Here is a 271,703-nt window from a genome sequence, read left to right as displayed (position 1 = left end):
CCAGTAAATAACACAACACTGCAGTACTATACACACACAGACACACACACACACACACACACACACACACACACACACACACACACACACACACACACACACAGACACACACACACACACACACACACACACACACACACACACACAGACACACACACACAGACACACACACGAAATGTGCAACCAAACACACTCTGCTGAGAACAGCTCAACAGAGAACAACAAGTAATTCTGACACTGCAGACAAGCTACAGACATACAGAACCAGCATTGCATAAATGAAAACGAATGTCACTCTGGGAAACAGCTGACTCCCAATCAGATCAGATCAGCTCAGATCAGCTCAGACCAGAGCCATTCCATGCTTTTACATTATTGTGGCTGCAGCCAGCACAGTATCGTTTGTTTAATTCTTCATCGTCCTGTCCACAGCAATTTGTTGAATGTTGTCCAGATTTCTTCCTTCTTCTTCTTCTAGTTTCACTTCCAACACAGCTGACTAGGATGTCTGACAACAAATGACATCTAGTTCCCTAGACAACCACACTGGCAAACAAAGATGTCAGAAAACACTCGGTGAGAACCAAATCGCATGAAGCCAAATCGTCTCTTGGCGGTGGGGCGCATTGAGATGGTTTATTCAGATGTCATTGCCCCGGGTGGCGCACGCAGAACCGTGATCGGTGGGACTTTATAAATACATTTCTAAACAGCGGAGTCACAGCATGATTAGGTGCTGCCAATTCAGGCAGGCTACTCTGAGAGCTCTTTGGAGCATTGTTTTCTAACCTGGAAGATGTTTCTAAACATTCTAGATTTCACCTTCTCTGAATAGAGCTGTTTCCCGTAATAGGGCATGGCGAGGAAGAGAGAGAGAGAGAGAGAGAGAGAGAGAGAGAGAGAGAGAAAGAGAGAGAGAGAGAGAGAGAGAGAGCTGGAGCCACAGGCAGACAGTGAGTATTTAGACGAGTGCAAGAGGGTAAAAATAGATGGCGGCATGGAGAGCTGAGCTGGTGAATCTATCATCACTTGACACTCAGATTTCTGTGCTGAGAATGTAGAAATAATGTTTGTGTGTCTGTGTGTGCTTCTGCGTGTGTGGCCGTACGCATGTACAGTATATAAATGGACTAATGAGTGCATCTATGGACATGTATGTATATGTGAGTGCACTGGCTATCAGGCAAAGGTGCAGTTGGGTCTGACAGGCCCTTTCTTGGCTCTGTATCTCTCTCTCTCTCTCTCTCTCTCTCTCTCTCTCTCTCTCTCTCTCTCTCTCTTTCTGTCTGTCTGTCTGTCCGTCTCTCTGCCCTACTCTTTCTCTCGGTGGTCAGGCGCTGTCCTCACTCTGTCGCCACCCTCAGCCCATCTCCAGTCCGCTAAATACCCCGGCTGTTAGCAGGCATTAAAAAGCCATTCGCACCCCACTGAAGTGCTTGGCTTGGCTTGGCTAGGCTGCCACCAGACCTCAGCTTCAGGCAGGGGTGGGTGGGTGGGTGGGCGGGCGGGTTAACTTTGAGGAGGGTCAGATGGAGGAGGCATAAGAGGTGAGGTGGTGGTGAGGCTGGGTTTGGGGGGCCCTATTCCTCTCTGTATCTCCTCTTTTCTCTCCCACTCCACGTTTTCTGGCAGTGCCGTCCGAATCCTTTAAAAAAATAAAAAAGCCTCTTTTGGTTTCCATTCCAATGTCAGTGCAAGCCTCCATTAGCAGTAGTCTGTCAGGGTTGGCAGATTGTGACACACACACACACACACACACACACATTCGTATTGCAATGGGTTTAAAAATCCCCTCTTCGGCTCACGGCTATCAAGGTTATTACCTGCAAACACCCTACAACATGCACATGATTGAGGTGTTTTAAAAAGCGGGGATTTGCTAATCCCTGTCCATTAAATGACCCAGCTTGAGGTTTTAAAGCGGATCTGGCATTCCCCGAGTGTCGGCCATACTTTTCTCATTAAGAAATCTGTAAAGTTGTCCTGCGACATGGGCCCATGGCCACATCTGTTGGCATCCATTGAGAAGTGGGTGGATGAGGGCTTTCAGCAGCCAGCAAGTTGGCAAACTGACCGTGTCAATGGAGGGATCAAACATGTGGCAGCACATACAGTAGAGTAAGTGCACACACACACACACACATCCATGTGGTACGTGGTACGAAGAGAAGAATGAAGTACTGGGTAGTTTCTAGGAGATGCAGTTGTTTAAAGCACATTACCCCCCCCCCCCTCTCCAAGCTCCCCCCCCCTTCTCTCCCCCTGCTGTTCCTCCCCAAGGCAGGTGGTCTGGCAGGGAGCGGACAGGGCATCAGAAAGCAATTACCCCGTCTGCTTACACAGGGGCTTTTCTGTGCCAAGGCAAACTCACGCATCTGAATGCCCTGCCTGCTCTCCCTGTACTCTCTCTCTCTTTTTTTTCTCAGTCTCCCCATTTCTCCATCTCTCACCCTCTTTCTCACACTTCACCCACAACCGTTCCATTTCTCCATCTGGCTTTCTCCCCAGCCTATGGATGGTCGGCCATCACACTCTCTCTCTCCCACTGGCTCTTCATTCCTTCATTCCTTCACTCCCATTCTCCTTCTCTGCCTCTCCATCTCTCGGGGCTTCCATACACCGTCTCACTGCTCCCTGCTCACTGCTCCCTGCTGCCAGGGGTCTGCTCCTCTGTGTCTGACTCTGAGTCTGTGCCCACAATGAGCCAAAGCCCCAAGCCAAAGCTTTGCACTCACAACAGAGGCTCAGTCAACTGCCCAGAGAGTGTAGAGTCTCCTTCAACTTATCTGACCCTTCTTTAAATGCGCTGCTGCAAAAGACAATTTCCTATTTTCCTAAGATGAAATCAAATCAATACAATAAATGAATAGAATAAATACATGTATTAATGTATTTAAAAAACTATTACTGACTATTCAATAACTAAAGCTACATGTCTGTAGGTGTGTGAGTCTGTGTTTGTAGAAAGTGTTTGTCCAGATGTGCAATGAATATGTGTATGCGTTAGTGTGTGTGTGTGTGTGTGTGTGTGCCTGTGTATGCGCTGAAACTGCAGTGCAGTCATTCACATAAGTTGATGCACTGTACGCGCATCCTTAGAGCAGTGAGCGTGCCCGCCTGGTCTAAGTGCAGTCATTTTGCGAGCATTTGCAGGTCAGCTCACGGCTTGCATTAATTCATCAGACCATCCGCCTGGCCCCAGAACAGTCCCACTTCTATGGCTTGCACAAATACACACATACACCCCGCGACTCCGCTGGCCCTCGTGTGCCCTGGCTGCCCCAATCCCAACCACAGGTAATGTGTTTGCACTGCCCCAGCATAACCACAGGCCAATCACTGGACCACAACATGCCAACGGGAGAAGAGTTCCAGAGGGACAGGGGTAGAGAGGAGTGGATCTCTCTCTCCCTCTTTTACTGTCTCTTTCTACCTCTTTTTCTCTTGCTTTCAATATCTCTTTTTCTCCCATTCTCTCTCTCTCTCTCTCTCTCTCTCTCACACACACACACACACACTCGGTCTCTATGACCCTCTGTTGTTCTCTGTAAGGGGCAATAATTCCTGCTACCCATCTCTGAATTCCCCCACCACCACCAGCACTGACGCAGCCATCCCAAACTCCACCCCGACAACGGCCCTCCTCAGGGGAGCGCAGCTGGAATCTTTAAGTAAATTTGATTTCTCAACTCATTTGCCTTCCATAAACGCTGCCATGTGTTTGATATTATATTTAAACTGTTCCAGGGAAGAGCAAAGAGGGGTGGGGGGGGGGGGGGGGGGGGAGTTTGCCCAGGGAGAGATGGAGAGACATGGAGGAGACATGGAGGAGAGGTGGGCGTCGGGGGGCTGGGATGGTGAATGGCAGGTGAAATTGAGCAAGGTCTGAGTGAGGGAAAAAAACAAACCTTCGGGGCACACAGTGTGAGAGAAAGAGAGAGGGGCAGGGTGGGTGAACGGAGGAGAACAAGAGCGAGAGATTGAAATGTCAAAGCTGCATCTCCCTACGTTTTTGGCAACGTCCACAACTACAGAGTGAATGATTTCCAGTGTTTCTCTTTCTCCCATTCCTTTCTTCCTTTTTTTTTTTCCACATCCTAAATTAAACCCTGTCTTACGAGTCCTGTCCCCCCGCTGCCCTGGGTAACAGGAGTCCCCCTGTAGCTCTGCTGCGCCGGGGAGAGTGGAGAGGGGGTCAGACAGCAACACGAGGGGAGCCAACATTCCCCATCGTCACAGAGCCCAGCCCTGCTACTGACCTGCACTCTAACTAACACAGTTTAGCACACTTTAGTTTCCAGTGAACAGGAGAGAGCTGAGAGTAACAAAGACTTGCAGACAGATATATAGAAAAAAAGAAAGAAAGAAAGAAAGAAAGAATGGAAGGATAAAGAGATGGAAGAAGTGATGAAAGGAAGACAGACAAAGATAGTGACAGAGAGAAAGAAAGGAAAGGTGAGGGAATAACAGATCAATTAAAGTTCTAAATGTGGAAGATGTGACTGTGTCTCACCAGATGCAGAAAACATTCCCTGTGATTAGCAATGAGGTTTTACCCAAATTGAAACAGTTTAACACCCAGATTTACCATTCGCCTCATAAATGTGCATGTGGGTGGTTGTGTGGTAAAACAATGCCAGAAACACCTCTCCCAAACACACACATGCACGCTCGCACGTGTACTCACATCCACAGACACATCCACACACACACACACACACTCTCCACAACCACCTCTGCAGTTAGCGATAGCAATCCTGTTAGCTGACCAAAGCAGACAGAAACAGGTGTAACCAATTATAGTTTCTTTATCTGTGAGAGACAGCAGGAGGAAGGGAGAGAAGTGGAAATATTCTGGGCTGCGTTGTCAGTAATGGGCTTTGGAGATAACCTCCCTGCACTATCACCACAGCTCTCCCCACCAGCATTTATCACATCCACACAGCTAAACGCCGACTGCTGAACGGCTCCTTTTTCCCAGGCTCGGCACGCAGCGCTCGACACTTTACGTGACCCTTCCTTTACACGACCGAGAGCCAGGAGGTGAAGCTGATTTGGCTGGGTTCAGGTTTAATTGAGGCGTTACGTGTCGGTTGTCAGTGTGCTTCGCTGCTAACGTGCTCGGTGCGGTGCGGTGCTCGGAGACAGGCTTTGGAAAGTGGGAGTGAGTGTGTGGACAGTGTGTGAGTGAGTGAGTGTGTCGACGGTGTGTGAGTGAGTGTGCTGCCCACATTCCTCTGGGCTCTCCCCCACAGGGGAAGCATGTGGGCACTGAAGCATCGGTGCCTGAGGCCTTGTTAATGTCAGTGAAGCCCATCTCCTTTCCCCTGCTTCCTTACAGACTTTCCTGGAGGGGGTGGTTGGGGGCAAAGTACATGTGTCATGTGTTTATGAGTGTGTGTGTGTGACTCTCTGTGTGTGTATGGTTATGCGTTTTCGATGTGTTGTGTGTGTGTGTGTTGTGGTGGCAAAGTGGCGGCGGCAATGGCAGGATTTATGCGCAGGGTGGTAAATGTTTACGAGAGGAGCCGCGTTTCAAGAGCTCCAACGCTCTCACATCAGTTGTTGCGGCAGGAGTCATGTAAAAGAGAGAAAGAGTGAGAGAGAGAGAGAGAGAGAAGGGGGGAGAGAGGGCGATAGAACAAATGACAGAGGTGTGTTTGTGTTGTCAGGCTGTTGCTAACAGCATCCTGCAAACAGCATCCATCTCCAGCCAGAGCAAGCAGTCCTCAGTAACTTTCTCAGGAAAGTTACTACCTCTGAGATGGAGAGAGTGTCTGAGTTTACAGTCAGGGGAGGTATTAGGGGGGAGTTTTAAAGCCTGCGTGGGGGTGGGGGAGTTGGGGTTCAGCTGATGATGTTACCCTTAGGGGTGAAACAGGCTTAGACGGAGCCCGAATCAAAGTCCAGTGAGCAGCCCGAGCGTTCTGGTGGGGTTTGTGCAGGCCTGGTCAGAGCCTGAGGGACACATTAAGGGGGTTTGCGCATGGATTATATTAAAGACACGGGTCACTGAGAGGTCGTGGCTGCACTGAGTCTGATAAGATCCGTACCAGGCTTGACCCCGGGACCTCTTAGCCTCTCCAATATCTCAGGGTTGGAGAACAAATTTTTTAAGGGACTTTTTTTTTCTTTTCTTTTCCTCGTTACCCTGTGCTGCTGGGGGGAGCTGTCTGCCCCGTGGCCGTAAAAAAGTTCTCTTGTCTCATTTTCACCTGAGGAATGCCATTGCGGCTCTGCTTTGGAGAGCAGGAACATCAAAGGAGAAGAAGTGCAGGCGATCAGATGGATTGCCTGGGATTCGGATCTGAGATTTCTATCACAGCCCTGACTCAGGAATTCCGGGAAAGTGTTTCTCAGGAATATGTTGGAGGCAAATTCCTGCATGCCATCAATCATGGCGGCGGCTCCTGCCATGGATAAAACCACCCAGGAACAAAAGCAAGTGTCTGTCCAGACAGGACCTCTCTATCAATCTCCATCGCTTTTACAGTCGCTGTCCTGTGTAGGGATTTTACTGTTCCGTGGGTTATGAAAGCTGGTCGTACAGAGAGAGAGAGAAAGAAAGAAAGAGAGAGAGAGAGAGAAATGAAAGACAGTGGGAAACAGAGAGAGACATTTCTGCTTTGATAGGAACAACAGGAGGAAGACCAGCCATTTGCCTTTGCGTGACGGTGGGCCATTAAAGTGAAGGTGAAATGACTGTTCCATTCAGGAGAGTAGGAAGGTGGAGGGGAGAGAAAAAAGGTGGGGATCTTGGCATCGGGGACGCAGCCGTGTGGAATAGCGCTCTACCTCTCCCTCGGCCCTTGGGTTCTCCAAGCCGGCCTCTCTCTCTCTCTCTCTCTCTCTCTCTCAACTATACCTCAGTGCAAGAGCTCAATGTGGGGAAGACATTACCGGCGTCCCCCCCTCATCCTCAACACACCCCTCCACCAGGAAGCTTGGCGTGTGGGGGAAGCATGCTGAACCCCGGTGCTTCGATGCTGGACTCGTTTTGAACAGAAGGTGAGAAAACCTGAGGCGACCAATACGTCTCTGACTAATAACCCTCGAAAGGTCACTCATCCTTCAGACTCCACAGACATCTACTCCCCCTTTCCGAAGCATGTGCGACCGACATCAGACACCACAGGCTGGTGGCCTTTCCCCCCCCCCCCCCCCCCCCCCCCAGCGATTAGCCACTCTCTCTTTCATTGTCCGCCCGTGCTGCGTGTGTCTCCGAGCCGAAACAGTGGGAACGGGTTTGTCTCCCACGCAGGCGATTACGGCGCCAGGGCGGAGATGGAATCTGCTTTTGGCACAGGGTGAGAGAGAGAGAGAGAGAGAGAGAGAGAGAGAGAGATAGAGAGAGAGAGAGAGAGAGAGAGAGGGCATCTGGGCAGCTGGTGTCCGTGCGGGACGTGCCATGCTCTGAGGGAGACCTACCTGTTTGATGTCTCTAAGTACTCCCATTCGACACGGCTAAAGCACACACAAGCATAACCTCAAACATCACGCCTGGGCCCCCACCACCCCCCACCCCCTCCATCTCCCTCGCTCCCTCTGCTACTCTCCCTCCGTCTCTCTCCTTCTCTGCGCCGCTGCAGCCCCACTGTAGGCCCCTGGCTCTGGCCAATCCATAATTGTTTAAGTGGTTTTGGATAGCAGGGGGCAATTTAGTCATTAAGGCAGCCAATTAAGTCATTAAAGCAGCAGTTGGAGTGCAGTGCGCACACCGGTGGGGCCAGCAGATTGTCCGATACGTGTTCCCCAGCGCTTTTCCGCATATTTGCCTTTGGAATTGGAAGGGAAAACTTACAGTGCACCTTTACGCCCCCCGGTCAACGTCACTCTGGAGAGAGGGGGGAACCCGCGTCCCTCTCCTGGCATGGACTCACTCCTCCTCAAGGGGACACACGTGGTCCCCTTCATGATGACCATCTGCAGATGGACAAAACGCTGGAGAATCGGATAGGCATTTGGGGATCAGAGCACAATGGACAGGATGAGAGAGAGAGGAAGGGGGGAAAGAGAGAGAGAGAGAGAGAGAGAGAAAGAGAGAGAGAGAGAGAGAGAGAGAGAGAGAGAGAGAGAGAGAAAGCAGGGAGCCAGGAGGTTATCCGAGTCAAAGCCATGTGGTGACTGTTCTTTCCATCACGCCGGCCGCCCCCACGGCCCAGCGCTGCTCTGCTCTGAGCCTCCTAACCCAGGAGACCTGGAATGTAAATATTTGACTGCAGCGAGCGGGTCAGATGTTACTTACTTCCATCATTTAAATATGCATTATTTACATGAAACGGCTCCAACGGACACAATGAAAAAGCGTGCTGTCGGCTGGATGTTTTGGGAAGGGCTCATCCTTCGGTGTTGTTTTTGCTGAGTCGCCGCGGGGGGACTTTTTCAACGTTTCCGTGCTTCCCTCTCCATGGGTGTCATCGTAAATAACGTGATGCGATGCTTATTAAAACACGCTCCGTGCAGACGGCCCCAGCATGCATTTGGAAAACAGGGCGCATAGTCTGCAGCTTAATTACATATTCCCCCCCCCCCCCCCCTCCTTAAGGCCACACGCATGCTGGACTGAAGGATGAGTCATTGAATGGAGATAACCTCTACTCAAAAGCTTTAGGCCATTACTCTCCTGATCCTGGGGAAACCCCAGAACTTCATGGTTTAGGTCAAGTTTCTTCACTTCTGACATACTTCATTTCAAGCTCACATCTCACATGATACAGGTCAATTACATGATGATGTTAAGGCCCTTTTGATAAGCAGAGTCCATGCATATGGCAGACCAAGGGGAAGCCTGACACGTGCAGTGGTGTGGGACTGAGAAACACTGGGCCGGTGGGTTGAGGGGCTAGCAGGATTGCAGGTGGTTCCTGGTTGAAAAAGATGTCACTGTCACCCTGCCAATGAAAGCCACATCCACATCTGTTTAGCTCTGTCTTTCTTCCTTTCTCTCTCTCTCTCTCTCCTCTCTCTCTCCTCCTCTCTTTTTCACTGAGAAGAAACTGGAGAAGCCCCCCTACTGGGGCTCCTGAGTATCCTTCAGATGTTCTCCCCGCTCCTTCTCTCTGTCCAGCTCCTCTAGTGAAAATAGCCCTGTACCCCTGCTGCCGTAGCATATGACCCACTGACCCTCCCTCCCCTCCCCTCCTCTCTGGTCTGCAGTGTCAGCAGGCTCTGACCTCCGACCCTGAACTCAGAGCTGGGCGCCAGAGGTGTGATGTCATGGGCCGGGCTTAGGAGAGCCTGCGTGTCTGTGGCCGCATGATTCAAATATGGCCACATGAGATGGATAAATAATGTGAAAAATTATTTATACACCAGCGAGATGGCAACACTCAGCGTGCAAGCTCCCGGGGGTCTTCTCTCTCTCTCTCTCTCTCTATATATATATATATATATACTGTATATATATATACAGTATATTCTGATGATAACATACAGCAAACCTTCTAATTTAATTAGTTTCATTTGAATTTATTTGGTTGTACAACAGGATTAAAGGGTGCAATTCTGTCAAAGGAGACAAAATATATTCTGTAAGGATCAATGTCTCCTTAAAAACCCACTGTCACTAATCACCTACTGATTTAACTGACTCAGCTGAAACGATGTATTCGGTTGATTTAACTTATTTAAATAAGCTGATTAGGGTAATTGATCAAACAAGCTCTTTCATACTGATCGGCGGTTGAGGGGAAAGCCAGGAGACGACCACAGCAGCTCAGCAGCCTCCTCTAGTTTCTCTCACACTCAGCCTGGAGCCCTGTGGGTCTGTTGGGCTTCCAAAGCCCCCTGATGCTCCGCAGGTCAGTCCTCTCTCTCCGTGAACTGCTCAATAACCGGCCTGTGCCTCTCTTGGCGTCCCCCCCCCCCCCCCCCCCCCCTCAAGATCCCTCCCGTCAGAGCCCTTTCTTGCGTGCATGGAGAGGCGCTGCCGGAGCTCCTGGGCCCGCCCAGCTGTCCGTCTGCATCGCCCTCTGCAGTGCTGGAGATGAAACATGCGCTTCCCTCTGTCTCTGGTTCCCCTCCGCGCCCTGAAAACCCAAACCCCATGGCTCGGTCCCCCCCCCCCCACCGGCTCCCAGAGAAAAACCAAGAAGAAAAAAGAAAAGAGAGAAAAAAATACACAACCTCCAGACGCGTCCGCCGCCTCAGGGGCCAGAGAGGAACGCGGTGTGTACTGAGGGGGACCTGTCTGGGTTACTGAGACGTCCCAACCACAGCACACACTTGATGTGAGTTTGCAGAGCTCTTCGGATCATCAAACGTAGACACTTGCATGCATGCAGACACATTCCAGCATATACACACACACACACACTCTCTCAGACACACAAACACACACACACACACACAAACACACACACACTCTCTCACACAGACTCACACACGCACACACACAAACGCATGCTTCCACACACACACACACACACACACACACACACACACACACACACACACGTAGAATCAGTGGAATAGAAGGACACAAACGAGGTGAAGCCAGCTCCAGGTCCGCGGGGCTGGGTTGGACCGGTTCAGTATGAGCATGCACAGCTCCGGCCGGTCATCTCAGAGAAAGGGCCGGTGGCCAACGATGAATCACCGGCCCTCACTTTGCTTCTGGGGCCCCTCTGGCCACGGGCTCAGGATATTGTAAGCAGTTACTTTTATTGGGAACAAATAATATGCGGCTGAGCAGGGGTTTGGACGGCTTCCCGAGCCCGATCTCCCCGAGTTGCGCTGCTTATATTTCAGATTAAGATCTGCAGTGATAATGTACACAATGGCCTCTCGCTATCTGTCTGTCTGTCTCAGCGTCGGTCTGTCTGTCTGACCTCTTTTATTTTTCTCTCCCCCCCCCTTCTGCTCCACATTCCAGTGAGCCATGCAATCTATAACAATTTCCTTGTCACTTTCATTCATTTGTCAGCATTTTTCAACCACTTTGAGCACTTAAAACCATCTGATATTTCAAAACCTCACTGAGGAACGACCACAGAAACTGTCATGGCCTCCTTATCAAAGAAAAACTCCAGCACATTTGACACGCTGAGCCGAGGTACATTTCTTCATATGGACAGGCCTGACTACAAACGATTTCTTGCCCATCTGCCCGAAACCTGTGCGAATGAATCGTAATACCATATGTAAGATTGATGCCTCTCTCTAAACACTACTGAGTATATATTCTGTATGTCTACATATATCTACATAAAAAAAACAATGTGTTTTGTGTCCACATAAATCCACACTCAAATCCAAATTCACACTGACTGAAAGTATTTAGAAGTTAGTAGGCACTATTAGGCATATTAATGCTATTTAGGCATGCCTTCTTGAAGTTTGTGACATGAGCCAAAGTTATTCTCACACCCATGGATATTTCACACAGACACCTCCTCACACCAGCCCCGCCGCTTGTGGCGCTTGTCCTGGGAACCTCTGATAAGACAGAGATGGTGGTGGCAGCGGCGGCGGCGGTGGTGGTGGTGGGGCGAACAGAAGGGTGCACCGTCGCACACTGCTCGGGTCCCGCGGTTCCCACGAGTCCCCGCGCTGGGGCCCTGGTTGGGGCCAGGGGGGCCGGGGCCCGACGTGCCCGGCAGGCATGTGCACTTTTGACAGCATAGTTAGGAGGTGCTGATGAAAGAGGAGAGGCTGTGTAGTCTCAGGGCCTCTCAAATTAGCACAGGAGCCCCACTGCCTGTCACATGCAGGGCCCCGGCATGCAGATTCAGTTGCAGCGAGGACGCGGGTGTGCGTGTGTGCATGCATGTGTTTGCTGAAATGTGTGTATGTGTGTGTGTGTGTGTGTGTGTGTGTGTGTGTGTGTGTGTGTGTGTGTGTGTGTGTGCAATGTATGTCCGTGTGGATGACTGGCGTGCAGTTGGTGGTTGTACTCAAACCTGCACGCAAGAGCATAAATTAAGCTACCAGACCCCCCCCCCCCCCAACCCCCACGAGTCATTCTCCATCAAAGACACACCGGGGCCTCCCAGAAATTTTGAAAAATAGACCCTTCATGAGGGCTAACTTATAGCCGGCCCGCTGCGGCCATTCCCGCACTGGTTCTATTTAGACTGCCTCTCCAGCCTCTACCTGTACTCCACGACAGGAGACAAACAGAAATAAAACACGGATCCTCTCCATGTTTATGTCATCGAGTAATTAGGTTATTCAGCCCATCATTCAGTCTCGGGTTACTGAGTCGTATCACAAGCCAGCCAGGTTTATGACGGGCGCCCTGTTGCATGCCTCTTTATTTAGGTGTGTATTCAAAAGGTTCTATCCTGGTTGATATGGTAAATACTGTCGCTGTGTTTATTGACTATTATGGTGTGAGGACATCCCATGAAGCCTTAATCTCCCCTACACATGTACATACACAGTCACAAACACACACACACACACACACACACACACACACACACTTCCCTCTCCCCCTGCCGTTGTCTGACCTGTGAGAAGTTGAGTCCGTTGAGGGGGTGGCACTGCTCCTCCACATGCTCCACGGCGCCCGTGTGCTTGCCGTCCCGCTCAGCCTCCTGGGCCAGGTAGAGGTCGAGCACGGGGATTCCACGCGAGCGCACGTCAGCCTCGGTCAGCGAGTTCACCATCAGCATCACCCACACGGGCCGCTTGCGCTCCCAGTTGCCGGCGATGGCGTTGAAGAGGTAGTCGGCGTAGAGGCCGCGCCCGCGCTGATCCGCCGTCATCCAAAAGGGCATCATGTGCTTGACGTAGTCCAGGTGCCGCTTGAGCCGCCGGTAGAGGTCGCGCGGTAGCAGCATCTGCAAGTTCTCCCCGTTGGGCAGCAGCTGGCAGCTGGTCAGCTTGGAGATGGTCAGGGGGTCGGTCAGGTCCAGCTCAAAGAAGACATTGGAGCTGGTCTGGAAGGCCTGCCTGGAGCTCTCCGGGATGAAGTCCCACACGCGGGTGTAAGGCACGTGGATGGTCCCAAATAGGTAGGAGGGGGGAGAGGGAGGGTCGCGCTTCACCGTCCACAGGAAGGAGTTCATGTCGCTCTGCTGCAAGTCAGCCAAGATAGAACAAGCCCAACAGACGAAAGAAATTGTGATTGATGGTCAAACTTAATGTGTTTATTTTTCATCACCTCACCAAATTACACAATTAGCCTACTATATAAGCACATCATCAACAGCCACAACAACAGTAAAAAAGCGAACAAAAACCTTTCATTTCAACACGTTTTGAAACCCCTTAAGTTATGTGCTGAAGACAGAATATAACAAAACTGGCCTTGTTTTAATGCTCTCATAAAATGAAAAAGCGAGGGACAGTTGTTAAATCACATTTTTGAGCTATATTTTTTTACTCAGCAGCATTGAGTTTATGGTTTCTCTTTTCCAAGTAAAACGAGCCGTGGACATTGTCCGACTTAATATCTCAGCAGCTCCAAGCTCCGGTGAGAAAATGCTGAACTGTCTGCACACTTAAAGCACACAGCACAGAGCTGCTACCTGCCACAGGCCAAACACTGACACCTTATCCCTGAAAATATATGTGAAATCTCAACATTAATTCATTCAGCAAAAACACAGGCTTCCCTCCAAAAAAAGATGGAAGGCCATTTATCAACGACATGCCCTGCAAACCTGATATGTGCTTAAAGTACTTCTTCCTGTGCAAATGGTGAAATAACACACACACACACACACATAGTATATATATATATATATATATATACAGTATGAAATCTTTATTCTGGACGATAGCATGTACAATTGCAATATGTCATTTTGAGATAACACAAACAGCAAATGCAGACAATATCAAACTTCAAGAAGCTAAAAAATACGTTTTAGATTCATAATATTATTGACATTATTATGGTTAACATTATAGTATCACTAACTGAAAAGTGGTAGTTATGTGGTTATTAATGGTGTGCGCTTCATTCATAACACGTCTTAGCCTACTGCTATATTAGCCTATGTTATTACTAAAGTGTAATTTAAAGGCTTACAGACAGCCAGACATCCCCAAATGTATGTATGTTCGTGTTTCATCAAACATGAAATAATCAAGTCGTTGAAGGTCGGTCATTAGACTGAGATGTGTAGGGCCTTCTCTTCATGTAGCCTACTCACTCCTCGGGTAAGCTAGAACACTGACTCTCACTGCTCCATTTTATTGGGTAATTACTTCTAACAGAAAACAGACAGCCCTGTACTGACGTGGCCTATTACAAATTACACACAGGAAAATGAATAGGTTAGATCTTTCAAAATACATTGCGCACTCAACATTAACGCGAATATGATTGACTGATTAAAACTAATCGAAAATAAAAAATAAAAAAGTCTTATGAGGCCACGTAGCCTGCAGAAGATGGAACTACTCTTATCCTTTCTATCTCCTCGAGCATTGGCGATTAGTCTTTGGTTGTGGTAAAACACTTTAATAGCGATAGAACAATAAACTTAATGGAAACTGAATCGCCCAAGGTTGCCATGAATGTAAATTTCTGTGTTTAATAGCATTGCGTGTGCTCTTCGGAATTCGTGTGTTAGTCGAGCGTCCACTCCTGTACTGTCCCGGGAAGCGATTCTAATTAAGCTCACGACCATCTCTGTGACTAGCAATACTTTTTCACTGCGACCGACAGACGGGAGGAACTTATACACGGGGTCGGCAAGATCAGAGGACATTTAGATTAATTGCATTCGAGCGCTCGGTGGGCTCTGCGAGAACAAGCCAATTCAGAATTTGGCAAATAAGGTCGATAACTTTTTTTACGAGGTCGTGTTTCATTGAAATGTGATCGGTTTTCAAAGGTCAGTGAAATGTTTTCCAAATAAAAGCATTTGAAGTCCATTCAACCATGGGTGTTCCATAGTTCTTATGAGTTGGTAGGCCTATAAAGAAAATACTTTTTCAGTTATTCCTAATGCTTGACCAAAGACGCAAAGATATGTCAGGTGTCTATGAACAGCACATTTGGATGTTTCCATGTTATTTGTACAATATAATATAATATCATATAATACAACATATATCATATAATATACATATATATATATATATAGGCTAATATAATATAACTGTGTGTTACATTGGTAGGCCTGTGCGTTTACACATAATTATTTTTGGAGAGAAAAAAAAAGTGGAACTACAGTTCCATGTACAGCTGCACAAAATATATTTGAGATAATCAGGCTAATATTGGGCTGGTTGAAATAGCGCATCAATTTCAGTTACCAAATATTAATAATAATTGTAATAACTTGTAATAACTAAACAACAGTAACACCCTTATCCTTCTTGTTGTGTGACCATTTGGAGCATTTGATTGTGACATCTAACCGCAATTTATACTAGTTGAAATATACTGAATGTTATACAATATATGTGGCGAATATAAATTATTTAAAATATTCTTTCCAGTAAATTCTCAAGTGAGCCAAACCGGGGGAAGTCGTGAGTGCAACAGTTTCAGTGTAACTGACATTGTTTGCAGGCAAAACATAAACCTGAACAGGTAGGATTAAGCTAGAGATCGAGAACTACACTCACCGATTTCGGCTTGTCACAATGCCGCGGCTTCTCTCGGGTCTCCCGGGGTAAACCCACTTGCAAGACAGCGAATAAGAGCAACCACCGCAATCCCCGCTGACAGCTCATCTCGAGATGAGGGGGGAGAGTAGACAATACGGTGTCCTCGAAGCGTCCAACTCCTCCACTGTCTATTTCTAACACGCTATTCCGTTTTGTTTGTTTGAGGAAAAGTTAATTGCGCCAGAGCTGCTACTGAACTAAATCTACATGTCCCAATTTGAAAGTGTGCAGGAATCATGCCTACTCTCCGCCATTCTCGCACTCCAACTCTCGAAGGATCGGTCTGTTCTGTCTGTCTTCTCTCGGCACTATCCTCTGGCCGTTAAGTCGTTGCAGGGGGAACTTTCGCTGCGCGCTCTTGAAGTTTGTAGATGACTAATGTTTTGCTGCCGTGAGGAGGTGGAACGCCTTGAGTGTTTCCCCCCCAACCACTAATTTTAAGAGAGGAGGGCATAGCAGGTTGTCCTGAATATAGTTGCATTTATATATATTGTGTGTGTGGGTGGGTACGTGGAATAAGTTTGGATAGAACTTTAGTAATCTTAGTGCCAATGTATGAGTGATTTATCTTCATAAGCTTTTAAGGAATGTGGTTTGACGTAAATGACCACTGGCATTGACAGGAGATAAATCATTCATACATTGGCACTAACAGCAATTAATAGACGAAGCTAAAGGTCGCTTAGTTCCAGTTGACATGGTACAAATGATCAATGTCGTCATATGACAATGTAGTATGGAGGATAAAACATTGAATTCATTTCATATCGTGATTTTATATATTATCAAAACATGAATGATTAATGAATTTCAATAAATATCTCGGCCAATGATGGCTGCACAACTGGCTTTGATTTATTTAACGTAAATAAAAGGTCAATAAACGTCTATTTTGAGTGCGCGGAAGCATGCGTTAAGATGAATGAACGCACTGAAAGTATGTTGTCAGCCTCTCTTTAGGTCAGGCTGCCAACATCGATGCATTGCCATGACCCATGTTATTGTCCGAGTGGCAGGCAGAATGACAGACTCAAGTAGTGGGCAATTAATCATCTGAAACCTTCAAACAAGTGCCACACATTCCCTCAACCCCCCCAACCCTCAAAGTTGACAACAGGACAGACAGGGGACAAGTGTTCCTTTGTGTTCCATCTTGTTCCATTCTCACCACTCTCTTTCTCCCTCTGTGTGTGTGTGTGTGTGTGTGTGTGGCCTTTTCACTCCACGGTCATGAAGTGAGTTTCCAGCCTGTAGTGTTAATGTTTTATTTTAATCCCATTATCCTCACTGCTTTCACATGGGGCTCTGTCTCCGTCTCCATCTCTCTCTCTTTGCATAAAAAAACACATGATATTGATCGTCTAAGTTCGTCACCTTTACAACATATTTCGTCCTATTAGTTGGATGACTGTCCAGCCACTGGATCGGCGTTCACATTTTTCACACATTCCACAGATGACTGCAGATATGAGAGTGACTTTGGACTGGGTCTTGGCAGCCTGTGTCCTGTCAGTAGGCTGTCCCACTGTGCTTGGGCTCATGTGTGTGCCAGGCCCCTGTTTGACTTTCCGTGTCAGCTGGTTTAATATGAGCACCTGCAGACCACAGTTACCTGTTTAAAGCACACCTTGTGAAAAGCCGCCGATGGGACGGCAATTTCAGCATTCTTGGCCGCTGAGAATGTTGGGCTTATAGTTGGGGCTGCCGGAGGTTCTTGGCGCCAGGCCAGGGGGTTATGGTACGTATACATGCACAAGGGCCGGACTAGGGGGGGGGTAAAGAAAGGACTTAAAACTTAATGTTCTGTTTTGCAAACCACAGAAAAACCCTTTCCACTGAATGGGTGTCTTGGGGCATGTAAGCTTGGACAGTGAGTCTGTCTGAGTCCAAGGGAAAGAGGGGAATGAAAGAGAAAGTGAATGTGCATGTGGTCAAACAGGCGCAGATCAAAGCATTTTTTCCATACCGATCCATTTATTTGCGACTGCGTCTGAAGCCGTCTGATAGCTGTTAAGTGGTGTTGAGTACATCGTCTCTTTTTTCCGTCCGTTCCTGTAGACTTGTTCCATATATCACAGAGGACAGTGCTCAGACGAATTTAATGAGGATAAATTAGGCTGACCTCAAGCAGAACCAATGCACATTCAAAAGCTTGGGATTCTTGTCTGGGACCGCTTCCTCACCTGGCAGATGCAGGGCACATAAAGGTGCTCAAGCCAAGGCAACCAAAACCTTTCCAAGCCAATTCTACATATAAATGTTTACATCATGTTCAAGTCCTCCAGACAAAAAATTGATTCCTTCCTTCTACACTGCTGTGTTTTGGTCGTTCTGATCATGAATATGTCTTCTCACAAATAACTTGCAGTTTTGCAACATGCAGTGTTATGGTAGTGGTTCCCATTCTAGGCTGAGTGCACATGTGTAGAGGGACCCCTACTGGGCATAATGTGCAGCATTGTTGGCCTGCAAGAAGTGTTGCACCACAAATGAGACAATTTGACAGCGCCTCGTAGGAAATGAAAGCAGACACAAATGCTGGGAAGATCACAGCAAAGCAGCAAAACAAGCAGAAAATATAAAGGGAGCCCGATTGATTCATCTTTAGCGAGTAAAAAGCTTACAGGCAGGATTTTGGAGGCCAAACAACAAAGACAAGGCGAAGTGAGATGAACCATAGCCTTGTCCAGCACACACTTGGCAGCGGTTTCTATAGCGAGCCCTCAAGACCTCATCTCGACTGTAATCGCACCCTGCTCCTTTGACTTTGAATCATACTGACCTGGAGTCAGTGTGGCAAAAAATATTGTTGAGGTTGCTCTGTTCCGGATATCCTGAGATAGCAGGGGGTAAAAGGCTACGTTGGTTGTCAGAGTGTGGGGAGGTGTGTGTGTGTGTGTGTGTGTGTGGGGGGGGGGGGGTATCGTTGCAGGGTCAGCCTCACCAGAAGGACCCCTCTGTCTTGAGTTTACCACTTGGACATGCGCAGTGCTCTCCTCGTACCGTGCCAGATAAGAACAGATAAGAGAGAGCGCTGAGAGCTGTCCTAGTCAGAGCTGTTTTATTTTTACTCGTAGTCTTCTCCTGCTGCCATTTTTTCGTGTCTGGCTGATAAAAGAGTCCAAGGTGGCACTGAGGAAAAACAGAGGAGAGGAGAGGAGAAGAGAGGAGAAGAGGGGGGAGAGGCGAGGAGAGGGGAGGATAGATGTTTGGGGACAACGGCAAAGGAGGCCTGAGCCATCACACTCGCTGTTTCAAATGTCATCAGTGAGCCTGTGCAGGACAAAGCCCACAATGGCATGTAAACACAGGCCGTCTCCGATGCGCTGGCTATCTCTCAGCCATCACAACAACACGGCCATCAGGCAGCCAGAAGAAGGGTGGAGGAGAAGGGGATTAGCAGGGAGGAGTAGATGATATGATGGGACTGTTGCACAGTACAACCTTAAGGAGGTCTTGACTAAAGAAAACAACACACTTTTGGCATCTCACAACAATTTAATGGAATTATATTTAGGGATCAGAACAGAACAGAATCAGCCAAGAATTAACAAGGTCCATCATGTCTGCAAATTTGAGTTTTTGCACAAAATAATATAAATTGTTTATCATTTTATTATTATTATTTTAAAAAGTTATATTAAATAAAATATGAAAATAAATGTAATAGAATATGTGTGTGTATGTGTGTGTGTGTGTGTGTGTGTGTGTGTGTGTGTGTGTGTGTGTGTGTGTGTGTGTGTGTGTGTGTGTGTGTGTGTGTGTGTGTGTGTGTGTAAAAGAGAGAGTGTGAGAGGGAGGCCACAAACATAATTTTACCACACACAAGCAGCACAATCACATCAAAGGTTTGGCTCAGAAAGTCATCCCCCTGATGCCGTTGTGACCTCCTCCTTGATCAGAGGCCCCCATGAATAATTCTGTCCCGCTTCACAGGGGATCCCCGCTATCATGTCCCCCATCCTCTGTCTTCCTTTGTGGTTGGGAGGGAAATGGGCACAGTCGGTCCTGCTGCTAAGTAAATCTGGTCACATTAGAATTGTAAAAAGAATCGGAAAATGAAAACTGTGCTCACAACGCACTCGTCCTCGTGGGAGCACTGTGATGTCTATTGTAGCCCGGCTTGAAAAGCTTCGGTGCTGAACAAAGAGGTTTTGGTGTGGCCGTAATAATGCTGTAGTGTTGTTGGGGGGTAATTAAACAGCCACAACATTATTTGCAGTCAACAGTTTTGTGTGCTTGGATGCAGTAATCCTCGAAGGTGCCTCCAGCTTGTTGCTTAAGATGACGGTGAAGCCAGCCCAACAGATAAGACTCAGCCAAATGGAGATTTCCACTGGGGAGATATTCTTTCCATACTCAGCCCTCTCCCCCCCCCTTGAATCAATGGATCCAATGCACGCTGGTTTTAGCCTGAATACTTCCTACCTGAATATGATGAAATATAGCTAATTTCTCCTCAACACAATGGCAATGTCAAGAGACATTCTCCACACACGGGTCTGTCATGTCATGTTGGTTGGTCATGCTGTGTGTAGTCTTGTTAGTTTTGTCTTCTTAATAAACTCCAGAGGCTGTGATGAAGATGAAGGGCCCCGAGGAGACAAAGGCCAGCCTGTGTGTCGGGGCGGCTCCGGACCAGTCAGGGGGCTCTGGGAGAATTCTTCGCATGGCTGTGTTCGTTCAGGGTTAATTGATTGTGCTCGTAAGCTCCCACACTCTGTTCTGCCACGACTCAATCATCTCACTGGGATTGGCTTTGGCAGTCCCAGGGTCTGCTTTCTTGTGTTTTTTTTTCTTCTTCTTTCTTTCTTCTTCTTTACATTTTAACATTTCAGTCTTTCAGGCAGTCAGGGCTTGTGCATTGTTCATACATGTGAGAACATCCATGACTGAGAGTTTGGAAGGGCAAAAAGCATCAGAGGCGGGGTGGGGTGGAGTGGGGTGGGGTTGGGTGGGAGGACGGCAGCGAGTTCAACATCCATAATGTCTGCACTCTTAGGTCAACTCAGGTCCATTTTCAACAAGGGGGTGGGGGTGGTTGTCATGCCACCAGCCTGTAATCCAATCCCCAACTCTTGACAGCCCACGCAGAGATAGGAGCGAGAGGGCAAACTTGTTAACTCGGACGCCTTGTCTGATAGCGTGGGATAGGGGCCCGGTGAGCAGATAGTGCTGGGGAGATAGTTCTCTGTGATTAATGGCAGCAGCCAGAGAATCACCCCGGCGAACCCAGAGGCTGTGGGAGACGGACGACTTTTCTCCGAATTCTCAGAGTTGCTGCGAGGCTCATCAGAGCGTGTTTCAGCGTATAGGAGTGCTGACCTAGGATCATAACCCATCTACTGACTGTTTCATCCTCTTGTTGTTGCGCATATTTCTTTTTTTGTTATGTTATTTCAGACTCCTTGTCTGAACTGTATGTGATGAAGGCGAAGGATTGGGATCCCACAGCTTTTAAGACTTCACACCCTTAATCACAGCTATAAATCCAGCACTGTTCCCGAGTTTGGCTGGGTCTTATGGAGCAGCCCACTTATTCAAAGGGGCCAAGGCCAATGTATGTGTTTGCGTGCGCACGTCTATGTTGACTGTATGTGTATAACATGATAATGTGTTCTTATAAGCACTGGAACACAAGGATATGCATTGTTTATTCACATGAGATGTATGCTGTTTGTAACTAACCATCTTGTGGCTTTGTAACTAGCCATCTTTATGGACTGATATGTTTGGAAGTCATAAACATCGATGCAGTTTAATGAGGCAACTGATTTTTGAGAAAGATATTAGATGTAAAAATGCACCCTTAAGGAAATTAGTTTTCCATGCAGACACCAGCATAAGTAATTCCATTTAGTTCCTTTAAAAAAAAAAAAAAATGTCTGACCCTTCACTGCGTCTAACGGCAGTTTGGCCGATCTCGCTCTTGACTCTAAGCAGAAGGGCCAGGGGGCTGTCAACTGGGTCTGTCAGGAAGTCCTGGGCGTCCCCCACCCTCCAACAAACACAGGGGAGAGAGTATGAAATAGGGCTTTATGAATACATACAGGCTAACCTCTCTCTCACACACATATACAGACAGTCTTTCTTTCTTTCTTTCTTTACCTCCTGCTCTTTCTTTCCTCTTTTCTCTCTCTCTCTCTTTCTTCCCCTCTCTCTCCTTCTGTCTCTCCCACGCACAAATATGCACACACTCAGAAGCACGCACACGCATAGTGATGCGCAGACACAAGCATACACACAAGCAGAAACACATTTAAATAAGCACACTCAGATGCACATATGTACAAAAGTATACACGGCTCAGTCACACACACACACACACACACACACACACACACACACACACACACACACACACACACACACGCACACACACACACACACACACACCACACACACACACACACAAACACACACACACACACACACACACACACACACACACACACACACACACACACACACACACACACACACACACACACACACACACACACACACACACACACACACACACACACACATACTTAAACAGAGCATGTTCTTGGAAAAGAGCAGAGGTAATTTTGTACCTCTGCTGCTGATCTTCAACATGTGTCAGTGGTCTGAACTGTGATCTACTGTATGCTGCAAAAAAAGGAAAACATGCCACACCATCTCCCTTCATTTCTCCATTTATTTATTGGCCAGCCAGGGGTAACGTGCGCGCTGCCTGCAGACATGCCCATATGCCTGCTTGATATGGAAATGGCTGAACACATGAAGGGATATCTGTGCCTGTGCTTTTACTGAGGACATCCTGTCCCCTTTTATGCTTCCTTTTTATGTCCACTGTGCATTCATTACAGCACTTCAGGGCGCTACATATGTATATCGAATATTGTTTTATTTTATATTATTTGTTATTTTCAAACACATTGCAACATTACAGAGATACTATTCACATGGTAGTCTACAGGTAATAAAGTACACAGACACAGGCAGAAAACAAAAGCTAAGACAACAACATGATAGGTCACAGCATCTCCCCCCTCCCCACAACACGCATTACATACACTAAGGCTTTCTATAACATATTGCTTTCTAATGAGCCACACCATTGACCCATTGACAAAGCTCAGTAACCTCCCCTATGTTTCAGTCAATCTAGATACAGAATATTTCAGTTTGGCTAGCGTTCACTCGTATGAGGCTGTGCTCATCATGAGTTCGATCCAGTCTTTATAAGAATGCTTGTATTTTTCCAGTTAATCCTGGCTGCATTAAGGAAGCATGCAAGGTATTATCCAAACTGTGCTTTTGTGAGTCCAGCTGATAGAACAGATTTGTCTCCAAGAAGGCAGAAACGTGGTGAGCTTGGTCCAACCACTCCTCAGTCACTCAACCACTCTTACATTTCCAGCACTCATTGCTTTGAATTAGACCACGCCTTTTAAGTCTGACTGGGGTCCAATAATATCTATGAATTATTTTACTCTTAATAACCCTAAATGGCCGACCCATGTTATGAACAGTATTCTCCCAGACCTCATGTTCAAGCTGAACGCCTGGGTCCCTTTGCCATACTTTACTCAGATTCTCACTTTTACCATTCTATAAAATACAGAGGATGATTGTACAATATTGGTAAACTTGAACTGTCCTGCATCATAGACTGTACACAAATCCGTAATTAGAGGTTTTCCAAAAGTCCCCTTTATCATTTAGAATAGATGATATCGATCCTTTCGCCCCTGACAGGAGTAGAACACTCCATCCCTAAAAACATCAGCAATTGTGGCTTTACTTTTAATGTGCCGTGCCCTCCAACAAACCTGTTCCTTCCCTATCTTAATGAGACCATCATAGAGATGAGCAACCTTGTTTATATTGAGACAGGTGAAGCATTTTATAGACTTTGTTGTAAACCTCCCGTGAGTGCTAAAGTATTGGATTCATGTCTCCTTCTGGACAGGACTGTGATGTTTTTTTGAGACAGAGCATCTATAAATCTAAAAGGGGGAGGTAAGCAGCTTCTCTACCTCCATCCAACCCAGATGTGACCAGTCCCCGACCAGTGTTTGCGTAGTTTCAACCATTTCAAGGGCAATACTGAATAGTTCTGTATTTGGCAATGTCAGTCCTCCTCTCCCTCTGGTGGGAAACATCTTAATCAGACTCATTTGGGGCTTCATCCTATTCCACAGGTAATCCTTGACTACCTTGTTATACTGCACTAACACAGGAAGTTTTAAAGTGATCATCAAAATGATATATTTAATCTTTGAAGATACCATCATTTTAACTGTATTAATTTCCCCCCACAGAGATAGATTAAACATTTTCCACTTGGCGAAGCTAGTCTTAATGTTTTTGAGCACAGGATTTATATTAATTTGAACAATCTCCTGAAAGCCTGTAGTCAATCTCATACCCACATTTTTCATCCCTTAATGGTGGCCAACATCAGCAGGAGAGGAACCCATAGAGACTGGCATTACCTCTGGAAGTTGTCAGTGGTTCCACAAACAGAGTAAAGAGCAACGGGGACAGAGGATCCCCCTACCTTGTCCCACATCTCAGATTAAAGAAGGGGGAATGTAAAACCATTTGTAGGAGTCGCTACTCGCGGTGCTGAATATAGGCTAGTACCTTAACCCATTTAACAAATTCTGCCCCAGAGTCAAAAGCCTGCAAAGTATTTATCTGATATTCCCACTCCACTCTATCAAATGCTTCCATTGTATCAAGAGAGAAAGCCGCAACTGGAACATCTTCTTTACAATTTAACCACATAAGATGGAATAGGCATGGACGCCTCTGAAGCTTCCCACACAGTCCCTGGTCTCTCTGCCGAGCCAATATTCGGATCAAAACAATTCTTAAGGTAGGTTTCCATAGCAATATTAAGCATGGGGCCCTGAAGCTGCGATGATTTAGTCTCCACCTATTTAACCTATAGTCCCCCCTCGACTTCATCACTATGCTTAACTCTACTGGAGCATGATCAGACAAAGCTATCACCCCAATCTTACACTCAGCCACTGCCTCAGTCATCTCTCTGGAGACTAGGAAATAATATGTCCTTGAGTATGATTTATGCACATGTGAAAAGGAGATACACTCTTTTTCTCTGGGATTGACCAACCTCCATATGTCTACCAGACCCAAGTCTTTCCACTACTACCAATGCTGCAATATGTCAACTTTTACTCCATTAATGGTGGCCTGTACACGTATCATCTGTCATCCTTTTTTTGATTAAGTACATCTAAATGTAGCTTGTTATGCACAAATATTGCCATCACATTGTTTTTACTGGTAAATGAGATATGAAACACCTGTTCTACCCAGTCGTGCTTAAGTTTGTCTTCTCCATATGTGTCTCCAGGTTCAGGGCTATATCTGCCTTGTCAGATTTCAGATAGCTCAATCACTTTATCTTTTATATAAGATTCTTGGATCCGTTAATATTCCATGTAATCACTTTATATATTTAACCACCAGGCTACATAATATTATTCAGCACCTAGTTGAGAGTGTACCCGCAAGAGAGGCGTTCGGTTTCAGACAGCAGCTCCACTGCCTTTGGAGGGTCTACGAAGCTCACCTTATCTCCCTTTCATGGAAAGCAAAGCATGGCAGCTGGGTATGCCAACATGAAGTCAGCATCCAAATCACGCAATTTCTTCCTGACATCAATGAACTGCGTCCTCTTCTCTGCAACATCATTCGTCATGTCAGGAAACAGAGGAAGTTTAGAACCGTCCCATTGGATCCTTCCACAATCGAAAGCCTTTGCCCTCAGTGCAGCCAAGACACGCTCCTTTTTCCAGAAAGCTATGAAAGCAGATGATGACCTAGACAAAGAGAAACACCTTCTGCAGGCATTCTATTCAAATCATTTTACCCCGAGTAGTCTTCTGACACTATTCGGACACTATTCACATGATATGGTGCCACTAAATTAAGCCATTTCCTCCATTGCCCTCTGCAGGTGGTGCCATATCTAGTACAGGTTGTGGCTCCTTTTCAGTTGGCCTGGATGATAGCAAAGCCTTGCTTAGCAGCTCTTGTTTTTGAGTTAGAACTTGCAGCTGTCATGCCGAGAATCAGCAAAACTTATAGGCATTCACTGGCAATAGTATTCACACGTATATAAGTTATTTTATTAATATTACTCAGTTGAATAGTCTCATACTCAATATATTAGTCAATTGAAGCAGTGAAGTCCCACGTGACTCCACTACATATATATGTATATATATTATTATTAGGGCTGTCAGCGTTAACGCGTTAATCTATGCGATTAATGCGGCCGCGATTAACGCGATAAAATATTTTAACGCAGTTAACGCAACTTAAAAATTTTTTTTTTTTTTTTTTTTTTTTTAACTTTAGTTTAGTTTAGTTAGGGCTGTGTAGGCCACGGTTAACTCGCCTTGCTCCTTTATTGATGTCAGGTGAAAACTTATGAGTGAAACAATAATACAAGAAACGGAAAATACTTAGGTGTCTTAACGAAACACAGCAAGTAGGCTACTATTAGATTCATTACACCAAGAATCAGAGCACAGCTGGCTAATAAGTGCTAACGTCTGCCACCAACTGGGTTATGAATGAATGGTGTGCTAACGGTCACATATTAGAATGTATCTAAATTAATAATAATTACATTTTACGTTACAACGAACTAACACAGTTCATAGAATTTAAACATATATAGATCACTTAACCATATTTATCACAGTGTGAGACAGCTAAATAACGTAGTCATTGTTTTTGAGCATGCGAGGGAAAGCATAATTTAATAGAGGCTTACTAGACATGTGTGTTACTAACTGTCACTGTTGTCAAAGTAAAAGTCCGTCAACAGAAAGAAATACAATACTGTGTGCGTGTTGGGATGGATTACCGAACGGGTTGAACGGGCCCAGGCCCAAGGGCCCCTGAGCTCAGAGGGGCCCTAAACCAGAGCCTCTGCGTGAAGTCGCTGTTATTACCTTTCCTTGCTGTCAATTGTCTTTAGACTTTGTATTTGTTAATATCAGAAGTGGCTTAAATGTATCTCTTATTTGTGGTTGGTATTTTGTTACACGTCCTGACCAATGGTTTCATAATCCGTCCATGTGTGCGTGTCCATAGCAACAATACACTACAACATGAAACATTAAATCACTCCAAGCAATATACATTTGCTGACCTAAATAAGATGCTATTTGTTATTACTTGAGGTTATTTCAATAATTGACAATTTTAAGTTTGGCCTACCATTTAATGTGAGCGATGAGGGAAAGGTGGGGCCTGAAAAGCCCCCCTTGTTCAAAATGGGGAATGACAGAAAAAGTTTGAGAACCACTGCGGTAGTTGAAGATGGAGAGAGCTGAGGGATTGTTGGGCGGAAAGTCTCTGTTTAAGAGCCAAAATGACGGAACAATCGACAAAACTGAAGTTGTATGTAGCATTTGTCAAGCTGAATTTAGCTATCACAGAAGCAGCTCGTCTTTAAGTTATCACCTTAATGCAAAGCACATTAACGATCTTACGATTTACCGTCGAGGGGCACCATTGTGTTTAAAAAAAAAATACAATTAAACAACAGTGTCTAAAATTCACGCTGTATGAAGATAATTTATAAGATTTAGTCTTAAGAAGAAAAACAAACTTTTAATCGCGATTAATCGCGATTAATTCATTTCAAAATGTGCGATTAATTAGTTAATTTTTTTAAATCTATTGACAGCCCTAATTATTATATATGTATATAATTCATGTGTGTCATAAGTTTGAAGTGTAGAAGGCGCTGCACTGAAAGCCTAGTTGTTTGTAATCTCAGCGCTCCTCCTGAGAAGGAGACTGAGGAAACATGAGGAGCTCCAACCTCCCCCCACCCCATACCCCCCCAGTCCAGTGTCTGTGGATCAGCACATCAATTACACCAGTGATGACAGTCATTGGTCCCCAGGCTGCTGCCACACCCGAGAAAATGTTGCCGCTGCAACCGAGGCCGGCCTCTCCCAAACCTGGTCCCCAAGCAGAGCTGGCCTGGGACCCTGCAGTGATATGCACAGCAAAAGGCTTCAGGCCGTAATGTTCTGGAAAGGTCCTGAACCTTTAGCACTGGCCCTGACAGGCACCCATCCCATCAATGGGTCCTTATAAGAGAGGCGTCCGCGCTGGTAAGAGGTGAGAGTCTCTCCTCAGCGGGTATCTGTCTGTCTGAAACGCCCACGGTGATGCGAACAGGCTCTGTTTTAACAGCACCGGTTAGCGGGAAGGACCACGGAGGGTTAGAACACACACTTCACACCAGGAGGTTAAAAATACTGCAAACATCAGCAGGCTGGCAACTTGATTTATGGCATAAGGCTGGCTTGTGCTGAAACCACTGTGGTTCGAGAACGGCACTCCGATCTCTGAGCTGTTTTTTTTTTTTTCCCACATTTTTCCCAACTTCATATTTTCTACTTTAAATCATGAGAATGTTTTCAAGCTCGGCATCTGCTGCACTGAATTCCTCCTCAGCCCTCAAACCCCACCCCCACCCCCATCCCCTGTCAAAACTGGAGTGTAAGATTTCATTTGGATGTGTCCTTGGAGCGCAGACATAATAAACAAACCTCTCGCCAGCCCAACAATCTCTTAACCAGCTCTCTCTCGCCGCGCCTGATGCCTCGGACAAGTCGCAGCCAGCGCCAGTGATGGCTTTGCAGCTTATCACCCATCGGCAGGCTTTAAATGGGCCATGGTTGGCTGCTGTGCATGCAGGCTCGGGCTAGGACTCAGGCTGTGTACGCTGATAGGGCTTGACAATGAAGAATGCTCCATGACACCAGCATAGCAGCAGGGGGAGAAGCTTATTGTCACGCACTGTTGGCACGGACAATGAGCCTTGCATTATTAGTGTATCAGAGCTAGAGCTGACAACGATGTGAACGGTTACAATGGTGTCTCATGGAGAGTTCAAGTTCATGTGAAACTGAATGAAATGACGCAGAGTGGGTGGTGTGGTTCATCAGATGATGGCTCATCAGATATTTCTACCTTGTTTTGTTGTTTTGTCCAATCATTTCTGTTCTTTGAAAAACGAATGTGACCTATTGTGCAATGATTAAAGGTTATTCATGTATCCTCGTTTGACCCATGCTGTGTACGTGCTTTTTCACATGAAATGTGTTCCTCTTTGTATGCGGAAAAGAGGAAGTAGGCCTCTACACTGTGTACCCTGATGTCTAAAAAATACATACCTTGAACTTTCTGTGGTGCGAGACCTCACTGTGTGTCTGGTTTCGAGTAAATGGATGTTAAAAGAAATTAATGAAATAAAAGATTCCCATTATTCAGCAATTAAGAAGGGGGGGAGGGGGGTGTATAGACAGACAGGGTGTTTGGTTGTGCTGAGTTTTGGGTTCTGAGCAGCAGAACTTTTACATTTATCTTCTCTGTCAGTTATTTAGGTCAGCGTAGAGCTTTTGCCTCCATTGACGGACTGGTGTTTCCTCATGAAGTAATTTGTTCAATAATACTGTTTCAGCCATGCGTGCACATGCTTTCATTTCTGTCATGAGACTGACTGGACTCGTCAGCTAAATGAAGTGCAGCATTTGTAATTTACTGTAAGAGATAATCTTCCGCTGAGCCTCTGGCGGAGAGTTTTGCTCTTTAGTGGAAACATTTTCCTGTCGAAACCACCAACCTCCACCCAGAGAGAAAGAGACAGAGAGTGAAATGTTGACCGAGATGGACAAAAGCCAACACTATAGCATTCCTGCTTCGCCTTTGTTGCATCTGACTGAGGCAGTCCTGAAAGAGAGAGCACTCGGGGTTGACGGAGGGAAACCATTTCAGGTGTGTGAAGAGAACAGTTTGATGAATGGAAACATCTGAACCAACAGGCAACCTACAATTGTGAGGAACGACAGGAATGATTCATTCGAACCAGCAATGTACAAAATGTTATTCTAATGGTGAGAAGCTCCAGAAACACAGAAACGCAATCTCTTGAATGTTCGGTGTGTCAACAGACCCACTGAAAGCATTAAAAGCAGCACACAACGAACAGTTTGGGCTCACAAAGGGCTTGAGCCGATTAATGAAGATTAAAAGGCCCTATCCTCACATGCCTCCCATCAACGGAAGAGGGGCTTGGAATCATATCAGAGGGTTATCACGCATCCAGAAATTAATGACTGTGCCCTTTTCATCAGAAATACATCATCTGGACCTCTTTTTTTGAATTGAGATGATGTATGCTCTTATTTACAGGAGCGGGTCGAGTTCAGCACACTGGCGCTGCCGCCCCTGCTAGGATGCGGCGGGAATCTTTTAATCAGACAACTGTCTGGGGTGAAATAACATGCCTCTTCCAACAGCGCCGGGTGAGGCGAACATGAATCAAGCCCAAGTCAAGAGGTTTCATGGCCTCCAGATGGATGTTTAATGAAATTACAATAATAACAGAGGGAGAGATAGGGAGGGAGAGAGAGAGAGAGAGGGAGAGAGAAGGAGAGAGAGAGAGAGGGAGAGAGAGAGAGAGGGGGAGATGTGGAAGTGCCTCTTGCTGTCTACTGTGAGAGTGAGAGTGTTTTCCATGGGGTTGCCGGGGGTTCGCGTAAGGGGTCTCTGTTTAGTGAGTGTGCCCCCCCCCCCCCCCTCACCCACTATTCACGTCTCCGTCTCGACATCCACCGCCCGCCACCACCCCACCCCATGCCCCCAACCCATGCAGTGTCTGTGATTTATCACCCAGCAGTCTGCCTCACCATGGCCAGTGCCCTGACGGCCCAGGAGGCCATTCAGCTCTCCGTCAGCAGTCATTATGCGGTTAACCGTTCCTCCTTAAAACAAATCTCGTAATGATCCGGGCCTGAGCTCACTGCGCGGCCTCTGCTCCTCTCCGCTCCTCTCCTCTCCTCTCCTCTCCTCTCCACTCCACTCTGCTCCTCTCCGCTCCTCTCCTCTCCTCTCCCCTCTTCTCCTCTCCTCTCATCTCCTCTCCCCTCTTCTCCTCTCCTCTCCTCTCCTCTCCCCTCCTCTCCTCTCCTCTCCACTCTGCTCTGCTCTCCTTCAGCGCCACGGCCCACCAGGGCTGTAGCTCCAAATCCATACACACGTATGGGCATGGTAACACACACAAATATATACACACACACATTCAACCAGCATATACTCACACAGCCAACCAGACAACCAGCACAGACACACACACACATGCACTTCCACATACTCACACACATATGGACATAAACACACATATATACACTCGTGCAAAGACCTTCACATATTCCTACTGTAACTACATCCCCTCACATTCCCCAACACAAGCAGCCATAAATCTGGCCTCTAACTTTGATGCACAGTGTGCCTGCGTTATTTGGCTGGTGTCCGTGGGGACTACGGGGGCTGTGTGATATATACGAGTGTGTAAAGTTAAAGTCGTACGTTAGATATGCAGTGGACACTTATTTGTGTACGAGGCTGTGAAAGACCTATGAGTCACTTTGAGAGAGCCCCACGGCAAGAACGCTCAGAATTGTTCTTGTAATCTGTGGTCAGTGGACATCCGGGAAAGCACAGGGGGTTGATCCTCTGGACAATAGATGAGTCTGTCGGTGCAATTAGATGGATGTTTTGTTTTCACGGTGCTGCATGTGTCTTGTCGCACGAATCACTGTTTCCCTGATGCATGTCTAACTCCATCAGACACGGCTCTTGGCTGGAATCCCTTTGAGACACAGCTGACAGCAAGATGGACAGATGCATTCATTCGTGTGGCCTGGAGGAAAGGAAAAGGGAACCATGTCCAGCCAAATCATGTGTTAAGCCCTGACTAGAATCCGATATCTAAACATCTGATAAAGAACACATGCAGGATGAGGCTTATAACCAGGCGTGGTTGGCTCAGGGAAGGGAGATGGAGAAACAGAAGAGACAATGGAAAGCACATTGACTTCTCCGCACGCACAGCGGTGTGTGAGCTTGTGTATTTGCTATGTATTTATTTTTTGCCGGATAACACTGCGCAACATAGGATGAGTGTCCTTTTCATTTGAGAGCACTGAAGCCTGGTATTTATAAAACACATGATATATTGTCAATATGATGTTTTTAAGGTGGAAAATGTGGCTTGTTTGCATTCCTTCCTTGTAAAACAAAGGGGTCCAACAATATATTCATGTGTGCTAATCAGGATTAATGAGCAGGATTAATGCTCCTTTTTCAAAAGTCGGTAAGCAGACGTTCTTTTGTGTTGACACTGCAGGAACGCAGTTTGAGAGGAGCTGCCTGTAATCACTGGAGAGGGCCCATGGTCCTTGTAGTTCCATATAGTTTTGTTGGACTATACAGAGGCCTGCGCTCAAATAAGAAAACACTTTGAGTGGAGAGTATGAAAAGCCAAAGTTGTTAATATGAGATTATATATGTATAAGTATGTGTCCACATGTTGAGACCATGCCAATGCGTGTGTTTCTCTGAGTGAGTATGTGCATGTATATGTGTCTGTCTGTATATATATATGTGTGTGTGTGTGTGTGTGTGTGTGTGTGTGTGTGTGTGTGTGTGTGTGTCTGTATATATATATATACTGTATGTGTGTGTGTGTGTGTGTGTCTGTATATATATACTGTATGTGTGTGTGTGTGTGTGTGTGTGTGTGTGTGTGTGTGTGTGTGTGTGTGTGTGTGTGTGTGTGTGTGTGTGTGTGTGTCTGTATATATATATACTGTATGTGTGTGTGTGTGTGTGTGTGTGTGTGTGTCTGTATACATATATACTGTATGTTTGTGTGTGTGTGTGTGTGTGTGTGCGTGTGTGCCTGCGTGTGTGTGTGTCTATGTCTGTAAGTGTGTGCGTATATGGTGCTGGCAGGCAGGTCCTTGGCCAAGGACAACAAGAAGTTCTCCAGTACAGAGGAGCCAGTCATTAATCAGGTGTGATACCTGCGGCCTGCCACCGCCAGGCCAAGACAAACACAGGTGAGGGTGGGCCGGCCGGCGCTCGGCCATGAATGTGCAACTCTAATTAATTTCGCTGCTCACTGTCACAGGGATGTAATTAGGGGGTTGTTGAAGCTGTCACGTTTCCCCGCCACTTAAAGAGCACATCTATTCTGGCCTGGAAACAGTAACTCTGAGTGTATTGATGTGCTGCTGCGCATAAGTGTGGCATTCATCTTGAGACTGACCAGCCTTAAAAATCTATATCCTTTAATATGCTCACTGGCTTCAGTCAAACTCCATTTTGAGATAGTTCTGCAATTGAAACGGGAGCTTTGAAGTTTTGAGGGAAAAAAAAAAAAAAAAAAACACACACACACACACACACACACACACACACACACACACACACACACACCCATGCACACACTTCAGTTAAATCGTTTCTACTGTGCCCTGGTTTTGTCAGAAGTGTATACGTTGAAACCGGATGGTTCCTCTGTGAGGTCAGTTACAAAAACACATTACATGGTATTACCTGCTGGAGTTAGGTTACAGGAACAGTCGAACTTGTGTCAGAGCTATGGTAATTTAGCAAACGCAGCGACGCTAACCAGGGAAAGCATGGGCACTGGTATGTGTGTGGTGGAAATGCCATATCATAGCCCATGTTGTGGTTGGCCACAAATAGTTCTTTTATACTCGCAAATTAATCATGACTTTGTTTGACAAGCGGTTTCTATTTTCACTTTAATAGCATTTACACGGCAGTGCAGCCAATAATTGTCAGCAGCATTTTGTGTCTGTAGTCAGCTGAGTAAAGAACGTTTTTGTTCCATCATCCAGCTTACCAGCCTAGGTTTAATAGAAGTTAAAACATATTTTCTCACACATCAGTGAAACACTCTTTTGCACACATAGCACAACTGGCTCCTTTGTCCGTGGACATATCTTATGTCTTTCATGACCTCTCCGCCTCACCTTGCGTCTTGTTTCCACTCAGTTTTTATAGGCTATGTTTCATTTTAACCATGTACACTTCTTTGGAAACCGAACCCCCACAGGTCAGGTCATGAGTGTATAAGTGTGTGTGTGTGTGTGTGTGTGTGTGTGTGTGTGTGTGTGTGTGTGTGTGTGTGTGTGTGTGGGCAGTTGAGCTGATAAACTTGGCAGTGGGCGCCTCCGCCCCGTCGGACAGTTACTGGCCCTTGCTGTGGTTCTGAGGGGTCATGTGCTTTCGCCCTGCCAGTGAAGGTCACTCTTGCAGGGTCTGTCACCCTCAGTGGGACTATATCTGTCAAAGGGGGGCCACGGGCAGTTTAGTGTCACACTGGGGCACCTCTCAGCTCAGCAGCCCCCCGCTTCGCCCCCCCCCTCCAGAAACCTACCGCTCTGATAGCCATGCACCAGTGCATACACACAGTCTTCTCTTACCCCCTTACTCAGCTGTAAATGCCACCTGGGTTCTACTGCACCCCCCCCCCCCCCCCCCCCCACAAAACCCCACAGATGGCCTTTTATTCCAGGGGCCCTTTTGTAATTCCTCTGAACTCACATTTTATACTTCTACCCATGCATCGGAATGGTTGTCTCTCTCTCTCTCTCTCTCTCTCTCTCTCTCTCTCTCTCCCTCTCTCTCTCTCTCCCGCTTCACCTATCCCTCTCTCCAGTTTACAGCATGCCTTGGGATTCTCCTGTTTGTTATTCTCTGGCTGGGTCTCAATTAGTGTAGCAGACTGCAGTATCCCTCAACGGCCATCCGGCCTGACGGTATACATTTTGACAGGATTAGTGTCAGAACTTAAAATGTCTGTGCTGTTCGGCTCCATTTCCAGGCTGGGTTGTTGTCATACAAACGCAGAGCCAATCCTGTGCAGGAAACCTTCCATTAGAAGGAGGCTTTCGAGTTATGTGAGAAGTGGGTTTGTAGAGGCAAAGACTGAGGCGAAGGTTCCGGGCCAGACGCGCAGTGCAGTGTTGTGACAACGGCTTGTTTTCTAATCCAGAGAACGCAAGCCGAAATGTCTTCTAATGCGGTGGTGACAACATGATTCATCCTTTCGCACCCCCTTTGTCCGCTCAGGCGCTGCCTTCTCTCCTCCCTGCTGTGACTTTCTCCATGCAGCGCATAACGCCCCTAACAGGAATCAGGAGAATCAAACTGTCCTCAGAAATGCTTCAAGAAGGAAGGCTGAAATTAACTTACCACCATAAGAACTCTTGTAAATGACCAAAAGACTAGTTTATGTGTCTGAAACTTGTGATAGCTGTTCTGAAACAGCATTTGGAGTTAAAACAATCTCCAATGGCAAATGAGTTGTGGAAAGTATTTACAAGGTAGTGCAATTATCATGAGTAAAATGTAAAATGTGTATACATCCTTGTAAGTCGCTTTGGATAAAAGCGTCTGCTAAATGACTAAATGTAAATGTAAATGTAAATTATGATGTTGGGAGACACCATTGAACCTGTTTATAAAAGTGAGTCCAAAATCTTTTGTATCGCAGCTTGAGTCAAGGTTTTTTTAATATGCCGTGATCCTAACTTAAAAAAAAAGTCTATACCTGGCAGATGTGCTCATGGTTAAAATGAAATACAGATTTCTGTACGCTGTGAAATGGCTTAAGAATGCCCATTTGATTAGCGACTGGCTAATAGCTCATTTGCAATTGTAAGCTCTTTCGCAGAGCCGAAAAATATTCGTCAACGTTTGCCATACTTTTACAGGTTTACTGCCCCCCCCCCCCCCCACACACACACACACTGCAGCCAAGGAACCAGCAGGCAGAAATGCTCACAGGTGTTTGGCCTCAGTTCATGGTATCAGAAAAAAATTACATGTTCCGACAATCTTTTGGGAAGTATTTCAGTTTAGTCCAGCATGGAGAGGAAACAATAGCTCACACTTAAGTGTCTCGGCATCATTAAATGTGTTTAATCAAAACACCTGCAGGCCTTTCCTGATTGCCATTTTCGCGTTTGGCCTCATCTCCGGCAGCCTGAAATGTGTCCGCCGGACTAGATAATTGAAAGTGCAGAGGCAAATTGCCCATAATTCCTGCTGTCATCTTGATGGGGTGGTTAGTCCAGCACTCAAGACCCCGCTTGGCCTGGTGGATTACATGTCACCGAGCGCCGGAGAAAGCTGTCAGGACCATACAGCAGGCTCATGATAAACTGCAGTTGGAGTGCCGGGACTCTCTATGCCAAGTGAACAAACTGAGCAGGCACAGGACATCTGAAGGCAATCTAGTTGTCATGAAATCAATGCTATTATTTTCTTTTTTTTCCACCTCTCTCTCTCGCTTGTAAAATGTAGTAGTGACTGTGGTAGCAGAAATAATAACAAGTAGTGAAATAGAAGTAGTGGTAGCCCCAGCAGCAGTGGGAGCTGAGGGGGACAGCCATGAGCCCTGGCTGGGCTTTCCTTTCCTCCTCCCCATTGGTCTACCAAAGCACAATGGGCTGAAGTGACCATAGTCAATAATACCAATAATAACAATAATAATAATAATAATAATAATACATGCATCACATTTATATAGCGCTTTTCAAAGTTAATAATGCTTAAATAATTAAAAACATTAAAGGGAAATTAAGGAAAGTAGTGTAAGAAATCTTTATTACATTTAATGATTACTAGACTGCCATGCAAACCTAACAGTATCCCCTGGTGGTTTTAGCATTGCGTATATTTATGTATACCTTACGGAACAAGCAGTTTATCTGGTGTATTAATGTATTTTGTTTTAGAGTGGCTAGTATTAAAAAAGCATATTAGAATTCAGTATGACTCATTTAAAGAACTTAAAAGAGTATTGCAGTATTCAAATTCTCTCCTTTTGATATCAGTACTATTAAAAATACACGAAGGATGAAACAAACTTCCTCCTGTTCTAAAATTAACACAGTGTCATTTCGCCAGGAATAGCTTCGCATGGCAACCCTTGCAGTATGGCTTCCCATCCTGCTCCTGGAACACGCCCTGGCTGAGCTGCCGTAGGCAGAAGGCGCAGACAAAGTGCTCGGGGTGGAACTTGGTGCCCATGGCAGCGATGCAGCGGCCGGTGATGGGGGCTCCACAGCTGCCGCACAGCGTCCCCTGTCGCTTGTGGTAGTCCTGGGAGCACAAGGGGCGCCCGTCCATCTCAATGAAACCCCCTTCACGGAAAGGCTGCAAGCAATCCTGGAGAAGTATGGAGGGGTGGATGAACATGTGGATTGAGAACGTAACTCCATAGGAGGACACCAAGGCAAAACAGTAACAGAAGAATGAACTGCCTTTAGCTAAACTGAATGGCCTCTGAAACATACTTATGTTGTACTGAAACAACTTTTGCTGTGAATGAAATCGGCAATAGTGCAAACAAAAAAACAGTTTCATTGATTTGATGATGACGATTAATGGTCAATGTAAATGCCTGAAATACAATATGAAACTGCCAGCCTTTTGAATGACTTTTTAACACTGATGACTACATGACCACATACAACCATTTGACTAATTCTGCAGTGATTTGGACCAAGCTACTTACGGCACAGACAAAACAGTCCGGGTGCCACACACCATTGGCGGCGGTCAGGTAGTTCTCCTTCACAGGGAGGTTGCATCCAGTGCACTTAGGTGCAAAGAGCTGATAAAAGTCTTTGCTGCAGTACGGCTTCCCCTCCTTCTCCATGAACCCTGTGAAGAGCAGAGAGTCACACTTGAGCAACTGTCTGGTTACTGATGCAACCACAGCTTAACAAGTGACTCACATTGTATAACACCTTCAGCAGAAGTTCTGATTCTTCTCAGAATCGTCAGGCACAAAATATTAAGGTAGCTAGCATGTTATTTTTTAAATGACTGACAGGTCCAAAAAAGATAAGCTTGAATTTGTTGCTTTCAAATAAGGCAATGTCTACCTGATTGGATTTAGTTGGTAATTCTAAGAAACAGAAATATTTATATGGTGTACAATTTTGTTATCAGAAATATCTAAGTTATCCATCATCAAAGGTTGAATCTCATAAGATGGGGTCCCCAGAACTTGCGAGGTAAGTTCACAAAACAGCTCAGGACATCATGTCTAACTGTGTGAATTTTTTAAAAAGAGGACTTTGTTACCATAAAACAAATTAGTACAGTAACTGCTGTGACGTCAGTAATGAATTAATACATTCTATTACAGTTCTCAGGGTCATTACGCCTGGAGTCAAGTCAAGTTACTTTTATTTATATAATTCATTAATTTAAAGTCATTAGATCAATAGGGATGGAAATCAATATTTTCAACACACTTTCCACAGTTTCAGGCAACCATTGGAACCCTAAGACCCACAATGTCCTTTTGAGCAAGTACAAAATATGTGTTAAATATGGCTGTTCTGTACTGAGAGTACTTTACCGTTTGGTCCAAACAGCTCTCCACAGTGGGTACAGAAGAAGTGTTCTGGGTGCCAAGTTCGATCCATAGCCGTCAGGATGTTCTGGATTTAATATAGAAAAGCAAATACCGCAGTTGCTGGCTGATCTGACTGGAATATAAGACAGTTAATCTACACTTAATTTAAAGTGGCAATGTTTGGGTGCCAGGGAGATAGGGGTTGAATGAATACTGAAATAGTTGTACAGAAAATACACAGTGGCCACTTTAATGAAAGAACTTGAAACCTATAGCTTTTATACATTTATATGTTACAGCATATTGTCAAGCTGTTCTATCATAGATACTAGATACTCCGCTAGATAAATTATTTCAGTGAATATCTCTTCATTGCCCATTTAAAATGTACTTTCTTGGTTTGTAAAAATATGTTTATGCAGTAGTAATAGCATATTCTTGAACAGTATGTAGTAGTAACAGGATGCCACTTTACATGCAGGATGGGGCCTTTGCAGTATGCACACTTGGGCGAGTAGAGCTCCTGGTAGTCTTTCTCACAGTAGGGTTTGCCGTCTCTCTCAAAGAAGCCGGAGGTGCTCAGCTCCTGCTTACACTCAAAGCACACAAAGTGCTCAGGGTGCCACACCTGCCCCAGGGCTGTGATCACCTGCATGTGCACCAAAGGAGAGGGGGAAAAGGGGCATCTCAAAGGCAGTTGAGATCAAAACTTGTGGAAACTGTCAGGGAATACAATGTTTGAAACACTCCTGAAAAAAGATATTCCCAGGTTTGTTATCAGCGTCTTCACTCTATCTGTACATTAATCTAGAGATACCCGTCACAGTCTTTACCTTTCCAGCAATACACTTGCTGCAGGCAGCACAGTGGCCCTTGGCGACGGTGTTAACACCCATCTTCTCCATGTCAGAGCTGAGGCCTCCCAGAAGATCGTCGATCATATCTGTCTTCTTCGGCTTTTCCGTGTCCTCTGGCACTTCGTCCTCGGTCCTGCCTTTCTTGTCTTTCATGCTCTGTCTCTCTTTTCGGGCAAGAGGCGGTGGGGTTGGATCACAGCCTGTTTCTGGAACCTATTGGGAAATAATCGTAGTCAACCTTATATAAAATAGGCTAAAATTGGTAAGCTATCTTTCATGCAGTCCACACATCATGATTTTTGAGCAAATAATCGAGTTTGGGTTTTGCGTTTGTTTTATATTTGGTTGCTCTATGTTAAATTCTCATCTGAAACTTGGACATTTTATTTCTAACACTTAATTTCAGGATTCTGCTCCTGTTATCGACTGATGTCCATAAACTGCATACATGCATACATCCATCATGCATTGTATAAAAGAACCATTGAGGAGGTATATACTGCCCCCTGCTGACAGAGTTGAGGAACTACCAGACAGAGTGTAACAGCCAGGGTTGATATGAAGTGGAAGGGGGCTCCAGATCTTACCTCCAGGTCAAAACCCAGCAGTTCATTCATGATGGAATCCAGCTCCCGGTTGGCCGTAGTAGGACTCATTGGATCCCCTTGAGCCAGTGGTTTACTAATGAAGAAAGGGAACAGGAATAAACCATCCCATTCTAACACTAATGCATTACTCCACGTACATTTAACAGACACCTGAGTAACAACTTGCATCAAATTTGTACAGAACCTTGTGTGCAATAGCAGTGAAACACAGTTTGTCTGCCTGAGCTCAAGACATTATTGGAGAATGGAAAGATTGGAGGACAATGATATGAAATAAATGGGGTTTGATATAGGGCCTACCTGTAAACACTGCTGGCAGACGGATGCCCTGTTCTCGTGAGATCTGATTTTGGAATCTGTTAGAAACAGATAGTATCGCTGTAAAGATCCGTGGCTGCAGTGTGATGTTTATATAGTTACTTTATGTAACTGTAAAAAAGACTAGATTAAAAACATGTACACTTAAAGCCCTACCCCATATCCACTGTTTCTGGTTTCTCTGTTCTCAGTCACCACTGTTGTCTTGACAGCTATTCCAGGGGCGATTGCACTTCTGTTGGGGGTTTGAGCCAATTCTGCAAGGATTAAATCTGAAAAATATGTACAGACACATGCATTTGGGCACTGTACACTGTGAAAAAAGAATTTGATTCAATTCCTGTATTTACCAGACACATACACATACACATACGTAAGCAACTTAAAGTACAGGCAGGGATCATGGACTGATTATGAAACCATGGGCCCCTGGGCCTGGACATGTAAAAGGCACAATAACTAAATTCACCTGAACCTCAACAGGATTTACAGTTCACATACACATTTTCTAACACAGCGCAGGTACACTCAATTAAAGCCAACAGCAAAATACACCTCTTTCAACCACAAATAAAAGATACATAACGGCGACTTCACGCAGAGGCTCTGGTTTAGGGCCCCCCTGAGCTCATGGGCCCCTGGGCCTGGGCCTACAGGGCCCATATGCGTCCAGGCCCGCAGGCCCATGGTTTCATAATCCGTCCATAAGGTGCACATTTTTACAGTATATACAAACCGAATATCTATCTCACACTGGTGTGATGGTACCTGCTGTAGGGTTAATTTTATGGCAGTTGTTCTTGTCAGTTTTGTACATATGTACACCTTCAAAGCTAGACACGTTTGTATATATTTATATGTACATTTCCATCAACCTAAATATAGCTATAGACAGAGCACACATTTGTCACCATCGTCTATGTGTTCTGCAAGGTGAAAACAGCGGTGCGTTTCGTAAGTGGCTTTGTTTCCTGAGGAAGTGAGTTAACATCAACACCAACGGAAGCGAAGGAGTAAAAATGGGTGACAAACGAGCTTAAACAGAAATTCACAGCCACACGCCTTCCACAGCCCTGAGAGCTGACAACAGATGAGTTATAATTTAGGCCACCAAAAGTTGGTGACACACCCTCACACCCTCCCTGAGAAATGACTTAGTTATTAAGTAACTAAGTAGATATTAAGTTAAAAAGTAGAAAACACCCATGGTTTTGCATGTAGAAATGAAGCCACAGATGTAATATAATGAATAACATGAAAGTAGTCGGCTCTGCCAAGGAGGTTATGTTTTCATTACGGTTTCTTTCTCAAACTGTCTGCCCGTCAGCAGTATTACACACATACTACAGGGCTGATTTTCATGGAAATAAACAGAGGCGTGTAGCCTGGGCCAAGGAAGAACCCATTCATCTTTGGATTGGACCCATTTCAATTTCTTTAACGGTGCGAGACAGGGCATGTCGGCCTTGACTGAGGTCTGTGCCCTCTGAGTGCCCTTTTAGTTCAATTTGTGAGCACCACCTCTATAAAAAAATGTTATCAGTATGAACACTATCTGGGCATCAAACCAATGAACTTCATATTGTTCTTCTGATGGTACTTCATTAAACAAAATGGTGATTTTAATAACATGCTCAGTGTTGGTAAATACGGTAGAACAAAATTAAATAGAGGTGTCTAGTGTTTTGCACAAATTAGTTTAGTAAAAGGTAGAAATCTCTGTGTGGAAATCAGAAATCACCATGTGTTCTGAAAAAAATCCCCCAGAAAAACAGGTATCCAATCTCCAATCTCCAAATTCTCTGGAAACAGAAGTCACCTCACCGCCCCTCACATTTCACGCTCACAGCACACAAGCATCCCATCAGGCACAGCGTTGATCATCATTCAAAGCTCAATTTACACTTAAATGTCTCAGGAATGTTTCCAATCCATGTCAAACTTGAACAATCTAGAACAGTGGGAGAAGACATAGCACACTCACCTAACTCATCCATGTTGAGAGGGTATTTGAGGGTTACTATGTTGATTGTGTATCCGTACACTACGTGAGTGTGTACTACTTGCAGCTATGATGATATGATTTGATTTGCCAACAGAGGCCACATGACTAAACCATTCTCATCTCATTGCAGCAGTCGCTTCCTTTCTCACTTCAGCAGAATTTCTTTGCATTACTCCACACATCTGCTGTCATGCCAGGCTTCCTCTTTTAGTAGTTCTGTGTTGGAGCATTCTCCATTCCATGGAGATATTGCCTTAAGAAACTGATGATGAGGTGAAATTATAACATCACTTTTGTTTGTGGTGTTATCAGAGACACATGTGATGTTTTGCCATGAAAATGTGTCAGTGCCCCTATAGCAGAAAGTTACTTCTTTACTCTAGAAGAAGACCTATGTAGATTTCTGTGCATTCTGCTGATGTCGGCTTTGACCTATCAAGGTGTAGATCTACACCATTATGCCTAGGCTATTGAAAATCTGATTGTCACTTCGGTAGTGGTAACGTTGACTAGTCTGGACAAATGTATTTGACCAATATGAACTGGCAACAATAATACCCATCAACCCCAAATAATAGTTTCCCTATCATGTTATTTTGCTACGCTCCCAATTACACAATTTCAAAGCCTGTCAGAAGTTAGAGGAGATGTCAGTAGTCCACACTGAAAATGTCTACAGCTCTGGCCCAAATGCTATGACGCTCAGTAAGATAGCCACCACATGGCTAGTACCGTCCAATAGTGGCATAGCTTGAACCGAAACTCCCGCCTCTTCAAGGAAGTTGTGGCAACTACGTCAAAGTGGCGCGCTTCACTGTGCTGTTTTGGAACTTTACTTGCAGTGAAGTGTTTACATTTTCTGACAAATCATGTCTACTTTTGTTCGAAGAGCGTCTAAGATACCAGATAAAGATATCTCAGATCTGTCGGAAAATGATCTAAAACGCTGGGGGTTGATAGGTGGGTGATAACTACCGTTAAAAGTCAGCTAGGTAGTTAGCTGGCTAACTATCTAGATCTTTGTTAAGTTATGTATCAATAGCTTCAAGCTGTCTTTGTTAACTAATTTGTAGTGTCCAAGTCTCTTAATGCGTTACTTTAGACAGCTTCTCCAGAAATGTAATTTAGGCTCGGCATTTTTCTTATTAAGGAGGAACCTTGTAACCTGGACCAGAATGTGTGTCTTGTTCTGAGCATGCCAGTACATGCCCCAGACTCTATACTATTATTGTCATCAGCACTCTCACTAAGGCTATGCTTGATGGGTTGTATCATGTTGAATAATATAGCTAAATGCTAGGTGCAGCTGTCTGTAACGTGATCAAAACTATGCAGCAGTTCTAAAAGACGTCAATCAAATATTTTCTGTTGTACCTCTTGTCAACCATATAATTATTGTGTTAGACCTGTTTTCATGCCAAATCATCAGTTTTACCCAGAGTTTCTGGTTGCTTTCTTGAATGTGAATTCATTCTGTTAAACTGATTTTAAAAGTGCTAAAAAACATGTTTCATGGTAAACATGATGACTGGTTATCTTCTGTGGTTGTATCTGACAGGCATTCAGCTGAGGTCCTATCAGTTGGATGGTGTGAGGTGGCTGACTCAGTGCCTGAAACATCAGGAAGGTTGTATTTTAGGGGATGAGATGGGCCTTGGTAAGACATGTCAGGTTAGTTCTTATCCAGCAACATCTGTCTGTAAGTTACAGAAGTCATTTCTTGCCAAAATATCTTATTTTACTGGATAGATCTGAAGTATTTTATAGACCTGTTAATGATATAGCATTGATGCAGTGAGTTATACATTTTAATTTTTTTTTTTAACTAATTAGGCTATTCATTTCTTCATTATGATCAGTCATGGTAACCGGTAGGCCAAATATTTCCGTGTGTCATTGAATGGACTAATAGTTCTAGAATTGCAGGTGTGTCGTTAGGCCACCTAGCCTTAACCTGGCTGATCAGTCAACTTTCTTTAACAATTTCTCTGCCTTCTTCAGACAATATCCTTGTTGGTTTACACCAAAGGAGCTCTGGGTGAAGCAGGGCCTTTTCTGGTGCTGAGTCCACTGTCTGTGCTGGAGAACTGGAGACAGGAGATGCAACGGTAAGGAAGCTGAGCTTAAGCTCTGGGCTTTAAGAGAGCAGATCCACTGTGGACTTTGGTCTTGGACCTGCTGCATCTTCTGTTAATGCGCTATTTACATATATCTGCATATCTTCTGTTTTAAGTCATATTATGGGGTAGATAAGTCAATCTCTCCTTTCCATCTTATTATTGAGTTTGGATTTGTAATCGTTAGATTCACCTCAGACCTGGAATCCTTAGTTGAGGGGGCAGTATTGCAGACATAAAAAGATATGTTTAAAAAATATGTGCAATAAATTGTCATCACTGCATGTGGCAAACAGTCCCTTTAAAGTGATCAGCCTTACTTGTGTGAGGCTGTTCCCATGTACTCATATCTTCTGTGGGTGGATGGGTGTCTGTCTCTCTCAGTATTAATACACAGCACTCCCACTTCCCCTATCACTTCTCTCATGTGCCCTGAACAGAGAGTAACAGGTTGGGTTTGAAGCGTTGCTCATATTTCTGTGTAGGAGGATGTTAGGAGTCAAAAGGTCAGGAGGAAATTATGTAAGAGGCTTTTGAAAGGCAGGATTTTTGTGACATTTCAAGGTCTTGTAAGCCTGGGACCCATCACTTTGGGCCAAAAAAAAAACGACATCTCAGTACCTCATGTAAATAAATGGTTGGTTTTCAACTTCCTTCATGAAAGAGTGGATTACCAAACATCAGTACACCACTAGTGGGAGTCTATGATCTATATTCAGTGAGACACTACCCTTGCTACTATTAATTGTGCGAGATGTCGGTTCAGATATAATTTTTTCCCCAGGGTGTAATGGTTACTGCCCTCTGCATGAACAGAGACGTTCGTAAAGACGCCATTGTGTCTCTCAGCTTCTCCCCCAGCCTCTCGGTGGTGTGTTACACCGGTGACAAGGAGAGGAGGGCGGAGCTACAGAGGGAGCTGCTGGATGACGGACACTTTCATGTCTTACTCACTACCTATGAGGTGAGACTTGAGTGTTTACGTAATTTACAGTTTCGCTGAAAACCTGAGCCACCTGGTGGTGCCCACAGACCTCAGTACTGTAAGATGTGATGGTTTCTTATGAGGGGTTGACATCAGATGCAATGTCAAGCCTATGAAACAATACAGTAAAAGTATAGTCCCTGTTGGTAGTGCAATAACATGAAGATATAGAGGGGTAAATATATGTTTAATACTATAGACAATTTGTCATTTGGTTTACTCAGTATTTAAATATATGTTTATTACTATAGACAATTTGTCATTTGGTTTACTCAGTATTTCCCTGTTTTTTGACAGATGTGCCTTAAAGATGCTTCGTTTTTAAGAAGGTACGTTTTTTTCTCTTTCTTAATATAACCAGAGATTAATTCACAATTCCACAAGGACACAACACAATGGTGAAACATTCAACTGTTGTATCCAGACATGTTCAGCTTGTTTGTGGTTTTTCTAGGTGGAAGTGGAAGATCTTGGTAGTGGATGAGGCACACAGGTTGAAGAATCAGAACTCTTTGTTACACCAGACACTAAACCAGGTGTATACTCTCTCCCTTTTTCATCATCATACTACTCATCTTCCTCTCAGTCTATTTTTTGTTTTACTCCCTTCTTCTGACCTGACACAGGTTGGTCTTGACCATTTGGAATCCGGAAAATTAAATTTCATAGCACTGGTGCATCGTCTTATATACCTCCGCCCGTTTGTTTGTCTGTTCGTTCATCAGCAAGATTACACAAAAATGACTTGGCTGATTTTCATTTGGACCGGCTCAGTGTAATACTTTCAAATGTTTTTTTTTTTTTTTTTTGCAGGGCCCTGAGGAAATGACATGTCATGACGATGACATGACACGAGGGTTTCAAGAAAAATAGCATGGTATGCTTGGGCATGACTGTAATATGTATTATAATGAACTGTAATGTGGCATGTAATTGCCTGGTATGGTGCCAATTTCTTGGTAATTTTATTGAAACCCTCGTGTCATGTCATCGTCATGACATGTCATCTCCTCAGGGCCCTGCAAAAAAAAAAAAAAAAACATTTGAAAGTATTACACTGTGTTGAGATCATGTTTTTCCTTTGCTCCATCCGAAGTCCAAACTGGTCATTGTGTGATTCATTTGTGATGTTCCCAGTTTTCACTGTCTTCTCCTCTCCCTGTCCCTTGCCCCCACACTCAGTTCTCAGTGGGCTTTAGGGTGCTGCTCACCGGCACGCCTATCCAGAACAACCTGCAGGAGGTCTACTCGCTGCTCAGCTTCATCCAGCCCAGCCTTTTTCCTGGTGACCAGGTGGAGAGCTTCGTCAGCACCTATGCAGATGTCCAGACCTGCCCAGCCCTGGGTACAGTATTCTCCCCCCCTACACTCACACCCCAGCGGTTTTAATACTCAGCTCGGGAGGCCCTGTGAGAGATCATTAGACAGTTTTGAAACCTGTACAGTTCCGGCTGAGTAGATAATTTCTCAAGAGTTGTCCAATTTGCATGTTGTCCAATGTTGTTCACATCACAGATCACATACCGGGGCTTATGAACATGTCACATCATGGTAATCCATGATAGTCTTAAATAGGCCAGTACTAATTGTACATGATCTCCTGAGGGCATTTAAGACAGGTGTGTTTGCTCTGGTATTCTCTGTCAAACCATATGGAATCTCTAATGGGAAATATCAAGCTAGTGACATGGAGCCTCTGGAAGTTATTGTCCTGCAGAGGGTGTCCTGTTTCAATGTAATCCTGTATGTGTAAGTCACTGTAACCTGTCGATGGTCCACAGCGGCCGAGCTCCACCGCGTCCTGCAGCCCTTCCTGCTACGAAGGGTCAAGGCCGAGGTGGCGGCCGAGCTGCCCAAGAAGACGGAGCTGGTGATGTTTCACGGCATGTCGGCCCTGCAGAAAAAATACTACAAGGCCCTCCTCATGAAGGACCTGGGTGAGAGGCAGTTTTCCACATCACCGTTGCTCTCTTCGTGTGTGTGTGTGTGTGTGTGTGTGTGTGCATAGTGTGTGCATAGTGTGTAGTAGGTGTTGTTCTGTATGTGACCACAAGGGGCCTCATTTCATTGGCAGACAACTGACAACAAGCAAATTCTGCTGCACATGAACTAAAGCTAATTTAAAAACTTGGCAAACCTAAACAAGCACAAACATGGGTGAGTTAGCTTTAGTTTGTACGTGACTGACTTTATTGCTGGATGCGTGTGTCTCTTTCTGACTCGACTGCCATCCTCTAATTGCAGATGCCTTTGGGGCCGAACAGGCCAGCAAGACCAGACTACTGAACATTCTCATGCAGCTGAGGAAGTGTGTGGACCACCCTTACCTATTTGATGGTGAGACCCTGATAATGAAACGAGTAGCTGAGTTACGACTAATAGCCCAAGTCTACCATTGGGTCTCAAATGTCCACCAGAAACTAGGGAGGGTTTGGACAGATGACTGGTATCGTTAGAGTTTTGCTAAAACCCCAACCAATATTTGGTTGACGACATCATATACTTAGATACTTCACCAACTCACATGCAACTTAGTATGATTTTAGCCACGCTGTATCACTACCACACTCTTTGAATGCTTTGAATGTAGATACTCTACATTTATACAAATAATTGTTGTATTGTTCCTTATGTACACATTTTGTTCATTTTGAACACAGGAATATATTTGTTACAAAGTCACACTCATGCCTCATATTCACTAGACAGTTCGGGAAAAAAAAAACACAGAACATAACTCACAGTGTACAGCCGCCACATCCACAAACTATAGCTATAGTATGTTATAGTAATAGCCATGCAATAAACCTTTATTTTCTGTTTGCCAGAGTCGTTATCATTCAAGATCACACACTTTTCTTGGAACAGAAAATATTTGGATTACCACACAGGCCTGTCGGGCACAGGGTCCCTGCACCAAGTAACCCCAGCTGGGTTGGCCCTAAAGGAGCGTAGCAAGTAAGGGATAATGTATTGTCCGGAGGTCATTATCCAAAAATAAATCCCAACGGGGCGAACAGCACCCCGACGGACAATACATTATCCCGCTTATTATACGGTTACTTGCCAAAAACGATAGAAGACATTCCTCCAAAATACCTCTTTTTAATGATTTAGTTGCCGTTTCGTGATTTCCGCTGAGAAATAAATAATTCTTCAAGCAAATAGAACTTTTAAGTTTCAGGTGTTGCGTAGCAACCCATTACTTGCTGACTTCAAATTACAATGAGTCTGTTACGTTAAATGACCGGACTACTTGCGGAATGATATGAAAGATGTGAATTAGAAGCACAAAACCTGTTGCCAATGACAGCGGTCAATATCTTTTTGCAGCGGTGAATATCAAGAAATATTCACCTGTGAACGTTGGGATGGCCCATTCAAATCAACGGTACTTTTTGGAACATTCTGAAGAGCCATATAATAATACACAAATATCTACCTGGGCCCCCAGCCTGAATGCAAGTGCTCTAGAGCTAGTCTGAGCATTATAGACATGTACTGCTTTAAATGTATGTATGTTTTGCACCATATGTGAGGTCCTATATCCCCTTGAATGACTAGCGTGTATGTGTGTCCGTGAAAGGGGCTCTGCTAAGAATTCAGGGGCCCCCTGACAGAATTTTCATTGCATCATGTGTTGATGTGGTGTGACTGCTGTAGGCCATCTACAGGTATTGAATATGTCACGCAAACACAGGGTGGTTGGACTGTCAGTTGCTTCTTGCCGCGCACGTATGGGAGTTGAAGGGCCCAGCAGGCCTTTCGTGTCCAGGGGACGAGATTTCATAATCCGTCCGTGCTCATTCTCTCGCTTTGTGCGACGGTCATATAATGGCCCGCTATGCACTATACTCCTAGTTCTCAAATTATTTGTCTGTCTGTCTCTCTCGTTCTTTTCATCACTGTCTTTCTGGCAGGTGTGGAGCCAGAGCCCTTTGAGATGGGTGAACATCTGGTGGAGGCCAGTGGCAAACTCGTTCTACTGGACAGTATTTTAGCATATCTGCGCAAAGAGTGAGTCACAGCCTCTTGACCTATGACACAAGTCTAAATGTATAGCAATGGCACGGAGGCGATTCTCCATATTAAAAGTCATTGTAGCGCCCCAATTTTTTTAAAGCTGTTATTTTAAGGTAAAACTGCTTATCCTAACCCTAATCCTGTACAATAATGTAATTACGGCATAATGCCACTTTAACACAACGTGACTTAATGCAAGGCTGGCATTTATTGACAGGACGTGCATGGTTTGATATTTTAAACAGAAAAACCTTAAATCAATACGTCAAATCTGCCCAAAACTCATGGCTTTTGAAATGTGGTTCTGTATCCTGCAATGTATTTTTCATTGCATGAAAATGGAGAAAGGTGCTCCTTGAATATACAGTGTAATATAGTATTATCAGCCATAAAGATATTCTAAAATGGAAATATGTTTGTCTGTGTAGTTCATAACAGTTGCGTTTGATACCCCCCCACTAATTTCTTGTTTGTGTGTCTGTGTGTGCGTGTGTTACTTGCGTGTATACAACCAGGGGCCATCGTGTTTTGCTGTTTTCCCAGATGACCAGAGTGCTGGACATCCTCCAGGACTATTTGGAATACAGAGGTACAGAGGACTTCAGCTGTCCGAATACATCAGTGTACTTTAAATCACTACTCCCCCAATATGGCTGTTGGACAAATCAAAATCCATCCTTTTTTTTGATTGGCTGTGGCCCCTGACTCTGTGTTGGTAGGCTCAAAAACAGACTGTGTTTTGAAAAGTCTTTCTTTTCAGTCAATAGTGATCTTATGCCATCCTTGAGAATAAAAAACATCATTATGCCTGTTAATGCTTTTTTAGTTTCACTGGCTGACTGATAAGATCATGTGAAATAAACTGATGAGACCAGTATGTTATGTGAGCATACACTAGAAACTGATAAGAACGTCGTGTTATTTCATGTAATAGTGCTTTTACTGTCGCCTGCCAAGTTTGCGTGTGTAGCTGCAGGGCTGCTGAGCTGAAGTCCTTCCTGTTCGAAAGCTTGCGGTGTTTGTGGGGGTTTTGACCTTGATGGCTGCGTAGGAAAGACGCTCCTTTCACCGCCCAAGCGCCGCTCTTTCCCTTCCGCCGCCTCGAACGCACACAGGAAATGCACATGTCTGTTTCCTGTGTGCACGTGTGTGCATGTGTTTCAGAAAACTCCAAACACATTTATGCTGACTTTGCTGTGCTTGCAGGTTACAGCTATGAGCGTCTGGACGGCTCCGTACGTGGCGAGGAGCGTAACCTAGCGATCAAGAACTTCAGCACCAAGGATGTCTTTGTCTTCCTCCTCAGCACCAAGGCTGGTGGGTGTCCTGTATTCTCACCCAATGCTCTCCACTTTTCTGCGCCTATATGCTATAGAGCAGTGGTTCTCGCAGGGGGGGGGGCGCAAGTCCAGGGTGAAAACACAGAAGGAGAACCAACTAGTGGTCAAATTAAGTATGACACTGCTCTTACAGCCCAGTAGCCTGAATCACCTATGTGGTGATGAGTTTATAGTCTATTTTGCACTTATATAATATGGTCAGGGCCTACCGTGGGGCCTACTTGGTAGAAGGGAAAGCTAGCCTAATCATTAGTACAACAGACATGTGCCTTACACGAACTGATCCAGGGAATGGAACAATCATGAAAACGTATTTGATCAGGCCACATTTGATCCGTTTCAAACAAGAGCTTTGAGTTTAACTGATCAAATATTTGAGTTTAACTGATTCATGAAATGACATTGGAAATGTTTAACTGTTCAAATGTAGAAACAATGTCAAAGAAAAACTATGAAACTGCTTACAGCCATCTGTTTTTTTTTGTTAATAGCTAATACGCTTTATGAGAGTCTCAATCTTTGGCTGTTTTTCTTCTCACTGTCAAAGAGGGACAACACATTGAAATGTCTAGGAACCACAACTTTTTATGCCAGTGTTGTGATCCAACTACATGCACATTATTATATTTGTGTGTCTGAATCTGAACGTGCATAGCACAATACTGTTTCTGGCCGCCAGAGGATTGGAAGGAGAGTATAGTTTGTGTGTCAGCCATTTGGCCTGGGATTCATTTTTAAAAGTAGTAGAATTTGTCTGGCTTGTAAGTACAAAATCATATGTCAAGTCAAAATTGAATTTTGAAACAGCATCAAAGAGAGTAGCAGAAGCAGACAGGTATTAGCAAGCCCGAGATTCAAGGTGTACTGGCTCCTCTCTGCTAGCTCTCTTTCTCTCTCTCTCTCTCCCCCCCCTCTCTGTGCCACAGGTGGTGTAGGCTTGAACCTCACAGCTGCTGATACAGTCATATTTGTGGACAGTGACTTCAACCCGCAGAATGACCTCCAGGCTGCTGCCCGAGCCCACCGGATTGGCCAGACAAGGTTCTCTCACACACACACACACACACACACACACACACACACACACACACACACACACACACACACACACACATGTACTCACACACATACACTTTCACACACGTACACTTTCACACACGCAGTCTGTTGACCTCAGCCTTGCTGCTGTGTTGCTTTCATGCCATAGAGCCAAAGACCTAGGGGTGTAAGACTTGGCATCCCAATGTCATTCATTAATATGTCACTGAACAAATGCGTATGTTGTCAGTTGTCAGTTGAATAGATGTGCCTTTAAAGACCTCTCAATCTGCAAGTACTCATTGGGTAAATGCATATGTGATGATTCGTTTGACTTGAGGGTGAAATGTGTTGGGCCTGTTGGAAACCCACAACTGAAAGATTGGCGTGTTCGGACAGATTTCCTGTGAAAACACCACTGTGATACTATGATACAACAGACCCATATCTATATTTAGGGTGTCTGTTTATTCTCCATAACAGACCAGAAGCACACAAAACGCGCCAAAATGAAGAGTGTTACGACCCCCTGCGCCTCTGCGGACGGTGTAGTGGCCATGCATGGCCTGCAGGCAACAGTGGGGACGACGAGCCATTGTTGATTGGCTGATTACCTGGGGAGGTGTGGGGGATAAAAAGGATCAGTGGACACCTGTCGCTCGCTCTCTCTCAGCATACAGATCATCACCCCCCCCCCCCCCCCCATAGACACGTCTTCTTTTGCTTTGTACCTTGTATGGACTTAATAAATACCCGTAATTTAATAAGATAACTTTGTCGTCTACCTCCGATGTTTTATGTTGTGGTCACACGAGCTGGCCATAACATAAAAATTGGGACCTCTTCAGGGATAGTGGTGTTTGGAGTGCAGGATAGTAACAGTGGGTGAGTCGCTGAGTAAACAGAGCAAACTACTGTAGATAGAGTTCTCCAGCTGAGTGCGATGCTTCTTTCGGAGTGCTGTTTTTTTTATTTTCGTTTGATATTTTTCTTGGTAATCCCAGGGGGGGGGTACACTTCGGGGTTTGGGGGTTGACTGCATCCATGGTCTGCTGCTTACCCACGAGTTGAGTGTGCCTCGAGCCTGGTAAGCCATGGAAGACTAGCAAAGCGAAGTTAGTATAGTGGACAAGTAGGTAAGGTGGGGAGTAGCTCAAAGCCCAAACAACGGGATTGTTTGCTAGTGACACACAGTGGGTTTAATATAACTCACCAGATTTGTTGTGTTTTTTTCCCTTTGAGAGAGCATTCATTTGTGTGTTATTGTAAAACCGGTTATTCGGCTAGCGGTAGTTGTGGTTTTACCTGCCGCTGCGAAGTGATGTACGGGCTATGATTAGCTTAATGATTCTCAGTGGATGCTTACATTAAATGATAACATCGTTGTCCTTGATGAGATTAGGAGATATGGTCCATAGTGTAGTTTCTCTTCTGTGTTGGCCTTGTCTACAAAGGCTGAGATGTCTCCTAAATGCTCCTTGCTCTGTTGTCTCACCACACGTAGCGGCTGGTGTCTTCACATGGCAAACCTACAGCAGAACCTAAGTCGTCTGTGCTTCGTAAAATGTTCTTTCTCCAACACAATGTACTATACATGTTCCATTTTAGTTATAGGAATACACAACTTAGCATAATGGGTGTGTCTGGGGGTCTAATTCAAGGTGTGAGGTGGGGGCGTGATAGGAGGGGGAAGCAGTATGGGGTCTACCTAGATATGAAAGATGTGAATGTCAGCCGACAGGGAGGGTCTTGCTGACCATTTCCGTGTTAATGAAGGTGGCGTGAATGTGATGCATTCTTGGGGGGGTGGAATTCATATGAGTTGAAAGTATATGAAAACCACGAATATTCTTCCAGTGTGATGGTGAAATAAGTAACATCGTGTTTGGTTTGGCATTCCAAAACATTTGGTTTGTGCTGTGCAGGGCGGTGAAGGTGATTAGGCTGGTGGGCCGGGACACGGTGGAGGAGATCGTCTACAGGCGCGCCATCAGCAAACTGCAGCTCACTAACACCGTGATCGAGGACGGGCGCTTCTCGCTGCTCGACCAGGCCCAGTCTGCTGCCGCCGGACTTCAGGTGAGGGGCCATAGATTTGTGTGTGTGAATGTGACACTGGCTGTGTGTGTGTGTGTGTGTGTGTGTGTGTGTGTGTGTGTGTGTGTGTGTGTTTGTGTGTGTGTGTTGGTGAATGTGACACTGACTGTGTGTGTGTGTGTCTTAGTTTGACCTGTGTGAATGTGATTTGTATTTGTGTGTGTGTGTGTGTGTGTGTGTGTGTGTGTGTGTGTGGTTGTAAAACTGTCTGCATGTATACAGTGGGGAAAATAAGTGTTTGAACCCCTGCCGATTTCGCAAGTTTGCCCACTTGCAATCTATAATTGTAATGGTAGGTCTATTTTAACAGTGAGAGACAGAATATCTACAAAAACATCCAGAAAATTGCATTTTGCAACAGTTATGAAATGATTTGCATTTGTTGCGGCATTTGTTAACTCACGACTCATGCCCAGACAAGCACCCATGCTGACACTCATTAAGAGGACATAAATCAGTCCTTAAATATTAGTCATCCACTCTTATTCCCTTTCCTCTTTTCTTCACTCTTCTTTTTTCTGAAATCATTCTTTCCATCTTTCTTTGCTCTCCGCTGCAGCTGAGTGACATCCTGAAGTTTGGGGTGGATAAGCTACTAGCGTCGGAGGAGAGCTCGGTTCAGGATGTGGACCTGGGACTGATCCTGGGTCAGTCTCGCAACGGCCGGTGGCTCACTGAGGACGATCCCGTCATCCCGTTGGAGGATGAAGAGGCAGAATCTGACACCGATGGCCAGAGTGAGACTTCCATCTCCCTCATAGGAGACTGTCATTTAATATAAAAAACTAAATATCAGTTATCATATATACAGAAATGTTAACGTTTTGCTGAATTGCGGTGAATTGCATGACCGCTACTAAATATTGAATGGCTGTTTGATTGACAATGCATGCTTGATTTTAGCATTTTAACTATAATAGGATCCCCACCTGAAAAACACAGTTAGGACAATGACAGAACTCTGATGGTGGTGAGGAGAATCTCTTGACTGATCCCTTGCTGCCTCTCCTCTGTCCCCCAGACCACATGTACTACTTTGAGGGGAGGGACTACTCACGGGACCCCAGCACTGAGGACCAGGAGGCCTTCACCTCCCTGCTGCAGGAGCAGCTGACCCAGCTGCAGGAGGCTGGCAACGAGGGACGGGCTCTGCGCTGTACAACTGGAGTGAGGATTTTGCATAGACACACACACACACACACACACACACACACACAAACACGCACGCACGCACGCACGCACGCACGCACGCACGCACACACACACACACACACACACACACACACATTTAAGCATGCACCCACTCGCACACACAAACACACCATACCTTCTTTATGGCCTTGGCCGAGGATTACTGTGGCAAGCCAAGTATTTCTCAGAGAATTCCCTGTTTGAGAACACACGCTCTGTATGTCACTTGGGCGTCGTTACATCAGAGTCATGCCCTCCCATGCTGTTGTATCATGGGCTCAATAAGTGCATGTGGGAGTGCAGCCCTCCATAGACCAGTTCCAGGCTCTTGCACTCTTCAGACATCAAAAAAGAAACCATGGTACTTGCACTCGTCTTTGCTCTTAAAACAAGCAGGGAGTTCTGCTCTGAAATCTGATCGCTTGAAGGCACATTACGTGGAGATGTTACTCTCCAACCTTGAATGAATCAGGAAAGTACTATACCAACTCTCTTGTTATCTTTCATTTTAGTTTTGCCTTAGCAGAATTATTATTTAGGTGTGCAGGTGTTGTGTTTAGATATGAACCCACATACAATGTTGTGTGTGTGTGTGTGTGTGTGTGTGTGTGTGTGTGTGTGTGTGTGTGTGTGTGTGTGTGTGTGTGTCTACAAATGCTTACCCGCTTATCTATGTGTGCTTTTATGTACGAGTGTGTGCGTGTGTTTAGTTGTCTGTGTCCATGCACGCGTGTGTATTTATGTATGCGTATGTGTGTGTGTGTGTGTGTTCTCCCACAGGCATCTCTGGCGGGGCCCTTGCGGAGCCCCATGAGGCTGAAGCGGCCCCTGAGCGCGGATGAGCTGGAGCAGCGGAGGCAGAGGAGGCAGGAGGCCGCCGCCAAGAGGGCCAAGCTGATGGATGAGCGCAAGAAGAGGCAGGAGGAGCAGAGGCAGCTCAAGAGGTGAGAGAAGTCCAGAGCCACACCACACTATCAGGGACAGGATGGGAGAGCACTGACATCAGTGAGGAAAGACAGGGGAAATGCAGTGTTTCCCCTACCGTTATATTAGGGGGGCGCCCCGCCCCCCCAACTGCACCCCCCGCCCCCCCTGGAAGGTCAAGTTAATCTTGTTCAATTTTATTTTCTATAAAGCGCCAGATCACAACGGAAGTCATTTAAGGTTACCTTTCCTATAGAACAGGTCTATAGCTTGTTATTTTATTAAACAAAATAAATAGCCTTATGTTATTTATCTTATTTACACGACGGCATGTAATTTCTGTCTCTACATGGTCGCGGGTTTACAATTCTGCTCTCTGTATCACGCATGGCGGAGTTCCGCCAAGATGCGCACAAACACACACACACACAGACACGTGCGCGCACACACAGGTGAGCACGCTCCCACCAGCGGACAGAATTGGGCTTAAGAATCAGTGCACAGCTACGGACACTTTTAAGCTTTAAAAAACACATTTCCAGGTGTTCATGAATCCAGCGGAGATCTTTTCCTAGGTAGGGTCGAGAATGAGGCCAAATGAGAATGGCTACAACAGACGTGGAAACAGAACGTACGCCCATGTCCGCACCGAAAATTCAGAAATAGATCTGGCTTGCATTTTTTATCATTTTCCGCGAGTTGTGCGTGGCCCTTTTTTACATAGTCTGGTAATAAATCTATTCATTGTAATGAAAATTATTTATTTTGCTGTCAATAATGAAGGAAGCAATAAATCTGATTATTTCCCAAACCCTCAAGAGCTGTTGCCATGGAGATTTAACGTTACTTTCTGTTTGAAGATAAGGTAGCAGCTAGTGTTGAAGAATGGGTAACTTGAAATTGGACGACTTTAAATTAATATATGAAATTGAACATCAACACCTATACGGATAAAATAAATAAAGAAGGATAGCAAAACAGATTGATAAGCCTAGAATGAGAACGGCAGAAACACAGGCAGGACGTTAGATGACGAGACAGATCATAGTGACACAGGCTGTTTTTTTTCGTCATATGAAGGCTGAGACATTCATAACATTTTATTCAGTCTTACTGATGGTCCTTTTGTAATGCCAACATGTGCACTTCGTTGTGGATAAGTAAAACCTATTTTGCTACATTTTTGTAGTCCTGGTAATCTATTGTTTGGCATATTGGTGAGGTTATTAAGAGGACCATTTCTAAATAGTTTTGTTCTTGATGAATTAATGTTTGTTTATTAATCAGTTATTTTTCAACAAATAACTCAATTATAATTACAAAGAGGACAATTCGCAACTTTTTATCGCAACTTTCACTTGTTTTCGGCAATTTCATTGCAAAAACACCTAAAAATAAAAACTTTCATCGCAACTTTTTTGAAAAGCTCCTGCGAAATCAGGAATTTTAGGCCGCAAATACATGTATCTCAAAACATTTTCTTCCAGAAGCCCAAAAAGGTACACTGCAGAGACAAAAGCTGCATAAAAATAAAAAGACATGTTCCGATGTTTAGTTCAATGTACAGTTAAAATAATTGTTCAGTTGTTATATTGACTGCTGTCATTAAAAGAAACACATGAACACCATGATTCCTTTAAGCGTTTGTGTCGGTGGCCGCACCGCACTCCCCCCCCCCCCCAAAAGCTGTAAACCTAGGGGAAACACTGAAATGTATACAAAGAGCCTATGTATGTAGTATGAAAATAGCCTAAAGTAGTGTTATACAGGAAATAGAAATGTAGTGAAACATTTGTTTACCCTACTGATTTTATAGGCTTAAATTATTTACTTATTATTTGCTGGAGCAAGCGTTGTACAAAACAGACAGTTGTTAGTGTGACTCCTACATCCTATCATGTGAAATGCAGTGGCCTTATGTGAAATAGATACACCCTAATCAGTGTGTGTTTCTGTGGTTTGTGTGTGTGTGTGTGTGTGTGTGTGTGTGTGTGTGTGTGTGTGTGTGTGATTTGAGTAGGAAGGCCTGGTGGGAGTCATGCGGGTACACATCCATGTGTTTACCTGCTCTGGACTCGGAGGGTGAGGACGAGGAAGAGGATGATGGAGACGAAGATGCTGCTAGCACCTGCTCCACTGACTCTGAGCACATGGCCATACGTTACGTGCTGGGCGACGTCACACACCCGCACACAGCCAAGGAGGACGCCATCATTGTACACTGCGTTGGTAGGCATGACACCTCTCACCACGCAACTGTAGGCTTCAACTGGCCGTGTACAGAAATCAAATATGTTAGCATAGACACTCCCTTTGACCTGTGTAGGTAGGCCCATGTCTTTATGTTCATGTCTGTGATGTGTGTGTGTGGGTTTGTGTGTGTGTGTACCCCCCCCCCCCCCCCTGGGATTACCAAGAAAAATATCTAATGAAAATAACAAAAACTTTCAACTCATAAGAATTCCACCCCTCCAAGAATGCATCACATTCATTAACACGGAAATGGTCAGCAAGACCCTCCCTGTCGGCTGACATTCACATCTTTCATATCTAGGTAGAACCCATACTGCTTCCCCCTCCTATCACGCCCCCACCTCACACCTTGAATTAGACCCCCAGACACACCCATTATGCTAAGTTGTATAGTACATTGTGTTGGAGAAAGAACATTTTACGAAGCACAGAGGACGTTCTGCTGTGGGTTTGCCATGTGAAGTAGGGCTGAACGATTTGGGAAAATAATCTAATTGCGATTTTTTTCCCCAAAATATTGCGATTGTGATTTAATATGCGATTTTTTTATTTTATCGAAAAAATTTTCCCAACAAATCGTAATGAATGATTTAAATATGACCAACACAATATTAGATACATTTAGTGTAAAATATTATTTCCCATATTTAAAATGTTTATTTAACGGCTCATTACAGAATCAAGAACAACTAATCGGTGGCTTTGCCACTGTGCATTTAAGTAATTTAAAAAAGGTCATTGTAAGAATAAACACAAGGCATGCACTTTTTAAACACTGTGTGCAAAATGTACCATCTTAAAAAAATTTTAGACCACGTTTTTAATTGCGAACGTTGCGGTTAGAAAATCGTGTTCTATCATATCGCGATTAAATCGCAAATGCAATTAACCATTCAGCCCTAATGTGAAGACACCAACCGCTACGTGTGGTGAGACAACAGAGCAAGTAGCATTTAGTAGACATCTCAGCCTTTGAAGACAAGGCCAACACAGAAGAGAAACTACACTATGGACCATATCTCCTAATCTCATCAAGGACAACGATGTTATCATTTAATGTAAGCATCCACTGAGAATCATTAAGCTAATCATAGCCCGTACATCACTTCGCAGCGGCAGGTAAAACCACAACTACCGCTAGCCGAATAACCGGTCTTACACTAACACACAAATGAATGCTCTCTCAAAGGGAAAAAAACACAACAAATCTGGTGAGTTATATTAAACCCACTGTCATAGCCCATAGCACTAGCAAACAATCCCTTTGTTTGGGCTTTGAGCTACTCCCCACCTTACCTACTTGTCCACAATACTAACTTCGCTTTGCTAGTCTTCCATGGCTTACCAGGCTCGAGTCACACTCAACTCGTGGGTAAGCAGCAGACCATGGATGCAGTCAACCCCCAAACCCCGAAGTGTACCCCCCCCTGGGATTACCAAGAAAAATATCATCTTGATCTGTATGCTGAGAGAGAGCGAGCGACAGGTGTCCACTGATCCTTTTTATCCCCCACACCTCCCCAGGTAATCAGCCAATCAACAATGGCTCGTCGTCCCCACTGTTGCCTGCAGGCCATGCATGGCCACTACACCGTCCGCAGAGGCGCAGGGGGTCGTAACACTCTCCATTGTAGCGCGTTGTGTGTGCTTCTGGACTTACGGAGAATAAACAGACACCCTAAATATAAATATGGGTCTGTTATATCATAGTATCACAGTGGTGTTTTCACAGGAAATCTGCCCGAACACGGCAATCTTTCAGTTGTGGGTTTCCAACAGGCCCAACACATTTCACCCTCAAGTCAAAGGAATCATCACATATCCATTTACCCAATGAGTACTTGCAGATTGAGAGGCCTTTAAAGGCACATCCATTCAACTGACAACATACGCATTTGTTCAGTGACAGAATGCCAAGTCTTACATCCCTAGGCTCTATGGCATGAAAGCAACACAGCAGCAAGGCTGAGGTCAACAGACTGCGTGTGTGAAAGTGTACGTGTGTGAAAGTGTATGTGTGTGAGTACGTGTGTGTGTGTGTGTGTGTGTGTGTGTGTGTGTGTGTGTGTTTACAGATGACTGTGGCCGCTGGGGCAGAGGGGGTCAACAGACTGTGTGTGTGAAAGTGTACGTGTGTGAAAGTGTGTTAGTACGTGTGTGAGTACATGTGTGTGTGAATTCATGTGTGTGTGTTTGTGTGTGTGTGTGTGTGTGTGTGTGTGTTTACAGATGACTGTGGCCGCTGGGGCAGAGGGGGTCTGTTCACTGCACTGGAGCTTCGGTCGGACGAGCCCCGCAAGCAATACGAGCTGGCTGGGAAAATGAAAGGTGTCCCACATGCTGCACCTCTGCTTATGTGTCCAGTACTGCAGCACAACAGTCTTCACACACTCACCCCTCACATTCACCTGAACCAGATGATTCATTTCAAAATGCAGCATGTTGTTTACTGCATGTTGTTTACTTCATGTTGTTTACTGCTTCTAGAGTTGTCATATTATGACCAAGACTTTGGTTGCTGGCTACACACTCTCCCCCATCTTTACACACAAGCAATTTTGCATATATGCTTGAGTGTATATATCCTTTATTGGACCTTCATAGTTCACCAAACACATATACTGAGCAATGTTCACTAGATTCTCGTTGATCTAATCATATTCATGCCTGTGTTTAGACTTGGAGCTGGGGCATGTGCTGTTTTTCCCTATCAATGATAAGCAGTCCAGACTGGATGGGAAAGATCATGTGAGTGAACGTCATTCGAGGCTTTCGTGCCTGTGCTGTTTGAGTGAAGGCTGTGATGTATTATAACCTCAGGACTGTAGACGCCCAGCAAGATTATTGGATAAGAAAACCAATGTTGATATAATATCTTCATTGGTGTTCTACCCTAAGGTCTTTGCACACTTTGGTTGATGCCGTCTTAATGTATGTATTCAATGAAACAGGTCACCCATTCCTCTGGGATAATTACACACTGACACGTTGACGTCTTGTTTTTGTTGATGCACTGGTGCCAATGACACCCACTGGTTTCTTGCAGCTGGCACTGATCGTGGCCCAGACTCGAGACAAGGCAAACAATCTCTCTGGCATCCTGCTCAGCGCCTTGGAGGAGGGCCTCAGGAAGATCTCCAGGGTGGCCAAGGGGATGAGAGGTACTCTGAATTTGGTGGTAGCCGGAGGGGGAATCCATGGCGGAATGTGGAGTGGTGCACGTAGTTCACATCAGAAGAGTGAAAACAAGAGTCAGTTAGGGAAAACATATTTTAGACAAGAGTCATTTCTTATTTCAAAAATATATGTCTACATTCCTTTTGGGCCTAAATAAAGTATCTGCCGATCTATCTATCTATCTATTGATCTATCCATCCATCCATCCAACTAATTCATTGATTCTGCATTTCTGCCCTTAATTAACTGCCATTTCAGACTGAAGTCAACTACATTCTACTCCGTGTTTGTCTCTTCCAGCGAGTGTCCATCTACCCCGCATCGGACACTCCACCAAAGCCTTCAACTGGTATGGCACAGAGAGGCTCATTCGGAAACACCTGGTCACAAGGGGCATCCAGACATCCATGTATCCATCCCACCTCCAGAGGAAAGCGGTTCCTTTTCACAGCCCACACACCCATCTAAACATTAGTTGTGCTTAGAGATGCTGCACTGCATCACAAGTAGAAGACATCATCAAGTTTTGTGTTTTGAAACTGTGTGCGTGTTTGGGAATGACATGACAATAGTTAATAGAAAGTTAACCGTAGCGGAGCGAATATAGAGACTAACAGTCAGTGGTCCTGTTTCCAGTGTCAAGTCCTTAATGTTGTATAGATACTACTACCGCAGGGCTGCCTCTGTCAACACCACAGCATCCAACTCTACACCGTCCACGTCCGCCCATCAGTCGGCCTGTGACCGGGGCGTCTCGCCGCCAGCTCGGAGAGAACTCCCGTCATCACCCGTCTCCCAGCACTCCTCCAGTCCCGAGGGAGCGGCGATGGGAGACGGTTTTCAGGAGCCAGCCGGGTCCAGTTGCAGCCCGGCTACGTTCAGCCTGTCGGACTTCATGCGCGGCGTTCATGTCTTCTTCTTCAACATGGCTGCCTCGGACAGGAAGAGACTGTCACGCTACCTCATCACATATCCTTTAAAGTGGCATTATGCAGTAATTGTACTTCAGGGTTAGGGTTAGGATAAGCAGTTTTACCTTAAAAATAACAGCTTAAAAAAATTGGGGCGCTACAATAACTTTTAATATGGATAATCGCTTCTGTGCCATTGCCATACCAGGGTCCGTAGGCATATTACTGCTTTATGTAGGTTTGTCTGAAGCCGCCCGGTTTCTACTGTCTGCCGAACTAGTAAGTAGCTTTTTTGCCGTCTTGCTTTTTCTTGTGTTGCACTTGCTTAATGTTTGACTGTGTTAGGACAGTTGTTGACTAACTAGTTTGTCATAGTGTCTAAGTAAGCACATTTCAAGAGGTTTCGCTAGTTTTAGCCGCTAGCATCTCGTTAGCGATTAGCAATTCTTCCGTTATGTGAAACACATTTGTGCGGCAGATAAAGCAAGTAGTTCACACGATGGCCACTCTGGTGTCACGAAGAGTGATCTAGGTAGAGGAGACGGAATTGAACAAAGGGATATTGGATTAAATGTTTTGGAGAACCAGGAAAGAGGCAAGGCAGACTTTGTCTCTTCCCAATCGGGCAAGACATTACCATTGACAACAACCCTATGAAACCGAGCAAACGAGGCCACCAGAAACCGGTTAATATCATCATGCAAAACACATCTATAGCAGACAGTGACACATTCCAAAATGATTAGCTGTAATTACTGTTTGAGCTACAATTGACCGATCGCCAGGGCCCCGCCCCCTTAGTTACTGTTGCTACGTCCGACACAATTCCCGGAACTGTCAAGCTAAAAGCCATGGCGAGTACGGGGACAAGCACTATAGCTGTCAGTGTGAGTGATGATTTTTGGAGTAATACCTCCACGATATCCTCCAGATCAAGGCAAAAGGGACTGCAGTATGCAGTGGAAGGATATCCAAAATATTAAGATCAACAACGAAGTGGACACAACAATAATCGAAGCAAAAGTATACAGGTCTCAATAAAAAAAAATGAGAAACCCTACGACCTCTTCATTAAATGCAACCAGCACAAACCTTGTAGACTAGTCATGTTATTTCACCACTGGGTAAGATATGTATATAATATTTCAAGCTAGCTAATAACCTACAAAGATTCTTTATTCTTATTATTTATTCCGTCTCTGGCGAGACACTCTGGTACTGGAGGTATCTGTAAAATGATGATCCTGATGTAATGCTATGGCTTTGTATCAGATCACCAGGTTATTGCTCTCAGGTTGTGCCTTATGCATACCTTGGGATACTCAGGAGTAGGTTGCCCATTCACAAAATGCCACAAAGATTAAAATAAAACAACTTCATAATGGCCTTTTGTTCAACATTGATACAGTACGTTAAGCTCGAGCTAGTCTCTCCAACTAAAGTGTTAATGTTAAAATCAAAATGTTAATGTTACCGTCTGTAAAATTGCACACTGAGCTATCCTAGCTAGCGATGTTGATGTTACCGTCTGTAAAATTGCACGCTGAGCTATCCTAGCTAGCGATGTTGATGTTACGTCTGTAAAATTGCACGCTGAGCTATCCTGGCCAGAGATAGCAAACGCCAGCAGCATAAATACAAAGTGTTCGTTAAAAGTTCTGTTCAATGTTGTATCAAGCATAAATACAAAGTGTTCGTTAAAAGTTCTGTTCAATGCTGGCGTTTGCTATCGCTAGCTAGGATAGCTCAGAGTGCAATTTTACAGACGGTAACATTAACATTTTGACGGTAACATTTTTATTTTAACATTAACACTTTAGTTGGAGAGACTAGTTATGTACTTATAGTGGTAATAATACAAGTTGTCATGAACCATAACTGTTTGGGGATGTTCTCTCAACTAGACAGTTAGTTATCATACCTAGCGATAGCGTAGTTCGCTAGATAGATATCATAGCTAGCTGCAAGCAGCTTCATTTACTATGGAGCAGACATATGTTTGTTTTTCGATATATTGAGGTGGGAGTGGGGTCTCCCACACTGTTTAATCCACCGCCGGCACCTTTCCTCTTGTGTTTTGGGCTTTGGAAATGCGGAAAAAAAACACGCATCCCTCTAATCTCTATGTCAGATCTAAAAGTCCCGTAAGCACACTGCTTCACCATGCTGCTCAGACCTCAAAGTTGTCGGACCTTCTTCTCTTAGTAGCGGTTGCTAAGGTATGATTGGACGAGGGCCATTCTAGGGAGGAGTTTCGCGATCGGTCAATTCCAAGTTTCAACACATCCTCATGGTTTAGGTGTTTAAGACCACATGGCGAAAGCTATGAATCGCTTCCATTAAGGAATGTCTTGGTAGGGCTGGTAATTGGCACAGTGGTGGTAAGTATTGCAATTTGATTCTGCGATTCTACGTTCCGATTTTTATATATATATATGTATTTATATATATATTACGTTACGTTTACTGGGAGTCTGTGCAGCCCTCTTGGCACGGTAAATTTGTTTTCTTGAATCTGACTTACTTTCCAATTTCCACTGTGACGCAAGAAAAGCACAAGGTCTTGTGCCATTATGTGGCCTTCAGAAGCAATGCTATCAGAAGAATTCAAATCGTAATATTAAATAAATAAATAAATATCACGACACTTTGCTCTTATTTATTGATGTAATATCATGCTGAAAAATATTGCGTTATTACACTCTATCGATTTTTTTAAAGTACGTTTTTAAGTCGGAAGGTTGGAAGGTGTCCAGCTTGTTTGCCTTAACCGTAACTGCACATATGACGGTCACGAGGAGGACCTGATGAGCGCACGTGTCACTCATGTTGTGGCTGAAGTGGATAGTCCTGCTCATACACAGGTACTCACACCTGCTCACCCCTGCCTCGCATAGCATAGCATAGCGCAAGACTGTTCATTCACATGAGTTCATTTTCATTCAAGGTTCGTGCTGATGTATGTATTATGATGGAAGCCGGTTTTAGGTAAATAAAACATTGTATAGTTGTGTTTCCAACTTATGGGTCGTAGACTAATGATGCCTTTACGTGGGGAAAAGTTAAATGTTTTTGTTGGTTGAAGTGAATCAATCCTGACAGAATAATTAAATTATAGCTTTTATTTAAAACATTCTGTATGCTTTCTTGAAGCATTTAGAAATGTGCCAGGCAGTCCTACTTGCTTCAAGCAGGCTTTAAAAAAAAAAAGGTTGTCTTTGTTGGGTAGTTGAAAGCCAGTTCTCACATTTTTTCAGTACTGAGACCTGCTTTAAAGAAAATGTATTAGGGCCTCACATAATGCCAATCAAGTGCTAGAGTGTATGGAAATGTATATTGATTTCTGTGCCCTGTGTCAAGAGTGTCATGTGTTGAGGCTTGGCTACGCAGTGGAATGATTTGCTAGGCGCCCGATCAGATTGTACTACTGAAACAGCTCCTGGGTGTGCTTCCTAATGCGTTCATAATGTGCCAAATAAATCATGTGTCTCTCCTCTCAGGAGCTGCGGGAGCTTGTGCATCAGTACCCTCAGGCCTTACCTGTGCAGATGACCTGGCTGGAGTCCTGTTTGTCCAAACAGAAGAAGGTCAACACCTCCTCTTTCCTGCATAAGCTACAGTGATCCTTGACCACCCCCCGACCCCCACCCCCACCCCCCCAAAAGCTTATTTATGGTCGAATGAAAACAAATTACAGTGGCATGGATGAAGTTAGGCTTCATGTAATGGAAATAAAATTATACCTGTATTGAAAAACATCTTGGACTTATTTGTCACTGAAAGTGTGTCACACTGTGTCAAAAGCTATGTCATAGGAGCGTAACTGAAAAGAAGATACAGTGATTGTCAGATGTGGACATAATATATATGAAGGATGCAAGCCAGTAGAACAGTGTCAGGTAATGGAGCCTTCTCCAGCTACTTAGTTAACAAATATGGTGGTGATGTGCTACCTTTATGTACTGTGATTGATTGTTTAACCTGTAAAGCACCTTGAGACTTCTTTGTATTTTAAAGTGTGCTTTATAAATAAAATCCATTATTATTATTATTAGTACATGTTGCTGTTTTCTATAGGGCGTGTAAGCTAACACATTGCAGAGCCTATCACTGGTGGTCAGAGATAATGGGTCTTGATTTCAAGATGGATCAGTCCTGAGAGCAGATGAAGGCTTGCATGCAAGGCACAACAGGGTCCATGATACAGGCAAGACATGACCAGTGTCCAGTGATGAGGATGGAAGTTATCTGGAGGTTTCAGGGTGTTACCACTAGGGCCCTCTGGTGGACAACTGAAGCTGTGACATTCGGGTACGTTTTAAGCTTAGTGTAGAAGTACAAATATTCAACATGGAATACAGTTGAAGGCTAAACACCACTCCCACAAGAAATGTTGTAATAAATACTAATGAAGTTTCTTTTTTATTATGTCAAGTCCTAGAATACCAAGCAATGTGGCATTAATTATGTTTAATTCTGCAACTGTTTGCGTATCATGAAAGATCCAAGCTATAATTTGTACATTTAGTTATGGGGCACTTTCATGCCTAAATATAGCTTACAAAGATATCTGAGGTCCTCCTTACCTACCGTTACCTGGCTTTGATTATTAGTCCTTGACTTAATGATTTACAAAAATATCAATGTTAAAGCACATAACGTTTTCAAAAATATAAATGTACTTTTGAGAGCAGTTCGTTTTGTTGTGTAACCTACATCTGCCATCAAGGCCAAGGAAAAGGTGAAACACTGTCTGCAAATAGACAATTAATGGCTGAAGTAACCTACCTTCACCGGAAGTCAAACCCTTTCCACAGACGGGCTGATCATCCATCAGAGCAGCGCACAACTTCAGATGAGCGAGTGAGTGTTGACTTGCGACTGTAGAGGAACTGAACACTGAACGAAACAAAGGATCATTCAGAGAATTCAGTTATTGTGGCATGTTTGGACCGACTTACCACCGGTGGAACAGTTATACGTTACAGAATGAGGTAAGTGTTTTATAAATGGAATCGCATTAATTTTCTCTACCTGTATGAATGAAATTGCATCAAATTGCTGCTTCCAACTTTCATTCCCTGTTCACTAGGCCTTTCTCCGTCAAATGTTTTGATAACTAATTGTGTATTGGGTTTAGGGCGTTCTCTTTACAATAGGGAAGAATATTATTATATTATTATAGGGAAAACGTTAGAGTTTATAATAATATAACATCGCGTATACCGGGGAACTTCACTTTGAACTTGGAATACTCCGGACTCACAATGGACTACATTTGCAAGTAGTCTAACATGGTTAACGTCTGTGAAATACATGGATTAAAGTTTGAATCAATAATATTTGTGTTCATTGTGTCATAAGATGTTTAACAAAGTAAAGTAGAGCACTTTGAGCTGCATTGTTTTGTAAGAAAGGTGCTATACAAATAAAGGTTATTATTATTAGAGAGAGGCCAAACATCCTCATTGCTCACTGATATTATCTGGTGCTCGTTGACAGGAAACGCGCAACTCTTGATGGTCTACGTCTTGTGTGAATTGATGAAAGCAGCAAGGGGCGCTTCTGTCACTTTTACGGACCTAGTATAGGCTACTTTGAGACGCAGGTGAAATCAAAGAGGAGTGTGGAAAGTTTGACTGTTTCCCGTTAAACAAGACGGAGTCATCACTTTTCTATCGATGGTTTTAAGATACATGCCCATTTTATGTAGGCTATATGACTTTGCTATATGAACACATTATATGGCAATGTAGCCCAACGACAAACATAAGTCGTCACTTCAACACATTTAAAACGCACGCACACAACATTTCTATCTCTCCAGCTCTCACGCACACTCACAGATATTTACAAAGACATACTTAAGCGGGCACAGATCTACTGTATTTATTGACTTAAATATTTACAAAATGTAAGGATAAAATCATATTGTTTTGCTATTATAATTGTATATCGCATATTATGTTGTAGATTATTTATAAGAACCTAGTCATTTGCTATTTTGGGAACAGAATTGATTGCCGAACCGCTCCTGACAACGTGTTGAATCTCTCTTTCCAATTAGTTGTTTTTAGAGCTGCTTATGCACGGAGTTTCTTCACACTGTTTATCTGGGTAATTTCTTGGTTAATTTCCTCTGGCGTCACTCACTCTGTGGTTGTGCCGGTGGCTTCCCCTCGTTTTGACCTTAGCTCTTGCTGCCATTGCATCATTTTTCCGACAGAAAAATTGCTGCCCCAGTTGTTTTCACAGGAAAACAAAATAACCTTTTATGATGATTATCTCTTACAATGTTTCATTAACCTTCTTCAGTCCAGTATCCAATTACCTTTCTACTCGTACTACTGTATATAATTTAACTACTATTCCTCTTCCATACTGTACAATAACATGTGTAATAACATTAATACTAATATTATCATCGTCATCATCATCACCATCACCATCATCACCATCATTGTCATCTGTGTCATTTCAATGCACGCCTGGTTTTAAAAGTATGGTTTGTCATTTCCTTTGAAAACAGTTTACAACCCATCTGTGAATCATAAATTAAGTCTGTTATTGGTGATGATAGCAAGTGTACAACCATTGCAGTTTCGTCTGGGGTTTAAATAAATAATCCATATTAGATAATTATAGATAGTTAAGGGGAACCATTTAACTACAGGTAACGTTTTAATATGAGAAGTTACAGGCATTTTCAAGTAGACAGAATGTTGTCAAGCACAGTACTATTCCAAATAGGTCATTTCCTCTCCCTCTATGACACAACTTTGGCAATGTATGACAGGGGCTAGTTAGTTAGCCTTTTAGACCTGTCGTTATATCATCTCTTTTCCAATTCTGACACTAGATTTCATTGTTGTTTTGAAAAGATGTGAATGGCCTGTGATACATAAATAAGGTTCATGAGGTTATTGTGTGTCCCTTTATGGCTCTGTTGTATTTAATGCATTAGTTGTTTACTAAGTGTGTACATCCACTAGATGCAGTGTCCATTTTTCCCTTTAATATGGTAAAAACACCACAAACTGACTGGTCATTTCCCATCTTCCCAGCTGCAGTCCTCAGCCACAGTCTATCAACTACCCCCAAGAGGACGATGAGACTCTGAGCAAAGATGGTACAATGGATAGTGCCTTGGCCAGCCATCGGTCAAAACAGCACAGTCCATCCTCTGACAGCTTCCTCTACAAATTCCCAAATGCCACAGTGCAGCCTTCCAGGAGACAGTGTGGTGCCTCCAACCTTTCTTTCACCAGTAACTTCAGCAGAAACTCTGGCACAAACTGCTGCAACGGAAAGTCCAGCTATGTCCCCTACCAGCAGCCACTTGGACTCCCAACAGGCTACAGCCAGCCGACGCCGTTCCCAAGCCGGTCGGAGGCGTCCCTGAGTACCTTTGACTCGCGCGAAGGCGTCTGGCGCCACCCAACGCCCGCCAGTGACGTCTCTGTGGATGGCTACTCAGTTGGAGCTCTGCATTCCTTCATGGTCTCTGGAGGTCCCTCCACCTACCCGTCGGAGAGGAGCTACTCCCAGCCCCACTGCAGCTCCCTGCCTCTCCCGGGGAGGTGCAGCCACCAGCAGGACAGCCTGGAGCAGCCGCACTCCCTCCACTCCCTCCCCATGCCACACAACCATCACCTGTACCCCCAGCTGCTGTGGAGGACGGCCTGCCGTCCCCCGTGCCCTGTGGAAGTGCTGATGATAGACCCGAAACCCCATCAGGGTCCTGGGAACCACAGACCCTACGGGCCCTCCTGTAAGTTTGTTACAGAGTAAGACGAGAACCTCAGAGTCTCTCTTGGAATGTGTTATGTGGTATATGTGTGTGTGTGTGTGTGTGTGTGTGTATTTAAATGCGTAAAATGCAACAGATTCAAACCTCTCTTATTTGAAAATGTCTGTAAAATGGTCATGATTGATCATATTATGATCAAATCAGATCCCCCAGCTTAATGAGAACAATTAGCAGAGGTGGCTAGCTTATGTGGTGCTGCTGGGCTTTTTGGGGGAGTTTTGTTTTTTTGTTTTTTAGTTTTTTTCCTCTATTACACACGGCGGATGGGGTGTGGGAGAGGGGTTCTCCCTAACCTTTTGTCGGTTGCCCACCTACATATGTGACCTATTCTAATAGCCACCTCTGACAATAACAGTGACTACCTTGATAACACAAACTAGTCATTATTACAGTTAACAACTGACTGTTTGATACATATACGTAGCAGCTTGATAAAGAGCAATAATCACAGACCACTTTTGCCTGGCAACGAGCAGTCAGTGCTTTGAGTGTGATGTCGCTGAGGTATCTTGGTGGGATGTTTGGAATGGACTGTAAGTGGTGTATATATTGTACGCATTTACAATAATCACAAAATGGCAGCCCTAGATATTTAACTCTTTCCTGACACAACTACACCCAGCTGAATGACGAGAATCCCTTCTGAGAGAATCTAAGTTCAGTGTATAATCCTCTCAGGGGTGCACTACTGTACTTCAGTGCACCTAAGACCATGGCAGTGTAGTGCAGAGAGCTGCCTTGATTCAGAGATTCACTGATGCATGGCATTTCCAACCCATATTTCACACTATGAGACTTTTTGACAAATCAGGACACATGATCCACCACTTCAAGCCTCTTCAAATGGTGTCACTTATTGACATTTTGCAGCGTAATTATCAAATAATACATTACAGTGGAGGTATTTAGGACTGCCAGCATTCAACAGGACACTAGCTGGTCCAATCTCAGGTTCTCACACTTTTTGCAAGCACAGCCCATAATTACACCCGCCAGGGAGGTTATGTTTTCGGTGCATATTTTTGTCTGTTTGTCGGTCTGTTTGTAGGTATGTGTGTTTGTCAGCAGCATTTTGGAATGGATCTAACTCAGGGCGGATTCACAAATAATATTGAACTTGCGTTAACACTGCGAGTTAGGGCATTTGGTCTTGGCTCTCTGAGTTATTTGTCTGTTTTGAGCCAACAAGGTTAAGATGGATCAATTGTATGTGCAAGTAAGTGGGAGTGATCTTTCGGCTAAAATAAAACTTGCTCCCTCCGGTCAGACTGGTGAGTAGCCTTATGTAAAACATCCACCAGAAGAAGTATCAGGGACCACAACCAAGCAATGAAGATGAGCACTGTAACTTGTGTTCTTCCCCTACCTGCTCCAACCACTCTCTCTCTCTCTCTCTCTCTCTCTCTCTCTCTCTCTCTCTCTCTCTCTCAGGCACTAATGGAATCAGGCCTTTACACAGAAACTGCATTCATAGGTGATTTTTATGTTCTGGATTTCTTTCTTCTCTTTCTGAGAAGCAGTATATAACCTGCTAATTCTTTGAAATGTATTTTGTTTACCTTTTAATTTCATCTGTATTTAACATACTTTGAGCTTCTTGGCTTGAAGCAGTGAGTTACATGAATGTGAGTTAAGCGAAGAAGTATGATGTTTATAAAGTTATTATTTTATACTAAATACTTGCATGTGTTACCCCTGCCTCCCAGGCATTGCAGTTGTCCATGATAACAGCGATGTCTGCTTTTGACTTGTTTGTAGAGACCACACTCCTGTGAACCCTGGACTAAAGTCGGACACAGCAAAGCTCTCATTCGAACAAAGTGTGTATGCAATGCTACATCAAACAGTTAGAACTGAAGAAAGTTTGTGGTGATCTATTTACGCAGGGCATATATACATTCAATGATTTAGACCATGGTCTATATAGCCCCATTGTAACACATATAGTATATATACATAAGATGATTAAGACCATGGTCTGTATAGCCTCACTGTAGCACATCTTACAGTAAAAGGTTGGTCTGTACTTGGTTAGAATGTGTCTTTAAAATGTTCAGGGTCATGTGTTTACTGTACCTACCAGGGTGTTGTAGTGGCTGCTGAAAGATTTGATATCACCATAGATATCTCATATATAAATATAACTGTACCTACCAGGGTGTTGTAGTGGCTGCTGAAAGATTTGATATCACCATAGATATCTCATATATAAATATAACTGTACCTACCAGGGTGTTGTAGTGGCTGCTGAAAGATTTAATATCAACATAGATATCTCAGATACAAATATAACTGTCACTGTGGATGAATTCAGTCAGTAACTGCAGCTTACAGAAAATATCATGACTTTATATGAAGAGTGTGTCTTGTGGCACAGATTGACTCTTGGGCCGAATGAAATTCTCATGTTCGTTATGTTTTGTTTGTTTTCTTTTCATATCTCGTTGATAAATATAGGAAAGGTGTTTGTCACATATGAGACAGATAATGACGAACATGTGAAGGAGGTCATCAAGTTTGTGGCATTGCTGAGGCACAATGGCTTCTTCACACATGTAAGACAGTAACATATACACTAGTTTGGCATACTATACAATGCTATGTTAGTCTGGCAAAGTCTTCTATACTAACATATTATATATTCAATAAAATTCAACCATTAAACTGTCACGTGCTTCAACTCCGTGAATATATTAGTCACATTGAATTCAATTCAAGTTTGTCAGATTACTCATCATACCATTCTTGTAATATACTAAGAGATTGCCATGCCTTTAGTATATAACAAAAATGATATCATGTGCCAATATGACAAAGAAATTAAGTATGTTTTAGTGGCTGTTTGTGTTCTGCACCCTCTGGGGTTACGTGTCAGATCTGATGTGTTTGGGTGATCATTCCACAGATTGACATGTTTGAACAGCAGTACAGAAGCATCAACAAGATCGACTTCATGGAGCGTTACATCAGCGAGGTAAAGCTACGCACACCTAACAACACATTCTCTGCATGACAGGGTAGCCATATCAGGATCAGGATTGAAAGTGCTAAACAGTCATCACTACCACCACCAGCATACGTTGGTTCACACCTGCTTTGTAATGTGTTTGTACTTCTCATTATACGTTTTTTTTCTATCCCTCTGAAAATTTGTATCAAACATTGTAGTATACAAATTAGCATTTTCTTCTGTAAAGCGCATTATGTATTGTCTCTTGGTATGAAATGCGCCGTATAAATTAAGTTTGATTTGATTTGATTTGATTACTGCAAGCTGCCTTATTTGTATGTAAAATGACACTTTATCTATTACTAAACCCTTCTACCTTTCTGCCTTGATGTGATTTCAGAAAGACTATTTGATTATTATTGTTATCAGTCCAAAGTACTACAACACAGTGACAAACACAACAGACTATGTGGAAGATGATGAGACCTTGAACACTGTTTATATCCATAAGCAGGTGGACTTACATACGTTCTTATTCCTATAGGTTTTTCACATTGTGTCAGCTAAACATACTAGATAACATACTAATTTATCATGTAAATACTTTGAGTAACTTCCATAAGTGCTTCGAAATACCTTGTAGTCCCAATGTAGTTCTTTCTTTGTTTTCCCACTAATGTTTCATTTGTTGTTTTGTTGTTTTTGTGTTTCTTAGCTTCAGAATGAATTTATTCATAATGGCTGCAAAAATTTCAGGTTTATACCTATTCTGTTTCCAGGAACTAGAAAGGTGAGCCTCAATCATTCAGGTTTCAAACATGTTACCAACAATGTTATTAGCATATTAATATTCATAGAATTGTTTATGTTTGTAAAATGTTATTGATGCTCATGCTTGTTTTCATGTTGTAATATATGAAAGGTTAATCAATTGGTTGGATTAAATTGATGGAAAATGACACAGTTCAGAAGTGATAAACAGAAGACAGGGCCATAACCAAATGGAACTACAAGTGGAAGCCTTGTTTGTGATGAGGAAAATGAGGAATCTGTGGAAGAAATACTAGTGCGATGGTTGTTACCTTGTTAGGAGATAGAAACAACCGCCTAGCAGGGCAGTTTTAGGACATCCATTGAGTATGCCTCTCCAATTATCATTCAATGCACTTATTGCTGTACTTTTTCAACCGGATTCAACCTGTTCAGCCAATCACACTTGACTGAGGCAATTTGAGTAATGGCCAATGTCTCAACAGTGTCATGTCCCCGGATGGCTTCAGAACACGCACATTTACAGCTGGCCCAGGGACCGAGATGACATCCTGCGGCGGCTGATGCGTGTGGAGAAGTACACCCCCCCACCCATCGGCCCACTTCCCACCATCGTCTCTGTCCCCATCTAGCGCCCTCTTTAGGCCTGGAGTTGTGGGGGACACTCTGCAGTTGGCCATACCAACAGTGGACTTCGTAAAGGCTGACCGTTACTACATCGAATTGAGTTGGAGCAGCATCATCTCAACGGAGCACTGATGGACTGGTTAACAACTACGGCAGTGATGACACTTGATAATGCACAGGAAGCTCAGTGCTTGCATGATTTTACTGCCATGACAGATTAACCGGTTTAACAGGTTAACGGTTGTAATCGTTAACCTTCACTTTCAAAGCTGCCGTACCCCTAAGGCTACCTAAGAAGGCTACAAGCCATGGTGATCTAACAATTTCTCAGGTTTCCCTACATATTAGCGTGCAATTTGTTTGACTGTTGATCTCTGATGTTTTACACACCAACATCTTCGAGAACGTAAAGATTTGCACATGATGTACGAGTGTGCATAATGTTTTAAAAAATGGAATAAAATATCCTAGTTTAATGACTTGTGTATAGTGTTACAGAAGACTGCACATACTGTCATTACCATCCATAATTATCCTATTCACACACAAACTTTATGATTTATTTATGATGCCCCTAGGCTTAGGACACACAGGAGACGCACTCTCAGTGCGTGCATACCTTGGGCACATCAGCTGTGATTGCTTGTTTTTCCACTTTTCTTCTCTTAAGCGGTCATGGGAATACTGCTTTGTGTATGAAACTGCTTTCTTCAGTCTATGTAGCCGGCAGGGCAGAGAGGACCGACGCTAATACGTAGAGGGACATCTTCTGGGGAGAAATGAATACCTGTTAAGGTTCAAGCCACTTGAAATTCCCACGAGTTCCTGCAGTGGGAAGATACCTTTTGACTCTGCAGGCAATACTGTCGTGTCATCTATGGAAAAGACACACACTGTATAATATTAATTTGAAGACTATTATCATGGGGTTGCTGTGGATTTTGCATCATCATATAGAAATCATAGGGAGGTTTGAACAGTATGCAGGAACACACCTGTCATTAACTCTAGCTGCCCAGCGTGTGTAGTTCTGTGGTCCAGGTCAGAAACACAGCCAAAACACAACATTGCCAACAGACACATGTTATAGCATGTTATCAAACAGACCCAACTGTGGTGTTACAGCTGCTTCAAGCTTTTTGTAGCTGGGAATTTATACTAAAATCTCCTACTCATATTTATAGATCACCTGCAACTGCCTCGATTTGAAACCACCAGTCACAAAAACAGCCAAACAGGCCATTCTGACATGTCATGTCAGCAGGTATGGCTGAATCGTTTGCACTACGACAGAATATTTCCATTATTTAGGCTGATCTGTGCGCTAATTTCAGACATTAGTCATGCTGCTACTGAAGTTTTCCATTTCTTTGAATGGACCGTTCTAAGGAGCGGAGATAAATCAAACACCCACTCTTTCATTTTGTTATTCTGCATATTATTTTGTTGTTTGTTTCCTGGTCCGTGGCCTTTTCCTATTCTTATAGGTGCAAATGCTGCAGCCTCTGCTTCTTAGTCCTGACCTAGCAAATGACACCAATTAGACATGCCGCACATTTCAAAGGCCCCCAACCCACTGAACTGACATGAGAAAGCTCTTCAATGGATTTAGGAATGATGACTAACAGGCTTGCTTATCATGAAGTCGATGGATGATGGATAGCAGTATAGGATCATTGTCTTCTCCACCCTCAGCCATCACTGATTTACATATACACGCACACAATGCATTTGAACTGAACTAACCTTAGTTGTCCAGTGGTGTAAACAAACAATGTGCACACACACACACACACACACAAGACATTAAAAATCAACGAGCCCAAGGTGTTCTGTGTCAAACAATGATTTAGCTGTATGTCTGTGAACTGTTACACCCTGGATTGGAGATGTAACTGGTCTTGTCTGTGTGGAGCAGTCTAAAAAAGACTTCGATTCAATGTGCGAGATGCCTATGCGATTGGCCTATGCTGCATGTAGGCTAGCACAGAGGTCTTCAACCGGGGGTCCGCGGAGGTACTGCAGGGGGTCCACCAAATTATTTCATCTGAAGCATTTTTTCCCTCTTCCAAAAATTAAAAACGTCCAAAAGACTACATCAACATAAACAGAACGTAAAAATTGCTTTCTATTCCTTAGAGATAATACATAGGCTTCCCATGAGTCTTCACGTGATCATTTGATCATAATGGCAAAATATGCACTTTTAGCTACATTTAGCTATCTGGTGCCAAAAGACGTTACCTGCCATAACCATACAATTTGAAATAATTGATCGTTTTGTAATTTCTCGGAACAAAAGCTCCTAGTCAGATGTTGTACTTTTTAGTTCAGGAATAAAAGTACTCGTAGGCTGATTCGTGTTGAACACCTTGCATGTAACGTTTAATAACTACGGCACCAAGACACAGATATCGCGATCACACATCACTCATAAGGTTGCCAGGTACAAACATAATCCCCGACTAACAGAGCACTTCTACAATATACTACATCAGACACCACTGATGGCGGTTCAGATGATCTACCTTCAGAGGATGCCAACACCCCTTCCATGAACAGCCAAAAGCGCAAACGGGAGAAGACACGTAAATATTGAGAGAATTATCTGAAGTTTTCCTTTACCTACAAAGAGACCGATGGTGAAGAATTAGCAGTGTGCGTGGTTTGCTTCTCCGTGCTATCAAACAAAACTTTGAAACCATGAAAGCTGCAACTCCACTCAAAGACAACCCATGCTCACTTGAAAGAAAAAAAACATTTAATATTTCCCGTTTAAAATCTTTTGAGGGCCAGCAGACCTTGATGAGACAATCAGCCAAAGTGTGCGAGCTAGCTTTAAAAGCCTCTTATCAAGTTGCATTACGTGTCGCTCAGACCAAACAGCCATACATAATTGCGGAAAGTTTAATATTGCCAACAGCTAGTAGTGTTGCCACCTGTTCCGGTTTTACCGGGATTGTCCTTCTTTTTTGTAGCCTGTCCCGGAATATTTCTAAATTCTCCCGGGACACGGAATGTCCCGGTTTTTCATGGGTTTTGTCAACATGAACATTCCTGATCATAAAATATATATTTTTCTGCGCGTCCATACACTCAAAATATGCGTTGTATCTCATTGTGCTCAATCTCTCTCTCCTCTCTCTCGTGCGCAGAATGCACGGCACCTAGGGGTGTGATGTAGCATAGCCTATCTCGCAATTCAACGGAGGGCGTGTGAAAGATGAAGTTGAATCGCTTGCTGCTAGTTACTGTAACTAGGTTCTTCTGAATAGAAACAACGTTGACATGGGAGGGGAGACTGAGGACGAGGATGGCACTACTGGGAATGACAGGCCAGTTAAAAAGAAAATGAAACGTAACACTTGTTTTAATAATGACTGGATGAAAAACGAAAATTAATCCAAATGGCTAATACCAACCCCAGACGATCCACTTTCTGCTACATGTTCCCTATGCTCAGTTAAGATTCTCGTTAAGCATAAAGGGATATCTGCTTTGGATGGCCATGCTAAAATAAAAAAAAAACAGAATCGTGTTCAAGTTACCAGACAAACCAGAGAGCGCACTACTTTTCAGTATGTTCTGACGCGTCCAACTCTTGCCATACAAAATTATTTCCCTACAGGGTCCAGTATTTCAGTGCCTCCAAAGATGTCAAGTAGCCTATGGCTTGTTAGAATTCTATGATGACCCTGACAAATCTAGTAAAGCCATATTTAAACAAATAGGGACTATTCCTGAGAGCAATGGACTTTCAATCAACCAAATTAGTGCATATGGTGCAGATAATGCATCAGTTAATTATGGGTGGCACAACTCTGTCTTTCAGAAACTCAGAGCAGCTAACCCACGCATTGTGAAGGGCAATTGCGAGTGTCATATCCTTAACAACACTGTGAGGTCACTGATAGAGGTCACTGATAGTGGCAGCAAAGGGAAACACAAAATATAAATGGAAGACCAGGTAAGAAAATTATTACATCCAGAAGGCCTATCTGACAGATGCATTAAGTATAACAGGCTGTGATGCCAAAGTATGTTAAAGGCAACTCTAATGTCATCCCTCTACTCATGTGTTTAGCCGAGAAGTAGAGAAGTCAAGCACAAGCAATGCACACTCCAGTATCTAAGGAATCAGGGAAGCCGTTTCCTCTCATGAGGATACTTGATGTTTAAAATATTCAGTGCATACAATCTGCACAAAAGACAATTCTGTCGCTTCGGTCGGATGTCTAAGGGACATTTTTACATATTACCATATATCGAGGGTGTCATGCCGTGCTCTTTCCCTATACACAACAAAACACAAAAAATATATTAATATTAATAATTTTAATATAATAACAGCACAGAAGACAATGACAACTGTAATAAAAGTGGATTAAAAAAAGTGACATTTTATGCAAATAACTTTAAAGAGTCAGGTAACAGAAACAAAATCAGCCGGAAGTTTCATTCTACTGTACGTCAAACACTGAAGTGCTATTTGTCTTAAGCTTTATAAAATACACCTACAAGCGCATAGCATTTTTATTTCCTTCAAGGAAAAGTACTATAAAATAAGTTACAGTACAGTGAATTAGTCTAAACTGACTTTGTTCCCGTCTTCCAGCCTTACAAAAGCAAAAGAAAAAAAAAAAAAAAGATTCATTTGTGGTAAATCGTTAAATCGTACAGATGTAAAATGATACTTTTTTTCTCTTATAAAATAAGTAGACCCACTTTTTCCCTCAATAATGTCAATAATTACAAAAATGTGTGTGTGAATTTGTGTCTGCGTTAGTTCACCCCCCCCCCCCACACACACACACACAAACACTCCTTTTGGTAAAGCTTTTTTGTTCACTTTGTATACCATCTTTCATCATTTCAATCTGTTGAAATAACTACAATTTGTTCTGATGACTTCATGGGATTTTGCATACAAATACACAAAATAATGAACAGAGAACTAAATAAAATAGACAGATACTTCATATTAGATCATGTAGTATAGAGTCTTGCACTCATACATCGTCTGCTGGCAGAGGAGGTATGTTGAACCTTGGTCTAGTGAAGAATGCCATCTTCTCTCTGTGGGACATAGGACAGCAAGGTTAGCAACTTCTTGGATTTTCCTAGAAGTTGGTTCAGACAATTCTTCCAGCAACTGTCAAGTGCATATCATGAGGCTGTAATTTATGTAATTCTAATCTAGTAAATCTCAGAATATTTTAGAGATTGACAGGTCTGGGTTACCTGAACGTCTGAACAGGCAAGGGCTCCTTCTGGCTCTGGCCCCTCATCTGCAACACCTCTTTGGAGGCCTTCCTCAGCCTCCGGTCAGCCGCCTCCTCCTGCCTCTGCTCCTGCCGGCTCTGCTTGGCCTGGTGGGGGTGGGGGGTGGGGGTGGGGTTAGGGTTAGAAGAGCCAGGAGATGGCATGGAAGCACGAGGCCCCTATTTCTGGCGGTCAAGCTAAAATTGTGATCAACTGGGAGAGTTTAAACCTAAACTTGTGTACACTCACACAAGTTTAGGTTAAAACAACTCACTCCGATTTAGCATTGCACCATCACTCCTGAGATGAAGGGTGTGTAATGCATTCTTCTACTGTGGGTTTATGGGCAAGCTTTTGTGGTGAATGTCAATGTTGTGTTGATACAGTCTTTTCTTCATGATCCCAATTACATCAAGCCTCTTGGGGAAACTGTCTTAACTGTTGGGACACATTATAATCGGTTGGCTTTCCTTAATCCTTCTCCCAGGAAGTTTTTCAAAAATGCCTCCAAGTGGTTGCCGCTGCATGTGTCGCGGGAGAGTCAATTTATCTGCTTTTTTCCAGAAGCGCTATCATTCCAGAAGTGTTATCAGTCCAGAAGCGCTATCATTCCAGAAGTGTTATTTTCCAACAGCTTTAAAAATGTCTGTCGTTAAAGCACTTTCAGGTTGACTACAAATGATGCCTCTGTCAAAAATAATTACGAAACCATTTTAATTGACCTATTATCAATTACAAAAATCGTAGAAAAACAAAATGAGCTGGACATTCTACTCTCTGCACTTCCAATGGATTTTTGTCCATTACTTATCCTTGCTGATATGAATATGATAATGGTATGATATATGAATATTCATATGGACAATTCTCGTTCAGTAGACTTCTTTTCCCTACTTAACTCGTTTAATCTCAAACATGTTCACAGCCCTCCTCCTCATAAGGCTGGTAAGGATCTAGATCTCATACTGTTAAGCATTACATGTGGCGGATTTGATTACATTTCCGTGCACGAGTTGGTCGCATCTAATCTACCTATTCCGTGTTCATTCTTGTCACTAGAGGTTTATGGTACTATGGTCACACTTTGCTCTTCACTGAGCTCTTGTCTGGATATCGTGTGTCCTGTCCACAAGACCTGCACATTGGAAACCCTGTCACCCGTGGCTCACTGAATATATTTATAATGTAGGAATGTCGTCTTTGCCTTTTTTCTCAGCAGCAACAGTTGTAACAAAGTGCTGTTGAAAATGTTGTGCATCTGGGGTGGGAATCAGCGTACCTGTCTGTTGGCCTCACGCAACAGGCAGCGGAAGCGCTCGTCACGTAGGGCCCAGAGGGGGGGGTCGGGGGTGTCGCGCGTCTGTGGCTCCTCCAGCCGCAGCTTGAGCTCCCGCAGCGTGTTCAGCTCGTCATTGAGCTGCCGCTGCCGCGTGCGGCACGCCTGGAGGTCCAGCTCCAGGTCCAGGGAGGTGCGCGTCGGCGGCTCTGCCAGGGATGAGCGGTACGACTGCTGCTGCTGTGCACACACACACACACACACACACACACACACACACACACACACACACACACACACACACACACACAGGTGAGTTTTTTTTTACCTCAACTTCTGAAGAATTGGACAGATGCAGACTTTGAGGTGCTGGGACCGGTCACTTTTACCAGACCTGATTTGTACCTGTTTGTAACGCAGAGTTCGTCTCTCCAGAGTGTTTCTGATGAAGGGGGACTTCTTTGGTAGCGTGGAGCTGTCGCTGTCACTTCGGTACAACTGAACCACACACACACACACACAAACAAAGATATGCACATAAATACACACACAAAGTGATAGAGAGAAGAGAGACAGGTGAGAAGGAATCATATAGACATGTCCTGTAGCTTTCAATATCAAAATAATTCACCCATCTCTCAAAAGGGACTGACATGGCAAATCGTCATTTTTTTTATAGGCCGTTTTTCACTGCAGGAACTCGCGGGCCTTTGAGAGTGTTACGACCACAGGATCTGGCCCTATAGGACATCTTCCAGGGCTTGTTTGGGGAGAAATAAGTACCTACTCAGGGGTAAGTACATCTGTGTGGCCTTAGTTTAGCTTCCTCTCAGCAGCAGTGATGTATGTGCAAGCATACTGTAAAGCCAGAAGCTTAATTGACATTGCAAAGTTGTCACCAGTCACAGGAAAAAATATAGTGCACATAAAGAAACTTATATATATATATATATATATATATATTATATTTCACATGTGTATTCTTATAGAGATTTTCACGTCTCAAGTAATTTAATTTGGAGGAAGCCTAGCTTCCCCTGGGTAGGCTACCCCTAAACGTTAAACTTCCCTCTCTCCCAAATTACAAAGGGCATTTATGGAGAGCTTCCTCGTGTAGCCTATGCTTAAATTGGCAGACATATCCTTAAGATTACATTCTACATAAATGAATATTATAATTCATTAATATTCTTCATAATTATCATGGATACAAACAAAGATCACATTGTAAAAAAAAAAAAAAAATACTCTATCATTTCTTCATCTATCATCAATAATTAACTTGTACATTTTCAAATTTTTCAAATCAGGAAAAACCCCAGTAGAACCGTAACAAAGGTCCGGGTCTTCCTATGTCTATGGTGCAACTGTGTGTGTGTGTGTGTGTGTGTGTGTGTGTGTGTGTGTGTGTGTGTGTGTCTTTGAACTGTGAACTCACCCTACACACATACTGGCTGCGTGCTCCCGGGGAGAAAGTCTGCGAGCGCACAATGGCGCTGCCTCGCATGAAGGGGGAGGCGTGTCCCCAGCGCCCCCCACGCTCCTTGGGCCGCACCCTCATTGGCTCAGGGAAGACCACCTCTGTGTTTGTAGCTTTATCCACCTATGGGAGAGACGCAAGCAGCTGTCAGTCACGTCCTGGTGTCGCCCTCTCCTCAGTGTGGGTTAACTGCCCTTGGGGTGTAACGCCCCTAACAAGAGGCCCCTTATGTTACATGCATCCTATAAAACGGTCCAACACCCGGAGCATGGGCGGTGGGCGTGCTAGCAGTGAGGCTACCCTCTGGGTCCTAGCACCTGTTGCCAGCATGTCTCTTCAAGTGCCACGGAGTGAGGTTTATGCAATGCACTGGCGTCCGTTAAACTACCACTTCCAAGTGCCCATTAAGTTGACTAGCTCAACAAGATTCAACACATTTTCAACGTTAAAAGGTCATTGTTCTCAAGAAACCTACGACTTCTCTCTGCCCCCTTCCTGTCTATATTCCCCTCAGCAGCAATTCATCTTTCTGCATCTATTCGTTCCTCACCCTGTTCAAAAGATAATAACATATGAAGCAAGGACCCATGGCCGTACTTGATCTGCTAGAGCAATTCTGTGCAGATAGGGCTCATGACTTGGCTGGCACTTGTTTGAACAGAGACTTTCATACATCATTCGCAAACATATTTTCAAAAATTTCAAATAGTTATGTTTGAGATTAGCCTATGCACGTCTTTGAGTCCCAATGCTTCACGTTTCATGCAGTTGTTCCGAGCACAACAGCACTGCTACACTTAGGGGCACTGAGGAATGTGAATACTGGTTCAACGGTTTCCACTGTGCATTGACAGTTCCCTCTGGTAGGCAGGTGTTCTCACATCACATGAAACATCAATGTCATATACTGCTTTGAAAGGGTGTGGGAAAAGAAGACAATATTTTCGGTGGGGCCAACATTCCTCTAAAGTAGTTCCCCTAAGGCAAAATTGCTGACATAACAGGTGGCAAAAGAATAAAGAGATAACACACCTACAACTTGCGTAAGGGAAGCCAGTGAGTACAGTGCTTTGCAGTGTAAAAAATATCATTTCATCCTGTGTGAGAACATGAGATTCATGATAAAGCAGCTGCCGTGACCACCAAAACTTGGCCAGCATAATCTCCAAAGTGGTAATCTTATCATGGTAACAAAGGAAAGGTTCCAAAACTGATATTGCTCAGACATCTGGGTTCAGGTAGCAAACTGAGGTGTGTGACTGCAACCAATTATAGTATGGGAATGGGGGTAAGCCATTGAGAAACATCTCAGACAGCGGGTCCGAGAAACCCCATTGTCATACAGAACAACAAAAGGTTGCCAGACCTGTTTGCATCAGAGGCCTAGCTCATTTACATTAAAAAAATCCTCAGAGGTGTCGTAAACATTTTATATGGCTAGAGTTGGAGATGCTTGTTGTTCAGATCTACCCCACTGAAACTGGAGTACGCTCCAATGTGCTTCGTCACGGCACTTTACTTTACTGGAATAAAGACCGATCGCTGCCGAGTCCAGTACGGGACTGTGCTTGTCTACACAACGCAGGTTGCCAAAGCAACCACACGTGCCACTTGTGTGTGTGTGCCCAAATATGTTTGACACCATTCTACAAAAAAGAGAAGCCATCCCACTCAAGTTTCAAATGAGAGATTTACCGTCAGGCCAACATGTTTTTCTTTTTTAGGACTCTCACATGACATGTAAATGATGAAAGATGCCAGTGGTGCCACAATAAATTCAAATAGCATAAAAGGTTTTGGTGACCCATATTTCTGAGGAAGAAAATGTTTTTCCTGTATGTGAAGAGAAACCGTGCCACATTTAGCCTCACATGTTGTCTTAAAACATGAATATGGACATGTATTCCATTCAATTCAATTCAATTCAATTCCATTGTATTTATTATAGCCCCAAAACAATACAATGTATGGGGCTCTACGGTGTGGAAAAACATGAGCACGGGTTTTGTCACGTGGATATTCCATTCATGACCCAAAAAGTCAGAGAAAAATACTTTTTTCCCCACCAAATCTGTGTTGTGATGCATGTTTTGCAGCACTCTGTGCTCTAATGGTGGGGAGTTGTGAGCCGTGGGAGCTCAGAGTGATGACTCGTCCACATCACAGATCATCCTGTCAAAGATCTGACCTTTAAAAAGGCTGTGATGAAAGAGGCTTCTTTTATCAACGCATCACTCAGACTCGTCCACCTACAAACAACCAGTCAGGCAGAAATCTGACCTCCACTCAACACCGAGGTGATTTACTGACTCAGATAGGACACATATAAACCTCAGTCATCCAGGTGACATCTTCACACAACAACAACATGATCAGTAGACAGACTTTTCTTTTAACTGAAACTGGAACCAATTTTCAATTGCAATCGACATCAAATCCTTCTAAAATATGTATGCAGGATAATGTGACATATCTAGTATAATCGCTGACAAATGTCCATTATGTAGGAGCCAGGATATACAGAGACAAGCAGTTACCCTGACAACAAGGCCTCTGTCGCTGGGCTGCACACAACGCCCCCCGCTGGTCATGCAGATGCCTTCAGCGCAGAGCCCCTCCACACAGGGCGTGGCGAACGCAGTGCTGTTGCTACAGCCGCTGTCCACCGACTCAGCCTGCCAGCTCCTGAAAGAAGGGAGAACAAGCAAACGGAAAAAAAAACCACATGCCATTAGTTTTAGGTTTAGCTGTTTATCTGCTTAATCAATTTTACATCCACTTTTAATGAATCTGCTTTGGTTACTATACAGAATCAGTGTGTTAACAACATCAGCGGGAAGCTCAACAGGTAGACATTTATGCTTGACCCGGTCCGTGGAGCGATTATCAGTTACATTTTCTAATCACAAACAAATATTTGGAAAAACAGACAATTGAGTTCAAAGGATTCATTTTTTGCAATATTGACTAAATCAAATTGGAGATATTAAACTGTATCCACCATCAGTTGCAGTTTATTCGCCATAATGTTTCTGGTTTACACTTGACACAAACACAGACTGAAGAGTGTGGTATTTTTCAAATAATTTATGCTTTCTACCTCTCATAGGCTACAGTTTACAGACCCCACCACACGACAGCTAGCCTATCAGCCAGCACTTCCTTGTCACCTAGGCGGAACTCAGGATACAATCTACTACAATATTGAATAATTGGAGTCCCAACATCAATTTGAAAATTTCTGATCTTCTGAATAAAACAGGAAAATGGAAAAAACGAAAATTGAGATATTTTTAACAAAATTTTCTGTTATTCCAAATGTGATTAGAAAGTGTAACTGATTATGTACACTTGTGATTGTGTACAATATATGTCTGTAGCAAACTCAAAAAGGAAAACTAAGGGAAGCATATGCATATACATAAGCATATACTGAGCACATCCATTTCATGACTTTCTTTTCATGTAAGCAACTGGAATAGAATTACATATAGATTTGCTTGTATCTGTATGAGTGTGTGTGTGTGTGTGTGTGTGTGTGTGTAAAGGGGGGATGTGGAGAGGGAGTGAGTGTGTGGGAATGGGCTGGTGTGTGTGTATATGTGTGTATATGTGTGTGTGTTCACCTCTCGGATACCGCCTCTCCCTGCTCCTCCTTCCTCTCCAGCTCCTCCTCGCTCAGGTCCAGCTCTCTCCCCACCTCCTCCAACTGGGTGGTGACGCGAGCCAACAGAGCCGAGCCTGATACCTGAGACGGGGTGGGGGTAGGGGTCATAAATTGAAACAGTATTTCTGTTGATCCCATCTCTAAAATATACTGCTAGAAATCAAAGTGGTATTATTGCACAGACTGATCATGTGGATGTCATACTGAGGAAAAAAACAAACATTAAGGGAGAGAGAAAAAGGAGAAGGCTTGGCATGAGATGGGATTTGGGAGCCATGGGGGATTGATGCTGGATTCCTAATTTGTATCCGTTCATCCGTTCATCATTTCACAAGCACCTTGGGGTATTCCTAAGTGCAAAATTAACTTGAAAGCTAGCCAGCTAGTGCCTCCGTACTGGCACGAAGAGTAGGGTTTGGTTGTAGAGTAACCATGAGTGCAGATACAGAAATGACAAACTCAGATTATTTATACGCTTTCAGTCACGCCTTCATACAAGTGCCTTATAATTAGACCCAATTTTAACACACAGAAGGTATTTCTGCCTACAGGTGAAATGCCTCTTACCACACAACAACAGCTTAATGGTTCCAGTGGGTTGGGCAGACATCTTTATTGTCCTTGTGACAGTGACCCAAAACTCTTTTCAAATGCTACAAAAGTTTATAAATTGGTGATGAAACTCCATGGCTGTCCATCTAGATTCCTAAAATGACCCCAAAAAAATGGTATTTATTGAATATCTTTTATTATATTTGTAACTGGAAGTCCTGTCCTGTATTACAAAAAGCCAGTTCCATTGTTGTGTTAGGAAGTGGACCACAATCTAACTGACTTACCACATCAATGGTTACAGCCATCCAAATATAACACACCCTAGGGTGAGGTTTCTCAAGGTTACTTGTCCTTACTTCCAGGGGCAAGAATGCACCAGGCTTTGAAGAAAGCTCCACTCTGTTCTTGCTCAACCTGCATCCATGTGTGCGCCCTCACGTTGCCCTCATGATGCGTCAAGGTAACCCCTCAGGAAGATGACACAGCTGGCTTGGGAAACTGTGGTCACTTCCAAAGAAAGAGGGAAAACAACTGAGCCTGCCTGCTCAAACTCCAAAGCGTCACCCAAACCTACTACCTCAAACGATCCCCCTCACAACAGACCAAAGAGGGGTGACAAAAGGCCTCGTAAGGACACTGAGCGTAACCGCCATGTCCATCATCAGCGTCATAATAGGCATATAAACACTTAAAGCAGTAGGAGGCCATATTCAGTAATAATGGCCCAGAAACATGAATTCCTGAACTCATGAATAGCCAGTCATCCTACTATTTGTTGAGGAAAGCCTAAAATTCTAAATCGCACTCAATCACCACTGTCCAACTTTGCAAGTACACTTGGACCAATTCCATGGTATTACTTATTCATTAAAACCACCACAGTACAACACCAGCTTTGTACATTCCATCATAGCCCACTGACAAAGCTAGTCATGCACATGTCCTCATCCGAGTTTCGGACATTACCATACTGTCACACAAAAAACCATGATACGGCCATTTGGACTTTAAGATTTTGAGAATGTGATGACACCCTTCTGCAGTAACACCTGCCTGAAGGACAAAACAACAAAGGCTGCCAAGACCAGACAAAGTAACACATCGACTAGTCAGTATTGTCATCCAGTCCATTGAGTGATACAACAAACACACTCTTGGACTCTCCAGCAACGGCTTTATCATTGTACCAGGTACAACACTTTCTGTTTCAGTAACCCTGTTGAATAGATGACACACTGGTTTATTTGTTGTATGCTATGTCATTGTCATTACTGTTTATTTAGACCTTGTCTTTGTAACTTGATGACTTTGCATCTGCTTAGCCAAGATGGATAGTATCAACAAATGCCCAGTACTGAACTGCCCAGATGTTACGACTTTTAATTGTCTGACCAATGTACTCTTTTCACTCGTGGACTATGTACAATGCACATCCAATGCAACGCCGTAGCCTGATAGCGTCACCTTAACTACACCCCCTGAACTAGTGGACAACTAGTGTTTTACCTTTGCCATTGTATATGTATTTAATTTGTTGGGATATATATTCATGGTTATTTGGTAGTTGGCTTCACCACACCATACAAGGGTTATTGTTAGTTATGTCTCATGGAGACTTAGGGTCTTGCATGCGTTACTAACCATTTCCCCCTTCTAATTTGGCACCGTAATCACAAAGATTACACATTCATTGGCCTTTACATAGCCACACACATGTGAAGGGAACACTTAAACTTTACACTTCACATAGGCTTGTTCTTTTTTCATATCACATGTACAGTATATTCACCAACGTGCACACACATGTACTACGGTGACTGAACAAAGGAACACATACACATTCTTTCTGGCGCGCACTCGAGAGCACACACTTAAGCACACAAGCTTGCATACACACACTCCCTCTCTCTCTTTCACACACACACACACACCCCTTTAGTTCATTAGTTAGATGACATATTGTTGTTTTATACTTATATTGTTGTTTTAGACATATTGTTGTTTTAGACATTTTGATGTTTTATTTGTGATCATTTTGTGAATAGATTAGGGCTTCTTAAGACATAATCTTATAAATTAACGAGTAATCAATTCAGACAGCGTGTATTTTAGACACTGTTGTTTAATTGTATTTTTCTTTAAACACAATGGTGCCCCTCGACGGTAAATTGTAAGAATTTTCCCCTGAAGCAAATCGAATCACCTCAATCAGCCCACTGTCCTCAACTATGTTGATGAGCCGACAGTCACAGGCAACCCAAATGGTAACCTTTTCACGGACTGGTCTAGTTATTTTCCTAGAGAAGTCGTGGAGTGTGGGTTGGCGATCATCTAACCTGGGACTGCTTTCTGTCGGGTGCTTTGCATTAAGGTGATAACTTAAAGACGAGCTGCTTCTGCGATAGCTAAATTCAGCTTGACAAATGCTACATACAACTTTAGTTTTGTCGATTGTTCCGTCATTTTGGCTCTTAAACAGAGACTTTCCGCCCAACAATCCCCAGCTCTCTCCATCTGCAACTACGGCAGTGGTTCTCAAACTTTTTCTGTCATTCCCCACTTTGAACAAGGGGGGCTTTTCAAGCCCCACCTGTCCCTCATCGCTCCCATAAAATGGTAGGCCAAGCTTAAAATTGTCAATTATTGAAATAACCTCAAGTAATAACAAATAGCATCTTATTTAGGTCAGCAAATGTATATTGCTTGGAGTGATTTAATGTTTCATGTTGTAGTGTATTGTTGCTATGGACACGCACACATGGACGGATTATGAAACCATTGGTCAGGACGTGTAACAAAATACACTGCTTCCAACCACAAACAAGAGATACATTTAAGCCACTTCTGATATTAACAAATACAAAGCAAAGTTAATAACAGCGACTTCATGCAGAGGCTCTGGTTTAGGGCCCCCCTGAGCTCAGGGGCCCTTGGGCCTGGGCCCGTTCAGCCCGTTCGCTAATCCATCCCTGCACGCACACAGTATTGTATTTCTTTCTGTTGACGGACTTTTACTTTGACAACTGTGACAGTTAGTAACGCACATGTCTAGTAAGCCTCTATTAAATTATGCTTTCCCTTGCACGCTCAAAAACAATGACTAAGTTATTTAGCTGTCTCACACTGTGATAAATATGTTTAAGTGACCTATGTTTAAACTCTATGAACTGTGTTAGTTCGTTGAAGCGTAAAATGTAATTATTATTCATTTAGATACGTTACGTTCTAATATGTGACCGTTAGCACACCATTCATTCATAACTCAGTTGGTGGCAGACGTTAGAACTTATTAGCCAGCTGTGTTGTAATCTGTTGTTGCTCTGATTCTTGGTGTAATGAATCTAATAGTAACTCACTGTGTTTCGTTAAGATATCTTCTAAGTATTTTCCGTTTCTTGTGTATTATTGTTTCACTCATAAGTTTTCACCTGACATCAATAAAGGAGCAAGGCGAGTTAACCGTAGCCTACACAGCCCTAACTAAACTAAACTAAACTAAAGTTAAAAAATATATATATATGTATATATATATATATATATATATATATATATATATATATATATATACAGTGCCCTCCACAATTATTGGCACCCCTAGTGAATATGAGCAAAACAGGCTATAAAAAAATATGTCTTTGCTGTTTATCCTCTTGGTCTTTCACTCAAAATATTCACAAAAATCTTACCTTTTCATTGAAATAAAACTATTGAAAGAAAAAAAAACTGTTGACATTAAATAAATATTTTTCCCCAAAACATGTGTGCCACAATTATTGGCACCCCTTAATTTAATGTTTTGTGCAGCCTCCCTTTGCCAAGATAACAGCTCTGAGTCTTCTCCTATAATGTGTGATGAGGTTGGTGAACACATGGCACGGGATCTGAGACCATTCCTACATACAGTATCTCTCCAGATCCTTCAGATTCTTAGGTCAACGCTTGTATACTCGGCTTCAGCTCTTCCGACAGATTTTCTATGGGGTTTAGGTCGGGGGACTGTGATGGCCATGGCAAAACCTTTATTCCGTGGTCGGTGAACAATTTTTGTGTTGATTTTGAGGTGTGCTTCGGATCATTGTCCTGCTGGAAGGTCCAACCACTGCCCATTTTAAGCTTCCTAGAGGGGGCTGTTAGGTTTTCATTTAATATCTGCTGGTATTTGATGGAGTCCATGATACCATGTCTCCTAACAAGATGTCGAGGGCCTTTGGAAGAAAAACAGCCCCACAACATCAAAGATCCGCCACCATACTTCACATTGGGTATGGGGGTCTCTTCTGTATTGCTATCTTTCTGTCTACGCCAAACCCACCTTTGATGTTTGTTGCCAAAAAGCTTTATTTTGGTCTCATCTGACCATATAACTCGGTCCCATTGAAAGTCTGACTTACATTTGGCAAACTGTAGGCGCTTTAGTTTGTTGTTGATTGACAGCAGAGGCTTTTTTCTGGCAACCCTCCAAAACAATTTGTGGTGATGGAGGTGGCGTCTGATGGTAGTTCTGGAGACTTTCTGAACCCAAGACTCAATTTACCTCTGCAATTCTCCAGCTGTGATCCTTGGAGATTCTTTTGCCAGTCGAACCATCCTCCTCACGGTGCGTGGGGTCAATTTACAGATAGGTCCTCTTCCAGGCTGATTCTTAACATCTCCTGTCGCTTTAAACTACTTAATTATTTCCATGATAGTGGAAATGGGTATTTTCAACTCTTTAGAGATTTACTTGTGTCCATTTCTTGATTTGTGCAGCTCCACAACTTTCCGTCGCACATTGTCACTGTGTTCTTGGGTCTTTCCCATAGTGATGAATGACTAATGGAATTTGGCCTGTGTCACCTCATATTTGTTCGCCAGTGGAACAGGAAGTCATGGTTGACCTCTTAAGAGTTCCTTATCAAACAGGTGAACTTAAAAATGTAAAACATGACTGGAAATATACTTCAGTTAGATTTTAATCATAAGATTTTTCTAGGGGTGCCAATAATTGTGGCACACATGTTTTGGGGAAAAATATGTATTTAATGTCAAAAAATTTTTTTTCTTTCAATAATTTTGCTTCAATGAAAAGGTAAGATTTTTGTGAATATTTTGAGTGAAAGACCAAGAGGATAAACAGCAAAGACATATTTTTTTATAGCCTGTTTTGCTCATATTCACTAGGGGTGCCAATAATTGTGGAGGGCACTGTATATACACATACACATACGTGTATATATTTTTTTTTTTAAAGTTGCGTTAAAATATTTTATCGTTTTAATCGCGGCGGCATTAATCGCATAGATTAACGCGTTAACGCTGACAGCCCTAGAATAAATGCTCTGATTGTATATGCTGGTCAATTTAATGCACAAGAATGAATGCTGCCAACCTCTTCTATTCAGAACTCCTAAGACCTTCAACCTTTACTTGCTATTAATAAGGAAAATTATTAATCAGAGCTCCAAATTGATAGTGTAATATATTTTATGAGACTGATATATATTAGATTGATTTATGAGACTGATTTGTGGCTGATCTTTGTTGTGACCACTGCGGTAGACAACACCCTGTTTTTCTTTTTAAGACAATAGGAGGGTTAAGCTAGCATCCCATCACTCTTTGCTCACCTTTGACCTGGATTGCTCTTCTGCACACCGCCCTCTCTCCTCGTCCTCATCCACCTCTTCCTCCACGCGGTGCCCGGTCCGTCCGCTCCGGCTGACCACGTCATTCCGCTGGAACTCCTTGGTCGCCGTAAGGTGGATCCTGTGCCAGGCTACCGTCATCTCGGAGCTGTTCTCCCAATCGGCCAGTACCACCCGAGCCGTGCCCTGTGTTGAGCGTGGAGCGCATGAACCACATCAACAGCAAAACACACACCCTTTGTAATTGCACTGAGAAGGTCATGCATACCAACTCCACACAATCATTATTGTCTGAGCATTTCACAGAAGCACACAGTCTGCACTTGAATTTCACAACTTGTGGAAAACTCGTTTGTATTCTAATTAACCCATCACTCAAATGAGGCCCGAGAGATGAATGTATATGCATCCAGACTACAAAGTGCACAGTGGACACACAAAAGCACAAGAGCGCCCACTAGGGCTCAGACTGAGTACAAATTGATATTTCTCTGTCTGATAACAGACAACGTAAATGAGGTAAACAGTTTTGAGCGTTTCCTTTAAAAGATCACACAACCTTTGCTTTTCATTTCTTGTTGTTTAGAGGCTCCAAAGAATAAATGTGCAGCAGTGACCTTATTTTAGAATTTATATTTGATTTTAATCTAAGTTTTATTATATTTCACTGTGCAAACAGTGATTTTAAAACACCAAAACCTTTTTGTTTCTTCATAGTGCTGATATTAAGTTTCTAGTGGAGTATTTTAATAACAATTCTAAACCCAGGATGCCAGCAACACTGTTATGTCAATAACTATTTTTCTACTTAGCTATTCATCATCTAGCTACATTATTCAATTATTCTGACCCCTTCTCAGTTTTTCAGCACTATCAGAAAACAAACACGAAATAGCGACAGATTAAATTCACATATCATTACATATTACATATTATGCCCCCACTCTCCTGTCCTCACGCCTGACAGGTCATGACCCTCACCAGCTGTTCCTCCTGCGCTTGCATGCCGACTGCGCAGACGCTGAGCTGCAGGCTGTGCAAGGCCAGGCTGTCTGCAGCCAGCGGGACGTGGAAGCCCTCGTTGAAGTTGAGCGGCGAACGCGGCTCCTGGGGCCGGCAGCAGTAGTAAGGGCACGGCCGGCTCGGGTCCACGGGCAGCACGTGCACCTTCACATAGCTACAGGGAGAGAGAGAGAGAGAGAGAGAGAGAGAGAGAGAGAGAGAGTAGAGCACAGAGAGAGGGTAAAGAGTGAAAGGAGAGAATGAGAGGGAAGAAAGAGGATTCCATTGACACACGAATGAGGTGTATTCGTTTTAGAATTGTTCATGAATTGTGTTGAAAACTATTTTCAAAAACGTATGGAGTGGTGAAACTGTGTGGGTGTGTGAGTCTGGTTAGCATTTTTGGTGTGTGTGTGTGTGTGTGTGTGTGTGTGTGTGTGTGTGTGTGTGTGTGTATGTCTGTGTCTGTACCAGACAGGTGAAAAGCTTTGAAGGAAAAAAATATATATATATTTATACGGAGGTTTTGACTTACACTCTGTAGCCTTCCCTCACTGCAGCTTTGTGTACATTCCTCATCTGCAGGATGTGCAGCACAAGGCACTGAGAGTTTGCATCATAGCTGAGAAGGCATGAGAAGAGAGCACTTTTACACACAATTATCACATCTAAGCTATTGAAAGCCAACATTTTTCCAATTAAACACATCAATGTAAATGGGCAGTGTTTAAAGGTGTGAGTGTGTGTGTGAGTGTGTGAGTGTGAGTGTGAGTGTGTGAGTGTGAGTGTGTGTGAGAGTGTGTGTGTGTGTGTGTGTGTGTGTGTGTGTGTGTGTGTGTGTGTGTGTGTGTGTGTGTGTGTGTGAGTGACTTACAGAAGTCCTAACTGAATCTGAGGAGCTTCAGCTGTGGTAACAGAATCTCTGCTGTATAGAATCTCCTCTGATTCGTCCGTTCTGCTGGGGGCAAACACACAGGGATTTCAGGAGGAATGAAAACATTGAGCATTCGGGTGGATTAACTCAATTTAACAAATGCTGCTACTGAAAGAACACACAAGGTACTTGGCAACCAAGTGGAGTGGAGACCAAATACAATGACGGAGCAGCTTCCAAACCTACTAAATAGACTGAGTTCACGTCAATCTAAAACAGTTGCAGTTTCTGGGCACTAGATGGGGCCAGAGGCTAATTGGTTTCTACACACAGGGCTGCAACCAGGAGGACAAAATACCCCCTCCTCTTCATGGATTTATGTGAGGGTTCCATTCAAATGTTAGAAAAGGTTAAAATTGTCACTGAAATTAGCATCTAGTCCACACATCTGCAGTAAGGATATCTGTGACTGCCCCCCAGGTTGTCCTTCAGCTCGGGGAGGCTTACCTTCTGCTCCAGGCTTCAAACACCCCGCTGTCTGTGGCCAGAGCCTCCTCAGACACCCCCGTAGAAGTCCTCCTGGCTCTCCTGCTGTTCCTGTTACTGCTGTTGCATCGCAGGGTCACTCCTACACAGCACACACACACACACACACACACACACACACACACACACACACACACACACACACACACACACACACACACAGAGAGACAAAAGAAACACATGTTAAAGGGAGACCTGAACAGGCAAACAAATTGAAATCTTGATCACGGTCAAAGGTAAGATTTAGCCTTGGATTCACCTGTTGGAGGAAATGACCCCTGAGGCCCTGCCTCTCTGTGACCCTTGGCCTCCATCAGGTGAGTGGAGGCCGAGCCTCCACCGCCGCCGCCCACCTCGGCCTCAGCCGGCAGAAGCGCAGGGTGTTGGCTCTGGCCCCTGAGGCTCTCCAAGATGCCGCGGCCCGCCACGTCCAAGTACTCCTCCGTCATCTGGGCGAGGGGGCAGTCCTGGGGCGCCGAGTGGTAGGGCGTGTCCATGGGCGAGCTGGGCGGGGACAGCGAGGAGAGGGACGAGCGGGACGAGAGCGAGGCCAGCGACTGCGGAGTGTCGTGCGAGCGCTTGGGCTTGCCCAGACCCATGCCGGGGGCCTCCAGGGGCAACAGGTAGCGCAGGTGGGGGTCCGCCGGATCCAGCGGGGCCTCGACGCGCTCGTACTGGGGCAGGCCGTAGATGTCGGTGAAGCTGATGGAGCTGAGCGAGCCCCGGCTGGACGCCAGGGAGCCGCGGCTGGAGGCCAGAGAGCCGCGGCTGCTGCTGGACGACATGGTCAGGTTGCTGGCAGAGAGACTGGAGGATAGAATCAAAAACCATCAGATGGGCTCCTTCAAACATTCAACACATTTCAGCAAATTTCATATCGCAAATGAATCCTTTACCAAAACTGGACATCATTACAGTAATGTTGTACTCCCCATTCAAGAGTATATTAGATGTTACATTGATGGAAAATGTTAATCATAACCATCTTCATGAATTTATTTTTCTGTGCCATTTTTCATAAAGTATTGTGTATTCTTTCTCAGTGCTGAACATGCAGTAGGGTGTCTGTAAACCAAGGCCCCCTGTGTGCCTAAGCGAGTGTGCAGTCAGAAGGGGTGTGGCGAGGGCAGTGGGCTGGCTGGAGTGGTTTCCACCAGTGGCCTTGAGGAGAGACTCCAGTACCTCTTGAGCTGCGAGTGGAGGTAGGTGGTGATGCGTGTGGCCTCCTCCAGCTGTCGAAGCAGCACATTTCTCTTCTCCTGCTGCAGGATCCTGCACACACACACACACACACACACACACACACACACACACTTTAGCAGCTGCGGGATCCCTCTAAACACTTTCAATACAGCCTGACTCATGGCACAGTACTTGTTTCTCTATGGTGATGCAGTATGTTGGTGCTGGTACCATCCGTAACGTGTTCTTATGTGTGTTTGCATATAATGAAAGCAGCTTTGAAGATGGAGGGAAAACTATTTTGCACTGACAGTACTTTGGACCATTTGTTGATTTTTTGCAATTCCCATCACTGAGAAAAAAAAAAGACGGACAGAAAAAGAAAGAAAAGGTATGAAAAAGATAGAGAGACATAGAGGCAGAGAAAGAGGAAGAGAGACATGCAGGGAGGGAGCGAGGGAGGGAATGGTAGAAAGAGGGAGAGAAAAAAAAAAAGAAACAAGGAAAGAAATGTTTGAATGAAGAGCAACTTGTGTGGCCAGATTGTGCACAAACAACAACAACAACAACGAAAATCCCCAATCTGTGTGTGGGCATTCTTCCACTATCTGAGTGGGCACAGACGGCATCGCTCCCGCTGCATGAGGGGCTGAGGGCACCCCCATGCTCCCCTGAGCTCCGCCTTCAGCGCCTCCACCAGCAGCAGGCCCCACACACACACACACACACACACACACACACACACACACACACACACACACACACACACACACACACACACACACACACACACACACACACACACACACACACGTGCACAATGGGAATGCACAATGACACACAATTCCATCCCGTGCTGGGAAAGGGAATCTGCGAGTCTAATCAGACTGATCTGCCTGCCTTACTGGCATGGTGCCCTCATGGCATGGCGCCCTCATGGCATGGCATGTCTTTTGGGAAAAGGTTACATTTCATTTGTGTGCCTCTTCATGCCTCTTTAATGGGTACGCTCACAAACATTGTTTACAGAAAGTGTAGGCTTATTCGGTAAAAAAAAAAAGTCCCCCATAAAGTCTAAATTGTACATGGTGGAGCAATAAGGCATCAGCCAGCTAGCCCAGGTAACAGTGTTTACATTAGCTTTGATTTGTTAGCACAGGTAACAGTACTGATTTTAGGAGTATCCCATCTGCGCAGCGAATCGTGTTGGTTTTGGAATTAGCTGTTTGCACAGGACTCAGTGTTATTAATGAGCAGGCAGTGAGAGAGGGAGAGAGAGAGATTGAGGGAGGTATATAGAGAGAGAAAGAGAGGGAGGGAGAGAGAGAGAGAGAGAGAGAGAGAGAGAGGGAGGGAGAGAGAGAAAGAGCGAGGAAGGGAGAGAGATGAAGTTGAAGGGGTTCAGGGGCCTGACCTCTGGTTGGCTACCTGGCTCTGCAGTCAGTGAGAAAGAGAGAGTGAGGGAGCGAGACAGAGAGAGAGAGAGGAAAGAGAGAGGAAAGAGAAGGGGGTTGGGGGTTGGGGGTTGGGGGGGGGGTGGTGTTCTGACCTCTGGTTGGCTCCCTGGCTCTGCAGGCTGCGGGCCCTCTGCACCTCCTCCTCGAGGCGCCGGCGCTCCTCCTCCAGCTGCAGGAAGGCCTCCGGAGGGCGCTGCTGCTGGCTGAGCAGCGTGATCTCCTGCAGCAGGGCCTCCTTCTCGCGCAGCAGCTGCAGGCTGTCCCGGTCCACCTCGGCCCGGCCGCACCAGCTCTCGCTGTCCAACTGGGCCAGCTGGTGCTGGATGCTGGACACTCTGAGATGGAGGGACAGCAGCGGAGAGAAGGAAGGAGAGAGTGAGAGAGAGAGAGTGAGAGAGAGAGAGAACGAGAGTGAGGGAGTGAGATGGAGAGAAAAAGGGAAAGACAGGAAGTGAAAATGCAGAACCCATGAACCGTCCTCTGTGCCTAAGCTAATGACGTCATAAACCTCATGTGCATCTGGAGAATCATCTGAGATCTGTTTACACCTGACTAACCAGCACAAGCACACTGACTGCTCTGAGATCTGTTTACACCTGACTAACCAGCACAAGCACTCTGACTGCATGGAATGGGAATGGTTACCCCTCTCAAACGTGAAATTAGCAGCGGCTGTTTGTTTACACTTTCCTTCAAACGAAATGTGTCCAAATGAAAACAGGGGTGCAAAGGTGAGCTCAGCTTGTAACGCTTTGAGGGAGGAGACAAAGAGGTGGTGGTGGAGGAGGAACAGGAGGATAGGGGATGTCTTGGAGAGTCCGGAGGGTTATGGTTAAAGTGAAATAACTGTGTTTATGTGTTTTGGAGTTGAGACGGTGTGTGACTCAGCGAGGGAGCATGCAAGTTTCCACAGGTCTCCCTCGCTCCCTCTACTCGCTTACTCACTCACTCACTCACTCGCTCAGCTCTTCTCTGATGTCATGGCTGGCGCTGTGGCCGCCGCGTCACTGTGGCAACAAGCGTCTCATAAAAAAAAAAAAGGCTGCTAGGAGCCTGGGTAATCATGAAGCCACTGCTACCTCTGCTGAAGCTGCTGAGACACCTTACTCTTACAGTCAGTGTGCATGAAAGCAAAGGAAGTGGGACTGTAAGAAGGTCTGATCTGTTAATACATGAACAATTAATAACGCATTGTTCAAATGTAGCTTTCCTTGTCTGGAATTTGGTACCATAAAATCTCACTTGAATTCAAATGGATAAATGTAACAATAAGCACCACCAAAATCATTGACTGTCATCAGTCACCATCATTAGTCCACTGATTTGACAACGTCATGTTACCAATATCGGTAATGGTCATTAACATTCTCAGCCGCGTGTTGCTCAGCCGCCACGGTATCACATCTGCCATGATAAGATCATGACTTCATTATGATAGTTTTCATACAGTGGTACAGCACAGATCTGGGTATGTGCGCTTGAACCCAGCATCAGAAGACTGAGGTCCTTACTGACACATAATAATAATAATGACAATTTGTAGTACTTGACAACCGGCATGCATGTACATTTCAATGGCTGCATATGTGCAAGGCACAAGAGTACATTTCACACTTACCTTTTCTTAGCTTCTTCATACTGCCAGTTAAGTCTCTCTTTGTCCACCACTGGAGAGAAATCTTGGGAACCAAACTGAAATGAAATGAAATAAAATGACACTCACCCTTCAGTCATGGTAAACTCTTTTCTTTTCTTACATAATATCTGCCTTTTTAATACAGAATAATTTAAAGAATATTCCTGACAGGAAAGAATATTTTGCAGAGGTTACTAAAACTTCCTTACATACCACTTTAAGTGGCAAAACTAAAGTGCAAAGTGAAGCTAGTGCAGTATGTTACATTAGATATACATAACCCATATCCAATTGAAACAACAATTTCACATACATGTTGTAGCATTTGGTCTGATTCTAGTAGTAACAAACACCAGTAAAAACAATGCATATGTATGAGTACCTCTCCTGTGATCTCAGTCTGACAGCCAGTCTCACAGTACTGCTGCAACAGGCACGAGTCACCCAGGGTAGTGCTGCTGTTGTTAGCCACCTCATTTATCGAGTCGCCAGTGGACAAGCTGCTGTGATAGTTGGCGGTGAGCTTAGCCAGGCTCTGGAGAGGATGGACAGAAAACCAGGAGTGAATCAGTAACATACACAAACTATACATAAACACACCAACACACACACACACACACACATACACACACACAAAGCTCTGACAACAGAAGAGTTCTCACAAATAAGTTCACGCGCCCCCCAAAGCTCCCATACTTGAGTGGCCTCCTCTGCCACCCATTTCTGGTCTTAAGTGTGAATTAATGATTGTCTGTTTCTGTGCATGACAACCACTGGGTGGCGCTACAAAACACTAAAAACAGCTGTCCAAAGAGAAAAGAAAAATGGCAGTGAAAAGTTTGCAAACAATATAAGCACTTCAGTAGAGGCTTAAAAAAGTGTTTTTGTTTTCCAATGATTTACTTCTTTGGAGCACTTAGGTAACCAAGCAAACATCAATTATAAAAAAAAAAGCCACAGACATCATCCAAAACCGCAAACCATAGACCAAGTGAGTATGCAAAAAGTATTCAAAAGATATGCAAGTATGCAAAAAAAGAAAAAATCTCAAATGATTTCAACCATTCTCAGAATACTCAAGTTGCACAGAATGTGAGAACATCAATCAATCAATCACTTGAAAGCAGACAGAAAGATGGGGCCTGGTTAAACATACTTTATCAGCATTCCACTCCCAATTTGACCATTTGAACAAATGTGATGACGTGCACTGTATATAACTTAACGCTAAATGCATTTGAGAAATCATCATATATATATATATATATATATATATATATAGATATATATATATATATCTTTAGTGTCAAGTTTCAGCTCAGATTGAGTAGTGAGGTTTTGTTAGACATGTGAAAAGATGGGTCCTGGTTATCAACATTCCACTCCGAATTTGAACATATGTGATGACTGGACATAACTTAACTCTAAATGCATTTGAGAAACCATCATATATACAAACAGATTAATTCACTGTTTCTTTAGTGTCAAGTAAAGAACCGTTTTTTTTTTTTTTTTTTTAAATCAGGTTGACTAGTGAGGTTTTGGGTAGACATGTGCTCAAACAACTGTCTGCTTCGGCACGTACGGTGGGTGACAAGTACCAGTGTTTGGCTTTGCACATCAACAGAGTTTAGTGGTGGGACAACTAATCAAGGACGCACCTCCAAAAAGCCACTACGCATTATGCAGCAACCACGGTTACTAAGAATGTTCGAAAACCTTAGTCTGTAGATGGTTTAATGATGGTTGTTGCTCATCAGGTTGTCCCTGAAACGCATCCCTTTGTGGTGAGGAGGTAAGACGTTAGCCCCCGCTGTCTGTCTGGACTCACCTGGATGAGGTCCTGCCTCTCCTTCTCGCCTGATGTGATGGCCTTCTTGATGCTGCGCAGCTCGGTAAAGATGGCCTGGGCCTCGTCCAGCTTGTAGTTTGTCTGAGTGTTGGACATCTTCCTGTCAATCCTGACACCCAACAGCAAAAGACATGAAACGTAAGATGTGGCTACGGTTTACTGCAAAGCACTGGTGTTTTGTAGGACTACAACACTTAAGATTTAAAGACAGACTTGGACTGAACACACTGAGGGCCATTGAATAGCAGAGATGGGCTGAAGACACAGGAGACGCATAGGGACACACTATAAAGAGGGACAGTCAGTGAGACATGTGAATGTGGCTTTAACTGGGATCTAAAATCTTACACGACAGATGACGGACGCAACCGGAGAACTTTGAATGTTTTTCAACTTGTCATAGGAAATCTGATGAAGAATGAAAAGTGCTTTGACTGATCTATTTACAATCCTATTTAGAACCGAACAGTTCTTCCGTTAGCCAAAGAATTTCGTGGCTCTATAATGAGAAAACGCTCTAGAACATTTCTTGCTGAGAGTGTAACGTCCCATCATCACAGAAACAGCCTCCATCCTCTTCCAGCTTTACTGCCGTGTTTCTGTTCCACAGAGCGCTGTGCTGACTGGGTAAGCAGAGTCAGCAACACAGTGTGCACTTAACTACCTACTGGTATCAGCAGTAGCAGCTCACCATGGTTCCACACACTCACACACACATTCTCTCTCACACACACACACACACACACCAACACGCCCGCGCGCACACACAAACGCACACACACGCACACATACATATGCATTCATACACACACACACGCACACATACATATGCAGACATACACACAAACACCTACCTAAATATAGTTTACATAAGTGTGCATCCCTTGCTGCCTTCCTTCGCACACCTAATTATAAAGAATTAAATTGGGCATGACATCACTTGCTCCTTAAACGAATCGGGGTGTTCCTAGACGCGAGGGTTATTTTAATATCACGCCTGAAGTCCTCATTAGCTTCTCAGAGGGAGAGGCTGTTAACCACACTCATGTCTCTGCACTGAGGAAATGAATCAGCCTGACAATAACCCCCGAGTCTGTTTGAACTGTTTAACACTACTGAGTCCGAGCCTGTTTTTCACTCTCTTAGGTAGTCTGCCATGCCTTGATATTTTAGTTTATTTCACCTAACTAAAAACATTGAGGCAAAAGTGGCATGTATGATTATATTCTAGAATACCTCAGCAATAATAACATGGGAATGAAAGGAATGTAGTAAAAAAAGATTGAATTTAAATCAAATCTAAACAAACCCTTCCAAAAACATACTTTCAGAGGTGCTCAGACTTTGTACAAAAAATACATTGTAAAGATTTTGGAGCAAGGCTTTTGAACTCTGAACTTTGTAAACATAAGTGTTAGTTTTACAAAGGTGAGTTTAGCATTTAGAAAGTGTGTGTGGTTTCACTACTATATATTTATAATTTTAGAGTGACCTGTACCTTTTCAAAACTAGTGTCCCTACTAATGCATATTGATGAGTTAGGTGTAAACACACCTGGGACACCTCAGACAAGAACAATGGCCCTTACCTAATGGCCCTGGAATGTCTTTGTGGCCCGTACCCCCCACAGGATTTCTTGACACACCATGGCCCAATAGAGATCACTGAATTACCATACCCTTATCATATGAATAGCTGTCATTTGCTAATGGGCGGGTCGTTAGGAGCTGAAACCTCACTCAGAGACTGAAAAGTGCAAGAGACTAGTCCTATTCTCCTTACAAAGTGCTTATTTATATATTTGTTTCAAACTGTGTAAATTTGAAAAGAAAAGGGTTCAAGGTTTCTGGGGGTGTAATTTCTATGTCTCTCCGACAAAAACTGGCTGAGCTTTAAAAGCAATTCCCCATAAAAACCACCATATCCCTGCACAGGGATATCGGACTTCAGAGGGTTAACAGAAGAGGAAGAAAAAGAAAAAAAAAAAGAAAAAAGAAAACTTAACGCTTCATAACTAGGTTGTGATGGAAGGAACCGGATGCCGGTGTCGTCCGTTTCAAATAATATAATATCGTATAAACCGTTAAGACTGTATCGGTAGAGCGGTTCAAAACACAGGAGACAGAGACAGAGGTATCTAATGATGGTTGCTGGGGGTGGGGCTGACCTGGAGGTGGGGGGGGGGGGGGGGGGGGGGGGGGGGGTAAGGGGCAAGGGGGATTTATTGAAACCTTAATGGCCACTCATAGGCATGTCTGTCTGACCTGTTAACTGTTTAGCCATGCTAGAATAATATTGTTTTAACTTCTACCAGCTCCCAGTCTCCGAGGCATCATAATTAGGCGAGGGAAACTGGAGCCCGCCACACTTAAAGCCGCCTGTCGGGGAATGTCTGCCTTTTCAAAGCACCACGACTCAAGACATAAATCCTACTGTGTTATGCTTGCAATGCCGGTCACAGAGACAAGAGGCAGACAGAGAGAAAGAGGGACAGAATGCCATTCCAAAATGGCAAAGAATGAGAGAGAGAGAGAAAGGGAGGGAGTGAGAAACAAGAAGTGTTAAACAGCTGGGCAGATGTGAAATGACACCTTGAAGTCTTCATAAAACATGTCCTCATACCTGAAAGAGGATGTATGTATCTTTTCAAAATGGCGACAATTTTTCCTTTTTTCCCTTTCAAAAACATGTTGGTCGGCAGATCTTGCCGTTCCACAGTGTTAAACCACTTAAGGTGATAACTGATCGATTCAGAATGTAACGTAAAACGAAAGGAGATGCCGTAAGGGATGAGGACATGGGCTGACTGTAAACATGACAGTAAACATGACAGAGTAAGACCATAAGTATTTAAGCCTACTCCTATGTAAGTCCGCCGGGGAGAAAAGCACAAAAGGTGACAGAGAGAGAGAGAGAGAAAGCGAGACGTTGGCTAACACACGGCTGCCTGCCTGCCTGCCTGCCTGACTCAGAGAGCGGGAGCGGCGTGAGGGAGAGTGATGTGTCGGCAGCTGCCTGCCTTTTACATCACCGGGCGCTGGCACCGGGCCCGCAGGCTCTGGCTGCGCCGTGCTTCCTCTCGGCCCCGCTCCGCTCCTTCAACAGCAGGTACTGTTGGCCTGTGCCGCCTGCCTCTTCCTCCCCACACAAACCCGCCTTTGTCCCCCTCCACCCTCCACAGGCCCCCCACCCACCTCCTATTCCCAACCCCAGCCCTGCAAGCCTCCCCAGCGGCCAACACCCCACCACACAACCCCCACCCCCCCCCACCCCCCCAAACACCACCACTACCACTCCCTACCCTCACCACACTCAAACAGCAACACACAACTCTATTCAGCTACCTACTGTACTGAGGGGCTGTGCTGGACTGCTGTGCTGGACTGCTGTGCTGCATTCACAAGGAGCTTTAGCAGGGGCCACAATCATAGGGGAAGAGCTATTTGAGTCGAATTTGTATGGAGGAATCATTAAGCTTCAGAAAGTGACAAAAGGGGAAATTAGAGAAATATTTCTATTATATTACAAGTAGTATCTACATGCTTTGGTCTTTGCTCCTCTTTAGGCCGGTGTGTCTCAATCAAATCACACAGAAATGGACAACAAGAGCCAAAGCCTATGTTTTCAGGAACAACAAGACAACACAAGGAAAGGCTTCCATCTCTCTCTTTCTGTCATTTCTGTCTGCCTTTTCTCCCCTAGTGGCTTCTCTCTGCATTTCATTCCCTGTCTCTCATTCCATCTCGCCATTTCTGGATCACTTTTCCTGTGTCTGTTTCTCCACTGAACCTCACCAGGCCAAAGCTGACCGAATCACCATCTTGTTTCACTATGTCCCCTCCAAAGACAGTCGTCCCCCCCCCCCCCCCCCATTGTGACATCAGCACACCGAGGGGGATTTCCATATCAGCGGCGCTTGTTTATTTGTTTGGCTACTTGAGATGCGGTTCCAGGGCTAATTTGCACTAGTCCTGCCGCTGGCAAAAGGCACCGATTTTGAACAAGAGCGGCCCTGTGGCCTAAAGGACCAGAAGGCCTTATGGGTAAAGTATGGTTAAAGACACAGAAAAAGAGGACAAGCAAGCAAGGAAAAGCGAAGTAAAAAAAAAAAAAAAAAATGTAAAAGAAAAAGAAGGAGCGAGCCCATCCCATGCAGTGACAGGCTCCGTGTTCTCAGGGAGCGGTGGATTCTGGGTGCTATTCTGGGAGCCACTCGAGTTGTGTTCTATCTAAGAGATAAGCCCCTCTCGCCGGGATGCAGGAAATGCGCAGGAATTTGCTGCCAGATATCTCTGTGTTTTTCAAACTGCTTTCAAGCACTTTTCTCTCTCTCTCTCACTCACCATTCCCTTCTCTCACTGGTTTCTCTTTCTCCCTCTCTCTCTTTCTCTCTCTCTCTCACTCTCTCTCTCTCCCCCTCCCTCCCTCCCTCCCTCCCTCTCTATCCTCATGGAGCTTTTCCTGTCCGGACTGAGCCTTGGCTCCCTGCACTCCACTGGTGCATCCTCTTCCTGAGGTGGAGTCTCCTTTTCCAGAAAGCACACACAGATTCATGAAAGCTTCTCAAATTCTCTCGCGCTCATTCCCTCGCCCCCCTTTTATTCTTTTCTCCCACGCAAACATATTCATACATATTCTCTCTCTCTCTCTCTCTCTCTCTCTCACTCCCTCACATGAACACACTCACTCACTCACACACCAAAACACCACAGACAAGAACACAGCACACAACAAGAAAAAAAAACAAAAACAACAAAAAAAAAAAACACTGCTGCCTGTTGGCGTGTCTCACAAAGGCCTGAGAGTGCGCACAGTTTCAGCGGGGTGGCCGGGCTATTTTAGGACCGTCTGTGAGACCGACACAAACAACGTCTTAGTGCTGCCGTCGCTTTCAGACACGAGGAGGGTACGTGGTCAGTGTTTGGTTTGAAGCTCCACTGAACTGTATAATACCTGAATTACGTAATTAAATTACTCCAAATTGAAACAGAGACGGACATTCACCACAAGGCTGGTATAAATCATATTGTGATTCTTTTTTTCCTCTCATTTTGGGGAGAGGTATATATGGAAACAAAATTTAAAAGTAATTCTCAGACGACAGCCTGAATTTGCCCAAGCCGGGCAGAACTGTTTTAGGATGTACGTGGTCAAGCATTCGAGCCTTGAATTACAACAGAAGTGGTAGTGGCCCCAACATAAACACTGACACATTCAGTGTGCACGCTGCTGTGACATACTCATAATCTCCTCACGATCTTCTGAAGGCTACACGGAAAACCTATTTAACTTCTTTTGCGAGTGGCGACATGGATCTATAAATAACATATAGCACCCACACAATGTGAACAAAAGTAAACAGCACACATAATGGACAGAATCTGCCAAAAGACAGGGAAATGGGCAGGCTGTTACCATAGGTTCAGACATAGAGGATAGGAGCCCTTGGTTACAGACACAAACAGATAGAAAGTTCTAGAACACACAATGCAGAAGAACATGAGAGTACTCTGAGAGTATATGCAGAAGAATAGGCATAGTAGTAGGAAGGTATATGCAGTATAGTAGGTTCTTGAGGGGCCAGAGCCGGTGGAAGTGTGTGTGTGTGTGTGTGTGTGTGTTTATGTATGGAAGGGTGTATGCATGTGTGGATGTGTGTGTAGGGAAGGAGGAAGGGTGTTTCTGAGGGACTCACTCTTGCAGGGTCTCCACTCCCATTTCCTTGTACTGAAGCTCCTGCTTCACCTGGGCCAGCTCCAGTTTAAGTCTGGAGAGCTGTGGACGCAGAGAGCCAGGGGTCAGTGTTCTGGTTTACACATTCACACACATGTGGACACATATGTGTATAGGCACACACACACACATTCTAACACACACATACACACACACACACACACACTTCCTGGTGGAACTAGGTGGGCTGTGGACACAAGGCCGAGCCATGGGTCACTATGCTTCACACAATGGGTTTCCCTCAGCACTGATGGCCTAGAAACGCTGAGTCATCAGGCCAGAGAGGCGCTACTCGCTCGCATACACACACCCACTGACAAATTTACACACACACACACACACACACACACACACACAGACGCACACACACACACACACACACAGGGAAGCCTGACCCTTACACACACGTTGCAAAAACACTGAAAAGGAATGTGGTTAAGGCCTATTCCCTAGCCCTGACCACTGTCTGCACCAACCTTTCCTTCAGGAAGCCCAGTGACACTCTGACAGCACTACAATGACCTAAATCTGCTGGTACTCTGATAGAGACACAGAGAAAAACCCAACACTGACAAACACTTTAAAAAGTTCCCTGAGGTGTGTGTGTGTGTGTGTGTGTGTGTGTGTGTGTGTGTGTGTGTGTGTGTGTGTGTGTGAGTGCGTGCGAGTGTGTGTGTGTGTGTTAGGGGTGGGGGGTTATTTTCATATTTCTGTGTAATGATCTGACTGGGCGCCACTCGCCCTCAAACACCACCTTGTAAAACACAGCAAGACTCCCTGCGGCTTGCTGACTCACTCTCCTGAGCAGACAGTAGTGGAGGCTGCCCTGAGGGTGGGGTGGTGTGTGTGGTGTGGGGGCCATGGGCTGGACCCCTCTCCACTTACTCATGGGAGAGGGGCCCATGGAGGGGGCTGGGGTGGAGGGAGGATGGGGCATTAGGCTGAGGTGGAGGGAGGATGGGGCATTAGGCTGAGGTGGAGGGAGGATGGGGCATTAGGCTGGGGTGGAGGGAGGATGGGGCATTAGGCTGAGGTGGAGGGAGGATGGGGCATTAGGCTGAGGTGGAGGGAGGATGGGGCATTAGGCTGGGGTGGTGGTGGTGGTGAGAGGTGGGGGGGGGGGGCAAAGTCGTCCTGACATACAAGGTATTGTTCTCCGGCGATAATGACTTACCCGCTCCCGCCTACAGGCAATTTCCGCTTTTATTTGGTCAGGGTCATATTTTGCATTTGAAGAAGAGCCAGAGTGTGCTGTATATGAGGGAGAGAGAGAGAGAGAGAGAGAGAGACAAATGAGAGAAAGGGAGAAGAGGGGGAGGAAGAGGGTCAGTAAAATGCTGAAACAAAACTCCGCCACTCTGACAGACAGAACCACAACACAAGGTGAGGTGAGAGATAGTGTATCCTTTGATAGAGGGCCTTTTGTGTGCGATACTTCGCTTCATTCCTCTCTTTCTTTCTTTCTCTCTCTCTCTCTCTCTCTCTCTCTCTCTCTCTCTCTCTCTCTCTCTCTCTCTCTCTCTCTCTCTCTCTCTCTCTCTCTCTCTCTCTCTCTGGATGTTCTGGGGTGGGGGCAAGTTGGGGTGGGGTTCCTTTCGGGAAAAAAAAAAAGAAGAGGTATAGAGGCCGAGAGTGAAGCAGGAAGAGGTGAATGGAGAGAGAAAAAAAGGAGGAAGGAGGCAGGAAAGGGAAGGTAAAACGGGAAAAGGAGGGGAGGGTGTAAGAGGAGAACAGCGGTACATTGAAGCAGGAAGAAGGTGAACAAAGGCCCAGAGGGAGTGAGGGGGACCGCAGAGAGAGAGAGAGAGAGAGAGAGAGAGAGAGAGAGAGAGAGAGAGAGAGAGAGAGAGAGAAAGAGAGGGAGAGAGAGAGAGAGAGAAAAAAAAAAAAGAGAGAGAATGAGAGAGAGGGGGGAGAGACAGAGAGGAAAAAGGCAGGGGTAAAGGGAGCGAGAGAGTATTACTCAGAAAAAAGGAAAGTGATGTGGAAACAGATGGGTGAAGTTGATGGTGAATAAATAGGGAAGGCTTTACCAGTGAATGACACACAGATGGATGACTCTGGCCTCTTACTTGGACTAGAAAGCCCTTGACTCTGCCTAACAGAGAGGTTAAGATGGTGCTGGGCTTTTCTTGTGAAACTGTGCCATACTATATTTATAGAGCATGCACCAGAAGGCCTGTGATTAAAAGTTCTTAGCAAGTCAGCGGATGTTGCGTGTGTTTATCCGAGTGTGTGTATGTGTGTGTGTGTGTGTGTGTGTGTGTGCATGTGCATAAGCCTGTTTATATTTACATGGTTATTTGTATATGAGGGCATGCCAACAGGATTTCCCCTTACAAGAGACACAACAGCAGTATTTTCTCTCTGTGCATCAAAACAGTCTTTCTGATATATAATAACAGATTCAGATTGCCATCAGCACAGTATGTGCTTATGTAAATAAATAAATAATTTGTATAGATAATGTTTGTGTGTGCCTGTGTGTTCCTACATTTCTGCATTGTGAATCTGAGTGTGAGGGGCTGGGTATCTGATGGCTTTCAAGATTGTCAGGAGGTGTGTGTGAACATCAAGCACGAGTACAAATCAGTAAGTATGTGAGTGAGTTCAAAAAGCACTGGGTATGTGTTAATTACCTAAGTGTCAACAGTAGTGTTTAAACACTTTCTGTGTGTGTAGGTGAATCTATGTGTGAGTGTGTGTAACTGTGTGAGTGTTAGAGATAGAGAGAAAGAGATATGTATAGAGAGAGAGAGATAAATAGATATATGTGTGTGTGTGTGTGTGTGTGTGTGTGTGTGTGTGTGTATGTGTGTATGTGTCTCACAGCTGGTGACGGAGTGCGTGTCCTCCTGTGAGAGCTGGTGGAAGAGCAGCATCTCCTGCTGGGCCAGCTCCAGCCGCTGCTGCTTGACCAGGTACATCTCCTTCTTGGCGACGAGTGCCTCCTGCGCCACCACCAGGTACTCCTTCAGCATGCGCTCCTGCTCCTGACGACATTGCGCCCGCGGGTTCTCGATCTGGGTGGTCTCTGTGCGGGCGTGGGGGGAAAAGGGTAGATCTGAATGCCACTCTGCAGAGCAATGCTGGGGACACAGTACCCCACAGTTTCATTCCAGTCGTGAGACCTTTGATTCTTTTTTAAATCTACAGACTCTATTTATAGTCAATTTAAACAAAAACACCAACAAAGCTCATACTTAGGGTTTGCGTTGGTGCTAGTTAGGATTGGGGGTTTGTGTTGGGTGAGGATTAAAGTTAAGGTCAGGTAATGAGTAATTCATATTTGATAGGCAGAGGACACTTGCATAGTAGACAACTATTTCATTCTTTACAGATCCAGGCTATCCAGAAACAGATTATCCAAATAGCATAACCACATTAACAAGGGGGAAAAAAGGTATTCAATCTCTCCTGATAAATATGTGCTTCTTAAATGAGTGGTTTAAATACGCAGGAACTGATGGACACCGTTTTCGATGCGTGTGCAAAACTCAGACTGAGCTGCTCCTGGTAGTCCTGGTTCATTCATTCATTCCAAAGACATCTGAAGTCTCGGAAATGGCAGATAACACCAAGACTCCAAATGTCCTCTCATGATAGCATATTTCAGACATGGTGGCAGAATGCTGATTATCTCCATCATTCTCTGTCTGCACTTTCAGCAACCACCCCTGCGGCACCTAATCAACATTCCGTTCTCAAACTGATACATGGTCTGTCATCTACAGATCTCTGAGGTAACTTCCAATCTTATAGAAGCAGACAAACGACTCATCTTTACTTACTCACTTATAAAAACTCTTCCTTAACACCCAACCAACTTGTTTTCTTAACTAAACCGAGCCTATCACCATAACAAACTGACAATAACTCTTCTTGAGTCATTGATAAATGACCCTGTCATAACTGGCCAACCAAATCGTTCTTTCCTTAACCAAACCAAACCTCCCAGTATCCTCAACTTCCAACACCAATATTATTCCAACATCTTTCCCACTATTCCCAAGCCTTCATGGAAAACGCTGCAGACGTAAGCTGCAGAATTCCGAATTACGCATGGAAACAGTTCCGACGCAACGCCCAGCATTCCCACACCACTACAGCAGCCCGGACTAGCAGAGAGGATGGACTCTGTGAGGACGGACACCGGCCCTGCAGCCAGGCCTCGCACATGCTCACATACATATCATCTCCACACGTCTCAGTGAGCCCGGGAACAGGATGGTACGGGGCCGGAGGTCCGAAGCAATGCCCTGTCCACTTCCCCTGGATGTTTTTCCCACCCATTGCAGGACCGAACCACCGCCATACACAAACCCTTAGCGACTCAAGCAAGACAGCAGCACACACGCACACACACACACACAGGCCTGAGACACAAAGAGTGTTTGAAAGAACAGCAGTACTAGGGGGTACATTCAAGAGGGCCACCCATGCATGACATCCACCCTCTCAGGCATCCAGATGTTCTGCCTGCGTACTGAGTCAGAGTGCAAGAGGCAGAGGTGAAGGATGGGAGGTCCCCGTGACATCAGAGGATCAGACCACACTCGAGACAGCGGTGACTCAGCACCGGGAGTGGACAGCAGACGGTGTGTCACACGCTGGGGTGGTGGGGAGTTGGGTGGGACGGGGTTGTCAGACATGGTGTGACATGGCAGGCATCGAAATGTGTAAAATAAAGTGACACACACACACACACACACACACACACACACACACACACACACACACACACACAAACACACGAGACACACAAACATATGCTAGTTCCTTAGCGTCCGGTTGAAAACCTTGATAAGACAACTTGTAAACCTGCTCATAACAAAACAGATTAGGCTTTGTATACGTTCATCTTTTGTTTCATCTGTATTGGCAAAGGGACGCCAATGCGAGTAGGCTTAACAGCTCAGCTAAACCAGAGGGCTTACAGAGTGGAAGATGATGACAATAAAAGACAATGGAAAATTCAAAGCATTTCAGAAGTAATTATGAAAAACAATAGCTGGATTCAAAGTTATTTCAGGTATTTGTCTATAATTGTCTGTCCAACAATTCAAATCAAAAACAGCTCCAGTCAACATTGTTTTCATAGTTTCTGCTGATTCTGCTGCGGGACAAGCATTACAACTCACTCCTCTGGCTCTACACCTACGGGACAAAGGGCTGGACTTACTGTTGATGTGGTCGATGTAGTAGACTCCCACCTGCTGATCCAACACCACCTCCCAGCCGAGGGGAAGCTCGTCTCCCACGCAGTCAGCAAAGGTCAGGGGTTTGGTTATCCTGCACAGAACACACACACACACTCTGGGTTAGAAAATGTGCAAGGCTAATATAAGACGAGGCATGTCAAACGCATTCTTGTGGTGTGTAACGTTCCATTTTCACCAAATACACCATGTGTTTTCATCCATTTGGAGTGCTTCATTTTCAAAACCTTATGTCAACAGTTCACGACTAGCCTGGAGTCGCGAGCCACAGCGCAGAAACAATAACAACAACAAGTGGCATGTGAAAAATGCCCAGCATTCCTTGAGAACGAAAAAAAAAATGAACGCGTGTTCAGACGCTCAGCATCTGCTGATCCAACCTCTGGGGTGGGAAATGTGGGTAGTAGAGACACTGAAGGAAAAAAGGCCCCTGAACACATTCCATACACGGGGCAAGGAGGGACTGCTGGAGTAGAGTAGACCACTGCAAACTGCGACCCGGACAAAGATGACCTTTTTTTTTTTTTTAAGTTCCTTTGTGCTAATTTTGCTTAGTTTTCTCAAATTCAACTGGCAAGGCAATAATACCTTTAAGAGGATTGAAACCTTTTTGTCTTTTTCCCTGGGCCTTCAAATGAACTGATACAAAGATATAAATGTGTGTGTATCTGAACCTGCAGACAACAATGGAAATAGCTGATGCTAAGTAAGAGAGTTGATCTTGTTTTGACATCTTAACACAAGTCATGAGAATTGTGAGAAATTATAAAATACGTCTAGTTTCTTTTTCCATGTCATGTTGACATTTCCATCCTTGATCATGTCAACATCTGTGACTCGTTTGAAAGGGCACTTCCATGTATCGCACACAATTACAAATGACAAAATAAACACAACAACAACAAACCCACATCATTTAAATGCTGAAAATACTGTATCTTTAAAATACGACATTTGTTATGAAATGGAGACATTCACAAACTTTTTTTCAGACAAATGACACAAGCCTCACTTCCCAAAAACTTTGGACAGGATCCAACAACATGAAAGAGTCCAATAAAACTTGATAGAAGATGTTTCATTTCTCACATCAAATGAAGATGCTGTGGTTTCTGCGCACCCACCGAGGACTATTCATGGAGATGTTCGCCTCGGTTTGGCCTGTCCTTCCACACCCCACAGAACAAACCCCATTCACTCTCGCTCCCCGTAAATCACTGCCGGTTCGCTTTCCCTCTTCGCTCTCCTCTTTTTTTTCTTCTCTGCAAGTCGAGAACATTGATTGATGGCTTTGTACTTTGGGTGTGGGGGGGGGGGGGGGGGGGGGGGGGGGTGTGGGGGGGGGCAAACCACCAGAGCCTGTGTGCATGTGCAAACCACTTTGGCCACAAACCAGCCAGAGAACTGGTGTAAAACACTCACGAAAGCATGGTGTTGATTCAGCACGTCCTAAAGCATCCCTAGCAGGCTTATCACATTTAAGGACCCTCCACCACAGTGACTGTGAAGCACTGGAACAGATGAGACTTGGTGTACTCTCAAGAAGAGAGGACATCTGCATAGATATCCAAGAGATCCAGGGAGGAATTCTGAGGGGTCAAAGCGGCCATGTCTGATACACCAAAACCTAGTTTTCAAGATCCACGTTGAATGTTTTCAAGATCTTTATAAAAAAAGAAATATCACAAAGATATTTTTGGGGAAATGACAGTAATCTTAATGCCTCACAGAGACAGACACACACACACACACACACACACACACATATTTCAACATGATGACTTGGGCAACAGCTGTTCAAAGACACCGTGAGTCACTTGCTCTTCGTGTAAAACTCCCTTCCCAAACCCATCCACACGGTGCTGTAACACTAGGAAGCGCATGTCCTTGTTTGTCTAATAAATGAACAGAAGCAGCAGCCAGTCGATCTGGTCGCGTCGCTGCTATGCAGTAACCTGAGCAGCAGTGGTGGAGGAGGAGGAGGAGGAGGAGGAGGTGCGGGCGGCCTGAGGTGCGGCGCAAGACTTTTGGGAGACGCCTGCCAGCGTGCTGCTCTCACCCAAGCAACCCGATTTAACAATCCACAGGAACGGACTGCTCATGCCCGGCATGCAAGGACTGTCAAGCATTTCTCAGGAAAAGAGCAGACATGCCTTGACAATGACATCAGCCACTGGTGAACCTTGACATACATATGCCCCCCCCCACACACACACACACACACACACACACACAGGGGCAGATGTACTAGCACGCACCCATTTTGGGAATCATTTCTTCAAAACGTGCAGCTAAGAACATGGCATGGTATGTACAGATCGCACCTGGCTAAAACCGTATTCTACAGGTACAGGAGCGCAGAATGACAAGTTGGACTCTTCTGACATGTGCATGCATGCGAGGGTCGTGGGAAAAGTGGGCGTTTTGGAGCAAAATGATGGGAGGAGACTGAAAGGAGTGACTGATTACAGTTCCATGATTCCATTCCATTCAATTGCACCCATGATTGAATGATGCTGTTCAGTTGCGGTCGTCACAAATTACACTTAGAGGGCAGGGACATGCGTCGATCACGTGATCAGCAGCAGGTTTAGTACGTTCAGTGTCAAATGAAAAGGCACACAGTGTCTGCGGACTGGTCACGTACATACATCTCCCCCACAGGGTAAATACCAGCTACAGCCAAACATAAGATATTTCATCAGCATTACAAGCTTGTGTTTGTGTAAAAACAACAAAAGCAGACGCTCTGTGGAAGACCTTTTGTAAGAGGGCTCTCGACAAGTGATGGACAAGGCCGTTGATTCTCAAGCAGGTGTTTCAGTCAGGCTAAAAGTCATTACGCTGGGATTACACTTAGGAGGCAAGTTCTGGCTGACAGTTGCTGAGGTCGTAGTACGGGAGGATCACTCAACCTTAAAAAGGAGTTCTGTCAGTCAAGGCAAATGATTATATTAGGTTTCAAACCATGCAGTGAGTGAGTGCGCGTGTGTGTGTGTGTGTGTGTGTGAGTGAGTGACTGAGTGACTGAGTGACTGAGTGAGTGTGTGTGTGTGACTGAGTGACTGAGTGACTGAGTGAGTTGCAGCCTAATCTGCCGTCATGCCACTAAAAATTGTGCTGACAGCCCTAGTACCTGCCGGCTTACAGATGACCATCAATCTCTCTCTCTGCACAAGAGACGGCAACCCCGGGCCATCCTGCCACGGTATGCATGCTATGCAGACGCCGTGCAGGAACCTGCCCGGCTCTGTGACCTCTATATGTGTGTGTGTGTGTGTGTGTGTGTGTGTGTGTTTGTGTGTGTGAGTGTGACGCAGATGAGGGCCACTCAGAGCATCATGAAACTCAAAGACAACTATGCATTTCCATCTGCACCACTCTCCTGACGGGGATCCATTTGAACATAGTTCACCCAAACAACAGAATGAAGACCTGTGTGTTCTCCCTTAGACAGCATTAGGAATGTACTGGATCAAATGCTCACCAACACAAAACATTAGGGTAGATGTCTGTCATCACGTATTAAGGCGGATGAACAATGAAATCTTTCAGATAAACATTACATACCTTCACACTTCCTGAAGCAGTGTCAATTTGATTTAAATGAGCACAGTTTATCTCAGAGATGACACAGTTTATGGGATCGTTTTGGCATTAAAGGGCATGCATTGTGTCGAGCCTGTTCTGAAGCTTCAGCGATCTATGTAATTATATATATATATTATATAATTATAGCTGGGAGTAGAGTTTATGAACTTTAAGAACAGGCCTGTTGATCTTGCTGAGAACTTTTCGCTCCTCAGAGACAGTTCGAGTTGAATCTCGCCCACTGAGAAAGTCAAGTAAGAAAAAAGAAATGATACAACAGCGGTTGGATGAAGCAAGCGAGACTTTGGGAAGACTGGTGACGTCAGAGCAAGAGGGACAGAGCATCAATGAGCTGCCCTTCAGTCCCCCTAGGGATGGGAGACAAGAAGAAGAGAAACCCCTGGTCTCTCTCTCTTCCTTTCTCTCTCTCTCTCTCTCTCTCTCTCTCTCTGTCAGATGTGAGCAACGAGGAGGAAAGAGGCCCTGAATGTTTGGTTTGTTGCGCAGTCTTGTGACAGTGGACCAGTCCCAGCCAAGTGGTGTCACAGGAGAGTTGGTAAACGCCACACACCCCGTGAAGAGGAGGCGGCCTGACACAAGACGCAATCGATCTGTCCTCCACTACGACTGGGTGCACAGAAGAAAACAGCGTTTTTAAGGCAAGGAAGCTAGCCAGGCCGCTTGAATACTGGCGTGGACTCTTCTCACTGCTAATAGATGTCCATCGGTCCAACATTCTGTTGATGGATCATTTTATGTTTCTAATTTATTGGTTTAGTTATTTGTTAACTAATTGACAATTACGACAATTAGCATGCATTCTAGTAGAGGTTCAGTTGATTTATAATAACCATGAACCGACTGGCCTTTGACAATAATAACCAAATCACTTACATCACCAAGAGCGCAAAGCTGGTGAGCTATAAAAGTAAGGGTGTTAGGAATTCTTACGGACTCGCACAGGAAGCCAGTTATTGGCACACAGAGCTCTCAGGGTTTCCCTCTCTTATTCCAACGATCACAAGAGGCAGTGCATTCGTAAACAGAGACCAATGTCAACAACCAGCTACTTTACTGGTGATTTTATATTGCTCCACTATATGATCAATTAAGGTGTATTTCATCTACCCTTGCCATTGCATATGTAAGGACGATGCTATCTGGGCCTCACAAACAGGACTGGAAGTTATTTTAGGCCTCGTCTGGAAACATAAACAAACCAGAAAATAATATTATTTGAGTGATTTAACATCAGCCTTGCAATCTCAAAACATTACCCTACAGGAGAAGTAATGCTAGTTGCATGAACTACCTATTGGGTTCTTGTCCAAAAGGTGCCAAAAGAGTGTGACATTTTTTACTTCGATCAGCAAAAGGTTAGCTTTGCCTTAAAAAAAAAAAAAAAACAACAACCTCAGACGTACACAAACCAGATTTGGTGCAAGCTTGCAGTTTCACCTTTGTACAGTAAATCACTCTATGGTTCAAAGAGGCTGTTCTTTAGGAGTTTTTTTTTTTCCTTAGTGTGCTTTTTTCCCTCCAAGACCTTTGGCTGCGCCGAGAGAGTTAATATTCTCATACCACGCCTCTCTGCCAGAAAGGAAACCAGTGTAGCCAGAAGGAGAAATCTCACAGTGTTTAGCGTGCATAACTCCCAAATGCCGCCATCAGCAGAAGGAAAAAGGTTACAGGCCCAAGGTTATTGTAAGACTTGGGAATTTCTCAAAGATTTATCAGAAAAAAAATGCTAACTGTAAACGCTGAATTAACATCGAGTGCATTGAAGTAACTCCCTGGCATGGACTGTGGGACTACACAAACATGTGTTCTGTTGAGGGGGGAAGAAAAAGGAGAGAAATACTTTGCTACTGACTTCTTTGGAGAGACAAAGAATCCCCCTAAATCCTGTACGCTGAAACTGTAAACAAAAAATGTCTACGCGGCAAGTGTATGGGCACTTGAAAATCCATCAGCTGTCACTGTCAAGAGGTCCACTTCTTCCAATTTTGAAAAGTGTTGATTGTCTCCAAAAAAAAACTTGTGGAGGGAAGACATGCTGTTCATTCTTCTTTTGGTCGAAGCACATATGGAAAATACCACAGTGAGGGTGAGGTCGGGACTTGCGTTGCACAAAATACGAATAGCACCATGTTCCAAACGCACCTCATTTAGAAGAGATGCATTTTGTTCAGTTGCTCTCACTAACCCCATAACCCCTGCCCCCCCAACTGCGGGTATTTCCATCCTGGGTGGGCGACCCTGGTGCCGCCTGTGAATGTGTGCCATGTGAAACTGGAGCGTGGGCCCTCCTCGGCCCGTGGCACCGGGAGCCCTCGCCTGGCCTGGCCTGGCCCCTCCGCCGCGCCGCGCCGTGCTACTCGGCCCGCTCCGGCCTCCGGCCGACAACAAAGGCGGGAGTGACATTCCGCCTGCAAATTAAGATGCTCCAAAACAACAGCCCTCTGCATTCCTCGTCGAGAATGCTTTCCCTAAAAATAATATTCCCCTAGTTAAACTTAATTATAGTCGCCCCGGAGGCTGTGTTTTAATGCTTTTGGACTCGCTTCGCCCTCCTCTGCTCTTCGTGGATGGCGAATGCAGTAGCACACAAGGCCTGGCGATTGTCAGCAGTGTGGTTTTGCTGGGGAGACGTTAATAAATTGGCACGCCATCTGCCCAGCCACAGCCCCTTCATGCGGTTTGATCAGCTCCGTATAATATTATGGGTCTGCTTTTACTGGGTTAATTAACCCGCAGCTCTCGTTCGCACAACCTGTTGCTGTGGCAACTTGCGGCCTCGCTGCTGTGGGATGTTTTTTAAAGGGGGGCTCGTGTGGTACTGATGTCATGCCATTGTCTCAGCGGAGGTAAACAGGGGCAGTTTGACCAACACTCACATGGTTACAGATGCACTGGGGGTGAGACAGTCTAGGGGCATGCATATACGCCCACAAACACCACTAACACACCCGCACAAACACACACACGTACAGACACACACACAGGCACACCCGCACAAACACACACACGTACAGACACACACACAGGCACACCCGCACAAACACACACACGTACAGACACACACACAGGCACACCCGCACAAACACACACACGTACAGACACACACACAGGCACACACGTACAGACACAATCGCACAGACACGCACACACACACACAAAGCTCCATCCACACACGCACAGACACGTACACACGTACAGACACACACGCACAGACACACACAAAGCTCCATCCACACACCGGACACATTCCCCGAGGTCTGGATTCCCAGCATTCAATCACAGGGCCGAATTAGCTGTGGGCACATCCTCCCATCTGTCTGCAGCGTGTTCAGTATTGAAGCTTCGGTGACAAAAAGCGCAGCTATTGGCTATTAATGTGCGGCTTTAACATTGCTGTCATGCCCAAAACGTTTACAACTGAGGCCCCCAGGCCAGAAAAAGTCTTGGGCCTGACCTCTGGGAATTAAGAGCATCACATGCGTGACACTAAAAACAACAAATGTGCCGTACACCAAGATAGGCCGGGTCATACATGGGCATGAGCCGATATTGGAAAATGCTCGAACGGCCACCGTTTTTAACTCTGCGCAAAGCTGCAATACGCGCTACAAATAACGTCATGCCACGCCAGGCCAGTCCGATGAATACTGTTACCTCTGTTAGCTCTGCCCAGGAGACACACACACACGCACACACACACACACACACACACACACACACACACAGAAATACACACGGCTCAGTTCAGCCTCCTGTGCACAAGTGCCCCCTTCTAAAAATTCCATTCTGGGTTTAAAAGCAGAGATGCGAAAACAAGTTTGGGAGGAATGCCATTAATGCAAGCCCCCTCTCAGAAGGGGCAGGGAAGCAGCTCCGGCAGCTGAGCATGTCAGGCAGACAGAGACGACGGGCCCTTCCCCTCCTTCTATTATGTTCACCATCTTATGGAAATAGGCCTACTATAAGTAGCATGCCACCCCGGACGGAGCGCGGCGGCATCTCTGTCTCCAGACACATTTAGATCCCCCCATCGCTACTGCATGGGAACCAGCAGGCCCCAGGCTCTGGACGCGCTTCTCCCCTCTCCACACACTAACGCTAAGACCCACCCCTGGTCAGAAATCATTCTGAAGGCATCTCGGGGACAAGATGTGTGAGATTGGTGGTATGTTGGTAGGGAATTGGTGTGTTTGAGCTGTCCACACACACACACACACACACACACACACACACACACACACACACACACACACACACACAGACAAGTGCGCAGACACACCAACTTGGCAAGAGTGTACCTAAGCAAAGCAGGGGGTGGAGGTGGGGTGGGTAAATATTCCGCTTCACGCTTCACCTCCAACATCACCTCTTTCCTCAGACACCGAGGTGTGAGGCCTCTTGAAAAACTAATGCCATGACAAACAGAGCGCACAGCCACACAGAGTTGGCGCAGCGGGTTTGGCACATCCTGCTCGGCTAGCATTCCTGGCATGATTGGCATTACCCGTGAGCAGGCCTACCGGAGTGAGACGTAGGTAGCCAGGGGGGGCAGACTAGCAGGGTTAATTAACACATACCAACCTGGGTGGATTTGACTTCCTGGATCACAGTGTCAGCCATGCTCACTGAGATGACTACAGACCACCACCACCCCCCCCAGTTAGTTTTCTTCCTCACGTCAGCAAAGGGGCTCAAGGGACCCTGATGATCGATGCACTTAAGAGCCAAACATTACATGCCTGGAGCCAATGAGTTTGAGGAAGCCAAACTGATTTCCAACAATGAGGAATTAGTGTGGCTAGGCCACAAGTATGAATCAACAAATCAACAGAAGAATTGTGAATTCTGACAGGTCTAGGAATACGGGACCCATGCCATTTGGACAGTAATATCTCAGAAACCAAAAAAATCTATTTAGGCAAGTAGGAGGTCAACCGGGGTCGGGTTTAAATGTTGTACATGGGAAATGAAGCTAATAAAACTGATTTACAAGTGATTCATTTTGAACATTGGAACGTTCCCGTAATTTGACAAGGCTAAAGAGGAGGAAAAAATAATAAAACTCATCACCTGAAGACTCACAACGCAGCGGCAACGAGCAACCCTGTGTTTGTTGACACTGCGGCAGTTTGGCATTTTTAGGAGTTTCGGAATTGTCTGGCTTCCTGTGTCAGGATCCAGCAGTGAATGCAGGGAGGCAGGGGAAGAGGGAGGGGAGAACATTCTGGACAATGAGGCCTTGGGAAGACCGGAGTGAAATAATAGCAGGATTGCCTGTTAGATCTTCTTCTGGATTTACAAAGCCACCATACATGTAGAAATATCAAAAGTGGAATTTAAAAACAGGTTGTGTATTCAAGTCCAGAGATGTGAGATCAGTATTGTTTAGTGTTGTGTAGATAAAAGGTAGAAATTGTATAAAAACAGGAACAACAACAACCCCCCCACTCCCACAATAGTAATGTCTCTTCTTAGGGAGCAGAGTACTGTGCTAAAACTTCTACTACGACACTCACAACGTATAACAGTGTATGTGGCAATGGCATATTTGCCAGCTTCACTACCCAGCTGAAAACAAGAGTGGCAAAAAAAAAAAAAAAAACACTCCAATAATAAAAACACCTAGAGAAGCAAAACGGCTGCTGGAGCGGGTTGAGGTTTGAGTGCCTGTGAATAACCTTTAGGCGGTGGCAACCCGGCTCCCCCTTTCCAGAATAATTGAATTTGGTGTGCTTTGTGATCACGTATAAAGGGCTCCCTTTGCGGAGCGGCAGGCCGGCAGCGGCCCGTTGCATAACAGAGCTAATAAAGGAGGCTGGCGGCCGAAGCAGAGCGCTAGTGGAGCGAAGCTGGGCTGAGAAGAGTGCAGCTGAGCTGAGCTGAACGCAGGGGCCAGGAGGGGAGGGCAAGGGAGGGGAGAGCCACGTGGGAACTGCCTCTGTTGGGCAGCTTTGTCTGGGGCTGCTGGCGGACAGAAGCCCCCCACCACCACCACCGCCAGCACCACCAGCCCGGGCGTTAGTGTAGGCATGCCTGACATTGTGCTCATTCCTCAGGGACAAAAACCCTCCCTCATCCCACAAAACGTGTTATCTGCAGGGGATTGGTGGTGGTGGTGGTTGGGGTTAGCCTGGCCTGAGAGATACCTTAGACAGTCGTTAGCCTTTACATTGCAAAAGTATGTGGAGGGGGGTCATCTACAATAGTAAGAATTCTACATCTAGTTTAGAGTCTAGAGCTCACCTAGATACAAAATTCCCTTTACAAGGATATAGAAGGATGTTCCACTAAAGAAGTTTTTACTACAAGAAACAAGTTGTTAGGAATACATGACATTCCACACAGATATTAGCGCATTCACATGTAGAGGAGCCACAGAGTGGCAAATTAACGTGTGTGTGTGTGTTTCTGTATTTAGGTATATATCTGCATGTGTGTATTTGTGACTTTGTTCTGAGACAGTGAGAATGAGAAATAGAGTTATAGAGAGGACCGTTATATGCTGGAACGAAGTCCTCTTTCACAGGACAGCTCCAGTGGTTTCCCAGGTGACTGCGTAGTGAATTCACACGCAGATCCCACTTTTCACTACAAGCCGTCACATAGCCAGTGCCACCTAATAAAATCCACCCTCGGCCGTGGGGCCTACGGCACATGCCACCTCTGACGCAGTCACACCAGCGGCCACAGAGCACATCTGACCATCCAGGGGATAACACCAACAAACAATGGTGCTGGACAATTCTTTAGCGAACTGTGGCGGCCAACAAACAACGAAAAGGAAAGGGGAAACAAACAAAAAAAACACTGAAAGCCTGTCCTCACACAGCAGTTGACTAAAAGCAGGCCCCAAAGGCAAGAGCTCAGCAGACCTGTCCCATGACGCCTAAAACGAGTATGGCAACACCAGGACTAATAAACACTGTCTCTCGCTCTCCTTTAAAACAGTTTTCTAGGGAGAAGAAAATGTGCAGGAGGGCAACTGGAAAAAAAAGTAAAATGACCAAGAGTAGCGGGACTTCATGTTTGACTTCTGACATGGAGGGTTGTTTTGCAAAACCGACGTCAGACCAGGGTAAACTGTGGTCACCACAGTTTTGAAACACCAGACACTTGCAAATAGTCAACAGATACCACAGTCCTCTCGTTTAAACCACCTAGAGATAAAACATCTCCGAGACAGCTTGCACTGACAGCGGTCGCCTCGGCAGCCCCTGCCTCCGTGTCTTCCATCACCGCTATGCCAAGTTAGGTTTCCAGGCTGCGGCGGTAACATGAGATTTTGTCAAGAGTCCTATCAGCCGCGAGTAACAAAGGCTGGTAATCATATGACTTTGGGTTGGGGGTTGGAGTGGGGTTGAGGAGGAGGAGGAGGGGGGCGGGGGAAAGTCGTTGAGTAGATCAGGTTTTTCTTATCTAGATTCCAGTCAGCTACTCCGTTCCTTCCAAAACAAAAACAAAAGAGAAAGGAGGCTAGGAGCAGCATCACAATGAAGGCAACCAACACCACAACTGTCCAGTCAAAGCAAAAAAAAAAAAAAGGGCCTGTTTTTGTTTCTCCTTTTCTTTTGAAAAATGAGTACTACAAGGAACTTGTGTGTAGTGAAGAATGTAGCAAGCCTACAGGTATAAGCTGTTCTTCTGTTTGGTGAGCTGTGATCTAGCACTTGCACTAGCAACTCATGAATTACTCTCCCATCAAACTTCAGCATAACGTATCACAGAGGCATTATGCCATGAAAAGACCACAACTTCAGTGGTACACTCACCTCCAGTGTACCCATGCCTCATACCTGACCTCACCTTACCTTAAGGAAATACTCTTATATCACCCCTTGTTTGTTTTCTCCTTTTCTTTCTCTTTTGTTTCCTTTCTCCCTTGTTGCATTTTATTATATGCCTTAGTTGAAAATGCGAATAATAAGCACAAACACAGGAACAAATGAAAGAGTGTAAAAATGAGACGAAACACTGTGCTAAAGAGAACTTTTATGAGGTCAGAAAAGCAATACCAAGATGGCAAACTGAATAATAATAAAAGCCCATAAAAGAAGTGATGATCCCTTTTCACAGATAATCTTCACACATTCTTCCTGGCTAATTCTTGACCCTTAGGGGATTTTGAGGACAAACCTCTTCAAAAACAAAGTCTCTTTCTACTTCTGTGGACTACAGTTTACAGTTCAGCCTACACTGATGTCTTCTGACACACATCACATTCAAATCATGACCAAAGCTACTGTCTGAAACAGCTCAGTTTTTTGACAGTTTTTCCAACACAGTCCAACCCTGGTCTCTATCCATCATTTTGGCTTCTCACAACTTCTCGCAACAAGCAAAGTCTGTAGTGCATGAACTACAGCTATTGTGTGACATGTCATTGCATCGTACTGACCCACCCACGTTTGTGCTCAAGATCTTGCTCATGGTATTAAATTAGCCAAATGATTTGCCAAATTATTAAATTAGCTTTAGTCCATGTGCAGCAGAATTTGCTTGTCATCAATGAGGTTAGGGCCCATGAGTCTACCACATAGCGCATTAGGTACTGGCTATCACCCCATTGCCCACATCTCATGGGCTATTCAATGCCACCGCAACTTCACTCTTTTTACACCATAACTGAGACAGTGCTTGACTGTCAAGGTGACATAGACTGACTGAACTTGAATGGTAAAACACTTGCCAGACCGCTGCATCTAGTCCTCAAATATCAGCTAGTCAGAACAATAGCCTAAGTGACCCAGATATTGCTGTGACATTCAACAAGTCTTTAAAAGGATTACAGGAGCCCCATTAAGAGGTTACTTACCAATCACTTGTCTGTAGGTGGAATGCATGTTACCTACGTGTCTCAAGTAAGCGAGACGAAAACAGATACGTGCCTTCATGACATGCAAATGACATGTCACAAGTGACGTTCCAGAGGAAACTGCCTTGTACACAATCTATACAGCTGGATCAGCCAGGGCAATAAAAAGCTGTGGAATTGTGGATCAAATACTTACATGTAATTCTAAAAACAAATCTACTGAGACCTGAATTGGCCTGAGATTCGAGTTAAAGTACAACTCAAAAGGTCTACAAATTTAGGTCTACACTTTTTCTTTCCCTACCAAATTGCGCTGGTATTTCAGCATGTGCAGGGATTTCAGTATTTAAAATGAAGGTACACTACTGGTAATACCTATGAGTTTTAAAAAACATCCTTCACTTTTGTAGGACATTACAGCACGTAGTCACAGCATCAACCTATACCGTCTCCATGATAAAACCTTCCATAACTCTCATCACTCATGGATACTCTGAGGTGTACACGACCAGCTGAGAGAGGGCACTGTAATCCATTGTCTTGGCTCTGGGCTGCAGGTTAAAAATGTAATACACTTAAGGTACTAAACCTTATTTGTTAAACTGATATTTGTGACATTTGTGTATATATATACATTAAAGTACAACCTGTAGAATTTGAAAGGAGTGGAAAAAAGTGAAAAGTGTGTGCATGGAAACACGTAGACTATCAGTGATTCTTTTTTTTCCCAGGCCCCAGAGCAGTGTCTGGCATTCACACACCTTTTCACAAGCTGTCAATCTAAAGAGGTAATTTACACGAGGTCCTTCTTATGAAAAAAAGAAAACACATTACATTTGTTGCCTTTTAACTTCACTGTCAGTAGAGACACAATAAAAAAAAAACCCTGCCTGTTGTAGCTCGAAGGCAACCCAAACTGACATGCTTGATGAAAACCGAGCTAGCTGATAATCCTCTTCCTCTGAATACAATGGCATTCAATCTACTCCTGACTCGTCATCCTACTGAGGCCCAGCTCGCTCACTCACTCACTCAGAGGTGCTGAAATTGTTGCTCATTGTTTTAAGTCAATGACCACAGCTCGAAAAAAGAACGAGAGCTGTGACCTTGCCAGCGGCAGCAAATCCCTCCCATTGAGCAGAGGCCCGCGGCTCGGTGAGAAGCGGTGTGTTTAAATGGCTCTTGCTGAAAGCCTGGTTTTAGCTCGTTTCTAGGCTGGGGAAAACACATCCTTACGGCTTTCCCACTGGCCCAACTAGCATTCCTCACATATTTGCACATGGAACTCTGGGAGCTGCAGTTCAATTCTCCCATTCATTTGGGCTCTGTTTGCATTAACATTTTGCTATATAAAACATTTTGTTTTCTTTTTTTTTTTTTAAAGCAGGCCATACGCTTTTTATACCCGTCAAATTAATAGTTCAGTTGTTGATCATAGAAAAAGACTACATCCATTTGGCTGTGTGTGAACAGCCAAACAGGAAATCTGGATGGCTAGCAAAACTATTCATGGGTGATGTTGACTCTGTCTTCTATACATTATCCTCCAGCTGAACTCTATACATTAGTCGCATTAATATAATGTCAAAACTCTGTTTGTACATATTGATGACAGGAGACAGCGGCCAACAGTAGGCCAACATCTGTATGACCACACCAATGAGCAAGTAGAACAACAGACAGACACACAGAGGAAATCCCTCTCAAGCTTACATAGCAATGTTACATAAATTAAGGTCAGTGTTTAAGATAAGCACAAACCACATTATGGCACAGACTTACACAATGAAATCTGTTATCCTGTGTCAGTAGGCCTACTGAAGAGAGAAGCAGTTAGGCTACATTGATAAAAAAAACACTGATCAAGACCAAATGGTTATGCGATATCTAGTAGTTCTAGTATATCTAGTAGATGTTTTTGAAGTATTTTTTGAGGTGAAGTGTTTGCATGTTTCATTGGTTTGATTGTACGGGTGGAAGAATGAACGCCTTTGTGATTGGATGTTTTCTTCCTCTTTTGGCCATGTCAAAATACTATTATTCTAGCAGGTTGCTTATAGAAATGTCATCATGTGAAGTCGAATGCAAATCTCCTGGTACTGAAAAGGAGACACTGTGCTTGAAATAGGCCTAGGCTACTCGGCCATATTATAGCTTACATATTCAGAGGGCTTTTTCATACCGGGTCTTCAAATAGCATGAATGATCCTGCTAGGCTACAACTTCAAGACTCTTCGTCTTCCTCTAAGGGATTATTCAAAGGGGCGATAAGGGAAACTAGTTTTAGGAATGATCAATAGAAAAATAACCAAATGACCAGCAGTAGCCCAGTAAAGATGTGGTGGGCAAGTGAGGGGTGGTTGAAAGGGAGCACCACACGTTGCAGATTTTGCGAAGCTGTCCTGACAATCCGTGAAAAAACACCCACCGTCTCCAGTCAACACAGTTACAGTTAAGATCAACTGCACTGACATGTCTCGCTAACAACAGTGAACGAGTTCCCGTACGAACAGTCGCCACAGCGTGCATTTCTCCGCTGAATAAATTCCTTTATGTCATATTTAACCTCTGCATTTTGTTTATAGGCTATATAAAAACATTAGCAGCCAGAGAATAACAAAACTTGAGATATTACCCGTTGGGTGCTTTAATGTTCTTTGTTTACCTCAACCCTTACCACTTAGCACAAAATGTAAGGATTTGGCAAAACAGAGCAACAGTCCTTATCAGTCACAGTATTTGTGGTTTTGGGCAAGCAATCAGTTCTGAACTTCTTTGGCTACTTTCTCATCATCACAAGCCCCCGCCCTCGCGTCGTAGGCTACTCTGGATGCGATTGATTAATGCTTAACGACTTTAATCGACAGCGAAATCAGAGGGGTTTCCCTGATAGAGCAGTGGAGATGTATTGCTCACAGCGAACATTTACCTGTCCCTTGGGTCAATCCAAGAAGTTTGTCGAGTGTTGTGGTCAATGTAAAACACTCTGCCATCGTAATCCCGTGCTTCCTCCCAGCCCGCGGGCAGCGGCAGCTCCGAGCTTTCTCTTCGCTTGTTGCTGCTCACCCACGGCATAGCGTTGGGATGGTTGAGGGGGATATCGCCAGCGCCAGACCCCCTGCGTTTTCTCCAAAAAACAACGACCAGCCTTTTACTGCATTACAAACATTTTCTTTCCGTGGTTTAAACGACGAAAATACTAAATAACTGGATAATAAACAAGCAAGTAAACGACGCAGGCTAGCCTGCATCCACTATCCAAAAAGTTTTGCGGCGTTCTCATGACTCTCAGCGTCGGTCCTCCATGTTTGCCTCTTCGAACATAGGCTACTTCATTCCGTGGTGTCCATATTCGGGCAAAGGATATTTGCATAAGGGGTGCCCACGAGACAGAACGTAGGATTAAAACGAGCCCGCTGGTCCAATAGAGTTAGTCGCATGATTTTGGCGTTTTAGTGGCAGAAGAAAAGGTAACTAGTTTACAGTGATTTAAAAAGAATAGCAGATTGAATTCTCAGGTAGAGTAGTGACATAAACAAAGTATCCATTCTGTATACACATGAAGTATGCAGTTTCGAACGCTTTTATGCTACGTGGTGTTTAAAAAATATTCATTTTTAGGAAAAGGTAAAATGATTGCCTTCGTAAACCTGGTACCAGATGATATTTTATGCCGCACAAATAATGCTATTCAGAAATGTGGAATTAATTTATATGGCCCTGGATTAATTTGATCTTAAACAGGTTTAATATAATGGCTTATAATAGGCTACTACAGGTTCTATTAATACAAATATATTATATAGATCTCACAATGGATTACGATTTGCTGTTGCTGGCTAATAAAACATCTTAGTGACTAGTGTAAGTGCAATGACTAGTGTTTGAGACTAATGTCAGAAGATAAAAATGAATTTGACATAGGAGCGCCCCCCGGTGACTAGTACGCTGCATACAATTAATGTATTGGCCTACCTACAAGTTTGCGCTGTTTCTGTTGTTGCCTCTTCTGTATTCGATTAGATTTTACTTTATGGTCATTGTGCAGAGTACGGGTACAAAGTCAATAAAATGCAGTTAAGCATCTAACCAGAAGTCCAAAAATATAGTATTGTTTATAGATAAAAGTTTATAGGAAAAGTAAGTACTATAGCATAATTTCTACCATATATTATGTACAGTGGAGTTCAGATATGCAAATATTATATATTTTAAAACGTGTATACAGAGAAGTGGACAGATAGAGAGAAAAGAGTGCAAGTGTATGGTTGTGTGTACAGTAAGAACAGCATGTACATGAGGTTAAAAGTATGTAGAGTAAACAACGTGTACAGTTGTGATATGTACAGTAACATTGTTTTAACAGTGTTTGTGGTTCAGTCTGTGCAAAATATGAATAGTGCACATAAAATGTTTATTAAAATACTGTAAACAGTGCAGTGATGCTATTAGAGGGGTTTTGTGGAGGCCAAAGCCTCTGGGGAGAAGCTCTTCCTGAGCCTGCTGGTGCGGCAGCGAAAGCTCCTGCCAAATGGGAGGAGGGGGGGGGGGGTCCATGGTTAGGGTGGGTGACATACTTAATTTTGTTTCTCTTCCTGCTCAGCCAGCGCTTGTGATACATGTTCTTAATTGTGGATAACTGGGTGCCGGTGATCTGTTATACTGTTTTCACCACCTACTTGACTGCTTTACGGTCTGATGCGGAGTAGTTGCCATTTCATAATGAGATGCTTTTTGTGCGCAATCTCTCAATGGTACAGCGGTATAAATCCAACATTATCCTGGGACACAGGTGATCTTCCCTAATGCTCTGTAGGAAGTACAGGCGCTGTTGCCGGTTTATGACCGGGATGGAGGAGTTCAGGGACCAGGTAAAATAATCGGAGATGTCGATGCCAAGGTACTTGAAGCTTGACTGACGGTCTGTGTGGCCGGTAGCCCGCCTGAAGTCCACGATGAGCTTCGATGACCTTAAGCGACAGGTTGTTGTCGGCACACCACGCGGTCAGGTGCTGAATCTTATCCTGGCTTAGAGGCTGTTTCGTCGTCACCTCTAATCAGACCAACCACCGTGGTGTCATCTGCGCACTTGACTATGGTGTTGGAGCGCCTTAACTAGTAGTCATGCAATTAAGAGTGAGCAGCAGGGACGTGCGGTCCTATGAGGCAATCTTGAAAAGTAAAAAAAAAAATAAAAAAAATGATAAAATAAAATAAATATTGATATTTCTCTACTAATCTGTGGTATAGGTGTAATTTCTGCATGATTCCAATCATTTCGAGCATTTTTATAATAAAAATCGCAGAATTCGCTGAATTTGCGCATGTCCTATTCAAATAGACGGGAGAAAACAAGGGACGTGCGGTCAGGTTAGGCACCATGTATTGTCTATGGGAGCTAGTGAGGCAGTGCCTCACCTAGGATTGCGCAATCGCTCCAAACTGGGTTTTGCGCATGCGTGCGCATGCGTAGAACCTTTGAGCTGAGCTCAAAACGCATTGAAAAATCGTGTAGGTGAGGCACACAGTACCTCTGCCTCAACGAAGGGGGCGAGCGAGAGCGCACCTGTCGGGGTTATGCTGGGAAACGTTGATTTTCTTCTACACTTCTACTTCACGGCGAAAATGGAAGATTTTATTGCTAAACTGAAGCAGTTCTCAAAACGGGACTTTCAGTCCAAACGCGAAATGATTAATAATGGGAGACCAATGCCGGAGCTAAAAGGTATGCTTCAAGCGACGGGACAGAAGATAACTCGATCGACTTCTCACATTCAAAGCCAAATTGCTTTGAACATGTTTGGAACCTCAAGAATAAATTTGGTTTTGAACTTACAGCGGCAGCTCCGTTGATTTCCCATTATTAGGGTTCCTCCGTCAGGAGGAAACCTATTGTTATTGTAGGTATTATTATTATTATTCTTGTGCCATTGAAGTCAATGGCAGCCCCTAGAACCGTATGGTAACTTTTTCAGAAATTTGGCACACTCATTAAGGACAGTCCCTTCTTCACTCACACCAAGTTTCATGTCTCCCACTAGACCACACTAGCGCCACCAACGGGTCAAAGTTGGACTTTTGTTAACACTGTAACTTTTGAACCGTTTGACCAATTTTCAAAAATGAGGTACCATTGGATTCCCTGGATCAAGACGAATTCAACACACCCTATGGCGTCAATTTCCGGTTATATAGATTTTCCGCAATTTCCGGTTTTATCAAAAACCTTTGAAAGGCCTCCACTCCTACAATTTTTGTCAAATCTTCTTCAAAATCACCAGAGATGATCTTCAGACCAAGCCTCACAACATTTATCCAACATAATTTTGATCCTCACAACCGTTTGTCCGGTACAGCCACTGAATTTCAGCAGAAAAGCCATCAAACAGGAAGTGAAGTCATATCTCAGCAAATCTTTCAGATATCAACGCCAAACTTGGTATGCACGTGGAAGACACTACAACATGTCCCCATGTGCAAAGGCAACTTCATATCTTCAAAAATGATTGATATAAAGCAGATTGCATTAATCGCTAACGCTAAAATAATGCTTTACACATTTTTCATTCAAAAAGTGATACTCTGATTCAATCACAAGTTCATATGAAGACACTTGAGAATGTTTAGTACACAAATCTGAAAAAAAGTTGACTGTAAGATGAAAAGTAGATTTTTGGTGAATATTTGAAACATGCATGCTTGGCTAATTGCTACCACCATTTCCAGTGTAATGTCTCCCTCTCTCCTCCTTCGCTCCCCGCGCGGCTTGCCCCAGTTCTCACAGACACAAACTTCCACCTGACACACCAAACACTTGGCAAGACGCATACACACCATTTCATGACATTGTGGCCTGACCAAGGCCCCGCCCCCTCCTTAGCTTGAAGCCTTGTGGATCTTGACAGTATTGCATTTCAAATTGAATATCCCATTGGTAAGTCTGCAGCATGGATTTTTCTATACAGTGACAAATTGTGCAGAATATACATTTTTCCCTGGTTCACAAAGTCTCAAGAACCCATAATGTCACCAGCATGGATATTTCTCGACAGTGACAATTTGTGAATAATTTTAAAAAATGTCTTCAAATCAGCCATTGATCCAATTATCTGCCCAATGTTGTGTACATGTATGAAATACATGTCAGTGTCATGTCAATTTTGTAATGATTGGAATGTTGAGGAGGAACCCGCCATTGCTGCCTGCAGCTATATTTTCTGTTGGGATTGTTTTATGTCTATGTGAAGCCATTTAACATCACTCAAGTGGTTGTGATCACTTAGAACCCAAGACTGCTTTTTATTGGTGAGCTGATTTTGAGAAATTAAACTTAAATTGTAGGTAAGTTGTGTTTCCTGATTGCAATGGTTATCCTGTTGCTACGTTAGCTAATTAGCTAGCTAAGGACACTTAATAACCTTACGAGTTAATCGGAAGAGTTCAATTTGCATGAAATGATAGCTGGTTATCTAGCTGATGTTATAGTCTCCTCGATTTAACTCTTAAAATGATAATGGGAAAAGGTAGAAACCCTTAGGGTGCTTGTGCAAATTCGTAAGAAAGAGTTCATATTCAGGAGTTCATATTCATGAGTGCATAATATTTACACATGAGTTCATCACAAGCTAGCAGCTGCCTACTGTATGCACCTTACCTATGTGTGTGTAAAGAATGCTGATATGAAAAACAACCAGTAGTCAATGTGAAAGCTGCCAATTGAATGGTGATCTTAGATACTCTATCGTAAAGGCGCCTATTAACGCCCCAGCTATTAAAAACATTTATAGATCGAAACATCTTTAATCAATCAATCTTACATATTTCAGTAGCGGTGGGTGTCTAGATTAGGACTGGTAACTTGTTTGGATTTCAACTGAAACGTGTTTTCAGTTGTTTTTTTTTCCGTTGTGTAGACCGACACGCAAAATTAGCTGATACAGGAGGTGGAACCCATTAACAGCCTTTCTGTATATATGTCTATAGAAAGCTCACAAATTCTCGTTGCGAAATCGAATTCGTTCAGTTCGTTCCATGAGGGTTTGTACACACAGAAATAAATCGCTGTCTAGTACACTAAATAACGCTGTACTGCAATTTTTTTCACACCTATAAGTTAAATACCCCCTTTGGGTAGGAGCGTATGGTGTTTAAAATCCGTTATCCTGGTTGATATAGAAATCAATATTAAGTAACATGTACCTGCGTGAGGCTGTTAATAGGTTTCGGGCGTTAATAGGCGCCGTTACTAAATTGGGTTTATGTATTTGTAAATTTGACTCTGAAAAAGTCAGTGCCTCACCAGCCACGAACCTCACCGCACGTCACTGGTGAGCAGATGATACCGAAGAGAGCTCAGTGCGAATCCTTGTGGCACGATGGAGTTCGGGGTGGTGGTGGCAAGGGAGAGGTTGTCTGAATTAACAGACTGGGTGATTAAACTGATGTCAGTGATTCCAGAGTCCAGTTGTTAAAGGATGTGCTGATACCAAGCTGGCTGGTGGAGGGGACCACAGTGTTAAATGCTGTCCTGAAGTCAATGAACAGCATTCTGACGTATGAGTTGTGACTATCCAGGTGAGTCAGGGCAGAGTGGAGTTGCCCTTTTGCCCTTAGACAAGCTGGTGTGGGTGCAATGTAGCAGGGAGAGGGGATTTCAAATGTGGAAGAACCACTTGGCGAAGATAGGGGTGAGTGCAACCGGACGGAAGTCATTAAGGGTCGTAGCAGTTTTATATTACTGCAGCAATTATATATCACGGTATTTTATTGGGTCTAAGGAAAATAGCATAGCATAGTGAGGACAAAACCATGAGAATATTTTGTCCTAAATGAAAACACGTTTTGCTATAGTCAAAACTGGTCTATAAGTTTCCAAGTAAGTTTTTTTAGACTAAACTGGGGATGCAAATCATATTTATTGATGCATCAATGTACATTCAGTATATCTCTGTTACGTCGTTAAACTAATAACATCTTGCTTCTTTTCCAGCTGTTCAACTTGGGAGACATATGCACTCTAATGCCCCCATCTGGCTCCAAAGAGATACTGACCATGGACCACGGTGTCAACAGCTATGCATTTTGTGAATTTAGTGTAGAAATTCAAACTCAGTCAGTAAATCTATAATTAGGTGATGCAGAATACATGTAAAGGTTAATGTTTGTATTCGTAAGAAAGAATGTTGGTCAGCTTTGCCCATGCTTCATTCATGTAACAAACAAACAAACAAACAAATAAATAAATCCTGATGTTTCCAAAATAATTTCTCTTAGGCCTCTCTCTCTCATGCCAGTATTTTAAAGCAAGCTTTGTCAAATCATAGTGAAGTTAAGTTAGTCCCATATTGAATCTGAAAGCAGCACATTGGAGTCCTTGTGCCAGCACTTACTGTAAGCTTATAATATCATTGAGCTGTAGTAAATCTCTTGCAGTTAAACCGTTCATTACAGCAGATTCTGTGGGTTAAAAAGCAGACCTCAAAGTAAGTGAAGTTAACTGTTCCAACATGACTACACATAGTTGTTTGGGTTTTCCTTTCAAACGGCAAAATACCAGGCAGCTTCAGTCAAGGAAAGATCGATGTTTGTGACCCATTGCTAATCTGCTGACCTGACCAGTGACATTTCAAAGGTGCCAATTTGTACACATTTTGCTCAGTAACACCAGGTTGTATTGTTCCAATGTAATCTCTTGTAAATCCAATGAAGGGTGGTCATACATGTTAGAGATTTGTTGACACGCAAAGAAATGCTTAGTGTAATTCACTGCAATGCTTGTAAGTCTGCATGCAAGAATTGGACTCTATGGAAAACAACGAAATAACTGTTTTTGTAATGGCACTCACCCATCGTGTGACATTGAAGATCTTTTGAAAAAAGTTGTTGAAATATTGAAATGATAAGGTTCCAGAATTATGACTAGACCTAATACAAATATTATGTTAGAAGCACAGACTGAATTAATGGATTAATGTGTTTGTGTACATGTGTGTATGAGGATAAAAGTATTAACAAATGTTCAAAGAGAACAAATGTGATGATGACGTGTGTCTCTCTGTGTGTGTGTGTGTGTGTGTGTGTGAGAGAGAGAGAAAGAGCAAGAGAATGAGTGGGAGAGAGGGATAGTTTGCATGTTTGATGGAATTTTTTCATGTCATTAATTTCTTTCCCAGCCTCCTACTGTCGGACATTGCATTTTGCATGCACAATACATACTTTTGTTTACACACACACACACACACACACACACACGCTCCTCAATCACATGCTTCCAAATGCCTCCATTCCCAGCACACTGTTGCCACTGCACATGAAAGGTAGGACTGACATTCCCTCAAATAACCCAAGCTGAAAGTGTGCTGTTTTTATGTAGTTTGCACTGTTTTGCAGGACTTCAGTCTTACAATTATGTTGTACAGGGCAAGATTCTGGTATATTTTTTATTTATTTTTTTTGCTTTGTCTCAGTATCACATTAGACTTGCACGTGGTAATTGTAATGGCAAGGACAAGGGCAAAATTGCTGCAACAGAACAACATTCTTAAATTATTACAGTGACTGCCTGTTTGTGTTTTTTTTCAGTCTGAAGTTTTACAGAGCATTTCTGGTTGAAATTAACCACTGAATCAAATAAAGCACGTGCTTCACTGTGGTAAGCAAGCATCAAAGACTCCTTGGTGTGATGCACATTGCAAATTTGGCATGCTCTCCTTAGGAGGGCTATTTTACACTCACTGGAAAAGCTCTCTCTCTCTTTCCTTCTCTCTATCTCTCTCTCTCCCTCTATTTCTTTCTGTCCACCTCTCTCTCACTCACTCTCACTTTTGTCTTTTTTGAATGGTGTGCAACAAGCAAATAACTTCAGTGTAGTTTCCTTCACCCATGGATTCCTTCATTCGGTGTCTTCTGTCCTTTCACTGGTGATGTACCCCCTTTAACAAGAGACAGAGAACAGAATGGACAAACATGCAAACAAGGAAGAGTGGTAAACCAAACACAATCCCTGTCTCCTGTAATGACAACAATCTGCATTTTAATAACATCCTGTCTGCAGTTTAATGGCATCCCATGTGGCCGCCTGTGTTAGGAGAGCTTCAACTATGAGGGGATATGAGCGAGCAAAGCGCTGATTGGCTGAACACAGCCCACACAACTCCCCCCAGGAGTCAGCAACAAGAGGGCAGGGAGTAAAATGTCAAAGTGTCCCTTACCTCCTCCTCTTCCTCCTCCTCTTCCTCCTCCTCCTTGCCACTCAAGATGAAGTGCCGCTCTCTTGGAGACGACTGACAGACAGACAGTGGAGGGGCTGAAGTGAGCACTGGGGTCAGGGACTGAGACAAGCCTCTTTTTCCTTTTTTTTCTCTCTCTTCATTTCTCTCCTTCCCTCTCAGTTCTTTCCCTTCTTCAAAGCCCAGAGGAGAGCTCTTGAGGTGCTACCCAGGCGAGCAGGAACACTGCAAGTCATCCACCTGAAGGGCACGCTGCGACCATGGGTAACCCGTGCGTCTGTGCTCTGGAGCTTCTGGGAGTGCTGGTGGGCTCCCTGGCCTGGTTCTGTTCCCTGGCCACCACCCTCATGCCCCAGTGGCTGACGCTGTCCACCGAGCTGCTGCCCACGGAGAGCTTCGAGCAGGGCCTGTGGGAGACGTGCGTGGTGCAGGAGATGGGGGGCCTGGAGTGCCGGCCGTACGACAGCATCCTGGGTCTGACGGCCGACATCCAGATGGCGCGTATCCTCATGTGCCTGTGCCTGAGCACCAGCATGCTGGGGCTGCTGGTGGCCGTGCCGGGGCTCAGCCAGATCAAGAGCTGCCCGGGCGAGGACGGCCAGTGCGCCAAGCGGGCGCTGAAGATCATCGCCGGGGTGCTGTGCATGGTGTCCGGCGTCCTAGGGCTGGTGCCCGTGTCGGTGGCGGCACACACCACAGTGGTAAAGTTCTTCGACGAACGCGTGCCCGAGGTGATCCCGCGCTGGGAGTTCGGTGACGCCATCTTCATCGGCTGGGTGGCCGGCTTCCTGCATGTGATCGCCGGGGTCCTGCTCATCACGTCCATTCCTAGATCACACAGAGGCCAGGCGCGATTCACGCAGCACCACCACAGACAAGAGGTCAGGACTATCCACAGCCCGGCCAGAAAGCATTCCGAGTATGTCTGAGCCGTTCCAGCTCCCAGTCCTTCCCAGGGAGGGGGAGCCTTAAGCCTAGATCCAGCATGAAGTTTTTTATTGAACTGAAAGACGAAATACTAAATATTATCAGTTCACACGAGTTCAAATCACAGTTGTTATCTTAAACCAAAGAAATTGGAGTGATTGCTGATGTATTTCTGAGGACAGCACCTCTGTTTTTGGATCAGTGTTAATGTATAAACCTGACACCAGGACTGAAAACAGATTTTTTTTTTCTGTCAGGTAATATTTCTTTTTTTTTCTACTCTCACTGCATGCATTTCATCTAGTAAATAGTCACATATAGATACAAATGTATGTTATCATAATGAGCAGCAGTATAAAGCTAGTAGTTTACTCACCATCCCAAGCCTGTGAATGGTTCATTGACTATGTAGAACCTCGATCTTTATTCTTACGAAGTGTGAGTTTTATGATGAACTTGTGTTTTCTTAGACATCCCACATATATATCCAGTCCATATTTTATCCAATCTGACGAATGGAAGAGGACAGAATGACTGATTACTGATATAATTGACTGGATTGTACTGTATCAGACTGAGACATCTCTAGAAAAAAACATGATAGTGTGATCATTGTTTATATATATATATATATATATATATATATATGGATGTATATTGTAATGACTGCACTGTAATTAAGACTCATACTAGAGCCACCACGATTTCATAGCAACCACACGTACACACTTTACAGACTCAAGCAAACAAGCACACAGACACAGACACACACAAGCACAATGTGTCGTGGTTTGTAAATGAAAAGTGAAATGTTTGCTCTGTATGAAAATACTGATTTATAAGGACTTGACTGTTTAATTGGAATATTGACTTTTAATGTACATCCTTTGTCTGTTTGTATAAAAGTTCAGTTCTTATTGAACACTCAAGCGTATATAATCACTATCACTAAGTGTATATAATCGTAACATTGTTTAGGGGCATAACTAAATGTATTTGGCATGATTGAGCTGCAACCACTTAGTCTTGCATGCACTCTGTCAAGCTTGGTGAAGGAAAGCAACCTCTTAATGCCAAATACAACAGGACAACTTAACTTCAAGTGGGTCTTTAAGTAGATCTAACTCTTACTCACCAGCTGTTACTACAGTTTAATTTCTCTGGCTCTCCAACAGAATCATTTGACTTTGCACATTCACAAATAAAAGTCATAAACATTGTCCATGAAAGTCTTGATGTGTAAGACACCTAAATGTGACCAAGTACAACCCAATATAAATGAGATTATTTACTGGAAACATTCTGATGAGAATATGAGCGAACCCGTCAAGGCAGAGAATGTCATATGAAGGATACAGTCAAACAGTTGTTTCAAAAGTGTCCTTGCTGTTTTGTGAAGAACTCTTGAGCCTAATTGCCTCTGATTTCCCCCTCATCAGTCACCAGGATAAGCTGCATTTAACGATCGCTCTAACGAGCAGCACGTCCTGTGAAGAATGCAGGACAGACTGCCCCTCCACCTTCTCCTCAATATAATTACACAAACCTGCCAAGGTCGGAGGGTTAGACAGCTATTTCCTTCTCTTCTCTCTCCCCCTCTTCGTCTGTCTCCCCTCCATCCAAAGGACATTGACAAAATGTTCATTGTATTCTCTGTTTAGGCTACGCACTTGTGTACAGTATAATGTCTTTGTGCTACCATGTCATGTGGAACGGTTTTTCTTCTGACCATTCTGTCAATGGGATGCACCTGATATTAGATCAATATTGATGGAAAAGGTGTTCGGCAGCACAAGGTCAACAATCTAGTTCTGTGAACTTTCTTTATGTGTTTTTATGTGGAATTTACTAATGTGTGACATTTTGAGGGCTTGGTCTTTGAGACAGCATAACCACAAATGTCTGAACATTGTCAATTATGGACTGTGGATGAATGTTTGGCTGCTTGATTTGACTTGACCATTCAAGCTGATTTAACACATCATCACCGAACCAAAATACATGGGGGATAGAAGCCGCAAAAACTGCAAACCAACATGACAAGCTCTGTCCAACCAGCGACGTCCCCCGTGTGTCCTGGAGACCTCCCGACGCCACTCAGCCAGATGGCCCATTAGGACGCACCCGTTCGCCTTCCTGCTGATAGGAGCTGCTGCATCGCAGCAGTATGATTGCCAAAAATTGTGTTTATGTGTTCTTTGTGATTAGGACCCCTGAATCCGACTGCTTGGGGGACTGAGAGCTAGTTGGCGTTGACTAAGAGCTGTGTGGATGGGAAATGGCACGACTCCATCCCACTTAAGACGCTGTAAACAAATTATAGAGTGGCATTTGACAGCATAATATAAAATGGTATCGCATAAATCTGACAGATTCCATTGTAATCAATTCCATTATGTTCACCCGCTTGGTGACCATCTGTTTCTCCTAAAGAAAATAAACTACCAGCGATGAAATTTGCTCGCTCTGTAATTCCTGTCAACTGGGTAATTAAAGTGCAACCACAAGGTCAGCGTGATAAAAGTCCACCCACCAAGTCTGTCTTCTTGTGTGTTAGCATCAAACATTTCTTAATTAGATTCTGAGCGACTGCTATCACAGTGGCAGTTTCAAGCCCTGAGGTCACGGGATGCCCATGGCGGGGGGCCTCTGAGGCCAACTGACAGACTGGCGAAAAGGCTGGAGAAAGCGTTGGCATGCCAGAGTGGTATCTCTCCGTCAGAGAAGCCAAACGGACATTAATGATGCGTGTTGGCTCCTGCCCAGGGCCTAATGGTCATACCCCTCACACATCCTCTGCATTCCTCTCAGGCTCCTGGTTTATTCCGTCCCCTCCATCCTCTGTCAGGATTATGTGCTCTACGTGTGCATTTGGGAAGGAGCTTTATTAGTATGCACTAAGTGTGTACTTTTCAGGTTATTATTATGATGTATTTAAAGAGTCATTGCAATCCACGTTGTTACCTTAGGTCAATGATCAACAAAAGTAAATGACAGTCGTAAACTGTGTTGCTGAGAGTGACGAGAGGGTTATTGTTATCCATCTTCCTATCTCCTGAGGGATAACAGTGTGATCTACCGGCGATAATGTTTTCTCCATATCTTGAGGAACCATCTCACCCCAATCTTTACAACAAATTTCACTCCTTGCCTTTTTTTCCGTTGTATTTCACAAACATGGAAAGGCTATTAAGTAATGCGTAGGAAGTAATAATGTGGTACATAAGAAGTATTTTTCTTCCAACTCAATTTTCCCACGAATGAAAATAAATTGCACCACAACCACGATTACCAGGAGACAGTCCCTACCACAGCCATGATTGCCATGAACTATAGTCTTTACCACAACCATGATTACTGTAATGGTCTCTGATATTATATCTGAATGGATAAGGAGTTGGTGAGTCAACCATGATACAATCGATTCAACCCTTGGACCACTGGAGACATATCTTTGAAGATGTAATAATGAGTGAAGAAATAGATGCCTGTGAATCATTCACCACACCATGTTGTCCATACTGTTGCATAAGGAAAGATAAAAACAGGAGGGAGAATTTACACTGAAAGTCACTGAATGGTATTTCTCTTTCTGTGCCCTGCTCCAACTTTAGCACTCTTCCTCAAACCTCCTTGCAGTTGTGTTTTGGTTGGTGTAGCACACGGTGACTCCTCAGTCAAAACTTTCCAGGTTCCTCTGAAGTGCCACAGTTGTCAGCTTTCGTTTCATTCGTACCACATCATAGTAGCGCTGACGTCAGTACCAGGCCTGCCAGGTCCATTCACTCTGAGCGGAGCTTGGGCTGAACAAGCTCTTTTGTTCTGGGCCAGACCACCCCCGGTGCGGGGCGAGAGAAGACCTGTGGGCTCGGCGTCTCTGGGCAACAATCACAAAGTTGTGATGGAGGCTCCGTTCTGCCCCAAGAGCTTCACAACGGGCCTCGCCACTGTGCCAACAACAGCCTCCACTCACTGTCACGAGAGTGAAATACCTCAGGCCCGTGAGAGAGGCCCTGAGCTGGGCAGAGGAGGAGGAGGAGGACGGGAGGATGCCTCAGTCTCACTGTCTGTTTGTAGGTTCTGTGTTTGGACAATGAAACCCCAAATGTTTTGAATAAATCAGACTATTTTGTTTTTTTGGAAGAAGTGAAGATGACAGGGCAGAGAGCATGAGACTAGCTCATGATTTGTTGGTGTAAATTGCCTTTTGTCTACTGGCTAGCAATAGGTGACAAAAATAAACTAAACAAAAAACTTGCAAAATGCACCATGATTTATAAACTTTAGAATTCAGAACTTTAATTGCCACTATTATAATAAAACTCGAGGGATACAATACATTATTTATGATGGGACAAACACCCTGATGAGATTCATTTCAAAGAAAACTGTGCAGTAGGCACATCAGTGTGCCAATTCCCCACTGGATATCAAATCAATTTTAATTAGCAAGAAATAATTTCCCCTCATTGTATGATCCAGGGGATTAGGTGGTTTTGTAACAACAGCAAATCATGTACTTCTCACAGGGCTTGCTGTCGAAATTAATATTTAATTTTGATAAGATTACATTTTGGCACGCTTGAAAACAGGAGTCGATGAGGGCCAGCGGAGGGAAAAAATCCCTAACAAGAGCCGGCATCACACAGGGAGTCCCTGGCAGAGTTCATTATGCTCCCCAGCAGGGCACACAGCAGCCTGCAGGGGGCTCTTTGGTAATTGTGCTCACCTTACCAGCGCTGTACCCCTTCTTTCCGGTTTCAAGATTATATCAGCGATACCAATCATAGACATGTATAGGTCTATGATACCAATGGTGACAGCAGTAACGTTGATCCGGTGTGCTGTGCGGATGGGGTGAAACTCTGCGTGTCAACAGCATCATCCGGACTCAAGACTGACATTTATAAGAACGAAGACGAAGAAATGGTTCAGAGGATACATTCAAAAATCTATATTTGAATATTACCTTGGATAACGGACGCAGTGCATAAACAATATACAGTTCCACATTAGATTTACAATGTTATGTACATTCTTTTCCATAACAATAAACTTTTGTCTGGATCTGGAATTAACCTCCAGACAGGAATATGAACCAACACTTATTACAATCAGCAGACAAACAATAGGCATACGTGCTTCTTCCCTGATGGGAATACAATGTCCCTCTAAGCAAATGAGCTCTCAGGGAACTCATGGTTCTGTCAGAAGTGAATTACATTCCCTTTATTTTGTATTATCAACTGATTACTAGTTTGTATTCTTTCTGAATGAAATAAATACATTTGAGAAAAGGAGATTGATAGTCCTGTATTGAACAGCATCAGGTAATTAAATGTAACATGTCATTGAAGGAGCTAAAGAGTTACATATCTTTTAAGGAGTGTTCGAGAATGTACTGATCCATTCAAACATCTGCTATTATAAATCTGTGCATGCAAGCAAGCAACGTATTCAGCAGTCTTTCACATCTGAAGTCCATTATTGCAAATAGTGGCGTGATTCATTTTAGCCTTCACAGCTTTCATTCAGCAAGTCTCAACCACTGAGGTTCTCCATTGCTATCTGGAGCTGAAGGTGAGGATCAGGGGTTCTCCTCTAGTTCAAAGGCTGGGTTTACCTCCCCCTTATTGGGACCACTTTCTGAGATGGGGCTGAGGCCCACGGACGGCTGAGACTTTGAGTCAACCAAGTGACCATTAGTCTCAATGCTGGTCTCAGCCTTCTTTGGGTACCTGTAGCACAGGAAGAGCAGTCCACCGCAGGCGATCATGATTGATGCTCCAATGCCAACCCCGATGGCTGAGCCTATGCCCTGGCTCGACGGGGCTGGGGGAAAGTCGTACTCCGGGGGGAAAGCGATGGTGTGGTTGTTCAACACTGCCGCCGTGGTCAGGCACAAGGGCACGAGAGCACTCGTTGCTGTGAGCAAGTAGAGAGTCCCTGCAGACCAGAAGGTCAAGTTTATACTGCGTCTCTTCCCCAACCCAAAGTAGACCTTCCTCATGGCACACCCGCCGACTACATTCCCGAGGAGGCCCACGGCCACGGCCATCATGATGAGAATCTGAGCCAGGACCATCTCCACAGGAAGGAAGGAGTCTGTGACGGCCAGGGCCCTGCAGTACTCCGCCGTGTTCATGGTGTGAGTGTAAAAACATGCCCGCCACACCCCCACCCAGGCCACCCCGGAGGTGATGACCGACCTGTCGGACACGTACCACAGCCTCCATTCATTGATGCCAGCACTGCAAAGGATCATGAGCCATCCCACGGCTCCCATCGCCAGGCCCAGGAACTGCAGGTGAGCCGTGTGGGCTAGGTACGCCATCACGCAAGCCCGGGTTCAGGAGAAGAGCACTAGCTACTGGAACCAGAGGCCTGAAGATCACTCACTCGCGCTCTGAGTCGAGGCTGCTGGGCCCCACAAGCAATGAGGACTTCATGGGGACTGAACCTAAAGAAAGAGAAAGGAGAGCAAGAGAGAAGAATAGAGATCTCTTGAGTATATGCGAGTTACACATGGAAAGAAAGTTACACAAGAAAGAAAGCATTTTGTGTACCTATATTGGACGGAAAATATGGATGCATTGCATAGCTGCATTGTAGTCAGCATTCTACTGGAATTGCGTTTTGAATATGGAAAAAGTTCACCAGACTGTTTTACTTCTCTATCCAAACTAAAAAAGGGGAACATTGGAAGGCAACTGGTTTGTAATCAAACAATGATCTTAGTTCCTCATAAAAGTGAGACTGCACTTACTAACTCTGTGTACTGAACATACTGATTAACGACGATACAAGGCAACTTTCAGTGAATGTCTCACAACATTCCTGTGTGAAACCACACATCTACCATAGCCAGCAGTAAAATCAGAGAGGGGAGGTGGGGGGCAGAGAGAAGCATTGCATGACTGACTGCACACCTGGGGTTCAGGAATGCCTTAAGCTAAACCTGAGAGGTCATTTACTGTAACCCTAGCGCTCCGACACGATGAGTTGGAGATGGGGGAATTGTAACGGTGTATTAACTCTTCATGTACAGTACAACTCCAATAAGATGGAGAACCATGGAACACTATGGCGTACTTCAAGGAGAATAATGACCGTCTTGGCTGGAAATATCCCTTTTTCACCTCAAAGCAACTTTACAATCATATGTCAAATCTACTGAGGAATATTTGTAGATTTAGTTACATTCACAACTGAGATGTTCTAATTATGGTCGATTCAGACCACTATCTGAAACTCCATGTCCAAGAGGACATTATCTGAAGACTCTTATCACCTTTACTAGCAGGTTAGAACAACTAGTACTGACGGGGCAAAAGGACAATACTAATAATCATTTTTACACCAGTTTTTTAGGCTACACTTCTCTGATAATGTTTGAATAATACACATTGATTGTCAGGAATGGGTTGCATCAAAGGTTTGGGGGGGGGGAAACAATATAACCGCACCTAAGCAGGAAAAAGAAGTGCAAAGATAATATGAATATGACTGTACCTTTCACAGCATGGAGGTCTTGAATCTCAGCAGTGACAGGCAGCTGCTACCAGAACAGCAGGACGGGAGGTAAACAGAACCACCTGTTGCTTTCACTGCCGCAGTTAGACAAAGCACCTATCCAATGTTACACGCTCAGAGTAAATAAAGCCTGGGTTAATGATTGACTTACCATTAAACACACCACTTCAAGGGGGCGGGGAGTGGTGTCCAGCAGCATCAGATGATCAGTATTAGTAACTTTACTTCTGCTCTTCCCTACAGCAGTATACATGACGTCGCATGTTATGATGAGATCAATTTAGATATTAAATGGTCCGACATTCAAATGGTCCGATTTTGGTAAACGTGTACACACACTTGAAAGACAACTACGACTGCACAGTCAGTTTTACAACCAGGCGTGTCATAAACATGTCAAGGTCTCGTTCACCTTGGCTTAAGGAAAGTCTCAAAGAAATAGTTAAATATTATACCACCTCATTGTACTGTACTGTGTAGTGTGGTAAAACACTTGTAGGAAATGTAGGACTTTTATCTACATTGCCTTTAAAAGGGTGTGTGATTGCTAAATGAATACCACTGTAAAACACTTGGGAAACACATTCGTACATAGAGGCACACTCTTTGAATGATTACCTTTATTTTGTTGAAATTGTACTGAAGCACTAAACGCTCCATATCGTTTAAATAATTGTCATCAAATATCGTCACACACCACATACATTCACATAAGTCCATCTACTAAGCTGAATGCAATGTGAAGTTAGATTCTCGTAGTTCCTCTATAACGAACGTCAACTCCACTTATAACACTGGACTTTCCAGTATATATACACACCTCCCCTCATGCATGACACAGTAACGAGGCATGGAAGACAGAAGAAACAGAACACAATGAGACAATGAGCAGAGCAAAAGGCAGCTGGTATTTTATAGACAAGCATTGAATCCACAGTGGAGTAAAATGGAACGGTTTTAGGCAAGTCTCGGGTTCCTTAGCAATGTAGCAATTACAGTAAGAGTTAAAGCAATGTTAAAGATAAGCAGCTACACAATAGTGACTGACCGATGTGATAAGTTTGGCCTGGCTAAAATCAGGTGTGTGGAAGAAAAGACTACTGTAGCCTACTCTAGTTTATGTACAAGTTTAAAAGGGCTACAATAAATTACTAAAAAAAACAACAACATGGATTTTATTTTATTTTGTAACGAGACACAAAAAGACAGAACAATGCGGTATGAAATAATGCACCATCTAAGAGAGTCCGTTTTATTTTTTGTTTTTTTTGGAGATGTGCTGCCCTGTTGCAAAACCGTCAGGCTTTAGTGGTATCCCTGAATACGATTACTGAGTGTGAGAGGGACACTGAACAAGATCATGAACATGAGAAGAAAACTGTGTGCCCTGAAGCTCACTGATATGACACTGATCTCAGTTCAGTTACTTCCTCAGATGCATGTGTGTGTGTGTCTGTGTATGCGTTTGTTTGTTTGTGTCAGACAGACAGGTAGAAACACAGCTTTAACAATGTAACAAGTGGTCAATTAGACGAATACGCTCATGTCACGTCGCCCTCTAGTGGTCAGGAAGCTAATCTGCTTTGTGAGAAGCCAAGCAGTGGTTTGTCAGGGAGTAGTCAGTCTGGTTGGTCCACTGTCTGCTGGGGTGCCCTAAGGGTGCAAGGTGTGCCACGGCATTCTTAACCCAGTCAGACAGTTCATTCAGTTCAGTGTGGGAGTCATGGTTAAGGGCTTTTCTTACGTCAGACAGAAGAGCAACAGTGGTTGGTCCGGGGGTCAAAGTGTGGTCGGAGAGCAGTCAGTTATAAGCACTCAATGGCATCTGAATAATATCAGACCATGTCTGGTATAGGGGAAAGGACTGGGCCCAGTCAAGATAGGGGTCTAAGGGGTACAGGAAGCGGTCCAGACGGAGGTCTAGACGGAATGTTGACACAGTCTAGATGTCTGCTCCGAGGGTCAGCCTCTGGTCCAGCGGCAGGCTGTCCGTCAGACACTTGAGCTGCTCGTCGCCCAGTTTGATCTTGTCCTCCAGCTTGCGCTGCTCGATGATGAGGGCCGACTTCATCTTGACAAAGTGCTCGTAGTCGGCCAGGCTCTCCTCATCCAGGTAGCTGGCCAGGATGTCGTAGACCACGCGCTCGCGCCGGTCCAGGTTCTCCTTCAGCTCCTTGGCATCCTCGTGCTGGCGGATCAGCAGCTTGCGCTTGTCAGTCAGGATCCGCTGAGGAGAAACGGGACACAATTAATGACTCCGATCTGGACGATAGCAGGACAAGAATCTTTGTCATTCTTTCCTCTGGTGATTTTTTTTTCCAGACTCTTCAGACAATCCTTCCTCTTATCCTCTCTGCCTCTATCCCCTGAACTCTTTTATGTCCGAAAGTTTCTATCCCCTGAGCCTGTCTTCCTTTTCCATTCTCTCCATCTCTTTAGCCTCTTTTCCCCCCTTTATCCACTCTCTATCAGCCTCCATTCTCTCTCTCTCATTCTCTCTTTCATTCTCTGTCTCTTTCTCTCTCTTATTCTCTCCCCCTCTTTCTCCTCCCCTCCCCCCTCCCATTGTGCTCACCCTCTCCTCGGGCGAGGCGTCCTCCTCCAGGGTGTTGAGGGCGTTCTCCACACGGGCCAGCCGTGCGGAGAGCGACAGCAGCAGGCTCACCACCTTGTCCAGGTCGCCCACGAACATGCGGAACTTGTCCAGCTCGTTGGGCTTGCACACCTGCTGCACAGTGGCCTCCACCTCCTGGCCCAGCGCGTTGTTGTCCTCCATGTCCTCCTGCAGGCTCTCGCGCGCCTCCCGCAGTACCTGCAGCTTGCGGCTCAGGCTGTCAATCAGCTCGTGCTGCCGGGGGGGAGGGGGGGGGGGAGAGATGGGAGGTGGGAGGGGTTAGGTGGGTACTTGTTTTATCATGCAGGCATCACCCTTCATATACACAGACCTGATAAAGTGTGGAGAAGAGTAAGGCTTTGGGGTTCGAAGTTGAGTGGGAGGAGTATGTAAGAGTAAAAAAGAGGGTCAAAGAGAGAGGGGGCGAGAGAGGGAGAGAGAGAGAGAGAGAGAGAGAGAGAGAATTCCCGATTTGTTGTTCAAGAGAATAAACAGTACAGTGGTGAGTGAGTGAGTCAGAGAGAAAAAAAAAGGAGGAGAAAGACTAAGAAATCGACAGTGTGAACATGAGAATGGCAGACAGTGGGTGAATGAGTGAGGAGTAGAGGGGCAGACTTAGCCTGGATACCAGACCGAACTTAGCCCCGCCCACACATTTTTTGGTTGGGAAGGTCGGTCTGGCATTACTCCATTGAGGAGAAATGATCTGCGGTACAGACATTGCCGTACCAATCAAATTGTCAAGGCGGGCTTTATACGATGATGGACAGATGATCAACCGTGACGTAATCAACCACGTCACCAAAGAGCTTTTGGGGTGAATTCGTTTTCAACAAACATGGCTGCCGTTGGAGAGCTGAAATGTGGTGATTCGAGTCTGTTTTAGAAGACATTGACAGCACATTCATTTTGAAAGAGGAACAGAGAAACGCGATCAAGGCATTTGTCGATCGAAAAGATGTTTTTGCCGTCCTTCCTACGGGATCCGGTAAAAGTTTAATGTATCAGCTGGCCCCATGGTCTACGTTATGGTCATACTACGTTGCTCTGATTGGTTCTGGATGTATCCAATTGAGCGAAGAGGCATTATTTTTCCTGGTTCGGTTGAAACACGCCCCATAATCACAGCCCATTGGAGCGGTATCAGACTCATATTCTGACTAGAATTATGAGTATGACATCGTCAGGCTAGGGCAGACTGAGTGGATAACAGAAATGAACATGCGGCGTGAGAGCAGCAACAGGTCGCAGGTACCTTCTTATCGGCCAGGTCGTGGTCCAGCTCCTCCTCCGAGTCATGCTCCTCGCTCTCCTCCTGCTGCATGTCCTTCATCTTGTTCAGGAGCTCCGCCTTGGGAGCCGACGTGCTGTAGTAGGTGGAACTGGTCGCCAGGGCGACAGCAGCTGCCATGGTGCTCGCCTCCTCTTTCCTGAGGTACGTAAACAAGTAAACAAGACCAAAGAGCATCAGCCAAGAGGAAAGAGACAATAGGGCACTGAGCTTCACTGGTACAGGTCATGCTATGACTGGGATACAGTCCTATGAGACTGCCCATTCAAACGTTTCAGCCCGGGGCAGAGACAAATGTGTGACTGAAATAGAGTGCAGTAAACCACTCTGCGAGTTCCTAATTCTGCCAGCAGATGGCCTCAGTTGTCCAACTGCCTCTGTCCTGATTGATACACCATTCACATTCCACCCAGCATATTCAACAGCAAAGGAAATCAAGGAGTGAGGTCAACGATTCGAGGACAAAATACAATACCAAAAGACTAGACCAGACGTTCAGAGTGCTTTTTTTAAAAATCCTGACTTCAAAGGATTTGGCCCAAATATTGGTGTACTAGTTATAAATACAGAATAGTGCTAAAAAAAACAAGACAATGCAAATCCCGATCCATCTTCAGCATAACAATTTGAGCATACAACCCACTATTTAAAAAGGCTAAAAAAACTAAAAGAAATCTATCCAATGCTTTGGTACTCTGAATTTCATGTTATCCAAACAGTGGTCTGCCCAGTTGAGGGGTGTAGAGGCTGCCCACCTTTCCTCTGCACTTCGGGGAGAGGCCTGCTTGGGAGCAGCCTTCCTGCGCTGGTGGGCTCCCTCCAGAAGCTGCTCTCCCTGGGGGAAGAGCCCCTCCATCAGGTCCATGGTGGTCTTCCTTTTGCTCTGGTCCAGGATGTCGGCCAGAGACTTGTCCTTGTCGATGATGTCCCTCGCCAGCTCCTCTCTCTTCTCGTCCTCCGCCGACCGCAGCCGGGTGCTGACGGACGAGACGCCGTTGTTGCTGGGGTGAGGGACGTGGCGGGAGTCCACCGGCGGGGCCTCCGAGGGCCTGTGCTCGCCCAGGGGCCCCTTGTGCGTCTCTCCCTTGGGCTCTGATGGCCCCCGCTGGGCCCCCATGTCCGAGGACTTGGGCTCGGGCCCCAGGACCCTCTGCTGTCGTGAGTAGGCACAGAAGACTGAATAGGACTGCTCTGGGCCAGCCAGGCTGGTAAGGTGAGTCGCCCCGGGGCCCGTAGGAGCTTGAGGAGCCTCGCTGCCTCCGCCTCCACCACCTCCTCCTCCTCCACCTCCACCTCCACCACCTAGGCTGTGTGGGTGGAGGTACTGCCTGCTCTCCTTCTCCGTGTCGCTCTCGGTGTGGACGATCTTGATGGGCACTTTCCTGACAGCGCTGTTGTTCTCCGTCACATTCTCCATCCTGTAAGAGAGAGACACAAAGACGCGAGCAATGAGCTTTGAGTTCACTGTACATCCATCCATTTAAGACTTCAAAAAAGAAAAAAGAAAAGCTCCCACGAACATGGCTGTAAAATCAGCGAATAATTATACAAAATAAAATAAATAATTCCTTTACAAAAGGTCAGCCTAGGATGCGGACGCACAGACCACAGCATTAAATGTGTCAGTTAGGAGCGGCTGAGGAGCCGACTTCTCTGTGGACTCCTGTGAGCAGAGGCAGCGGTACAGTCAGACTGGAGAGCCCATCCATACTCAGAGACTGATTAAGAGTCATATGACATGATGACATTAGGGCGCTCTCTTCTTTTTTTCTCTCTTTTTCTTCTTCTTCTTCTTTTTTTTTTTTTCCTCTTTTCTCATTTTTCCCATGCCCAACATCCTGGCACACCGAGGCCGCCGGACTCCTCCCTAGCGCGTTTGGCTCCTCCGCGGTGGAATGCTGCACTGTACAAATCTCAAAACCAGCCCTTTCCCTGAGACCAGTGCGCAAAATAAGACGAAGGAAAGGAGAAGGGAAAAACACGGAAAAACCCACAGCACTCCTCTATGACGTTTGAAAAAATAAATAAATAAAGTATTTAACTAGTGACCTGTCCATGGCTTCCTCAAACATGTTTCATGAATAGAACACACACATGCACAGAAACACAGACACACACACAAGCATGCCGCTTACAGTGCGGAGGGCTATCAATAAGCCTCTTGTGTGTGTATGAATACAATAAGGAGAGACGTGGTGGAGCGCCGTCATTAAATTACTGGGCTGGGGAGACGGACTCTTTCCAGTGATAAATTTAAGACTCCAGCGGCAGGAGGGGAAAAAAAAAAAGAGAAAAAGAAAAAACAGCAATCCAGCTGTGTGGTTTTAGAAGTGGAAAACTCCACTGCTTCTGCAGCAGTTCTGCAGGATATGTGGACAGGGTGCGAGACAGTGAGAGAGAGAGATAGAGAGAGAGAGAGAGAGAGAGAGGGGGAGAGAGAGAGAGCGAGAAAGGGAGAGGGAGTGAGATGGTCGGAGAGAGTGAGGGAAAGAGGAAAACACATAGAATGTGGGAAAGCAGAGTAGCGAGAGCAGACGGCACCAGACAACGGCCAGACGGAGTGGGTTCGGGCGGAGCCCTGCTCTTACCTTCCAGGGGCTTCATCCTGCAGGGAGACGGGGGGCTTGTCGGTCAGTCTCTGGGGAGAGAACTGGGGCGAGGGCGAGCGCTGGCCCTCCATGGTGGGCTTGGCCAGTGCCGGGGCCCCGTGGGAGGGCTGTGGGGGCGGGGGCAGCACAGGCTCCGGCTTCTGCTTCGGCTCCTCCTGGCCCTCCTCCTCCTCCTCTTTCTTCTTCAGCACTTCCAGATCCCTGTGTGGACAGAGGGCACGGTCAGCTTCCGTGTTGGGGGAGTGATCGCCGGGGACTCCGCCCTGGAAGCCAGAGACGGTGAAGTGCTGGGGGTCGCTGGGAGAGGGTGCGGTGTCTGGATGCTGGTACCTGTCTGGGCGGGGCAGTGGTTGTCTCTTCCACTGGGGATCAGGATGGGGGTGCAGGTGGAAGTGACACAGTGCAGGGTCGACTGGGTCAGGGAGGAGTGCAGGCGGAGGAGGACTAGGAGGAGGAGGGAGAGGAGCATCCCAGGCTAGGATGTCGGGGTTCTCCAAAGGCACTAGGGGTGGAGGAGGAGGAGGTGGTGGAGGAGAAGGAGGGGGCAGCTCTGGGAACTGGTTGGGTTCTACTGGCTTCTCTTTCACGCAGAACTCACTATGTCCTCTGTCAGACAACCTGAGACAAAAAATGAAACATTACTGAAGGGTTCTCTCACACACACACACACAGTTTTTCACAAGCGCTAAGCACATTTCTAAGATATGTTGGCCAGTAAGCATGCTACATCTGAGGGCTGCACCAAACAAACCCAGCTTTTCTCTGGGCCCCCTCTAGTAAACCTCTTCATCCCCATGCGGCACACAAAGCTCCACTGTGTTTAGTGTAAATCGATATGAGAGAGGACATTTCTCCCACATTTCAGCCTCTGCGCCGGGCTGCTGACGTCCAGCCTTGCGTCCGCAGCAGACGGCATATTTGTGTTCCCACAGCCCCGCCAGGCACCGTGGGTAATGAACTATCGCTTCTACTCCCTCTGCCACTGCTCGAGTAAATGCATTTATTTATTTATTTTTTACAAATGTTGTCCATTGTTTTCATCACATATTTCGACTCGGGACTGTCAATGATTTCGAGATTTATGAATGGTGGTGGTGAGGTGGGGACAAACGGGCTGCTTGTCTAGATGTCTTGTAAAAAAAAAAAAAAAAAAACCCCAGTGGTCATTAAGGGGCCTGTTCCCAAAATATACCCCGGGACATCCTGCAGACTTGCAGAAGTAGCACTGGAAAGAGGAGGCTCTCAAAGGCATCTATTTTTGTGAGGATGGTTCGGGCTAAAAAGCTCTGAGAGGGTACAACAGCGTAAGGGAGGCCACATTTTACAAAGCGGACAGCAGGCATAAAAGAAAGAGGGAAAAAACAGCCAATATTGCTGGTGCTTCAAGTAAGATGAAAGAATGTATAAGAGTACCTGTCAGGCACAAAGAACCACTGGCTGCACTCCGAGTTGAATGAAGATGAAAAGAAAATACGACTTTAGAGCAGTAAAGGGGAAAAGGGGGGAAAACACAAAAATATGTGTTGGAAGAGACCAGACAAGAGAGGAGGAGACAAAAGATGGTGTCTCTTACTGCCTACAAAGATAAACAGCCATTCAGGGTTTTTTTAACACAGCACTTAAACACATTTTATTTATTTGTATAAGATGCATCTCCTACTGGATAGCTAGATAGCTAGATAGATGGATACTTTATTAATCCCGAGGGAAATGTAGGATAGAGGGGAGCGGGGTAATGATCACTCTGGGGTGGTGCTGAGCAGAGGCAGCTCTGGGTGGCGTGTGAGGAGTCTGAGGAGCGAAGAGAGAGAGAATGCCATGCGAAGAGAGGGGCACGTGGATGGTTTTGGCCGTGCGAACCCACGTGGTGTCTGCGAGCGAGCGTGCCGAGGCGTGCGCCTCCGCCCGGTGTCTCAGCAGCCTGTAATCAAGGCTCCACGTGGTGGCGGCCGCAGCACCTAGCCGACGCATCATTACCAGTCTGCATCTGGCAGGAGCCCTGTTCTTCACCTAAGCCTCGATGCTAAACCACACACACCTCTCTTCAACTCCACCTCCCTCCCTAATCCAAATCATTGCTACTGGTGATAAGTCAATCAACTGGTGGTATCAGACCTATTAACAAGTGTAATTAAAGGGACTTTTTCCAAACAGTGCACAAGAATCAAAACTAACAGGGGTTAAAACTGAGTTTTAAATCAAAAACAAATTAGCACCATTGAGATACACTAAGGCCTGATCTTGAGCTATGGCCTAACACCTGATAAAGATGGCCCTCAGTATTCTGACAGCCAAATCATTCACTGGCCATAGTAGATCAAGCAAATGGAAAAAGTCAAAACAACCTTTTGAAGGAGAGGCTTGAATAGGACTGTACTGAATGCTATGGAGAAATCCATGACACGATTGTATAACATTTTAATCTAGTTGCTACATATTTAGCAATATCCAGCTTTGACTCCCCTTAAACCTAACCCAAATACTTCTGACCACTTAAAAGTCATTTTCATGCTCCTATGTGTGTTAGTATGTGTCATCCGAATATGCACCATAACAGGTTTAATACTAGGCCAGTTGGATGGATAATAGAATTGTTGCGACTTATAAAAAGAAAAATTCCCCCTCTCTGCTGACTATCAATCTTTTGTTGCAACTAATTTCTTTTCAGCTGAAGTAACTGATAGTAGAACTGATTTATGAATAAGCTGGATCCTTTGAGGTTCTTTGCTCTACCGAGATCTGAGGTTCTGTCTATAAAGCTTTCAAATGCAAGCGCCAAGGTCTGTCAGCGGCCCTGTTTATTGATGTGGAAATACTTTCAATGTGATGAGCTCTGGTTCAATACTACTGGGATCCAAGTCTAGTCTCTTAGAATTCTGCCCTTCAAATCAGTCATTTGGTCTTTTATTTAACTCTGGAAACCCAAAGCATAGGTTATTAAATTGTACTGTCTGGATTGTTCATTTTATCTGCTTTGGTAGGAGTTACTGAGTGGGAGAGAGAAACATGGTCTATATCGCTGCTCCCTCTCTAACAAGAGACAGGAAGTCCAAACAATAAAGTAGATAAAACTTCACAGGAGGTGTGAGATACAATAAGACAATGATGAATGCAAAGGTCATGCTGCAGTTGTAAAGAAACATTACATGTCACAAAAATAAAGTTCAGCTAAGGGGGGCAGGCAGAGGATACCCATGAAAGACCACATGTCAGTTGCAGATCACATGGGTGTGATCATAAGCAAAGCACCCAATGCCAAATGCTAGTCTATTAACACTCATACCACTGACTGTGTGCTTCCAGTTACACAAAAAGGGCGCAGCAATATGAAACCGTGACAAACACAAAAGAGGAATGCTTGGAGGATCGGAGAATTCCCAACCTGTTGACAGCTGACTGAGACAAGACGACAGGTTTCATTGTGCATTCACTCATCGCCTCCTAATTCTGTCATCTCCAGCTGATTTATTACACAGGGATAGCCCTAATTACAGTGGATTCAGAGAAAGAATCAACCTCATGGTGCAGTATATCATTCAGATCTAAACCCTGGCACTTAAAAGGGTAAACAATTATGCTAAAAGTTAGCAATCATCCTTAATTGCCCTGATAGTGAGGGCATAAATGTTAAATAATGTCTCCCTAAGTAATGACAACCAAAGCACAAGAGGCATTCCTAGGAATCTGGATCCCTGGAGGGGGAATTCCCATAACCACTAGACAGCTCATCAAAGTTCTTGTGGTTTAATATCTGAACTCACCGATGGCCAAGATTATGTCCTGGTAGTCTCATAGTGTGCCGGGGAGGTATAAACGGAGAAGCCTGTCCTCTCCTGGATGTTGAGAGTGAAACTGACAGCTGCTGCCTAGATCTGTTTCCACAGATATCTGTGACCCACCTGGGTGGGGCCGCAGCCAGCTCACCTGACGCTCTCTGGCCTGACTATACCATACACGGCCTTTTGTGATGCAAATGAGCAAGTCCTACAGAATACCCACTTGGTCAATAGGGCTACTTCAGACTGGATACTCTACACCTTGACATGGGTTTCACTCCAACAGGGCTGTTTACACACAGGATATCTTTTCCTGAAAAGATACGGGAGAAACTGGTTGAGCCTCGCGGTACTTGGCAGTGTGCAATAACTAGGTCAATCGAAGTCGCTACACCAAGTGCACTTTATTTTCACTCGATGCCCTTTTGGGGCGACCTTCAGCGGCGACAGCAGCAAGGCAGTGTGGAAAGGGATGTGCCGGCAAGGGTAATTTCAGTGGTAAAGAGGCACTTTGGAACATCTTTAACACAGGCAGTAGTCAGGACTTGATCGCTTGATAGGGTGCAATTTACAAGCTTAAAATGATGGATGCAGGGATTTGCACGCAACATGCTTATTAAAGTGAACCATCCCTTTCAGTCACAGGATGGAAGCATAAACAGAGGGCCTTGGAGAAAGAAGGGACAAACTTTGTGAATACCTGAGAGGCTTTCAACACTGGCTTCACTTTAAAACACATAAAAGGCTCAGCTTTTTAGAGGTAAAAAAAAAAAAGGTTTACAAGTTTCCAGTCAGTTTAGTACATTTTAATGTTGGTTAAGAGTGATTGAAAGCCAGATAGCTGATTTTTGTCCACCTTCTGGTAACAATGAGGAGCAGACTTACATTTAGGGTTAGAGTTTAGTGCTAGTTAGGGATGGGGGTTGCGTGAGGTGGTTAAGGTTCAGTTACGGTCAGGATTAGTTGATGAAGTAGGGCTAGTGGCCAGGTGTCTGGTAACCTACAGATGCTGTATACCGCATGCATATATGTGCTTGTATCTAAAAACGGTGTTCCAAATAAAATACTACCACCCTTTTTTCAGTTATTTACATACTTTGTTTTTACCAGTCAAGGGATCCCTTGAATAACGTAAATTCTACTGACACTACAGTTTCCAAATAAAGATGGGCAATTCAAGTTGGATGGACAGACGCACAGTGATTATTACACGGCTTTCTCGTTTCAGGGCCAGCTCTAACTATGACCCTCAGGTTATTAGGTGAAAGGTTGGTGGGGTGATAAGACATTGAATAACAGGACCTAAATTAGGCCACTATTGTGTGTCCCAAGCAACATGAAGTCATTTGTTTGCCGAGGGATTATACTCGTTGGTTCCTGCCGATCACATGACAGGTCAGCAAACAGCTGCACATGACCAGCATAACGCCTCCACCCAGAGAATATACAGTGACAAACCTGTTCACACCTACAATGGTCACTGCATCAACTGTGGGAAAAAGTTTCTTCTGAAGTTTTGAATAAAACGACCTATCTAAAGACTCATGGAAATGCATTTCGCAGTGTGCACTTCAGTCAATATCAGGCCTCTTAAATTTTCTCAGTAACACAGATCATTCAAATTGTGTACCTTAGGGGCCATCAATGTAGCATCTCTAATGCTCTAGGTAGCAGACACCCATCTCTCTCACTGGAGACTACAGAGCTAGGACTAGAGCAGCAGAGACACTAATTAGCACATACAGTGCTGCTCAGGGTGAGGTGAGGTAAGGGTGTGCTCCTGTTGCTGCATAATTATTGGGGCTCTAGACGGATGGCATCAAGCTGGGATTGGAGTCCAGCTGCTTGGTACCATCCTTATGTATTATTCAACCACTGGGCTGCAGCACAAAGGCGGTTTTCTAGTGCTCCCAGGGAAAGGCATGGCTGTCATATTCAAAAGGGCCCTGTTCTTGTGGATACTCTCATTGAATTAAGCATTTAGGTCACCCTACGCTGGCATCAAATGGCTCTTCTGTGTGATGGGCACATGTTCAGTAGGGGCCATATTGCAGACTTGCTGCAAGCCGCTTTTTTTCAAGATGCCAGAGGGGCAAACAAAAAGGCCTTTCTCGGGATGTAATAAAACAAGTCTGGACTTCCTTTGATATAAGATCATTCTGGCAGTTCGAACTAGAAATGAAGAAGGAAGGCCTTCTACAACATAGGCTAAAACCTTTATTTATGTGGCGGATTTTGCTTTAAAATGAGCATGGAATGGACACACATTGTCTTAAATCTGGATACTACCATATCCTGGTGTAAACCCTCTGTGCCGAGGTCCCTCCGGTATTCTGGGCGAGCTGATTAGACACTTCCTCTTGTGTCACGCTCCAGCCCACACTTCAGAGCCACCCCTCTCTGCACAAAGCCTGGTCAGTGTGGGGATGACCGTGTTGTCACAGCTGTGCCGCGGCCGTGCCAATGGCCTCCCTGGCCAGGTCATAAAGAGCGGTCTGTTTCTCTATGACCTGGAGTATGTAAGGCGCCCCACGGGGGTGGATTCCTCTCTCCAACCAAAGGCTGATAATGGGAGCTGTTGGCACTAGCCGTTTAGGTTTTACTTGCCCCAGCCTTATTTCATTCTTACCCAAACAGATGCTACAACAAGTATCTAAAAGCCGACTTACTACTACTATTATTATTGTTGTTTAACAAACAAAGCCAAAGGTTCACAATTCCAAGTCAAAAGAAGAAACTTTTTGAGTAGACACTGACTCTAGTTCATTCTTTGTCTAGTAAGGGGAAAAATACTTCACTCCATACATCTGGTGCACTCTGTGGAAATGTATGCTCAACAAGTGCAACAAAAGACAGCTATATCTCAATACAATAAAGCAAGGTTCAAGTAACAGGTGGAAAGACATTTTTTTGAGAAAAATTCCTCACCTCAGGCCAGACCTCGGTAGCTCTGTGAGCTCGCTCTCTGGCTGTCTGTACTCCGCAGACGTCCTTCCTCGCACTGGGATGTTCTGTGAAGATGGATGGCACACATGGAGTCCTTCAGAACAACATTTCAAGAATCGAGCACCTGAGACAAGAACAACACCGCCCGACTCGACTCGAGTGCCATAACCTTGTCTGCACGACGCGACTATTGTTTCCTGCTGCTATTCACCCCAGGGATTTCAGTGCTGCTCTTTCAGCAGAGTGTTCCTTCTGCATGCTGCACTATGTCTGCGGGTGTGTCTTTATAGGCAGACCTGGATTAATGTTTGACTTTGCTTCTTCTTCTATTCTCCCATTACTCACTGTGTTGGACCTGTCTAAACAAGGCATGGCTACTCATACAGCTCGAGGGGAGAATGCGCAGAAGAGCAGTGTAAATACCAACCGAACACCAAAGCTAAATTCAAAATTATTATCACACAAAGGCAAATAGTGGGGTTTCAAGTTAAGTTAGTCCATGATGAACAAAAATACTATCTTACCTGTCCATAGAAGTCAGCAGAAGGGGAGGACCTTGATCTCTCATGAACACAGGGTGGTTTACTTCTCTCCTCCACAGCTGGGTCCAAGATGTTGTCGGCAGAATGATACCTTCCCGAGGGCTTTGACTCTGGGGGTTTTCGCTGGATGTTCCATGTGGCCTCATATTCTGCAAAGGTGCCCAGCCTCTGGTTCTCCAGTCCCTGGGCTGAACTAAGGTCATCCTGGCCCTCCATAGAATGGCACTCTAGAGGAGTTCCAGAACTCTTTCTCTCGGTGGCATCGTCAGTCTGCCCAAGCTGTGGCATTCCACCAGGCCTGGTCACCCTGCGGTCATCAGAAGCATGTTGCTGTGGCTGCTTGGGAAGTGGTTTGGGAAAGGCTGGCTTTCCTGTGGCTTCGAAGAACTTGCGCCGGTCCACTAAAGAAGCAGCACTGTCTGGAGGGCAGGGGTCCTCATCAACTCCGACCTCGTTGATTTTGTCTGGCTCGGAGAATGACCGCACCTTCTTTTCGGCAGGAATGCGCTTCCGCCCCCCGATGCGAGATACCTGGCCGCCAGCGGACACAGGTTTAGTCTGTGGGACCTCAGAGACACTGGGCAGGGGGGCTCCCTCTTTACGATTAACGGCTGTTGTGGTGGGGAGAACTGGCAGCTGGCTCTCAGGATGCTCAAGCAAGACAGGTTCCAAGTCTCTCCTCCTGAAAGAGGTGGCCTTTAGGACACGGGCCTGTGCCTCTTTCAGATGGTCCTTATAGGAGCTTGTGAAGGAGGACCCATCAGCTGAAGTGGGGAAGTTGTCCGGCGTCTCCTCCGCCTCCTCAGTGGAGCTCAGGGTGGCAGCGCTCCTGCTCTTCTGCAGCTGGGCTCTCTTCATCTGGATCTCGCTGCGCAGTGTGGTGGCGAATCGATCAGCGCGTCGCACTTGCTTGCCATTTACAATCTCCATAGCTTCTTTTGCTCCATCAGCTCCACTGCCAGCTGCTCCAAGACCATCATCCTGCTCAGGGTTTTCTTTGGAAAGAGAGTGCAGCATGGGCGTCTTCTGTGGGCATATCTTACTCTGCCCCTGGGGCTGCCAAGGTTCCTGGGATGGTTCCTTTGGCTGCAGAGGGCCAGAAACCCTCCTTTGTTCACTTTGCTTACTAGGGGGATAGCTCATGTAGTGCGGCTCTGTGATGGGTCCGCTGCTCCTCCTCTGACTTGGCCTCTGTTCAACACTTAGCGTTACTTTTGATACTTCTAGTGCACTGGAAGGGTTGATGGAGGAGTACTGGTTATCCCCTTGCCTGGACTGTCCATTACTGTCTCTACTGTTTAGGTTGTACTGAAGTACCGGAGGTGGAGGATACTTGGTTTTACTAACCCCTTGAGCACTAACAGAATTCCTCTCCCCTCCGCCTTGTGTCATCTCTTGACTAGAAAAGGCTTTCCAGTCCTCCACTTTTGCTATGGAGGCCTGGGACACTGACTGCAGGGGCTGTCTTGAAGTGACGCAGTAGTACCGGCTGTGGCCCCCTCCATTGTCGGCGTTCTGATCTATGGCGTTTGTGGATAAAGAAGTGCTTGGTGTCTTTTCCTGGTTCTGGTTGTAGAACTGAGAGCGGTTGTTGGTGGGCAGCTCTTGCATGCTGCTGTAGTAACCACTGATGTTCTGAGCTCTGGGTGCTGATATGGCCTTGGCCTGGGCGTGGAAAGTGCTCTCATCACTGTACTGTCGTTGATGGTAGGGCGCGTGGGAAGGTGGGAGACCAACTCGCACATCAGTGCTTGAGAAAGAGTATGTCTTGTTGGGGTTCAACTGGGGCTGGCTATAGCCCTCTCCTGAAATGTAAGGACTGACAATGTCATTTTTACTTGGATTATAACTACGCCGACCCTCTGGACCCCTCTCGCTACCTTGATAGTCCAAACCTTTGCCCTGAGATTTCAACTGGGCATGAGCACCTGGCCCCTCTGAGTAGGTGATCACCAGCCCCTTCTCATGGACCTTGGTCACAGCGAAGCTGTCGCTGCGTGTTGGGGGCGGTGGCGGTGGAGGGGAGGGGGCAGGCGGCTTCCTCTTGTCTGGCACATGCCATACGGGTCCGGAGTTGGTTCTACTGGAGCTTGAGTGCCGAGAGCCTGGCTGCTCCTCAATCCTGGGAGCCTCACCGCCTCCGGTGCCTGAAGGCAACTGCAGGTACCCCGGACGCTCATCCTGTCGCCCTCCCTCACCAAGACTGTGTCTTCCATTGCTGTGCCTATTGCTCGGGTCCCACTGGCTCACCTTGTAAAGCATGTTTTCAGTGGAGGCTGTGTTACTGTTAGACAGGGTATAATCTGGGGTGCCGGAGCTAGTGGAAAAAGAGCTATAAGCTGAATCCCGCTTGCCACCTCCAATGTGCTCCACACTGTTGTTGTTGGACTTGCCTGGAGACAGACGCCCGGGTGGGTAAGGGTGGGAGGCGTGCTCTAAGCTGTCCATGCTGCCCAGAGAACTGAACTGGTCAGACACTCGACGCAAGTTTGTCTGATCCCAGCCAGTTGAGAGGTCGGTTGAGGATGAACTAGAGAGAAGACAGAAAAAAGGGCTATTTTTGGGAGTGCCTCGTAAACCTCAGACTTTTAGATGTCAGAGGGAAAGGACATGAAAGAACGGCAGACATCAGAAGAAAATGAGTACAGAATATCTTTGCTCAAAGAGTCTTTCGATATATAAAAGAATCCAAATCAAATTCAAAATTGCCTTTAAAGAAATTATTTCTGCTTTGAAAATGGTCAAGATTGACTGAAAGACTACTGAAATGGTAAAGCATTCAGAAGTCACATAATGTTCCAATATCTATTTACACATCCCTGAGGTCTATGAACATGTTGTAATTATTACTGATACAGCAAACCCACTTAGAATGGTTTATATGGTTTGTGAAAGAACATATTGCTATAAGAGTTGGTGTGATAATGTGTCGGTTTGCTGTGTGTAGGTTTGCCGTTTTGGTGAGTGGGATGGAGGTGTCCTAACCGCTGTGTTTTTTTCCCAATAAGCTATTAAACATAATACTTATGTTTAACTTATAACTTAAAACAAATGCTACCTGTTTGAAACTGAATTGATGCATAAATACAAAACTTGTTTACATTTAATTACATGGCACGTTTCAGCGTACTTTCCTTGGTCAAATAATATTTGCGTTTTGTATGTATGTATGCATTTGGTACCTGCTTCTGTACTTTTAATATTTCCGCACAGAAACAAAAACAGATTCACAAAAACTTGGTGATGCTCTTTCATTGTGTTCTGTGTTCCTCAGGGGTCTTTAAAGTAAATTAACAGCGATAAATGCAGCGCAGCACCACTCATGCCTGGCTGTTCTAGACATTGTCACTTGCTTGGCTGTTGCAGTGTTAATTAAAATACACCTTTTATCATAATTATTGTTGTCTTAAGTGAAAATATAATTTTACAGATGATAACCTGACCTTTCTGTACTTAGAATTGACCAATTCTGAAGCTTAAAAGTATAATAAAAAGTACTCCTTGAGTCACCTTGCATCATATCTTGTTTGCCAGACTGGCGAGGGTGTAGGCTGTGCCTTGGACGTTTCTGATTGGCCCTCGATGAACTTGGTTGAGTGCCAGGAGTGAGGCCTGCTTACAGGTTCATTCCTCCTGCAGGATTGAGAGAAAAGAAGAGAAAGGGGGAAAAGAACAAGAACAAGAACGAAAGGGAAAGAGGGAGAGGGAGGACAAAACCGTATTAGATTCAGGGAATGTCTCCTTGTTGGAAGTGCATCTCTACACGACTGTTTGTGACAGTCCACTTGAGAAGGTACACAGGGACATCACGCCAAATCAAACACAGCAAATGCCACATGCCACAGTGAGCAGAAGATAATGAAGGCTAAAAACGAGGACCTGACATGCTTGCTTGCTTAAGGAGCTGCCAAATGGAACACGTATTACCCACAAGCCACAGAGAGCAATTCTTTCATACACAGTCCAAAACAAAAAGGTCACACGAGAGGTTTCATCACATTGCAATCACTCACAGTCTTGCACTTAAAAACATACCCTTTGAAGCGATTCTTTCTGCAATGCATGTTGGGAGAAACAACAGAAACAACACTGTAACTTAAAAGTGTTCCCAAAAGAACTAGCACAAGACACGTTGCTCTTGACTTTCAACCTCTAAGCTGGGCACTAATAAGTAAACATTTTGTCCTTAGAGCTATGAATATTATTATTTATTTATTTTTAAAACCAACAGGGAACAACTGAAAGTGCAAAGTACAGAAAAGATAAAAACCAGACGTTACAACCATTTATTATAGGATACTAAAATGGAAAGTTGGCAGGTAGAAGATGGAACTGGAGAAAGAATAACTGGGGCACAGAACTGGCGACTGGACCAAGGGGAATGACATCACAAGACGATGGTACAGATGGGATGATGGACGAGGCAGATCTGATTGGATGATGGCAAAGATGGGAAGGTATAGGGTTGGTGTCGGTTTATATGGTGCCATTACCTCATGGAACTTCGCAAAATCTTCGTGAGAAAGCTCCTGGCCACATGCACGTCACTCTCTGATGGCATTTTCTGTGCTACAATATCCACCAGTTTCATTTTCCTGGGTTAGAGGAGGGGAGGAACACAAAGCCTGAAGTTCTGCATTCAGTGATAGCTGGGGAAAAGGGAGACTGCCACTACTACAAAGAGACATGACACATGAAACCTATATACATATGTACTGTATTGTGTGTGTGTGTGTGTGTTCAAAGAAGGTGGATGGCTAGCCAACAATATACTGTGGATACAAAATACTACATTAAACAAGACAAAGAGACACACAACTACAGTGGACGGACAGACAAACAAAGAGTCGACACACGAGCACACCAGCAATAAGACAAACCAGGACCACTGTACGCATATTGCACACAATAGCGCATATTCTATGTCCAGCACAAAGGTCTTTGCTCTTGTAGGAAGAGAATATCTACATAATGTAAAACTACTACCCTGCAGCTCCCAACAAGCTAAAGTGATGCCATAGGATACTGACCCCCTCTCCTGGCCATTGGGTGCAACAAAGTCACCTCTTGCAGACAGAGGAGCTTATTAAAAGAATACCAACTCTGCGCCACAACTCGGCAATGTAGAGAAGCCCCGGGATTAGCAGATCGATGAAACAATTATCTCAGTGGTCCGTTCAATCAGCTCCATTGGTGTTACACCAATATGCCAGAAAGATCCGAACAGACCTGCCACAGTTCATCCACGTCACTGCACGACCAGCCCAAACATGGCCGATAAGAAGGCAGAGGTGCACTGGTGCGCTCAGACTGCCATATGGTCCTTATGGGCTACAGAGCCCCAGCATGGGGCTGGTGGGGGCTTAGGGGCCTTGGAATGTCTCACAAAAACCAGATCAGCTGCCTCCCTGCCCTGGGCAATCTGTTGTCTGCCTCGGAGACTAGTCCTGCCTTAATGACACTTCTAACAAGGAGAACATGGGGATCAAGAATAATGCATATAAGATATAATAGGCTTTGTATCAAAGCAGGAACTGTACACTTTCATCAAATTGTTATGTGGAGACAGATCTTGATAACCAGAATTAAATAACAAAAATATATTGGGAGACAAAGCCCAGTTTTTTGTAGTGGAGAGTTTGAAGGTATTTAGGTCCAAGTACAACAACCAAAAATCACAAAAAATATATATATATATTTTTGACTGACAAGCCAAATGTCCTCCTCCATCCTCTGCAGGTCCTATAGACTGTGAAGTTCAAGATGCTGCATACCACCAATTTGGCTTTTATGGGTTTCTAAGCTGTGGCTCAAGGCATTCCTTTCCATGTACGCTACCTCCCTCAGCTCCCAGAAAACACACACCCCTCCACTTGACCCGTGCCCTCAGCGGTCTCATCTTTCACAACAGCACTGCCATTCTAAAAACAAGCCAAAATGATTTGACAACACAACTGCAAAAACACTATATATCCAACACACCCAAAATAATTTAATGTCAAACTCCATTAGACGTGGGCATAAATCAACCCCCACTGGGCAGAGGGGTGTTCTATTGCCCCCTTGACTGGTGAGGTCATTACGGGGGCTGTGAGGGTTTTATCCCCTGGGTCTAGGTCTCACCCCGCTCTCTCTCATTGAGCTGGGGAAGCCTAATAATGCCCCTTTCGACCAAGAGGTCAAGGGGTCTTACCCCTTTAGACAACCTGCCCTACATTTAAGCGGGATTTCCAAAGCTGGCTAAGCTAGCGAGACAACACACAAGTACATTTCTCAATCATTTGTAATTTAAGAAGTTAGCTAAAATCAAGTGTACCACTTAACCACGCTAATCTACAGACGTTTAGTGTGACTTTGTACTGGACATTTCTCCAAAAAACATACAACATCAGGTCAATGAACTCAAGTGATACTGTGAACGCGACAGGACACCGCTTCCTCCGCTTTGGTGAAACTAAGCCTCCTTTTGCTGCATAAAATATCTTCCGAGAGATCTGTGGGCAAGCCACACATGGTGCCTTTCCATTGAGATGCAAATGGGCTTGTTTTTATTAGACGTATTGTCAGGGCTACAGCTGGTCCAGCAAAGATATGCCAGCGCAGTGAATCAGAGGAGCTATGGAGGACACAGAGGGGTGGGGGGAGATGGGGGACTTGTGGGGAAAGTCCCCCTTCATTGTTTCTAAAGGGAGGTACATTCAAAAACAAACAAATCACTACTGAAAAGACCAGAGCCAAACTGACTCCTCTGGCACAAACCATTCAGAGCACCAAGCAGGAAAAAAAACAAAAAACACACATTTCTCTTTGGAAGAGGGGAGAAAGGAAAACAGATCGGGCTAAAATGATTAAACAAGATGCCTCGTAAGTTCTCACACTATAGCTTTAACAGTTATCATAGGTACACTAAACACTAGGACTACATTGTTTCTGATGGCTGAGCTAGAGTCTGAGAGGCATAGTCTGGTCCTAGTCTAAAACGAATCAACCATGATTTGGGTCAAGATGCATACCACAGGTTCCGCACAGTCCCTCAAAACAACCCCAATCTCCAAGGACCCCAAATCATCTGACGTAAAAACCACACACCTCGTTCTGAACCATAAAATCCGAAACAATCAGACATGGCTGAGACACACACAGACGTCTAAACTCATCAAAGACACAACAAAGTGGTGAGAAACAAAGGGTGCTGACATAAAAAACACAACACAGACAACATAATAATAACAATAAAACTCGCCAAACTCACCAGACTCCAAAGTGGAGGGGGGAAGGGGAGGGGGGGGCCAAAACCCTGAGGCCAAAACCCTCCTTCAACAGGTGCCGGGGGGTGGTGTAAACGTGGTCGTTGTAGACCTGAGACCCTCAGCGAGAGGAGAGACTGCAGACAGCCAGCTCCCGGCTCTGCCCCAGTGCTCTCCTCGGCCCGTGCATTCCACAAGCACTTCAAAAAGACGGGCCAAGACAAAGAAGTGCTACGTACGGTTGGCTGTAGCCGGCGGAGGGGCCATCTCTTCCATTGCCCGCATTCAAGACTGACCAGGAGAGTGAGTTTAAGACATTCAGTACAGGGACCTCTGAGTCAAGTCAAGCTGCATGCATAAAGACACAGACAAACTTTAACTTGTGGTCTGCGTGTTTCAGTTGGGGCAGACCTCCCAAAGGATTATGGTGGTTTTACCCCCTGAAAGGAGGCGGGTGGTGCGGAGGGGAGAGGAGGAAGGGGGGTCGGGTCGTAGCCAGTCCCCTTTAAGTAATCTGGCAGCTTCTTCCCTCTCATTGGCTTGGGCCTTCTATGCTAATGAGCAATTGAGAATGCTGGACTCTCGCTCTCTCACTACCCCCTTACCTCACCCTCCTCCATCTCCTGTTGTGCGGCAGACCTGCGTTGCTTCCATTTCTATGGCAACAGGTTGATTTCTGCAGAGGTCTAAGTGCTCTAGTTTCTCAAGAGCGTAGTTAACCGAAACAGAGTGAGCAGTGAGGGTCTCTCACCTCTGAGGCAGACAACACACAGGCAAAAGTCACCCGATATATAGCCTGACAACAGCCAGACAAAACAAAGCGAAGCATGAAACCAACTCCAAAAAATAAAACAAAAAGGCAACTTCAATAACAATGGTTATAGAAGTACTGATAGAAATGAGTCTTTACAGTGACAAAGGCATCGTTTATAGATAGATATATTCAAAATCAATGCTAAACTCATTGACACCAAAGCTTCTCCTCAGAACTTGTATGGGAAACCAGTCACCAAAAAGGAACCCTGACCCTAGCCTGCCCCCGAAGTGATCATGTGACATGCTGTGACAGACTAGGTCTTTCGGCATCTGACAAGCGCCACCTGGACTCAAACAGCACAACCCTGGAAAAACCACACATATCAGCACATAAACAACTACCAGTTCTCGTTTAAGCAAATAAACTCATAGTAATACTTCCTAAAAGTGACTTTTTTTTTTAAAACAGGACTTGACCCAAAGGTCTGATTAAAACCTGTCTTGGCACACAAACAAGTCATCTGGTGACAGGCAAGAAGATTACTGAATTGTTTAGACCTACGGTAGATGGGTGGGTTTTGCAAAACAATCTTTCACAATGATCTATTGTGAGGCCACTCTTCGCCAGAGCATTCCAGACATGGGGCCATGTCGAGGCATTTACCTTTAGATAAACAATGGTCTACATTTTCTGTTCAAAGACAAATGGGGAACCAAGAAACCTTGACTCTTTCTTGTTTGTCTCTGTAACCAGTTGTCCGGGGTCATAAGGATTAGATACAAGTTTATTTTGTTGAAGGAAAACAATGATTGCCTCCTTTTGAAACAAAAATGATTGCTGATTATTATGACAAAAAAATTGTTCCCTCTATTCTTTACAGTTAGAAAATGACCATACACTTTACCATCACAGTACCAACAAATGAGAACAAATGCCCTCACCTTCTAATTAGGCCTAGTTCTTGCTCCAGTTGGAATATAAACGTTGGCCTAAAAATGTGTAACACTATATGCATAGCCGGGGAAACTGCTGACTGGAGCTGTGCGGTGGCAGTCCTGCGGGAGACGTGGAGGTTTGACTGCTGTCTGAGGGGCTCACAAAGGCCCGTCTTCAGCTGCCTTCACAATCAGGCCAGTCATGGAAGGGGGAGAGATGGGGGTGGCGGGGTGGAGGGGGGGAGATTGAGGGGGGGCAAGAGAGGTGAAGCATGAGCCCAGCGTAATGACTGGCGCATTCCAGGGCTAAGTGACATACCGACCGGAGAGACTCACTGACCGTGGCTGCTGCACGGGGTTCATCTGCCCCCCCCCCCCCCCCCCCCCTCCAATAAACCTAATCTCACACCTGGGCCTCTTTTGTTCAAGGCTGATGGCCTGTAGAACATCAGTGAGACAGATCCACTGAAAGTCCTGCCGCACATATGCTATCTGTTACCGCTGTTTGGTTTGTCCCATCCACGCCATGCCACTTCCACTTCTTTTGGACATACTGAAAGGAGGAGGAAAAAGCCCTAATCCTGATAAATTAGCCGGTCTATTAGGGCTAGACAATTTGAAGACTTAAATCTGACACAGAATTCAGTTGGATTATAATGTCAATGTCTAAAAACTACAGACCGCACACACTTCTCATTTACATTACACGGTTTTAAGACGCAAGAGCAAAAACTATTTTGCCAAAGCACAATCAACTAATGTCTCTCAACTCTAAACCCCAATAGCTCAGCTCACTGGGTGCACCACTTGAACTCTAGATCTTAATCTGCTAATAAAAATTACAAGCCGCTTCAGACACGGCTACTGTTCCAATAACGACTTGGTTGAAAGATCCACTGGTGCACCAGGCAACTGGCAGGCTGGAAGGGCAGTGAGTGCCTCCAGTCACTCTGCCAGGAATGGAGTTGGCAACACAAACAGAAAGTGTGAACACAGCCCATCTTACCAGGTGGCACTACAGATTCCCTCTTCCCCCATGGCCAACTTCAGCGTTACAGGGGCAGTGGCCACTGGTCATAACGACAGAGACGAACTATGAGGGAAGGAGATAGGCTGTCGTCTATGTCCTACAGTCCTAACAAATATCTCGCTTGAACGCTTTCCATGTTAAACTGTAAATCTAAAACCTGACTAGCTCACGAAGGAGGGAGACAATAGGCATGTCTTTAAAATATCCTGCAAGACAAACAGCATAGGCCTACAGACCAAGAATATAACTGTTGTGTTTTCACACGGTGGTTGGCGAAAGTAGATTGTGCTGAATGCCGATTGTCCAAAATGTTCTGGGTCAATCACTTTGCCCTGTTTGCCATCTCGGCTAATCCAGTACTGACTGACTGAACACATCTCCTTAAAACAAATAACAGGCCACAAGACCGCTCTAACAAAAAGCAAGGGATTAAATGCTTAAAAAAAAAAAAAAACACACACAAGAATAAAATAAAATAAAATCTTGCTAGTTGTTCACTGATGGCTTTTTGCTTGTTTATTATCAGGAAGCAGAAGACAATCCCAGCCACCTGGTGCATCACACAAATCCCTCTGCTCCCCCTTCCTCATGGATGCCCTATCTGATAGATGATGCAATAGATGCCATGACAACCAGGAGCAACAGTGGTGCAGAGGGAGTAGATCACCACAGACAGAACAAAGGACCAGAGGACAAGAACAGTTAGAATAACACATGTAATGTACGGGCCTTGTTCACATGAGCTTTATCTGTGTACCCTATTGGTTTTCCACAAAGGAAAAGAGAGGAGAGTCTTTAGTAGAGTATCTGCAGAAACTAAAATAAAATAAAAGACGAGACACATTATTTTAAATACAGCCCTACCTACCCTCACCATCACGGTTCAATTCATGTACAAATTTGAACCATCAAAGAAAAGTAATAAATTAAAGTTCATGTCTACTTTTAACGTTAAAAAAGTAGTAAGTTGAAAAGTGAAATATTACCAAACACTGACCTGTGGATCTTATCTGCAAACACAATAAATGTCCCTCACTATTGGCTAAATTAGATCACACCTAGAGTCGTAAACAGCTTTCCTTACAATAATGAAAAGTCTCCATAACAGTAACCTCACTATGGCAATGGAGCCTTCCATCCTGTAAACTACGAATGGGGATGTTGCTCTGAAATATAACTGCTGTGTTTACCAGACCTGTGTTTGCCTGCCTCCGAGATCCCTTGACTGATGCTCAGACTTCAGATGCACAGGGATCCTCCTCCTCCTCCTCCTTCCCTTTGTCTGTCTGTCCTGCTCCAGCCTAGAGCACGGAGGAGCTTTGCTGGCTGTAATTGGATTTTGCCTTCCACATTTGGGCTGCTCAAAGTAGCATGGGCACTTCACACTGACCCGCACACACGTACAAGCATTTTGTGGATTTTCAAAAGTTAAATGATTAAATCAATCGCCATGTTGGGATAATGAAAGCATTTGGGCAGTGATTGGGCCTTTGGACCTTACATGCCTTATGCGCTTTCTATAGATCTTATCAGTTGGTAATTGATCAACATTTAAACTTTTAGCGCAAAATAATAGAGATGTTGCTATTTAGATGTCATACCATTGGATAGAATTTCATAATTCCAGAAATATTCACTTCTGACATATTGCAATATATGGTTGTTAATAGAAATAGGTCAAGGCAATTAAAAGTGGGTCAGTGAAATCAGGTGATCAAGATTATATTTCGGTATATTTTGATGAAGACTGCTTTCAAATAAATTCCCCACAAATCTCTTGACCACCAACATTCAGCCAACATGTGCGGTCTCTGGACTGCTTTAGTTTCCAGACACATCATGAGATTGGTGTGAGACCCACCCGTGTCTGAAAGGGCTCCTAGGACAGGACAGGACCTCTAGAACATTAGATCTGACTGACTGGAGTAGCTGTACAAACCATTTCCACACCTTCACAACACAATTCTTTGTTCAGTTTTCAGTTTTATGTCTTTTGACATCTTTTATGTAATTTGACATCTTTACTAAAAAAGATACAGGTTACAGGTATAGATATGGATTACCACTGTGTTTATTATGATCAGGAATATCCATCCTTTTCAGCAACACCCACCATTTATCTGTCATCCCATACAAGGTATAGCCTTCTATATAAAGGAAACTTCATTCATGACACAATATATCTTAAAATGCACGTTAAGTCTGTGGACAGGCAGACAGACAAAAGCATTTCAACAAAACATGCCTCCATTGCAGTGGTGCAACTCCAGCATCCACGATAATAAAATCCTTGGACGGAGGGAAGCAATGCCACAGCATTTTGTGAAAATGTTTATATATACACACTACAGCTAACCCACAGGAAACCGATGCTTCCAACAAGCTTAGCCCAGAGGATTCATATGGACTGAGTCTGAACCTGCACACTGGGACCGCATTTACCAACACAGACATTGTGCACTCTATCCTCGCTCGACACTCAGAGGCTCCATGCAAATGTGAAATTCAACCCCCTCAGTGGCTTCATCTGAGCCTCATTAAACATGACAGGAGGCCACCGCTTTGGGAGAAGCATGGTGCACTCAGCCAAGGTTAGCGCTTTGAGTACAGTTCCCCACCACTAGATGGCAGTGGCTGAACAGCTACTCTGAGAACTAGGGAAAGGCTCAGTTGCTATGCACCGTTTTGCAGTCCTGATACCCTAGGGTCATTTAGGCATAGAACAATGGAGTGGTTGACGGAGAATAACAGACTTCACAGTCATTCACTGAATTGCATAAGATGGTGAAAGGAACACTAGTAAGTAAAGTATCACCAAGACAAATGAAAAATGTTTCCCTCTGTTTGTGCAGGAAATCATTAGGAGAAAGGAGCTGGACCACCCTGGACTACGTACCCTAGACCTCCCCAGTCACCTGGACCTCTCCTACAGAGAGCCCTCTACAGGCTAACAGTGGCCTGAGAGAACAGTGGCGCAAAGGGCTTAGCCAGACCTCAGGAATCCAAACATAGTGTGCTGGGTTACTGAGGTCAGCCCTGGCAACAAAGGCCTATCCGTGGGCAGCCTTTGTGAGACTGGGCTGAGGGTGCACTCGGGTGGAAACTAGAAAGCCCTTTCTGTTGAGGGTTATCATCGGCAATTGTGTCAATGACATATGAACAGCGGAGATCGATGTGTCTTTTAAAACAGTCAACTGTATCCCTGTATATGAGGACAGGCTCTTTAAAGTTTTTCTTTTAGGTTAAATATCAACATCCATTGTTTTGCAAGACAGTCTTTGTTAAGGTACAGTGTATGGGAGCAAATCGTTTTCCATACTGTACATATCAAAATGACAAATGCCAGTACAAAATACTGTTGTACAAACCAGTTTTTGGATGGGCTTTTTTTGCCACAAAGCTGGTGCTATATGAGCTGAGTACATGTTTCTGGAAAGTAAGTAATTAAAAGGTAAGTAATTCAAGGATCAAGAAAGGGGTAAAGTTCTGGTTTATACATGGTCCACTGGGCAAAGTGGCTTAGTGCCATCACATAAAACTCAGACGATGCCCAGGGCACAGTAAACAACCCCTGGTCACTTGAGGACATGCCACAATGGAGAGTTACCATTCAAAAGGGTGACAGTCTGACCAATACAGTTCTTAGACATAAATTTGCCAGTCTTGTCATCAGTGTTGAGTTGATGAAGCCAGGCCAGCTAGTGTGCATGAGAGTGCTCCTGTATGGGTATGCAGAACGTTCAAATCTCCCTGAACTGCGTTAAGCTCTGTGGGAATAATCTGGGAATACTCTGGGAAGAGCTTGGATACAGTTCGTCCCTACTTAGACTGTCCTTAAAATGGAAGAGGGGGCTGTAAAGCCCCATGGAGCAGACTTCCAATCCCATTTTAATCACACAGGCCATAATCCCAGCAACCCTGTGTGGCAGATTATGAATCTGCCTCCTTCAACGTCCAGAGGACACTTGCTAATGTCTTAGATGACGGCTTAATTGCTTTGTGTTCAGTCAACAAGTACGGTACGTCGTTACAAACAAATGCAGACGCACTTCTCGAGGAGAGATGGGGTGAATCACAAGGTTCCTTCCTGGAACGAAAAAGGAAACAGACAGTTCTGGATTGTTCCACAGAGCACAGTGGTTTCTGGATGACACGTTGAGCTGGAGAAGCATGTTTCTTTTCCCACACGCTGCCACACCCAGCTGACATATTTATGCTGCCCCCCCCACACCTCACCCCAAACACACACATAACGAACCATGACCTCATGGTTTCATCTTAAGTCACCGCATGCAAAAATGGGACTCTTTCCTAATTTGAGAGTAATACAATGGCCACACATACTGATAACAGCAGGTCCCGACAGCTTCCCATTTCCTCATTCGTCAACTGACAGACCTGCCATTCACACGCATGACACAGTACTGGAAACATTTCCACCAGACAATGTAAACAAGCTGAAAGCAAGAAGATAAACACACGTAAAACAAAGGGAATACCACACGTCATTACTATCTCTGATGACAATCAAAATTCAAACGTTTTTTTTCCCCTCCAGGTGAGGGGTGACTTCTCGGTCAAATTTTAAGTTCCCATGCAGGCAAGGGAAAACCATGATTAAAAAAAACCACTGCTCTTAGATCCAAGTTTGAACAACTTTGTGACCTCGAAACACAAATGTTTTGCATCACCCAAAAAATATAAAAACCAAAAAGTCGAAGGACTTGTTAAACACTTGGCTTGAGTAAATGAACAAAGCGAGGCGTCCATCTGACTGGGCCAAATCACGACCGCATGTGCTGTCTCAAAGCCAATCTGTTACAATTTACACCCCCCACCCCCTCATGTGGAGGAAAAAACAAGCACTGACCACCATCTCCTTGTACGGCCAAATTCACACCTCCTGTTTAAACGCGACCGACTGCAGACAGAGGGAGAGGTGGTTAGGCGGCCATGCCCTATATTGTGGTTCCATAATGAGCCCTTATCTGTGCCCAGCATTCTAATTCAGACTCGGGCCTACTGTTTGTGGCTGGGGGAAATTATCAGCTGCAGATATTGTTTGTGTGAGTAGTTATAATCACGGTTGGTTATGACCTCTGTCTCTCTCTCTGCTTTTCTGTGATTATCGGAGTCTCCCTCTTGCTTGGTCTTGTTTTGCTTCCCAGAGCTGAGCAATCGGAGCAATCTGAGCTGTTTCTCCTTCCCGGCGGAGCAGAGGACAGGAAGGTGATTGCCGCAGCCAAAACCCCAAAAAAATCTTCTGCGAACAACATTCCTGCTGTCTGTCCTGCCTGGTGTTTACAAAACCATACGTTGTTTTGGTTTTGGTCACGTATGTGAAACCGTGATTCATTAAGTTTGAGGTCACCAAAATACTAAAGCTCGAACTCATCGGATACCAATAATTCATCTTTCACCACAGATGGATGAATAAGGCGGTCAAAGTTTATCCTTAAACAGGTTTTTTTCTGGGATTACATGATTTGGCACAAACATGCCCCCATTATCTAGTTTTTGTTTCTGTGACATTTTCTGTAACAGCCATGAGTTGGAGCGAAACTAGAAAAGCAAGGTTTTGGTTCCAGCCCAGTTCCTGTGCCTTTGTAGTATAGGGGCCACTGGCAAATCAAGTCCTCATTGCAATGTCATTGTGAAAAATAACGAGAAAAAAAACAACGGTCTGTGTACTTCCCTGGATGGCAGTGTTTGTTTAGGCATTACGTTATAATGTGATCCAACACACTTGGAGTGCTCCAGACAGGCAAACTCCAGACAAAGAACGCAGTGTGTAGCTAGCACACAATGGGGCGGCCTATGTGGCCAACTGCACCTCATTGATGACTTGGGAGGTTATGACACTCGCAAATCTACCGATAGGGCCTTTTAGCAACATCAATGAAGCTGAGGAAACTGCCTGGGTTGGGTCAATTATGTGTAAAGAGTTTGTTTTTGTTTGTGTGTGTGTGTGTGTGCGTGTGTGCGCGTGTGTGAGAGAATGTGGGTGTGTGTGTGAAAGTGGGTGCGTCATGCAGCAAATTACAATACAGTGAGTACAGATGAAAGGTGTGCGGATAGTGGAACTAGGAAGTGGTGGGCGCATTTGAATAGTGCTGTTGCCCGGGGAGCCATGCAAAGATCCCATGTTCTTGACAACCCAGAGGCGTGAACAGACATGATGTGACGTGACAGCTGATTTACCTCTACTGGGATGAATCGGAAGAGAAGGGGGAAAAAATCAAGTCACATTTGCATTTAAACTGGTACCTCACTAAACCCACTCTGTAGAAAGACATCAGAATATGTAAATACCTAAATATGTGAAGGTCGGGTAAGGATCAGGTATTTAGCAGATGCTTCTGGCTAAAGCGACTTACAAAGACACCCTGCAGCAGTCAGAAATCGAGCCCAGGTCAACCGCTTAGAAGGCGTCAACGTTAACCACTGTAGCATCAACACCACAGCACGACACGCATATATCACAATATTTCAAATATCTAAGATGTATTAAAATTAATACATCTGGGCCAAGCTGCATACCTGGAATAAGACAGTGACCACAGTCTGTGTGAGAAAATAAATCTCATAACCTTTACCCTTCCATAGCCACTCTCCCTTCATCATACATCAACAGGTCACATGATCACAGCCAGTCATCATTGCTGAGCCATCTCACCAAACAGGCCCAGCAGGCTGGGGAGAGAAGCTCATGCTCTGACAGTTATTTACTAATCCTTAACCGAGCCAAATAGTCAGTCATTGCGAAAAAGCTATTTTCACTGACTCTTTTTATAAACAATTAGAGCTGATATGCACTCTTTTTTTGGGGGGGAGGGGGATTGAATCCAAAGTTTTAGCACGGATAGGCTGCATTTAATCAGTTCATCTACAGTAGACCAGCATTGGATTTCCACCATACTGAGTGGGCATTGATATTCAGATCATGGGCTCACAGTACACAAGGAAAACTGGGACACCTGGGAACGCTCATGTAATTACCATGGTGCCACAATACATGAAAGGGGATTTATACTTGTTGAAAACATCAGAAACAGCTCGCTGTGGGGTGCAGGGAGCCAATAGATGCATGGGATTCAGCTGCTCCGCAAAGGCACCTCCAATCAAAGCCGTCCCATCACTATGGTTTCATGGAGGTAGCCATGGAGACAAGGTGAGCTTAGAATGCTGTTCAGTGGTAGGATAATCGGATGGGTGGGGTTCACAGGGGGGAATTGGGAATATGAAGAGTGTGTATGTCTGTCTGTGTGTGTGCGTGTGTGTGTGTGTGTGCGTGTGTGGTGATAGAATTACCTTTTCACCACCAGCGTCAGAGTCTTGTGGGAACCCTTGACCAGGCAGATGGCCTCCTGCCGGTAGCCGCTCAGGGGAACGTCGTTGATATTGACCAGCTCGTCTCCAGCCTGGAGCCTGACAGCTGCTGCCTTGCTGCCCTCCTCTACCTGTCACACAGAAATAACATGACCTTTCCTGAAAGGAGCTCCTACACACACACACACACACACACACACACACACACACACACTTACACAAGAAATGATGGTCTAAACACATTCACCAAAATATTAACATGCACACATATGACAACAATACATGGCCCCTTATATTCCCCTTGCCCTAGACATAGACAACACAACACATTTTACACCCCCACACACCTATTCAACACCAAACCTACAATATCACAACAACTATTAGTCGGTAACAAAAGCACATGTCAGCAGAGGCAGAACCAACACTAATCTATCTGAGGGGCTGGCATATGGGTTATAGAGTAACCACCTTAATCCCCTGGATGACAAACAGACAGGGCTACTTATGCAGCTGCAGTGCTGTTCCATACTCAGTAAACAAAGACGGAGCTTTCAGGCAAAGTCTCAAGTGAGTCATCCACAATTGCTCTACATGTGCTCAGGCTCTCCGCATCACACTTGAAATTCAACACTCGCAGAAGAACATCCAGGCATTCTGCGACCATAAAAGAACTACATTTGTTTACTGTTTATAGGGAGGAGAGTCTGTAAACAGTCTTGGGTTCCTATAACGTTTTCAAAGAGGCCACTGGTGGCACTGATCAATGAGTTCAAACAAACCGCATTGTGTTTGCAAGGCGAGAGAAGGGACACCACACCACCTTCAGAACATGGACACCCACTGGGGAGGGACACCTGACAAAACAGAGTAGTATGTGTGTGTGTTGGTGTGTGTGTGTGTGTGTGTGTGTGTGTGTGCGTGTGTGTGAGTGAATGGACCATGACACAAACACTCCCTCTTCAACCTGGCAATTTGTTGAGGCACTTAAGCAGAACTCCAGCTCAAAAAAGGGTGCATGATGTCATGAAGTTTCCATGCCGAGGTGAAGAGACCCAGACACTCCCCGGAGAGGAGGCTGACCTGAGAGGTCAGCCGTGCAGCCAGGGGTGAGAGGTCAAAACTCCGTAGCCACCGACTTCTGTTTGGACCCATCTCAAAATATCCCATAATCCCAAGGCCCCTCTGAGTTCAAATAAACAGGAAGGGTACGCAAGCTGGGCTACAAAGAGAAAACTAGCTCAAAGGTTGTCAGCATCCCACCGCAGTGCTCATAAAAAAAACACCATCAATAAGGGGGCTATCCTTGTTTCAGTAATATTGCAAGGAACGGAAAAACAACTAATGATACAAAAACACACAAAACTACTCAGAAAGGCAAACTTTTCAAAATGGCATTATTATCTTGGTCGAAAGACATCTTTCATTAATTACAACCACTTTCTGCACCTACAACTAAAAAGATAAAAAGTGCTTGACCTTTAACCTCTTAAGGCCACAGGGTATCTTGGGATTAACACATTGGAGCTGTGAGGGGCGCTCCATCTATGACTTAAGTCTGGAGGTATGTTCACCTTTCCATTGATTCCTGCAGTGGGGCCTTGTGCTCAGCCCCCACACAGATTAGCAGGAGTATCCTGTTAGTGGCAGCTTAATCATATCCAGTCTTCATTATTCCCTCATAAAGAGTGGATTTGGTGGAGCCCTCGGCTGTACAGTGGAGCGGCTGGGGCAGGGGAAGGGGAAGGGGGCTTTGGGTGAGGTGGTGGGGCCACAAGTTTAGTAAATTCCAGTGACGATGAATAATGCACCGCGCTGTTCCTTCACGTGCTATCTTGGTTTTACAGCAGATTGGGGGCCTTGGGCCGATGACAAATGAGGTGGTTACAGGCCAGGGCCAGAGCTTATCATGAGTCCAGCCATTGGAATTCTGGGAAATAGCAGGAACAATGGATTACCACAGACGGACAACTTTGAAAGTGACACTGGGTCGAATGTCACGTTCACACTTTGACCTTAAACTCCAAAGACGTAGTTTTACCTGGTCAATGACAAGTAACCATTAGCTTTTAATTTCAACTTGAACTTGGATTGTAAGCCTTTTTGCATCGACTCTTACGTGAAGGCTGGAATGCACAGCTCAAATAGCAACCTGGTTACTCTGCTCAAACAGATAAAAGTACCCTGGGTGCAGGCCAGCTGGGCCTCTTAAACAGCACATAAAACAAGCACAGCAGGAAGAATGCATAACAGCAGATACTTGTGTTGTTGCTTGCGTACAGTCTTTTCTCCTCGTTTATTATTTCAAAATCAGCAGGGCTCCGTGACATCCGGAGCTGCGGTTCCATAACAGCCACCCCAAAAAGAAACGGCAGACTTTTCAGAATGCCTAAATAAGCCACACTTAAAATAACCTCGGATGGTAATTTAAAACAGGCCTTCCAAGGATGCCCCCCTCTGGCAACTCCTCTCTCTGTAGTGAGAAAAGAAATGGCTTAGAACAATGGAAATTTTCTTCGGAGAGTCAACAGAGCAAGCAATGCACAGGCCCCACCATGAGCGCCTTGTCCTACCCACAGAGGGGGTGGGGAGAGATATTACCTAACAACGAGTGAGGGGTGAGATTGGGGAGAAGGAGGATGTGCACCATCGCATGTACAGCGAGGCCTGAGCATGCCGTACGTAGGCCAAACTTTTGGCAGCAACACAAGCACTTCCACAGACCACAGGGGGTCTGTGGTCTGGGTTTTAGGCTAATGCACTCCACTTACCTCCCCACCGCTCAGCCTCAAGAGGGCTCAAATGCCTTGGTGCATCCCTCCAACACCCTCAAGCCCTGTAAACGTACCAACCCCCTGTTCCCTTTTCTTCCTGCAAAATAATCTACCAAGGTCCGCAGAGTGTTTCCCTCAATTCCTTGTGGTCTTGTCTATAGGGGACGTGTGGGAGAGCTGTGCAGATGGTGGTGGGCAGCCCAGGAAGGATGTGGCCGTCAAGAATGTTGTGTGTTCTGCTGACGGGCATCCTCTCTCCCCTTTGCTGACTGGACGCCAATCTCAAATCTCATAGCTGTAGGGCCTCCCCATTCATCCCCCCCCGACTACTTAGAGTACGCTGTAACAAAGGTGGAGTGTCGGTGGTCCTTTAGGGACAGGCCTCCTTCCATCATGGCAATCAAAATGTTTGCCAGCGGTAAAATCCATACGGAAATTCAAGACTGAATCCTGGTGGTCCATAGCACAACATGTTTTTCACCCCTCCCAACTTCACTTGACCTGGCTGAACATATCAATGGCCGTCCTTACAATCAGATCTTCATCACAGGATCAAGAGCAAGGAGTTACGTTCTCTTTGAAGAACGGACCAGAATGCACCACGGACAAGTTCAATAAGGAGCGGTAGAGCATGAGGAAACGGAGCACGTGGAGTGGGCTTCAGGGGAATGTGAAACACAGCTGTGATTAAGTGGACATCTGCTGAACATACCAAAAGTGGCCACCATGGATTTGACCCATACCCGTCTAGAAAGTGGATCTTGGCATAGTATCTCAAACCATACATCAAAGGCAAAGAAATTCGAACGGAAGAGCTAACCTCCTCAGAGTTACCTCTTCAGTCCCAAAGCTCTGTAGCCAGTTTCTCCATCCTGTGGAACCGAGATTAGGAATGCATGCAAATTCCTGGACCATGGAGCAACAACAACTCATGGGACAGGGTAATCCCACTATGCTTTGAATTTGAAAACCAAACAGAGAATCTAGACAACCAATGCCCATTAGCTAAAGCTATTCAACGGTCATGCCGTCAGTGGGGCCTGGACCATCTATCAAACGTAGACCAACCACCTACAAACAGGCGCATCGTTTATTACTCCTCAGAATGTCTAGCTATATAGTAAACGTAACATCAACGTGGATGGTGAACACTGAACTCCCTCATATAAATTCAGTAGCCATGACCACTCCTTTAACCACAGGTTATGCATTATGGTCTTGTTCGGTCTACCCAGCGAAGGCCTAGGACTCAAGCCCTCTGTGAAGCACTTGACAAATAACAAATCATCCCAGCCTGTAACAGTCAGTTTAAAAATGAACAAACCTGAAACCGAAGGAGCCTCTGCATTCCTCTTCCCCACTAGATTTCTTTAAAAAAAACTGGAGACTAAACTATTCCCTTATCCCGCCCAGCACATACACAAGCAGATTCCTGCTCACACTGGCCTTTTTAGCCCAAAGGTTTGGAGAAGTCTAAACATTTGAAGTGTAAGTGAGTAAGTACAAATAGTGTTGAGTGCATGACAAAGTGTGTGTGTGTGAGTGAAGTGAAGTGAATCTAAGATCCCTTTAAAAACCGAACTGGCCAACTCATCCACATGGCACATCATCATGTAAGTATACAGGGTTTGTGCTGGTCATAAATATACTAAAATACATTTGCACAACTAGTGTAGTGCTCCCCTCTGTGAACTAGCCTACATGAAGATAGTTACCCTTCTAGTGTAGTGCTCCCCTCTGTGAACTAGCCTACATGAAGATAGTTACCCTTCTCCTGGCAGATATATTGTGAAACAAGAGGCTGCATGCCGCTTTACAAGTAACCATTGGTTGTGAAATACCAAAAACACGCGCAGTGATTAAATGAAAGAGTATTTACTAGAAAACAAAAAAGACATGTAGTCCTGCAAAGCCAGCATACAAGGTGCGTGCCGTGTAAAACAGGATTATTTGGGTTTATTGAAACGGGGGGGATTTAAATAAAGTCGATGAAGACCTTTGGCAAAACTCTCGGTATGACAAGAATGCTAAGAATTTTAATTAGTTCCAGGTTCTTACTCTCCCATTTTGAAAAACATTTTTGCTCTCTTTTTGTGTTTAAACAGAGCTATTCAGTGGTCCCGCTATCTTCTGAACATTTATTTTTCTTTCGCTGGTGCTCCAGAAGGCCCATAAAAAAACCGAGGCAATAACAAACAAAGCCTGTGATTTTGGCAGTGCTTGGGGAAAGGGGCCGGTGAGCTACTCCGGCCCTGTCTGCAGCACCAGTCCCAGAGCGCTGCAGCTACGCATGGTCAGGCACATAGAGGTAATGGGACCCTGAGAGACAAAGGACATATAAGCTCCGTGCCAGAGACATCACACATGCAAGCCCTCACACGGACACAAACACAGGAAACAAAGAGCCAATGCAAATACATGCTCATGTCTGTGGCCTGAAAGAGCCCGCTTGCCTGCACCAGTAACATCTTGTGTCAAGATAAAACGAATGTAGACATTGATATTTTCTTTAAAAAATCAAAAGTAGCCCTACTTTCAAATATGTGGTTGAAACTTGGCAAAAAAATACCTGAATGTTGGCAAGTGAGAAAGCTGAACATAATGACGACTTTGTAATGTCCACAAACTCGGCCTAACCATTGCTAACAGAACATTGTCTGATCTTTTGCAGTGAAGTCCAGGGAACATTATTTCCATGTGTTGAGCCAGGAGATAAGAACCTGACAGCTCACATTATGTGAGACACAGGCACATTATGACTCACTAACTTCCGCTTGGTGCTGTGTACATGGAAGTTGTTTAAAAGAGTGTATTGTGAGTGTCGTACATTGTTGTATTGCTGACAATAGTATGGGATCCCTGTAATGTTTTCTACAGCCACCACTTCTAAATAAACAGTCTAAGGTCCCAGAAGTGAATCCAATATTCTCTGCCTTTTCCTGTGTTGGTTTCACTACAAAGCCAGAGTCCATCCTTCCCCTCCGGAGCTGAAAGACTGTACTCTCAGCACGGCCTAAAGAAGGCCAGGTTCTCTAATCCTGGCTAAATTTATCCCAGATGCTGCATCATGCCATTCCGACAGGCTTGAGGCTGTCAAGAATAATTCAGTACATTTGGAGAATCCGACAAGACTCCAGCATTCCTCTTCTGCTCCTGGCACTGCCAGCCACCCTCAGGAGGAGACGGAGAGTACCCAGAACACACACACAAAATCACTAAGAGGAAGGAGGGACGGGGGGAAGGAGGGAGAACCAGCAAGTGAGCGGGTGGGCGAGAGGGAGGGAGAGGGTGACTCAGTCCTACCGAGCTAAAGATTTAGGCATGTCAGCAATGGCCATGTTTAAAATGCTAAACATTTTACCAGTTACATGTGGATCAAATTAAAAGCTCTAGTTTAAACATGCATACAATTCATTTTTATAAGGCCTAAGCTACTTGGTGAAAACTTTTACTACAAAGTCAAGTCAAACCAAAGCCACAGCCTATGGACTAGATCCAAGGAGTCAACCGTTACATGACCTTATAGATAAGGTGAAGGCAAACGCACCACCAAAAATCAATAGTGAACACTGAAGACCCAACGACCAGACCTACGACACTTAAAAGCTACACTCCCAGACTGGTAACCACATGCATACCAACCTTGGTTGGTAAGGGGGCAAACTGAGGGCAAGGTCATGGATTCAATTATTCTATACATTACAGCGGATACAAAAGGAAATCATTACAGTGCTGATCAAGTCGGTGTTTAAAGCACGCTGTGATAAATCATGCACCTGAGGCAGCACAGGCTAAAAGACTTCCGACCAAGTGCTTCTTAAATATGAGGTTCTTTTATGCAATTAGGACAATGGCATCTGGCGTGACATACAGTGACCTCATGTTTCCCCAAACAACCATGTTTGATCTTTCCCACTGGTTTTCTGTGCCTTTTTGAAGTTTCTCAACTTGGTTCTGACATTGTGAACAAAGAGGTCAAAATTCAAGGAGTGTAATAAACGAACTGCAACAAACCAGACTGTTAATTCATAGCCTGCCATTGTAGTTTAAATTGGATTTTTTCCCCATAACATCACATAGTATCAGAGACCCACAATAGACATAAACATACATAAACACACTGAGCACATAGAGGTTACTTTAGACAAAAAAGGTTCAACATTAACCATCTCACCGATCACTGAGGTGTGACGATGTCCCCTGGAGGCCACTAATTGTGCCAAGTTTCCCCCCTAGAGCGCTGGTATCAGACCGCCAGCAAAGAGCACGAGTGCCCCACTCAAGGTGGACTCCCGCCGAGCTGTTCACATTAACTAATCGGAAAACTGGACGTTGTGACCCAAGAGCTCCTTAAGGATCTTAGCAATGGCAGGAATTCCGCTCATTCGTGTCACATGTCCACCCTCCGTCCCACGACAAGAACCTGAAGGTGTTCAATGACTCAGATGGGGGTTGTTTGGTACTGTAACCCCACAAGCTCGCTGACCAATGCAACCACTCGCAAATGCCCAGAGGTGGACCTTGGACTAAGTCTGGTCACCTGCAAACACGACAAGCAAATTCCAGACTGCAAAAGAGGAGCTGGTGTGACCCACCAAATCTCCCAGGCAAGGTCTTTGGCGGTTTATCATTAACCCACAGAATACACACACCAGAGTTTCGCTTGGCTAGGCTTCCAGTCTAAAATTGACTTGTTGAGCAGCTGAGGGAAGGGTGACTCAGGGTGTCTGAGGCAATCTTACCCCCAGCAGACCTCTTCCTGACCGCTACAATGATGAAAGGTCCGGATTTATAGATCCATCAAGACCAAGTTTAATCCCCACTTCACCACGTCGCCTTGATCATCATTAACCTCCATCACAGAACATTCCATACCCTCCAGCTGCTCAGCAGGGGGTTTCAAGGAGAGTTTCACCATGATTTGGTCACTTTTTATGTCAAGTGTCAATTTGGGGAAACCATTATATCGACGAAAGAAACACTGGTTTAGCACTTCAAAGTTAGTGGCCACTTCCATGCTCATTCTATTTGTTAATCATTGTGTTCGGCAATATGGAAACCGTGGGAGGACAAGAGGAAAGAACTAAATGGGTGAGAGGAGATTTGTATTGGAAATAGGCTTAATTTTTAAATCTACTGAATCTTGGGCCACTGTTGTCAAAATAGGTTTGGCTTACGCAGGGAAGAGAGAGAGAGAGAGAGAGAGAGAGAGAAGATGACCAGCTTTAGGGGCAACATGGGTTGATGGGATGTCGGTTTGAAACATGCATTTTGTTTAACAATTCATCATATCTATCTTATTTGTGAGGCAAACATATCCTAGATCAGACCTGGGCAAAGTGCGGCCCAAGGGCAATTTGCGGCCCGTTGGCTGTCCCTGTGTGGCCCGCGGAGGTCAATTGTAAATTAGGAATCAAACGTAAATACCTGTACTTATTATACGGCTCTTCAGAATGTTCCAAAAAGTTCCGTTGATTTGAATGGGCCATCCCAACGTTCGCAGGTCTGTAATTTCTTTATATTCACTGCTGCGAAAAATCTATGACTGGTGTCATTGGCGACGGGTTTTGTGCTTTTAATTCACATCTATCATATCATTCCGCAACGCAAGTAGTCTGGTCATTTCACGTAACTGAAAGTCAATGAAACTTGAAGTCAGAAGGTGGGTTGCTTCGCAATTGCGTGAAGAACTAAACGGCAACAAAATCATTAAAAAGAGGTATTTTGGAGAAATGTCTTCTATTATTTTGGCAAGTAACCGTATAATAAGCGGGATATTTTTTTATTTCCGTAGGCCTACATTCGTGCGTGCCTGCGACCATTTGCGCTGATAAATATTTATATTACTATTCATTTGTATACTTATACTATTGCATTGCAAGCTTGCTCTCGTGTGTGTGTGTGTGCCATGTGTATTGGTCGTCTGGGAACACCTTTAATACTGCAAACATGCTCATTTTTAAAATCGTTTTGGTGAATGTTGATTACATGTTGATTAATGTTGGCGTTTTTACTATGCCTGCACCAAATTTTTTTGATAGCCTAAATGCAACATCTACTCTTACCAGTAGCAGTTAATCAAAACCATACAATTTAATGTTTTTTTTATAAAGAGATACAACTTATATTGAGCAGAATTGAGTTCAGCCTATTGGTCCGGCCCTCCACAACAGTCCTACTATCTCATGTGGCCCCTTGGGGAAAATAATTGCCCACCCCTGTCCTAGATTCACATCACACAGTAAGGTTAGTAGAACCTAAACAGTACCTGCTCCATCAGTCTCACACTACATATGTGGCTTTAAGATAAACTTATACTGGGAGACATGTTTTAATTTATTATTTATTTGGGTTTTGCTGTTGGTGATTGCACATCTCAAGTAGGAAAGAGTATATTTGTTTGAAAAAATCCAAAGGATCACAGGAACACCTATTCGTGGCATGATTAAAGAAACTGGCAGGATGGTGTTTAAATAGGTGTGTTGTTCCCACTTTGTAAGAACTAAATGAACCATTGGTGCCAGTCTGAACATGCACATCTGGAACGTAATGTGACTGTGCTGAGCCACTTTGAAATGAAATCCATTTGGCAGGAACATGGAAGCGACAGCGGGGGTTCAGTGTGGGATCCATGCTTCGACGCTCCTCGGGGCAGTGGAGTCGCTCCGGAGGCCTGAGCGTGTGACAGCGCCATGCTAGGCTGTGTGGGGTCGCGTTTGATCCGCCAACAGGTTTACAGTGTGGCAGACTAATGAAGTGAGAGGAGTGGCGAGTCAGCCAATCAGCAGCTGCAGTGGAACTGGTTTATGGAGGCGGGGGCCAAATAAATATGACATCATGGAGATGAAGAGGAGACTTCAGGGTGTTTAATGAGGGGGGGGGGGGGGGGACGAGCTGGGAAGTCCTGTTTCACTTTCACACCCCGTTGCTTGGGAAGTGTGAAAGTGTGTACAACGTCCTGTTATTAACAACATTCTCTGTTTGTGGTTCAAGTTCTCCTTCACCAGTGTGCAAACATTTGCTAAGCTGGGAAATACAACTGCGGTTTCGTACAACAGAGCCCATAACAAACAGGCTACTGCAACTACATAAATGAAGTTGAGCCGAAGGGGTCCGATAGAAGGACATCAAACAGGATCCTACATAGTTGGTTATAGTTACGTGGGTTGAAAGAGATTTTTTTTTCCAATGTGTTCAGAAATGCACATGATGATGTTCAGCTGCTTCAGACTGCAACTTTAAGCAGCTGTTGAATGTTTCTCAGTTACAAAAAGTTAGTGTGACTTTCAGCTATTGCCATGTTAGCCTAAGGTTAGCGATGCATTCACCCCAGTGGCTTTACTGACAGTCTGCATGCCAATATGGATGCTTTACGACTTCGGAGTTGAGGTCCAGCTGCTCCTAGTTAACAAATGTGCATATGCAGAGAATAATATTTGAGGTTTTACAGCTCAAGCCAATTTGGAAAATGATAATGCAATATAACTGTTAAGGTATAACACAGCATTGTATTATTTATTACTATCAAATTGAATGGATTTTAACTTTGATAATTAGTCAAATGAGTGACATGTATAGGATCCTTTCACATGGATGCCCATCAACACATAGGCTTACCCAATAACGGTATACTATAGGTGTGTATCATGTGTTTGCTCACTGAAATAACTGACCTTTGTTTAGGGCTATAAAGCACCCACATTTGTTTACATTAGGCTGTACTTTTCAGTTCATATTACTGTTCCTATTTCTCCAACAGACCAAAACTAAGCCTCAGCCTATTTCACTGAGTCAGTGAACATCCATGTCACACTATAGCCAGGCAAAAGTGGCTTGTCATTTCCAATGTTGTAATGTGATATATCTATGAAGCAAACTGAAACAGGAAAAGACAAGGAAGAGTCATGGAAGATTGTACATTTGTAAACACAGAAACTATGGGTTGTGACGTATGGCCCATCAGACCCAAGACAATGGAAGATGAGTTACGACCTTTGAGGGCTGCCTTTCAAGTAAATTGCAAGCAACAGCCAACTAAACATCCCTTTGTTTCTTTCTTTCTTTCTTTCTTTCTTTCTTTCTTCCTTCCTTCCCTCGCTCTCTCTCTCTCCCACACACAGACATATCTACTAAATCTGCAACAAATAAATAGTCTATACCTAATGGTCTATTCATAGTCCTACCTTAGTTATGAGAAGAGGTTCGTGATGCTCCTCGCCTCCCCTGAGGGTAAAACCCCAAGGCGCCCCTCCAGTGAGGAGCACGTCCACCAGCCTCCATCCTTCCCCATCAATGTTTCTCTGGTCCAAACTGTAGGATCCTTCGGGTTCCAGCAAGTGGTTGGGGTCCCTGCCTACAAACTGGTTCTCTATCCTGTGATCTATGGTTTCCATTGTTTTGATGGCAGCGCGGAGCCTCCTCAAAATTGTAAAACATCCACTCACAATACACAAAATGAACGGAAACCCTATTTCCCAGCTATCAACAACTGGAGTTTAACTTTGAAAGTTATGTCCTGTAGTAGTACACACGTTGCAGCAATTTGCATATGGTTACTGCTGTGTTAACACCTGTTCACAATCCAGACCCTTAATGCTCTTAAAAGAGAGAATTAAATGCAACATGTCGGCTTGAGGGGGCAAAGGACCCCATCTCTTTCCGTTGCGACTTGCTGCCAGCCAAGTGCCGAGTCAAGCTGCTTCTTCCAGCCTTACTCCCCTTTAAATCCATTAGGAGCCATGTTTAACTCAATAGGTTTTCACACCAACAGTAGCTCATCAATCCCTTAGGCAAGTTGAAACCAATTGATCTGACTCAACACAAAAGCAGTCTTAACTTTTTGGACTGTGAGTCTTGCGTCTGCCAAACTAATTAAAAGTAATAGTAATAAGTTCCTTCACGCTTTAAAAAATTATAGAAGCTTTACTTCTAGCTAAGTGCATCATCCAGCTAATATAGTTGGCTAGCACGTAGCTAACTGTTGCTAGTTAGCGAAGTTATTGACGCTTGATAAGGACTGACACTGTTAAACGCTGCTAATTATTCCCAGAAAATATAAACTCCGGATACATTACACACCCTGCTTTGAGTCAAAAAAGAATGTAACAATCTAGCCATCAACGTTACCCAAAGGCAATTAATAGTTTGTATCACAGCACCTAACGCGTTTCCCCGGCCGTCTTAATAATAGAATCAAAACTCCTTCCTCCAAAAACGTGAAAGAAGAACACGGGATTTATGATTCAGTCACCCAAAATAATTTTGGAAGTCACTCTGTCAGCGTTAACGCTGGTCCAAAAAAGTCCGTTCCTTATGTTTCACGTATCGATAAATCCTTTTTTTCCGCTGAATAGACTTGGCAACACAGAAGCAAGCGGGGGAAGCCGAGCAACTTGTTACTAGAGGCTCATCTGCACTGGATTACATGTTCAGTTCAGCCAACAACCTGCATTGGCCAGTAGAGGCGCGGATGGGGAGAAGAGTACCTGAGAACGTAACATAATTCCATTTGGAAAGGACATAATTGTGTTACAAAACATTGTCGCCCCCTACTGGTGCAGAGATACAACATACTGCAGGAGTGCTAAAACAAGGTAAGCTTTAACTTGTGAACATGCTGGAAGTACAAAAACACACCTGTATTGTGAGTGAGTAGCTTCAGACAAGCTGTAGATTTGACATATGTATCCCATACACTCTCGAAAAGATTTATGTTATCCATCGATTTTGCAGTTTATCTCGAATGACAGTTCTCAATTGTGGAACCTACGCCTTCTCTGGAAACATTCACCTTGGTATGGTCAAAGATTTTTTTTTGCACGGCAGAGAGGATTAGAGGGAATTGATCAGTATTGTAAAATCAAAGCTTATAGAGGCAATGTATCGATACGTTCTTTGATATATTTTGGGGTACGGTCTACGCATAGACAGTGAAAGCCCTCAGACGCCGTCTCCGAGGCAACTGAGGAACGGCGAGCAAAAGCGTCCAAACAATAAAATGGACTGAAAACGCGGAAGTGAGAAGTGGTGACGTTCGCTGCCACAAAGCTGATCATGGCGTAATGTTGGTGTATGTTTGGTGAAAACAGTCGCATTTTTCCAGTTTAAAACAAACTCCTTACGGCTCAAAATGTTCAAAGGTTGGGGTACGTGGCTAGGCCTAGATGATGCCTCAACAGAAAAAGAAGAGGTTGTTCAATCCACTGATGCTGTCGAAAAAGAGACAGAAACTTCACCTGATGTGCTGGACTCCGAAGTAAACAAGCAAAACGCAAGTATAGATGGGGAAGAAGAAAACGGCGATCAACAACCCTTGCTAGAAACAAAAGGGTTTAGTGGTAAGTTAAAATGTGTTTTGTATTTCACTTAATATTGCAGATTGAAGTTCACTGTAGGTGGAAGTATGTTTTCAACTGTCTGGAAATTAAGTTAGCTATCTAGCGATAGCCGGATAGCTAACATTATTACGCCACATATCTCTTTGACTAAGTTAGCTGCCCAGCTAACGCTAGCTAGTCTCATATAAAAGGTACCTATATAGGCTCGACATGCGAGACAAAACACGTTACACTGTCTAGCTGCACATTGACATTGCTTGAGTCTGCTTTAGTTTGCTAGTAAATGGGCAGAGTTGTCATTATGAGAAATGCATTACTGTCTCTCGCTGGCTTTTAGAGTGTGACCGACTTTCACCTGCTGACTTATGACAGAAGAGCTAACCCAGCTATCGTATTAACGTTAGTATGGTTGACTTGAGCCTGTTGATTTATTTTCTTGCTGTTCAGGTTACATTCTCAACTTCGCCAGCAGTGCAACCAAGAAAATAACCGAGTCTGTAGCTGAGACTGCACAGACGATCAAGAAAAGTGTAGAGGAGGGGAAAATTGATGGCATTATTGATAAGGTATTGTTTTCTCAAGATGTTACTCGTTTTATGAATTGCAAATTGCAATACATTTTCACTGAATATTCTAAAGCTGATGGCATTTGGTTGTTACAGACCATACTGGGAGCCTTTCAGAAAGAGCAACAGAAGTTCGTCCAGGAAAAGAATGCAAGAAGGACAGGTGAGGCGTTTCAAAGAATGTTTCAAACAGTAACCTGCTGTGAAACAATATACATCTTGTATGTGAAACGGTTTTTCTCTCAATTTTAGACGTTGCTGTGCCACCATGGGTTGGTTACAACGAAGAAGAGACAATTCAGCAGCAAATATTGGCCTTATCAGCTGTAAGTATTTTGTTAAGCAAGTCACTCTACATCAGTGTGAAATCCATTTTCACTGCGGGCCAAATAATAACACCCATGCATAAAAGGGAAAACCAGGAACTTTTCATAGTGATTTGCTTAGTTTACTCCGGAACTCAATGTTTACATTACATTTCACCTTATTTTTTTTGGCATTCAATTGTAATATTATCTTTATGAATACAATACATAATAAGTAGGTTGCATACAATTTAGTTTCAGAAGATGCTGAATTTCCAGTGCATTATATTATAAGTAATAATCCTTTTTTGAAGTAAATCTTCACTGCAAGTTAAAAATTATGTGCGAGAGAGAAGAATTATTTTTGTTAATTTAAAAATCACATCAGTGTAACTAGAAGGGCACTCAGAGAGCACAGACCCCCGTCAAGGCCAAATGCCGTATCTCAACGTTAGCAAAGCTGAAACTACATTCATGGAACCAAAATTTAACGGGTTCTTCCTTGGCCCATTTTACACCTTTCCACTTTTCCAATATAAAAATAAGGCTGGTAGTTTTTGCGTAATCCTACCTACAGACAGACAAACAAACCGCCCCAAAAACATAACCTCTTTGGCGGAGGTAAACACCCACAAATGAAGATAAAGCTCACCATCTGGTGATAAGGTTGATATGGTACCCTAGTACCCACAAATACAGAGTCAGATAAAGTAATTTCAATTAGTGCCTTCTAAGATTGTACTCGAGCACACAGCATACAGGTAAGTGTTTAACGATGCAATACGTCTTTTGCAGGGCATTTTGGGATTTGTAGTACCTGTGAACATAATGTAATGCGCCAATATCAAAACAGGCCAGTATTAATAGAAGATCTTAACCATCTTGTGGGCCGGATATAATCATTCAGCGGGCTTTTAGTTAGACATCTGTGCTCTACGTGATGTTTGCTATATTTGGATCTCTCGAGTAACCTTACCGTCAAATCATTGCAGGACAAGAGGAACTTCCTGCGTGACCCCCCTGCTGGGGTTCAGTTTCATTTTGACTTTGATCAGATGTACCCTGTTGCCTTGGTAATGCTGCAAGAGGATGAACTGTTGAATCGGATGCGCTTTGACCTTGTGCCCAAACAGTGAGTTCTCATCAGATTATTGAATAAAGCAAGTAGGTGCCATACTAGATAGCAGACTTTTAACACTTCGAACTTCTGAAGTTATTTACATTTCACAGATATCTCTTTTCTGGACTCAGCAGATTACCATAAGGCCAAACGTTTTATCAGAATGTGTTCTCCCTGCTAATGAAACCAGTGACAACCTTGCTTTACCAGTTGACCTATTTACTACGATTTTCTATACAATGAATAATGCATTTTATCAAGATAGGGAGCAGTGGTTGCTTTGTTTGGACACTATGCCTTTGACTTTAACCTCTATTCTGTGCAGAGTGCTGCTGTTGTCAATTGTTGTGCGCTTGTGTTGATTGGTGTTTCCCTTGTAATCTTCAAAGTGTGAAGGAGGATATGTTCTGGAGAAATTACTTCTACCGCGTGTCACTGATAAAGCAGTCTGCTCAGCTCACTGCGTTGGCAGCCCAGCAGCAGGCTGCAGAGAAGCGCGAAGAAGAAGAGAAGACTGAAGCCACCGCACAGGCAGACCTGGCAGGTAATGGGATATTAGTAACATATTCTTAACCAAAATGTTAATGCCATGTTTATAAATGGTTGAATTGCTTTCATAAGTAATGGCGCCTCCTCCACCTCCCTTTGCAGAAACCATCAGACCGAAAACCCCTCCCACAACTATCAACGCTAAGCCAAAGTCAAATGAGGTAAGATGCAAGACTGCAGCTGGTTTGAGTGTAAAGCACAAAATGGCTTGGTGTTATGCCTGTAATAATCGGTCATTTCACCACAGGATGAAGAAGAGATTTCCACCAGCCCGGGAGTGTCTGAATTCGTGAGTGATGCCTTTGATGCGTGCAACCTTGACCAGGAGGACCTGAGGAAGGAGATGCAGCAGCTTGTGCTGGACAAGAAGGATGAGGCCTCTCCACAAGAGGGTGAGCTCATCCTCGTGCATTCCAAAAACTGATGATATGTGGTGGTAGATATGGGAGGCAGCTTTGAAGTCTTCCAAGGGAAACATAAGAGCCTTGTTATTGGCTAATCATGATGGTTCAGTGGAGTTGAAGCTTCTTCAGTAATTCTTTTTTTAACACTTACCCCTTTCAACCCTGAGTTCATGAGTTTGCTTGTATTGCATATGGATAATCTAGCTCTGAGGTAATTTCCAACTCCTGTTAAGGTGTGGCGGGTTGTGCCTTCTCACACACGGGTTATCTTGACCTAATTATTTTATCGCCATCATCATACAGAGTCTGTTCCAAAGTCCACTTTGTTGTTTCCCGTTTCAGAAGAGACGGCCGATTGGGAGCGCGAGCTGCAGAAAGAGCTCCAAGAGTATGAGGTCGTAGCTGACACCGAGAACCGCGATGACGGCTGGGACAAGGAGATTGAAGAGATGCTGCAGGGGGGTGACAACTAGTAGCAATATTCTCCCGCTGCCCTGCTGTGAGAGGATGTCATGAAGGACCAGATGGATCTGCCATTTCCAACTCTGAAGAAACCTCTCGAAGACTGTTTCACTGAGGTCACTGGCTTTCAAAAAGCCATTCCCAGCACTCTCAAGAATATCCAAGAAGAGCATTTGTTCATGTTTGTGGGAAGTTGAAGGAGGTCTGTAAGATTATTTGGCTCTATGGCTGAACCGTTATAAAAAGAAAACATCTCTGGAAGTATGTGAAGGTTTGTGGAGATGGATGGCTTTGGTGCAGTGCCAAACTGCAACTGTAAACTGACAATATTAGGCATCTGTCCACATATTTGAGAGTTACCTTTTGCATTCATCTCTCTTAGAAGAGGAAAAGTTATAGTGATTTTTTTTCTTTAATTGTTTGCCAGCCCTTGTCTCATCTCATTTTGTGCAATCTACAGGGATATCTTTGAGACATTTTTTTGTGTGTGTGAATGTAATGTTGAGGACGCTTAACATCAATTCATTGTAAAACTCCTGTGCTTTGAGTTTTCAGATTCACACACCACAACAGCACCAGTTAAGATCATATTTGGTGAAGTCACTCAACAGTAGTTTTGTGGATGCAATGGTGTTTGTCTTCAGATGGTCATTTTGGCTAAACTATGTCACCCTTGACTTGCATTCACTTTGGCTAAGCACACTAAAGTGAGGTTGAGGATGTATTGTTACAGCCAACAGGTCTTTCCATCAATCGCGGGACCTTTTAGTGTCTTTCTCTTTGTAACACAGACTGTATTATATGGTAATGGGATACGTATGTTTAACTGTAGAGTGGTATTTCCAATCTGAATGGGATGTTTTTATTATTTTGTGCTTTTCTTAAGTCATCCATCTTTTAAAGTTTAATATGTATATTGCTTCTCTGGTCTAGTAAGTAAATGGATATTGTTCGTAAACAACAAAATGTTAAGCGACCCTGAATGAGATGGATAAAAAAAGCTATAAGAAACCTGATAGAATTCCCTTCTATGATAAGATGATCACACCCTTAGTAGAGACTATGTTACCTATGAAACACCTTTTCATATATTTTTTTCCCAAGCTGATGCTTGTCTTACTTTACAATGCTGTTAACTATGATTCTGTTAAGCAAAAATAAAGACTTTGCCTTTCAGCTTGTTGTTTTAATGGCCTGTGAGGGAGAAGTGTAGACACGAGTGCATGTTGGGGAACTTGACGGGGCAGAAGTGAAGGCTGTTTGCTCTGTTGGCATGCATCTCAAGACCAGTCCAACTAGCTCACGCCTCAGGCTGTGTAGGAAAGCATGTGCAAACAAACAAACACACTGGTGTGTGATGCAGTGCACACATAACATACTGTTGATTTGAATTGTGCAATCTAATGGTTTGTCATATGTGTTGAAATTGACTTAAAGTGTGTATTTGTTCAGATTGGGTCTGTTGGTGGTCTTTTTAATGCAGCCAAAAGGGTGCAACATGAAAATATAAATACTTATAGCTTCCTTGATGGAACCTTGCTCCTCTGATGTGTTGGTTTCCGATGATAAGCGGTAAAGGGAGAAAACTCTCCCCACTCTGAGTGTTTAGGGCAGTCATATTTGAGCAGCAGAGGTAAAGGAAATCAATGGCAGCAGGGCTTCCCATTACGCTCCTGCAGGAGGGAGTCAGAGCTGGAGACTGATGGCCCATGGAGGAACCCTACAGTGTTCACTGATAATTGGACAAAGATGGATAGATCGAGCCAGCATTTTTTCCCCCAGCACTGCACTCACTGGGTGTTTGTGTACAGATAAATGACTCAGGATTATGTACGACCTATACATACCAAAGGGTTGCTGCATTTCCCCTCAGGATATCCGTGCTAAGAATATTTGTTTGTGATTTTTTTTAGTTCTGTGTTTAAAAATGAACACCCTTCAAAAGACTTTTCACTTAGGTTGGTCAGTAATGTAGTACTGTGTAGGATTTCTTACCTAATCAGATCATGAACAGCTATACAGGTAATCACTAAAAACAAGGCTATGATGTTAAGAATGTTAACAATTAAAGCCCTGAATTCTTTGTGAATTAAAAACATGGTGCAGGAGAAAAAGTCAGTGGTTGGGATTCCAGCCCTACTTGGAAACCTTCTCTGGACCGTCCCAGAATCTCCAGCTGTGAACTTCTAGAATTATTACCATCTTTAACACCATTACAGAGAGCCCGGTAAGTCTCACTGGCCCAGATGATATGGAAAGGGGTCAATGCCAAGATATAACTTTTTCAAATAATAAAAAGGCAAGCCAAGAAAATGTCCTTGTTAAAGAGGTAAAAAAAAAGAAGATGAAACTCACTTTGACAGATATGGCTGGGGGGGATGAAATCTCCCTGATCCACCCCATGTGAGACTGAGGTGCAGTCGGATAAGGCGCTACGGCACAGATCTAGGGATGTATTTCAGCTCTGTTGAGAAGTTCCTCTCTCGTTTGGGACTTTGAGATGAGCCTCATGAATGATGCTAAGGTAATTTGCAAGCACAATTTGTATCACTGATGCAGTACTGGGAATAAGGCTCAAATTATTAAACTCAAACCAATAAGGGATTTTCACGGCTGTGTGAGCCCCAGGCAGGTCTGTGTGGGACTACTTCTCTGCCCAACTAAATTGATGCTTCCTTGCCAGCTTCACTTGAGGCGATATTGTCAGCTTCATTAGGCAATAAGGACACTCACTCAACAAGGACTCTTCTTCCCCCGAGTAAGCATGGGCTTTGGACTGTGAACACTGCATTTGCGAAATTCATAAACAGAGCAGTTTTTACTTGCATTGTTTCACACAAATGAAAGACTGGCGCAACACAATGATGCAGTAGGGAACTGATTCTGATCTATGCCCCATCCTAAGAAAGACAGTGGACATGTACCTAAACATTTATAATTCAAGTTCCTTTTCGACTGCTTTGGTGGAAAGATAATTCAGCTGTTTGAGAAATTTAAAGACACACCATAGGAACGGTATGACAGACATTGGCTGGAATAAGCATTGGCTCCAATGATTATTCATGGTCGCAATCAATATAGAGAGAGTTTTGAATGTGTTTGACACAACAGGGACCAGAAGAGTCAATTGTAAGGTAGGCTGAGTTTCATTTTTTTAAGGAGAGCATGTAAAACCAGGGTTGGAGTAGGCCATGATTATAGGGATTATGAGTTAGGCCTTGACTTGCTTGCGGACGCGCACACAGATAGTTGCAGACACCACAGACGTGTAGTTGTTCTTGTTATACTTGTTACACTAGTCCGCTTTGAGTCTGCAGTTGCGCAGTCGGTGCACTTGTAGCCTAATGACAAAGGTATACGGACGTCTGCACAGAGCCGCGCGTACACCCTCTGACATCACACGCACTCTAAAGGAAACCTTGCTTAGTCCTACTCACAAACAAAATCTTGCTTTGGCTAGGGCAGTCCTTTCAACTGCCACAAAGTGGCCTTGGCTAATAATATAAAAACATACAGTAGATGTTCCAATCAACCAATTTCTTTTGCATACCTGGCTTGTTTCGAACTGCAGTCTTTATCACACAGTCCCACGACGCTCTCAATCACCTCTGTTCACGTCAATAGGTGCTTTCTCTACAGTTAGTGAAAATGAGCTGCTGCTACAGGTTGTGCATGGCACACACTATGGTGCCACGACTTAATTGAGTGTGCTTTCTCGGCCACAGAGTATGCCTACACTGTGCTAGAAAGCAATGGTAGGTTACAGGACAGTACAATTTTCAACAGATCAAATTACTTCAAAGTCATTAAGTTCTTGTTGACCTGCTTCTGTTACATTGTGGGTTAAGATGGAAATGTCAAAAGTTTGAATGTCACTAAACGGCGGCAGTAAACAAATGTATTTATTTTATTTTCAAACACCAAACACTGGTACATAGATTTACAGACACAACAATTACAGGTAATACTTCTCCATGACATAAGCTAGGCTACATACACATGGGAGAGGTGATGCTGAAATGCCTTAAATACTTACAGTAGGGCTAATATAACATAACAGGAGTGGGTGGGCTATCACAGGATTACGTTCATCAGTGATTGTAAATGCAGCCGACATCAGCGACTATACAAAATATAACCAGCTGTGACGATACCTCAGTTAAACATATTCAGTAGCACTTGCATTGTAAAGAGCAGTAGTTCACCATGAAACACAGTGGAACATCTCTAAGAATGTTCAGGGCAGTGACATCAAAGGCTTCATTTTGTGCTTTCAACAGTAACAGCCAATCACAAATGGAGACAAGCAGTAGACTCTTCACATTGTTTGCCGCCTCAACTGCTCAAAGTAACATTTTCAACTAAGGCAAAAAAAGAAAACAACAGAAATCTTTGGTTTTTGAGAATGAATCCCTTTTAACATCTCTCTTTGTGTGTAGGCTATATAATACATTATTATCCATTCAAAGAAAATATTATACTTAAGAAAAGTATATACTTCCAGCTTCAATATTCTGATTTCATTCTTTTTAAAGAGTAACCCACCGAAAGACCGTTTACCACTTTGTGTGTGTCTGTGAATTCTACACCTACTGGTAAATAGCTGTTGAACTGCAGATTATCTTTCCTCCTTTTAACTCTGATTGTGGTTGTATTGAGAGTAAACTGATATGATTCTGAAATACTGTTTATCTATCTTAAGGCTGAAACAACAAATTATAAAAAGGGTAATGATTTTCTGTAGGCTTCTACTAACGTGAATATGTACAGTGCTACATCATGTGTGTGTTTGTTTGTATAGAGCTGTGTGTGCTGTAAAAGGACAATGAATTGAAATACATGATGAATAGTGGAACAGAAACACATGTGTGCGTGTGTGTGTGAGTGTGTGTGCGCGCTACATCTTCAAGCAAACAGACAGGCAGCTGGCAAAGTAAGGTGGACAGCCTGGTGGAGAGCCATGGTGTTTATGTCAATCCGATCTCTTCTAGAACACTCCTTGGAGTCTCTGCTTCCTACAGGAGGGAATTGGCAGAGTCAAAGTAGCCCTGGTGTTACAGGTAACACTCAAATACAACCAACCACCCCCCACCCCCCCTCGCCACAGGTAACACACTTCAGTTCTGCATAAGGTGAGGGCCACTTCTTCCTAATCTGCCTACAGCAGGGACACACTGACTGATGGGGGCTAGGCTCTGTAGTATGGTACTTCACTCATGGAAAGAACAAACTGAGGAGACCTGCTGTCTTATGGAAGTGGACAGAAAAGTGACTGGGAAATGGAAAAAAAAAAAAAACGCACATAAAATGGGCAAACGGTGGTAAAGATTGGTTTCAGGGTAATTGGTTGGGTAATCAAGTGGGATATAAACAAACAATTGCAGAGTAAATTAAGTAAGTTTCATTTTATCAATTATATGGTCGTTATTTTTGTCACAGGATATACTAAAAGTGCAAAACTCACAGATTTGAAACACAAGTAAAATACAGTTGAAGACATGTCCATGTAACCATGACACAATCAGGTGTGTGAAAGCAGTGCAGCAACAAGTAGCAGGCAGATGGTTTAATGATAAACTCACAAGGGACGGGTGTAGAATTCAAAGTGCACAGGGACAACACAATTCAAGCAAAAACAGCACTTACTTTGGCATCCTAACATAACGTTCGGCAAAAGGTAAAGAGAAAAGCAGTGTGAGCACAGGTTATTCATTTTCATCAGTTTTCCAGAGCATGAAGCTGGAGGTGTCCTTTTCTGCATATTGATTTTTTTTTTCTCTCTACCTCACTAACTTCCATCTTTCACTTCTGAGAGATCTGTGACTTCTCTACTCTCTGCACCTGCTGGAGAGTGATGAATGATTCATGACTTTAGAGCCCCCCTACGGATGGATTGAAAACCCAATTAGAGGCAAGGCCCTTTTTTCCTGGCGTTCAGAGACGCTGTCATTGGAGACCACCAGGTGTGAGTGTGTGTATGTGTGTGTGCCTATAATAGGGCTGTACTGGAGAATTGAGCCCTGTATTAAGCTCAGGTCGATTATCTGGTCCATGTTGGTTAAAAGAGTCATCATGGAGAAGCCTGCTCAAGTTAAGGCCCTTTGTCCCACTGAGATGAATACTTTTTTTGATGGGTCTTATTAACACTTGGTTGATATGATTATCAGTAGACAAACACGTTTCTAAACATTAGTACTAGGTTAAACCTGGAAACAAAATGTCCCAAATATTTGTAATATTCAATTCAATTTTATTTACATAGCGCCAAAACAATACAATTGTCTTAAGGTGCTTAATATTATATATATATATATATATATATCACTAGTTGGGTTGACATGATCTAAACCCTGCATAAGACCCAGCAAAGATAAGAATTCATGTTATTTTCCTCGTATTGTGACACATTTATATTTCATTACAAAAACATCTCCGAAGTACTTATTTCCCTGGCTTTACTTAATCTTGTTTCACTTGTGCTTTTGGGTGGTATGACATGGTCAATAAAGTTGAATTGTGTGTGCCGTCGGAATTAGATTTGCCAACAGCTCATTAGGAGGAACACCTCTGGGACTGGAAACAGATTGCTGCAGTAATCCAACCTCCATGTGCAAGTAATCAGCTACAAAATGCTGCATGTAGCAGTACAAAATCAGACAACAATTCTTAATGCATCTTGAGACCCAAGTAATCCTTGCAATTTAGGGTGATGGCTTCTGAATAGGGATCCGTCCCCTCAAAGTAAACACTGTGGGGATTAAGTTGAACTTCTGCCTGCACACACACCCTCATCACTGGCTGGGCTCAAGGAATGCTGAGCCCCACTGATTCCTGGTCTACACTATAGGACACCTTATGCATCGCTGTGCCAACTCAGGGGTTGGGAATCCCATTTGCAGTGAACCGTCTGAATGATATCCAACACATCACTGGTTAAAACTTGGACTTGGCCGTTTTTGTTGTTAGATGATAAAATGCTTCTAGGCCAACATAGACATCATTCAAAAGGCACTTTGGAAAGATATTATAACATCCTTGATTATTAGCCCTCGTTCTCCTGTGGAATAATAAACATCACCCAGTGTCCTGTCCTTGTTATTTAACATGGCATGCTTGCTTGAGGCACTTAGACTTTGCAAACTTCTAGAACTAATGACCCAATGTCCTTGGAACTGATGACTGGCAAGAGACATGGACTGAGATGGACCTAAGAACCAAATGTTCAGCAGAGAAACAAGAGACATGGATAGGAAGCAGAATGAAACCATTCTTGGGCAATATGGTTCCTATACGTTGCTTAGAGCTGTCAAGGCTAGATATACAGTATATTGCGAATATGCTGTGCCACTATAATTGACATGGAAGTAATCTAGTAATGGTAATGGAGTAATCTAGTAGGTCTACAAGAATTTTCATTTTTACAGACAACAAAAACTGAAAACAGCAACTTGGCAGACTGTTGAAAGGCCATCCACCTAAAGCATTTGAAATTCCATGAGATAAATGCGGTGAAATTCTAATCAATTCCTCAGGCAGATTACACTAACTATACTTCATTGACCCAATTTTATTCATCTTGAAGAACACACAATCATAAATAATAAAACTATTGGTCAAATGTGCATTCAGAAATTTGAATAGTTAATACTTTCAATGATGACACTGTTTTCTAACACAAAATACAAAATATTATGCATAGACAGAAACTGTAATAGTAGTAGTGACCCTATTAAAGCCATTTAGAGTTAACCTATGATTCATAGCTATTTACATCTATACAGTACTTTTGACTTCTACAATCCTCTTGAGTTTGACCTTTTATACAGTTAAATCTAGACTTACAGCCTTAACATTATTTCTCAGTAGTACAGCCAGCTGTCATGTGCACAGTGGGAGAGGTGTGCACGTAGAGGTCATGCTTCATTTCACCTTAAACAAATTAATCATATTGCTGAATGGTATAATTCTTTTTACGATTCCTATTATTCCTATAATGACAACAATCCCCTGCATTTTTAGAAAAGACTAGTACAGCCGTATAGCACAGTACTATAATTTCTAATCTATGATTTTACTCCTATAAGCCTATAACAATAATCCTTACCAATTACATACAAACTGTAACTGAAACATACTCTAGCAATGACAATTTGAAATACATTTAAAATAAATTTGATAAAAGCATGGCTTCTTTCACAGTACCATGTGTATGCACACAGAACAATCATCTTGCCTGATTGGTCTGAGACATGAGTACATGAGAATGACAGATGAAGTAGTAAAACCAAACATGATAAGTACAGATAACTTGTGTGTGTTTATGTGTGTGTATGGAGATGAATCAGCCCCAGGGGGCCTGGTGACACATGAGGGACCCCCGAGACGTCGCTGCAGTGAGGATGGAGGAGGAGGAGGTGGAAGAGAGGAGGAGGAGGAGGAGGAGGAGGAGGAGGAGGAGGCGGCGCGACCGGGCGCTGTGGGCAGGGCATGAGGGGTGGCTCGGCATGCAGGATGGACAGCTGGCTGCGATAGCAGCGGCAGTGGCAGCAACAGCAGTGGTGGAGGTGGCAGCAGGCATTTAATACACAGGCACATTAAAGTACTCATGTCGAGGCTAAGGGAGAGAGAGAGAGAGAGTGAGCGAGAGAGAGAGAGAGCAAGAGAGAGAGAGAGCAAGAGAGAGAGAGAGCAAGAGAGATAGAGACAAAGATAGAGAGGTGCAGACACACATACACAAACACTTACACTAAACCTCATATCATCATGCACAGCAAGGCAAGGCAAACCCAACCCCCTAGTCACCCTCTCGAGCCATGGGGCCTACAGGGGGGGTAGGGGGAGGGCAAAGAGCACAGGACATGCACTGGAGAGTCTGCACAGGGGAGGTCCATTGAGAAGTATGCACTTGAATGTGAAATGAATAGGAGTACAGTATGCAGTATTATTGATCTACTGATCAATATTACATCCTCCCCTCCCTTTACTGCTTAGCTGGATAAGAACATATATATTCTTCTACTGTTTCTCATTATCCATAATATTCCAAGAAAAAAAAAAACGTCCAAGATGAGTACTGCATTGCTGCAAAAAGGGTGAGATGAGTTAATGTGTGCATTTAGGTGTATGTGGAGTGTTCGTGTTTGTGTGTGTGTGTGTGTGTGTGTGTGTGTGTGTATGAACTGCAGAGGGAGCTCTCTCCATTGACTCAAACGCAGCAACTGTGATTGGAGGCCAAAGCGACATACTGGCTTCCCTCCTCCTTTCTGAGGAATGTTGCGCTTAGATCTTTTACTGAGAGCGAAAAACAGTTGGAATCCTGGCTAGGGTCCCTTATCGCCAACAGAACACAAAGGACTACAGAAGACAAATTACACATCACAGCAGGACACAGGGCAGCACTGCGCTCCACAAAAGGGATCTCATTTGTTTGAGACACAAAACTCTTGTTTTAGAAGGGCTGAAGTCTACATTTACATACAATAAACAATATCCACCTTCCTCTATGATCATCTCCTTTTTAAATGCGTGGTCTACTCATCAGTGCTGGTGGGGTGAAACAAATATGAATCCACGTTCTCTTATCTACATATATGTAAACACTATCCTACAGACACACAACACACACCCAAGGGCAAGTATGAATCCACATCCTCTTATCTACATATATGTAAACACTATCCTACAGACACAACACACACCCAAGGGCAAAAAAGAGCTTTACTGACACATAGTGTTAAGGGAGAGGAGGTGGTGTTCTGGCTGTATACTCTACTGATACTACTAGTGATGTAGTATAGTCCCTATGAGGGTTCTACTGGCACACACACACACACAGTATTCACCTCCACATGTTTATTTCTGGAAAAGACCAGAGGACTCTGAAGACACATTTGGACTCATCATACCTGCAGGGCAAAGAGTTTAAGGGAAACAGGGGGGAAAAAACGCTGAATCATTCAAATGAGGACACAAGCCGGCATGTCCCTCAGGACCAAATGTACTGTGTAAGATGGGAACTCTTTCAGCAATACACTCTCTCTCTCTCCCTGCAACTCCTCTTCCCTCCTACCCCACCCCAACACTTCCCTCCTCTCAGCCATCCTCCCCACTTACCTCCAGCATGAAACCAGCTCAGCGCTTATGCTTCAGGAATCTGCTGAGGTGCCACTATTCCCGGACAAAGCGCTCTCTCCGACTGCTTATGTTCAAAACAACAGTCCAAGCACCACATCGTTTTTCATTAAGAACTAATTAAAACGGTTTCGTTCTAATTCCCCCTCGGAATGTCGTCTTCCAAAGTAATTATCTGGCATCGGGGCCCTTCGTGGTGCCCAAACTTGCTGTTCAAAGCCGCCTACCACACTTCCAATTTAACTCCCTTACCTTGCAGCTTTCATTAAGACTCAGTTATGTGTTGACGCCGTGGTAACAATTCAGAGAGGGCTTATTTAAAAGACGAGAGATGATTGGGCATGCAAGGAGAGAAGAGTTTATTTGAAGATTAATGATGCCAAAAGGCACAACAGCAAACACGAGGCTTTGAGTTCAGTTCACCAATTAAAGCGTTGGAGTACACCTTCAAAGTCTCAAGTGCCAAAGAGTCTTTCATCAATAACGTTTGCTTTTCTCTCAAGGGAAACGTAATGATCTTTGCTGTAACAGCAGTGCTTCTTACCTAATGGAAGTCTCTTGTCTCACTTTGTCGCATTCCTAGTCACCTACTTCTTTCACATATGTTCTCTCTCTATTTTTTCTCATCTCTCTCTCTCTCACACACACACACACACACACACAGAGACATAGAGAAAGAGAGAGAAATGATTACCTCTGATTGCCATGACCTACTAACAGTGCTTATGAAGGAGAACCTCTTCAGCAAGCATGGGAAGAAAGAATAATGGACCAGAAAATCTGAGACTAAATGTCATTAAGTGAGGAACTGACATGGATGAAATGACATGGATGACGGAGAGTCGATTCATCCTACCCTTGCACATTCTGTTGCCCATTTGTAATAGAGTGCTCTAAAAAGGTCCATATAAGGTCACCCTTTATCCTCCTCCTCATCATCACAACCATCACTTGTCACTGAAAACCACTCCTTCCCTCCTCTGAGACTGATAGTGTCCCTGAAATTTGGATTTAGACTCCCCTGCTGGTGGAAAAAAAACACACAGACACAAACACACACACACACACACACACACACACACACACACACACACACACACACACACACACACACACACACACACACACACACACACACACACACACACACACACACACACACACACACACACACACACACACACACACACACACACACACAAAAACAAACAAACAAAAAAGACAGACTCCAATTGCTTTTACTTTGGAGTAAAGAGCAACTGTCGCCAGACTGGGAGCCACGGTAGTTCTGAATCAAGCAGAGTCAAGGCCAGCACTGCAAACCCAAACCATTAGATTTAATGCTGAGCCTGTCTGAGTAGGGGAAACAAGGTCACTCTGGCTATCAAGTGCTCTGTGGTCTATTAAGCCTTGATAGACAAACTATTGTAAGTATTCTTTGCACAGAGAGAGAGGATATAAGAGCCTTGTGAATATTTTTTTAAAGGAAATGCAATTGTGGTTTCGTCACTCTGGTCATGACTTAATGGTGCTGAGTCACTGGTGTCAAGAGCTGTTGTTGATCAGGATACATTGAAGATCATGGTTAAGTATTGATGCTTGCTATGGCGCTATGCCTCCTCTGAGACCACACTGGTATGTGTCTGAGACAAAACCTACCAAATTGTATTTCTCTATAAAATATTCATACCATGCAAAGCTGTTATCTCCTTGAAATGACATAGGAATAGTCACTTCCTAAATGTTGCTATGGTGCTGTTTGCAGAGGTAGAGTCCTGCATACATTAGTCAGTCTGTTATGCATTTTGTAGATTTGTGTGGGTTTTGTTCACCTCAGGTACTGTGACTCCTACTTTCAAAGTATGCATGGTTGAAACATTACTATGCATTTATTCATTAAGCAGGTACTTTTAGCAAATGCAACTTAAGAGTCAGGTACATAATTCATCAGTATATGCGCTCTCTGGGAATTGAACCCATTGGATTGGTGTTACAAGCATTTTGCTAAACCGATTAAACTATAGAAACACTTTATTTCAATTCATTTTTATAATTACATTGCAATGCATGGCTAGGCTACTCATCTAACAGTTTAAGGGTACTTTTAAGCCCTTGACAACAGACTGAGAAATGTAAAACATCACACCAACCTTCACTGCCACACAATCCTAAAGGTTCTTAGCTAACATGTGCATCCATAGCTTTGCAATTTGGGCTTCTAGTTCTGCTTCTGGCACCCTGCAGAGGACCTTGAGTTTCCCCTCCTCGCTGACAGCACTCAAGACGGGAGTGAGAGGGCCACATGCGCTCACTCCGCATGGCACGGCACTCGCTAACTGGCTGGAGAAACCCCATGCTGACTGACCAGGTCAGTCTGGTAATTACCGACCCTCTGGCAGCAGGCCTGGACTCTAGCCCCTCATTATAAGATCTCCTCATTGGCCAAACCTCCCCAGTCCTCCGTCTGGCTCTACGGACACAAAACCCAGCCAGTCAGAGAGGACCTGACTCCTGTGCTGCTGCTGCTGCTGCTGTTGTTGTCTGTGGACAAGCTACTGGAGCTCCAGTCATTTTCCCCCCGGAGTCGGGGTGGGAAAAAATTATAATATCCTTAATGGTAAATAAAACTTGAAGTCAGGAATTAAAATTTGTGTTAGAGCTTGGGTAACTCCTTTACGTTTGGGCAAGAGGTAGGTGTGGGATATTGCTTTTGGCAGTAACACTGAGAGGCTACAGCTCTTGTAGTGAGGCACTGGTGTTTATGGGAGACTGGGCAATTGGAAAGGCACTGAGGTGGAAGACCAGTAATCATAAGTGACATCTCTACGTACAATACAAACCTTTAGAGTTAGAGGCAGTGTCAACCACAGAGACTGCAAAATATAGCAGGTCTTCTTGGAGGATGTTGGATAATTAGCAAATTAGTATCGATGTTTCCCTGCGCTAGCTAAATTACATGGCCATAGGGAGTGCAGTCCTGGTTGTTCTGTAATTAGCTTGTCATAGTTTTTACCATTTCTGTTTTACTCTTCTGCTGTGTTTTATAATGTGTTGCATATTCAAGCTCAGATTGCACATTAAGAGTCTATGTACTTATACTTTTTGTTATTTTGAATAAATCAATTTTATACAATCATAATTTTCTTTACTAGACATGTCTAAGTAGGCTTGCTGTGTACTGTCATCTCCATGTAAGTGTCTCTCAGTAAATCTCTGAACCACAACTTGAGAACATTTTCTTCCACACTTAATACACCTACACACATATCAAATCTGCATTCCAGGAATTTCAGCTACGTGCACCGCTAGTATTTAAACATCAAGAGCATTTGAATGTCTGAATTATGCCATTAGTTTTCACACCCATTCTCTTAATTCTCCTACTAAAGCAACCATTCAGATGCTTTTTAAAAAACAACATAATACGCTAGCCTGCTTAGCATGTGTTTAGAATCACTCCTAAAACTGTGTTTATCCTTTCCTTAACGCATTCCTTAGGGAATACATTCCTTTAAGGCTCTCTCCAGTCTAACACATACGCACACACACACTCAAGGTTGCATGCCTCTTTCATACAACCATGGGGTGGCAGGTGCATTAGCGGCAGCACCAGAAATGGCTAGCCTAACGGGTGCAGGCTTCTCCGCAGCCTTGTGAGAAATGGAGCCAAGAGCTAACCACTCTCAAATAATGACGGCGGCGGAGGCAGGTTCGGGAATAGTCATCACTGCCGGCTGCCTCTCAGTGGACTGCACATTTGGGTCACATCTCTGCGTGTGGCCTCAGCACAGCGGCACCTCAAGACAATGACTGACTCCACTATTTCCCCCCTTTTTCTTTAAGCTTTTGCTAGCTTGGGCCTTCCAGACAGGCAAATCCTATAAAAAAAAATGTCTGGCGGTGTGTGTCGCGGAGAGCTGAAAGAGCTCTGCTGGAGGTCTGGAGGTGAGCCCTGCTGGAGGTCAGGTGATTGGCTGAAATAGTGGCTAGCGAGTGAGTTGCAGTGGGAGAGTATAAGAGTGGCTCCCTCGTTCCTCACTCGCGAAAATGACACTGTTCTGCAGGGTGGCCCCCGAGGACAGTGGTTTGCCTATGAGTGATGTGTGTAATTTGCCCGGCAGAGGGGCAGAAATGAAAGCCATTCTCCCATTCACTGTGGTGACTGCAGAGACTGCCAGATAAGGGAGAATGCATTTCCATCTTATTCCAGTGCCTAAAGAACTGAAGTTCTTATTGGGTGCAGGCAAAACACTTGCTTTGATCTGATAAGGTGGGAGACTAGAGAATGGACTATTTCCTTTGGACCCACTACAAATATTTATTTTGGCTTGAATCCCTCTTTGTCTAATTACTTTCTGTTTTGCCTACAGCCTGGCTCTACTTGGCATCTAGTTGCACTATTTGATGTGTATATTGTATCAAAGGAGTATCACATACCAGCATCTAGACTGCTATGGAGTGATTCATTGTAATAATAGAATAACTAAGCTGCTGTATTTCATTGTTAACATGAAAGGAAAATGTGCTGCAATGCAACAACGTTATAGAAGCTGGTTGCTGTAGAGATCGCTGGTATGTGGGAAACCTTTGCTCTGTAGCTAGCTAAACATTATACAACTACTGCTACTGGACTTGCTAGATGGAATGGCTAATCTATAACTCATCTTCAGAGATGAGGCTGAACTGTACCTGGAAAGAGTCGGATCTGAAAATCTAGATTCTGTAAATCAGAGAGAAAAGGAATGAAGGGGAAGAAAACAAATGGGGGCAGGGCGAGAGAGAGAGAGAGAGAGAGAAAGAAAGAAAGAGAGAGAGAGAGAGAGAGAGAGAGAGAGAGAGAGAGAGAGAGAGAGAGAGAGATGGTGTGAAGATCAAGAAAGCAGGCAAGAAAGAAAAAATAGACATAAAACCTTTACCTGAAAAGAGGAACAAACTCAAAGGCTGACAGCAACAAAAGACCACAACTAGGAGGGGAAGGCATGAGTGAGGCCTGGCAACAGCTCTTCAAATGTCACCAGTAATTGTTGTCAACCGATAAAAAGGCCTGACACTCTTTTATCAGCTGCTCTGTCAATGTGTTGCATTGCACTGGCAACAATCAGATCTCTGCTCTGATATCTGTGCGCGCCAGAGTAAAAGCTATCACGCTAAACAATCTTGACAGATATAAATGCCCTTCAGTCAAACCAGGTGACATCTGTTAATATCCAAAAACTGACTAAGTTCCAGAGGGCTTGTCTGATTGATCTGTAGGGAGTTTAACTTCTGACTACTTCAAACCAGTGAGTAAACTGTGCAGGTAAATACTGTGAGTTTGTGTACTGTAGTATATAAGTACTGTGTGCATGTGGGTGTGAAAGCTACAATGGTATTTTCAGGTAAATATGATGCCTAACATCTTAAGAGGAGAATGTGCAGAGGAGAGGGGCAGGTCTCTCCCGACTGTAAAAACGTCCTCCGGATGATTCAGTGGTTATTAACTTCACACTATAAAGAGCTACCCGCAGAGGAAGGAGTGCTTTCTCGCAACACGGAGGCTAATATACGGGCGCTAACAAGAGGGAGAGCAAAAGAATGCTCTCTGCAGAGACAGGAAGGAAGGGGAACTGTCAATGTGAGGGAGAGGAGAGAAGAGAAGAGAGGAACACAAGCAGAAGAAAGAGACGTCTAGAGGGAAAGAGAGACAAAGTTCAAAGGGAGAGGAAGAGAGATAGGGAGGGGCAGCGGCTAGAAAAGGTGGGGGGGGGTGGTGGTGGTGAAGATGATTGGAGAATAAAGTGTCAGAGAGAACGGAGGACTCTTGTAATAGAGGTTGTTTGATGGTTCTTGGGGATTCAGGCGGGCTAATGTTGAAGGGGAAGAGGCTTACCTCCTGCAGCAGGTCAGCCTGCTCTATGGCCTTCAGGACATTCTTCTTGGAGGTCTCCTGCGCTTCTCCTCCCAGCAGGAACTCGTCCAGGATGAAGTAGGCTTTCTCAAAGTTAAAGATGATGTCCAGCTCACACACCTGCAGCCCAAGAAGCCTCATCACACACACACACACACACACACACCTTCCTACAATATCCACATCACATAGACATATATCCCATCACTACTTAAAAGTATGTGGTATCAAGTCCACATGATGGGCCCTAATTTCATTGACGGGCAACTTGCATTGGGCAAAGCAACAAGTACAGTCCGCCACGCATGAACTAAAGCTAATTTAATAATTTGGCAAAATCTTGCTAATTACATACCATGACTAAGATCCTAAGCTCAAACAATTGCTATTAACTAGGCCCTATATGGTAACATGTGTACTGAATCACCCTCATTGATTTACATGAAAGTTAACCAAAGGTGCGTTGATAGTCCACTATCAATTTACATGAAAGTGCACAGCACATGAGTGGAGAACACCTACACTGCCAAAATACTTATCCAGCAGCTCCACATAGCGATGGATGATCTCCAGGGTGATCAGCTCGTTGTCCTGGTCCTCTATGGCACAGCAGAAATACAGGCTGGCGTATCTGAAACAGGGCACAGCGAACACAGAAGGCCTCCCTTTTGTCAGTTCTCTAAAGAAGAGCGCTTCAGCCGCAAAAGCAGGACAGCTTTCACTGTGACTGATGGCCAAACTAAGTCATGAAAGGAAAGCCATTCATGAAGGTAGAACGCGAGAACTGAACACCCCTCTGGCACGACTGTGCGGATAATTCTGCTGAAAATGCAGCGCTGAGTCAAAGGCTTTGATTTTATGATGATGGAAACAGAGGGGATATGGGATTGAATGTGCATACAGTATGTGTGAGCATGAGTCTGTGTGTGTATGCCATAATGAGTGTGTGTGTGTATGTGTGTGCATATATGTGCGTGTTGTGTGTGTTCATGCATGTGTGTATGCATGTGAATGCATGTCTGTGTGCATGTGTGAGTGTGTGTGTGTGTGTGTGTATATGTGTGTGTTTGCACATGCATGTGTGTGTGTCCAAGTATGTGTATATGTGTGCACGTGCATGCATGTGCATTTGTGCATCTCTTTCCCTTTAAGGATGCTAACTGCTCTATGCATGGCACACATTTATCTTCCTCTCTCCCTCTAAACTGGAGACAAAGCACAAACAGAGAACACTTCTCTCCGCTGCGCGTGTGATATATTGCCTCCCTGCTCACTCACAAAGTGCTGAGCCAGCGTTCCCCACCCCCGAAATAAAGTATTGCTGTTTTCAGCATATAGGATATTCATTTGACCGGCTGGCGAGGGATGCCAACGTCTTCATCTGTCTCACACTTCACTCTCATCGCTCCTGCTCCCATTCCAACCCCTACAGCCCCCCCCCCATCCCCCGCCCCCTTCCTCTCCTCTTTTTTCGTCTCTTGCGATAACCTTCTTCGAGACAAGAATTATTTCAGCATGTGACTGCCACAGTGCATAGTGACTTGGTGAAATACCACAGGGGGGAAAGGTCATGCAGGACTCTAAGAGGCTTAGAGACTCTCCCCCCCCCCCCCCTGCATTTGATAGAGATATGCAGCACAAGCCCCCTAACACAGTCACATAAAATATCACATCCCCTGTGTTAACCCGGAAAAAATAAAGAGGAAGAAGAAAATAGTGTCGCAGATGCACAAGACAGCACGCTGGCAAATAACAGAGAAATCAATGGTTTCTGCGTGTACACATTCATCTCTTCTCTCAGCCCTCACTGTAACAGCGGCGTGGATCTTTGTGCAGCTATTCATCACTAGCAGAGCTCCAAGTGCCGTTAGCCTACAGTCACCTGCGCCGCCTGCCTCCTCCCAGCCATCAAGGGTGGGAATATTGACACAGCTCCTAAGTCAACTCTGCCTGCGTTTCTGTCACCAAAGGATGCTCTCCACTACAGTGTCAAGTGGTTTGACAGGATTGTAAGGCGGTATGTGTGAGGAGGAGCACTGGGCATTTGACACCAGAGTGTACACTATGTGACATGAGTAAATACACAGCAGCTGAGGTGCTTCTTATGCAGCCACCACTTCCTCTAGAATTCAAGCATTTAGCACTGCTAGTTCCTCCTATCCTGGGTACGAATATCTGTACTACATACATACATACATACATACACACGCTGTGGTTTTGTCTATACACTTTTACAGTGTATGAAGGTACAGAGTGAAAGAGAAAGCTGTCTTCTCTTCATACATTTCAATGCATGCCTTTACTTGCTTTGCATAACGCCTCTAGGCTTCCACAGCATCTAAAAAATTAAATAACAGGGGAACCAGATTTGATTGTAAGCTTAAGCAGTTTATAAAAAACAACTTGGTAATCTCATTTCATTGTTGAGGGTTTAGCCCTGCAACACAACTGCTCCAATTTCATAATCACCATCCAGGTTTTAGAGGCATATTCTAGCTCTATACACATCTATACACACAACAATGAGGAAAAACTAGCCAAACTAACTAAACTAAACCACCTTGCCCTTAGCACAAATATGGATCTATATTCCGTTCAGTTTAAAATCCGCTCTCTAACACGCTTTTCCCTGGAAAGAGTACAAGTGCTAACCTGGCAAGTAGTAAGCAAAGCGGGTCCAAGGGTTGCACTCGTCAAGTCTACCAAGTACGTGCTTAGAGACTAAACTCTGGCCTGTGGCTTTTACAGAGCCTCTGTGTGCTGTTCAACCTCATGAAGCCTTGAAATGAGGAGCAATGGACTGTGTTATGGAAATGAGGTGGGAGCTTGCGGAGGTCTTGATTACCGCACAGATAGAATGTCGCATCGGAGCAAATCTGTTTATAATTGAACACTGGGCAGTGCAACATGGGGCCTCGAGCAGACTGTCAAGGATGCTCTGCTACTCCTCCCTGCTCTTCATGGATTTCTCTTCTGCTCGCTCCCTATTCCCCGGCAGCAGTTTTGTCTTTCTAAAGTTCTGTTTCTACTGACCTCCTCCCTCTATATCTCCTTCATCTGTGGAGAAAGAATACCTCTCCTTTTCTTTTGCTGCTTGTGTTTTCCTCTCTCTCTCTCTCTCTTCCTCTCTCTCTCTCTCTCTCATAAATCACACCAGACGGAGCGTTTCCCTCGGTCAAGCTGAGCAGACCTGTCACTTTCCGAGGGGGACGTCTGTGTTACAGACTCTACCTGCCAAGGGCTGTGCCGTGAGGGGATCAGGAGTCGGCATGCTCCGTACAATCTCTACCCAACCGCAGCAAAAGATAACAGCCAGACGCTCCACAAAACACGGCGCTTTTTCGAATGACAAAATGCCTGCGCCACTTCATTAGCTTGCCAGGCACATGTCTTTTTATGTGACAAGAGCTAATGAAAATTAGCTTGGCAAACAAAGAGGAGCACGTGTTCATGTTTTTTTATGTGCTGCGAAAGGTCAGTAATAATTTACCATGATCGCTCAAGACTGTGGCAGGGGGATTCTGCATGCCTCTCCAGGCCCGGTGAGGCTCGGTGTGCCGGTGCGTGTTGCCTGTTGTGGGTCTGTTTTGATTTGCTCTGGTGAAGGGAGCTTGTTTTACATTCTTTGCCACTCTCGGCCTAAGGTGACCCTGCGCCTCTCCTTGGATTTCTGATGCTCCAGTTTCTGATTACATTTCTTGTGAGTAACAGAGAACAGAAGCACCCTTGACAGCTGTGTCCTCTACCACACCTTTTTTAAATCAAATAAATAACACCCATGAGAAAATGCAGAAAGAAAAAACACTACAGGCCTCATAGAATACACAAATACTGTTGCAAGTGTAAATGCAGCATTCAATTCTGTGTTGAAACTAAACACATGCCTTAACGACATGCACCTGAACACTGATCTCTAATCAGATTTGGGTAAGAAAAACATCAGTGCACCACCAAACGAGCCACATCATCCATGTGCATGAGATGTGGCTGGTTGCTGTTTGGCAGAGTGCGGTCACCCTGCTTGATTGGCAGGGCTGGTTGCTGTGTGGTGGCGCCGCGAATGGGTCACGGTGGCTAAGCCCACACTAAGAGCCAATCCATTGGTTGGCACGGCAACTGTGGATAATGAGATGAGAATAATGTTCTCTCCTTTTTTTCCCAGCAATCCAGGCGTGCCACAGCTTTCATCTTTTCCTTTAACCCCAGCTCAACTCTCAACGGCCAGAGCATGCTGTCCCTCACTCAATCAATTACAAGAAAGATGAAAAGAAAACAAAAAATAGACTGATTCCAGCAATTCGGTTAACATGTCACATTTTCACTGTAATACTACAGTAGACACAGGGGATAGAAATCAATCCACCTGTATATTGTGCTGACAGCTCTTCAAAGCTAGTGCATTTCCCCTACTTTGCCTTGAATGTACGAGAAGGCTTGGAAAAGAAGGGGACTTGTTTTGTGCTTGCATGCACCAGGTATATAGCATTTATCAGCAATACTTTGGCAGGGAAAAAGAACTCATGAAAACGAACTTGATGAACACATAGGTGCATTCCACCTCGTGTCTTTCGGTTACTACATTGACACCTGGGCATGTGACCAACCCATCAACCACACACCAACCTCTTGTAAACAATCTTGAGGTCTCTCCATTCGAGAAAGCTGCACATCTTGGGCTTGCGCGCCAGCACGGTCTGCACCAGCTCCCGGGTGATCTTCTTCTTCTCCTTGTCCGACAGGGGCACATACCACTTCTGCAGCCTCAGCTTGCCCTGCCGACTGAACAGCAGCATGAACTGCATCTGGGGAGAGGCACGGTCAGGGACGGGAGACAGGAGACGTGAGAGGAGACAGCAGGGGCAGTGATTATGATAGCACCAGCCACAAATGGGGTGAGAGAGAGAGGGGGGAGACAGAGAGAGAGAGAGAGACAGAAAGAGAGAGAGAGAGAGAGAGAGAGAGAGAGAGAGAGAGACCAAGCAGGGGAGGGACAGGATACAGACAGAGGGCAGCGGAAAGGGACAGCCAGAGGTCAAAGGTGAGAAGCGGGATATGGCAGAATTCAAAAATAAAGAGAAGAGATGAGATCATGGAGATGCACACACAGAGAGAGAGGAGAGATGGTGGAGTTGGTGTTGGCGATGGAGTGGAGAGGCGTAGAGATGAAGAAAAACAGTATTCTGTTCAGTCACCAAACGTGTGTTTGTAACCAAGACATGACTAGGATGAATTACCTTAGGACAGAGAACAGCTTCACGACCTCTGCAGGATCGATAGTATGATACTTCAAGGATAAATGTTGACCTAGATACTGAGTGACATTATAACCCTATCACACAAACACTCATAATACCCATGCTTTACTTTGGTACAAGGAGTAGAGGGTCGACATCGATGAATACTTTCTCTCACAACGCAGTAACAGGACATAATAGAACAGACAGGAAGCCTAATTTAGAATGATTAACACGCTCGAATTTAGAGCGTGAATGATTTGTGTATTGCCTTGGCTAGAGACCGCATCTGTCTAGAACACACACGGCATGTTGATACGGAGTAAAAACCTGCACTCGCGCCCAGTTACCAGCATCACTTGACTGTTTACAAATTGGGGATAACGCAATTTTACCAACCTGGTTGTCACACCAATTAACTCTTCAACTTAGAGCGCAATAGTAACCAGTCTGCTGTTCGTTTTACGAGCGCTCGTCGTAGTTTAATAGGCTTAGTACTAAAAGACCAAATCATGTAGTCTTATTTACCACGTTTCCTTACCAATAGTTCATTCAGTAAACTAGTTTCTAGCTAACTATACCACACCAAGACGCCAACGAACGTGGGCTGGCGACGTCAAGAGTAAATCTACACTTTTGACAGGAAACAACGCGCGACAGTTCGGAATAAGCTTCAATAAGGCAAATGGTAGGCTATTTCCAGAGTTCTAAATCCTGACGATACTCACCATGGACCTTAAATGTCTGTCTTTCCAGGTAAATTACGAGCTCATACCCAACGTGGTTTTCACGGTGATTTCAGAGTTTTAGTATTCACTGTGTATTCCTGTGACCGGTTTCCCTTAGGTTTTGTTTCAGTCGTAGCTACCCTGGCCCGTCACTTGACCGTTATTTCCTCATTGGTTTAAGGATTACTTTAAAAATCTTCATTGGTCCAATCTTGCCGTTATCCCCGCCTACACTCGCCTTGGATTGGGAATATGGCTATGATTCGCTCTAGTATACGTCAATCTTATTTCTGTCAGTCGCAATGTCATTTCAACAAGCCTCATGTTTTCTGAAGGAGAACACACTAAGGACCCATACTTACAACTCTGACAGTGATGTGAAGCCTAATAAGCAACGGTATTCAGTTTTTCACAATACATTTGATTGAACAATTATTGACCCACAACTGTTTACCTGTAGCCTTTAGTTTGACCTCACATGACTCACCATATTTAGTCTTCAGGACATTTCAGGTGTGATAAAATGAAATTGCACTGACAAGAGGAGTTTAATTAGTATGGGTATATAACCCTGCATGATAGGAGCTCTACATTTAACATTTACATATCACCTGGGCTTTCATTTTTGCCCTCCTCCATTGACTGCTAACCCAGGCCAGTTATTTGAGTTTTACACGAGAACCCTAAACAAATGTGATGAATTTCCCGATAAGATCAAACACAGGTAAACTGATCATATAAGCATATAGGGCTTCGTAACCTACACATTCTGAAAACACTTGGAAAAGGGTGAACTTCACGGTGATTTAAAGATCACAGAAGCCATATGCAGAGCTAGAACGCCCCCTTCTGACTGTCAGAGAGAAAATATTGACGTTGCAAAAGAGGAGAACGTAACCTAAAGTGTTAAATTATTTGGGAGTTTGGACTCGTTGTTTGATGCATTAATATACTAATATGTGTGTATGTGAAGACTAGTGATTTGTATGTGATTTGTATGATTTGTATGTGTAGACTAGCGAATACATCAACCAAAAGAGACAATAACCAAATAGTATTAGCCCGTAAAAAACATAAAAGACCTTATACAAGACACCGTTTACTCCACATCTTTGTCCACTAGATGGGAGTGTTCGCACGTTCTAGTCTTCATTAACCTTTTCAAAGGGCTGTCATTGCTCTAAGTAGCACTGGGAAGCACCCAATTCGACAATACCCAAATTAACATTGAAATGTGTGTCAGGGAATGACTCTGATTTCCAGATTAATAGCCATCATCCCGCCAATCTCACCTAAATTTACATTTTACTGTATGCGTATAAATAGGCTTTGAAATAAACATAGGCTACTCACTGTAACATATTGAAACCAAATTCTTATTGAATGTGGTATCAGTTAGATTTAAATGTTGTTTTTCAGTTGTGTGTATTCAGATGAATAAATAGGCATTTAAATATTTTCTGTGCATTTATAAGTAAGTGTATGGCAGGAGTGCACACACACACACAATAACACATTGCACTTACACACAACACAGTTGTCAGAGCCAGAGAGTGCTTAGCCTGACATTAAGCTGGCCCTGACAAGCTGAACAGTGAAACTAAACAGCTGCTGTTAGCATGTCTCATAGATCATGACAACCCGTGACAAGTTCACAATGAAAGCTGTGCTATGACCTGATAGTACAAGCGCGCTTTATTTCTCCTACCATTTTAAATAAAACAAAACACGACCACGCATTAAAAATCAAATTGATTCATGACTAAAAAAAAAGATAGAAATAGGAATACATAATGAATGATGGATAAAAGATGGTTATTTTTACATCCAGGCAGCTGCAAAATCAAAAATGGGTCTTCCACAGAGGCAGTGCTAGGATCACACCAGGTTACTAAGCAACAGCCACATATGCAGGATTTCCCCTCCAACAGACAGTCAGTAAGGTCTTTAAATGCAGAGCTGTTTTGAAGCTTTTACAGCTCTGGACCTATACCATGACTTAGTCAGACTACTTGGGGCATATGCATAAAATTATTTAAAAAAAAAAAAACATGTAGCGAAAGTAGTGCAGCTTGTGTTTGGTTGCAGGAGCAGCATGATGGGTGAGGTCGCTTGGCTACACTTGCACTTGGAAGACAATCATGAGGACGCCTCAGAAACCCAAGACAACTACATCTAAATATTGACATATGACCATTGTCAACCTCAGTAACCACACTCTAGAACACAAGACATTCACCAAGGCATTTTCTTCAAAGTAGAAACATTTTATTCAATACATAACGGAATTAGTCATTACGGAAACATTTACATCAACGTAAAAAGATTAAGAAACGAACAAAAACTCAGGCGCGGTCAGTGTGCACGTCATTCCCCGCCTTGAACAGTAGCATAGCTGAGAGAACCTCTAGTTGCGTGATGGCACCCCGCTTGTTGAACTTCGACAGCCGGGCCGCTTCGGCACCAATCCACTGGCTCACACTTGTAGCATCTCGTTTTGAAACGCACACCGTCTCGTTGACGTACGGGTGACTACCCTGTACCAAAGTGAAAATAATTTATCATAAATCACATATCATCGAGTTTATATACCACATGGATAATGTTTCAACGAGATTTTTTCAACCCACCTCTTTCTGAAGCTTGTATATATAGTTTGAAAAAGCCCTTGTCCTCTTCTTGTCAGTTTTCTTAACACTCTTCGGTTTCCTGGATTGTTTTGGGCACGGGGCCTTCATTTTAAAGATTTAGCTGTGCCAAAAACCTCAAGACGTTCTGGAGTTTATGATGATACTCTGCGATATGTCCTTTCGGGAACAGGTCTAAGCACGAGCTTTATCCATGTATCTATTATAAAAGCAGCAGGTGTTTTCATTTTGAGATAATTAGCCTACCTCATCATGATAGATTGCTGGTCCCAGCAGAGGAAAAAGAGATGTCTTCTCAACTTTCCCACACGTCACGTAATCGTCATGACTAAAATCGGTGGGAAAGAGGTGTAAGATATAGTTGTTTGTTTAAGCTAACTGTCATTCAAGGTATCGTTACAAAAAATGTGATTTTAATCAAATCTCTCGATTCTCTTCTGGTATCATATAATCAGTTTGGTTTATCCTGGCCTTTCCTTGGAGATTGCCAAAACAGCTGGTCATAAATCATTCTGCATTATCGTCCCCCAGACCCTACCACCCAAACACCACTTTGCACTCATGTAGCTTCGACCTGAGTAAAGAAGAGGGCACTGGTATTATTGCCACAATCAGGCAATCAGCATATCATTTATTAATTTATTTATTATGTTATCTTTCTGTTGTAGTGTTACTCCGCTCTAGATTGGCCAAATTGCTTGTGAGCAGCTTTGGGTGGGGTTGTATTGAGAGATAAAGGGAATTAGGTGAGGCAATGGGAGCTCTCTGGATTATCCTAATCCAGTGCACTCGCCTCAGCCATCAGTGCTAGTCCTGCATTCAAGCGTGGGACAACCATGAAGATCAATGCGAGATGTGTGGCTCTGTTGGCCATCCTGCTCTTAACCCAAGGTATGTGTACCAATCTGTGCGGTGATCCTCAGTAACTTCAGTGGCATAAGTGGGTGCAGAGGCTCAGCTCCCCTCCCTCCGGCCCAAAGATGGCCTTAAAATGGTCCTGAATGGATCCGTGCAAAATCCTCTGCTCTCTGCTACTCTTTGTGCTGTTGCTATCGATGGGTCTCCATTTTGGTAAAGTAGTGAGTCTGCAGTTACTTGGTGTTTTCGTGATTTTTGCCCTGTAACGGGGATTAAACAGGATTATATGTCATTGTTTAAGTAAGCAATGTCAAAAGAGGCACCATCATGTCATTTTCAGGAGGAAAGAAATATTAATAGGTATCACTCAGGTATTCAGTTTTCATGCAGAGTTTAGTGCAGAATAATACGTATATATTCATGCACATTGCATGATAATGTGGTGTATAAACTCTAGTGCTATTTCTTGTTAGCAGAAATTGGTTTTAGAAGTCTGGTAATAGCAGATGGTCTTCTCAGGTCAGGTCAGGTCAGGTCACGTCTAGTAAAAGTGCTTGTCATGTTTTAATGTCACTGATTCAGTCCCTTTTTCTAACTGTCCTTGCATGCTTTCTACTTACTGGGACAGTCTTAATTGGAGTTAACACTCAGGAGGTAAGAGCTGCTCATCCCCCTGCTCGCTCTCCATACCTGCCACACTCTATTATTCTGCGCATGGGATGCACAGCACCCTCAGATTAACTGTTGATGCCTAGCACTCTACTCTTTGATGTGTGGGTTTGTTTGTGCTACAGGAGGAAGAGCAAGAGGAAGAGCAAGAACCAGAGCAAGAGGAGCAAGAAGTGCAAGATGTGGAAGATGTGGAAGATGTGGAAGAGGAGTCCATCGAGACGTGGACAGGGAGGGCCTGCACATGCGACTGTGAAGGCGGTTCCCCGTCCGGGATCCCCACCTTTACGGTGCCTACGCCCATAACCTCCGTGGCTCCACCCCTACCCTCCAGCCGCTTCATGAAATGCATGCCAGGTGAGCCCTTGACGTGAGAGTGTGAGTGAGTGTGCATGGCATAAGCCAATCGGAGCCAGCGGGCTGTCTGTGGCATGTGACCTGGGCATGCAGCGGTAGGGGACAGCTATGATGGCAGTGGCATCATGCCATCGTGAGGTGCCTGATGCACCTTTGTGCCACCACTGTTTTGTACCTTGAGCAGATGAGGTATTGCTTGTTGATGGATTGCAGCCATGTGCACACTAGTACACCTAAGAGAACATGACAGAGGGGCCATGATTGGTGCTGCTAAAATACCCTGAGCCATGACATCACATGATCTATAGTCCGTATAGTCCTCTCGACAGATCGTTAGATGAGTGGGGGCGATAAGGAAGAGTGGGAATGGATGCACTGAGCCTGAAGGAAAAAGCAAGATGGGTAAATAAAGCAAGAGGGAAAGACAGAATGGCAGAGAGGCAGGGTGCCAGGAACTAAGCTCATTACTTGTGCAGCAATGTGATGCACAGATTACAGGGCTGAAAATAGGGCCTGTCCTTCTCCCAATCCCAAAAAGAAAGCAGTGTAATGAAGGCTGTCACGAGAATCCACACGACGAGTCCCTGCTCTCTGAAGGAAACATGAAGTGATATACTGATAAATTGTCCAGTGCATGCATTATTTATAAAAAAGATAACATATCAATCAGTAAGTACAATTTGCAGGATACATCAAAATGAATGCAAAGCAAATCAGTGCATTCATTGGTGAGCTTTGGGTTTTCAAGACATGTGACCGACTGCTATTTCTCAAAAACTGATGACCATCTTTGCCATGACCACAGATGATGCACTGTGCATAGTTAAAGCCCTAGTGAAAGGAAGCAAACACTCCAACTGCATGTTTTGTGTAGAGCCCAGCCACACAGCTGGTATCTGGACCACATGCTGTCTCTAAATGGCTTTCAGAAGAGTCACTCCAAATCTCCCTCACCATGACATGACAACACGCATGCCACCAGATAGAGCATATCCTGAGCTACTCAAAGTAGGAGATGCACAGGAACACACAAAACAGTTGTCATGTTCTCAAAGAGTGAATTTGTTTTGATTTGAATAATGTGTCTGAAGGATGACAGTGACATATGTTTTCCCTCAGAGTGTCCCTACCACCAAGCCCTTGGCTTTGAGTCCGGTGCCGTGACCTCCGATCAGATCAGCTGCAATAAAAACGAGCTGTACATTGGCTGGTTCTCCTCATGGACCGCCGACAAGGCTCGCCTTAACGGCCAAGGCTATGGGTGAGTGCCTCCTCTTAGGTCAGCAGAGCTAATGGACGTCTGTCCATCAGGCACACTAAGGAAATCAAGGTCATGGAAAGTGGGGGACACTTTTAAATAACCTATTATCTCATTTGGATTGTAATTTAGTTCAAATTGGGAAGGTAGAAACCAAATCTACACCTAATATCTAAATACCCACTTTTATTTTCCAAGGTGTGCATGGCTTTCTAAATTCCAGGACATCAACCAATGGCTTCAAATCGACCTAAAGATGGAGGGTGTGGTTTCTGGCATCCTGACCCAGGGCCGCTGTGATGCGGACGAGTGGATAACCAAATACAGCGTCCAGTACCGCACAGATGAGAACCTCAACTGGGTGTACTACAAGGACACGACAGGAAACAACAGGGTGAGGCACACTGTCATGTTTAATAATGCTAGCTTTCCTGTCCTCACGTGGTGACTCGTTTTATCCAAAGCAATGACAGTCCAGTGAAATCATCCCATGTTATCAATGCTACTGTACTCCGCTGTACCCCGCAACCTGTGAACCTCGCCATTGATAGGCGACAAACATTCCTACTCTGCAGAGTAATTCACATACATATCCAGTGGTACTGTGAGTTACTACTCATCACAGCATTTGTAGGCTGTTTGGATGGCTTTGTGAGGGGATGATAGGATCAAATCTCCGTCAGTTTTCTCATTGGCCCTTCCTGTTGCACTAGGTGTTCTATGGGAACTCAGACAGGACCTCGACGGTGCAGAATTTATTGCGCCCGCCGATCATTGCGCGCTACATCCGCCTGCTACCCCTGGGCTGGCACACGCGCATCGCCATCCGTATGGAGCTTCTCATGTGCCTGAACAAGTGCACCTGAGCTTCTGGAACCTTCTGCGGCCCCGGCCAACCAGACCTGATATCCCCACTCTCCCCATTTTACTTGACCTGGTAAATAAACCCTCAGAAAAGGTAGTCCTAACAGCTAACCATGTCCCTTTGTGTGTGTGTCCCCACCTCTACACAACTTCTCACTTTAATGGTATGTTACATTAAAACATGCGGCCAATGGTGACGACGCACAAGAGCTTTCACTTGATAGGATGAGGGGTGAAGGAAGAGTTCAAATTCAGTTAGAAGAATATGTAATGTTTTATGTCTTGACCATGTGCACTTTCTGGATTAAACACTGGTGAGGGGATACAGTGCTGAATAGTAGGGGGGACGAGGTACAGTTATAACCCGGGGACAGCTGTAACTTGCTTATTTTCTCAGCTTGTGTCTAACGTAATGCGATGAAACTCGCCGACAACCTGAGTAATGGCATCAGCATGCTACTTCAACAATTTCATCTTGTGTCTCCATTTATGGCAAGTCGTCTTGTAGGGCAAATTTGTAACTTTTAAGATTTTGACTGCACAATTGATGCATTTCGACAGGAACACGAGTAGCCTAACAGCTGGTTGTAACCAGTTATTTCCAAACTAGCTGCCAGTTTAATTATTAGATGCATACAATGTGTTACTCATGTCCACCACTATTTTGGTTTGAATAATTGAATAATAAAACATGGCTGTTACAGTAAATGTACCCCTTCATATTGGCATGTTATTGTCTTTGGCCACTGTTACAACTGTCCCCAACACGTTACAACTGTCTGTCTTAGAGAAGAAGTAAGACACATGTGCATGTACCTGGTCTCCCTTACATTCACGTGCTGTTAGTCTAATGAACTAAGCCAAGTGAAGGTTAGGATGGCTATACTTTAGCTTAACGTGTCTTGTTCTCTGTGTATGCTCTGTATGTGTTATCAAGTGTGTCTGTGATGTGTGGTGCTACCTGTACTGTGTATGGTGGTGTTTGTTATTTCTCTTGTGATGTATGGTGATAAAATAGAGCAAAACCTCTTCTGTTTTCCTGCAAAGTGGCGGTGTCTATTTTATACATTTCTGTGAGAGTAAGTGATGATAATTCAAGGGCAGTCATGTCCTTCAATAAACCAAAATTGCACTTGATCCTCAGCTGAGTTTCTTTTGTCCATCCCACATACTGAATTTCACAGAATGTAAATGTAACATTGTAATTTGATCAAAACTATGTGTACAATGCAATTTGTAAGGATTCAATACTGCTAGCAATCCATGGTATAAACTGTGCTAACTTTCAGCTCTTGATGAGGGAGGCTTCACTTCCATGTGGCGTGAAGGGTGTAAGAACTATTACCCTTCATACATTAGGAAAATGCTGAAACCGATGGACAGCACTGTATATCTATACTCGCAGAGAATGCTAAGCACTTTATTCAGATAGGACAGTGGAGGTTTGGACAGGAAATAAGATGGAGAGAAGAGGTGGGGATTGGGATTGGGAAATGACAGCGGGTCGGATTCGAACCCGTGTCCCTGTGGGCGTTCAAGCCTGTATATGGTCGGGGCTACTGCTTGCACCACAGTGCCCCCCCAAAGCTAAGCACTTTTAATTGTTTTGCATGGCAGAGGTTAATGAGACAAATAGCCTGTAACGCCACATAGCACACAAGCGCAAACATGGAGCAGCTATTGTCATAGCGGGTGATGTGAACCTCTCTTTAAATGCCAGCCATGCAAGAGCCCCTGGAGCAATATAATTAATCTTCAGAACTGGGTGGCAGCTGAACATTATTATTCATTGTTTACAGTAACGGCACTAAAGATGCTAATTGGACTCTAAGCTCCACTAGACAAAAGGATGTCTGTGTAGTACAACTGCAAGGGGTTGGGTTGGTTGCGTTCTGACTATATGAAGGAAATATGTGACATTAATTGTGGTGTAAAATATAAGGGTGGCACCATTTATTCTAGATGAACCCTAAAGCCTCTTATGGTGGGACAAAAAAAATCCAGCGTTTTTTTTTTTTACAGTGGTACAACTCTGAGTCAGTTATTTATATTGCAGGTTTTATTGAGTCACTGTCGGTAACAGATGTAAACATAAACATTGTTGTATAGCCAGGTTGCCAATAATATACCAATGAAAACAAGTGAACTGCTGCAACAGACCATACGTTAAAAGTCTACCAGTATGCTACTAGGTCATGTCTGTGTCTTATAATAAAACAACAAAGTTTCCAATACCTGTTTTCATTTCATTGCGGATAAACTTTTTTTTATAAATATCTCCAAAGACATGTTCTCACATTGGTATTAATATAATACATTTTTTTTTTAAATCCCAAAATAAAACATTAATTCCATAAAGTAATGTCAGTGACTGGTGGTTCTGCAGTATGTACTGTCATCACATTTATTTGAAATTGATCGGGGATATACCATATGTATACAGGGTATGTTCTATATACCGAACAGAAATACAATACAAAAATGTGATTGCAGACAGCCATGAGATCTGGCTATACGTGGCCCACCCTTGTGTTAGATAGTCATTTCACACTCAGCTGAGCACTGACCCCAGAGTGGGTGGGAAAAAAGTACATTATCTGAGCGTATCCATGTAAGGTGCACCAATAAGGACCACAAAGTGAGATTTGTTTTTTTGCCGAGCTACGTCGTGTAGACTTTGTTTGTTCTTCTTCCTAAAGTACTCTGAGACAGTTGCATTCCTGGGTCCTTCCATCTGACTGTGGATGCCCTCGGCCACAGACTGATATGATGAGGTCTTGAACACACTGGCCTACCTGTACCCAACTTCCAACTATCTCCCAGTATGAGTTTCATGTAAACCTGACCGGACACGAAAAGACCTGCCTAAAGGATCTGTGGTGACTATCACAGTTGTTAACTGGTAGAGGCATTATGCTGGTCTCATATACACTAAGAGAGACTAAGAGAGAAAAGCAGGCTCTTGTGGTCAAATTAATTACTCTAAAATTGGGGAATGCCATCCCGGATATCTAAGATATTACAAAATAAACAGAAATTATGAGCATCTATCATTGTAGCAGTGCCCTTTTATAATTGTATGGGTGATAGAATTTATATATCAAATTGCCTAGCCATAAATTTGTTAATATTGCCATACTTTAGTTTAAATACCTTCTGGCTACTTTACAACAGTAAAATACCTTGCAATGGCCCATTATATTATTAATCTTATAGCACATATAATTCATAGCTATTGTAATCTTAAAAATACAATAATATATCTCTGTAGTCTTACATATCTATGATGCTTTAAAACGTGTAAACCACAGTGAGGACTAGGAACACATTTGAATGGTACTACTGGTACTAATATCTCAACAATGGAAGGATGATATCTTGTCTTGCAATGGCCATTTCCGACCAAAGAGTGGCACCAAAATGCAATAACACCACTTTTGGCCGCATCCCTGGTGCATCAGGTAGACAACACAGAAGATGACCTTGATTTGTTCTCGTTAATGGCTGGCCTTCATGAGCATGAGTTCAGAAAATCAAATCAGCATGAAAATGGTTATTTTGAAAATGGTTGTGCATCAGAAATCAAACAAGTGGCGCCAGTGAAAGAGGGGGGCTGGCTTGGATTACCAGTCTGGGGGAGGACATCTACAGACAGACTGCCTTCATCAGCCCACAACTGAGCACAGGCATGACTACAACAGAACGTATGTATATCTGTGATGATCATTTTTCATAAACTTAAATACTGCATACACATACCATTAAATACTCTTAATGAAATATATAATTATTATGCAGGATAATGTAATATTTCTCTCTATTATGTAGAAACTAAAGCTTTCACACTTATACTATACATCTTAGATTGCCATATACATATATTCATCATCTGTATCGTATTTATTTCATAACAAAAATTATAATAAGAATAATACATAAATAATATTACAAATTCTATCAAATATGGAAGCTTAAAAAAATTAAGACATTTATTAGGCCCACCGTTTCCCTGCATGAACAGAGTGCTTCCCCATCCCACCAGTGGCTCAGAGGCAATCTATATGGTGCAGTCATGGTCATACAGGACAGCAGGGGTCACTGTGGTGACAGTATGATAATGGCTCTGTCTCTTAAAGAGCGGTCTCTTTCAGGTCGTTGAGGTTTGGCATCCGTGAGCGAGGGGGCCGGCCAAAGCCATGGCCGTTCTGGCCTCCCTGGGCGGCCAGTGGGTCTGGGTAGGGGTTCCCCTCAGCGCGGCCCAGGGCCGAGGAGTGCCAGCTGGACTCCAGCTGCCCGGGGAGGGGGTACACGGCCTGCCTGCTCTTGGACTGGGCAGGGACCCCCCCTGGGTGGCCGCGGGCGTCCGCGAAGCCCCCGCTCTTGGAGGACGGCGGGTTGGGCAGTGCTTGGAAGCGCAGTTCAGAAGGAACGGTCTGGTTGGATGAGGAGCTGGAGAGGTGCAAGAGCTTCCTCAGGGACCTGAGATGTTGATTCTGAGCCGGGGAACACAAACAAGACTGTGAGCAACCAATCATGACAGTGAATAATGAGGCCTAACAACGTCTTCACAGTGAAAGACATCTACATAATATCTACATAAACAACGCCAGCTGAGATCTGAATTCGTCATCATATTTTGCGGTATCATGAACATTTGGGTCATTATAACCAAAGGCAGAATAATTAGGGAATCACTCTAACCATCCAGCAAAGAAAAACATCCCTCATTATGAAATACCAATACATTCAAGACTACTGCATGCTATGGAATAAGTGTGTATATTTTATGACAAAGCCAAGCTAGTTTGTACATTCAAGAAAACAAACAGTTTAAACATAGCACCATCGACTAGTAGTTCTGTCTGATATTCTCTACCAGACAAATTGCTTTGGCTTAGGCCTATTTAGCATTTCATTACTCGCAGCAGAAGGAGAACCACTCCCCTAAGACCACCTGCTGAGCTGGGCTGAGTCTGCCGCCCTGTGAGCCACATCAGATATCGGCGGGCCAGGCCATGCTGCTGACACGCACTTTCTGTCTCTCAGACTGTAGAGTCTGGGTTGAGGCGGGCTCTGTGAGAGTGAACATGCATGTACGTATGTGTGTGTGCATGTGTGTGTTGTGTGTATGTGTGTAAGTCTGTGTGCGAGCGCGTGCGTGCGCGTGTTTTTTTGTGTGTGTGTGTGTGTGTGTCTGTGCGTGCATGCACAGCGCTGGAGCCAGAGGTACACACACCTACACAGTGCTCTTTCAGCCACCTCCAGCTCTGCGGCTGTCTCTGCTACAGTCAGCCCACACCTTAGTCATCGCTTACTGTTTCCGCAGCAGCAGATAGGGCCTGCGCGGCTCCCCAGACACTCTGCACAGCTAGTGCTCAGACGCCGACTGACTCTGGGACAGATCCGTCTCAGATCTGGCCCAGATCCGGCTTTAAGATTTTGGACCGGACCTATTCCAGAATCAGCTTTTGTGTCGAGAGACTCACTTGTTTTTGTCACAAGTTGCAGTACCTGAGGAGGAGGCTCGGCCATCTTTTCGATGGGCCACTCGTCTCGATCTCGGTCCCGCTCTTGCTCAAGGTCGCGATCCCGATCCCGCGTCCGGTTCCGATGACGGCCGCTTTGGTGTGAGGATGACCTTACCGACTTCTGCATTACCACAGGATCCGGGCCGTCGGTCGGGACCTGGCCAATCAGACGGAATTGTCAAAACAAAAAAGTAACATGGCCCAATCACAGCACAGAATCAGCCAACTGCTTCAGAGCCCAAGCCTTAAATACCCCATAGACCATGAGGAGAGGACGGTACAGCACAGCTAATGGCCACCTTGTTCTCATTAGACATGTACTTTCTGTAGAGCACAGGACATGACTTCCTCACTACTTCTTCCATTTACGAAACTAGCTGGTCTGACATTCATTCACGCTCCAAAAGGGTTACGTTTGCGGCTGAATTCTGACAGAATGGTGTGGAATGGAATGAATATTTGTTATAATTAATTACACACACTGAGCGTTTGCCTCCGCAAACTGGAACAGGACTGCTGGGGGGAGCTCTTGAGGCTGGAAATTAACTCACAATGTCACCATATGGAGGAGTGGGCAATCTGTTGAGGCTTTCCGCTTTGGTATCACACTTGGCCCAATCATCCGGCGAAAAGAGTAAAACATTTTTTTTTTTTAAACTGCCAACTGTCTCTCTGCTGTTTAAGCACAGGAACTGCATCCACCCCCCCCCCCCCCCCCCCCACTCACACACACAGCTTGCTCCCTGACAGAGTTCCCTGACAGACACAAGAGACGACGATCTGAGGCTGAGCTGGGGAGGTTATTAACATGAGAGGCTGAATGAATCTATTCTGGCCGTCGCCACTCTTTTAGGCTCTTCCTCCCATCATCCCCCCCCCCCCCCCCAATCGTCGATCACAGCTGGGTGATAAACGGGGGTAGGGAGGCTGGTAATTGCCAAGGCTTTTGTCTTGTTCCTCAGAGCTGAAACCGTACCATTTGTGCAGTCGGCACCCACTCTTGTCCAAGGCTAAAATAAGTAAACTTGGAAATTGCACTTCTTCAGTAAATAATTCACTCAGATGTAGAACCCATTAAGTCACTTATGACTAATTGATCTGGCAACAGACATGGAACACTGACGCTACAGTGTGTGATCTGTGAAATTTTGGCACTTGTTAGTGGCTGGCCATAGCTGGCTGTGGGACACTCCTCTCTCTGGTGAGATGTGGTGTGTTTGTAAAGGCGGCAGACAGGACTGTTGTGCATGTAAGCAGGCACTCGCTTCCAAAATGGCCTCTGGAATCATGCAAACCTTGTCCCGAGTAGACAACCAATAGACGGCAATCCCCACCCCACCCCACCCCATCCCACCGACCCCCATCCCATCCACACACATGCTGAAGTCAGTTGAGATGTCACCACCCACCCTGTTACATCACTGGATGACCCCTGAAAAACACACACTCCACCAGATCCACACTGGCCCCCATAACCCCAAGAATGCATTCGCAAAAGAGAGACATGACTTTTCATAATCAGAGAAGTAATCTCTCGGTAAACATCTGGTTGGAAACGTCTTTATCCATAAAAGACAGCAGGCATGCATGGCTAATGGCTGTCAGTGTTTTAGAGTGCTCTTTGCACTGGCAATATGTGACTTAGAGCTATCAGAGCTCCCTCTCTGTAAGAGGAGTTGGAACCTCAAGGATCTGGTGGAATGTTGTAAAACAAAATTGGCCAGCAAGATTTGGGAGAAAATAACGTTGATTAATTAAGTTAGTGGCATGCAATGGCACTGGATTGGTTTAGGCTAGTTAATGGTACAGCGGTTTATGAATGTACAGATATACCATCGGTGAAGAGACTACGGGGAGGACTTTCATAGAGGAGTTATGCTTTAAGTGATTCTTTGAGTTAAACAGGGGGAAAAGACATTTCTTGATGATGGGACTCCGTCCTTCTGCGACATCCGCCTGGAATACAAGAGGCACAAGACCCAGGTGGAACATTTGGACAACAGAGCAGCATGATCCGACAACAGACAATATCTCACCTCACGGGGGTGTCTTGACACGACATGAGTAAAGCATGTTTCAGCTACTGACTGGTGAGTATACTGTGGTATTGCTAATTTACACCAGACGCACTGAGACAACACACAGAGAACATGTACAGTTATAGACAATAACACACAGAAAGCTAAATGATATAAAAGATCGGCTAAAAATAGAAGAATGACTGGAGGGTTTTTTCTTTCTTTTTTTTTTCGTATTCGTATTTCTTGATTCTTGCTCAGGGACAGATAAACACACATACACATACACACACACACTCACAAACACACACGCACATAAACACACACGCACACACAGATGTGCATCTGAGACCCACCGTCTGGGACTTCTTCTTCTTCTTCTTTATTGCTCTGAAGAAGCCCTGCTTCTCTTTCTCTTTGGCTGGCTCAGGGGGGTTCATGCTGGCTGCCTCTGGTCCAGTCCTGCACACATCAAACACAGAGCACAGACTTGGCACAGGGGTAGAGGGGGACTCCATGGAACACTCATGGGAAATCTGAGAGCCAGAGAGTCGCTCCTCAGCACTGGGTTTTACCATTTTTGTTTAGATTCAATTCATCTTCAGAGACATATTGGCCCTGCAGTCTCTGAGTATGCTTGTTTATGTAAACAAGGCAATTTCATTCCACATTTTTAGCTACGCTCATGTTTTGCTGTAAATATTTGAGATCTTACAAACACTACCATAGGTTCTATAACCTTACCTAACCTTATTAGCTACTTACTAATTATGCTACTAGTTCTACACGAGAAAATACATAGCACCTGAGTGGTGTATGGGGATAAGGTGAGTTCAGGTGTCAAGGTTAGTGGCCATTAACACAGTTATGGCCATTAGCACAATGGATATCCTGGGTTTGGGTCAAACATCTGTTTTAGATTAGTGTAAATCAGAGAACGCCAATGCCCAGGACTGTTTAGGGATTATATATTCTCTAATCATCTGTTTTAGATTAGTGTAGAGAAGGCCAATGCCCAGGACTGTTTAGGGATTATATATCTCTAATCATCTGACCCTGACTGTACATGCAGGACATTTCATGACATTTGCACTGTGAAACACAAGAGGCTTATCAATAAAACATGGTCAGACCAAGTGCATTTAACCCCTGCATCTTTGAATAGTATCTTGTTCAACCCATAGCTTTACTGCATCTCCCTAACAAGGACACTATCTGTAGGACTGCCTGAGATGGCATGACAGTCTTGCCACAGTCTTGCCACACTGTACACACACAGGGGGGCGGCACCCATCATAGTGTTAATAAACTGCTAAACCATGTGGATCGCACTCTCACCAGGGGTCAAAGGCAGGCTGGCGTTTGGCGTGGTTACTCATGGAGCTGCTGTCTCCTGTCATCCCAGACCCACGACTCTGGTTCCCGCTGTCATGAAAGTTATCTGGCCTCGGAGAGGGCACTGTCACCGAACCAACGAGGGGAAAATCATTACGCCTTAACCATGAAGGCAGAGCAGCTCATATGAAACACCAAATAATAGAAGGTTCCAGAAAGGATCCGTGGGCGCGTGCTCACCCCTGTAGAAGCTGCCCACCCTGCGGGGCATGGACTCGCTGTAGATCATACGGTTCTCCTTCGAGGAGCCGTTGTCCTCGGGGTGCTGCTCGTGGTACATGCCCACCTGTCACAACAGAAGATGAAATACTGACACACTCTCACACACAAACACACTGCTGAGATACTCACTGTTTCTCAAATGCATAGACGCGCTAATCAAAGGAGCAGTATGTGTGTAGTTTGTGTGGTCAGAAAAAAATAACAACATGCTTTTAGTGTTCTCTTATAAACATACAATTAATGTAATTACAGAACCATTTCTAATTTTTTGACCAGACAAACTGCAAGCTGAAGCTTTAAAACAGACTGACCAGGGATCAGTGTGAAGCTGTGTTTGTGGCTCGTTACAGTGTCTTTGAAGCAGAAAAAGGTTGGCAATGGGGTATCCAAGAGGAAGGGAGGAAGGAGATTAAGAGACATGGGAGACTCTCTTTCCTTGTGAATTAATAATGAGGTTAAGGGAAGCTGAGATCAAAAGAAGAATGAGGGGGAATGTGCTGAGCAGACCTGTCTTGGGTGGGATTCCCCTACCGTAGGCTCTACATCACCCTTACATAGGCAGCTTTAGAGATGCAGTCTGCCATTCGGTTTTGGTTTCGCAAAAGGTTGTCGATATTTGTGCTCAACCACCAATCAAATTACACCCCTCCCTTCCCTGCTCCGGAAGCACCGTGTTGATTGGCCGGGATTGTTTATGGCTCGGTCCAAGCCACTATGTTTGTTTTCCATTACAGAGCCAGGACTGTATATGAACGGCAAAGTTTTTTAGCTCAAACACTGAATGCACAGCTAGAGGGCCGTGAGGAGCAATTTGCTGAATTTTACAAAACGTGTATGGGATTAGAATTGCGGACTTACATTAGCTGAAACATTAGGTACATAAATGTAGCTGCATGAGTGGATGCAACCTTGGGTAACATTCTGTGCAAAGGTTATAAAATCAGTGACATACTCACTCACACATTCATTGGCAATATCACCTGTCATTGAATTCTGGATCACTGGATCCTAGTAATTAATCACACTTGCGATCACACTTAGCCATATGCTCTCTGAGCTGTCAGCAGAAAAAGCTGGCACACAGAAAATAGCTAAGCATTGAGAGCAAATGACAAAGCGAGAGAGAAAGCATGAAAGAGTGAGTAACAGGTAAGGGTGGAAAGAGAGGTGTAGGCTGCTGGGGATGGAGGGGTGTGGCGGCTGGCTGACTCGGACCTCGCTCTTCTGGCGCGGGGCGTGAAAGGGGGGGGTGGTGTTGTCCCGCGTGGAGTCCCTGATTAGGGGCCGGGAGTGGGGCGTGTCCGAGGCAGGCGGCTCGCCCTGTCGACGTAGAGATGGAGAGCCGGTGGAGCAGCAACGGCAGCCGAAGCACACAGTACACACACACACACACAAGAGAGACACGCACACACATCAGAGAGACACACAAACGTCACACTTGTGCACAAATACACACAAAGATAAACATAAAAAACATGTAGGCACACACACACACAGAGAGAGAGAGACAGAGCATAGATAAATTATATGCGCAGAAGCACAGATACATGAGCTGAAAAGAGTGACACAAACTGTACCCACACTCACAGCCAACCAAACTCTGTACTGTTAAACCCTGCTATGACAGTTCCAAAACAGCCAGCATTAACTCCATTAACTGTTCCATTCAAAAGTTAAAGCACGTCGGCTCCAGGACGTATTATAGAGCTGTCTGTATCGAACCTGGCATAGCAGGGCAGTGTGAACAGGCTCGGCTCAGTGGGCAAGGCAAGCTGGAACATAAATAGCCGTCTCCATTGTTAGGATGCAGTGAGTGTAGCAAAGCTCTCAAACGCAGAGCAGGAAGCCGCCCCAGTGCTTTGAGCCGCAGCTCCACGGCTCTGCTCTCAGGCCCACATAAAAACAGCAGTTACCGGACCAGTGGGAGGGCAGTTATGAAGTAAGAGAGAGAGAGAGAGAGAGAGAGAGAGAAAGAAAGATTGGGGAGAGAGTGGTGCAGGTTAGGGTAGACAAAGGTGAGGTACCGAAGAGTAAAAGAGGGATGTATCCCAGAGAAATAATAAAGAAGAGAAAGAGAGAGGGAGAGTGCAGGTTGGAGAACACAAACGTGTGGGAGAGGTGGAGTGAGTGTCAAACAGTAATAATACACAACAGGCAGGGAGGGAGAAGGACGAGACAGACCCTGCTCATGTCTTCGTTCAGGTCCTCCCTGGAGACGGAGCTGCCCATGTGCCGGGGCAGCGTGCGGTGCTGCAGCTGAGGTGACAGCATCTGCAGGCTGCTGGCTCTGACCGGCATGCCTTGCCCGACCACCAGGCCTCCGCCACCGCCGCCGCCGCCGCCGCCTCCGCCGTCGACGCCGTGGGGCCGCCCTCGCTCCCGGCGCACGTACATGGAGTGGCGGTGCGGCCGCTGCTGGGAGGAGAAAGGGCTGGTGTAGCCCAGGCCGTAGGGGAACGCCACCTCATGGGGCGCAGAGAGGGAGTGACCGTGGCCCCCGCCGCCGCCTCCTCCTCCTCCTCCACCGCCGGGGTCGTGGGTGTCGGGCGATTTGGAGTCCTCCTGCTGCTGGCTCTTGTGGCGCGACGACGAGCGGCGAAACGACGAGTCTAACGTTCCGCCCTCGCGTTCTCCCTTGTTGCCGCGGGACGACGAGGAGGAGGATGCGGCTGCCGGGCTGTGCCCGGATCGGTCGCTATGGCGCAGTGAAGGGCTGCCAGGCGCGGTCAGGCCTTGGTGCAGGTCTAAGCAGCTAGCGGGGAAGTAGCGGCTAGGCGGGGGCTCGTCTGGGATCAGGCGCGGGTCGCTAAGGTTGCCCACCGACTTGGCGTCGCTGAGCGTGCCGTGGCTCTTGGACATGTTGAGGAACGAAGAGGTCTTCCTGTCACCCGAGGAGGACAGCGCCTCCCCGTAGCCGTGGCGCCCGTGCTTCTCCCGGTCCCCCTGCAGCGTGTTGGGCTTGCCATCCACGAAGGAGTGGCGGTTCTGTGAGCGCGAGCCTGTGGACTTGAGGTACTTGGCTCCAGGGCCGTCGGCAGGCTTGCCGGAGCCTAAGCCGAAGTCAAAGTCGTGGTCCTTGGAGCCTTGGTGCATGTGAGGCAGGTTGCTGTGGTTGGACATGGCCAGGTCCTTGCCGCAGGAGGCCGAGCGGTTGAGGCTCTGGGGCTGGTAGCTCTTGGGGTGCAGCGTCGGGCTGAGGCTGGAGGAGGCGGAGATCGAGGGCATGTTGCCGTTCAGGAACGCCTCCGAACTGCCTGGCGGGTGCAGGTCCTCGTGACGTGGCAGGCTGGAGCAGTCACGGCTGTTGGAGCGGTGGTGACCTGAACTCTTCGATCCATGGCCTCTGCTGAACGAGAGAGAGTGAAAGAGAGAGAGAGAGAATGAAATGAACTGTGATGCTATCATACAAGTGGGGAAATAAAATAAAAAGAAACTTGTAATCTGAGTCTGTTAAGTCATGTGTAATGTGTTAGGACATAGACTAGCGAGAAATGTAGTGCCCCTCCTTACCTGCCAGGGGCAGTGTTGTCATGGTGTGGCTTCCTCTTGGAGGAGCGAGCAGGAGTGGGCGTGAGGGGGCCGGGCCGCTCGACGATGCGCTGGTTCTGGAAGGCCTGGTGGTCAAGGCACTGCTCCGTGAGAAAGCGCTCGTTGGGGTTCAGCAGCAATAGATTCTAACATGCGCAGACACAAAGAACACCCACAGCTCAAGGCTCAACAGAACATTTATTATGGGACTGTTTAACGGTCACCATTCCATAAGACAGTGTGCAAAAGAAGAAACCTTGTTAGCTTTCCCACACAGATAAGTGCGAGATTAGTAAAAGCAGCGAGTGAAACATTGAAAAACTTTGCAACTGACAGAGTAGACAACTGGGCTTCACTTTTCAGCGGCTAGCGTAGGAAATGTTCCGAACATCATTAGCATTCTGACAACTTATCAAAGGGAGTAAGAGCTGAAGTTCACATGAGTCAGTAGCATTATCATAACTACTGAACGGCTTGATTAGGCAGGCCAATGAATCATGAGCCACCCACAGCAACAACATACCCAGGCTAGGGATGTATATATATATTTTTAATTACAGACAAAAAAACGGAAAAATTCAACAAAAAGATATTTCTGGTCTTCCCCTCAGAGTTATATGAAACGCCATGTTATGTAACCTTCTGACAAATGCTTGTTTCTATAAATGTTCTCATAATGTAGTCAAGGATGTGTCGTCTTTGCATTTCTCTTGGTCTCACAAAAGCTAAACACTTAAAGTTTTTTTCTGAAGACTTCAGGTAGTGAGTCATCTCTGACCATGTGTTTTACCCCTCTCTGACTCGTTATACTCAGACACAGCACAATCTCCGTGAGCTCCTTCCTTCTGCTCCCACCCACCAGTTGATATTAAGCAGTAAATGTTCTGAGTGACATTTAGGCAGATTTATGAGAATGGCTTTTCCCAAATTGGCCTTGTATGTGTATGTGTGTATGTGTATGTGTATGTGTATGTGTATGTGTGTGTGTGTGTGTGTGTGTGTGTGTGTGTGTCTGACCATGCTAGAGGGGATGAAACTGGTTATGTGCTGGTTACAGAGAAAAAAAAGTGAGAAGGAGATTGAGAGCGAGAGCGAGAGCGAGAGAAAAACAGAGAAAATCCAAGTGAGCATGTGCGGCATTATAAGTGACCCTCGTCAGGAGTGGGAGAGATGAGAGCGATCGCTCCTTTCTGTCACCTTGAACACCATATCTCTCAAAAAAACAACATAAGGGGGAAAAGACCAGAATTAAAATGTCCGTCAGTAATGCACGACATTTGACTATAATATGAGGGTAGGAATGCAAAAAACGCCAGGAGAGAATCGGGAGTGTGAAATAGCTCGGGCTTGCTGTGGTGCTCTGGAGTGAGTTCTTGCCGAGCTGTATAGCAGGAAGGTGATTAGGCTTTTGTATAAGCTCTGAGTCATCAGCAGCAACAGGAGAAAGCACACTGCCCACTAGCCTGACACGAGCCTCCGCATCTGCACAACACAACAGCACAACCAGCGCACACAAGAAATACCCAACTCCTGCTGCACATGGGCTATAGATGCAGAAGATAAATTCAGACCAGCAGCACACACACACACACACACACACAAACACACACACACACATACACACACACACATGCACACAGACACACACACGCACACACACACGCATACACACACACATTTAGTCCATGCATACATACACCTGAATGCACAGCACGCACATGTGCATGTGTAAACATTTACTGCACTTTACTTGATTCCTCAACCATTAGACAAACTATATAGAAATAGTTAAACTTCTAGTTCAATCACGTGTAGTTCACTACTCCCCAACACAGTCGGTAAATGATGGTGTTTGCCATCTACCACGTCATGTTTATAATATAGTTACATTAGTAAGTGGATGGAGGGTTTCAGTAAAAGTGTTTTCCAGATATGATCATTTTTGTGTACAGCAACATCTCAAGAGTGTGTTCAGTGTGTCAGAGAATAGTTAGAGAATAATTACAGCATCTTTATAGCCTAACCCTAGATGAAAAAAAAACCCCTGCATAAAACTTCCTGTAATTCCTGTATAAATAGGTGCCTAGCGGTGGAGCAGAGCGTATCTATGCCTAAGGAACTGTGGGGAGCTTCTTCTCTCTTGGAGAGGCTTAGATTGGAGTCTGGAGTGTTTTCACTGGGACCAGCAGTGACGCCCGTGACCCATTTCCTCATCCAATGAGCGCTCCTCCTCTCCTCCCCCTGATCCCATCTCCCATGCACCCGGACTAGTCCTGGCAGGAGAAAACACAGCTCCATCTGCACAGCAGACACACTTACGCACGCATATACACGCGCGCGCGCACACACACACACACGCACGCACTAACACACATGCATGCACACCCACATATTAACACACACACATGAATTGTTGGCTGCGTCAGATGCCTTTCTCACCTTCATCAGGTCCTGCAAGACTGTATGGAGGATGCCCAGATATCTTCTTTCCAGGGTCTGGGGATGGTTTACTGTGGGGAACTGAGAGCACACACACACACACACACACACACACACACACACACACACACACACACATACATACACACACAAAATCACAAGAAGATGATCAAACATTTCGCAACCACAATCTCTTCACAACTGATCTTGAGCATTGATTACATTTGCATGTGGCTGTTGACAGGCACATTCCAGGCACCCTTTGAGCTCAACCCTGTCTGTCTGTGTGTGTGTGTGTGTGTGTGTGTGTGTGTGTGTGTGTGTGTGTGTGTGTGTGTGTTCGCACGTGTTTGTGAATCTGAGAACGTGGGTGCATGTGTGAGTGCGCACTCATGAGTGTGTTTCTCTGTGCGTGCACGTGTGCCTTTGACAGATCTACTGGTGTGTCGAGGTGGCGGCTCCTTGAGTGCCGAATCACCGTGAGTCTTGGCTGCCAGTTGGGCCTGCTAATCCCATCCGCTGGGCCTCTGTCAGTGGCTGCCCGTACTCACACTCTCTTCCCCTGCTGTCAACACTTGCATGCATCCATCCAGTCATCTGCCATTACGGCTCCCTTCCCACCGCCATTATGGTCCTCAACCCTCCAGCGTCCTCTTAGAGGCAATGCACTCCTAACTCAGACATGATTTTGTCCACATGGCGCGCATGGGCTCTCAATGAGGTCTGCAGAAGGTGAGGACACAGTCATGCACACATCATCACTTCGACTTCCTTGAATAGCTGGTATGTACATGTATTTGACCCGAGGCAAGTATTGCTTACGGACGCAGCTCCACCACGCTTGTTTGGGGGTTATTTGCTGATTAGCCAAGCTGTTTGTGTGGAGACCCAAAGCAAAACATGCACAAGCTGCCTTTCATGGATATTGTTCCTCCCTGCAGAGATGACTTCCAGCTCTATTACAAACACCCTGATTCAGCCAATCAAGTCCCTCAGGGGTGATTAAATGTTCCAGCCAGGTGTGTGCGATTAGAGCTGAAACGAAAACCTGTGGGAGGGTGGGTCTGCAGAGGGGGCTTCTGGTGCGCAAACATTTAGAGTCTCTCTTCCGTTTTTATATGTTGCACACTGTGTCAAACACTGCCAGGAAAGCCCTGCAGTAACCTCGTGACATCATGGGATGGCAGGCTTCCCTGATGGTTTCCTGTGTGTGTTAAACAGCGGAGGTGTTTGTGATGATGGAGGGGAGATGGTGAGATGGTGGAGAGGAACGAGGGGAGCTGAAGCTCAAATAATCTCTCCAGATATGAAACCATCCTCGTCTGATCTGCAGACTTATGGTACGTTCATAGCAACCCTTCGAGTGGGAGAATACATCTGAACACCTGTCAAACTCGTAAAACTAGGAAAGTGGGAGGTCTTTGAGAGCTCTGAGAAGTAGGTTTGACGTCATTCGATATGGCAACGTTTTGTGCTGAAAGATAGAAAATGTACCTGCTCTGCGCACAAACAAGTCACCTCACGGTTTATTTAGGTTGTACTCACTAGCGCAGGTTATTGTGATGTTAAACAACACTTTTGTGTAACTCACGTAATGTTAACCTTCTGGCTAGCTAGCCTACTGAATGTTACCTAACTGTCAAAAACGTAGCCTGTTTGTTGTCATTATGTGATCACTCTCAACTTGGAAATGGGACGTTCCGAAATGCCTGCTGCCTGAACGCATGATTATCTAAGGCTAACCTAGCCAGGGCCAACCAAGCAGAGCGACACTCACTAGAATCCACATTCAGAAGATAAAGTGCAGACTCCTTCGAAAGGTAAGAGTTCCATGTTCATAATCACAAGTCTCGTTAGCTAGCCATGGTTGATTCAGGTTCTCCTTCAGATTAGTAAAACAGCAGGATGCAGGTGAGGACGAGTGCTGTGACTAAAGATTTCAGATGCATCTCCTCTATTTGAGGAGTGGAGGGCAGGCAATGCATCTCTGGGTAGGGGTTCCAAGAGGGGGCCTGGAGCTGAAGGTGGGAGTTGGATGCCGGAAGCTGGTGGCTGGGGTATCAGCAGGTCCACCGCACTGCAGCCTCACCAGCCACAGCCTCTAAAGAACCTCTGCGCTTCAGCACCACAGCACAGGAAACACGCATGCCAAGATGAGTCACCACGATCCAATCAGTCACAGCGCCAGGCTCACAGCCAGGGAAGAGAGAGTAAGGCAGTGGGAGAGGAAGAGGGCGAGGGCGAGGGAGAGGGAGAGGAAGGCGCTAACACGGAGATGTGGATGGATGGGGACAACACTGACTGAGAGTAAGATAATAAAGGGGAAACGAGAACAACACATAGAGTGACAAAGAGAAGAAATAGATGTGTGACAACATGATGATAACAAATTTGACAGAAACTTAAAGACAGTGATACAGTCTCTGAGTGTGAAACGATAAAAATGACGAGAGATGACGAGAGAAGCTGAGAGTGAAAACTGGCAAAATGAAAAGAGGGAGACAAGACCATGGTGAGGACCAAAGGTGAGACCGAAGGGGAAAACATGAGCTAAGCTAACGAGAGTCAGTACTCTGAGCGTTGGTGAGGGAGACAGAGTTGTCGGGGTGGAGCATGGACGTAGCAGCGCAGGCTCACCCTCAGGCCATGGAAGCGAGGGTTGTTGTAGAAGAGCTTCATCTGCTCGGGGGGCAGCGGGCCTAGCACCTTCTGGATGGTGTAGAGCTGGTCGATCTCGCTCTCGCCCGGAAACAGAGGCTGCCCGTCGCTCAGTTCGCCCAGGATGCAGCCCACTGACCACATGTCCACTGCCTTCCCATAGGGAGCACTGAGAGAAAGGAGAGAAAGGAGAGGGAGAGAGAGGGAGGGGGGGAGAGAGAGGGAGGGAGAGAAAGGTAGAAAGAGAGAGAGAGAGTGAGGAGGGAGGGAAAGAGTGGGAGGAAGAAGGAGAGAGAGAAACAGAAGGAGGGGGAGAAAGACAAGAGCAATGGGGGGGGGGGGGTGAGAGAAAGAGAGCGAAGGAGAGAGGGAAAGGGCAAGAGCCAATGAGAGAGAAAGAGCAAGATCTTCTGTATTATTAATGTCTCTGTATACTTAAAATTCCTTTCAAATCGTCAGTATTTCCCCCCTCTGAGATAGAGGGGCCATGCAGCAGGAGTGACTTGGACTCTCGCTCAGCTGCACGGGCACGGTCACCGTACCATAGCTAATGCATTATCCAAGAACATTCTGATGTAAAACACGCCATGTTCAGATAAGAGGATGCTAAATAATGAAACTGTGAGCTTAAAAATAATCCCAACTCGTACCTTTACAGACAAAAAGCTCAATGAAACGTATCCCAATACATCTAGTTGAGAAAGGGGTTCAGGAGCAGACGTGTTTAAACCACCAAACTGAAGAATTAATGATGAGGCAAAGAGTGACGGATCGCGTATAACCACGAGAGGACAGAAGAGGCTCTATGGAGAGATGGCTAAAATATTGAAGCAGTGAGAGACAGACAGGGAAAAGGAGAAGGTGAGAGAAAGAGAGAATGAGGCCGAGAGAGAGAGAAAGAAAGACAGATAGAGATTAGACAAGGTGGAGGACCTGCAGTGGAGGGACTGCAATATGAAGAGAGATATTCAGCCAAATGTGTCCTTGCACATTTATCGTAAGAGAGATATTCAGGCAATGTTTCTCTTCCTCGCACATTTATCTTAAGCAGCAGGTGGAGAAAGAGAGAAGAGTGGGTTTGTTTTTTCCTGAATTCTCTCCCGCTGGGTGGTGGTAGGCTGACAGTGGAGCGAGGTGCTAGGGAAAGCCAGCCTTCTACCTGACATAACAAATTAGCAGCAACCTCTCTAAAGCGCTACCTCTCAGAAGTAGGGTAAGGTATACTCTATTCAGACATAGACAGACACACAAAACAGACACACACTCACACACACACACACACACACACACACACACACACATACACACAGGGTCAAACACTCACCCCAGAAGCAGCTCTGGAGAGCGGTACCACCTGGTGGCCACGTACTCTGTGTAGTTAGCGTCATTCCCCTCCGATAGGTTACGTGCAAACCCTGGCGAAGAGGAGAACATAGAAAGGGTGAGCATTTAGAACCCTGAGACCCAGAAACCTTCCAGATCAACAACTAGATTTGGAGTAATTAAGCTACAACTATTGATATGCATAGCTTTACAGTGATGACCAGAAATCTATATTTAAGTACTTAAAATCAATACCTAATAGTTAGTAACTCAATAAATAAATCGGACAGAACAGGCCTAGCGGCAAACTGTCCATGGCATCTCACTCTAGTAAACAGTGACATCCACATACTGTTAGTAGATGCCTGGCAGTGTGGACATGTAAGAGACAGAGATGACAATGACGCACATTCCCAGTGTTGGGGACTCTTAAAGCACCAAATGTTTCAGCGGTCTGTTCAGGCTTTCATGGCGTCCCAACAGGAGGGCCATGTGGCCAACATGATGTCGATGTCAATCTGGTGTATCAGACAGTGGACCTGTCGCAGCTCTCAGTGGCATGTGTGTGTGTGTGTGTGTGTGTGTGTGTATTTGTTTGCTTGTTTGTTTGTATGTATGTGTGTGTGTGTGTCGCATGAACCTCCGAGGCGAGAACACACCACGGCTGCCCGTGCTTGTAAAGAGAGAGGGATGCAGTGACTGAGAAGAAGATGATAAAGACAGGCGTAAAAATTAGCCCGGTGGCCGCTCTGTTCTTTTTCCCCCCTTCTCTCTTTCTTTTCATCAATTCTTTGAAAAACATGTCGAATGCACACAATGCACCTGTCACAAGTAATGAATATCATCGCCCTCCCAACACCAAATGTCACATGGTGTGTTTGATTGCAAACAGGTTGCCTAGAGTTGTCAGGGGGGGGGGGGGTGTGGAGGGGGAGAGGTGGCAGCATTAACCTGGCAACTGTCAGAGGAGAGTGAAGCGTGACGCATCAAGCGTGAAGCATGAAGTGTTTACCGAGGGGATGCGTTGTGTCTCTGTCACCTCCTGAGGCACCTACACTGGCCTACAGTACAGGAAGTGCTGGTGCCAAGCAGGAGGAGTCCTACAAAGGCAGGGGAAGGGGGCACTGACGCACAGGACTGGACTGGAGTGAGATGCGATGCGATGTGCACCATTGGACTACGGCATGAGTGAGTATGAGTGGCTCGTCAACTCACTGGGCAACCCCCTATATTAGTTTCACTCACCAAAGTCACACAGCTTTAGGACGTCGTCCGAGCTGATGAGAAGGTTCTCCGGCTTGATGTCTGAGGTGAGAGACAGAGAGACGAGGAAATAAAGAGAGACGGGTTTACCAACTGTCTTACTTTCTCACAGGGTTGCATTGAAATCCCCAAACACATGGCTAACATCCTCATATTGCAAAACAAACAACAGCAAGTGACCAAGCTCTTCCTCCTCACTTTAACTGAACCATCATGTGGACCATGGACACTTAAAAAGGATACTATGTGGCCATATACCAACTACCCCAGCTATGTGGAAACAGGGTAGTACCTCACCAAATAAATAAAAAGGTCGCAGACAAAGGTCTTCTTTCAATTGCTGATGAAGACCTTTGTCTAAAGACCTTTGTCTAAACAGCATTTGCACGAAAAAAAAAAAAAAAAACGACCTACGTTGTTAGTGACTTGAAAGAATACATATTTAACTGCCTCTGGAAAGGCCTCTATCCATCTCTAACTAAGGCCTTAAATAATGGATTCCCACTTTGCCCTTCCTTCTCCAACATATTGCTCTTTCAGACGCAGACAGAGAAAGAGATAAAGAAAGAAAGAGAGAGAGAGAAAGAGTGAGAAATAGAGACAAACAGAAGGACCTCCTAAGCCGCTCTGTCTTCCCATGGCTTCCCTACTGGTAGCAGTATCATAACCATCATTAAGGGCTACACTGCAGGTCCCTTTTGAAAAAATCAATGTGTAAAGATCTCTCAGTCCTACAGAGCTCTTCAGTCTGGTCTCAAGTCCTGATAGAGAAGCAAGAGCACACACCCCGGAGGATGGGACCTGAAAGCAGCACACTGACCTTTCATGGACTGAAAACAAAACAAAACAAAACAAAAAATCGAATTAACTGTGGAAGTCTGCTCAGGACCAACAGCGTCTGGCTCCTGGACGTCTGCATGACATAAAGGTCTGATTATGTGTTTGGACTCATAATATTGTCTCTGTGAGTATTAGGCCATCTGGACGCTCTTGCACCATTGCAGGATGCAGGCCAAAAACTCCTAGCATGCAAACTATTGAGCAGACTGGACTGCCACAGTAATCCCATTACTTAACTGGAAAGGAATGCTTTGAGACTGTCAAATAAACTGACACAGACACTCTGACTCTATGGTTGGGGGGAGAGAATGTCTGTTATAGTTTTTTGTGTCCATTTTGGTTGAAAGCTTTCTAGCTGACCTGACCTGACCTGACATTGATGATCTATGAGAGCTACTAGTTTAATTCTTACTTCACATTTCAGAAATGCACTTTTTTCCTGTTCCTTCATTGTGTCTATAAACAAACAGCAGCACCATCAAATATATTAAACTGACTGGGAGTCTGTGCAACAGTTTATGGGTGGGTGCGGGGGTTAATATGTGCAATTGTCCTTAACCTGAATCAGCTTGAATGCAGTGTGGTGCTGCTTACCTCTGTGCACAATGTCATTCTTATGGCACCAGTGGATTGCTTTGATTAACTGGAAGATGTAGTTCCGCACTTTTTCCGGGGGGGCGCCGTTCGGGAACTCCTCCAGTAACTCCAGCATGTTCTGTTGGGCACATGTTAAATCCTTTACGATATCATCGAGTTAAGACAACTACACCAATATCATCAAGCACATTGATTTCGGACAGATTCTACTGAACTGTGGATTTTATTCAAATCTAAATTACACTGCTGTTATTGTGTAGTGGATATTTGCCAGATACTTTTTGAATGAACTGTGTGGTGTGGTGTGTGGTGGAGCTGCTAAAATCTTGGCAGAACATCAGGTGCTTGTGGAGTACAGAGACAAGGAACAGTGGCTTTGGGTCTCTACCTTCTCCACATACTCAAAGACCAGGTAGAGTTTGCCACGTCGGCGGAAGGCCTCCTTTAGCTCCACAATGTTCTCCTGCTTCAGAGTGCGGAGCATCTTCAGCTCCCGAAGGGTCGTCTCCTTGACCTCTTCATTTTCTGTGGCAGACATGACAGTGGACATAGTGATTATGAGAGAATGAGAGTAAGGACAACACTCACAGAAGAAACAATGAATACATTGAGGGACAGTAAAAAACAAACAAACAAAAAAACAGGTAGAATAGAAAAGCCTTTATTGTCATTGTATTTGCATTCAACGAAATTTGATGAGGCTTAATATAGGGGACCATTTGAAATGTCAGACAATGACAGATAACTGAATATAGCAAGACAATATAACCAAGAGATATGGTCAGAGCAGAATCGACAAACACAGTGAAAACTGAAAAAAAAATATGAAAGTAGGATAGAGAGACATAGATAGGAAGAGAGAAAGTTGAGTATAAAAAGAGATGCAGTGAGAGGAGGAGGTACGTGAGGACAGAGGCCAGCGAGGACGTGAGAGAGAGAGAGAGAGAGAGGAGAGAGAGAGAGAGAGAGAGAGAGAGAGGGAATAATAAGGGAAGTGGTGTGAGGGAAGAGATGACGAGGGGCCGTGAAAGCAGTCAACCAAACAATGCAGTAAAGAACAGAGCCACTTAAAGTGACATTTCTGTGGCCTGCACACAAGTACAAGCTATGTATGAGCTGAGATGCAGCACTGAGAGACACAAACAGACAAGTGGATGGGAAAGTTTACATGTGAAGAGGGAAGAATCAATAAGAGCAAAAGGCTGGGGGAAGAACACCCCGCTGCATAGCAAGACAGCTTTTAATAGACCTAATTCAGCCCATCCAACCCTTTAGGGATATCTGAGTATCGCAGACAGGTGTCTTTGATTAGGTTTGCAGCTAAACCCCTCAGGAGAGCAGGTCTCGAGGGGAGAGGATCGTGCTTCGCTGGGATGGAGATTAAGTCATGCAAGGGAGAGATGGAGGAGGATGGGAAGCAAGGATAGAGGACACCCAGCATCACAAGGATGATCTCATTTTAGAGTGGAACCACACAAACATTACGGAAATGGGTAATCTCAGTGGAGCTTTTTTTTTCCCCAGACAGGATTGTTTTGGCCATATCAACAACCCCTTGGCACCGCTTGGCAGTTGAGTAACATCAGGGGCTGCGTGCTGTAAGTGTACCATCTTATTATACACAGGATTGCATCTAAGGATTCAAACGGCGGGTGATCTCCTTACCCTCACTGTCCTTGAACTTCTTAATGGCCACGATTTCATTTGTCTCCTGCAATAAAAAATGAGAGAGAGAACGAGAGAGAGGTAGAAAGAGAGAGCGAGAGAGAGACAGACAGAGAGAGAGAGAGAGAGAGAGAAAGCAACTAATTAGAAGCGCCGACCGCTGCTTGGGGGCCTTATCACCCGGCTCTCTGTGGGTGCTTGCAACAGAAGTGCTGTAATGAAAGAAACACCTCTGATTGCATCTGATTAGGAGGGCCTCTCTACTACACTATGCTACGCGCTTCTCAATGAACCATGACACTGGTGCATGTCCTCCCTTGCCAACACCGACTGCTACATGAGACACTACGATTCCACGTTGTTTGTTAAAAGCCGAGACAATAGAGTTTGGTGAGATGAAATATCTTCTAACGCCAGGCTGGAGAAGAGAACCCCTAGCCATGACATCCCCAGGGCTAATTACAAAACTAAAGAAACACATCAAAAACAACATGGTGTGTACTGAAGAGGTAACCATGAAACGGTGTGGTGTCAGTCCCGGGTCCAGCCTATGGTTAGTGCCATGGGAGAAGGTCTCTCTGATGCTCAGAGACGGCCCGGCCCTGTTCCCTGCTGCCAGAAAGGGGCCTGGATGAGAGCTACTCTCCTGTCCTCTGGTGTCTACTCCATGCCCTACTTCTGAGCCCAGCTCTCTCCAGCCTCCACTGTGCTGCTCCACTTTCATTCTCCATGAGAGAGAGCGAGAGAGAGCGAGAGAGAGAGAAAGAGAGAGAGAGAGAGAGAGATACAGGTGACAGGAGGAGAGAAAGGAAGAGAGACATGAGTATGAGAGTGAGACGGAGAGAGGGAGGGGATGAGAGAACAGGGAAATGAGAGAGGCACAGAGAGTGAAATAAATTCAGGTAGACAAAGACAGCAAATAAGTGGGGGGAAAAAGAAAGGGAGGTCGGAAAGAGAGGGAGTGTGAGAGACAGAGCGGTAGCAACAGGTTCCAACAGGACCAGTGCTGCTTGCGGATGCTGGAACTCCTCCTTCAGAAGGTCTTCACAAGCCTATCGCTCACTGTAATGTTAGTCACGAGCGCCCAGATCATGAGGTGCGGCGCACAGGCCATTGTTCAATCGAATTAACTGATGAAAAAAAATGCATCTCATAAGGCATGGTGCGCAGCGGTGAAGAGGTTACATCTTCCTGGCTAATCTAATTTTCCAGCTCGCCGTCAGACAGAGATTAAGAGAGGGAAGGGTCATCAGCGAGTGCCCGCATTCGGAATTGGAAATCTCGTGAGTAGTGAAGCATTTCGGGCGAAGCGAGCGAGCTGAATCTATTTCGACTGGGGTGCTGAGCAGCCCTGAAGCACTGCTCTAATTTGGGACCTGAAGACTTTGCAGTGTAAACAGGGGGCGCCTCTGTCGCAAACACAGAGCAGAATTAACAGGCACTGTTTGCTTATGCAACCGACCTGTTTGCGTATGAACTGCCAAAGCTACCGCGGCACCACTGCTGATGCGGTTGCCTGTGAAGCTCCGGCAACTTCTCTGATCCTGCCGTCAGAGGGAGCATGGGTGAGAAGAGCAGAAGGTGTAATTCTGGAGCCAGCCACCGGGTTGTGACCCAACAGGGGCCTGACCTTCGACCTCCACCCTCATTATGGAGTTCTATTTGCAGGAGAGGATGGAATCTGCACACCCAATCAAAGAGCACAGGGGAGGGGTGGAAAGGTGTGAGCGAGCGAGAAGGGGATGGGAGAAGATGGATGGAAGGGGTATATGAAGTCAACAGCCTTCCTGCCACGAGGGAGACCATCAGACTCCTCTGGTTGTTAAAATTGAGCCGTGTTTTTGGCTCAAGCCTTATTACCTGCCACGCCGGGCCCTGCACCGTTTCAAATACCTCTTGACAGGCTATTTATTTGAGGCAATAATGAGCCCAGCACTGTCCAGCATTTATTTTACTTCTCCCCATATCTCCCTTGCCCTTTCACACGAGACCTCCGAAACCCCGCGGCACCCCCTCGAGTGCTCAACCGTCAGGGGAGGGAGCCTCATTGATTGGCCCTTGATTGATTAGCCCATCATGTCCTCCATCAGGACTAGCCTCTCTGCAGCTGTGGGGCTCCAAAGCTGCCTCAGTGGCTGCCTGTTACGCAACATTTTTTATTTTAAACCCTTCCTCCAAAGCAGAATTCTCGTGTGTGAGAGTCGGAAGGGGCTCATTCATCTCATTCTGGCTACGTTGTGGTGCTGTCCTGCTCCCCCCCTGTGAGACATCCATCATGCCCGGGTCTCTCCCTACCTGGGATGTCAGGCAGGAGTACGGGGGGGTTTCTGTTTTTTGGGATCAGTGATGTTAGTCTATGTGGTCATGCAGAAGCCCATGCTTTCAGCAATGTGACTGAGAGGGGTTGGGGTTCCCATGCACCTGTGTCCAGAGCAGAGCCACGGCTAATCCATCAGCTCCGTGAAGGTCCGGGGGGGGGGAACACCGGGGACAGCGGCGCTGGCTGGCGCCAACAGAACAGGGCCGGTGCTGCTCTGAGCCTGAGAACAGGAGGGGTTTATGTTTTGTATGGTGGGGAAGATGATAAAGGCTGAGCCGGGGGGCGATCACTCTGCTTCAGAAGCCACTTCAAAAAGGTGTGGCACTATGCCTGGAATGCTGGCAGAACCCACGGAGATGCTATTTTTTCTTCCTCATACGTTTTTTGTTTGTTTTTGTAGAGTAATCTTCACGCTGTAATCAAGACCTGAAACACTGGGAGACTTTGTTATGTGTGAGGAGGGTGGGTGAGGAGGCACGAGGCTTTGATTTCAAGTCCCATTACGCCAAAATTGGTATTTTTTGCTTCTGTGCTCCCCCTAAAGTTGAGGAGTGTAGCTCACTTTTACACCACTGTTGTAAATACAAATCACGCTTCGAGAGCCCCTAATGGACAAGGTACACGTGTATTTGTTGACAAGCTGAAGGATATGGAACCGGCAAAGACAACAGCAGAAGCCAAACAAGCATGTAGACTAACAAGGTAGAGTAATATCACAAGCTGCTATGACTGCATAGTTTTATTTATTGTGACTTTGGAGATGAACGCTTACGTAACCAAAGAATAACAAAAATAAACAATGACAAATTTGACTTTTGCTGAAATACTGGTGGCGCTTTCAGCCCATATACATTGTTTTCTAAGCCTTTCAATGTGGATTATGTGTAATCTAATATATATTGTTTTTGGCGACATGCTTAATATACATTGGACAGTGTATTGTATTACAAGCTAGCTGAGTTAGGTTTTCAAGGTTGCAACCTTCAAAGGCTTATTGGCATGAGATTGATGAAAACCTAACGAGTAAAAGCCAGTCCGAGACTCTTTTTCAGTCTCTTCCTTGCTTCCTCCGACAACGTCTTCCTCAGTTTCTTTGTCGCCTCTGCCATGATGTCCATACAGAGAATACTGCGCTAGCGTCCTCTTATAGCTAGCGCATGGGTCTAGTTGCTGTTGCATGAGGTGGTGCCACCAAGCATTATGTAGTTCTGTAGCGAGAGGTCTTGCGCTCTGTACCCCAAAGTTACATAGTCCAATACCAGGCGCACCGGGTGTGCTGTGGCAGTGGCACAGGCGCCATTCTCCGTATAGTAAGTCAGTGTACCACCAAAATGATTTTGAAGTTGTGATTTACTTTAAGGGAAAGATGATCCATCCAAGGAGACACGGAAAAACGCTCTCCTGCTCCCCACTTAATTGCAGGATGACAAGGTGCAAATGAGTCTTGATATAAAGACTTAATACCAAAAGGCGCCTCAAATATGTATCTTATTCCTGTAAGCATTGGAGGCAAGAGCTGCACTGATCCCGATTAACCGCATTATATGAGGACGTGGAAGCCGATTATCTGGGGTAAACAAGCACGCTTATCTCACACTAAGCACTAAGGTCCTTGTGACATTGCTAAGGGTGTTTTTATGCGAGCCACTACAGATGCTGGGTTGAGTACATTTATGGAACTGCAATCCCACTGCTCCTCAGGAAAGTCATACTAGGCGTACCATAAGCTACAAATGAATTGTGTTCATCTAACACACAACGGATATCATAGCTGTGGGTCTGCCAAATAAACAGACACGTTACCAAAGGCTACAATGAATTTTGAATGGCCACCATGAGAGCACCCCAGTGAGAATGTCTAGTCCTGAAAGATTCATTTGCTGGCCCATTTGAATAGAAATTCAACCGGGACAAATATAGGTTAGGCACCACAGGGGTTAAAGACATGAAAATGTAACATCAGAAAACAGGGCATGTGCCGTGTCTCTCGGAGCTCAGTTTCCTGTCAGAAGTTATTAGACAGGATTCAACTGCTCTAGGCCATTTGAGGGGATATACTGACAAGTGCCAGAAACAGAATTGACCTGTATGCTTCAGTGGTATTGGGGTTTTGCGAAATGTGATAGACTTTAGGCTTTGTACTCTCTAGTAAACAGCTGCATACGTATCACTGGGATTCAAGTGGTTAAAAAGTGTCCTTGATAGTTCCAGAAGACAAAGAATAGAGCAATTTCTTCAGATTGAAGGAGGTTAGGCTGTCTGTGTATTCAGCCCAATGACTGCACAGACCAGAGAACTAAAATTAAAACACATCTATCGGGGGACAGCTGATCTCACTCATTCTCTCTTTCTCTCTCTCCCTCTCATCCTCCCTTTAACTCCCTCTCTCTCTCCCTGTTATCGCCTTCTTTACAGGTCTTTGCAGAGAAGCGCTCCACTCAAGGTGACCCATTTAATGCGATGCCACACACAAGCCAGTTTTTTTCCCCCTCTCCTGTCCCAGTTTCTGCTCATTTTGACGAGAAGAAGGAAAGAAAAAAAAAGCGTTGCCTCCAAAAGTGGGTGGAACGATTTTTCATCATTAGAGTTCTACAGCGCCGTGCCAACATGTGAACCGCATCACAACTTCACGTCATCCCACTGTTGCAAACATTACAAAAACGGCGTCTCTTTAAATCTATTTTCTATGACGTTGGCAGACTTTTGTGTTGATGAGAAGGGGCAGGTGGGGCGAGCAGCAGCTTTTGTCTCGGCACGTGTTTGACTTTAAGTCACACGCAGGCTCAGTTCAGTCATAACCGAACTACCCGGGTGAGTACAAACACTTACGCTTTGCCAGGCTGGGTGGCACTGAGCTGGTCGGCCACTGCGCAATCAACACGTTCAGGAGCTCTCTGCGGGATTCCTTTCCATCTCGGATTCCCATGAGAAAAGCTTGAACCGCAGAGTGACAGTTGCGTGGTTACAGTAGCATGAAGACAATGACGAGAATCCAGATTCATAACCGATCTGAGCGCTGTCTTGCCACATGGCTGCTCTGACACGTAATGAGTGTCGCACATGCATGCTGACTGACGACACATCCCATTTGTGCTGGTCCGATGACACGGCTCCATAGCTGCATAATGAGCTGATTGATATGCTGCTACAGCGCGCACCGCTTTCACAAGATTGACAGAAGCCGTGATCGACGTGACAGTGACCTTGGCTGGGGGATTTATAAACAGGCCTCCCAACGCAGGGCAACTTGGCAAGGCCGAGGCAGGGGTTGCTCGATAAAGGAAGCCATTACTGGCATAATTGCTTTTGTTCTCGCTCATTCCATGTGGAGGACCCTCTAGGTGCCTCGTTGTAGCGGCCCTGTCTGATTGTGGACGCCAGCTCTTGATTTCCACAAGGGTGTCTCCTTTTCCCTTTCTCGGCGCGAGCGCAAACACTGTGGCTAAGCAAATGTTTAAACTTCACTCTGGGCTTTCGTTAGTGACTTTTTCTGAAAAGCCCGGGAATGACAAAGCTTAAAATAACCGGCCTTCCTTAAAACCTTGACCTTAATTACTAGACTGAGAGAAGGAGTCAGGCGGCACACTGAGGGGAACATGAGAGGCGGAACCCTTTTGATGCCCAGCGGAAGGTGAGGGCTTGCGGGGAGGATAATGTGGTCTTGCCTTTGACTTTAGTGGCTTTGTTTGTAAGCCTCACCTCTGCCAGTCTCTCTTGCCATACCCTGTCCCTGTATCCGCTGCTAGCTCGCTGCTAATCTCACAGGAGCTGAATACTGCAGGGTAATAACAGGGTGACCCCAAAACTGGGCCACACTCTTACCTGCCGACAGTGCTCTCGATTGGGCGGACATGCAAAGCACGACGCACTCGTATCGAAATGGAGGCTTTAGTTAAGCTGTGTCTGAGAGTGTGTGTGTGTGTGTGTGTGTGTGTGTGTGTGTGTCTGACTGGGTCACTTTCTTCCTCTCTCCCTCTTCCTTCTTCAATTCAAATCTCCTCTCCGATCAAATCTTCCAACCCACTATCTCCTCTCCTCTCTCACACCCTCAGAGAAAAAAAGTGATGCAATCTAAAACCCTTAAGGGTTCTTTGGCTTGCTTCAGCTTGTATCTTTGACCAACTTCTCAGCACTTAAGACCACTTCAGTAGATGTGAAAAGCACAAAGACCTAGCCTGACTCTGCCTGCCTATTGCTCCCAGCTCAGTATTCACTGGGATTAGAGTCTGGAACTGCTGTTCGCATGATGAATCGATGAGCCATTCTGAAGGGTCCTCCAATCAGTGATCAGCAGGGGTGGCTCAGTGCGATGACATTGAAATGCAGCATAGTTACAGCAATGGTGACAGTACTAGAACTAGATTGAGCGATACAAACAGTAGGAGCAATGCTAACAAACATCGAAGAATTGAAGCCAAAGCAAAAAGAATGTCTAATTATTATATAAAGTACAGTATAGCAATCTCATAGTGGTCAATGCCGATTGGTTAAAGGCTGGTCCAATGGTTTAAAAATGAACTGAAGTCTACGCCCATTAGGATGCAACGACTGGAAATAATCCCCAATGGAGTGAGGCTATTCACAAAGTGAATTTGGGTCTGACTATACCAGGATAACAAAACCTTCTCATCTTGTGAACAGATTGCTGATGTGGAAACGTTTCTATATTGACACTTCTAAGATTTTTAAGGAGAAACTGACATTGTCTTTTTTTGTCTCACTGCTCACTGAGGTCCAGGCAAACCTCCCTCACTGTGGGAGGAGACTGGACTGAGTCTCTGAGAAGTGCCGTGGCAGTGTAAGGTGAACAGCTGCCGCGTGTCTCGGCTCACATTTCGCCCGCTGTACCCACCGTTAGCCAGACACACACGTGGCACAGGCAGCAGGTGCCTTACACACCAGAAAAAACATATGATCAGGGGCAGGTGGGTAGATGACGGGAGCTTACCAGAACATTTCCAGGGCTCCTGGTCCCCCAAGGGCCTATAGGAGTTGGCCAGCTCAGAGTACATTTCCAATGACAAGAGGTGCACCACTGGTCTGCAAACTAGATGCTGCTAACTTGCAACACCCTGATAGAACCACTGTGACTGCAAGCGCTGTAGCCAAACTAGCTGGTAAAAACACTGAATAGTCAGATCAATGTTTTTACAATTGTGACTGCCATAATGTTTAAACAAACATGCTTCTTTTCTGTGTTTTCTGCGGTTTAACAGGAAGAACTGTTTGTTAGGAATGCTAAAGCTTTACTCACCAGGAGCACAAACTGTGGTATCTTTGGTTCAAAGTGTTGGCTCAATAAAGACATGCAAATGTCCCCACGTTCAACTAACATTGTCACTGACTGCGAGGGAAGACACGAAGTCTCCTGAGGTCACGTCTTTATGACCCCGTGTTCTGCGATAATAGTCACTGAAATTAGCTCCGCAACACTCCATGCTGAGCACACACGCACACAATTATGCAAAGAGTGTCGGTGTCTCTCCATCTCAGCGTGAGAGTGCGACTAAAAGCGCATCCTCCCGTCCCTCCAACAGTGGGTAATCCTTCATTACCTCAGATCACGGGTAAACAGAGCAATATTTGTCTACCTTTACACTGCAAAAGAAAGAAAAAAAAAAAAAAAAAACAATAAACAAGAACAACGTGGAAGTGTGATTTGTGCTTTATCGTGTTGTTTTTTGCTGCTTTGATTTACTGCCATTTTTGGTTGCTGGCAGGAGTGCAGTCTCAGCACTTCCTGTGACATAACACAGCTGCCGTAAATCAAATGAAAGAGGCGGCGATGAAGGCTGAGCCAGCCACATCAGAGGACTAACGGAGTGGCGTATCTACACCAGTGCAAAATCACCATATTAAAGGCAAACACAGAGACTGGGGAGTTGAGTCTTGAAAGAAAAAAAAGGAGAAAATTGGAGGGTCGAAAGACATTTTTAGAACAGTGTTGTCTAATCTTCATGAAGAAACCCTCCCTGCTTTCATAATCCTTGGCGAAAAAAAGCAGTCTCTCCCCCCTTAGAGAGAGACAGTGTCTGTGATGTGTAGATGTTTCTGTCTTTGCCAGGTAGGACTCTCACCTGTAAACTGGTTTTAGCATAATATGCCACAGTGCCAAAAGGAGTTTGACTTGGTAATGACTTGGTCCTTACCTATATTATGACCAAAAGTGGCCATAAAGTCCAGTTTTGGACCTTTTGTGAACCTTCAATATACAGACAGACACACACACACACACACACACAACAGGAAGGGCAGTCTGGTGTGTACATTTTGCTAGCTCTCATTCACACGGCCTTCGCTTGCGGTGTTATCAGGTTGAGCCCATTTGACGTGGCAAGCAAGGCCCTTTCGTCGTGCTCAGGGGACCCATTTCCAATCTTCTCTGAGCAAACAAACGCTATGTGCCATTAACCGCCCAGGCACTCTTGTCCCGCACAGCACAGACAACACTAAAATAGGCGACACTGACGGGAAAGCAAAATATACTTTACTCTTCCAGGTGGTGTCAGTGTCTTATAAGTCGCCCATTCATGTGCAAATTTTCTGAGAGAGAGGTGCCCTGCCTCTTGGAGAACACTGAAGTACCTTGTTTGCCATTTTATATTGTAATTACATGCTTCAGACTGGAAAAACAAGGTCTTTCAAGGCTTTGGTGACGGGCTGTGACACGTTTGCACACATACTTATGACAACATGAAGCCTGCAATCAGTGTGACAAAGCAACAGGCGCCATGGATGTTGTGTACAAACACCAAGGGTTGTTCCATAGGCAACAACTTAGACTAATTTTAATAGTAAACAGCTCCAAATTAGGCCCGGAGAGCAAGTCATTTTTTCAGGTTTATTTTGCAATTAAAACACAGTTTGGTGGCATAAAAACACAATGGAGGCATACACCGTACTTTTTTATCAGTAATTGTGAATGTCCAGGAGTAACGTCTCCTGCAATCTGCAAAAATGGCAGCTGTGTACGTTTACTGCATGTCACAGTGTAAGAGAGAAAACTTTGTGCTCCATGTCAAACTGCTTGTTGATATAACATTCACTCCCTGTCAAATTATTCTGTCAAGAAATGCCTAACAAATGACTGGGACAGAGTTGTGATGACAGGAGGACAGCTTGTGTCATCCATGCTACAGGCTTTGTAGGCGTGGGACATAGCTGTGGCCACACCGTGTGATCCTCCGCTCCAAACATTAAGACGGCCTCAGATCTGACTTGAGTCACAAGCTAAACTGCACGTGTCACTTTTAAACCAAATGAACCAAGATTTCATCACCATCAGTTGATGGTCTGCAGAAACCACACCACTCTCTCACAAACTCACCTACACCCAGTGTCCAAACACCAAACTCACCAACACCCAATGTCCTAACTGACATCATTCTCTCTAAAAATACAAATGATTCAATCCTCATAGATAATGCATCACAGTTTGCTTTGAAAAAAATATGCAAATGTCTACTAAGTTAAATATTGTCACAATGTAAAATCAACTTTTAATGCCACAATCCCTAAATAAGCACACAACACAACACTATTGTCTACACAATACAACTGTCTGTGAAATCAAGACTACACTACTGTCTTGCACTGAAAGCCAGTCTTGTTATTTATCGAATGGTAATTTTCTCATCATAAGGTACTAAACACAGGAGGCATTATGCTCTGTAAGAGTTTATTTCCATTGATCAGGGCCTTTTGTAGCTGAATCTTGTCAGCACTAATGCTGAAAGAAAGTGGCAGAGGCCTTTAGTCAGTATAGATTAAAATAATACAAGCTTTTGACACAGCATGAAGCATCACATTAATTTCACAAAGTAAAAAATAGATTTGATGCCCTGTTATTAATCAAGTGTTATTCTGCGTGGAAGGAAAAAGGGGATGGGGCAAGTACTTGTCAAAGGCTGTAAGAAAATGACAAAAGCAGAAGAAAATAAATATTACTTCCTCCCTGCCATGTTTTATAGTGTCTGACATAAACAGCTTTTTCGCATATGTGACATATTCATTATTTATGTCCCTCACTCTGCATTGCAAAACAAACGCGTTCACAGGGCATAACTCAGAGAGTGCTCCAGAACATTCAATAAACAGGAACTCAGAGGTTTATTCTGAGTCTGGGGTTGACCCCATTTCCTCACAGCACTATTAGAACATTCTGGGGAGAGGCAAAAGATGCTACAAATGGGGTGGGGGGGGGGGGGGGGGGGGGGGGGGGGGTGGAGTGAAATTACTGTGCAAGGTTCAAGTATGTGCTTGTATTGGCTGGGTTGACAAATCAACACATAAAAAGAGTGTGTGTGTGGTGAACTTCGCCAGAAAGAGGAATCTACACAGTGCAATCATATGCGTACACACCCCCCCCCACACACACACACAGGCACCTTTTCCTCATCTTTTCATGTTCATGTGCAAAGCCATTCCTGGAATTCTCATTCTACACAGCCATTGTCTGCGGTCCTACAGGGAGACTTTCTCTCATCCCTACAGCAGAGAGGCTCTGATTGATCCCCTCCCCCCTCCATCCCTCCCTCCCTTCCAACGGCTCGTCATTCCAACCTCCATCCTATCCTATCTCATCTCCAGCAATTAGCCAGGCAGGCAGGCAGCGGCTCCCTTTCCAGTGTGCAAGCATGGTGGCGGCTGTGCAGCACTGGGCGCCTGTGCCACGGGTCATCTGGGATCCTTTGTGGGACATAATTAGCTTCTCCCTTCACGCGGCATCTGCTGCGCATGGCCGCCACGCCCACTTCTCTCCGCTCAATTAAGAGACGGAACACCAGGCTCAGGCTGGCGTGGGCATGCACGCGGCATCTACTGGGCATGGCAGAGCGATGCCACACACACACACACACACACATACGTACATATTACCAAGGATCAAAACACGCTGCTGCACGAGCACCTGAGCTTCGGGACAGAGCCGCATCGATCACCGCGTGGCGGTGAAACGTCCCTCGCTAACGTAGTTGAGTTTGCCATCGCCGACATTCAACACTAAAGTCAGTCAGAGGGAACAAAAACAATCGCACGGCCATCAGGAGCACGGAGCTCAGCCTCACACAGGATCACACAGGATGGCACCACAGCTGATGTGAGAATTAGAGAGGAGGCTCTGGATGAATGAATGCCATGCCAGGCGTGCTCTCCACAGTCGGCCTGGTGCTGTTCTGGGGGCAGCGGCACGGCAGAGGAGTCTGGGCGGAGCGGGGGCGGCTTTGATGCGGAGGTGGCCTTCGTCCGGCTGGCTGCCAGAGCCCCCCTCTCTGTGTGTGCCCTCGGAGGACTCGGAGGAAGAGGAGGAGGAGGAGGAGGAAGAAGATGCACAGCCTGGCTCGAGGTGTTACCAGCCACACCTCACTCATACAGCAGCAGCAGTGGCAGCAGGAGAGCTGACACCTCAACCCCCCCCTCCCTCGTTCTCTCTCTCACTCTCTCACTTCTTTTCCTTCCTCCCTGTCACACTGAAGTCTCCGTCTCTCTTTCTCTCCCTCTCTCTCCCTCTCTCTCTTTCTCGTTCAGCCCTTACTATTGTACAGAAGAAAACAATGCTATGAGTCATGTATGCAGACAGAAATGTACCTAATGTCTGGCCATACGGTGCACACACCCACACACACACACACACACACACACACACACACACACACACACACACAAAAATACAGCAAATGTCAGCAAACAACTGTGCAATATAGTCTTGGAAGACGCAGAGCGGCGCGAACAACACATGACAGAGAAACGTGTCAGTTTCGACATGTGTTAACCACGGGGCTATAAATAAAGGCTAAAAGTATGCTGAAGTGCAGCCTGCTTTTGTGTGGTGATAATCAGGGGCCTAATCATAGCGCCACAGCGGCTGGAGCTCTAATGGAGAGCCCGGCGTGTGCAGCTGCTTTTGGAGATGGCTTCGGATCAATCAGAGTGTGAATTATAAAGCACAGTAATTACAGGCTGGGGATGCAGACTACAGCAGGGCCCCCCCACACCACACCACACCACACAACACCATACCGCTCCCCCCCCTCTCATTCATCTGAGTACCCAGTTCACACAGAACACTGACTCTCATATAGTCTCTACATGATACACACATACACACACACACACACAGAAAGAGAGAGAGAGAGAGAGAGATAATTCTCACTGTGTCCACATGACACACACACACACTCAAACATACTAAATAACAGCATTCTCATTTCACACACAGTGCACTGTGCAGCTGAGCCCGTAGAAACACAATATCACACACTGGTCAACCACTTACAACTATGCCATATTAAATGCGAAAGAGGATGTAAGCACCACAGGGACCTCTACTAGTGTAGTACATTTGTTTTATGAAGAACCAATCTGTGAGCCTTAAATGTCTGCAATAAGATCGGCACTATTGATTACCAGACTGAATGGAACCCATAGCGCAAGCTTCATTAAGCTCTCTGGCAAAGTAAGAGGCTGGGCACACAGAAGTAGGGCACTGGTGACCTATCTATAGGATTCTATTTCTATGGTTGTACCTGTATGTATCTGCATTAGGAGTAGTCTGCATGTCCTTCAGTTCTGCTGGAAAGTCAAGTGAGAATGCCTACAACCACCATATTTGACTGTAACCAGCAAAACCCTGCACATTTTTAATGACAACATAAAACAACATATGTGCTGACAATCATGGCAACAACATTGCTGATACAGCCAAGACGCAAAAGATATTTGCTAAGCATTTTTTTCTTTTACTTTTCCTCTCTTTTTTTGATTCAACAAAGAACATTGAATGTGACCTTTCGCTGATGCTATTATCATAATAATATCTTGGGGGAAAAGTGAGCTAGTCTTTGGAGGGATATGCTACATCATTATTTACTTCAGATCGCTCTCAAGGCAGGGAACAGTGCTCCATTAAAAAGGGCCGACAAAAGGGACCGGAGTATTAAATATAGAATGATTTCTTCCTGTTGTCTACAAGATACCACAGACCCTTAGTCTGGAGATTTGCACTGTACCATGACTAGTCACTCTTTACGGCTTTACCCTAAGTAACAAAAACAGCCTGTTTTTTTTCTTTCCAGGCCATGCAGATGCACATAAACAGGCACATAAAATTCAGTGGAAAATCCTACCGCTCAGCCTAATATCCGGGGACATTTGTGTTACAAACAACAGCATTCTACTTTGCCAAGGGCCTGTTTACACACGTTTTCTTCAGTCATGGGAGACTTTCAGTGATTATATTTCATCAACAGTTTTGCTGGTTTGCTATGGATGAACTTGCTGTGGATGAACAAACTGGCTTGCTATGGATGGCCGACTTACGATCTGATCTTAGCCGAGTATATAACTATGTGTAACTAGTCACAGTTTATGTCCAACTACGACTTTTAGTAGACTAAAGAAACTACGTTTGAAGTCAACACTATAGAAACACCCTTATCATGAAGGGCCTGAAGTATTCAATGTCAACAGTGCTCCATTCAACAGAGCCACGCAAAACACACACAATGGCCCTGCACATGGCACATCTACACGTCGCCAATTCATACGCAGTCCCTTACCAACAGGGAGACACAGTTGATTATCTCAATGTCTTTCAAGAGTAAACGACACTGACAAAGTGGCAGCGTCCGCTGGGCCTTTGCCTCGGCTCGCACCAGATTTAGTCACCCTGCCGCCCTTCGGCCAAAGGGACTCAATGGAAACAGGTCGATGGATGATTTTACGGCATCAACAAACACAGCAGGAGCGGTTTGTCAGTTTGAGAGTCATGACCCACCAATCAAACTTATTGACATCCGTTTTGAGTTTTTCTCCCTGGCCGATCAATAAACTGAATGGTTGATGTCGGCCTGCCATTGGAGGCAGGTGAAGGACACGAGAGAGAGACGCTCAGCCGCCGCTTCCTGGAGTAGTTTGGTTTGCTCGCTTGACCTGTGAGTAACCTTAACTTTCACACAGAGCTGGCACTGTGCGACGCCTTGGTGTCTTGGGGATGAGAGCCATCCTATGGCGATAGGACAGAGTGACGCACACGCCACAGGCGGGCACCGTAGTCTCTTCTCTACAGCCAGCGTGGCGAGCGGGGAGGTGGTGGAATGCGCACTGGTCTTGCCCTGAAATAGAGTGACCATCTGCCCTGGTCTGCAGGAGAGGACTGACAGGGGGGATGGAGGGAGGGAGGGAGGGGGGGGGGCTTTGTCAGGAGTCACGTCTGGCGATGTGGCGGATTCTAAATAAATCTTTCAGCGCGTGGCCGTCCTTCAAGTTTGGAGAGAGACAGAGAGAGAGAGAGGAAGGGGGTGGAGAAATGAGTGGGCAGCTCACCCATCAGCACAAAAATGGCTCTGCAGGAGCCGGATCTGTGCATGTCAGAGACCTGCGCGCGTCAGATCCCTGCATTGTATTCTTAAGCCTCGAGGGCTTTGTGGGACAGGTTACCTGTCAATCGTAGCCTTAACACATATAAGCTAGAATGGAATGAGTCAGTGAAAATACATTTCCCTTTACACTACAGTTCAACATGGCACGTCATAAAGGCCTTGTACTGTTTCCCCGGTGATGACAATGGGCCCTGTTTATGTTGGCTTCCACAGTGGAACCCAACAGAGATGGAGGCGAATTCTGGCCTCACATTCACATGAACATCTGCTGTATCCATGTTCTCCTCTTGCATGCAATATGTCACTTTCACATGGCCTGCTATGCTTGAGGGGAGATAAGAGTGAGACTCAGCAATGCAACAACAAGGTTTCACATTATGTTTAGTAAATGATATAATGAATAAATGAAGCAACCAAAAACAGAAATTTGCTATTTTGGTCCGTTCCTCAAAGCGCTTATCTTGTTACGTATGATACGCTGACTACGTCTAGGTTGAACACAATCATGTTTTCTGTCCTCTCGGGTTTTCGGTGACAAGCCACAGCAGACAAACCAGGATTTTCAGATTGTCCATCACGAGCCAAAAAACAGACATCACACTTCTTAAGGTGGATGAAAAAACCCAGCACGGCTCCATGGCGAAGACAGAAGACACCAATATCAAAGACTCAGATACACCAAACACACCCGCTGCGGAAAAAAAACGACGCGCATTTCCTTCTCTGTGACATCAGAGCGGTATAATTAAAAGCAAACAAACGAATGACTCAGCCATGTCTTAAACTCCCATCAGATGCCGAATCCAGCTTTAATTAATTGGGATCCTGGAGCATCATATTTACATGGCTGATAGATAGCTAAACCCCCCCCCCCCCTGGTCTAAATTCAGCCCTCACAGGATTAAGGAGCGCTTCTATCAGCAGAAATACAGGCGGGCCCGTCGCCCCTGGTAATCCAAATGCCCCCCATGCTTGTTTCACAGCATTGGCTTTGAAATTTAAAAGAGAACTTCCTCCGTCGAGTAAGTGAATGGGTGTTATATATACAAAACTCCAAATAGCTTAAACGTATTCAGTTAAGTACATATTCCACAGCATATAAGGTGATGCAAAGGTTATTCGTCGCATAGGATGAGGACATTACATAGGATAACGCATCCTCTTTTATGGCAATATTTACACACAGGCTCTCCTTACAATAATAGGTCTCCCTAACTTCTTCATTGATCAATGCAGTTTAGGTCTAAGTCCAAGCAAAAATCTTCACACAATGTTTATAACTGAAATATACATCACTATTAAATAAAAGACTGTTTTAGTCTTGTGCCTTTAAGGCAGGAAAAGGGTATATTTTCTTACCTTGTGTCGACACTTCAGGACTACACCATAGGCTCCTGAGGGGGGGAGAAATGTGCAAATAAATCCATCAGCAATCTTATCACACTTCCCATAATCATACTATATTTTCACTGCAAATGAGATGCCTTGTAAAATATGACAGAGGGCTGCTGTTCTCTTTCAACACCAAGGAGCGTGCAGCGTTTACAATGAGAAAGCTCAATTATTAACATGTCTGTTTTCGGGGGAGAAGGAAAGAGCACTTCACACGTTCATTGTTTTTTTTTTCCCCTCCTCATGTCATTTTGTGATATGGGAATGAATGGAGGCGCCGCGCCGCTGATTTGCACGTAGGAATAGTGTCACCTTCAGTGACAAATCTGACGTTAAGACAAACAGGAGGGCATTAACGGGGGATTTTTGTGAGCGCCGCCACCGCCGCCGCCGAGCCGTCTGTCCAGACGTGCTGGGGGAATACATATGAGCTGTCTCTGCCCCACTGCAATGACAGAGAGCCCTTGCGTTGGGGAATTCAGTGCTCTCTGGGTTCAGCCACTGATGTAAGCCTGACTAGGTGCATCAGTTGAATTCAATTGTACAAATACAAACATTCCTCAGGCTCTGAACCCTCTGAAGGTTCAATTGAGATTCTTGTTGCATCCATGAAGGATGAAGGAAGGAAACTGTGTTTTGAGGACATGACAACTGCTGCTCTGTTTTGAAATCAGCCAACTACATGTATAGCCTCTCTAGCTATATGACAGTGTTCATTTTTGCTGTTTTGCGGCGTTAAGTTCACAAATCCACGTTGTGCAAGTTAAACCTTGCTATTAGCTTAAACTGCTGTTGAGGTAAATTAATGATGACAAATGGACATGGGACCTCATTAGCTTGTCAATCAAACACCTATGCAAGCAAATACGAGTCATGTCAATTAACGCGTCAGTCAGTAATTGCTTTTTTTATAGGTTGCGGAAACAAATCAATAGCCTAGACGTGCTTAATGGCATATAAATGCTGTCAAATGGCGGTTTGACACACGAGTCTAGTGAGGATCAGCTTAAGCCTGGGCGCTAACTCAGTCAAGTGCGAAATAAAACTTGAATGTTGGAGCGTGTGTGTGGGCTTGAACTGGGTGGCGGGGGCCCGTGAGTCTAACTGGGGCACTCAGCAGGCGATGGCAGGGTCTGCCGGCAGCACCGATAGCCGTCAGCTCTGGTGTGAAACTCTGTCCCCCCTGGGGACCCCGCCCCCCCCCGGCTTTCTGGAGAGCAGCCCATCCAAATGCCTCTCCAGAAAATATCAGCAAATCAGCGTCGAGCCTCCCAAGGCTCCGGAGATGGCCTCTCCAAATACCCCAGGGGTGTTTGGGCCAGAGAGAGAGTTTTGTGTATATGGGTGGGGTGGAGGGGTAGAGATTCACAGTGGTGAATTTGAAGGAAATTTCCAAGTCGTGGGTATGCAAACTTAGCATCAGATATAAGTATGGTATGTAGTCAAAGAAATACCCCATCAATCTCATCATTCTCATCAAAGGACAATTCATCAAAAGAGATTTGACTGTGAGGTGGCGTGTAGTGTGGGGACATGTCCCTTAATCTAAATGCTTAAGCACAGAGTATAGGCTCCATGCTTCTGTGAGCTCTCATTCCTTGGGCTCATCCATACTTCAGAGGGTACTGTAAGATATGCACAATGATCTTAACTTCGTCTCTTAAGAGTGAGATCATTCCAGAATGTTCTAAACATGCATGGGAATGAGGTCACGTGTGTGTAATAGCGCTGCAGGTCTACAGGTACAGACTGATTTTCTAATGTGCGCTCAAGGGGACATTTTGAACTAACTCAACCTGATGGGCAATGTTCACTCCACAGTAAAAGACAACACAGGCAAATCAGACAGGTACTATATTATTCTTTCCACAGAAGAACGTTCTCTCATTAGACCATGTACAAGAACATGAGCATTGTCGTGACATTGTAAGATTTAATGTAATGAAATGACACCACGATGAATGAGAAGCGTGTCATCCTAGATTGGATGGATCCATGGATGTTTTAGTAACAGCTTAATTCAATAAGTCAATTAGTAACACAATACAGAAAATACATTTTATCAGTGGAATAAAACCTCAAAGAGGAGAGGGTGAATGTGCTCTCTCTCTCTCCTCCTAACTGCCTTTCTCCCTGCCCCAAATAATGAAATGCTGCTCAGAGAGTATGTTATTAAAGTTGCACACCGCCCTTGCCTGCACACTGCTCCTCCATCATGCTCCAGTTGGAGATTTTCTCTCGACTCCAACCAACCCAAATAATTGATTGACCCTAGCCTGGGCCACAAACCCAACTAGCCATCACGTCCCACAAGTGGAGCACTGAGACACAAATGCACACACAAGTACACACACAGAAAAACTCACATGCAAATAGAAAAACTCTCTCACACACACACACACACATGGCCCCACACAGAAAAAAAAATTATATACACACACACACGTACACCCATAAAAAACACCTACAAACACCCACGGACACACTCACACACACACACACACAACAAGTGAACATGTTCTGCTATATGCCACCCTGTGTTTCATTGGATCGCTAATCCTCTAACCGACTCAATGCAGCATGAAAAAGCCCAATGATCATTTTGCAGTTAAATTGCATTAGGAGGGGGCACCAGAGCCATTAGCCGCACTGACTCAGAGCGCCGCCGTGGTCGGCCGGCCAACCGGCGGGAGAGGGCACGGATGGGAGGCGGCAGCTCAGGCGGAGGTGGCGAACTGGGGCTGGCGGGGTGGCCTGATTACCCCGTGGCTCTCTGCCACTTCAGTTCCTTCAATTAGTCACCGAGGAGTGGCGCACTCTCCAGCCCTGCAGGATATTTGGGTTTGAGTGACAGGCACAGATCTAACACCAGCCTGCCGCATACGCAAGGGTTGCCATCGTGTTCTTTTTGGCACTGAGCTGAGCTCGGGGAGAAGAGTAAATCATTTTACTGGCGCGTCTGTGCCCTTTTCTGCGCGGCGATATTTTCTGCTAGGCTGGGTTGAAGTATGTTTTTTTTTTGCCCTGCCAATAACCACACCCCCCTGGACCACTGTAGCCGGTGTGAATACAAAATGCTTGAAAGAATCGGCTCTGTCCTTGTCATTGCCTCTCCCATAGCTCAGGAAATGGAAATGACCAAGAAGGGGTGCGATTAGGGTGTTAGTGAGGCCAGTCATTTTGTACTCCATTTCAGTTGAGCACAGACACCCAAATGATCGGCACACAACGTTACACAAGCTGCATCAGCAGTGGGGAAGCCAAGAGGGCTTTCAGTGCACCTATAAATAATTTCCTGAGCAAACAGACAAAAACACAGGTTTATTAGTCATAGCCCAGAGGTATACGCTAAGAAAGAGTGAAACGAATGACATTGTGTTTCCATATGTTCTCTCGTTTGTGTGCTCGTGTGTGTGTGTGTGTTTTAGGGGTTTAGGGGACTCTGTGTGATGCAATTAGAGTGGATTGCTGCACTAGATTGGATATGCGTTACAAATTTTACTTGCATGTTTGCAGCGAATGCATAGCAGTGGTTTGCTTTCTGACACGGGAGGCAGACATCTCTTTAAAGTTAGGGACACGTCGTGCCTCTTAGCATCATCCAGGTAGCTGATTAGAATAAATACTGAGGGAAATGGCAGGGAAGCAGATAACGCCACGTGACAAGGCAGTGAACTGAAAGATGCTAATATGTGGTCAGCATGGTACCCAATGGAATATGAGTTTATGGCTGTATTCTGTATGGGTGTAACACACACACACACACACACACAGATATACACACACACACACACACACACACACACACACACACACACACACACACACACACACACACACACACACACACACACACACACACACACACACACATCCCAGGATCTTGCTGTAGGTAAAGCAAGACATGAGACTGTACCTGTTTTGAGCAACTTGCTGAACCAAGACTGTACTAAATCATGGTCAGTGTAATGGATAAAGTAATCTACTTATTCCAAATACAGGCAGCAAAAATAATCATAGAAGGGTTCCACAATACAATGGGGGGAGGGGGGGGGAGGCATGAGCCTTTCCCTATAACACTGGTGCTGGAGAACTAGGGAAGGTTAGATGAATTGAGGCATATAAATAGCATTATCCCCTGACATCTCCCTCTTCAGCCTCATGTAAAATGTAAAGACAGAAGTCATGCCAAAGGTGGGGGAAGAAGACGAGGCCAGTAATGCAGTGACATGGGAGTCTCAAAATCCACTAGCAGGTTTTGTTTGGCTATAAATACACACCTTCCCTTGACTTCCTCAACAGGTGACTTTCACAATGCCTGTGCCTGAAGATTTGATGAGCAGGCTGTCAATTCCTCTGAGCTTTCAAAAAAAAGATTCTCTGGACACTCTGGGTAAAAAAAATAATAATGAAGTAAAGCTTACCTTCACCCACGATTCCAAGCACTTCAAATTTATTCATCACATCACCGATGGCAGGAGACGTCCTCGAGAAAGGCAACAGGGGTGCAGGCTAGTCAGCAGGGAGAGAGAAGAGATGGAGCCTGGCTACAGCAGGTCATGGGGCGGCCCGACGCGGGGTCCTGGGAGCGATCCAGAGGGGGTGGGACATAGCACACGCCACATTCTCCCCACAGGCACACATCCCCTGCTGGATACAAAAACAGACAAAAACAAAAAACACACGCTCAAAACCTTTCTTGTGGGGAAACCAGGAAGTAAGCAGGTGAATTGTCCCAAGCTGAACTGGAAGGAAAACTCGCCAATCCATTTTCCTACACTGAATTGGATTGACTGCTTAGCTATTTGAAAGTCTGTTATGCATTGGTGTTCCCCAAAGCTCTGTCTTGGTGCCTCTGCATATTTTTACAGGGCCAAACATAATCTTTACTTCAGATAGCCACATATTCTCTTGTCATGACTAATGGTCGAACCACCAACACACTGTTCTTTTCACATTCTCTAACCAAATACACAACCAGTAAAATTGTCATATTCATGTGTAGAAGTGATGTATAGTGGTGCAAAAACGTAGACTTATAGAGCTCCTGTCTCTATACTGTCTCATAATATATTGAAATATGCATGAAAACATGCTTTTCAACCCCTAAAGGGTTCCTTCCACACATAACCAGCCACAAACAAGCTCATCCAGAGATGTGTCTGATATGACCTGCTACCCAATTCTTATCTCATCTCACAAAGAACACCTACAGACATCACGCTCCATCTTCACCTATCTGCCACCAAGCTTAAGGGGCTCAAGCTTAACTCTCCGAGACCATCATCTTCCTCCTCTTCTTCTCCCCATTTCCCTTGCAGCCATGGGGCTAGCGAATCAACATGCAAAAAAAAAGCCACGGCACTACAATGAACTCATGATGCTCGTAAACAAGCCCCAGTAGCGTGAAGACGCAGCTGCGTGTGATGGCTAACACTGTTGGGAAACACAGCTGATTGATGGAAGTCACCACCTGGAGCCCGCGGGGTGAACTGAGGACTCGAGCCGTACTACAGCTGGTACTATATGCACGTATGCAATGAGCGATCCATCAGAGCGTTTCTAACAGATCAGCCTAGATGGAAATAATACATGCAAGGATGTGTGATGTGTACATTTTTGAAAATGCTGCTTCCTTTGTTTAACTCCCCCTTTATCCATCTCTATCTCTCTCTCCCCCTCCCTCTCTATCTGTCCCTTGGTCTCTCCATCTCCATCTCTCTCTCCCCCTCCCTCTCTATCTGTCCCTTGGTCTCTCCATCTCTATCTCTCTCTCTCCCCCTCTCTATCTGTCCCTTGGTCTCTCCATCTCTATCTCTCTCCCTCTCTATCTGTCCCTTGGTCTCTCCATCTCTCTCTTTCTCTCTCTCTCTCTCCCTCTCTATCTGTCCCTTGTTCTCTCCATCTCTCTCTCCCTCTCTATCTGTCCCTTGTTCTCTCCATCTCTCTCTCTCTCCCTCTCTATCTGTCCCTCGGTCTCTCCTTCCCTATTTGCATTCTCTGCTGGAATCCAAACTGTTCCTGGCTCATTAACTGATTTTCCAGCAATCTGCAGAGAGCCTCACTGTGCTCACTAAAATACCACAGAATTCACAGAGTTGGTCTTCCCACTTCCAATACACATGGTGGGAAGTGTTTTTATGACTGGCAGTGTGTGTTTAGCTTTCCCCTTCAGAGAACATATGCAGCCAATGTCTGCCATCATGGCATCTGATAATAGGGACTTTGAAGAGAGAAAAACTGTCTTTCCTAGTCATCTTTCATCTTTTCCACTCCATTTGTGACACATGATCCAATGCAGTCTAATAGTTTCATTAAAAAAGACAATAAAACTAAGATCATGGCAAAAATGAATTTGTGCACGTGGGAATAATCTCAATTCAAATGATCAAATGTTATGTGATGTCTCAATATCATGTCATGCTTTTGATATTTCATAGCTATTATCATTACATTTTCTGTTTTGCACTTTTTCAAGGGAAATTGAGTATTTTTCTCCAGGCCAGATCTGAAACTCTATTTTAGAAATGGAGTTTTCTGATCGACAGCCCATAATGAGGGCTATAAGACCACTCAAGAGTGTGTTACTTATAGCATGGAATGGACAGAAAATATAACCCCTTTGCATAGCATTTGCTTCTTCTGTTCTGAGAAACTCCAAATGTGCAATACCACACACCTGTACTAGGTGCTCCACAAGAAACATCACTGAAAAAAGACGTCTCTTTTAAAAGTCTCTTTTAACAGTGCAACGAATAGAACAACACTCTGACTCTGCAAGGATGATCTTTAATATAGGGGCATTTGCACCCAAGATCTCCTGCGTACCAAATACGATGGCAGAAATCACCGTTAAGTTCCTTTTACAGAGTTGTCCTAATATTTACAGACTACGAAAACTGTGGAACATAATAAACTTCACAAAAAAAGTTACAATACAGCCATAATGTAAAGCCCACATACCATGCTGTGCAGAATATCAAACAGATCTGAACCGTATGGTCCTTTCTTCACTTTCTTCCCCAAGGCGAATGCTTCTGTATTATTGAAAAAGCGCAACATGTCTTGGAGTCAGACTGCCTACCAACAGCTTCGTGCCTTAGGGGGAAACTATTTATCTATGCACTGGCATTGTACATTTCTAACATGGCGAGCCATTATAGGTTTGAATATTCTGTAATACCATGAGGACAGATGGATGGCATTGTCCGTTGTATGTGTACTGTGTGATTCCACAACATCTTGGCGATGTAATCTGTAATAAGATATCAATAGTGAGGCGCGTGAGATCTTACATTGAATTCAGCAGATATTTGGTTTGCACTTACTGAAATGAACAACTGGGAGGATAATATGACTACACCCAGACAAGATGACTCATATCTTCTGTTACTGATTACAAAGCGATCGAAAATCGTATAATGTCTCTGGACACAGAACCATCAGCAAACAGATATGAGCAATAGGAGTGGCAAAAAAAAAGCAACCAGTGATTGTGAGCTGTGGAACTGTGGAGTTGTCAAGTTAATCAGGGTTGTCTCCAGCCGGGAGAAAAGCACTCAAGCATTTGAAAGAGGCAGGACATAGGTGGCTGAGAGGAGACCGTGGCAATCTGTTTTCTGCCACCCCCTGTTTAGGCTGACTGATGTGGTTGTCTCCCAAATGGACCTGTGCGAGCTGTCTGGAGACTCGGCGAGCTGCAGAGGCCTGGAGGCGAAAGCAGACGACGGCCACAGAAGAATGTGACTCGGACAGGGGCAGTAACTGACGGGAGGTCAGGCCAATGAGTACTGAGTGTGTACTGAACTAGTGAATGAGTACTGAAGAGGGCGGACCATACTGATCTACCAGGCCCAGTCAAGTCAATTGGTCACACGACCTTCAATGTGGAGGTGAGACTGGGATCAAAAGCTTTCTATCAAAGAGGGTTTCTATGGTGCCCCAGGCATAAAAACGACTTAGTTACTAACCAGTCCAATATTAACAGTTGGCCTAAGTAAGCTAACAAGCTAAAGCACACAAGTTTATGTGTTAAATGAGGTGTCAGCTGACGATCCTCATGCTACTGTGGAAATGCTTTCGCTTGTTTACTGACCGTCAGTCAGACATCAACAAATGAGGTAGGGCCTATTCCTACAGAGTCTCCTCCAACATGTGGCTTCTAATCTGTCAGAGTAAATAACATCTGCATGATGTGAGCAGGGGGAGAAATTGGTAGCAAATTGTCTAGCTGACAAACACATGCATCTTGATGAAGTGTGTGTGCTTGATGGCTATATTAATCTGAGCAGACACCGCAAAATTCTGCAACGAGGGAGAGCAATGGACACGGGCTCATCATGCAGCGTGGTGGAATGCCATTTGGATTACCTCCACAAAGAAAGAAAAAGCACCAGCCAATCGTGAATGTCCATTTCATTACTGAGCGAGTTTGTGCCGTCTCATTGAACCTCACAAGCAGCTATTTTCATGAATCCATTTTGTCCAGGCAGTTTACAGGCCAAACCAGATTAATTCTGCAAATTACTTTCTGCTATCAATTTGCAGAGAATGGGCCGTTGGCAACAAGGACACTTGATTGTATCTAATTGTTAAAAAGGATTCGGAGGACAATGACCAACTGTCGGGTGTAATTTGATTGCATACGTTCCAAGAAGGCATCCACATGAAAAGAGGTAAATCGAAAAACACGTTCTGTTCTGCATCAATAAAAGCCCACTTTGCAAGGTCAACATACAAGAGATTACTGTTTTGTACTAATGAGATGCATTTAGGATAATTGGTAGATGGCAGCTCATGGTTTGAATTCATCACCGAAACATTAAAGAACTTTCTGCCTGAGATATTCTTGAGTACAAATCATTAACGATCTTTAAATGCACTGGGCCAGCGCCATGACTTTGTGTACAATGTCAACAAACTGAACAAAAAGCCACTAGGCAGCAAAGGCAAACCTATGAGAGAATACACAGTCAGAGGGCCATTACCCAAAGTGAGTCATACAAAGACAGTTTGGGTTGTAATGTTGTTATCTTGTTTTATCCAGGCCAACACCCCCCCCCCCCCAAAAAAAGCACCACTCAGCTACAATAGTATTTTGAAGGAACACATGAAATTGGGTTGAGGCCACTCAAGTATTATTAACATTTTTAGAAGAAGACTAGTACTCCGCTTTCAACACACTTTTTAAAAATAACTCAGGAAGATTGTAATGAATACAGGAGCGCCCTGAACAGTGCAGTGAATCGTCATGATCGGCACGCTCTGCGTCAAACAACAGGATGAATCATGCGTGGTAATGGATTGAGTTGGTGGAATTCAGATTCTCACAGCAACAACACCTTGGCATTCTCATGCAAGTTAGGCATTTACTTTGACCGCTACGGGCTACTTAAAGACCTGCTTTTCAGAAACCCGAGAGAGAGGGAAAGAGAGAGAGAGAGAGAAAGAGAGAGAAAGAGAGAGACAGAGAGAGAGAGAGAGACAGAGAGAGAGAGAGAGAGAAGTGCAAACAGAACACGAGAAAACAAAGGCTTAGTTAATGATAAATGACCAGGTTCAGAGGAATGTCAAAGTGCTGTGCTTATATCATGGCCATTTTGATTTGGACTAGCTTAAAATGAATTGGATTCCGAAAGCCCTTCATTTGACAGCAATATTGACTCTGACTGGGATTTCCCAATGTTTTGGTCAAGGTGGGCTACTTCTCAAAATCTGCTCTTTGTCTGCTTGCAGTAAATGGGTAAACATGTCTTTATAACAAATCATGCCACAGATTCCTCATAGCAGAATTTCCACTGGATCATCAGAATAGCCTGTGAAAACAGTCCAACAGTTTAATATGATTTCACTGGGAGATCATTTTAAATCCTCACCTGCTTGTGTCAGTGATCATGGAATGCCAGTGGACATGTTAAATGCAGGACAACTGTTACCACCCCATGATTCTCAATAGTTTTGCAAAACACTTTGTCATTTCAAGCAATGATGGAGCAAATATTGGTGCAGTCCAAAATATCTTAATCTCCTGTGGATCAGTCCTCTTTCTTACATAACGGGACTCAGCACGAAGGAATGTGAACTGGTGATCTGGGAGGTGAAGAAGATATGGTGCCTTTATTTGAGCAGGTCCTAAAAGCATGTGGGCAAAATCTTGTCTGTAACTCTGGAGGGATGTTTTCCACTGTGTTGTAACACACTACACCCCCAGCACATTTGTGTCTGTAAGACAAGGCAAGGACCCTGTTGCTACTAGAGACAAATCCTCCTACTTCCCATCTCCTGAGCAACACTTGAACATACCACTTTAACTTAAACATGTCCATTGGGGCATGTAATACATGAGGGTGAATGCTGTGTTTCTCTGGCACCAAAAAGATGTTGTCCTCAACAATATTTTCATAGTCGACGCAATCTGCTCTGATGCGTAGGTGTTAGACAATTACTGACTGGAAAAATGTACTGAGGGGGAGAAACTTAGAGTAGACCAACGACGAATCATTCGGCTACCGTCCATAAACATCAACACCACAGTACATTACAAAATGTATAATCTCATACATACTGTTGTAAGAGCAAAAAAACTGACGAATACGCAGTGTTAATTATTTGTGGTTCTTACATGTTCCAGATCTGTGTCTGTATCGATGTGTGTGTGTGTGTGTGTGTGTGTGTGTGTGTATGTGTGTGTGTTTGGGGGGGGGGTATCTTTAACGAACCCGCTATGACAGGGAGGAATAGCCGGCTGTTTTAGGAAACCAGCTAATTAATGTAATTACACATTATCCTATCTTTTCACAGGTAGAGGCGTCACGAGAGAACTATAACTGCAGTTCTACGATTTGATAGCCCTATGCCAACTGTAGGCTACAGATGTGACTTCTGCGCACCGCATTCATTTGGGGAACAGTTAACCATCCCTGTTATCACTCGCTGGCAACTAAAAATGAACGTAAATGTTATCCATCAAAACCTTCCCGATAGATGTTAGTTGACTATTACAAACTATTGTTCCAGTTAAACAACGAGTGGAAGGTTAAGATAAACGTTGTTGCCTTAATACGCTATCCTAGCCTGGTTAGTTCTGCAACTGTTCACGATATTCTGATCGAAATTAAAATGTGGAGTTTCGCAAGTCTGATCATGACGCAATTACCCAGCATAACAACAACTGAATGAACCTCACAGTAAAACAAATATTGGTACTTACTTAAATGTTGCTAATTAATAAACTGCACCCACTCGCATCCTCTGCTGATATTTTCATTGCAGCGGCAACAGTAACCAAATCCCTCAGTTGACAACCTACCACAGCGAATAGCAACCATTTTGACTGACGTAACAGTATCCAATCAAAATGTTTCCAAGGATATTATGCAAACATCCTTGTTCAGCGTAGCCAATAAAAACAGGGGAAAGTCAAAGTATTCTGGGGGTGTTTCATAAAGGCGGGGCTATCCAATTTCTCAAATGTTGATACATCATAGAAGTTCACTTAGCTGTGCAGAAATGCAAGTAAACTGTAGACCTTATGCCATGACTGTAAAAGCAATTTCACTCTAATCACTAGTATACTGACATCGGAAGGAACCTGAAAAAGGAATGGGATACAGCCATACTTCAACAGAGTCTTCTATCTCTCATTGTAAACCTAACCACATTTAGACGTGGGTTTGGTTGTTATTTTGGAATGTGGAATATATCTTGAGCCAAACCATTATAATAGCCTCAAGAGCTATGTCCTTTTATTGTAAGGCCTATCAGTGAAATGGTTCTGGTTGTAATTGTATTACTCATCATACAGCCTTCAATGCAGGGGACTGGCTACGGTTCTACAATGAATAACTTTTATTTCCCCCTGCCATCTACTGGCCATGAAGAGAATGTGCAAGATCTGAGCCGACTGCGCCACTGGGGTGTTATTTCCATGTTCCATATAACAAAGAAGTTCCCATGAGTTTCAGTTTCTGGTATTAAGACATGGGCTTTAGTCATTTTGGTTGTATTGGTATTTAAACCATGTGAACTTTGAAAATTCACACTTAAGCAAGCCTATTGAAATTAAGCAGACAGCTCACTAATGTTTGGAAAACATATCTGTATGGAAAAAAAACAACACACTAAACAATGCATGGTTACAGCAGTATGTGTATGCCAGTTGGTGATTTGTTTGTATGTTTTCTCAGCAATGTGCAAGTCTTTTGCTAATACTCTATTTCTAAAGCACTCAATATGCATAGGTATGCCCAAACGTGATGATATTCAAAACCGTTTGGTGTAGAAGGGTAAATAAATTGTAATTACACAACCACTCATTACAATTTCTGACTCCTCCCCATTTCCCTTTTGGCTGAATTCTTCCATCCTGCTCATGGAGGCTATCAGACCTTTATCAAAATAGCAATTAGATGGGAACAGTTTTCACAGTTGTCTACAATGAGAAACAACTCACCAGATTGAGAGGGATTCTAATATGATTGGCAACTAATAATAATAATAATAAGTAATAATAATTTAGTTTAACTGATGACTGGACTGTAGGCCATCTGAT

The 271,703-nt window shown here is 44.8% G+C and overlaps 12 protein-coding genes across 35 annotated transcripts in view; 5 read left to right on the top strand and 7 right to left on the bottom strand.

Annotated features, from left to right (window-relative positions):
* Nucleotides 1-16,024, bottom strand: part of trabd2b (TraB domain containing 2B) — a 67,407-nt gene extending 51,383 nt beyond the window's left edge. For both annotated transcript variants that reach the window (XM_031575230.2, XM_012820570.3), the window contains exons 1-2: nt 15,532-16,024; nt 12,453-13,022 (exon numbers count right to left, since the gene is read on the bottom strand). In XM_031575230.2, the coding sequence (XP_031431090.1) occupies nt 12,453-13,022; nt 15,532-15,639 (678 nt within the window). In that variant the 5' untranslated portion in view covers nt 15,640-16,024. The remainder of the gene's footprint in view (nt 1-12,452; nt 13,023-15,531) is intronic.
* Nucleotides 16,025-36,100: 20,076 nt separating this feature from the next.
* Nucleotides 36,101-41,820, bottom strand: lpxn (leupaxin). Its single transcript, XM_012820558.3, has 9 exons — nt 41,650-41,820; nt 39,822-39,937; nt 39,648-39,703; nt 39,327-39,420; nt 38,716-38,952; nt 38,358-38,531; nt 37,886-37,967; nt 37,031-37,179; nt 36,101-36,681 (listed from the first exon to the last, which is right to left on the bottom strand). Exons 1-9 carry the CDS (start codon nt 41,660-41,662, stop codon nt 36,409-36,411), a joined length of 1,194 nt encoding a protein of 397 aa, XP_012676012.2. The 5' UTR covers nt 41,663-41,820; the 3' UTR covers nt 36,101-36,408.
* Nucleotides 41,821-42,434: 614 nt separating this feature from the next.
* Nucleotides 42,435-65,777, top strand: chd1l (chromodomain helicase DNA binding protein 1-like). 2 transcript variants are annotated; one of them, XM_012820548.3, is made up of 25 exons: nt 42,435-42,630; nt 43,229-43,341; nt 43,672-43,778; nt 44,637-44,751; nt 45,070-45,101; nt 45,227-45,308; nt 45,955-46,117; nt 46,554-46,709; nt 47,017-47,109; nt 48,693-48,789; nt 49,311-49,384; nt 50,002-50,112; nt 51,062-51,176; nt 53,099-53,252; nt 53,830-54,007; nt 54,292-54,437; nt 55,242-55,405; nt 57,406-57,614; nt 59,868-59,966; nt 60,316-60,386; nt 60,685-60,799; nt 61,116-61,224; nt 61,476-61,784; nt 64,509-64,590; nt 65,227-65,777. In XM_012820548.3, the coding sequence occupies exons 1-25, from the start codon at nt 42,540-42,542 to the stop codon at nt 65,347-65,349; spliced, it is 3,108 nt and encodes a 1,035-aa protein (XP_012676002.2). In that variant the 5' UTR covers nt 42,435-42,539; the 3' UTR covers nt 65,350-65,777. The 2 variants fall into 2 exon arrangements, with proteins under 2 accessions (XP_012676002.2, XP_031431087.1); XM_031575227.2 differs by lacking the exons at nt 42,435-42,630; nt 43,229-43,341 and having other exon boundaries at nt 43,695-43,778; nt 44,572-44,751.
* Nucleotides 65,778-66,584: 807 nt separating this feature from the next.
* On the top strand, nt 66,585-75,413 carry traf3ip2l (TRAF3 interacting protein 2-like). The gene is made up of 9 exons (XM_031575228.2): nt 66,585-66,720; nt 68,791-69,497; nt 70,968-71,010; nt 71,295-71,356; nt 71,994-72,091; nt 72,442-72,510; nt 72,887-73,000; nt 73,202-73,276; nt 73,743-75,413. Exons 1-9 carry the CDS (start codon nt 66,716-66,718, stop codon nt 73,887-73,889), a joined length of 1,320 nt encoding a protein of 439 aa, XP_031431088.1. The 5' UTR covers nt 66,585-66,715; the 3' UTR covers nt 73,890-75,413.
* Nucleotides 75,414-78,200: 2,787 nt separating this feature from the next.
* On the bottom strand, nt 78,201-127,021 carry wwc3 (WWC family member 3). 3 transcript variants are annotated; one of them, XM_031575226.2, is made up of 23 exons: nt 126,603-127,021; nt 111,213-111,322; nt 108,861-109,064; nt 107,205-107,281; nt 105,993-106,072; nt 100,277-100,406; nt 98,828-98,980; nt 98,428-98,501; nt 96,902-97,144; nt 95,353-95,442; nt 94,430-94,977; nt 94,132-94,252; nt 93,625-93,708; nt 93,286-93,372; nt 92,730-92,925; nt 91,731-91,934; nt 85,529-85,650; nt 84,440-84,587; nt 81,861-82,025; nt 80,828-80,920; nt 80,426-80,659; nt 79,126-79,253; nt 78,201-78,960 (listed from the first exon to the last, which is right to left on the bottom strand). In XM_031575226.2, exons 1-23 carry the CDS (start codon nt 126,746-126,748, stop codon nt 78,894-78,896), a joined length of 3,504 nt encoding a protein of 1,167 aa, XP_031431086.1. In that variant the 5' UTR covers nt 126,749-127,021; the 3' UTR covers nt 78,201-78,893. The 3 variants fall into 3 exon arrangements, with proteins under 3 accessions (XP_031431086.1, XP_012675994.2, XP_031431085.1); XM_012820540.3 differs by having other exon boundaries at nt 80,426-80,662; nt 126,603-127,020; XM_031575225.2 differs by having other exon boundaries at nt 80,426-80,662; nt 93,625-93,705; nt 126,603-127,020.
* Nucleotides 127,022-134,482: 7,461 nt separating this feature from the next.
* cldn33b (claudin 33b) lies at nt 134,483-136,399 on the top strand. Its single transcript, XM_012820529.3, has one exon. It carries the CDS (start codon nt 135,162-135,164, stop codon nt 135,828-135,830), a length of 669 nt encoding a protein of 222 aa, XP_012675983.2. The 5' UTR covers nt 134,483-135,161; the 3' UTR covers nt 135,831-136,399.
* Nucleotides 136,400-140,758: 4,359 nt separating this feature from the next.
* cldn34a (claudin 34a) lies at nt 140,759-143,598 on the bottom strand. The gene is made up of 2 exons (XM_012820519.2): nt 143,341-143,598; nt 140,759-142,288 (listed from the first exon to the last, which is right to left on the bottom strand). The coding sequence occupies exon 2, from the start codon at nt 142,160-142,162 to the stop codon at nt 141,416-141,418; it is 747 nt and encodes a 248-aa protein (XP_012675973.1). The 5' UTR covers nt 142,163-142,288; nt 143,341-143,598; the 3' UTR covers nt 140,759-141,415.
* Nucleotides 143,599-143,964: 366 nt separating this feature from the next.
* On the bottom strand, nt 143,965-186,688 carry shroom2a (shroom family member 2a). Of its 11 annotated transcripts, none has more exons than XM_031575218.2 (13): nt 185,395-186,687; nt 174,420-174,568; nt 161,633-161,734; nt 161,175-161,192; nt 160,650-160,772; nt 157,122-159,669; nt 156,580-156,662; nt 151,289-151,351; nt 149,855-150,076; nt 148,022-148,684; nt 147,231-147,405; nt 145,937-146,209; nt 143,965-145,588 (listed from the first exon to the last, which is right to left on the bottom strand). In XM_031575218.2, the coding sequence occupies exons 1-13, from the start codon at nt 185,602-185,604 to the stop codon at nt 145,304-145,306; spliced, it is 4,914 nt and encodes a 1,637-aa protein (XP_031431078.1). In that variant the 5' UTR covers nt 185,605-186,687; the 3' UTR covers nt 143,965-145,303. The 11 variants fall into 11 exon arrangements, with proteins under 11 accessions (XP_031431078.1, XP_031431077.1, XP_031431081.1 ...); XM_031575217.2 differs by lacking the exon at nt 151,289-151,351 and adding an exon at nt 150,206-150,493; XM_031575221.2 differs by having other exon boundaries at nt 151,289-151,312; nt 185,395-186,686.
* Nucleotides 186,689-187,218: 530 nt separating this feature from the next.
* On the top strand, nt 187,219-192,130 carry syap1 (synapse associated protein 1). The gene is made up of 9 exons (XM_012820803.3): nt 187,219-187,548; nt 187,996-188,114; nt 188,211-188,277; nt 188,367-188,440; nt 189,412-189,551; nt 189,929-190,083; nt 190,191-190,249; nt 190,336-190,480; nt 190,835-192,130. The coding sequence occupies exons 1-9, from the start codon at nt 187,341-187,343 to the stop codon at nt 190,963-190,965; spliced, it is 1,098 nt and encodes a 365-aa protein (XP_012676257.2). The 5' UTR covers nt 187,219-187,340; the 3' UTR covers nt 190,966-192,130.
* A 2,708-nt stretch (nt 192,131-194,838) lies between these two features.
* Nucleotides 194,839-213,105, bottom strand: LOC105894183 (adaptor related protein complex 1 subunit sigma 2). 6 transcript variants are annotated; one of them, XM_031575206.2, is made up of 7 exons: nt 212,935-213,105; nt 211,596-211,774; nt 207,495-207,603; nt 206,955-207,092; nt 205,775-205,805; nt 196,601-196,609; nt 194,839-195,969 (listed from the first exon to the last, which is right to left on the bottom strand). In XM_031575206.2, the coding sequence occupies exons 1-7, from the start codon at nt 212,935-212,937 to the stop codon at nt 195,860-195,862; spliced, it is 579 nt and encodes a 192-aa protein (XP_031431066.1). In that variant the 5' UTR covers nt 212,938-213,105; the 3' UTR covers nt 194,839-195,859. The 6 variants fall into 6 exon arrangements, with proteins under 6 accessions (XP_031431066.1, XP_031431068.1, XP_031431069.1 ...); XM_031575208.2 differs by lacking the exon at nt 205,775-205,805 and having other exon boundaries at nt 212,935-213,103; XM_012820667.3 differs by lacking the exons at nt 196,601-196,609; nt 205,775-205,805 and adding an exon at nt 203,475-203,555 and having other exon boundaries at nt 195,882-195,969; nt 212,935-213,104.
* A 3,168-nt stretch (nt 213,106-216,273) lies between these two features.
* On the top strand, nt 216,274-220,725 carry LOC105894023 (retinoschisin). Its single transcript, XM_012820502.3, has 6 exons — nt 216,274-216,473; nt 217,069-217,094; nt 217,235-217,466; nt 218,586-218,727; nt 218,923-219,118; nt 219,438-220,725. The coding sequence occupies exons 1-6, from the start codon at nt 216,419-216,421 to the stop codon at nt 219,588-219,590; spliced, it is 804 nt and encodes a 267-aa protein (XP_012675956.2). The 5' UTR covers nt 216,274-216,418; the 3' UTR covers nt 219,591-220,725.
* Nucleotides 220,726-221,632: 907 nt separating this feature from the next.
* Nucleotides 221,633-270,519, bottom strand: LOC105894162 (cyclin-dependent kinase-like 5). 5 transcript variants are annotated; one of them, XM_012820638.3, is made up of 19 exons: nt 270,363-270,519; nt 263,578-263,803; nt 259,121-259,155; nt 243,065-243,110; nt 241,788-241,924; nt 241,397-241,517; nt 239,945-240,004; nt 238,701-238,791; nt 237,356-237,545; nt 234,719-234,799; nt 232,262-232,425; nt 230,933-232,094; nt 229,967-230,071; nt 228,710-228,815; nt 228,473-228,593; nt 227,491-227,596; nt 226,950-227,072; nt 225,100-225,273; nt 221,633-224,081 (listed from the first exon to the last, which is right to left on the bottom strand). In XM_012820638.3, the coding sequence occupies exons 2-19, from the start codon at nt 263,612-263,614 to the stop codon at nt 223,719-223,721; spliced, it is 3,222 nt and encodes a 1,073-aa protein (XP_012676092.1). In that variant the 5' UTR covers nt 263,615-263,803; nt 270,363-270,519; the 3' UTR covers nt 221,633-223,718. The 5 variants fall into 5 exon arrangements, with proteins under 5 accessions (XP_012676092.1, XP_031431062.1, XP_031431065.1 ...); XM_031575202.2 differs by having other exon boundaries at nt 230,933-232,097; nt 270,363-270,518; XM_031575205.2 differs by lacking the exon at nt 226,950-227,072.
* Nucleotides 270,520-271,703: the final 1,184 nt, after the last annotated feature.

Source organism: Clupea harengus, chromosome 10, assembly GCF_900700415.2.
Source record: "Clupea harengus chromosome 10, Ch_v2.0.2, whole genome shotgun sequence".
Taxonomy (NCBI): domain Eukaryota; kingdom Metazoa; phylum Chordata; class Actinopteri; order Clupeiformes; family Clupeidae; genus Clupea; species Clupea harengus.
This window is presented reverse-complemented; position numbering and strand designations above follow the sequence as displayed.

Excerpts from the sequence above, each read along its gene's own strand:
- lpxn (XM_012820558.3), bottom strand. Across the intron at positions 39,704-39,821 it reads CCAGAAACAGTGGATATGGG|ATTCCAAAATCAGATCTCAC; the intron begins GTAGGGCTTTAA and ends TGTTTCTAACAG. Across the intron at positions 36,682-37,030 it reads CGGACTGTTTTGTCTGTGCC|GATTGCTTGCAGCCTTTCCG; the intron begins GTAAGTAGCTTG and ends ATACTTCTCCAG.
- chd1l (XM_012820548.3), top strand. The coding sequence starts at position 42,540 with ATGTCTACTTTTGTTCGAAGAGCGTCTAAGATACCAGATAAAGATATC. Across the intron at positions 59,967-60,315 it reads GCTGGCTGGGAAAATGAAAG|ACTTGGAGCTGGGGCATGTG; the intron begins GTGTCCCACATG and ends GCCTGTGTTTAG. Across the intron at positions 60,800-61,115 it reads GGTGGCCAAGGGGATGAGAG|CGAGTGTCCATCTACCCCGC; the intron begins GTACTCTGAATT and ends TGTCTCTTCCAG.
- traf3ip2l (XM_031575228.2), top strand. Across the intron at positions 72,092-72,441 it reads ACAATGGCTTCTTCACACAT|ATTGACATGTTTGAACAGCA; the intron begins GTAAGACAGTAA and ends ATCATTCCACAG. Across the intron at positions 73,277-73,742 it reads TGTTTCCAGGAACTAGAAAG|TGTCATGTCCCCGGATGGCT; the intron begins GTGAGCCTCAAT and ends ATGTCTCAACAG.
- wwc3 (XM_012820540.3), bottom strand. The coding sequence starts at position 126,748 with ATGCCGTGGGTGAGCAGCAACAAGCGAAGAGAAAGCTCGGAGCTGCCG. Across the intron at positions 107,282-108,860 it reads CACGCACTCCGTCACCAGCT|CACACTCTGGCTCTTCTTCA; the intron begins GTGAGACACATA and ends CCTCATATACAG. Across the intron at positions 79,254-80,425 it reads TGCGTGAGGCCAACAGACAG|GCCAAGCAGAGCCGGCAGGA; the intron begins GTACGCTGATTC and ends CACCCCCACCAG.
- cldn33b (XM_012820529.3), top strand. The coding sequence starts at position 135,162 with ATGGGTAACCCGTGCGTCTGTGCTCTGGAGCTTCTGGGAGTGCTGGTG.
- cldn34a (XM_012820519.2), bottom strand. The coding sequence starts at position 142,162 with ATGGCGTACCTAGCCCACACGGCTCACCTGCAGTTCCTGGGCCTGGCG.
- shroom2a (XM_031575213.2), bottom strand. The coding sequence starts at position 185,604 with ATGGAAACCATAGATCACAGGATAGAGAACCAGTTTGTAGGCAGGGAC. Across the intron at positions 159,670-160,649 it reads CAAACAAGATATGATGCAAG|TTCATCCTCAACCGACCTCT; the intron begins GTGACTCAAGGA and ends TCTTCTCTCTAG. Across the intron at positions 156,663-157,121 it reads CTGCTGACTTCTATGGACAG|AACATCCCAGTGCGAGGAAG; the intron begins GTAAGATAGTAT and ends CCATCTTCACAG.
- syap1 (XM_012820803.3), top strand. The coding sequence starts at position 187,341 with ATGTTCAAAGGTTGGGGTACGTGGCTAGGCCTAGATGATGCCTCAACA. Across the intron at positions 188,115-188,210 it reads TTGATGGCATTATTGATAAG|ACCATACTGGGAGCCTTTCA; the intron begins GTATTGTTTTCT and ends TGGTTGTTACAG. Across the intron at positions 190,084-190,190 it reads CGCACAGGCAGACCTGGCAG|AAACCATCAGACCGAAAACC; the intron begins GTAATGGGATAT and ends CTCCCTTTGCAG.
- LOC105894183 (XM_031575206.2), bottom strand. Across the intron at positions 207,604-211,595 it reads CTCAAGATTGTTTACAAGAG|ATACGCCAGCCTGTATTTCT; the intron begins GTTGGTGTGTGG and ends GCCCTGTTTCAG. Across the intron at positions 207,093-207,494 it reads TGGATAAGTATTTTGGCAGT|GTGTGTGAGCTGGACATCAT; the intron begins GTAGGTGTTCTC and ends CTTGGGCTGCAG.
- LOC105894023 (XM_012820502.3), top strand. The coding sequence starts at position 216,419 with ATGAAGATCAATGCGAGATGTGTGGCTCTGTTGGCCATCCTGCTCTTA. Across the intron at positions 216,474-217,068 it reads CATCCTGCTCTTAACCCAAG|TCTTAATTGGAGTTAACACT; the intron begins GTATGTGTACCA and ends TTACTGGGACAG. Across the intron at positions 218,728-218,922 it reads CTTAACGGCCAAGGCTATGG|GTGTGCATGGCTTTCTAAAT; the intron begins GTGAGTGCCTCC and ends TTATTTTCCAAG.
- LOC105894162 (XM_031575202.2), bottom strand. The coding sequence starts at position 263,614 with ATGAATAAATTTGAAGTGCTTGGAATCGTGGGTGAAG. Across the intron at positions 243,111-259,120 it reads TCCTGAAGTGTCGACACAAG|GAGACAAATGAAATCGTGGC; the intron begins GTAAGAAAATAT and ends TTTTTATTGCAG. Across the intron at positions 230,072-230,932 it reads TGAACGAAGACATGAGCAGG|GGCGAGCCGCCTGCCTCGGA; the intron begins GTCTGTCTCGTC and ends CTACGTCGACAG.